The 288358-nt window shown below is 27.8% G+C and overlaps 6 protein-coding genes across 11 annotated transcripts; 3 read left to right on the top strand and 3 right to left on the bottom strand.

Moving 5' to 3' along the window:
- The first annotated feature begins 72384 nt into the window (after positions 1–72384).
- LOC107440651 (uncharacterized) lies at positions 72385–84096 on the top strand. Its single transcript, XM_016053627.4, has 7 exons — positions 72385–72585; positions 76607–76776; positions 77348–77436; positions 78646–78694; positions 80961–81085; positions 81218–81371; positions 83825–84096. Exons 1-7 carry the CDS (start codon positions 72530–72532, stop codon positions 83974–83976), a joined length of 795 nt encoding a protein of 264 aa, XP_015909113.1. The 5' UTR covers positions 72385–72529; the 3' UTR covers positions 83977–84096.
- Positions 84097–84424: 328 nt separating this feature from the next.
- LOC107440660 (SID1 transmembrane family member 1) lies at positions 84425–162709 on the bottom strand. 5 transcript variants are annotated; one of them, XM_016053639.4, is made up of 24 exons: positions 162189–162709; positions 134108–134232; positions 131797–131961; positions 124411–124555; positions 122871–122954; positions 122197–122281; positions 122017–122070; positions 119783–119876; positions 117861–117895; positions 111376–111417; positions 110754–110899; positions 103782–103855; positions 101990–102056; positions 98954–99102; positions 98413–98467; positions 95024–95141; positions 93254–93390; positions 92914–93016; positions 92740–92816; positions 90093–90139; positions 89189–89294; positions 88991–89101; positions 87881–87994; positions 84425–86150 (listed from the first exon to the last, which is right to left on the bottom strand). In XM_016053639.4, the coding sequence occupies exons 1-24, from the start codon at positions 162387–162389 to the stop codon at positions 86088–86090; spliced, it is 2397 nt and encodes a 798-aa protein (XP_015909125.1). In that variant the 5' UTR covers positions 162390–162709; the 3' UTR covers positions 84425–86087. The 5 variants fall into 5 exon arrangements, 4 of the variants coding, with proteins under 4 accessions (XP_015909125.1, XP_071044327.1, XP_071044326.1 ...); XM_071188226.2 differs by lacking the exon at positions 162189–162709 and adding an exon at positions 134898–135014; XR_011638373.2 differs by lacking the exon at positions 90093–90139.
- Positions 162710–162789: 80 nt separating this feature from the next.
- LOC107440685 (uncharacterized) lies at positions 162790–164123 on the top strand. The gene has a single exon (XM_016053670.4). The coding sequence runs from the start codon at positions 163026–163028 to the stop codon at positions 163896–163898; it is 873 nt and encodes a 290-aa protein (XP_015909156.1). The 5' UTR covers positions 162790–163025; the 3' UTR covers positions 163899–164123.
- A 4907-nt stretch (positions 164124–169030) lies between these two features.
- LOC107440694 (putative nuclear transport factor 2) lies at positions 169031–179789 on the bottom strand. Its single transcript, XM_016053680.5, has 4 exons — positions 179546–179789; positions 177108–177179; positions 173990–174088; positions 169031–170012 (listed from the first exon to the last, which is right to left on the bottom strand). The coding sequence occupies exons 1-4, from the start codon at positions 179651–179653 to the stop codon at positions 169899–169901; spliced, it is 393 nt and encodes a 130-aa protein (XP_015909166.1). The 5' UTR covers positions 179654–179789; the 3' UTR covers positions 169031–169898.
- A 6117-nt stretch (positions 179790–185906) lies between these two features.
- LOC107440704 (focal adhesion kinase 1) lies at positions 185907–287930 on the top strand. 2 transcript variants are annotated; one of them, XM_043047568.3, is made up of 29 exons: positions 185907–186061; positions 194767–194973; positions 242932–243109; positions 245650–245822; positions 248245–248332; positions 253380–253456; positions 255949–256066; positions 259093–259233; positions 261786–261863; positions 262865–262978; positions 264096–264207; positions 264496–264517; positions 265874–265938; positions 268311–268361; positions 270571–270668; positions 271844–271928; positions 272011–272111; positions 272684–272799; positions 273333–273523; positions 273691–273895; positions 274320–274399; positions 274970–275001; positions 276040–276225; positions 277498–277632; positions 280071–280140; positions 281002–281063; positions 281166–281297; positions 282279–282359; positions 285182–286897. In XM_043047568.3, exons 2-29 carry the CDS (start codon positions 194816–194818, stop codon positions 285638–285640), a joined length of 3408 nt encoding a protein of 1135 aa, XP_042903502.2. In that variant the 5' UTR covers positions 185907–186061; positions 194767–194815; the 3' UTR covers positions 285641–286897. The 2 variants fall into 2 exon arrangements, with proteins under 2 accessions (XP_042903502.2, XP_087012113.1); XM_087155987.1 differs by lacking the exon at positions 276040–276225 and having other exon boundaries at positions 285182–287930.
- On the bottom strand, positions 192953–193696 carry LOC107440631 (uncharacterized). Its single transcript, XM_016053604.3, has one exon. The coding sequence runs from the start codon at positions 193694–193696 to the stop codon at positions 192953–192955; it is 744 nt and encodes a 247-aa protein (XP_015909090.3).
- Positions 287931–288358: the final 428 nt, after the last annotated feature.

Genomic DNA, 288358 nt, shown 5'->3' with positions numbered 1-288358 from the left:
AATCATGCAGAATGATTTAAAAAATTGCTGATAATAAGGCTAGAAGGAAATTATTAAATTCCTTTCCTTATTTTTATTTTATAACCGTCGTTGAACAGCCGACCCAATTTTTCAAGTTTACGACTTCTAATGACAACTCCATAACCTCGTAATTTTGAACCTAATCCAGAAGACCATAGATTTCCTCACATATTGTGAGAAATTTGCCTTCATGGGGGACTTTTTGATGGAACTCACCCGCATTTGCGTTGCATGGCGAGGAAAACAACGAAAACTCCCCACTATCAGCCTGACTTCAAGGGGACTGTAACCCATAATCCGTCTAAAACAGAGGAAATTTTAAGTCCGCACTGTTGTCGATGCATGAGGGATGCGGAATTCGTATCGACAAGCCATCGCTGGGAGTCGAACCCGGTCCACCTCATTGGAAGGTGAACGCTCCATCCACTGAAACATCACAGCTCTCTCTTTATTTTCATCGATCTGAATGAAACATGCATAAAAAGGATACAATTTTTTAAAAGATTCGAATAAGACCTTTTAAATTGTGCAAAACCGTCAAACACGTATAAAATTTTCCAACACATCTGCTTCTAAATGAAATATTGTATGCATAGAGTTAGTATAGAAGTGTTTCCATATTTTGTCCAACCCCTGTAATTCCTGCTTGCAATTGTAAAATCAATCGTTATATCACTACCATTACGAAGAATCTTAACCAGGAAGTATACAAAATAGGCAGTTGTTGGGTACCTATCGCTTCACTACTCTTTTGCCATTTATTTTTTTCTGGAAAAGAATTAAAACATCCACTAATTTGCGAAATAGTAATGATATTCAGCTTTGTGCAATTTAATGAAACTTTATGACGAAATTCAATTATTTTTACATATTTGCTTTAACCCATTATCCACCGAGAGCAAAGAAATTCACCTCTTTGTAGTAATACGAAAGGGATTTCTGTGAGTTTCCAGATTTTTGAGATAGCTACGGAAATTTAAAGATCTGTTTTTAAAAACAAAAAATTTATTTAAGATTATAGCTACTACTTGAATATTTTGTTGGAGCTTTTGAAGCTTCACCTATCGAAAATCAGCATGAAATTTCCGTACGACCCCATATAAACAAGACTATTTTCATCAGTAGAAAGTGCTTTTTCAAAACTTTTGATAACTACGAGCATTTATTTCGAGCGAAAAGTATCCATAAATAAAATGGTTTTACTATCAGCGTCTCTTTTGCGGTGTATAAGCAGTCTTAAAAAACCAATTAAATCTAATAATTATTAAGTAATGTCTGTTAGATTATCAGAATTGTATTGGTACTAAAATCCAAAATCAAAAGCACTAGTTTGAAAAAAAATTCATTCATATTCAAAAATTTATCAATAATTAATTTTGTAAATTAAAGAACATTCGATGATGAATAACTGTTTCTGTTAGATATAAATAAGTGCCAATATGAAAAATTATTTTTTGGAAGTAAGCCGTGTTTGCAAGATTTTATCTTTGACGCAGAAAAAGACATGGGTTTCATGCTGTATTTACTAACCGTAAATTTTAAAAATGCCAAATGTAAGATTTTTTACTTGCTTTGACCTAAAATGAAATAAAATGCTGAAAAAAGTAGCAAAATGTGTTAATTAAAAACCTGCGTCAAAGGGTTAAATGGATCATTTTGAAAACTACCTCAGATTTAGTGGACTACTTAAGTCTACTTATTATAGCCAACCTATATTAACTCAAAATAGAGTAATTTAAGTTTCAAATAAACGGAACAAATTGCCAATAAACCAGCAACCGAATATCATAATTATTACTTTTATTACTATTTTATTTTTAATTCTAAAGTGGTAACTAAATGCCACTAAATAATATATTTTATATTTGTTTAGCAATACATGGCTGTCACGGGCGACTGAAATTGCAAAAAGTGCTAAATATCAAAATTCCATAATTTATTTAAAAAAATTAAAATCAGTCTCCTTTTCAAAGCATATTTTTTCAGCTTACTTTTGAAAGTGAAAGCTAAAAATTTTTGTATATGAATTAATATGAAATGTTGGTAAGAGTAGTAAATACAATTGAATATTTCAGAAAATAATAAATAAATTGAGTTTCTACCACTATTTACATAAATAGTCGCCTGTGGTATCCTTGTCAATATAATTATACTGATTTTGACCACTAATACATATAATAATTAAAATGGATCTTTTTGAAAACTACCTCAGATTTAGTGAACTACAATACATAAAACTATCTATTAAAGCCACCCTAAGTTAACTCAAAATAGAGTAATTTAAGGTTCAAGCAAACTGATACATAAGTGGTTAGGAAGCTAATACTTAAGACATAATTATTACTTTTATTACTATTTTATTGTTAACTGCAAAGTGATAATAAAATGTATATGATAATATATTTTATCTTTGTTTAACAATGCACGGCTGCCACGGGTGACTAAAATTGGCAAAAGTTATTAAAATTCCATATTTTATTAAAAGAAATTAAAATCAGCAATTTTTTAAATCATATTTTTTACAGTTTACTTTTGAAACTGGATGCAAAAAAATTTTTTCTTATGAATAATACGAAATGTTAGAAATAGTAGTAAATACCGTTAAATAATTAAAGAAATAATAGAATTTCTACGAGTATTTACATAAACAGTCGCCTGTGGCATCCTCGACAATATAATTATACTGATTTTGACCACTAATACACATAAATAATTTAATAACATTTGCCAATATCCTAACAATATTCTTTTAGAGTAATAAGTGTTTGAATAGTTAAAATACAGAAGTTTGAAAAATATATAGAAGCATTTTTATACTAACTCAACATAAACAATATTTCCTTTAGTAGCAAGTATTTTAGAAGATTTTACATGAAAATACAGTCTACTCAAAGAAGATCACGCTTGAAGGTAATAGAAATGGTATTCGATTCAGTCATAAAAAATATGAATTGCATACCTGCCAACTTTTAATCCCTTCCATTATCATTTTTCCCAGTGGTATTAAAATGGATTAAAAACTTCAATTTTAAGCCAACAAATACGCTGCATTTGAAAAAACTTAAGTTGACAACCATGATAGTAACGCATATTAATATATGTGCTTAATTTTTGTAAGAATAGTGGTGATCAAAATCATTTAAAAATTAAGTTTATAAAAGAAAGAATAGTATACATTTACTACCACTTTAAATATGAAAACAAAAACTTCCGGAAAATCCGGAAGAGTTGGCAGGTATGGAATTGGCATTGTAATTTAAAAGCTTCTTTCCTTTCTTAACCCCTTGGGGACGGGTGATTCAGAAAAGCATTCGTACAAAATCAGAATCAAGATGCAATTAAATAAAAAACGGTAACTTAAATGTAGTCGTTACTAATTTGACAGACTTACTTTGCTTTTTTTTAATTATTGTGAGTTTAATCATATATATAATCAATGTTAATTCAAAGTATAACTAAATAGTTTTATTTTGAACAAAGTAATGGTGAATTAAATAAATCAAAAAATTATAACTCCGCCCACAAATAAACTGCTAAAGAAATACTTTGATTACCAGTTTTATCTTCTTAATCTGATTGATACGGTTTTTTGCTGTCACGTATTTGTGACAGTCGGCGCGAAAGGGTTAATAACATTGCAATTAAAAAATCATTCTTCTAAATAGAGCAAATCTCCGATGAAACAACCACCGAAAATCATAATTATTACTTTTATTACTATTTTATTTCTAATTCTAAAGTTGTAACAAAATACATATGATAATATATTTTATATTTGTTTAACAATATATGGTTGCCACGGGGGACTAAAATTGCAAAAAGTGCTAAATATCAAAATTCCATATTTTATTACAAGAAATTAAAATCAACACCTTTTCAAAGCATATTTTTTTCAGCTTACTTTTGAAAGTGAATGCAAAACGTTTTTGTATATGAATAATATGAAATGTTAGTAATAGTAGTAAATACGATTGAATATTTAAAAAAATAGTAAAGAAATTGAGTTTCCACCACTATTTACATAAATAGTCGCCTGTGGTATCCTTGACAATATAATTATCATACCTGCCAACTTTTAATACTTTCAAGGATGATATTCCCCTGTGGTAGCAAAATGTTATTTAAATTTTATACGCCGTATTTTGCAGAAGCTTATCCGTAATGCTATGACAATATTATATATTAATATTCTTTAAAATAGTGGTGGTCTAAAAGATTATAAATTAAGTTTATAAATGCAAGGAATATATAGAAAGCATACACTTTACTACCACTTTAAATATAGAAATAAAATTTTACGCCAAATGCGTAGAAGTTGGCAGATATGAATTATAATGATTTTGACCACCAATAGACATAAATAATTTAATCACATTTGCCAATGTTCTAACAATATTCTTTTAACCCTTTCGCACCGGACGGGACATGTGCTGTCCCAGTCTGGCAAATTTTTGATATTACAGCTGGGACAACGTATGTCCCATTTACTGAAAAGTATCTGGGACAGAAAATAACGCCCACTTTGGTCTGCAAGCAATTTTAAGGCCGTCTCATGGTTTTGAGTCCATAAATTTCTCATGTTAATCATTCCCGATCTAATCAAGCAAGCGACAACTTGCTCCGGAGAGCGAATAAAGATTTTCGAGTGGTAGTTTATTAGTTCTAATTTTTGTTTTAATAAATTCAATTTATAAGGTTTTTAGTCACCACTATTTCTAAATAATTCGAAGGCTTATTTGAAGGCTCCTTCCTCTGTTGAAGGGTCGAAAGAAAATTTTGCCTTCTGACAATTTGAAACAGCTCGCTTATTTTAGTGAGTGTTCCGAAATTGAAAACATTGAAGAAGAGACCAACAATGTAGTCATTTCACCTAGAGCCCCTGAATTAGACAGGCCGACTTTTCATTTAGTGTTGGAGCAAAGAGCTAACATAAGCACAGCGAATAAATATTTTCAAGTGGTAGTTTATTAATTGTAATTCTTGGTTTAATAAGTTCGATTTAGTAGATTTTAATTCACCACTATTTCTTAACAATGCGTAGGCTTATATAATTTACCACTTTATAGTACTTATTACATGCTTTACATTTTTAAAAGCAAGCAAATTTTGTCAACTATTTGCAAAATTTACTTTGTAGTTATTTACCGTTTTTTAAATTATTTTGGCGTGTCCGGCGTAGTTGGCATCTCTGTAATACTATAACTAATACTAACATAACGTTAACTTGCGAACTTGCTTGCTCCAATATTGCTTGATAGGTCAGCTCTGATAGTATAGGAGCCTTAGTTTCACCCAATAACAATGATTTGGTTGATGATGAAGTTAAGCTCCAGAACGAGAATCCACCATCATTTTCATGGTTCCATACAACCAACTTTGCACCAGGAATGCCACTAGTTACTTACATCAAGGGTCAAACAAATCTCTCTATTGGCCATCGAAGTGGATTTTTTCGTCAAGATCTTTCCTAAAAGCTTATTCATTTACATTGCCCAATGTACGAACGAAAAAGCACTTGAAAATGCGAGCAAGGAAGTCAATAAGCAAAGGTCCTCTTCTTCCAAAACTATATCATCATCAACAGCGAGACTTTTAAATGTTGGAAACCATTTCCCCCAATAGAGGGAATAAACGCACAGAAGATGTGCATGGTGCGCAAAAATGAATGAAAAGGCAAGCTCGAAATTAGTGTGCACTTCTTGCAACGTAGCACTGAGCAATGAATGTTTCCAGGCCTCCTCAAGAAACCCAGACTTTAGATACTATTGTTCCCCCACTACTTTCAATTTTTTCAATTTTTTACCGTTCTTATTTTATAACTGCTAATTTCGAAAAGTGTTTATAAATAAATATATTAATCAAAATGTTAACGCAAATGTACATGAAAATGTTAATAAAATAAAACTTTGCCTGAAATAATCATCAAAATTTTAAGTTAAATGTCAATAAAAATGAGTTATTGACTATAGAATTCCGGCCGGGACATACCCTGTCCCGGGGTTTAGATGCTTTGGGCGTACGGCGGGACATATGTTGTCCCATCAAAGAAGCTTGTGAAATCACTGTTATTGATGGTGCGCTGTTATGGGGACGTATAAACGTCTCCAAGACCTTCAACCTTTTAGGCATAAAAGTTATTTTATCTAATAACTGCTTGGAGGAGAAATGAGTGATCCCGGCAATGGGGTGCACTCGGGCTGATTTTTCGCCGTATTGAAAGGGTTAAAGTAATAAGTGTTTGAATAGTTAAAATACAGAAGTTTGTAAAAATATGGAAGCATTTTTATGCTAACTTTAACTCAGCGTAAGCAATATTTCTTTTAGCAGCAAGTGTATTAGAAGATGTTACATGGCAATACAATCTACTCAATAAAGATCACGTTTGAAGCTAATAGAAATGGTATCCGATTTTGCCATAAAAAATATGCATTGCCTTTTTAATTTAAAACCTTCTTTCCTTTCTTAATTACACAGTAATTAAAAAACACATTCTTCTAGATATTCAAATCATTTCAAAATTGCTGATAAAGAAGCTAGAAGGAAATTATTAAACTCCTCTCCTCATTTTTATTTTATAACCGTCGTTGAACAGCGGACCTAATTTTTAAAGTTTACGACTTTTAATGTACAACTCCTTAGCCTGGTAATTTTGAACCTATTCCAGAAGACAATGGAATTCCTCAAATATTATTGAGGAAGGAATTGTGAAAAATTTGCCTTCGTGGAGAACTTTTTGGTGGAACTAAACCGCATTTGCGTGATATGGCGAGGAAAACAACGAAAACTTCCCACTGTCAGCCTGACTTCAAGGGGACTGTAACAAATAGTAATAGTAATGCAATAGTAATAGTAATAGTGTTGCAAAATAGTAATGCTTTGCAACTCTGTACAATTTAATAAAGCTTTATGACAAAATTCAATTAGGCTTACATATTTGCTTTAACCCTTTTTCCGCCGAGAGCGAAGAAATCCACCTCTTTGTAATGATGCGAAAAGTACTTCTATAAGTTTCCAAATTTTTGAAATGGTCAAGAAAATTTAAACATCTATTTTTTAAATTTAGAGAACTACATAAAACTATCTATTAAAGCCACCCTAAATTAACTCAAAATAGAGTAATTTAAGGTTGAAGGAAACTGACCAATTCTGATTTTACTCGTAAGGCCGAAATTCATAATTATTACTATTATTACTATTTTATTTTTAATTCTAAAGTGGTAGTAAAATGCATATGATAATATATTTTATCTTCGTTTAACAATACATAGCTGCCACGGGCTACTAAAGTTATAAAAAGTGCTAAGTATTAAAATTCCATATTTTATTAAAAGAAATTAAAAATCAGCAACTTTTTAAATCTTATTTTTTGCTGTTTACTTTTGAAAGTGAATGCAAAATTTTTGCATAGTAGCAAGTATTTTAGAAGATTTCACATGAAAATACAGTCTACTCAATAAAGATCACGTTTAAAGCTGATAGAAATGGTATTCGGTTTAGCCATAAAGAATATGCATTGGCATTTTAATTTAAAACATTCTTTCCTTTGTAATTAACACTGCAATTAAAAAAAACATTCTTCCAGATATTCAAATCATACAGAATGATTTAAAAAATTGCTGATAAGAAAGCTAGAAGGAAATTATTAAATTCCTCTCCTTATTTTAATTTTATAACAGTCGTAGAACAGCCGACCCAATTTTTTAAGTTTACGACTTCTAATGACAACTCCATAGCCTGGTAATTTTGAACCTAATCCAAAAGACGATGGAATTCCTCAAATATTGTGAGAAATTTGCCTTCGTGGAGGACTTTTTGATGGAACTAACCCGCATTTGCGTTACATGGCGAGGAAAATTGCGAATACTTCCCACTGTCAGCCTGACTTCAAGGGGACTGTAACCCATAATCCATCTAAAACAGAGGCAATTTTACGTCCGCACTGTGGTCGATGCCTGCCGGATGCGGAATTCGTATCGACAAGCCATCGCTGGGAATCGAACCCGGTCCACCGCATTGGAAGGTGAACGCTCTATCCACTGAATCATCACAGCTCTTTCTTTATTTTCATCGATCTGAATGAAACATGCATAAAAAGGATATAATTTTCTAAAAGATTCGAATAAGATCTTTTAAATTGTGCAAAACCGTCAAACACGTATAAAATTTTCCAACACATTTGCTTCTAAACAAAATATTGTATGCATAGAGTTAGTATAGAAGTGTTTCCGTATTTTGTCCAACCCCTGTAATTCCTGCTTGCAATTGTAAAATCAATCGCTATATCACTACCATTACAAAGAATCTTAACCTGGAAGTATAAAAAATAGGCAATTGTTTTGTACCTATTGCTTCACTACTCTTTTGCTACTCTTTATTTCTTTCTGGAAAAGAATTAAAACATCCACTAATTTTCAAAATAGTAATGACATACAATTCTGTGCAATTTAATAAAGCTTTATGACAAAATGTGTTTAGAAGTGTTTCCGTATTTTGTCCAACCCCTGTAATTCCTGCTTGCAATTGTAAAATCAATCGCTATATCACTACCATTACAAAGAATCTTAACCTGGAAGTATAAAAAATAGGCAATTGTTTTGTACCTATTGCTTCACTACTCTTTTGCTACTCTTTATTTCTTTCTGGAAAAGAATTAAAACATCCACTAATTTTCAAAATAGTAATGACATACAATTCTGTGCAATTTAATAAAGCTTTATGACAAAATTCAATATGGCTTACATATTTGCTCTTTTTCCGTCGAGAGCGAAGAAATCCACCTCTTTGTAGTAATGCGAAAAGGACTTCCATGAGTTTCCAAATTTTCGAGATGGTCAAGAAAATTTAAAGATCTATTTTTAAAAACAAGAAATATATTTTACAGTATAGCTATTACTTGAATATGTTTGTTGGAGCTTTGGAAGCTTCCCGTATCGAAAATCGGCACGAAATTTCCGAACGACCCAATATAAACAAGACTGTTTCCATCAATGGAAAATACTTGCTTATAAACTCTTGGTAACCATTTATTTTTTGTGGAAAGAACCTAGAAATAAAAATGTTTTACTATAAGTTTTTCACTTTTTTGGTGTAGAACGAGTTTTAAAAACTATTAAACTTAAATGTCTTACTGCCAGTTTTCCTATTTTCCGGGGCATAAAAAGTCTTGAAAAATCCACTGTTGCGGAACCAAATATAAATATTTATATTATTAATTTATTAAGGTAGACCGAGGAAGCTTATTTCTGCGAAATAAATCCTAATGGTGAAAGACTTGTACTACTAAATTTTTCCTTCCGTGAAAAAAAAATTTTTTTTTAATCGGACTCTAGGCACAAATAAACAAAATTAATTTCAAAGAGCTCTAACAATACCAGAAAGAGTTCATTACGTATTTGAAGTAATTAAACCCGTTTAAAACAGTCAATTTTCAAATCACACTAATAACATGCTAATATTTTTTTTAGATCTATTTATATCTAACGAGCTACTTTAATAATATATTCAAATAATTCATCCACGTCCTCATTAAACTTTCTATAACATTCAACAAGGCAACTTATTTGCTTTTATGTTTAAGAAGCAACAACTAAAACAATTTTTCATAAACCTGTTATTTCACTTGAAACATCTCATAAATGTTTTCTACACTCAATTTATACGCATAAGAGATAGTGTAGCATATCCAATTTTCTTTTGAATCTTCCAAGTAATTTCCAAGAAGGCCTCACCCGAAGAAAACAGTAGAGAGGCGTTTCCTAACCGTAAGATGAAAAAAAAAAGAATAATGACCACAAAACAACTATGGCCATCGCGTCCTGTTTTTGAGATTAGTTTCAAAACAGCCACTAGCTTCCCTTTTCAATCACTTTGGAAATTATATATATTCTTAAACTACCGTTGACTCCGTAATCTAGCATTAGCTTTCAACCAGGAAATAAATACATTAACTGTTGATCCACATATATTCACGTTTTTTTCCATCTGATCATTTGCATTTTACTTTTCATGTGAGCAATTTAGATTTTTTCATGATCTTCATTATGTTTTGTTAAAGTGCAGTATCTAGCGTAATTCTTTAGTTTTAATCTTCTTTATGAAATAATAAGTTTTCCTGAGATGCAATCATTTGATTGACTAAAAACATAAGGAAATTTGCATGCTAATTTGTGCCAATAACTATTTTTCGTTTGTGTTAGGGTGCAATTAGAATTGTTTGGTGGAGAAATATTATTGTATTAGAATCTTATTAAATAATAAAATTGAGTTCAGCTAGTCGAATACCAACATAAAGTTAATGTTATCGATAAAAGGCAAAGTCTCAAAGTTTTTTATACTATTTTTTTACAAAAAAATTGAAAGTAAAAAGCACGATTTTGATCTGACTAGTTAAGAAGTTAATAGGCGAGTAAATAGGCATGGTCTCTCTAGAATTTCAAAAAATCTACTTATTTCTTTCGTTTGAAGTTGCCTTAATACCTTAACTCCTTTGCAGAGATGCCAACTTGCTCCGGACAGCAAATATATATTTTAAAGTGGTAGTTGATCAATTGTGATTCTTGGTTTAATAAATTCAATTTAGTAGATTTTCATCCACCACTATTTCTAAACAATTCGTAGGCTTATATAATTCACCACGTTATAATACTTAACTCATGTTATGCCTTTTAAAAAGCAAGCAAAAATAGTTAAATATTTGCAAAACTTACTTTGAAGTTATTTACCGTTTTTTTAATTATTTAGGCGCGTCCAGAGCAGTTGGCATCTCTGCCTTTGTACCGAGTGTGCCAAAAATTGCCCCATTGCATATGGGCAATTTTTGCAATAATATTCCAAAAAAATTTAATTCAGCTGTTATAGATTCAAATTTAAAGAAGTAGTCATGATTTCAGGCATATTTTTATAAGACCTGCAGGTAATTCGTTAAAAAAGTTATTCTTTTATTCAAGAAAGAAACAAATGGTAGTATAAATATTCCGTTACAGGGATGCCAACTTGCTCCGGATAGCAAATTAATATTTTCGAGTGGTAGTTCATTAATGTGTAAATCTTGGTTTAATAAATTCAATTTATTAGGTTTTTATCCACCACTATTTCTAAATAATTCCAAGGCTATATAATTGGCTACTTTTTAACATAAAAGTCATGCGATACCGTTTAAAAAGTAAACGAAATTAGGGAAATATTTGCAAATTTTAGTATGAAGTTGTTTACCGTTTTTTAAATTATTACGGCGCGTCCGGAGCAGTTGGCATCTCTGCGTTACTAAAACTAATTTTTTAAACAGGATAGTTATATCTTATATAATGTATTAATAATATAAATAATTGCACAGGGGAACAAATTTATTTCTTGTTGCTTTTTTTTTACATGAGATTTTTGAATTGATGATATTTTCGGCTCATTTCAATTCTGCCATCAGGTTCTCTCCACAAGCTACAATTTTTATATAATAATGATACACTCCTAGTTGGAATTTGTTTTTAAATTCAGTCCAATGAATACGAAGTACTCCTACTTCGCTACTACGTAGGGAATAGTAGAAAGCTGGCGAAAATCCATTTCGGTTTATGATGCGATACGTAAAGGTCATATGCTTTTTTTTTGTTTTAAGTGTTATTTTCGAAGGAGCAGACAAGTATAACAAAATAAAATAAAATAAAAATATCCTTGTGAAAAAAATCTGGAACTTTAAAAACAAAACTAATTTCAGATATGAAATTCCCCTTGAATTACTTGAATAACTGTAACAAAAGATTTTTTCACCAGTGTTATGCTTGGAACTGAAGTCAAAGCACAGTGCTTTTTTTAAAACTAAAGTGGTAGGTAACAGACAGAAATACGTGCTACCACTTTTTTCTTATGTAATCCAGCCAATAATCACTGAAATGATGTACTAAAAGCTTACGAGTAAAAAGTATATAAGTATGCTGATTTTTAATTTTTATTCAGCCACTTACACTCTTGTACTTGTGCCTAGAAGCGAGAAGTAAACGTGTGTGATTGATTGGCATGGCAAAACATGTTTCAGCATCAAAATTGACACACTAAAGTAAATTATAGTCGGTTAAAATAAACGCTGAAAAAATACTTAATTTATCGAAAATATTGTTTCTTATTTTTTTTTAATCAGATGCCAAAGTTTTTTTTAAATTTATTCTGTGCCTTATTCAAACTATATCAATAGTGAATGCTACAAATTTTTAGTATATCTGATTTTAAAAAAAATGAATGGTCAATCACTTACTTAGTTAAAAAAAAAATTTTTTACTTTTTTCAAATATTATTCAAAACGTGTAGAAAAATGCAGAAAAAATATGTAGAAGATTCATTTGTTTAATTATACATTTGTATTTAAAATGCATTGAACATTTGTATTTAAACTGCATTGTTTATCAACTGCATTGAACAGCCGAATCATATCGAAGTATTAGTTTTAATCAGAGCTCAACTTCGTATTCTTGAAATTTCGAATCTAATAAAAAAGAAAAACAAGGGAACTCTTAGATGAAGCATTGAAACAAACTTCTTTTTGCTTAGAACTTTCTGAGATAAACTTACCTGAATTTACGTTTTATGAAGAGGAAAACAACAAAAGCCTCCCCTAGTTAGTCTGATGACAAGAATACTATAACCATAATTCAGGATTCGAACCTTAATGCTCCATCTCCAGAACCATCCGAGTTCTATATCTATTCCTTGTAAAATATTTGTTGAATAGAAAATATTTACACGAATTTTAAACTGTTTTGCATAAAGGCTATGTTGTTTCATGTAAGTAATAACAAAAATGTCTAACTTTGACAAGCGATTCTTTTAAATATTCATTATTTTTAAAAAGTAATTTCTATTCCATAATTTCGAAATTGCTTGAAAAATCGTGTGTTGCAAATTAGTATTATAAAAAAATCCTTGAAAATAGAATATTTTGGAATAAAGATCACGAACATTTTCATGACCGGTAGACACCCCTGTAATAACCGACCAGTTATTCAGGTCAGGTTCGATAATAAATGTAATTTTGCAGGTACCCTGAACTTGTTAGGAAAATATTCGATTTTGGCCCATACCGGATATTTGAATTTGGTAAAATGTCTGTATCCAATACATGTCTATCCTATACATGTATATCTATATTTAAATATTATCTGTATCTGTATATCCTATCTATATTTAAATACCATCTATATATCCTATCTATATTATCTGTATCTATATATCCTATCTATATTTAAACATCATCTATATATCCTATCTATATTATCTGTGACTATATATCCTATCTATATTTAAATATTATCTATATCTATATATCCTATCTATATTATCTACATCTTGTTGTTGTTCATTTACGTCGCACTAGAGCTGCACAATGGGCTATTGGCGACGGTCTGGGAAACATCCCTGAGGATGATCCGAAGATATTCCATCACAATTTTGATCATCTGCGGATCTATATACATCTATATATCTTATCTATATATCTCATCTATATTATCTGCATCTGTATACCCTATCTAGATATCTATTACATCTATGTATCATATCTGTATATCTTATCTATATTATCCATAGTTATCCAATAAATATTCTAATGAATAGTATATCAATATTGCCAAATAATTTTATACTAAGAGCAAAACTAAATCTTCACAATTTTTCAAAAAATGTCAAATAAACCGCAATTTAAGCACTATGCCAAATTTTATGAACTTAATTACACAATAATTTTACGAAACTATTGGATAGCTTAATGTAAATCAATTCAAACCAATGCAAAATACCACAGCATTTGCACAACTTTATTCCTATTGATTACAATCTTATACAAACTATTTTTAAGCACTTAAAAAATAAAATAAAAATATCCACTATATCAGGAACTAATACTTTTTGCATGACAGCAATTCAATTTTCTCGAAAGAAAAGCATTTATATTTTTATTTGTTTCATTAGAGAATCATAAAAAAGTAACAATCGATACTCATTAGAGTCCATTTAAATATTCTTTAACACACTGACCCGGAAAAAGGTATACTTATTCTCACACGCAATGCCCAACTTCCGATTCAACACGATCATCAGATCCCCTGGGAAAACATGCTCCAAGCAAGTCGAAGAAACTATAAATTATCCGAAAGCTACAAGACCATTTTTTTTCGCAGTGAATTATGGGAACAATTACACGATTCATTCCACCAAAAAAAGCCTAGGCAAATTCTATTTATCAAAATCTGTTGTCCAATTCAATCTGTCGTTGAAATAGGTATAGATGCTTTTACGTAGCGAGTTAACATACTCAACAGGTCGTTCATCGGCAAATGGCTACAGAAGTTAAGAAGATAGTTATAGCAATCATATTCCCCCGTCTTTGACAGCAGTAGTTTTTGGTGGAAGATCTTCCTTAAAAGAAAATAATCACTACTGTTATCATATTGCTTCATCATTATTTGTTTCTTGCATGGGACAACGAACTTGGTCCACTACTCCCACTTCGACTGCGTGTCGGCATGCGTCATCAGAGCGACCAATCTTTTTAGGCATGTGCGTTCAATCCTCCTTTGACTAATTTAATGTCCACGCAATATTTGAGAGGCCAAAGTCCCTTTTTTTCTCAGTATCTTCTTCCGTCTATAAAAAAAATTGTTTTCCTGGATTATCGTTTCTCTTCTTGATTATCGGAATGATACATAAAGTATCGGTTGCAATGAAGTATAACTTATTGTGAAATATTAGGTATCGTAAATTTTGCACTAATGACAATAATAGGTCTATTTTCGCATTGACAAAAATAACTTAGAAGCATATATACTATATTTATTTATTGATTCTTGATCTCAATACAAAAAACAGCTTAAGAAGATATTAAATACATAAATGCTTCAATTTTAGTACTTGTTAAAATATCATAAGCGTTCGAATAAACATAAAAATATCAATATTTGCAACATGTTTTAAAAACATTTTGAAGTAACCACCTAAACTTATCACAAAATTTAACTGACTTCTATCCCAAAATTAAACTATCTCCTATAACTAACTGACGGTTATTTTGCCTCATTCTTTGCACATTTATGAGGTTTTGCACTAACCCACTTGTCCTATTGATGCAAAAGGAAGTTACATCTGGGGTATAAGATGGTCATTTTTGTACAGTATCTTCTTCCACCTATAAAAAAAATTGTTTTCCTGGATTATCGTTTTTCTTCTTGATTATCGGAATGTTACATATATATCGGTTGCAATGAAATATAACTTACTGTGAAATATTAGGTATCGTAAATATTGCACTAATGACAAAAATAGGTCTACTTTCGCATTGACAAAAATAACTTAGAAACATATATAGTGGGATCAATTTTAACATTTTTTACTTAACTATTTTTAACTAACAAAAAATCCAATATATTATTAGTATTAATCGACAGACGAGTAAAGTAGACTATCCTCTACTAGAAAAAAAAATACCTTATTTTAAATGTTATTATATTAGTTATTAACAATTTTTGACAGTCGTGCACTTGTTACAATTGTCCCCACTTACGGGGGATCAATTGTAACAGTTCGTAAATTTAACTGAAGCATCGTTAATTATACATATTATCATAGTTGTGATCTATTTTTTATTGATCAAAATAGTAGTGATATTTTAGGAGTAAAAATAATAATGAGCAGAGACCTAAAGGGTTAAACTTTTAACTTTAAGGGGTTAAAAATTTTAATTTATGCTGTGAAAGGTGACAAATAAAATAATGCACATGCAACATAATATAAATGATATAGGAAACTATTGGTGGTTCTTAAAGAGTTAAGTAATGGTTTGTAAACATAAGATTATTTATTTTCAGCCGTTACAATCGTCCCTTTACTTATTGTTACAATAGTCCCCAAGACGCCATTTCAGCTTCACTTGTTAAAAACAATGCTAGTTAATTAACAAAACTAATCTTTTTTTTTTTTTTAAATGTCAATTAAGGTGTCCACTTGCATATTCGGTTAATAATTTTTATTTGTTTAAACAAAATTACTTTGTTACAATATAATATTCTAATACCAAAAAAAGTATTTACGTAGCGTGAAAATATCTTTTGTGATGTAACTCTTTTAAAAGTACATAAAAATGGTTGCCAGTACAATGTACATAAAAATGGTTTTTGTCCAAGTACATGTAGATTTATTAAATACACCTTATGCTCCACCTAGGAACCAAATCTAGAACCCGACACTCGAAATTTTTGCTCTGTTACAATTGACCCCACTCTCCCCTATTATATTTATTTATTGATTCTTGTTCTCAATGCAAAAAACAGCTTAAAAAGATATTAAATACATAAATGCTTTAATTTTAGTACTTGTTAAAATATCATAAGCGTTCGAATAAACATAAAAATATCAATATTTGCAACATGTTTTAAAAACATTTTGAAGTAACTACCTAAACTTATCACAAAAATTAACTAACTTCTATCACAAAAGTAAACTTGCTTCTAATACTAACTAACTAACGATTATTCCGTCACATTCCTTGCACATTTCTTTTGTTCCATTCCTTTCTCTTCGTGGCTTAAATTTTATGAGATCTCCATTTGTCTCCAAGATTGTCAAAACGAAGAGTTGTTTGTATTTAAGTCTGGAGAATATGGTGGTTATTTTTGTACTGTAAAAAAATTTAAAATTCTCCTCACATCATTCTTGCATGCCCTTAACTTCATTTTATGGGGCATAATAACAAATAGCACAGCCTTAACACGAATGTTAGGAGGGGTTCACGAAAAAAATTTAAATTTTACAGATAATTTTGATTGGTACGTTTGATTTGGTACACTTGATTTTTAATTTTGTCCAAGTAATTTCTAATCACCCTGTATTGACTCCGTAATGGGCCATTTATTTCCTTTGTCGTTGGCCATTAAAGCAAGGGAAACGATTATTCTTGTTTTCAGTGGTTCCATCAATTGCCAAAAATTCGACTTCTACCACACCCATACGTCACACCCGTTTATAGGGAAAGCCCATTAATACACCCATTCATTCATCCTCAGATCGTAATTTTCACCTGAGCCAGAGAACTATCAATCTCTAATTCCTCCATCAGTACAATTTATTATGGGAATATGGAGGACTTTGTGACCAGGCAGATTTAACATGCACACCAGTCACCACTTACTACAAGGGGAGGCTGACTTGATTTGAAATTCCGTTCTCACGAAAGTAAGTCCATCGCCCTGTCAACCTGGCTCTCCCACCTGCCATTAATTTCTAATGAAGGTAAACTAAATTGTTCTGCAACTAAAACTGATGAAAGAAAAAAATATTTAGCTTATACGATAAAATCAATTTAAATTGTAATGACACTATTTTGGTGATAAGGATGCTTACAACAGCTCATTGGTATTATATTAAATTAATAAACTTACTAATTTTTATTTATTTATTTCATTATTTTTTGTTCATAAATGAAATTTTATAAACGTTACAAACTGCAATAGAATTTATACATATTATAACTATTTAGAAGAGTTTTCTAAAACTAGAAAACGGCTACCAATTTTATTCAAACTTACTTCATCAGAGCTAAAGTCATTAAACTCAAATGAAAAGGGATAAGATAGTTTAGCATGAACTTTTAAAATTGGTGATAAGTATACTTACGACAGCCTTAGAAAAGGTGAATAGTTTGAAATTCTGAAATGCACCTGTAATATAGAAAATCGCATGACTGAGGATAAAATAAAAACAAAAGAACATTTATTAGACATGCTCTTTGGGGACTCAGCCATCTTCAAGTAAATGCATGTTCCATGTGGCCGAAAACCTTAATGGGCTTCTTATCTTGTATTTTATTTGTTTTCACCTTTTTTTAATTCTTGTGTCAAAGTTAGTACAGAAAAAATCGTTTGATTTTGCTGACTTGAGTATTTAAATTTATAATCTTAACAATTAAAACATTGAAATACAAGTTCTATCTCAAGTAAGGCTGTCGATGCAATTTTGATAAAAATTTTGTTATAATATTTTCTTCTTTTCCAAAACCACGTATGCCCTATATGAATCACCTGTCCCTCCTAAACTATGTTTCTATAGTGGTTATAAGCCGTTACTTCAAAGGGTCTGAATACATAATTTTTACCAAAGATTTTGTCTCAAGAGGTTAAGCAGTATATATTCTGAAGGGCTTCAGGTGATATAATAATAAACTACATCTTGAAATAATGTTCCGAAACTGTTTTCATTAACAGCTTTATGAATTCCATGTAACATGTTTTTGTGCAGTTATCTTGTGGAGTTTCAAAAAACTTAAAAAAATACCTATCTGGAAACGATACTTAGATCCAGTTTGGTATTAAAAAATGCTATCTTTAGGAATGTAATGGCTTACCAATACACTGCCTCAATTTCTTCAGATATATATAAACAGTTTGATTATAAAAATATTTTTTCGAACTTTGTGATAAAATAAATTATTATTAACTTTTATTTTCATTCCAGAAAGAATGGTTTGAACAAATAGTAGTATAATCAGTGCTCGGCAAAAGGAAAAAAACTAATATATATTTCATATTAAAAAATCAACTTAATTAATTATTTCTTTAAAATAATACCATATGTTCCAAGAATCCGTTATCATTAGATCTAATAAATAAATGAAAAGATCAAACCCAAATATATATATAGAAACTAGGTTTGTAGTCTTTGAAAACGGTGCCAAATTAGATTAAAAACTCTTTTCTCAGAAATTCCAAACGTTCGATGTCTCACTTAATCCATGCCATAAATTATACGGTCTTATGACCATGATCAAAAAACCATCATTTCATTAAAAAGAAGACTAACGAAGTTTCTAATAACGTTCATTTATCTCAAATCTTGTCATCAATCAGAACTTCTCAAAGTTCTTTGCCATTTGATATCTATTTTTAGTGTTTTTTCTAGCAGTAAATATTTGATGCGTTATAAATACACGCGCAAATAAAATTTATAGTTCTAATAAAAGAATGATTCCTTTCATTTTAAAGGAAATATTATGAAGAGCGTGAGTATTATGAATTACCTTTTTGACGGGCATTTCCTCGTAAATCTAATGAAATGAGTGAAATAAGATATATACTTTTAAGTAAGCGAACATAAATGTAAGGATAAAGATTAAATCTAACATTAAGATATAGATATAAATTAAAAATCCAGAAGATCAATGTCATAAGGAGTATAATTTACTAAACTAAAATAAGGGAGTGGAAATGTTTTAAATTTTGTATTTTTTTCGCTTACTTTACATTAAAATATTTTATCGGCTTATGCTTTCGTTACTCCCTTGTCACCTCTTTCGCAATAAACATGTTTATAATCAACCACTTATTTGAAATTGTTTGATATTCTAGTACGCAATTGGAGATAAAAGAATTTAATATGCATTAGTGGTCATGAATTTTGGGATGGTCCACTTTTTGGAGATTTGTTTGAAAATATATGATTGGTGGTAGATATATGTTAGAAATGCGATTGAGATTTCCTTGAAAGTACATGATTGGTGATAAAAGAGGGAAATATACACCGAAGAGCCATTACATTATGACCACCCTGCTAATAACATATAGGACCACCTTTAGCCCTCAAAACTGCTAACACCCGCCTTGGCATTGATTCCACAAGGTGCTGATAGGTAGTCTGAGGTATCTGGTACCAAGCGCTCACCAGCTGGTCCTGCAATTCTCTCACATTGCGAGGGGGTAGCGTGGCAGCACGAATTTGGTTTTTCAAGTAGGACCACAAATGCTCTATTGGATTAAGTTCAGGTGAGTTTGGGGGCCAAGACATGACTTGAAAGTCACTGGAATGTTCCTCGAACCAATCCATGACGATTCGACCCTTATGACATGGTGCATTATCCTGTTTGTAAACACCATCGCTAGCAGGAAAAATTGTTGCCATGAATGGGTGAACCTGGTCTGCAACTATGCTCAAGTAGCTTACAGACGTCAGGGATTGTTCTATGAGGATTATGGGTCCTAATGTGCCCCATGAAAACATTGTTCCTGGGCGAGAAACCATGAAAACTTGGGCGAGCCCATTGCTATAGATTGAGGGTGATCATAATGTAATGGCTCTTCGGTGTATGATAGAGATGTAACAAGTGGACTTGGAGGAGATCTCCACTTTTTGGAGATTTGTTTGAAAATATAAGATCGGTGATAGAAGTGTATAGCATATGTTAGAGATTAAAAAGGCGGGCTTGAATGGGATTATCCAGTTGTTTGAGATATTTTGATATTCAAAAAGTGTATATGTTAGAGATATTAACACTTTCCAGCAGCCAAAAACCAACTTTAAATTAATGAATTTGTACTAACTCCTTATTAGATGCTCAGATTCTACGCAAAACCGAAAAAAAAAGAAAATTACACTGGAAAAAAAAAAGTTTTTTTTCCCTTTTTTGTTTTCTGTTTCATTAGAATTTTTAACAGATCATAGATACTTTCGCATTGCTGATTTCAAAGCTGTATTTGATTTCTCTCTACGAGCTACAGTTTTTATGTTATTTTAATAACATAATAAAAATCATATTTTTTTTAAAAAAAATTCACTCGACTGACTGCTAAGTGTCCCCACTTCTCTGCTATGTAGGGCGTGATAAGAGGAAGTCGATAATACATTTTAGTTTGTAATGCGGTAGGTTAAGATCATACGTTGTTTTGTCTTATGTGTTATTTTTAAAGTAGAATGTATATTTGTGCATATAAAGTTACACGTGCTTTAAAAACATATAGATTCAGACAAAAAATAAGCTAAAAAATGACATTTTTAAAATTATCTGTATAACTTTCAGAACAAAACTAATTTCAGATTTGAAGTCTCCCACAACCCGAATTAGGTACGTATACTGGTATAAATTCCACCAAAAAATGTGCTGCCTAGTGTTATTTATATGTAATCGTGGAAAAAAACGACTTTAAATCAAAATCAACACCAAGAATCACAAACTTTGCCCTCAACGTGGAGCTAATAGCCATCCCTATTATACAACTAATTAGAGATTAGAGACTTTATGAAATGCGAAGAGTAACATCTAAACTCTATTTTTTGATAATAAAGCTTTTTACGGCGAAAATTTTACTGTTTCAGCAGAATTATACACATGAATAAAAATAAGGTGAAAAATCAAAACCTTTTAATAAAATGTGTTACTTAAAGAACCTTTTTGATTCTTACTTCCAAATTCTCTCATGAGAGCTATTAACCTAAAAGTGTAACACACTAAAACTTCTTATTTTTTACTGCACAATTTATTACAATGAAAATGAGTCTTTTACGGAAAAAATTCTCATGATGTGTTTTAGTCTTGATTCAACTTATGGAAAGCAATAAAATGAAAATAAATATTGCAAAAACGTGACAAGTGTTTCTCTCTATGTGTTTCATTTCTTACCAGATTCATTTAATTTTTTCGGAAAGCTTTTCTTTCTCTCTCTCTCTTTAGGGAAAAATTCTTATCCGCTGTTTTATGGGTTTATCATGAATATAATCTAAGGACAATAGGCATTATTTCTTTAAAGGTGAGCTAAATCTGTACATAATTGGCTTAAAAGTTAGGATAAATAATTCCATATTTTTGAAACCCCCCTCCAAATTACGAGCATCTACAAATTTGTGACTCAATTTACTTATTTAGATAAAAATGAAATGCGATATTTGAATTGTTATTATAATTTTAATAAAAATATAATTTGTAGCAAAACGCACTAAATTACCCTGGAGAAAAAAATTTCTGTTGCATTCATAAAAGTGCTTGATTTGACCTAATTTGGATGTGGGGTTTTAAAATCTGAAATTAGTTTTATTCGGAAAGATATATACATATTTTTTTTTCAAAATTATGCTTGTCAGTTCATTATATGTCTAAATGTACATGTTTATAAAGAACGTATTGATTTATATACATAACTATACACTTGTATGATCCTTTGAACATAACACTTAAGATAAAAAAAAAATATCATATGACTAATATATCACATCATAAACAAAAATCCATTATCACTTTCTTCCTTCCACTCCCTACGTAGCAGAGAAGTGGGGATACTTAGTATTGACCCGACTGAATTTTGAAAAAAACCTGTTTGGACTATACTATTAAATTGCTTAAAAGCAGTAGCTTATAAAGAGAAACCTATTGTAGATCTGAAATAACGATTCGAAAATGCATGAGATCCATTCAAAAATTTATGCAACAGAAAAAAAATGCTCTTTAGTGTTATTAAAAAGTTAAAAATTGTACGAAATAAAACTAGCTAAATCAAATGTAAATTATTGATACTCATAAAATATGACTAGTCAAAAACTATATCTAAATGTATATTATTAAGATTATAAAAACTTATATTGTGTCTTATTGCACTGAGAAATTTAAAAAAAATAATAATAATTTTTCAAAAATACTAATTTACATCGGGGAAGGAGAGCTAAAAAGGATGGTATTTATAAATTTGCGCAAAACACTCACTAATCATTATTTTGAAATTATCAAGTATTTTTTCATTAAAATTTTTACGTTTACCTTCATTTGTAATGCAAAATAAGCTAATTTGGTGGCATAATTATTTAATAAAACCATCCTTTTAAAATAAAATATTGTTTTTGTTCACGTTAGTACCATAACATGCGAGAATGTGGATAAGTCATAAAATTAATTATTCAATCTGGTTACTAATTGAAAAGCGAGTAAAATCAATAAAAAAAAACTCATTTTAGTCTAAAAATACCTTAAATAAATACTCTTACCCGCGTTTGTTTCAATTAACGTTACAGGCTAACAGAGATATCAATGTTAATTTCTGAAAGGAAATTGATTTTAAAGGGAAACTTTTCTAAGATATTTATAATGATAACAGATTTTATGCTTTGGCAAATGATTTTTGCTTAATTAAATTTGATTTAAACTGATTCTGTCGGGCGTGAACAGTTTGAAAATATTTAAAATCTGATAATTATTTGATGAATTTTTAAGTTCAAAGGATATCAAAATTAAACTGATACTCCTTACCTTAATTGTTATTAGACTAACATTTAAAAAAATATTGAAATAACTCAACTTTTCTGGAGAGTTAACTATGTAGTGTTAATTAATGACGGAACTAAATTCTAATTCAATTTAAAAAAAACTTTAAAAAAAACAAATGGCTTAATTAGATTTGTACTTAAAATATTTATTTAGAAGCTAGAATCTTAATTATCAGCTTGCAGTAAACCTTTTCATAAGAAGAATTTCGGAAGATTTAAATTTACAGTTGTTTTAAAAAATAATAAAATCATGAGGAAAATGTGAAATAAATGAGATACGTTAAAAAATAATTCTAGTTTAGTTAAGATATATCCTATTAGGTGCAGTATCAACGCATTCTCACGGTTTCTTATAAGTAGTCTGATCTGACCACTATGAAGGTAAACCAGTTTACGAAAGAGACATTTAATAGAAAATCTAGTAAAAATAAGAAAGTGGTAGCGAATATATGTCTAAAAAATTTTTCTATTTATGAATATGATTGGTTTGTCGTATTTACTAGTCTACCACTACAGATTCAATTCTCAAATATATATGATAAATTTCTCTCAGACATTTTCGTTCTTTTTAAACCGAAATGATTTGGTTTCATACACACCACTGGTTCACTTTTTAAATAGTCTGCTCAGACTATTTATAAAAAACCGTGTGGAGGCTTTCTGATATAGGAGGTGATGGCAGTGTTAGCAATAACATACCTGCCAACTCTCCCGGATTTTGCGGGAGATTTTATTTTTATATTTAAAGTGGTATTAAATATATACTATTTTTTTCTTTTATAAATTTAATTTTTAAATGATTTTGATCACCACTATTCTTACAAAAATTAAGCTTATATATTAATATGCGTTACTATCATGGTTGTTAACTTAAGTTTTCTATAATACAACGTATTTGTTTGCTTAAAATTGAAGTTTTAATTCCATTTTAATACCACTGGGAAAAATTATAATGGAAGGGATTAAAAGTTGGCAGGGCTGCAATAAATCTCATTATGATCACAGAAATAAGATTGTTGTCTTATAGACATTTATTGACAGTAACAGCCATGCCATAGTTGACTAAAAATGTAAAAAGTGGTAGAATTTATTTAAAGTGGTTTTTATTTATTCATAATCCCTTATTTATTCTATCGTGACTATTACTATGACTTACATTTTAAAGTATTCATATTTAAAGCAAAAACTTTCTTTATATTCACTCTAAATAGCAAACTTAAAAAAATTACTTAATTTAAATTCTTTTAACACCTTGACATATAGAAATGATTTTTGATTACACAGTAAGCAACAACTTGCAACGGAGTGTTGACAGAGATGCCAACTGCTCCGGACACGCCAAAATAATTTTTAAAAAAAGGTAAAAAACGACAAACTAAATTTTGCAGGTATTTGCTATTTTTGCTGGCTTTTTAAAGAGCACAGCATGACCTAACTACTATAAAGTGGTTAATTATATAAGCCTGCGAATTATTTAGAAATAGTGGTAGATAAAAATCTACTAAATTGAATTTATTAAACCAAGAATCACAATTGATAAACTACCACTTTAAAATATTTATTTGCTGCCCGGAGCAAGTTTGAATCTCTGTGTTGAAGACGTCTGAGACACGTCAATTATTGTTTTAACATAAGAAACAAATGACGTCTCCCAGACGTCTTCGTTTGTTTCGCAGCAACGATTTAAAAAAAAAAAAAAACTTGATTATTTATAAGAATTTGAGACCACCACAATATTATCTTGCATTTTTTTTTTAATTGTATATTAATTTCTAATATTTTGTAATCCCCTGGCAGCTACCACATTGACTGCTAACTTCAATGAACCCATGCAATGACAAATACTACATAATGAATGAGATAAGGGCAGCTTCGCGGACAGTTAACAGGGCTTAAGCTATTTTTAGTTTAGTATTTATCATTCTAAGTAATCTTTCCACCACTATATATCAAAAATTCGTGATACATGTGAAATGCAACTTTACAGCATTTATCTCGTTGTTACTTTTATAAATTTAAGCGTAATTATCCTTATTTTACAAGTTTTACTATTTAATTCGCTACCAATTTATTAAAACTTTTGCAGAACGCGGAGAAGTTGGTATCCCAGTTCTTTTTTCTTCTTTTAGTCTTTAACACGTTCACGCCGGGAAAAGTAAAGATACTGGTACGGGAAAAGAGAAAGTACTGGTAGAAGAACTATTTCAATATTAGATAATATTCGGGAGGAGTTAATCTCTTCTCAACAATAACAATTCACTGTAAGGAAATTTATCACGGCGAAGAAGCAATTCAATATAAAAATTGCATCCGTCAAAAACAATTGGTAGTTATGGATTTTTATTATTCCCGGAAAAAAACTGAAAAATGAAATTTATTGTTACCAGTGTTTACTCCGGTGCGCTGCCAAGATGAAACAATCTAGCATGACCCACCGGTAGGTCACCCGGCGTGAACGTGTTAAGCTGGGCACCTGGGCCACGCAGCGGCCCCTATCCCATCCATCATGTTTAGTTTGATAATTGTGGTAGGAATTTTAAGATCAGCAGTCTATGAGGTGGCTGTTAGTGGGATTCAAGCACCTTGCTTGAGTAAATAATAATAATGGAAATAATACGAAACAGCTTGCTTTAAACTATGTGTGGCTTTAAATATAGTTCTATGGTCAACGTGGAGAAATGTTTGATCAAGTTTTAAGTATTACTGTTGAATTTGATGTTATGGATGGATCTGTGATTAATTATTTATTTTGATAATTGTGATATGAAGCGTCGGATGGGAAGTGAGCAGTTATTGGTCTTAATTTTATATCTTTTTTGTAATTTTCAAAATTGAATATCTGGTTGAAGTTCACTGCATTGCATTTTATGGTCTTGTCATGGAAATCTGCATTTAATTTGTGAAAATATTCTGATAAGGTCGGGATCTTGAGATTTTTGTGGATAGTTGTATTTCTGATGAACCATCTGGCACGGGTGATTTTTCTGAATACATCTCTGGCAGGTGAGGCATATGTGAGAATTGGTGTGATCATTGATGTATATAGTATTTTTCTCAGGTTTAATGAGATATTCTGGTTATAGATGAGTGGTTGTATTATTGTTGTTGCTGCGTTTGCTTTGTCTATTATATTTTTGATATGGTCGCTCCACGTAAGCTTGCTGTTTGCTGGCATCTCTGTGTCTGTATCAAAACTGTGCCTTATCAGAACTTTGAGCCTTAATGTGGTATCTTGAAAAAGAAAACTCCTGATAGTATTAACGGGAATTTACTGCCATTATTAATTTTTCTATGGTACGCATGAACCCGAATAATATTATCGTGCCTACTGTAACTCCACTGTATGATTCCATATGGTCCCCATGATGTAAATTGTCTGCTTATTCGTTAATTAAAAAAGATAAATCAAAAGCGTCTATTAAAATATGCAAAAGCAGCAACCACGGTCATTTCACAGACCGATCAAGGTAATCACCTTCCCCCTTACTGACAGCAGACAGAGAAGCTGGACTTCGGTGTTCTACTGGGAGTTGTGTCTTACAATCTATCTACTAAAGAATGATATTAACTTTTTCCACTTTAGCCCCTTCTTCTCTTTACAGAAATTAAAACAAGAGATAAATTAAATGCTCGCATAAAATAATTTTTAAATTTTCGCAGATGTTGGTAGGATCAGTTAGAATAATTATATCCAAATCCAAAAAATATTTCTTATGAAAATATTCATTTTTAAGAAATACTTTTAAATATTTATTAATAACACCGAACTTTGTTGTACTTTCAAAAAATAATAACTATCGATTTGAACTTTCTATATCGGTTACATCAGTTACAAGGTTTCTTCTTTCAAACTTATATTAATCTTCCGGCTTAAAGAGTAAATCACTTGTCATACAGTAGTATTCATTGTAAAAATAATCCCTCAATCTGATCGTTAATAACTTAATTATCCATTACAGGTAACTCATGGCTTATGGATGGTTACTCAAGAATAAGACAAGAACACTAAAACTAAAGTTTTCAAACTCTAAATGACTGACAAATATAACCAGAACAAGAGAAAGTAATTTGCGAACGGAAATGCACTTTAAATTGAGCAACCACAAAGTAATAAAAATAACTTATTCTATGCTGTTGAGTTTTGTTATAAGCTTTATTTACTTATTTCAAAGCAGAATAAAAATTATGGAATTATGAGTTTAAAAAAAATAGAAATTTTGAGTAATCTTATGTTTATTTTCTATGGATTACAAACTGTAAAAGGAATTCCATAATATTATGTACTTTTGTAATATTGTAAATTATATAATATAAATATTGTAATATTGTAAATTATTTTAATTATGTAATATGATTTTATAATGTAATTATATATTGTAAATTACATATTGTAATATAAATATTGTAATATTGTAAATTATTTCAATTATATAATATAATTTTATAATGTAATTATATAATGTAAATTATGTAATATAAATATTGTAATATTGTAAATTATTTCAATTATATAATATAATTTTATAATGTAATTATATATTGTAAATTATATAATATTAATTGATTATATATTGATATTTTTAAATCCTTATATCACTGAAATATATTCTCCATGAAATTATATTACTGAAAGTTATTCTCCGTGAAATTTTGAGAAGCATGGAGGAACAAATTAAGAGTTATCTTAATTTGTGCAAACATGTCGTGTTCTTTTTTTAATTTGCCATAGTTGAACAGAAACGACCTCGTTTGTATATTTGCCTTAAAACTGGTAAAAAGTCGCCAACTTTGGTGAAACTTGATTTATTAATTTTGTATGGATTACAAATTGTAAAAGAAATAGTATAATACAATAATGTATAAAATAATATTGTATAATATAATATTGTATAATATAATATTGTATAATATAATATTGTATAATATAATATTGTATAATATAATATTGTATAATATAATATTGTATAATATAATATTGTATAATATAATATTGTATAATATAATATTGTATAATATAATATTGTATAATATAATATTGTAAATTGTACATCATGAATTTCTTGCATAATGATAATTTTGAATCCTTAGATCATGGAAATTGCAAAACTATTCTCCATGAAATTTTGAAAAACACGGAGGAACACATTAAGAGTTATCTTAATTTGTAGAAACACGTCGTGTTCCTTTTTGATTTGCCATAGTTGAACTGAAACGACCGTGTTTGTATTTTTTCCCAAAAACTAGTAAACAGTCGCCAACTTAATTGAAACTTACTTTATTAAGTTACTTTAATTTATTATTATGTTATTAATTTATTATTATTTAATTTATTATTATTTAATTTATTATTATTTAATTTATTATTATTTAATTTATTATTATTTAATTTATTATTATTTAATTTATTATTAATTTATATTACTTTTATTAAGCTATTAACTAAGTAAAAAAATGTTTGAACATGGTGAAATTGGAAGAAAATATTGTCTGAAAATTACGAGATGAGTCTGTATGTATTCCCGAAAACTAGTATACGGTTGCCAACTTTATTTAAATTTACTTTAGAATGGAAGTTATTAACAAAGTAAACAAAGAGTTAGACATGGACAGTTAAAAGCTGGTGAAATTGCACGAAATTGGGTAGTATTATTAGTTTTTCTTTTTTTGAGCTATGATGCAGTTTTGAGAAATGCTAAATGAAAAAAATGCAGATTTTTCATTTTTATTAAAGTTTTAATGGTTGTACCTACTAAATTCATCGATATTCAGAAAAGTGCTGGGTCACAGTGCTAGTCCTAATAGAGAGCTTTGATATTCATAAAAGAAATTATTGGACTGCTGTTGTTTAACCAAGATTTTCAGTTCAGAAAAACACCAAAAACTGAATTTTTAACTAACTTTGACAGAACATAACTCTCAAAAGCAACGAATGTATGCCCATAACTAGGCTACGATATGCTAATAATATAGTAAAGCAAAACTTAGGAGTGTTTGTTTCTTTCCTTAGATTCCTTAGATGAAACCCTTAAAACATACTTATATTTCACTTTTGAAAAAATGAACTTCAACTTTGAAATTTTCTACAGGGGTTGGAAAATGAGCTTAAAATAGCACAATATTCAATTTTTATTACCTACTAAAACTATAAAAAAAATCAAGCTAATCAAAAATACAGCTATCACACAATATCTGAAGTTCTAAATAATGGCTCTTAAGAACTACAAAGAGGTGAGAAATTTCATTTAAAGCTAATTTAATTTCTCAATGATTCGCCAAAATACTGCTACGATGTTTTTTTTTCCTTTGCTGAAAAAAGTAACAGCGTTTTTAAAGAGACTTTAGTCAAAAATAGTTCAAGTATTCAAATTTATGGATACTATAAAATTTGATACATTTACCGAGTATTAAAAAATCTCATTTTTGCATCAAATAGTTTTATACTTCTTTATTGTTCGAACGAAAAGCATTTTGAATAGCATAGCGAGGATGAAAGCAATTTTTTCTGATAATCTAACTTTCCTCATTTTTAAGGATTAGGAATGTTTATCGCTTCCTTAATATATCAAAAGTACCAATCAATTGAACTGGTTACAACTGAATTTCACATTGTTATCTCTGCAGCCATTTTGCTGGAATGAAAACAAGAAAACGTTTCAAATTTCCTTAGAAAAATTCTTCATGGCAATTGCTTTAAATTGTTCTTTAAAATAAAGTTTTACATCACGTTTCAAAGTGACTCTCCATTAACAAGACATTTTCGCTTTTTATTTTGTCAATTCCAAAAACAACTTTTTTGACAAATTGCTGCCACATCCTTCATATATGCCCAAATTACGATGACATTCTTTTGTTTATTTGAAAGGCTTATGAAAAGTCAATAACTGAGACACAAAAATGGAGCTTTTTATCATTCAGATGGCCACCTTACTAAATTAATGCTACTCCAAATCGAAAGCAATAAGCAAATTGTAGCATCCACAAACATTGCTATCATTAACTGGAAAATCAAATTGAGCAAATAAATTTGAAGTTAACCTTGAAGTGTGCCCAGAATTTGATTAAATCTTTTTCATTCATTTGGAACAAAATATTCGAATCGCCGATACGTCTTACCAAGAAAAAGTGTAATCGATAAGTAAATGGCCATTTGAAAAATCTCATGTCTATGACCTATCGGTATTATGTTTTTTAAATAAAAATTTTAAACTGAAAGCCATTTATGGCCATTTATAATTCCTTTTTCCCCACTGAAACATTTTAGAACGATTTGAAAGCATGCGCTTCTAAGTACTTAGTTCTGCTGCCTTATAATTTCAGAGACCGAGTTTCTAGCCATTGAAGCGTGCGATTCAAAACATAGACTAGTCATGGTTAAAGTCAAAAGAAGGAAAAGAAATTTTATTATTCTTCGTGAGTCGAGTACTCTCTTGGAGCATTCACAGAGGAAAAGTTATTCATTTGTTCTTCATGAAAGCTTTAAGGGCGGATCTGTGAAATTAAGAGGTCATATTCCTCCTTGGACATCTTATGATGTATTAGAATCGTCTTTATATAGTGTAGAGGAAAGTAGTTTCAAATTTGGACATGTTTGCTTTTGATTGTTTATGAAAATAGTGATCAAATGGATTTTACTTGATTATAGTTATCATCTTAAAGATCTTTACCTTTAAAACAAACAGCTAGTTATTTCATAAGGAAAGGTCACGCAATGAGTTGTCTTTTTCTTAAAAATAGCTAGAAAAGCAATTAAATTTGCATGTTTTATTCTTGACGTAAGTTAAGATAACAATGGGGAAAATTCGGTAGTCAGGGAAAACAACAACGTATTTTGAAAACATATTAATGTCAAGCTATAGCTACTACACAAAGCAAGAGAAGTTTTAGAAACACATATAGCATAGCCAGAGATGCCAACTGCTCCGAATTCGACAAAATATATTAGAAAACGGTTAAGAGCTACAAATTAAAATGTGCAGATTTTCAGTTTTAATTTTGCCTACTTTTTAAAAAACTAAATATGGCTCAATTGTAACAAAGTGGCGAATCACATTTACCTTTGAATTATTTAGAAATAGTGGTGAGTAAAAGCCCTATTAACACGTTGAATACCATGGGGTCACCGGTGACCGGTACTGAGTTTCTTCGTAACGCCACGGGGGTCACCGGTGACCGACGAAGCCAAAATTAATAGAAGCATGTAAATCGAGTAAATTTTAAATTTTTTTAAAGTTATTATCGTTAATAAAATGGTTTGAAGAAATTAATGCAATATAGAACACACAAAAATAGTTTTATTTATATACACAGAGATGAAAACTTGCTCCGGACAGCGAATAAATATTTTCAAGTGATAGTTTATTAATTGTGATTCTTGGTTTAATAAATTCAATTTAGTAGATTTTTATCCACCACTATTTCTAAACAATTCGTAGGCTTATATAATTCACCACTTTTTTCAGATTTGTCATGCTAAACCTTTTAAAAAACTAGCAAAATCTGTCATATTTGCAAATTTAGTTTTTTGTTATATACCTTTGTAGCCAGACAGTCAAGTCATGTAAAATTAGCGTGGCATTCAACGTGTTAATCTAATTTACTAAATCAAGAATCATACATTTAAAGACTACCACTAAAAAGAATTTATTCACTGCTTGGAGCATGTCGGTTTCTTTGCTACCACTTTAAAAAAAAAATTCCAGACCGTGGGAAGTCTATCAAAAAAGCTCGTTGCACGAAATCACAAGCTCGACACTGCATTAATGCTAAAGGTATCTTTTTGAAAAAGAAGTTGTAGGGATCTACTCTTATATGTATTATATTCTTGTAACATTCACGATGTTCAAGATGCTTGTTTTTAAGAAAAAAGGGGATTTTTCTAAGCCTAAAATTGATAAAGTATTGTTTTCTCTTTTGCTATCAGAGTAACGCCCCTTACCTCTAAGACAAAATCATTTTTATATTACGTTATTAAAGTAACTTAATATAAAAGTGTAATTTCATAGGAAATTGAGAATAACTAGTAGTAAATATACATTATGACTTTTGTCTTTTTTAAGTGCCGGACAATATTCTTCGTTACTAATTTCTTTAATAAATTCCACTTTCAACACTGCTATTGCTAGGGAGAACATTTTTTAATTAAAAATTAGAGCGACTTTCTGCAATATTATTATTTTGCTTTTAACCTTAAGCAATGTTATTTTTTAAAAAGCACTTACTATTTCGCATAATGCCTGAATTGTTTATTTATTTTTCTTTAGCGCTTCACTAGATATTATTTTTTAATAAATAAATGTAAAATAATTCAATTGATTAACAAACTAAAAATAATATCTTTTTTTTTCTTTTGAAAATTATTTCAATTAATGACTAAACAACACATAAAAGCCTACCTAAGGCATATAATTTCAAAAAAAGATTAACTTTAGTTTCAACCTTTTACACTTTAGATATTTTGACTCCTATAAAGATTATCAGAACTTAACATTAATATTTACTTTGCTGACTTTCTATCTAAATAGATATATATAATGGTGAATAAAATCGTTTTAATTCTAATTTATTAAAATATTATATATACATTTTAGTACAAATACATATTCATTTTTTTATAGAGGCACTGTCAGCATCACTGTAAATAGAAATATCTAATTTTAAGGACAGAACTAATATTTGATGTTTAGTATTGTAAATGAGACTTAACACGTTGCTGACCGGCAACTTTTCAGAAAATTACCCCCATGTGCCCGGATATTGCTTTGAAAGCGAATGTGGAAGTAAAACAATATAAATAAACTTTAAATTTTTATTGCCGTATGATGAAAAGTACAAGTATAACAATCACCTACTTGTAATGGTACACCATAAGTTTTTCAAATATATCATGTTTCGTAAAGTTATAATAAATTTGTGAAGAATTAAATAGTAAAACTTGAAAAGTAAAGAAAATTACGCCCACTTTTTAAAATAGTCACCACAAAATCACTGCTTACGAAAGCACGAATTAACTCGTGACTGGCCAGCAATGTGTTAAAGTAACTTTGCACACCACAACACACAGATAATTCAAACATATGAACATGATAGCTGATAATCATGTGGAAGTTGCAGCTAACATACCTTCCAACATTTGAGGTTTCCGGTACCGTTCAGCGCGCACCCTCAGTCCCTTCGCTGGCTGATCATACACCAACTCACTGTCCGAAGTCAGTGATGCTTGTCTTCAGTCATCTACAGGAAGTTGTGTCTCACGCACATAGAACAAATTAAAAACTGATATCAATTTTGCTATAAATAAGCTAATAATGTCTTACTGTTAGCTTCCACTTTCGGATTAAAATTTAATATCCTTACTTACTTACTTAAAATTTGGGTACCTGGGCCCATACCTGGTACCTGGGCCCTTTTCATAAAATTTGGGTACCTGGGCCGCGCAGAAAGCCTATATCCCATACAACATGTAATGTTACAGAAAAATTATAGTAAAAACAGTTTGAGTTCAGCAGTTTATGGGGTAACTAGTACTGGAGATCAAGTACCTTGCTTGAATAACTGAAGGAAAAATTAAAATAATAAGTAGCAACTTGCTGTAAACTGTGGATGGCTGCAGCTTGGTTGTCAACGTGAGGTAACGTAGATTAGAATTTCAGTATTGGTATTGTATTTGATGCTATAGACTATTGATGCTTTGGATTATTGATGTAGGCTATGGATGCTGGAGTTGAAGACTATTATTTATGCTGATAGTTGTGGTATGAGGCGTCGGAGGTGAAGTGAGCGGCTATTGGTCTTAGTGTTTCGTCTTTTTTATAGTTTTCGAAGTTAATGATTTGATTGAAGTATACTGTGCTGCATTTCACGGCATTATCGTAGAAGTCTGCATTTAATTTATAAATATATTCGGATAGAGACGGAATTTTGAGACCTTTATGGATATTTGAATTACGTATAAGCCATCTGGCACGGGTGATTTTTCTGAATATTTTATTTTGACATTGGCTCAGCTTCTTCACTAGGTTTACTGACGTTTCTTATATACCTGTCTCTACGAACACATGTCAATTTAACGTTTGAAAGAAAACATATAATTTTGATTCTTAATTTAATAATAACCTGATATCAAAATCTGACATCAATTGACATTCTGTGTTTGTTCTTTCTATTATTGCTTATCGGCAACAGTTGTTTATCGCTTATTTTATTTGAGATAACGATATCGAATAACGAATCGAACTATTGTCGGTACATTCCTATTTATTATTGATGTGATAATTGCTTTTTTACTCAAAATTTTGTCTAAATTACGATCGCGTCAAATTGACGTATATCCGTAGAGATAGGTATACCACATAGAGAATTTCAATATTTCAACGCTTTTGAAAAAAATAGCTTTCAATATATATTTACTTCGATCAATGGTTAAAAGTCATTACAAGAGATGAAATAAAAATTCAAACGGGTTTTATAATTTTCCTTACAAAACTCGAAATGCGTCAAAATGATGCGTCCCGTAAACCTAGTGTTAATATCCTTCATCATCATCATCGACATATATCTGGGCGCCTGGGGCCGTTAGCGGCCATTTTCCCATTCGTCTTGTATTGTGGTCTTTAAGGTGGTTCTTTCTGGTAATTGGAATGTAATTGAAATAAAAGGAAATTAAATATTTTGTATTTTAGTTAAAATTACGTCACTACAAAAATGAGCTGCCATCGGTCTGAGGTTTATGTAATCTCTTAAGTTTTCAAAAGTAAAAATTTCGTTGAATCCTGCGGTGTCACAATTTATGGTCTTTTCGAAAAATCTGAAATTAGAGAAAATAAAATATTCTGGTAACTCCAAACATAATATGAACAAATTTATTTTAATATTATCATATCAACCCTGACGCGTATCAACCCTGAGCCGTTTTTGTATAGAGTAGTAGACAATTAAAAACTAACTTTGGTAATGTCAATATTTTATAAGCCTTACAATAGAGAAGTGATGATTAAAGAGAACTTTTCAGAGCTTATGACCACCTAAAGTGGTGATTATAAGAACAGAAGAAAGGAAATAGAAAATGATCAAATCATCAGAAATCGTTGAAGTCATTATTTTTTTCTTTTTACTGTCCAGAACATTTTCAGCTCTTGGATTAAAAAAAAAATCTATTTTTAGTCCCCATTTGACTTTTTTTTTCTTGAGAAAAACAATAATCTTCACAAATCAATTAAATTGAACTCAAAAGTTCTGAAGTACTTATTTTAAACTCATTAATTCCATAAACGATTACATGGTCTTCCAAATTTTTGAAGTTCCAATTACTTCTATGTCGATTATTACATCAACAATTACGTTCCAAAATCCCCGAACGAATACTTAAAGTAAAACTCCATAATTTAATTACACAAAAGAATGGTTTCTGAAACTATTATTGGCTAAAAGAAAGTGACGTTTCATTGCATAACGAAGTTCAAGTTCTATCTTCTAGCTTCACTGAGTTCAGATTAATGTCAGTAGCACTCAGAGAATGAAGAACATTTTTATAGGTTCGAAGCTCCCCATATGTCTTAACTGAAGAACCATGTTTATAGATAGTCCGTTGTCATAAAAAGCACGTGCATAAGTGGAATTATGGTCTCTGGTTTGCGCAATCAACCATAACTTACTTCATGGACTGATGATTTAATCGTGGGAAAAAAATATGCAACAGTGGTATTATAATAAAATTTTTAAATGACTACAATCCGTATCCTTATCTTTTTTCTAGCTTGTCAAATTTTCTCTAATATTTTCCCTTTAGTTTGCTTTCTAATTTTGGAATTTTCACCTCTTTCGAAAAAGGAAAGTAAGTTAGCTAAATGAAAAGCGGAAGTTTTGTAAATATTCTATTATATTTCTCTTTTTTTTTTTCAGTTGGACATAGTTTGTAGTGAAATTTAACACAATGCTGACCGGCAACTTTTCTGAAAATTACCCCATGCGCCCGGATATAGTTTTGAAAGCGAATGTGGAAGTAAAACAACATAAATAAACTTAAAAATTTTTACTTTTTAATACCGTATGATAAAAAGTATAACAATCACCTACGTGTAATGGTGCACTATAACTTTTGCAAATATATCAGGTTTCGTAAAGTTATAAAAAATTGGTAGAGAATTAAATAGTAAACTTGAAAAGTAAGGAAAATTACGCCCACTTTTTAAAATAGTCACCATGAGATCACTGCTAAGAAAAACACGATTGGTAATCAAACGATTGGCAATCAAAACTCCGATCTCCCAAAATATTATAAATTCGATTATGAACTTTTTCATAGCAATAGGACAGTTTCAAAAGTTTTTACAAATCACTAATACTTCCAAGTAACTTACTGGTAGTAAAATTAGAATTAAAGTGAGAAACAACTTACAAAAATTAAAGCAACTTTACTGGCAATCAAAATTTTAACTGCTTAAGTAACAGATATCTTATACAGACAAACCCCGCTATAGTGAACACGGCTTATAGTGAACTCCCGGATATAGTGAACGAAATGTTCTGTCCCGTGCCTTGCTATACATGTATAATGTTATTTTTTTTGTGGATATGGTGAACCAAAAAAGTGATGAAGTTGGATAAAATGAACTTTTTTCTGTCTTCGACTGATATTTTTCTTCATTTTTTTGTAATAATTTTGAAATTTCTACTTCAAAATAAATAAATATACCGATTTTTAAAACCATCTATAGGTAGCGATAAGCATTTTTTTTCTTGTTTGCTTCTTTTATCTTACTTTCCCATCCCTAAACAAATCAAGTAGATGTTTCCAACCCAGGCAGATGATGCACCTGTAAGGTGTCAGTGGGACCAATATGCATTTTTTGTCAGAGGGAATGAGTAATTATTCATTATTGGTCAAATAGCTGGACACTAATGTGTGTTGATAAGGCCCTCATTTCAACTCCTTTTTGCTCCCAGTGCAATTAAAAAAAGCCTGCAAACAAGTGTCTCAAATTTAACTATGGCGAGCAGTAAACGTAAAATTTTCTCCATTGATGATAAAATGGCCATAATCAGAAAAATTGAAAATGGATGTAATCAAGCAGATATTTGCAGGGAATATAAACTATCCAAATCTACAGTTCGTAACATATGGAAAAATAGGCAATTAACAATTTCTGCTCATGAAAAAAAATTTAAATGGCAGAAAAAAGTTGAGAAAAGCAGATCACAAGGGTATTGAAGAAGCATTACTGAAGTGGTTCAGCATTCAAAGAAGCCGCAATCTTCCAGTATCTGGACAAATGTCGATGAATTTGCTAAACGATTTTACGAGATTACTTTTATGTGCTCGAATGGCAGGTTAGACAAGTTTAAAAAGTGGATTAACAGAAATTCAGGAAAAATTATCTCAGAGTCGGGAAATGTTTCCATATCTGATGTTGAGGACTGCTCAACAGCTAAAGATTACTAATTTATTCTTTTTTTTTGTACGCAGGACGAAGAGTAATAAAAAATAACAAATTTTTTGCTACTACATAATATTTTTCAGTCATTTATTTGAATAACGTGTAATAAAAGGGAGGAATTTGGGAGCCATTAGTTAAAGTGCCCGCATGACGGATATAGTGAACTCCCGGTTATAGTGAACCAAAATTTCGGTCCCTTGAAGGTTCACTATAGCAGGGTTTGACTGTATATGTATGTGTGATTTTTCTGACTCATCATGGTGGGTAAAGCAATTTCTTTCAAGCTTAAAATGAAAAAAATTACATGTTATTTATACATCAAAACATAAAATGTAGTAATGGTACTTTATTTACGTCGAACTGCAGCTGTACAATGGGCTATTGGCGATGGTCTGCTAAATACTCCTGGGGATTATCCGAAGACATGCCAACACAATTTTAAATCACTGCAGAAGGAATGCCTCGCTCGCTTCGGCAACCCAACCCCCTACGCGTGAAGCCAAACACTTTACGACAGAGCAGTTTACGACAGAGCAGTTACCACACACCCTCAGTCCCTTTGCAAGCTGATTAAAGTGGTTACCTCTCCCGCGCACTTACCGCTGCCAGCGATGCTTGACTTCGGTGATCTACTGGAAGCCGAGTCTTAACGACCAGTTCACTGCGAGGCAAAACATAAACGATCGTAAAAGTTGGCAGGCATCACTGACTGTAGTCAGTAAGCTGGTGGGTGAACACTTCGATCAGCCTGCGTAGGGACCGAGGGTGCACAGCATCGGTCCTTGTTAAACTGTTCTACCGTAAAGTGCTCGGCTTCGTGCGCAGGTTATCGGGCTACCAAAGTAGGGAAGCGGTTCTTCTGCATGATCAAAGTTGCCGTTGAATCATACTCAAGGATGCTTCTGAGACCATCGCCAATAGCCCATTGTGCAGCTCAGCTCTAGTGTAACGTAAATAAAGTACCTACCTACATATAAGTGTGCAACAATAAATAAATGAATAAAATAAATTTTAATAAAAAGGCCTTCCTGACCGAGCGTTCACACCGTAGGTAGTGGGTTCATATCCCACCGTCAACCTGGATAGATCTTAGTGATATCTAACTTGTGCTAAACGTTTTTTCTCTTGATAAGTGCTTGTGAACTGAACATTGTTATGAGCACTTAAGTTATCATACTCAAAATCATCATATCAAAAATTTGATGAATAATTGTCACCATTTTTGGTTTTGAGGTAAACTAAATACATTTTAGAAAAGAGAACTACAGTTATACAGAAAATTATACACAATTGACAAAATAACAAATATTTAAAAGAATTTTTGCGAATATATTACTAAATATGTGCGTGTTTTTTAAACGAAATGTTTTTAAATGAAGCCATTTAATTGATTTCAATGCGCATGAAAAAATGTGCTGTCAATGTGTTGTCAATGTGTAAGCAACCATACGAAAAATTAATAAATAAATAAATAAATAAATAAAACTATAAAAGGGATAAAGTAAATAAAAAATACGGCTACATGCTCCATAAAAAATTTTAGAATGCACCGAAAATGGTGACAACTATACACCATTTTTTTCTAGTGCATGTACGTGTAATAATAAAATGAATATAAAATGTTTAAACTTAACTACAGCAGAAAATAATTCTAATAATTCATATTTTTAAATGTAGAGTCCAACGTCCTCCATATTATATTGAGTAAATATCCATTTCTTTCGGTCAAAACAGGAAAACACAAAACTATTTTCGAACATAAGGAAGGACTACCTTTCCAGGAAAAGAAACATTCATTATTATTACATACTACTTTATCACTTCCATCTAAGTAAGCGAAAGACTACCTTTCTGTTGATAAAAAAACCATAAAATCATCAAGCGTACTTTTCATAATTCTACTCGAAAGGAAAAGCGGAATTGAGATCCTCAAGAAAGATAAAATAATTTCGACCAATTCAGCTCTGCATTTAAGTGGAGGAGAATTCGAACTTTCTCTCTTCCTGTTCAAGGTCATTGTCAAGTAATTTTGCAATGAGTGACTAGAATAAGAGCACGGACCATGTTTATTGGCCTTAAAAGTTGTTGGTCTCCTGAAAATGATAGGAATGGACTGAAATATACCAGAATATTTTAGCAAGAATACGAGAAAGTGAAGCGTATCTCCAACATCCTGCTTGAAATATGGTGGTGAATAGATTAATTTGGTGAATGTGTTTATATCAAATTCTGGTCTTGTTGATAGTTATTGATGATCATTCAACGCCATGATCGTTTTTTAGTCCGTAGAATTTGATAATGGTGCAAAATTTTACGCAGTTGAGTTTTACATTGGGTATGCAAATCCCTTATCAACTCCGGATGTTGCAGCCACATATTTAAACGTAAACGCTAATTTTAGTCTATCGAAAAACATGGAGCTAAATTATGATTTAATATTTAATGACGTATCTAAAAAACAAAAAATACGTCTTATACAATTGAACTTTAACGTTACAAAAAATTTTAATTATTAGCTGTTATATGGTGCAAAATTTTACGCCGTTGAGTTTTACATTGGGTATGCAAATCCTTTATCAACTCTTAAGCATAGAGTTGATAATTAAGCGGATATTGCAGCCACATATTTAAACATAAACGCTAGTTTTAGTAAACAGAAAAGCATGAAACTGAATTATGATTTAATATTTAATGTTGTTTCTAAAAAACAAAAAAATACGTCTTTATATTATTGAACTTCAACATTACAAAAAATTTTAATTATTTACTATTATAATGGTGCAAACTTTTGCACCGTTGAGTTTTACACTGTAAACCTTTATCAACTCCGGATGTTGCAGCCACATATTTAAACGTAAACGCTAATTTTAGTAAACCGAAAAACATGGAACTAAATTATGATTTTAGATTTAATGCAGTTTCTAAAATATAAAAAATAAATCTTTATATTACTGAAGTTTAATGTTACAAATATTTTAATGATTAGCTAATTTACAGTTAATTAGTAAGTTTGTTTTAAAAAAATGAAAACTGTATAATTTTTTTTCTTTTAGTTTTCAATTCTTATTTTAACCTATTGAAAGCTCTAAAAAATTAAAATACGGCTTTATATAATTGAACTTTAACATTACAAAAAATTTTAATGATTTACTATTATATGGTGCAAAATTTTACGCCGTTGAGTTTTACATTGGGTATGCAAATCCTTTATCAACCCGGTTGTTGCAGCCACATATTTAAATGTAAACGCTTTAGTAAACCGAGAAACATGAAATTAAATTATGATTAAATATTTAATGTTGTTTCTAAAAAACGAAAAAAATACGTCTTTATATTATTGAACTTTAGCATTACAAAAAATTTTAATTATTTATTATTATAATGGTGCAAAATTTTGCACCGTTGAGTTTTACATTGTAAACCTTTATCAACTCCGGATGTTGCAGCCACATATTTAAACGTAAACGCTAATTTTCGTAAACCGAAAAACATGTAGCTAAATTATGATTTAAGATTTAATGCAGTTTCTAAAATATAAAAAATACAAATATTACTAAAATTTAATATTACAAATATTTTAATGATTAGCTAATTTACGTTAACTAATAAGTTTGTTTAAAAAAATGAAAACTGTATAATTTTTTTTCTTTTAGTTTTCAATTCTTATTTTAACCTATTGAAAGCTCTAAAAAATTAAAATACGGCTTTATATAATTGAACTTTAACATTACAAAAAATTTTAATGATTTACTATTATATGGTGCAAAATTTTACGCCGTTGAGTTTTACATTGGGTATGCAAATCCTTTATCAACCCGGTTGTTGCAGCCACATATTTAAATGTAAACGCTTTAGTAAACCGAGAAACATGAAATTAAATTATGATTAAATATTTAATGTTGTTTCTAAAAAACGAAAAAAATACGTCTTTATATTATTGAACTTTAGCATTACAAAAAATTTTAATTATTTATTATTATAATGGTCCAAAATTTTGCACCTTCGAGTTTTACATTGTAAACCTTTATCAACTCCGGATGTTGCAGCCACATATTTAAACGTAAACGCTAATTTTAGTAAACCGAAAAACATGGAACTAAATTATGATTTAAAATTTAATGCAGTTTCTAAAATATAAAAAATACGTCTTTACATTACCGAAGTTTAATATTATAAATATTTTAATGATTGGCTAATTTACGGTTAATTAATAAGTTTTATTAAAAAAAATGAAAACTGTATAATTCTTTTTTCTTTTAGTTTTCAATTCTTATTTTAACTTACTGAAAGCTCTAAAAAATTAAAATACGGCTTTATATTATTGAACTTTAATATTACAAAAAATTTTAATTATTTATTATTATAATGGTGCAAAATTTTGCACCGTTGAGTTTTACATTGTAAACCTTTATCAACTCCGGATGTTGCAGCCACATATTTAAACGTAAACGCTAATTTTAGTAAACCGAAAAACATGGAACTAAATTATGATTTAAGATTTAATGCAGTTTCTAAAATATAAAAAATACGTCATTGCATTACTGAAGTTTAATATTACAAATATTTTAATGATTAGCTAATTTACGGTTAATTAGTAAGTTTGTTTTAAAAAAATGAAAACTGTATATTTTTTTTTTTTTTTCAGTTTTCAATTCTTAATTTAACCTACTGAAAGCTCTAAAAAATTAAAATACGGCTTTATATTATTGAACTTTAACATTACAAAAAATTTTAATTATTTATTATTATAATGGTGCAAAATTTTGCACCGTTGAGCTTTACATTGTAAACCTTTATCAACTCCAGATGTTGCAGCCACATATTTAAACGTAAATGCCAATTTTAGTAACCGAAAAACATGGAACTAAATTATGATTTAAGATTTAATGCAGTTTCTAAAATGTAAAAAATACGTCTGTACATTACTATATATTTTAATACAAATATTTTAATAATTAGCTAATTTGCAGCAAATTAATAAGTTTGTTTTAAAAAAATGAAAACTGTATATTTTTTTTTCTCTTAGTTTTCAATTCTTATTTTAACCTATTTAAAGCCTTCCTATAAACATTTTCAAAAAGTTCAATTTACCTCAACACCAAAATTGGGAGCAGTTATACACCAAATTTTTTTTTATTTTTTTTTACAAATCGCAGGTATGCAATAAATTTCCTTCGAACTACATGTTGTAAAATATTTGTACACAATTAATACGATTATTTTATTGTTTTCCATAAATATTATAGCACTCGTCTGGGTAATAAATCCAAATTTAAATCCAGGTATGCAGAAACTAGTTAACAAATAAAATCGTTGTCGGGTACCTGGATTCGGCCAGGTAAAGGATTGAAATTTTCACCAGGCATCGAGCAGCGATTTTCCGAAGCAGCGGCTTTTAACAAACCCACTCTCATGTTTAGCCTTTTTCTAAAATAAGAAAAACATGATTTTTTACTTGTTTTTTTAAGTTAGTTTTAAAAAAAATTAAAAAGTTAAAAGCTTGCATTGTAATTGCATTGTAACTCCGATCAAGAGGAAAATCTTTAAAACAGAGAGCGAGTCGTTAAAGGTTGTTGGATTGGAAATTAGCTACCGAGTACTCGGACCCAGTCAACGTCTCCTATGACTGAAAGTTTCCACGCGGTTTCTTACAGGTAGTCCGATCAGACCACTATGAAAGTAAACCAGTTTACGAAAGAGCCATTTAATAGATAATCTAGTAAAAATAAGAAAGTGGTAGCAAATATATGTCTAAAAATTTGTTCAATTTATGAATGTAATTGGTTTGTCTTATTTACTTGTCAAACATACCAGATTCAATTCTCAAATATATATGATAAATTTCTTTTAATTACTATTAAAACAGAAATTGGATTCATACGCACAACTGGTTAACTTTTTAAATAATCTGCGCAGTCTACTTCTAAAAAACAGTGAGGAGGCTTTCTGATGTTGGAGGTGATGACCAAGTACATCGCCAGTGTAGATTAAGGTTATTTATAAAATGCGTTTAGCTGGGAAATTTCAAACCAAAGGTTTTACAAATCCGATACTAATAAAAGATGAGCTGAATAATTTCAATCTGTAGTATTTCAAAATTACTATTATTATTAATCTGTTACAAAATTATTTTTGAATTATTATTAAAAAAATAATATACGTTTATTTTAAAATAATAAAAGAAAATTTTCGGTTTTTAATTAAACTTGACAAAAGTTTATTTTTGCGTCAAACTTACAAACACTGATAAAATATGTATTAAGTATTTTCAATCTCAATTTGAACTTTTTTTAAGTTTCTCCGTTGATTTAGTTCAAAAACTACTGTAAAGGTCAGTTCAAGATGAGTCGAATTCTTTCAGAATATAAATCCGGTTTTTACGTGACTTAGTGAATTATGATAGGCAAAAAAAGTTATTAAAAACTACTGCATAATTTTGCTGTAACGCTGGAAGCAATAACCCGAATCACAAACAAACAATTATGAAATCAAATAACAAAATTGTATTTGTTTAGCTTTAAAGTAAAACCTTTATCTATGCCGCTTTTTTTTATAAATTTATTTGGAATATGTTTCAAAATAATTATAATAAATATAATTGAAATTTTTGCTGTAATAGTAAATACTAATTTAAATTTCAAAAAAAACGCAAATGAATGAGACACAATATCGAAACATTTATCAATAAAAAGCTTAGTAATTAGTTTTCGATTTCTTTTTAATTAATAAAACTTTTTACTGTAAAAGTGTTTTTACTGTTAATTATCTTTTCATAAAAATAACTAATTTCTTCTCGGCATAAGCAACTTTCAAAATTTATTTGAAACAACCTCGATGTATTTTTTTCTTCGTTATATTTTCTCTAAAAATTGCAATTATTTTCAAAACTAATTACAGCCATTTGCCAGATTTATACTTTCTTTTTATGATTTTTGTAATCATTTAAATTTTTCAAGCGCAATGACGTGTACTTCTATTGAATTAAAATTATTTAATCTTTATAAATTCATTCAAATAATTTATTAAATGTTCTAAATCGAATTACAGGAAATATAAATTTAACAAAAAAAATTAAGTAATGATTAAAAATAAATAAATAGCATTAATTTATTCTTGTACTTTTGTAAAAGTTTGTACGTCTTTTTTTATAATTAGCATCAAAAATTATATTTTTTTCCTTTTCAGCAAAAAATGTGAATAAACCCTTTCAAACTCCTATAAATTGACCTGCAGATCCTTTTGGCGGTAAAATTGGCGGTCAATTTTTAAAACTAAAATATTTAACTACCAACAAACTAATAACGATATTTAATTATTTGATAAGCAACGGTGTGTTTTTCCCACATCAGATAAAGATCATAAGCAATTGAATAAAAGTAACAACTCAACAAAATGTATCAAAAATTCCGAGCGAAAACTTCAATATTCTATATATAGTTCCGCGTCTGTTTGAAACTATATCACTTACACTGTATTTCTGTAAACTGTCAACCAACTACTAACGATATTTGATACATAACCTTACTTTTTAGATCATCAGATAAAAATTATAAACAATTAAATAAAATTAGTAACTCAACAACAAATCGTTCCAAATTAAAACTGGATATTTTCGATAATTTAAATAAAATTTCCCTCCTAATCACTATATCACTAACACTGTATTTCTGTAAACTGTCAACCTACTACTAACGATATTTGATTCATAACTTTACTTTTTAGATCATCAGATAAAAGTCATAAACAATTAAATGAAATTAGTAACTCAACAAAAAATCGTTCCAAATAAAAACTGAATATTTTCGATAATTTAAATAAAATTTCCCTTCTACTTGCAACTATATCTGCTAACAAACTATATCCCTGTAGCTTTAACTATCGATATACTACATATACTATATACTACGATATACTATATTTCATACATAACTATGTTTTTTCGTACATCAAATAAAATAACAAACAACTAAATAAAACTAACAACTAAACAAAAATTATAAGTTCGAAAGAAAAACTCGTTTTTTTCGATATCTTAAATGAAAATTCACGTCTGCTTACATCTATATATCTAACAAACTGTATTCCTGCGGAACAAACTACTGACATACTAATAACAGTAGTTGAAGCTTCCTATAAAAAACTAAAAAATGGTTTTCATTTTACTTTAAATTGTCAAACAGAAGTTCCAATTTTTATTAAAGCTAACAAAGTATTTAACGTTTAGCTTTCCCTTTAACATAAAAATCACTCGTTAGTCATTTTTAAAACTAAAAATCAATAAATCTATTGTTAACGCAACCTGATAGTTTAAATATCTTGTTAATCTAAAAATAAACGAAAAATTTCTTGACTTTGTTATCACTATTTTAATTTTAATAGGGAACTTCGACCACTGTTATAACGATGTTTTATGCTTAACCATAATTTTTCTTTAATCAAATAATTAACTACAGCTAATTGTTCCTTAAAAAGCATAAATTCCTAAGGAAAACTCAATATTTCAAAGATAAATTGCCAACAACTTGCAACTTTATCTCTTAACAAACTTAACTCTGTAAACTACCGAGATACTGCTAACGATATTTGATACGTAATCTTACTTTTTCGTTTATCCAGTAAAAACCATAAGCAATTAAATCAATCTAATCGTTCACAAAAAGGTACAAATTCTTTACGAAAACTCAAAATTTCAAAGATAAATTACCAACAACTTACAGCTATATCTCTAACAAACTATAGTCATGTCAAGTAAACTACTGACATACTACTAACGATATGTACCATATTTTTTTGTTTATTAAATAAAAATCCTAAGCAATTAATTATAACTAATAGTTCAAAAAATATATGTATTCCAAACGAAAACTCAAAATTTCAAATTCAAATTGGATACATTTTGCAACTATGTCTCAAAAGAACTATATCCCTTTAGAGTAGCTACCAACATACTACAAGCGATATTTGATACGTTATCATATTTTTCCGAAAATAAAAAAGTAAGTAAAATAAAAAATTAAATCAGACAAGTAGCTCAAAAAAAAAAACTTCAATTCCAAACGAAAATTCAAAACTTCAAACGAAAACTCAAAATTTCAAAGACAAATTGCGTACATTTTGCAACTATGTCTCTAACAAACTGTATCCCTTTGGAGTAACTAACGACTTAATACAAGCGATATTTGATACCTAACCATATTTGTTAGTAAATCAAAAAAAAACAATTAAATAAAACTAGTAACTCAACAGAAAAAAAAACTAAAATTCAAAACGAAAATTCAAAACTTCGAACGAAAACTCAAAACTTCAGGGACAAATTGCCTACATTTTGCAAGTATGTCTCTAAGAAATTGTATCGCTTTGGAGTAACTAACGACATAATACAAGCGATATTTGATACGTAACCATATTTGATAATTAATCAAAAAAAATTAAACAATTAAATAAAACTAATAACTCAACAGAAAAAAAAAACGAAAATTCAAAACTTCAAACGAAAACTCAAAATTTCAAGGACAAATTTCCTAAATTTTGCAACTATGTGTCTAACAAACTGTATCCCTTTGGAGTAACTAACGACATAATACAAACGATATTTGATACGTAACCATATTTGTTAGTAAATCAGAAAAAAATTAAACAATCAAATAGAACTACTAACTCAACAGAAAAAACTAAAATTCCAAACGAAAATTCAAAACTTCAAATGAAAACTCAAAATTTTAAGGACAAATTTCTACATTTTGCAACTAAGTCTCTAACAAACTGTATCCCTTTAGAGTAACTACCGACATACTAGAAGCAATATTTGATACGTAACCATATTTGTTAGTAAATAAAAAATTAAACAATTAAATAAACTAGTAACTCAACAAAAGAAAACCTAAATTCCAATCAAAAATTCAAATATTAATTCCCAACGTCTTACAACTATATCTCCTCATATTAAATAATCTATATATGTTAACATTATGCTACACAACCACATTTCTTGGCACATCATAAAAAATCGTAAATAATAAAGCAAAACTACGGAACTAAAAACGTTATAAAATACAATCGAAAGCTCAAAATTTCCAATAACAGCTCTTAACAACATCTCTATACCTCCAACTAACAGATGCAATATTTTTGTGTATGTGTAACAATTCAAAAAACAAAAAAACTTCATCACATAATTATACCTGAAATAATCAGTCTCAAATATCATATAATAAAACAAAACTACGGAACTAAAAACGTTTTAAAATACAATCGAAAACTCAAAATTTCCAATAACAGCTCTTAACAACATCTCTATACCTCTAACTAACAGATGCAATTTTTTTTGTGTGTGCATAACAATTCAAAAAACAAAAAAACTTCATCAGATACATGAAATAGTAAGTCTCAAATATCATATAATAAAACAAAACTACGGAACTAAAAACGTTTTAAAATACAATCGAAAACTCAAAATTTCCAATAACAGCTCTTAACAACATCTCTATACCTCTAACTAACAGATGCAAATTTTTTTGTGTGTGTGCGTAACAATTCAAAAAGCAAAAAAGCTTCTTCAGATAATTATGCATAAAATAATCAGTATCAAATATCATATAATAAAACAAAACTACGGAACTAAAAATGTTTTAAAATACAATCGAAAACTCAAAATTTCCAATAGCAGCTCTTAACAACATCTCTATATCTCCAACAAACAGATGCAATTTTTTTTTTGTGTGTGTGCGTAACAATTCAAAAAACAAAAAAGCTTCATCAGATAATTATACATAAAATAATCAGTCTCAAATATCAACAAGTAGCCAGAGAGATACCGGTTTTAAGTAGACCATAGTCCATACTTCCTAATTAGAATCATAATAGGTTTAACGCTGAAGCATGGCTATCAGACGAGCATCTCATTTCAGATGATACAACTAATTCTTAACAGAGTGAAATATTACTCACATAGTAGAGGGAGATACCGTCTATTACCCACCCACGATAATTTTCGGTTGGTTCAATTTCTTGATGATAATAAAGAAAGATGTTCTTATTCTTTTCCTCTTGTCTAATTGGGGTTATTGGCGTATTCTGAGGTTAGGCAAAATATAGGTTGGCTAAGTAATGGTAACTTTTAAATTTTATCATTACGTTATTGTTTCTAAATATATACTAATTACCATGGCTCATTGGCGACAATAAGGAATCCGTTTTGAGCTATAATTACTCTACATATATGAATATTGTTCGCACATTTGGGTGTTGATGTAAATACTTATAGTCTTTGTTTTCGACTAATAATGAAGCTTTATTTTCAGCAATAAATCATTTGTTATTACTTTTAGGGACATATGTATTGCTATAGACTATGCAACTAAAAAAATTAAAAATATTTTTTTTAATTCATTTTATCGCGCAAAACCTGCCATCTGTAGAAAATGAATTAGTCTTTATTATTGTACCCAGTGCTTTGAATAAAATTTTAAAAGATTAAAATCTTTTTTATATTTCAAAACCAAGTGTTTGAAGTTTCCAGCCAATATTATGTTTAACATTTGCATACTCTAAATTGTTTTTTACTGTATTTTGAAGTTTGCGTGCAAAAAAAAATTACATTTTGAGTTAAATTTTTGCTACGTATTGTTTATTAAATAGTTTTGACGTTTGCGCACAGAAAAATTGCGATCGTTTATTTTTATGTAAGATAATTAAGGCTTATCAAATATTGTTTTAATTTGGTCAATGTATTATATTATTAACCTCAAATTATGTACCCCAGTTATATAATCGGCATGACATTTTACGTATTGAGCCCAATACAACATATATGATCGCTAAAATCATTTTATTTTTTTATCACACTTATTGTAATCCTATTAAAAATTTATTATAATAAACATTATAATTAAATATTACAATTAATAATTTTAATTAATTATTTTCGCTAATTATGATAATTAATCATCATACTTAATCATTATAATTATACCTAGTGAAAAGTATACGAGAAATACTTCCAAACCGCTAAGGGTTAAAATTAAATTTAAAAATCCTTTTTTTTTTTCGAAATCAAGGTTTTGAAATTTTTCGCAAGTGTTTAACATTAAGTTTCAATCAGCGTACATCAAATCATTAATTATTACATTTTGTAGTCTGTAGCATTTGTTAATGTGTTTTTAAGTTCGTGTACAATAAATTAAGACTACGTGTGTGCAAGATTAATAAAACCTATCAAATATTTTTTTTAAATTTGACAACAAATTATTAGTAAGCATATTATTTTCAAACAACCCAAAATTTGTATACGAAAAATCGTAATCTTTTTTTTTCATAATTTTTTCACTTTTAATAAAAAAAATATGTAAATGAAGTCACGTCTTAAATTAATGCAACAAATGGTGTCAAAATAGTTCACATTCCATTATATTGTTCACGAAATAAATTACCGAAAATCATTGATATTTCTGACATCTAATTACTCTAAACCAATTCTTGCTTTAACTTGAATTCTAATATGTCTAATCTTAGGCAGTTTAAAGTGTAACTATATAATATTTGTTTTGATCTAATGGGAGTGAATTAAATAAATCGAACTATTATTACCCCCGTCTATAGACAAACTGCTGAATAAATAACTCGACTACTAGTTGTATCTTTTTCACCCTGATTTTATTTTGATCAACTGGTAACCCAATTCTGAATTTACGACTATCGATGTTTGACTCCGAAACCTTGTAATTTTATACCAATTTAAAAGACAAGGGAACTCCTGGATCAAGCATTGGTTCAAGCCAGCCTTCTTGGAAGACTATTTGATGGAACTAACTAACATTTGCCTTACATAGAGAGGAAAACCACAAAACCTTCCCACGGTTAGCCCGATGGCATGAAGATTCTAACCCATGATCCGTCTACGACTGGAATATTTTACGTCACCACTGTGGCCGGTGCTATTCGGGAACGGAATTCGAGCGCAAACTGGGAGCAGAGTTTGTGTTCATCCATCACCGTTAGGATTCGAACCTGGGTTTACCTCATTGGAAGGCGAACGCTCTCTGGTTGTCTCCACTCTGTGAATGCATAGATGACTCGCCCGTCTCGAAGAAGTTAATGCCAGACTAGAAATGTGATCTAGAAAGAAAAAACACTAATGTGAGAAAGTTGTAGTCCATGTTTCTATTCAAGTGAATATTTTTTCTGTTAACACCATCATATTTTTAAAAGAGCACCGAGTTTTGATGTCAGATATAAATATTATTATATTGCTAATATATTATGGTAAATAGAATTTTTTTGTTTCTACAAAAATCAATATCAATAGTGAAAGACACGTGCCCTTGCTTTCTTTCTTTTTGAAAAAAATACGATCCATTTTAAAAGAGCATAAGACAAAAATAGGTTTAGTTCAAAAGAATGAAATACGATCCACTTTAAAAGAACACAAGACAAAAATAAGTTTGGTTCAAAAGTAAAAAGTACCATCCATCTTAAAAGAACATAAGACAAAACTAGGTTTAGTTTAAAAGAATGAAATACGATCCACTTTAAAAGAACGTAAGATAAAAATAAGTTTGGTTCAAAAGTATAAAATACGATCCATTTTAAAAGGAAGTTGGACAAAAAAAGGTTCAGTTAATTTTTATCACGAGAAGTTATATTTGAATTTTTCAATTCCAGCTATATATTTCTTTATTATTGAAATGTTTGTGTTTTTTCTTTTCCCCATTGAGAAATATTATGTATAATATCATATCACGAAGATAAAATCATTGATGCTTGCATAGAAGCCATTACATGACAGCTAATCATCAACTTCTTGCGCAATAAACAGTAAATGCATCAAAAGAATTAAAAAGTGTTTGCATAAGAGAACTTTCAAGGCTATTCAGCGGTAAAGCATAATTATGGATTATGGCTAACACCTGGAGAGAAAAAAAGAAAATACATTGAGAAAAAGACAAAAAAGTGATGCTCCTTTCATGTGATTTTCTTATTTTGCCCCAAAGACCGGAAACGAAAACAAAATAAAAATATCGTCCTGACAAAGCGAAATCGTCTCTGCGCAGTTTCTTTACATTAAGTAACTTAAACTTGCATATTTTTATTAAAACGGATCATTTCTGAGAATTTCTGTTTTGTTTTGAAAACAATTCATTTGTCATCATTACTGATAATCCGTTTATTCAAATAAGTACAGTTTTATTGCTTTTAATCTTTATATATATATATTGAAACATCAACTTTATCAGGGTTCATACAGTTCTTAAAAATCTAAAAGAAAATTAAATATTGTAATAATCAAACTAAAAACTCTTTTTTTTTCAGATTTCACTTTAAAATACGTCACAAATACGTGCAAGCATAAAACCGTATCAATCAGGGTAAAATGATAAAACTGGTAATCAAAGTAATTCTTTAGCAGTTTATTTGTGGGCGGAGTTACAATTGTTTGATTTATTTAATTCACCATTACCTTGTTCAAAATAAAACTATTTAGTTATACTTTGAATTAACATTGATTATGTATATGATTAAACTGATAATAATTAAAGTAAAAGCAAAGTAAGGATGTCAAATTAGCAACGACTTCATTTAAGTTACCGTTTTTAATTTAATAACAACTTGAATCTGATTTTGTACGAATGCTTTTCAGAATCACCCGTCCCCAAGGGGTTAATGATAAAAATGTATGAATGTAGAAAGACTCTGGAAAATAGAATTGTCATTAAAATTCCCAATGTCTCCAGTCAAAATTTTAATCCATCAGAATTTGTGATGGAAAGATTAATGTAGGAGGAGAGTTCTTTAACAATTCACATATTTCAAAGCTGTAAAGTATATGTTAAATGTATTTCTTCGTCCGAAATATCGAAATGTTTCTAAATGAAGCTCTTTGACACGTTGAATACCACGCTAATTTTATATGGCTTGCCCGTCTGGCCAAACGGTAACTAACTACAAACTAAATTTGCAAATAGTAGACAGTTTTGCTAGTTCTTTAAAAGATTTAGCATGACATATCTGTAGAAAGTGGTGAATTATACAAGCCTACGAATTGCTTAGAAATAATGGTGGATAAAAATCCACTAAATTGAATTTATTAAACTAAGAATCACAATTAATAAATTACCACTTGAAAATATTTATTCGCTGTTCGGAGCAAGCTGGCATCTCTGTGTATATAAATAAAACTATTTTTGTGTGTTCTATATTGCATTAATTTCTTCAAGCCATTTTAGTAACGATAATAATATTTAAAAAAATTAAAAATTTGCTCGAATTATGTGTTTCTAATAATCTTTGCTTCGCCGGCCACCGGTGACCTCCGTGGTGCTACGAACAAACTCAGTGTCGGTCACCGGTGACCCCCATGGCTGTCATTCAACGTGATAAACAGATGCATGTAAAATCATATAAACCAATGCTTAAGATAAGTCCTAATAATTCTTTTCGAAGAAAAAATCTGTTTATTTCAAAAAATTCTGCTTTACTTCACTACCACTGAAAAAAATACTTCAAAACTACGGTGAATCCGTAGTAATTGTTGGAGTCTCAGTAGCTCAATTGCTTAAGTTCTAATAATTTTTTTAAAAATTCTGTTTGTTAAAAAAAAAAAAAATGCGCTTTAGTTTACTATTACTGAAAAAAAAAATCGAAACATCCTCGGCGAAAAAATTTTTAAAACAAAATGTGCTTTAGTTCACTATTACTGAAAAAAAAAATTCGAAACATCCTCGGTGAAAAAAAAATTCGAAACTAGTCGGCGTCTCTACAATTTTATGCAGCAGTTAACCCATTCGAGTCATTTGGCGAGTGAGACTCATTATTCCTTAATTTCAAATAAACAAAAAATGGTGGCAAAAATATTTTGCTCTCGGTCTATTTCAGAAAGAGATAATGCATATTTAACTACCACATTTTATAATCGATAAAGCACTTAGTGAAGATATTAGGTTAGATTTGGTAACTATAAACAACTAAAAAAATTTATCATTCTTAATCATATACTTACGACCACTTTTTGATTTTATTGCTTCCATTTAGTTAGGAATTTAAATAAATTTAACTGCTTTGAGTAACAGTGTTAAAATTCTTAGCAAAAACATACAGCTCTAATTTCTTTCAGCTTCCTACGCATAAGTGTTGAAAAATGGTGCAGTAATTGCTCGATATATAATGCAGATGAAACTAGGAGTGACACTAAATAAATTAAAAAGACTTTTTAAAATTTATGTTCTGAGGAAGGTGAATGATTTATACTTATACATTATTACCTATCTCGTAAGCGTTTGAAAAATACAGTGCCAAAGATAATTGAATCAATGAATAAAAGATCGTTCTTGTTGAAATTCTTTTGTGCTTCTCATCGAGGCTGTTATTTAAGTTGCGCTGTTTTAAGTTAAACGAATGAGTAAGACAGAAAGAGTAATGTTTCTATGTGCTCATATTTTTTTTACCATTCAGTTAGAACTTATGGCATTTATTACCTGTCAATCGAAGCGATCTCGTTGTTTTCTCCTTTTTTTTTAAATAAGTTCAATAATTTTGTTCAAATATAATAGATATCACTTTTTTTGCAAATTTTGTGTGCATAAGATTTAATACTTTTTCTGTAATTCTAAGTTTTTTAGAAAATTTAAAAAAAATTCGGTTCTTTTACATTTAATTTTTTTTTTTTTTTTTTTTTTAACCTTTTGGGGAATTCAGCCTTTTACTTTATTTTACACTACAAAATAAAAGTATGTATTTCGAAAAAACAAACTTAAAAAAAATAATATTATCAATGAACATAAATAAAATAGATAGATAGATAGATAGATCTTCTTTATTTTAAGCTTGGAATTTGTTTTAAAATGGGACTTTCACTTGATATTTCAAAATCAATAAAACTACGAGTTAATTTTAAGCTTGGAATTTGTTTTAAAATGGGACTTTCACTTGACATTTCAAAATCAATAAAACTACGAGTTAATTTTAAGCTTGGAATTTGTTTTAAAATGGGACTTTCACTTGATATTTTAAAATCAATAAAACTACGAGCACATTAACAAGGGAAAAAGTAACAAGATATCGTTAATTATTTGAATTGCTCATTAGCAGACTCTTACAACAGTATCGGAAGAATAGAAAGTATAGAAATAGTCGTTACAATGGTGGTCAAAAACTAAAACTTTGACCAGAGATAACAGATGGTGCAAATCAAAATTGCTATGGGACTTGGAGGACTGGAAAAAGATATTATTTAGTGACGAAAGTATGTTTTGTTTTTCACAGGGCAATCAAGGTGTTCGAGTTGGGAGGATTTAACAAGAAACATTTGATAAAGAGTGCCGAAAACGTTCTGTAAAATGTACAGCTAGCATGATGGTATGGACAAATGCGTAATTAGACCTGGAAGAGTACGCATCTTCAAAGAAACAGTTAATTCAGATACTTTTAAGACATTTTGGAGCACTAAATGATTCCATCATTAGAAGACTTGTTAGAGAATGATTTTATTTTCCAACAAGATAAAGCTTCTCCTCAAACATAAAAATCAACTAATTTCTGTGCGCGGCCAGCTAGTTCACCAGATCTTAACCAAATTGAAAATTTATAGGAAATAGTATTGTAAAAACTACAAGAACTCCTACATACAAAACTGAGCTCGCACTGAGTATTAAGTCTTCTTGGGCTACTTAAACAAAAGAGATTATCAAAAACTTAATTATTCCATGCAAGATCACTTATATGCAGCTATCAAAGCTAAAGGCGATTACAAATTACTAAGCAACTCTTTTTCTCTGATTGTAATTGAACTTCATTGTTTATAATTAAATATTCAGTTATTTTTTATCACATAAAATTTTATTCTAATGTTTTCATTTTTTAAAAAAATAAATTGTGTAATTAACTTCTGTTTTATTTTAGTTTTTTTTAATAATTAAAAATACTGTGTAATATGTAGATTTGAGTAGGTAAATTTGTAATTTAATTTAAGTAAGTAAAAAACAAGTAATAAAGTAAAAGTCTTTGGGAGGAATTTAACAATTATACTTTTTTCTCTGATTGTAATTGAACTTCATTGTTTACAATAAAATATTCAATTATTTTTTATCACATAAAATTTTATTCTAATGTTTTCATTTTTTAAAAAAATAAATTGCGTAATTAACTTCTGTTTTATTTTAGTTTTTTTTAATAATTAAAAATACTGTGTAATATGTATAGATTTGAGTCGGTAAATTTGTAATTTAATTTAAATAAGTAAAAAATAAGTAAATAAAGTAAGAGTCTTTATGAGGAATTTTGCAATTATTTCAAAATTTTAATATCAGAGCTATTGGATTTAAATAACTCTTGTTACTGGGTTAAAACAATTTTAATGGTGTTTCCTGCAAAAAAATCTTTTCAATTTTGCTTAAAAAGTTTTGACACAATTATAAACCTTGCGTATTTATGTAACACTTTTAATGTTTTTTTAATAAAACTAGAATACGTTAATTTAGTACAATGCTTTTATTCTTTAGTCGCCTTTATCCTTGCAAGTTTACCATATCTCTGTATTAATATTCCATGAAATAAACATAAAATATTAACAAAGACATTCAAAACAAACATTTAAAAGAGATTTCATGGAATAACTGCCTTCTTTTTAGGAATACGGCTTTTCTAAGCTACAGTAAGTAATAAAAATTGTAACTTATTATGCTGATAGCAGTCTAAAAGTCCTCTTTTCTGTAAATCTGCAGATAACCATAAAAGTTAAGCTTTACGAATCCTCAAAAAGTGAACTTTTTGCTTCATAAAATATCTTATTGTTTGCAGCAGTGTATTATTACTTCTTTCACGAAGAATTTAACGTTCTATAACTTAAGAAAAAAAAGATATCCAAAAGATGTCCTTTGGCGAGAAATAATTGGATATGAAGGAAAATAAGTCATTCGTAGTCGCATCAGTTAACTTTCATGGTTACTGCCCAGTGACCAGCAAAGGTATCATACAGGAAGTTCGTTAGATATTTATACTTTCATTCGAATCACGAAATAATCCAATTTAAAGGGTACAATAGATTTACTGTCTTGGCCTTTACACGGGTATTAAATTAAATCATTTCCTTTTCAAAACCTATGAAGTTCATCAACTTAAACTTCACGCTGTAGCGAATGTTTCAGATATTTTTATTGAAATAGCATGAAATAGAAACGATTTAGGTCGTCATTATTTTATTATATTATAAATCAGTAGATTAATATATCCTAGCATCAATTATAAACACTTTTAACACGTTGACTGCCGCACGCGTTTACAGTGAAGTCACCTTTAAACCACGAATACCGCCTCCTATAACTGAAAGCCTTCAACACGGTTTCTTACGGGTAGTCCGATCAGACCACTAAGAAGGTAAACCAATTTATGAAAGAGCCCTTTAATAGAAAATCTAGTAAAAATAAGAAAGTGGTGGCAAATATATGTCGAAGAATGTGTTTAATTTATGAATATGATTGGTTTGTCTGATTTATTTGTCTACCACTACAGATTCAATTCTCAAATATATATGATAAATTTCTCTCAGCCACTTTTTAAAGAGAATTTGGGTTCATGGGCACAACCGGTTTACTTTTTAAATAGTCTTCGCGGACTACTTATAAAAAACCGTGTGGAGGCTTTCTGGTGTAGGAAGTGATGGCTAAGTAGTCTCATCGATATTTTAATAATGCGAATCACTGGTGGTCCTAGAATAAAATCTCGCTCCGTTTGTTTCCATGGTATCATGTCTGTTAATTTGTGTCCGTTGCTTCGCTACTGTTTCTCATCTCGCCACTTTACGCCATCAGTTGAATCTTTGCCGAGTAAAGTGAAGTATAGCTTAATAGTATAGTTTTTGTATTACATTTATAACAATTTAATCGTTCTGTACTTCCTGCGAAATATCTTTTCAAATACATGCAAATATCCTTCTCAAGTAGTCAAATAAGCGTCACCCCAATACTGGTGACGCAGCCCAGCCAGAAACTTTGCTTTCACCCGAATATGGGTGACGCTGCAGGCAGTGTGTTAAAATGCTGTAATGGGTCTAAAAGACTTAAAAAATGGTTGCAAAAATTATGATATTTTAATGCATTTGTGGGACTAACTACTTTTTATTTGTGGAAGAAAATATATCTATATGAGTAATCCACCATTTCTATTTTTCTAAATAATTAAGCAGGGTTTCAAGATTTAATTATCTTGGGCATAAATTCAATTTCAACATCGCCGAAATTATTTCCACCTCAGTCACATCAGCTCATCTTGACGACCTGAAATTTTGTTTTAATCATATGAATGTTATGAATGTCCCTTGTTATTGACATTAGCTCCTTACCATATGATGATGATAACTTGCTCCGCTTTGTAAAAAAAAGTATTTTCAAGTGGTAGCGAATTTTAAGTTATTTTAAGTTCAGTATTTTTCATTTTAATGTAACTTTTCTACCACTGTACATCAAAATTTCGAAGTTTCATATGAATTGCAACTATGTCGAAGTTATCTCGTGGCTACATTATCATACCTGCCAACTTTCACTCTTTCCGAGAATGGATTTTCAGAGTGGTTGTAAAACAATAAACGAAAATCAATCTGAATCAAAAATATATTTAGATTTTGATCCTGTTGAAATTCGCCTGAGCAAGGATTATTATGCTTTTATATATTTATTGTAATTATTTATATGTAGTGGTGGTCAAACTCATTTATAATTATCATTTTAATTCAAAAAGTTAATTGGAATAACATGAGTATTGCTAGCACTTTAAATATGGAAATAAAATCTTCCGGAAAATCCGGAAGAGTTGGCAGGTATGCATTATTAAGTAGGCGTAAATATCCTCCTTCTACAAATTTTCCTATTTTAATTGCTACCATTTTATAAATAATTTTGCAGAAAGTGGAGCAGTTGGCATGACTGCTTCTATTTATTTCATTCAAATTGCAGGGCTGCCTTCTTTCTTAGCTTTTTGGGAAAATTTCTTCTAGTGGTAGTTACGTAAAATATTTTCCGTACCACTGTATACAAATTATTCAAAAGTTCGAATGAAACGCAGCTTTGTTCCAACTCTCTCGTCGCGATGCTCTTAAAATGTTAGTAAAATTATCAAAGCTTCTGAAGGCTTTTTATTTTAATTATCAACCACTTTATAAAATATTTTGCAAGAAGCGGAATTTGTTAGCAGCTCAGTAAGTCCTGTCTAAATGCAGAGATGCCAACTTGCTCCACTTATAAATATTTTCCAGTGAGCAAATTTTAATTTAGTATTTTTCAGTTTAATTACTTTTTCCATTAGTACATATCAAAAATTCAAAGTTTCATATGAAACGCAGCTTTATTGCAGTTCAGTCGGGGTGACACTTATAAAAAGTAGGCGTAATTATCTTTATCTTACAAGTTTTACTATTTAATTTGGTACCAATTTATTAAAACGTTTGTAAAAAGTGGAACAGTTAGCATCCCTGTATATGTCAATTGAATGGTTCTTTCAATGTCACTTCAGTTATCAGTTCACTAAAACTAGGAAAAAAAATTTACTAAGAACATTAAAGTTGGCAGGTATGTTTATTATTGTTCTCTAATATGTATTTAAAATCAATAAGACCTACTCAAAACTGCTATTGTCAACTGATTTTGACTGGAATTCAGTGCATATTAATTTCACAGCAAAACTGTATATCAACAGCATATTTTAACTATAAAGCATTTTTCTGTACTTCGCATATAAAAATTTAAAATTGCCAACATAGCACTATATAGCCACTGTATATCAGTAACATATTCTAATTCTTAAATATTTTTCTGTACTTTGTATCTAAAAATTTAAAATAACCAGCATTGCCCACTATGGCCACTGTATATTAATAACATATTCTAACTCTAAAATATTTTTCTGTATTTCGCATCTAAAAATTTTAAATAACCAAGATAGCACTATATGGCCACTGTATATCAATAACCTATTCTAACTCTAAAATATTTTTCTGTACTTCGCATCTGAAAATTTAAAATAACCAACATAGCACTCTATGGCACTGTATATCAATAACATATTCTAACTCTAAAATATTTTTCTGTACTTCGCATCTAAAAATTTAAAATAACCAACATAGCACTCTATGGCCACTGTATATCAATAACATATTCTAACGCTAAAATATTTTTCTGCACATCGCATCTAAAAATTTAAAATAACCAACGTAGCACTCTATGGCCACTGTATATCAATAATATTCTAACTCTGAAATATTTTTCTTTACTTCGCATCTAAAAATTTAAAATAACTAACATAACACTCTATGGCCACTGTATATCAATAACATATTCTGACTCAAAAATATTTTTTTGTACTTCGCATCTAAAAATTTAACATAACCAACAAGCACTCTATGGCCACTGTATATCAATAACATATTCTAACTCTAAAATATTTTTCTATACTTCACATCTAAAACTTTAAAATATCCGAGATAGCACTCTATGGCCACACCTTATCCGCCACTTCTCAGTGCACTCCTCCCACCTTCTAAATTGCACGACTTGCCCTACATGTCATTTATGGCACATTATGAAAAGAAAATAGCCACTTTTTAGTAAACCAAGTCACAAAACATTGAGGGAGTATCCTAGAAAAAGGAAAATTGAACTGTTAAAAATAACGATGCAGATGTGTAATGACTTGAAATGAGATGAAAAAGCAGTTGAGAAAGAAGATGATGACAGGAACATTTTGTTTTCCACTTCTTTTTTTACATTCATGGTTTTAATTGAAAAATCGGCCAATCGACTTTGATTTAGAATAACCTAGAAACTATCAGAAATTAATCATCATGTTTTTTCAAAATAATTTTCAAGTTCATGGGGATCATAGAGTTTAATAAGTTCAAGGTTTTATTTGCAAGTTAAAGACAATCTTACACAGACAAAATTGCATTGACAGAGCCAAATTATTGTTTTAATCTATTTTAAAGTGTTAATTACAATTTTAAGTAAATTTCTGTAAGATTAATTTCATTTCTAAATATAATATGATAGTAGATATACATATCTAGCACTATTTTGTTGGTTCCTGATTAAAATGTAGTGGAAAATCTTAAAGATTATTTAGAAATGGAGCCTGATGGAAATGTAGTTGTGAATCCAAATTCTACTGGATATTCAGATTCAATAGCAGTTAGCTCCTTAAATATTAGTGAAAATTCAATTAGTGATTTTAATTGGAGCGTAATTGGATATAATCTATATTGAAGTGTTAATTACAATTTTAAGTAAATTTCCGTAAGATTAATTTCATTTCTAAATATAATATGACAGTAGATATACATATCTAGCACTATTTTGTCGGTTCCTGATTAAAATGCAGTGGAAAATCTTAAAGATTATTTAGAAATGAAGCCTGATGGAAATGTAGTTGTGAATCCAAATTCTAGTGGATATTCAGATTCATTAGCAGTTAGCTCATTAAATATTAGTGAAAATGTAATTAGTAATTTTAATTGGAACGTAATTAGATATATCAATGGAAATGTAATTACACTAGCTGAGGTACTCTAAACACCTCTGATTCCTGATTAAAACGTAGTGAAAATTCTTAAAGACGAATTAGAAATAGAGCTTGATAGAAATATAGCAGTGAATCCAAATTTCAATGAGTCTATAAACCTGCTTTAGATTCATCTATACACGTTTCGGAGAATTACTAAAAATTGCCTGATCTTGATGGAAAAATCATGGATATAATATTTAAAAAATGATCAACTTCCAAAATTGAATTTATTATTTGCTTAAAAATTTCTAATTCTCGCTTCTTTGCCGATCTATTTTATTGAATTTTATTTTATAATCAGAATTGAATAGTTGCTAGCGTGTTAATGTTCGATTCCGTAGCCTTGAAACCTTGAAAACCTCCTGAAAACTCCTGAATCTAACTAATGTATTACTAAAGTGTGGTATTTTACAGGCTGAAGAGTTTTGTCAATTTGTTTTAAGATCTATGAAATAATCGATGCCAGTGACTTCTCAAGCAGTGGATTTTTCAGATGCAATTATTTCACCGCATTTCTATACGATAGATGTACTGTATTTTAACCAACTTATGGTATCCATTATCCAACTTATGGGATACTATATAACTTATGGGGTATAGATATAGCATTCTATAAGTTAAAGAGTTATGTCATTATGCTTTAAGATGTTTGTGATTGTGTTTGCCCTGTGTTTATGTAATCACCGATGTTAGTAAGTTCTCAAGCAGCTGACTTTTCCGATAGAATTACTCACTAGGTCACAGTAAAAAGCAAGTTCGTTGTGAAAATGCGCATTCACTTTCCTAGTATGAACATTTTTTTTTTGTTTTATTTTTTTGTAAATTTAGAACTGAATGAATCACCCGTGAGATTTATATTAAGGTTATCCAACTTATAGGGCATAAATGGGACTTAAATTTGAAGCTTGAATGAAATAAACCGTAAACGCGTTAAAATACTTCTAACATACATTAATATTTAATATACACCAAAATATTCTTCCGCTTTTCTATATGATAAATATACTGTATCTTATTTAACTCATGGGGCATAAATGTGACATTCTAAAAGCTAAAGAGTTTTTTCTCTTTGTTTTAAGATGTTTGTGATTGTGTGTGTTGTGCTTATAAAATTATCAATGTCAGTAATTTTTCGAACAGCTAACTTTTCAGATAAAATTGCTTACTATAAAGGTTACAGTAAAAAAGCAAGTTCTTTGTAAAAATGCACATTCACTTTCCTAATATGTATATTTCTCTTAAAAATTTAAATCTGGGCAAATCACCTGTGAGACTTACATTAAGGTTATCCAACTTATGGGACATAAATGGGACTTAAATTTGAAGCTTGAATGAAATAAACCGTAAACGCGTTAAAATACTATTTACTTTAATATACACCAAAATATTCTTCCGCATTTCAATACGATAGATATACTGTATTTTCTAATATAATTTAACGGTCAAAAGCCTTTGGTCTCTATCATCTCTACGGATTTTCTACATCTTAAGTGGTCATTTACGCTTTGGGTAATGACCTTTGAAATGACAAAAGAGTAATGGACACGAAGGGCGCGGTTGAAAATGTGTTTTTCATAAGATAAGATTATCCTTCTTATACCGCATTGTGCGAGACAATTTAGGTCAGGAATATTGTTAAATCCAACTTTCTTTTTATCGCAATAAAAGCAAAAAGAAAGCATCTTTTATTTATGTTTTTTGAAAGTAAATAAGACTGATTTTTTGGAAAATCATTGTTTCCGATTTTGAAAACTACTTTCATTGTTTGATTCTTTTAACTATTCCAGCTTCGTCTCTTTTTTATTTGAGTTGACAAAAGTACGCTCTAGTTTTACATGATCTAATTAAAAAACAATCATGAAATAAATGTCACTTCTTCATTGTTCTCACAATTTAATATAATTTGGCATAAAAAATTGCTGAATTGGAAATGCTGATTAAATTAGCCATGCTATTCTACATTTTCTAAAGATTATTATCAAACTTTTAATTTAAAAAATACGGTGCTTGGGAAAGTTTGAAAATAAGTTGAATTATGCGCTCTAAATTTTAACTAAAAATTTTATGAAAGCAAACTTTTCATTGCTGATATATTTCTCTATGTTTTCAAGGAAAAATTATTTTTTATGTGTCAAAATGTCGAGATTAATGTCGAAAAATATAATTTTTTTCTAGTTCATTTTTATAAACGTTAATCTTTAAATTTAACATTAAAGCTTAAGTTTTGCATCTTATGATAAATATCATTGAGCTTGAACCTTTTATATCTTTAAGCTTAATAAATATCATTATTAAACCTTACATTAAATACACTCCATTTTATCATGATCTTATTAAAAAGATAAAACAATATCTGATCTTATTAAAAAAATAAAACAAAATAAACAAGAAATAAATGTCATTTCCTTATTAGTTTCGCTTTTTATTATAATATGGCTTAAGAAAAATTACTGAACTGAAAATTTTGATAAAAAAAGCCTATTCCTCAGTTAATAAAATATCGCGATCAATTTTTATTTTAAAAACGATTATAGTGTTTGTGAAAGTTTAATATAAATTAAATTATATATTCCAAATTTTATCTAAGAAAAATTACCATGGTAATACATTATTCGATATATTTTTTAAAAAGAAAAAAACAATTTTTTAATTATTAGAATAGTGTCGAAAATATCTTTCTTTAACTTTTTATCCGTTTACCTACTCCGTTTACCTTATTTGGCAGTAATGGGAAAAGTGCATTTTTGTAAAAGTGGTACAGTGTTTGCATTTACATTAAATGAAACTTTTCTACTGTTAGCTACTAATGAAGTTAAAAACATAACAACTACTTGATTTAAAAACCAAATATATAATTCCAAATTATTAATATATTTTTAATTTTCAGCTTTTCTAATATAAATACTAATAAAGAAGGAATTGAGTTACCAGTCTTTAACATTCTAAAAAAAAGGCATGTTCCACTTTTAAAGTTCATGTAGTTTTCAAACAATGTTAATTTTTGTGTAATAGCTTGTTAAAAAATATGTTCTTACATAACGGGGTCTTAAAAATTTAAGGGTAAACCACATTTTTTCCTAAGAGGACATTTTTTCATCAAACTGTTCCTCAGTATAATTTCCAGATAGACACTGAACTAGTTTATGACATTTTCACTAAATAACATCACAACATGCCATAACAATTCATCACCAACATGAAAATCGTTAAGATATTCACCAAATTCACTCTTGAACAACACTCTTTCAAACACATTCACAAAATCTTTTCAAAATTTAAAACGGTAAACTCTTACATTTTTAACATTAATATTTTTTTTTATTAAAAAAGTCGGTTTCTGTAGTGCAGTAATCTGCTTCCAAACTTATAACTTAGTTGGTGCACACTCATTTGGAAAAAAAGTTTATATTTCAAAATATAAAACTGAAATTTCATAAATTAGCCCAACTATCATTCTTTTCCCTTCGTCAAAATGTGTTATACATTTCGAAAAATATTGAGTTTTAAGCATTCATTTTTATATTTAAAAAAAACACGTATTTATTTTTTACACTGCTCATCAAGGGCGCCGGCAGAATAATATAAAAGGGGGTGCAACCCTCTGACAAACTCCCCCCCCCCCACAAAAAAAAATTAAAAACATTCTGTTATTACATTTTGTTTTGTTATTACATATACTTTCATTTGTTAATTTTTTCAAGATACATTTCTTCATTGTAAACAAGATATTTAAAAAGAAGTACGAATTTCTTGTACTTACAAATTTTGCCACGAGAAACTGTACTGATGGCGATGGCATAGTTACTGATTTTGAAACACAAATAAACAGTAGTTTCGTATACTAAAGTGTTTGTGCACGCTTAACATTAGTATTTATTGTGTTGATGAAGTTTTACAGTTTTGAGAAGTCAGTTTGTGTTATACACCTTTGTTAAACTAAATAACTGATAGAAAATATAATATTACTTATATTTTATTAAATGAAATTTAAAAATATAGCTTAGATGTCTGCCAAGTTTGTTCAATAAAAATATGTTTAATAAAAATATATTTAATAAAAAAAACTTTTATAACAAAATTGTTTTTCTGTATCTCTTCAATTATTTAAAAAAAACCAGGGGGGTGCAAGTGCACCCCCTTGCACCCCGCTACCGGCGCCCTTGCTGCTCATGCAAAATAAACGAATGTTCAAATTATTTTATAACCGGCAACTGACACATTTTTGGATTTACAATTATCATTGTTGAAATCCAGATCCTTGTAGTTTTGAACCCAACCCAAAAAATAGGGGAACTCCTGGATCAATAATTGAAACAAACTAGTCTTCGTCTGGGACGTTTTAATGGAACTGACGAGCATTTGCATTACGTGAAAAGTCAAACCATGAAAACCTCCCACAGTTAGCTCGGTAGATAGAGGGCTTAATAAAGTATTGAAATAATTTGTAAAAATTTCAGAAAATGTTTTGCGAAATATTTTTCAAAATTTCAAAAAATATTTACGCATGATCTTAGAATCATTACAATGGTTAATTTTTCGGTTACACCCTCCTGAAAAAATATCTTTTTGTACCTTTCACCCGCAAAATAGACCAAGAAATACATAGTCTTAATGCGAAAAAGGTTATACAAGTTGGCTTTGTAAAATCTAGTAAGAAATAATTTGTTCTTTTAGCGTACATAATTTTATACATAATAGAAATAAATTACATTTTCATAATTCATAACGTTCATGTACAAAATTCATTCTTATAATTGTCTTTAAAGCCAAAGCTAAAAGTGCTTAAAAAAATTTTGATCTAATATTTATAAACAATTTACTCACAAAGTTTTTAAGTCGATACTTATAATCTAAAGCACAACTATTATTCCAATTCATAAGCTTTTAAAAATTCAGAAAAATGTCTTCGCCTTTATATTTTGGTGTCGCCATCTATTATCCATTTGAAAAACTTAAACTTTTACATTTCCTCCAAAACAAATTTCATTATAATTTTGTTTTGCTGCCATCTATTGTTGTTTTACTGAAATATTTGAAATCAAATTTTCGTAATTAAGAAGCTTATTTTTGAAAAATATTTATAAAATTTAAATAACCCTAGAGTGAAAATAAATTAATGTAATTCAAAATTAAATAAAGTAGTGTAATTTATTTTTTTTAATAAATTAAAGTGAGTGAGCTTATAAATTTCCTATAAATCAATTTTAACAAAATTTTATTTACGAGTCAACTAAGAATTTTCAAAATTTAGTAAATATATTAACTTGTAAAGATTTTTTTCATCAAGAGGAGTAAATTTTGTTTTATCAAATTTTTCAGATGCAATAAATTCGAAATAAAAGGAGGGATTTTTTTTTTCTTTTTTTTTTTTTTTTTACTTATACGCAGTTGAGTTCTCAAGAATTTTTTTTTCCTCTGTTGGAGGTGAATAATGACTTTTAACTTGAATTTCTCCCCCAATAGCCCATAAACTGACTCTTAAAAGACAAAGGCTACTATTTTTTAAAGACAAATACAGCACTTTCTAGCTCTTGTAAAAATTCTAGCATTAACTATTATTAGTATTATCTATTATTACTTTCTAATAACAACTATTAAGTCATACAGTTATAAAAATTGCAAATTTTTGATGAAGCTGAAAGAAGAATGATTATGTTCCCATCTATCGCACCATTGTTTATAAAGACAATTCGCCTTTGCATATTTCGCCCCTGATAAATATGCAGTTGTTTAGTTTCACCTCACATAAGTTGATATTAGTGGGTTCATTTTTTGAAAAGAAAAATATATTAATTTTAAATATATTTTTTCTAATCATTAGTTCGTGCTTAAGTGATTCAATTTGTTAGTCGTGTGGTATTTTAAATAATTATTATGCAAAGTTCATACAGTCCTTGAAAAAATAAAGAATTAGGAAGTAAATTAAAAATTAAAACCGTGTATTAATATTAGCTACTGTTCCAGGGACAAAATGGCATAGTACAACAAGCAAAAATATAAGTTAGCATGCATTTTTCGTCACTAATATATTGTGTAATAACAAGTTTTAAGTTCTGCAATTTTATTTGTTCCGAAAGTTTATTGAAAGCAAAGCAATTTCACTACAATTTTTTGATTCATTGTATAACACTCATTTCATGTATGAATATTTAGAGAAAAAATAGAAAATAGTTAAGAACCGGTTATAAATTAAATTAGGAAAATAAAAAACCTAAAATAACACCCCAGCTAGGCTTACTCTCCCTTTATATTTAAAATATCGCTATATTGTTTGTAAATGGAATACGTAAGGTTACACGATTTCCCTACTCTCTACACTTCTCCCCTCCATCTCCATAGTATCGGCGAGCCTTACTTCTTTCTTACAACAGCATGCTTTAGTAAGAATTTTGAATAGAAATAGCGGAAAAAGTATAACTTCAAGATGGAAACAAAGAGGGGACACGTGTGATGAGTGGGAAATCGCATATCCTTGAAAGGCCTATTCTATTTAGTAAGACTATAGTTGCCTTCCAAATAGATAGAAGAAAATCTTTCCAAAAAATTGACCTCCGTCCTTCATTTTTATATACCTGAAATAATTTTTAAAATGTAGCTGCTGGCTGGTAAGAATCCTGTTGCCTTCTGCAGAATTACTCTGAAAAGTTTTTAATTAATGTGAAAAATCCAATTAACAGTAAGAATTGCTGGTGGAGCGCTGCTTCCTTACACAGTATTACTCTTAATACGTTACTTTTGTGGTATACTTTTAGTACCAAGTACTTTTTTGCATAATCTGCACTGAGTTCGTTAAAACGCCTGATAGTTCATTCAATTTATTGTTGTTGTTGTTGTTCATTTACGTCGCACTAGAGCTGCACAATGGGCTATTGGCGACGGTCTGGGAAGCATCCCTGAGGATGATCCGAAGACATGCCATCACAATTTAGATCCTCTGCAGAGGGGATGGCTCCCCCGCTTCGGTAGCCCGACAATAGTTCATTCAAATAATAGTACAGTAGGGAACCGATTATCTGGAACGATCGGGACCATCGCTATTCCGGATAACTGATTTTTCCGGTTTTCTGAATCGCTACAAAAAGCCGTTTTTTTTATTGTTAAACCCAACTAAAAAAAAAATATTAGGAAATAATCTTAAAAAGAAGAAAAAACGATGAAGTAATACAGTAATGATTATTTCTAAAATGATGGTATGGCAAACATCTTTCAAAAAAGAAAGAAAAATCCTAAAATCTTATGAGGAAAAAAAAAAATTTTTTTTTTAAATGGCGGGAAAATTTATCGAATTTCGTTCCTTTTTTTTTGGTTTTCCGGTTTTCTGATTTCCGGATAACGGGTTCTGTACTGTAGTTATAATCTGAATATAATGTAATTATTCGTTATTTTACTATTCATTAAAAAAAAAAAGGTGTTCCGATAGCTTGGCGGTGCAGTTAATTCAGAAATTGCATGAATGAGGAAATAGTTGCATTTAAAGGATATTCGATTAATACCCGTCATTTTTGTATACAGGGTGGTCCCGAATTCATGGTACAAACTTTAATGGTAGGTACAGGACATTGTAACAATGATTTATTGTATAGGAATGTATAGTCGCAAGTGACGCGGTGAGGCGTAAACAGGAGAGATAAAAGGAAAGAGAAATGGAGTGATCGGTTGGTATCATTGCCGGTAGAGGGCAGTAGATGTCTAGCCGCCTTTGAAAATGATGCATCGCAGTAGGGAAAAGCGCCATTTACAATTGTGCTGCCGTAGACGATGGGTGACTTTACGTATGCAGAAAAAGCAGACACGCATTACATGTACGGCCGTGCAAATGGTAACGGCAGAGCTGCGTTACGAATGTATCGCGCGGAGTATCCTGATCGACGAATGCTGGATCATAAAATTTTTCAACGGTTACATCGTCAACTTTGTGAAACAGGTGCGTTCGACGTCAACAGACATGATAAGATAAGCCGATTAAGAGCTGTACGCACTCCAAGGCTGGAAGAAAGCATCTTGAACATTGTGGCTGATAGACCCGAGTCAAGTACAAGAACTGTTGCGCGTGACGTAGGTGTGAGTCATCAAACTGTATGCAGAGTGTTAAACGAAAATCGTTTACACCCCTTCCATTTTCCGAAAGTACAAGCATTGAATCCGGCAGATTATCCTCTCCGCGTGAACTTCTGCCTGTGGGTGATGCAGTAATGTGCGTTGCAGCCGGATTTCGTAGGTGATGTGCTATTTACAGATGAAGCGACATTTTCACGCGAGGGTGTCTTTAATGCGCTCAATTCCCATGTGTGGGCAACCGATAATCCACATGCAACGCGTCCACATGCGTTTCAACAACGTTTCTGTATTAATGTGTGGGCTGGTATTGTGAACGACTTTTTGATTGGCCCATACTTACTACCCACGCTACTCAGTGGTGGAAGCTATCTTATTTTTCTGAAAGAAGTGTTACCACAACTGCTGCATGATGTTCCGATCGCCATTCGTAACCGCATGTGGTTTCAGCACGATGGGGCGCCAGCACACTTCGGCATTGATGTACGGAATTACCTGAATGCCACGTTTGGTGCTCGATGGATTGGGAGTGGTGGACCAATCCCTTGGCCACCCCGATCTCCCGATTTTTCGAACCTCGATTACTTTTTATGGGGACATCTAAAGCATCTTGTTTATGAGACTCCAGTTGACTCAGATGAGGATCTCGTCGCTCGCATATCTGTAGCTGCTGCAGGTGTGCGTGAAATACCAGGCATCTTTGAACGTGTACGCCAATCGCTCCACCGATGCTGTCAAGCATGTATCGCTTCTGGTGGACGCAATTTTGAACACTTACTGTAAACATGACACTTGTCAACAACGCTTTCAATAAAATCTTTGTTTTTCCTTTCGGTCGTTATTTCTCCTGTTTACGCCTCACCGCGTCACTTGCGACTATACATTCCTATACAATAAATCATTGTTACAATGTCCTGTACCTACCATTAAAGTTTGTACCATGAATTCGGGACCACCCTGTATATCTCTATCATTCCTATTTTGGCTGTAAGTGATTGATTGCTTTTCAAATTCGTTTAATTTTTAAATTCATACTTTATCTTTTAATTCTTTTCTAAAAATAATCATAAACTACTTTTTCCATGTAGATCAGCGTAAAATAAGTTCTATAACTGAATTCAGTCCCTTTCATGATGATTCATTAAAAAAACAACATGCTTCTGTTCGAAGTCAAGGTTTGTCATATTATTCGGAAAGTTTTATCAATTGCTAAATTTAAAATAACTTAAACCAGTTTCTTTCGTTTGGTTCAATTTTGACAAATAACCAAATAATGAATCTCTTCCTTGCAATGAGTGGTGACTCAAATTTTTAATTGACTTTTGATTCGATTTTTTGAGTAAGAAGACGGCAAAGGGGTTTTGCTTTTTCTTTCGGTTCTCCGTTAAGATCAGAAATTTTTTAAAATTTAAAATATTGTTATTTATTTGCATCATTTTATTATTATTATTATTATTATTATTGTAATGCTGAGGGCCACACATAAGACCTAGTAGAATATTATTTTAGATTTCTTCATTGGAAATTTAATTTTTCTTCATTCATTAATAAAAAGAGGAAAAAAAAATTTAATTGAATTTTGTGTAGAATAACTTAGATGAGGCAAATTACGCTTAAGTTTTCTGATTGACGCTGATGAAGGCTGTAAAATCATTACTAGTTCATAAATTTGAAAAGTAAAATGAGGTTTATAAATGCGAAGCACTCAAAAAATGCTTGCAACTAGCCACCACGTGCACTTCTACACAAGCTAATCACTGATTGCTACTGAATAAAAATGCTAAGAGGGAAGCTCACAATAGGCCTTCGATGCAAAATATAACGGAATGCAATTAAAAAGGTCAAATTCATTTTAGTGTCTAAGCTGAATGATTCGTGTTTTTTTTTTATTGTTATTATTATTATTTTCAGACTCTTAGCTCAAAGGAATCATTTTCAACCCTCGTGAAAGATTCATACAAAAAAATAGCTCGATCTTTCACGTTTATTTATTTATTTATTGTTATAACTAGGCTTTTTTTGGGATAAAAATACCTCCAAATTACATAATAAAGCGTGATACTTTGTTTCGTTACAGCAAAAATTAGTTGAAAAAATTTAGTCGATCCACTTCCAAACAATTCCAGGTTAATCGAAAACTTTATTATTATTATTTTTTACATAATAATGAAAACTAATTTATAATAATAATGGACGAGACACCAAAACTTTTATGCAAATTTAATTCTGTATAAGATAAGTTTTTCGTTTCTAATAAAATTTCTGAAAAGAGATCCGGCAAAATCAAAAAAGTAAAGTCACTTTATAATATTTTTGAAAAAAAAAAAAAAACACTTGATATTCAATGATTGGGTGAGTACATATAGAAATGCAGTATTTCTGTATGTTGTCAAAACTTTTCTTGTAAAATTAAATGCTGTAACAATGTCAGTTTCTGTATACTTTTTGAATATTTTAATGTTTGAAGTAATATGATTCAGAAAAGTGGGGAATTTAAAGTTTAAATAGGCCTTTCATATTAGATCATTAAATTTAGTTAAACAATTTCACAGGCATTAGGTTTTAACTCTGAAAAGAAGATACATATTTTTTTCCCGTTTATTTACAAATATTTTTCCGATGTGTTTGGGATGTTCCTTCTCTAAAAAAAGATAATCCGTTTTGTTTTCGCTTGCATAAGGAAAACTATCAAACATTTTTCTTTTTTAAATTTAATAAGCCTCAATAAAGAAGAAACGTTGCAATGCTACACAGAAGATATCTCCAGTACAACTGATGATCGTGTTGTACTGCTAGCAGTCATTCGTCTCGAATAAAAATTCCCCCTATTGATCATTACGTTCGCGAATAACTCCCAAGATTAAAAGTTTTAATTTATTTGAAAATCAGGACAGAAACTAACATACCTTCTTCTCATATGACTCTCCTCACGCTACTGGTGAATGGCACGCGAAGTGTTGCCATAGGTGGAGAGTTCTGCTCTACACCACCTGTTGATCATTACGATCGCCAATTAAAAATTCACAAAATGGAAAAAAAATTGCTTTTGGCAAAATGATAGCTACTGCGCGTGCACAGAACTTGACGAAAGCAAGAAGCATAGATTGAGGCATTCGAAAAACATTACAAAATAGAATTCGCAGATCGTATTTGGCGATTTTCTCTGGAATTTTGCGCTAACATCTCTGAATTCAAGTGCGCGCAATTTTTAGATGCAGTGTGAATGGCACTTAGCTGGAACAAACTTGAAATTTTTTCTTATATTTATATAATTTAATGACACCTCATCCGGACAGAAATAAGCAGGCCTAACTGTTAAATAAAAAACATATTACGCAATTTGGTCAGAAAATTGTAAATAAATAATAGATTTGGATTACATCATCTCTTTCAAATTAATAAAACCTTAGTGAAGGTCTACAAACACATTTATGGATTTCAACTGGTTTTTTAGAAATGGCCGTTATCGGTCAGATCAACCTAATTTGTAAGTTTTGCTACTGTTCTGAATTCATATTTTAATTGCTTGTGAATTGTTTGCCGTTATTTGGATAATGAAAGCTTAGTATGTTTCATAAGTTGAAATCAAATAATGTGAATTGCAATTTGACTCTCAATATAGTAAAAATGTACATTACTTGAACAATAGTTTTGATGCATAAAACAATGGCAGCTGTTATGTTTTCACTCTTCTATTCACTATACAATTATATTAACATTACTTAGTTCTTTTTTACATTGCAATTTTAAAAGGGCTCCAATTACCATCCTCAATGTGTAACTTAATATAAGTATACTGTAAAGTATACTATCTGATGATATTTCTTTTTAAGCATTCTACAAGTTAAATGCATGTTCTTATTAAAAAAATTTATTTATACTTTTTTACATCTATAAAAACTCATGTAAATAATCTCTTTGTGATACATTAAAATTGCATGCATTTGAAAACATGTAGTTTTGCCAAATAGTTTTTGGGAGTCTGTAATTTCTATATCTTTATTAATAATTGCTAAAATTTTGTAAAGAAATTTATTTCAATTATTTTCTTATTCATACAGTTATTCCATGGTAACATTGATTCAATTCCGCAACATGAAGCTTTTGAGCTTTGCTCCAAATTCTTTCCCCATTTGAAAAGTAAACAATCATTTCGCTTTTTGAACAATCCAATTTATAGTTTTCACTCGAAATCATTATTCTTTACTTAATAATAATTCTTTTATCAGCATTTTATATACTATAGAAAAACAAATTACAATATATCGAAAGTTAAAATCTTAAAGAATAATAAAATACAATTCATGATTTTTGGAAACTTAGCAAACATTCTTACTAAATTGGATTTCAGTGTTCTACTTAAAATACTCCAAACAAATTCATAATTTTTATTTTGATGAAAAAAATTAAGAACTATTCTCATTGCTTGTGATTTTTCTTTATTTTATTTATGTATTATTATTTTTATTTGTTTTCTATAAGGAGTAATTATTTCATATGTAATTAATAATTTCTATTCTAATGAAAAATGCAACAATTTTGATTAATAACTACATAATATTTTTATGGACCTCTAACAATCAATCTTTATGGACCTCTAACAATCAATAAACAATCTTTGAGTACAATATTTAGCATAAAATCAGTAGATTGGTTTAATATTACCATTATAAATTAGTAATATTATACCCATCACTTTTGACAGGCTGTGGTGACCTTTGCTTTTTGTTTGCTGAAAAACCTTTGCTTGCCAGAAAATTTTTACTTTTAACTCATAATATTTACCAATTCAGTAGATAGTTTTGCTAGGGCTGTAATGAATATTTTACCACTATTAGGTATTCAGTCATTTTGCGGAATATCCAGTTAGCCGAAATCTACGCTAAATATTTGCAAAGCATTCTTTTGGGAAAGTAATTTTAGTCAATGTTTTCTTTTGAATTTGAATATACAGTCAAACCCGGCTATAGTGAACTCCTGGATATAGTGAAGGAAATGTTCGGTCCCGTGCCTTGCTATACAAGTAATGTTATTTTTTGTGAATATGGTGAACCAAAAAAGTGAGGAAGTTGGATATAATAAGCTTTTTTCCGTCTACGACTGATTTTTTTTTTCTCATTTTTTTGTAATAATTTTGAAATTTCTACTTCAAAATAAATGCATACACTGATTTTTAAAACCATCTATTGAGGGGAATGTAGCGATAAGCATTTTTTCTTGTTTGCTTCTTTTATCTCACTTTCCCATCCCTAAACAAATCAAGCAGATGTTTCCTACCCAGGCAGATGATGGTGCACCTGTAAGGTGTCAGTGGGATCAATATGCATTTTCTGTCAGAGCGAATGAGGCATTATTGGTCAACACTAATATGTGATGGTAAGACCCTCATTTCAACAACTTTTTGCTCTCAGTTCAGTTTAAAAAAACCTGCAAACAAGTTTCTCAAATTTAACTATGGCGAGCAATAAACGTAAAACTTTCTTCATTGATGATAAAATGGGCGTAGTGAAAAATTGAAAATGGATGCAATCAAGCTGATATTTGCAGAGAATATAAACTATCCAAATCTGCAGTTTGTAGCATATGAAAAAATAGGCAGTTAATAATTTCTGCTCATGAAAAAAAATTTTGATGCCAAAAAAAAGTTGAGAAAAACAGATCATAAGGATGTTGAAGAAGCATTACTGAAGTGGTTCAACATTAGAAGAAGCCGCAATCTCCAGTATCTAAACAAATGTCGATGAATTTGCTATGTGATTTTATGAGACTACTTTTATGTGCTAAAATAGCGAGTTAGACAGGTTTAAAAAGCGGAATAACAGAAATTCAGGGAAAATTATCTGAGAGTCGAGAAGTGTTTCCATATCTGATGTTGAGGATTGCTCATCAGCTAGAGATTACTAATTTTTTTTGGACGCAAGAAGAAGAGTAATAAAAAAGTAACACATTTTTTGCTACTACATAATATTTTTCAGTCATTTATTTGAATAATGTGTAATAAAAGTGAGGAGCTTGGGAACCATTGGTTAAATTGCCTGCATAACAGATCTAGTGAACTCCTGGTTATAGTGAACCGAAACGAAAACCCTTGAAAGTATTGAAACCCTTGACTGTATTTAATAAAGAATCTGAAATTGTATTTTTTAGAATACATTGTTAGAAATAGTTTTTACACATATCTATTAAGTTCTAAAACTTGCACATGGCTTGTAAATTTATGTTGTGGAAAACTAATAGAAAAGCAAAATTTAAAGAATTGAAGCTAAATTATTTTATACTGAACCAAGAGTTTCTTCTGAATTTTTTATTCTAAGAATCAACAGCAATTTTGTTTTAGTTTTTATTTTCTTGTTTTTATAGCACAGCATTTAAAGGGAATGTTTCTGATAGACTTTACTCTTTTATTGCCACTTTTTCCTGTACAGTAAGATAGATATCTGGTAACATAGAAAACTGTGATTTTAATGTTAAAGTTATATTTTAAGCACGGTTTTTTTTCCTCTTGCTTTTTGTATTAACATTTTTATCAGTGTTTTTATTATGAGTCAGCATTTTTTAAAGAGAGTTTGTAATGAATGTTATTCTTTTATTGTCACTTTCATCTAAAATTACAGCAAGGTGAAAAAGTCAAATTAAGATTTTTAGCATTAAATTTTTGTTTAAAAATTAAGAATGAATTTTGTTTTGGTTTCAATTTAGCTTTTTCTTTGTTAAAAAAAACTTATAGTTTTATCTACATTTTTATTATGATGCGGCAATTAAGAGGATTTATATGTGCCTTAACTTTTTTTTAACTTTTTTTTTAAAAATACAGTAATTGGGTAAATTGAGAAGTTCAGCTTTAAAGTTTTCTTTTGAGAATTAACAAAGATTTTTATTTTTTCTGTTTTGCTTTTGTTTATAATCTTTTGTTTTTGTGGTCATTTTTTAAAGCATTTATGATAGATTTTATTTCTTTTCATGTTGTATCAATAGTTTTTTTCCAGAAAATATTATATTCAGCATTAATGTTTTGTTTTATGAATTAAAAGGATTTTTTTTAATTTTCCTTTTCTTTTTCAACTTCATGATTTCAGTTTTATTTATAGCTATAAGTCAGTTTGTTTATTTATTTTAAATATTTCTAATGAATAACTATTAGCGTTCATTTCCCTTCATCCCATGCAAATAATATAGTTTTAATTAATTTTCAGTAATGACTAAACTTATTTATAGGTAAAAAATATTTATTAATCAATTTTTTAAAAAGTTTCTATTCTGCCGCCAAATATGCGGTATATGAACGATTTATTTGTCCAAACCGCTATTCGTTACATCCATAATTTTTTTAACATTCGTTATATCCTATTCCCTTATTTTATCAAATTCTATTCTTTTTAGTAGGGATTTTTGTAGTAAATTAGTAATGAATTTTTTTTTTCAGAATTTTGTTTTTATCTCTTATAGACTAACTTTCAAAATAATTTTTAATTTTTGATTTATAAAATCGATTTATAATTTGTGTATAGTTTCTCTGAGGAAAATGACATAGGAGATAGTCCACATGAAGAGGGAATAAACTCCTCTGATGTCCCCTTTATGGAACCATTTGGAAATATGGATGACACAGCACGTGGGTTGTTTCAACATATGGAAGACATGCTAAATAATATGTTTTCTTCATCTTTTGTACCTTTCGGTAAGAGAAAAGTTTAAATTATTGTAACATATCATTATATCTCCTTTTTTTAGCATTATTTTAAATGAACAACTTTTTTTTCCAGCTATAAGATCTAGTTATAGTTTATTACATTTTAATCAAGGAGTTTAAAAGCTGGTCATCTTTATTGTTAGTGCTGTAAAATGAATGGTTTTTAAACTCACTAATGATAAGGCTGGTTTTAGTTTACAAATTCGATTCAAACATTTTTTTTTAGAAGTATACTTGGGTTTTTTTTTTGTTTGTTTTTTTTGTTCATATTATTTAAATAAATTTACAACTTGAGTCCTGAGATATATATGTATTTTTATATTTCAGATTTCGCCCTTAAAATAAAATGGCATTTAATTTATCTCAGGCATAAAATTATAAATATTTTGTTTTTATAACAAAATATTTAACATTCTTTAATCATGACCAGATCATGCAACAAACACCTGCAGAAAATTGTGTGGTCTTTTGTAGTCATTTAATACTTTGTGTTTCAGCTTTTTTTTTTATTATTTACTACCTTTTTTATATTTTGTTCTTTTCTGTATATATTTCATAGGATCTATAAAGCTTGAAGAAAGCACTCCAAATGATCCTCGTTCTATGATGCTTAAAGATCCTGATTGTAAAAGATCTGAGGAAAATCATGTATGTTGAAAAATATTAAATTTTTTTTTTATCATTTTCCTTTATTAAAATAAGTTTTTTTTTACCTACATTTGTTCTTTATTTCTGTGGAAATATTAATTAAGTTAAAATGCTTAGAAAAATTACCTTAGAATGCATGCTCGAACTTGTTTCATTTTCCCTTATTAAAAAGTACTGAAACATGTGTACTCCCTTGTTTCCTTTTTTTTCTTCCATTTTTTCAGTATATCTTTTATATGTTTCAAATTCATTACAGGAAATTTAGTAACTCAAATAGATATTATTTTTTAATTTGTTTCATTTAAAGTGATGGTCTTGCAATACAGAAAAGTGATTATCACTCTATCAAGGTTTCTACTATGGTAGCAGTTTTACAAGAATACTTTAAAACTATCTAAAAATGTGGGACATTCTTTCTAAAGCATTTTATTAGATTCTTTAATGAAAAAAATTTCAACAGGAATTGCCATCACATCTTTTGTAAAATTCTTATGATAATAGATTCTACTTATCTAAGCGTTAGGATGATAATTCTTCCACACTTTGCGTTGAAAACTTAAAAATTCTTAGAATGACTGCTGCTTAAAAAAAATTTTTATCTTCGTCATGTCATGATTTTAGGATTAAAATTTATATTTGAAATAAAAGTAATAGCACCGTAGAGAATTAGGTTTTTAATCTTGAAGATCAAAATTTTCTATAGTAGTAAATTAAAAAATGTCCAATGTACTTGGGCTGCTTTATATCAAAATTATATCTTTATATCATTATACAGGTATCTTTGGTAAGTTTTGGTATTGGCATTGCAACAGCATTCAATTGCACATTTTAGATGCTAATAGAATTAATTTTTTAATGTTTCTGATTAGTATTTCTCTTAATCATAAAGTTTCTTACCACCTTTTTATTTTAAATTTTTCTTTTTTTGACTTATTTTGCAAAAAAGACTTCATCAATGAAAGTCATGAGAAGTTTTCAAATTGTGCTTTCATAAAACTAAATTTAAATATGTACAATCATAACATTTGTCAATTTTACAAATTTATATTATGTTTGTAATTGTTAAAAATATTGTTTTACAACTGAATGTTTTTTCTCAAAAATTTTTCAATGTTCTAAGTATATAATATTTTTAAGGTATTAGTGCATTAAGAATGTGTGTTTCTCACTTTAATATTTCTTATATTTAACTCTATGCTTATTTTTAAGGATGTCAAGTTTTCTGATGTGATAATTCCTGATCATTTTACTGACAGTGGTAAGTTTTAAAATATCGTCTGTATCAAAGAATAAAAATTCTGCCTCATTAAAAGAATTTTAAAAAATACGGTTGGTTGTAAGAAATTTTTATTTGCAAACAAATGTTTTTTGTAAATTTGTTATGGTAATTTTTTATGTTATATGTTTTTTTATGTATTGGATTGTTAAAATATTGAATCAAAAAATAGTATTGAAAATAGTATTGAATCAAAAAAGAAATTGAAATTTTAAGATCTGTATGGAAATCTCAAGCATATGCAATCAACAAAACCACATGGACAAAATCAACACAAATTTAGTGCTTAAAAAAGGGTTTTTCAAATGTTTGATTCAAAATTTCCCATACAAAACAAAGTAACATTAAAAATTTTATGAAGATTGACTTTGCTAATTACTATGCATTACGTTAACTATTACCAGGTACATTTAAGTGAAATTTCACAAATTAAAAAAATTAAATTATAAATAAAATTAATTTCAAAACACTTACAATTTCATAACAAATCAATTGTTTCCTGCATTGTTGAATCTCAACTCACGTAAAAATCATATAACTATGTCAGTATAGCATAAAAATCATATATTTTTAAATCCATTATTTTTTCTTCTGAAATTATGTCTTCTCACGTTTGCCTCACACTTTGAGGGTAAAGCCAGGGCAACCCTAAGATTCAAAACCCTTTTTATTGTAGATTTGGTTCTTCCAGCAAAAAAAGCAATAGAATTCGACATACAGCATTTTGGTTTGCAGATGGAACAAAAAAAGTATTTTTAAAAAGAGTTATCTCAAGAAATACGTGTTAGAATTAAAAAAATATAGTTTAGCTTGTTTAATAATTTGAAAAACCTATCTAATTACACCTTATTTGACCCCCTTCTCTACTATCTGAGATTAAGACAGTTTCTGGAAAGTAGAGCCTTTTTGGGGGAAGGGTTTCAAACAAGCCTACCTTCCAACATTTGATGTTTTTGCTAAATGTCTTGTCCCAGTACTAATAAACTAAAGTCAGCTATCAAATTATTAAAATTTTTATAAAAGTAACTGACAGTGCAATTTTAATAAACCTTTTAACTTAACATTTTAACTAACTGAATATAAAAGCATGACCATTTATCTTTCTGAGCTTTTATAGATCTGTGTAAAATATTTCTGTGTAGTGGTGAACAAATATCTTTTAAATTTTATTTATAAAATTATTAATTTATTACCTTTACTCCCACTAAATAAATTATTTTCTGAAACTACAGAAATTCTATTGTAGTTGGAGGAGCAGAGGTGTGGGTTTTATCTGACATTTTTCAAAATGAGTAAATTTTAAGGAACTTTTAAGCCATATTCATTTTGCAACTTCAGCACCACCTCTTAACAAAAATACAACAATATGTATGTCAAATTAGGACACTTTTTTCCTGGAAAATCGAAATCTGGAAAAAAAGATAAAGGTTTAAAAGCTGCTCCTACCTCATCCCGAGGGGATGATGTTGGGGTCAAGCTTGGAATTGTTATTATATGCATCTTTTAGAAATTGTAGCTTTAGATTTTTGATTTGATGAATATTTCTTAAAATAGTTGATCACTTGCATAGTGTTTTATTCATCCTGTGTAGTAATACATTGTGAACCAGAATTTATTGATATCAAAAAACAATTCTGAATTCGGTTTTCATTTGCTTATAAGAAAGAAATTTCACAACTTTTTTTTAATACTGAAAAAAATGCATTTTTTTTTTCTTCAAATTTCTGATTTCTTAATGTATTCTTGGATCTCTTAAAGGCAATTTGGTCATAGAAAATTAAGTCTCCCTATGAGATTGGGATGAACTTACTATTGAATGTGTATTTGAATTTTTTTAGTCTGTAGTATTGAGATTTGACTGTGTAATATCTGCAACAAAACCACAAATAGATTGTATAAGCATAAACATACTAATTTAGAAAGTGCCATGAATATCTTTTAAAACAATTAAATAAGGGATTAATGCAACAATGTGCTCAACATCATTTTTAACTACTCAATTTCTCGACTCTTATTTTTTTTCTTACAGTGTTTTTATATTTAGCCCTCTTTGTTACCCTGTTTTGTTCCCCTTTGTTCCTTGTGTTTTCTTTTTTTTTCTTGAATTCCATAAACTCATTTAATACATAAAGTTCCATACTGATTCACCAATGTTCCACTTTTCCCTCTTCCAAACCCTTTTTCCCTCTTGGTCTTCCTTTTTCATGCATTTTAATATTTTATTTAAGCTTATTGTTTTTAATTCTAGACATTGATGAACATGTTGCAAGACATGGATTGATTTTAGATGATAATAAATCAGAGCGTCAAACCCCTAAGCTTTTTTCATATAAAAAGTTTTCTTCTATAAGAACTGTTCATTTACCTGATGGCGTAAGTTTTTTAATTGTTTACTTAAATTTTCTCTTTCTTATTCCTTTTATAAATATTGGGGAAAAAAACTCACTCCAATAATTATTATTAGTCTTTTTACAAAAGTTTTTACAATGTTTCAAACTGTTACAGACTGTTGAAGAGCACAGAAAATGTACTGATAGTCAAGGAAATGTTACTACAACAATCCGTAGGTCTATTGGAGATCAGAGCTATGAAGTTACTACTCATGCAGATAATCAGGGTATAAAAGAAAAAGAAGAAAACTTGACAAATTTGGATGAAAGTAAGTTAAAGTTTAACTGCTTAAAATTAAAAGATGTTTTTATACTACTTAATGAAAAGTTGAGTTTTCAAAGAAAAGCTACTTAACTGCTTAAAACATAAATTAGTATTGGTGTTACTTGTATCTGTTTAAAAGTAACATAGTGAAAGCTCAGCTATCCTGAATGAGCTGGAAACTGCAAATTCTATATTCTTGAGCAGTGGTTCTTGGTTTCATATATTGCTTTATCATCAGTAAAAAGTGCTATATTTTAATTGAAACAAAAGTTTGCCAAAATTCAATCATTTTAAAAATATAAATGTTCTCCATAAAAATTATAAAAGCTAAATAAGAAAATAATAAAGTTTGCTTAGTGAGAAAAAAAATTTAAGAGAGGAACTGAAAAAGAAATTGTTTTTATTTTTTTAACTTTAATTATTTAATTGAAAATCTTGATCTATTAATAATAGTATATTTACTGAGAAAATGGTATGTTTCAATGAAAACACTTATAAAGAAAAATTATAAGTGTCAAAAATGTATAAAAATCTGAATAAAAGACCAAAAAGCTTATTAAAAGGCAAAGAGCTTATGTGAAAATGCGCAAGAATAAAAGAATTACTTTTAATTCTTAACTCTTACTTTATTACCAATGGTTCAGAGTGCTGAATCAATATTTTGTAGTCAGAAAATTTTTATATTTTTAAGCTTTTATTTTTTGCCAATATAATTCCAGATAATTAACTTTTTACCTGTACAACCTTTAATAAAATTAGGGATTTTAAAGCCTGTTTCCTTTCTAATTCTTAACTTAATATGCATGTTAGAATAATATGACTTTAACTTGAAATAAAAATAAACTTATTTAAAAATGACCTAAGAACTTTTTTAAGTTAGTACAAATGTTCTATAAATACAAATATAGTTCAATTTTTCAAAGATTAAATGCAAAATATGTTTTCAATTTTCCAAATAAATGTTTCTAAAATTACTGTAGTGAGCGAAAAAAAAATTCCATAAATTTATCATACTACAGGGTGGTTAGCCAAATTTTTCAAAAATATATATTTGTTTTCAAAAATGTATATTTGTTTTTCAACAATATATATTTGTTTTTCAACAATTTTTAAGAACTTTTCAAGCAGTCAAACAAATATTTTAAACACTTGATATTTTTTTTGAATCGTAAAATATTCACATCGAAAAGAAAACATTTTCTTCCTATTGTTAAAAGTTCATCATATATATCTGCATAAAATTATTAAAATTCAAAAACATTTTTAAAGACTTTACAAAATCATATAAAAGTTTTTGACAAAGAGCTCTTGATTTTTAATAGCCACCATAAAAATATTTTATGCTCAATTTTAAATATAACATTAAAGTACCACCTGGAATTTGTATATTCATGAAATTTCGCTGGTTTTGATTTAATTAACGTTTTATGCATTATTGCACTTCAGATTATGGATAGCTAGTCTAAAAGTTGGCAACTCTTGTTTAGTTTAGATGATATCGAAATTTATTTCTTCACATATTGTGTATACTAATGTAAGTCCTTAGTTCTACAGAGAGGTAATTTGATTGTCGAGAAGGTAAAGATATCTTATTTTTATCCTAAAACATTAATATTTAAGCTTCATTTAGTTAATAATTTTATTTTTTCATATTTAAAATTATATGCACGGCATTAAACTTTAATAATGGCCTAGCCAGTATGACAAAAAGAGGAAAAATAAGGTTAGAAACACTGACTGAGATACACTAAGAAAAAAATCAGCTTTAATAATCTTTGACTGTCAACAAATAATTTTTAAAAAACTTATAAAGAAAGATTTAAAAATGTTAATATAAAAAATTTGCGTATTAATTTGTTCAAACATTTTCTTGTCGAGTAGTGTTATTTATTGAATTACCAGGATACCATTTTTAAAAATGCTTATTTTTGATTTGCATTTGTTAAAAGCTTTTAAAGGTGCTTTTTTTATTCAGTGTTTGTAAAAAGTGATTAATTTTCTATCTTTTGGAAAGAGAATATTTCTTTGCAGTTTTAATTGTCATCCTAAATTACAAAAAATGCATGATTTTCACAATTTTCTATGCAATATTTATTAGAAACTAGTTATTTTATCATGATTATGTGAACTTGGTGAAAATGTTTTTGAATTTTATTCATTTTATGTTCATAAAATAAGAACTTTAAATGATAGAACAAAATAATTTTTGTTACTGCTCAGATACTAATTATGAAATTTTTTTTTTGGAAAGAGATTAAAAATATTTTTTGAGTGTTTAAAAAGTACTTAAAAGGTGATTTTTTGTTGAAAAATCTGGATACGCACCCTGATTACAAAAAACCAGATAGTGCAGAAAAATACCGAATTTCAGTTATGGTGGGCAATTAGCAAAATGTTAATAACTGCAATTTTTTTTTAATTAGGCATCAATTTAATTAAACTCTTTAATTTATTAAGGTGAAATATCAGATTTTGAGCAGCGATGGTTAAATATGAAGAACAGAAAACTGCCAATTCAAGAACCAAGATCAGATTTAGTATTACCTAAATCTGCACCAGCTGGAGATCCTTCCTATTTATCCATTTTCAAGAAATTCTTTGGGCTCTAATCAAATAACTATTGCTTGTAATCTATGTAGATAGTTTATATATATATATGAATGTAAAATTAACATTTAATTTTACTTTTATAATTTTAAAACTGTTTTCAATAAAAATATTCCACTTTATCTCTCTCTCTCTCTCTCTCTTTTTTTTTTTTTTTTTTCTTTGGAAAATTATTGAAACATGTTGGAAATAAAAAATTTTGTTTTACAGTTTGCTGAAATATCTATTAAGAAACATGGAACTCATAAAACAATAGTTTTATTCTTGTACCATGTAATCTTCTTTCCAATAGCTATTTACATATATTTCAGGGCATTTTTTTAGAAATTTAATTAGTTATGTACATATTTAATATAATTTCTTTAAAATTTTATTTGCCTGTTTGTAAGTAACCTTGAAATTATATCGCATATCATATTTAACATAGAAAAAGAAGAACACAATAGACTCTTAAAGAAAAAAAATCACTTTATGATTCATTCAATAAGCTCGTTTTACAATCAATAACAAATATATTATTCACAAATGAATTGGTTTAAAAACATAGATGTCATTACATTAATTCATCACTTAATTTTTAAATCACTTGAATGCAGTACATAAAAAATAAATGTTCATTTGAGTAAAAATAAGTGTGTATTTCAGCAGCTAATATTAAAACAAGTTTTTCTCTTAAGATACTATGCATACATAAAAAATGATTTACTGTATTTTCCAGTGAAGACCCCACAATAAAAACCAACACATATCATTTATATAATACCATCTTAATGTACAGTTAACCAACATCTATAAAATGCATAAAATATTTTTTAAACAATATTTCAATTGGCATAATTTTTCGAAGATTTTTTTTTTTTAAAAAACTTAAATACGCTAATAAGTTCATGGAACTCTGTAAGAAATTTGACCATGGAAATACTATTTTTTTTATCTAAGAGGAATCATACAAAAAACAACTAAAGGGAGATTTTTATTTCTGTAGTAAAATCACCAAGAGCAAAAATAAACATTTCTGGCAATCTTGGGGCTGGAATAAGAACTTTGCATTGAGGAAGAATGAGTATTACTAGAAGTCAAATAATTTTAAAAATGAGAAAAAATATTTTAACATATTTTTCAGAAGGATGTTAAAGGCCTAGTGCTGGCACTGAAGTTATGCAACTATATAGTATGAAAAATATGCTTAAAAAATTTATTACAAATATAGAATACTTGATATTTTACATGATTGTGATTTACAATTGAAAAAAACTGAATACATTTTTAAAAAAAAATAATAAAAGCCTCAATCACTTTCTTCCCTAAAAAAACAAGTTTAACATGCTATCATCTATGAGAGCAGTATCAAAAGAATCTTTCACATTTCTGTTGTTGGAAACGCCACTATCTCTGTTAAGTGAATTGGTTATTTTGTAATTGATCCAAGAACATCTCTCAGGTTATGTCCCCTCCCTAAGATTATTCATCATTTTCAGCTTGCCTTATCTTCCTATGGGGTTATTCACTCCCAAATTTGAGGTAAATAAAGGTTTGTTTTTTAGGGCGTTCAATTTAAATTATTTCATTTAAAATTCCATTGCATCTTAACAGGTAGATTGTGGGGGGTATAAGCTACTTTTTTTACAAGAGTTTCTAAATGTAAGCTGGAAAATACAGGAATATTTTTTATAATAATTCATTGAGAGTTTTATTTACAGTTCATTTTAAAACTTGACAGGACATGTTTAACTTTTCAAAGTTATTATTCATCCCCAATAAAACAGTCCATTAAACTATACTTACAAATTCATGAAAACAAATTTCAGTATAATATTTATACCTCAATTGTAAGATGCATTCAAGATAATTCATTCGTGAACAATATTTTTATGAAAGACAAAAATTGGCAATATTTACATAAATACTGTAAAAGCAATAAAATCTCTGCACTCAAAAGATGAATCTGTGTCACTATTGTCAGGCGTGCAACATTCACCACTTTGAATTTTAAAAATTTAACACCTTTGTGTTTTATTACCTCTTTTTTTTATAATTGTAATCTATAAAGTGAAAAATAAGTTAAGATTAATTTCAAAGTAGTCCAGAGTGCAAATGATTAACATAACATTGACTAGAATACTGTAATCTTCGACCTTGGTGTATTTTCCAAATCATCGTCTAATGTAAAAAGGACCTGAAAAACATGTCTAAACTAAATAAAGTAGGTGAGCAAATAATACTTTTTCAAATGATAACTGAAGTGCTTAATAAGTAGGTATTTGATTGAAGAGCACAATTTTGTTATCCGTTTATTTGCAAGTAGAATAATGATGCTTTTAATAAGTTTATTTTATAAGTTACTAATTGTATAAAATTACTTAAAAGCAATATTGATTATATATGGAATAAAGGTAAAAGAAAAACATATCTATTAAATTAGTCATACACATATTTACGCTTAAACTTTTTTTTCTTGATCGTCCCCTTTCTGTTTAATTAAATATCATAAATATAAAAAATTAGCAACATTTTGATTTGCCATGAAATTTGTGGTATAGATCAAAATTCATAATGGATAGTTTCACAATTTAGCAATCACTTCAATTTCAATAAATAACAACAACAAAAAAGAAAAAAAACTGTATTTGTCACTACAATTATTTCTGATCTTTGCTCTGTTAAAAACTGATTAAGACCTAGCAAAAATTACCAATTCCTTTGAATTTGGCAAGCAACGTAAGAAAAAACAAAATGCTACTTATCACTATTTCACGGTGAATTCTTTAATTACAACATGTTTCATAATATATTAATTAATATGTTTTAAGATAAGAAAGTAGTTTTTAATTAAATAACAAGGCAAAATGCTTTCTGATAATATTGGAAATCATTTATATCAACTAACAAAACATTTCCATCTTTCTAAACATTATTTGCTTGATTTATATAAATTAAATACAGATCATCTGCACATCATAAGTTTAAATAAACATGAAAAAACATTGAGTTGTTAAAATTTTTATTTTATGCTATACTTTTTCAATCTATTTTTACTCTTTCTTACATAAACTGAAAATTGACAAATGTGTTTTTATGAGTAACTAAATGTTTGTAACTTAACAAAGATACAATAATTAAATGTTTACTTGTGCAATTTACTCTGTAATAACACAAGTTAATTTTTAATTATTCTTTATTTACTTTACTATTCTGAAATTTATGCAAGAAAGTTCAGTATAGCTTTAACTTTTACCCTGTAATGCATGTGGGTCACTCATAAAAACACCAAATGTGTTTTTATGAGTAACTAAATGTTTGTAACTTAACAAAGATACAATAATTAAATGTTTACTTGTGCAATTTACTCTGTAATAACACAAGTTAATTTTTAATTATTCTTTATTTACTTTACTATTCTGAAATTTATGCAAGAAAGTTCAGTATAGCTTTAACTTTTACCCTGTATCAACACTATATGAAAGATGTATATTTTAAAGTTTAAAATAAGTATGACTTTTTTTGTTATATGTATTTTAGTAAGAAATCAAGACAGACGATTATTTATTTTTTTAAGTTATTCCTACAACAAAAAATTATATTGCTTAAAGCTTTAATTATTATAAATCAAATTTATTCATTAAAAATAAAGTTACTTTATTCGAAAATTTATTGATATTTAATTGAAAATTCCAAAACTATTGATTGAAAAGGAAAGAGAAGCATGTGGGTCACTCCAAACAAGCCATTTAAAAAGCACTCATAGCAAAGGAGATTAAATTACAGTTAAGTGAAAAATCATCTTTAAATGATTGAGAATAGAATATTATGCCCCAGCTTGTTATTTCAAATGCTTGGATTTAGTTGCTTTTTACCTTAATTTGATTGTATGCTATAAATGAATATAAAAAATGATGATTTCCTTACCATGAATGAAAAGAATAATGCACAACTTGATAAGAAATGCCAAATATCATGATGATCAAAAAAGTTTAAAATGATGCAGTGTTTATTTCTATCTCGTGATTTAGCTGGTGACACCTATGATAAACACATGTTTTAATAATGTATTTCTTTTGAAAGATAATTAAAAATACTTATGGTATTTAAAAAAAGGTATCAAAATTCATCACGATTATAAAAAAAACATGAACCTCTTTTTCACACAACTCTAGAACTAGACAAGAATTATTTTAAAAATAAACTATACTTTTTATTTATTTTTATTGTTTTAAAAGCATTATTTATCAAAGAATTTCCGAGAGAGTTTTTTTTAATTCTTACAATTAATTGCCGTTAGTTCTACAAGTAATTGTTTCGTAATTTATCTAACTAGAAACTTGAATAAAAAAACTGCATGAAGTTGTACAGTTAACAATACTGTGATACATCTTTTACTTGAATGCATGGTGTTCAATTATTCAGCTTGATCAAAGAAAGAACCTAATGTGACAAATGCCTGAAACTATAATTTTTGGCTGGAATGGATTTATGATAGCCTACAAATGGCAAGTGAATACCTAATGAAATTTGAAAACGTCCTTTACACTTACAACCATCAATGTACCTTTGTTTACTGCTCATTGCAACTTTTAACCAGAATAATGGCTACTATAAAACTTTTAGCTAATTCCATTACTTAATTTTTACATGATTGATCCAGGATCCATTAGTTTTACTAGGAATAAACATTTTGGGATAATAAAAATTTAAATTAAAATATTTTATTCTAATAATGGATAGAAAAATATGCCTGGAAAATCAATAGGAATAATTACAATATAACAGTAAAAATGTATTTCAGGCATCCAGAACCTTGCGATTGGTGAAAGTTTAATAAAAGATAGTGCACTATACATGGATTCGTAACAGGTAATTTTAATTAGAATAAATGTTTTCTATTAATGTATTTAAACTATATATTTATAATAAAAGTTTTTTTAACTCTATTTAATACAAAACTCGAACATATTAAACAACATGATTTTACAAGATAATGAATAATAAGCTCAAAGAATAAAGTTAATTTTAGTTTACCTGCCAAGAAGTGTTTTTAGCTAAAAAGAAATGCAAAGCAAAGCCCCAGCAGATAAAAGATAAAATCATATACATTATTGGTATCCATCGAATTCCTTCTTTACATTTTATCTGGAAAAAAATATCCATATAACATTTAGATAAACATCATCAATTTATTATTTTTTATTTTTAAAAAATTGTTTTTGAGAAACTTACCTTCATGATTGAATAGTAAATGAGGTACATAAGAAGATTAACTATGAAAACTGATAACAGAAATGCCCCAAAATTAGGGGGTTGTTTTATAAGTCCAAATAAGTCTCTGGAAATAACAAAAAACAATTTGCGTGATTAATATTCAGCATAATTAAATGTTGGAATATTTGTAAAATAAATATCGTAATTAAATAATGCAAGAGAAAAATATTACTTTTCTTAGAAATCTATAACCTAGTTTGTAAAGACTGAAATATACTTTATAAAATAATATTATCATGATCCTGAATGTGTTAATCATAATTTACTACAAATAAAAATGTTATACCTTTACTGCAATTATAGAATAATAATTTAACTAATTGTTAAATATTAAGCTAAAATAGATTTTATCAATAAGAAATAACAGTACTAAATAAAGTAAACTTCAGAACCAATAAATTTATTTACAATAAATATTAAAACTAATGTTTTTTTTAACTCATTTTCACAAAATTGACACCAAATTTACGTATTGTGGAGCGGATGTTTAAAGTAGAATACAAAAAAATTCTAAGTGAATACTTTATTTGCTTAGAATGCATTCAAAAAAATTTTATTCACTTAATCTAAATTCAAGTTTATAACAGAAAAAAAAATATATTTAAAAAAATAAAATCTTTCGTTTTATTATTTCTGTTAAAACTTACAGAATATAAAATATGAAGCAATAAAAAATATTTTTTGAGCAACTTTGATTTATTGTAATATTAACAAAAAATACAGAAGCGATTTTTGTGTACAAAAATGATTTATGTTTTTTTCACGTAATGAAAATTCTAAATAAAAATGTTTAATGCTAAATTTTATTTTTTTGAATTAGAAATATGTGTTATAACGTATTGGAATTATTCGGTATACTCACAAAGATAAATTCAATAAAACAGTAATGCTCAGCATAACGAAACGGCCCTGGAAGAATGGAAATGTTAATATAATTATGAAATTTGAAGAACTAATCATAGGAAAGAAAATGGGGAGGAAATTTAACATGCAAATGGTGAAATCACGGGTTAGGGAAATTAGTCAAGTTGGTGAGATTAGTAAAGTAGCAAAAATTAGTATACAACTGCATATTATTCCTACTAGAGCAACATGTTATATTTCAAAATTGTTAAGACATTTCTAAAACTTCCTGGAAATAGTACTATTTTTTTTCCAAAATTTATTCTTACTTTTATTTGCAGATTGGCTTCTTTTTGAATAAAAAAAAAATTTAAAATTTCCTTTCTAATCAAACAATAGACATCTTTGTAAGCTATTAAACACAGATTAGTCATTTCATGAACTTTGCTTGCTGTTTTGTATTGACCTATTTATGTAACTTATTTTTATAAAAACAAATGTTTTAAAAACTGTTATAATTCAAATGATGATTCACACTCCCATATGTGGTAGGGACTCATCAATTGCACTGCACTCAACTCGTTAATTCAAGTAAGAAGTATACCAAATTAAAAAAAAATTTACAAATTAATTAAAAGAAAGACATTTGTAATTCATCAGATGTCCAATTAGACATCATAATCACACTAAAACCAGTGCCAATTTTGAGATCTTGAAAGAATTACAAAATTATATTTTAACTATACAGACAGATATAGTGGTAAGAAAATAGCCTTCTTATGAAATTGCATAGTTTTCTACTTTAAAGTTATAAGATGTTTCAAATATTTTATATCGGCATACAACTATCATTGCTCAGATTCCCACATTGGATTTTTAAACACATTTTATTGGTTGAGGTGGAGGGGAAATTTTCAGAAAAAATCACGCAAAAAACTGGTCTTCGTGAGTCATCATGAAGGTCACAACTTGAGTGACTGAAGTTTCCCCAATAGTGTTACGTATATATTATTCATGTGACTTTATACCAAGCGTCCGAAGCACAGAAATTGATGTCCACCTCATGGCCAAAGCAATTAATTTTATTCTATCATATTTTGTATATTCTTTTCCAATGGCCATTTTAAATAATTTTAAGTTTTTGATTCAAAAAAACTAATTGATTTCTTACACAATTTAGAATTTTATTTCTCTACTTGAAAAATATATTTTAATACAATATTTTGTTTACAGTTTATTAAACAACAGCTTTTATAATAAAATTTGCCAAAGTTTATAAATAAGCTCACCGGACAAAAAATTTGTGACACTAGTGCGCAAGCACAGATGAATCATAAGGTTTCCTTAGATGACGCAGTAGTCAAATGACGTGCTCAATTGCGCACCCACGAATCACACTTTTGCCTTTATTCAAATTACGCATGTCGTCGAGTGCACGAAGAACAAATGAAGCATTTCATCCTGACTGTGTGCAAGGTTAGGTTCAAGACGGAGGTGGGTCTGTCATGTTTTGGGGGTGTTTTACTTATTATGGATTGAGCCCCCTCACTTAAGTGGCCACTAAAATGAACCAACATGTTTATTGGAACACTCTGAATCATCAGGTGTTGCCTTTTACTGAACATCTTCATGAAGAGTATGCTGATGATACCCCAATTTTTCAAGATGACAACAGCAAATATCATCGGGCTGGAAGAATATGTGACTGGTTTTATGAACACTCAGACGCTAAATTACATCTCGACTGGCCTGCAAAATAACCTGATTTGAACCCCAAATTTGTGGGACATGTTGGAACAACGGGTAAGACATCGAAATCAGCATCCTTACAATTTGGTGGAATTGTGCGATCAAATCCTCAGAGAGTGGTTTAATCTGGATTCGACATGCCCGCAAAAACCTTGTGGTCTCACTTCCTAATTGAATCTAGGCGATTATCAAATCCAGAGGTAATGTTACACGTTATTAAATGATGTTTTTCATGATTTCTCCAAGGGTGACTAATTTTTTGTTCAGTGTGCTTATATAGTACTTCTTGGGTTGAGTCACTTATTCTATTTCAGACCTTGCTATATTAATGCACCTTTCTTTGTAAAATAAAGAAACATTTTTCAAAACCTTTGCCTTGTCTTTCTTATTGTATTGCAGGTTTAATATAGAGCTTTTTTAAATTGACTTTGCTGACTTCTGAATTATTGTGCCACAATGGTAGTGGAATTATGTCTTCTTTTATACTGTAATTATGGAAGTTGATGAAGAATCATTTCATAGAACACAAAAAAATTATACTCTTTCTAGGTTCCATCATTTTGAAAGATTACAGGTGTGGCCATACTTTTAAACTCCAAAAATAATTCCTATCCCTATTAGTTTAAAAAACAAACATTACATTTCAAAATTGAAAATATTTTCCAACTGTCAAATTGAGTGGCCATGGGATGCCCTAAGTCCTAATGCCACAAATTTTAAATCTCCTATGTATCTGTACTTAAGAGCATGGAAAGAGATAATTATTGGTGAATTGTTGAACAATAATACTGCCAAAATTAAAGCTAACATTAAATTTAAATAAACTGGCTTATAAATTAATCCCCAAATCAGTCATTTCATAAGTTAAATGCTTTGCATAAAATATAGTAAAGTTTCTAAAAAATTAAAAAAATTACCGGATATGTAGGTTTAATAGAACGTGCAGCAACATCCTGTTTAATATGATGATATATTCTCTTGCAGAGCCAACGATCTGAAATAAGAGTATTTATTTTCAAATAAGAGCACTAAAAATAATAAACATTTTTAGTAAACAAATATTACAATGCCAAACTGTAAAATGTGCATACCAAGCTTCATGCGTCCCATGTAATAAATTTTTGAGCTAACAACAAAAGTAACAGATAGATGACCTAGGGTAAAAACTAACCAAACCCAAATTCCTCCTTTAACCTGAAATTAAACAATATTGCTGCTTTAGTTAAATGATAAAAATACAAAACTTTGTCTTTTAAAAAAAACAGTAAAAAAAACAGTAAATATTGCACATAAAAATCTAAATTGAAATTTTCAACATAAATTCAAAAATATGATAATTTTAAAAAGAAAAAGCACTGTTTTTATAACAAATAATTATTATTAATGTGATCAAAAACATTTTAAGATTCAGAACATAAATACTAAACTTACAACACCACCAAAAGCAATAATAATGACAACAGCTAAAACCATCCAGATAGTATGAGATTTTGCAGTGATGTCTGGATGCCTAGACTGATATAGCTTTAACATGCAGACAGTAGCAATGACATACATAAAAGCAGTATCTAAAAGAGAAAGTATATGCTTAAATCTTGAACCAAACAGTTGAAAAGTTTTCCACAATGAAATAAAAAATGTCTTGTTTTAATTACAAAATTTACAAACTATATCATCACAATCATTTTAAAGGCATTAATAAGCTTAACTCTTTAAGAGACACTGTAGTGAAAAGATTTTAAACTCTAATTTTCCTTTGATCTTTAATAATTTTTTTTTCAATTACATTTTTTTCCTTCTCCTACACACAGGCAAGTCAGGGAAAGTTCCCTGTGTGTAAAAAAATTGCTCTTGAGCTTACCCGTCACCTGAGTCCATGGGTGAAAGAGAGACGGAAAAGAGGAAAAGCTGGTAGTAAACCAATTTCAGTTTTAACATGTTTTCGGGAGGAGTTAAACTATTCTCTTTTTCAATTATTCAGCTATATCTACTTTTCTATAAAGAAAGAAGCTGTTTTTCATATATGCTAAAATTGTAAAAAAATTACGGTAGTTACAGAAATTTAATGTTTCTTGAAAAAAATGCTACAATGAAATGCTTTTCGTACCAGTTTTTGCTCTTTTCCGTGTCGCTATATATAAGCTTTTAGCCCTGACTGAGTCATGTGATAGTTTTATATAGCATTGCCAATATTTTGCTTCATTCACTAGATATTGGATATGGAATCAGCCATGGGGAATTCAACTTAAGTCGGTCAACCTGTTCATTGACCAGAATGTTGCAGTGGCTGCAATCCTACTGTAGAATGATGGTCCAACAAATTTTTATAAGTTTATCAAAATGCATTAAAGTTACATTCTCCCTGGTAGTATCATCTTCCTGATTTTATTCATCAAGTTGAAAGAAAAATTGTATGAAACAGAATTTTAATATTAAAAAATTAAATCTGCGAAAATTTTGAAAATGATGCATTAGTTATGCAGTCAGTAGCTTATCAATAGAATTAGAAACAATTTATAAAAATACTCATATCAGCAGTTCAGATCAGTCTTTTACAATTAAAAAAAACAAAGAAAAGTTTAAAAAGAAAAAACAAAAAATTCTAAAATATTTTATTTATGAAAAATGTAGAAAATTTAAAAAAATGAGATAATTATTTAAAAAGCTTTAGTTTATGTCAATGCATACTGTGTTAAAAAAATTTTTGAACAATTATTTATTTAATATTTTTCCATTTTGATCACTTTAAAATAAATCTAGAACCCTTAGTATAAACAAGTGCAGGATTTGTTTAAAGTATAGTAATAACACAGTGATCCTACTTGTATGCTTACTTTAAAAAAGCACTCTATTCTTTGTTAAGGATTAAAACGAAATTGTTAATGCAATTCTTTGAGCAACTTTTACTTGAAATGGAATTTTGCTGCATAAAAAGAACAATGAAAGAACATGAAGAAAGGACATTCTCTTGATACAAAACTAAATTTTAATCATATAACTGTAGTACAAACTATTAACTAGCGAATAAAAAATAATTAAAAACAAATGAATCAAGAATAATATCTCAAACTGTAAAGTTATTGAAGTATATATTTTATTAATCAAACTATGATTATCCATTTAAGCTATTATAACATAATATTTAAGCTATAAGGAGCAATCAGAATATAATAAAAATCTAATGGAAAAGCTGCTACATACCAAATTGAAAGTTTGCTCGATTAGGGCAAACATGATAACTCGCGCTTAAGACTCCTTCCATAATTAGAGCCCAGCCCATTGCATACATTAAACCAAAATGACGAGGTATACCAGTCATCTAAAAAAAATTAATAGATATGGCCTAGCTGAATAATATAAAAAAGAGCATTTCAAATGTAGGCAGTTTCAATAATTAAAAATTTATAAACAGCAAATTACACTTCTTTTATGTACTACAATCAATGTTTTTTTAGTACAACAAGTCATAATGACTATGGATGCATGAAGCCACGTCTACTATTCAATAGATTCTATGATATTTTAATCCAAATTATACCATTTGTATAGCAACTGAAATTCTGTGTTTTTTTTTAAAATTTAAAGAAAATCTCAACAAAAACAGTTACTAAAAATTTTTACCTTGAAAAAAAATTACATTTAACAATGATTTAATGAAGAGCAAAAGATTCGAGTTAATGAGTCAAACCACTATTTCCTTTGCTACTACTGCTCAATAAAAGTAAAACATCTTGAATTCTCTATGAATAAAGAAAGAGTTGCAGAACCAACTATTCTTATACTAGTTGGAGCTGGGCATAATATGTGGTCAGAAAGATGGCAAAATATTGGTTACTTTTTGAGAATTAGATGTCTATATTGTCTTCTTGTGTGAAATTCAAGTCTTCCAGTATGCATTCATACCCTTGGTAATTTTCTTACAAAGAATAAATAAATTCCTCAATCATATTTTCCTTGCTGAAAAAATAAATTCACTTTATTTTGAAACTTTGTAGGAGGTTGTTTTGGAGTTAAAACATGTGAAATTCACATTCTTCTAGTTTTATTTTTGCTTAGACTTTGCACTTCTCTGGAGATATGCTATCTAGCAAAAATGGCTGCTTATAACCAGTGTACAAAAAAAAGATTAAGGTTTTTGAAGGGAGTACATATAAGAATTATGTTTCTGTTAAAATAATTCTAGTATTTATAAGTATTTCAATAAATATTTGTTATAGTTTTGTGTACTCATGATATAGTGACCTTGTGTTCCATTTTGTTTCAACCATCAATCAAACATTCGTTTTAGTTTTAACCGCAGAGGTCGTTATATTGAGCCTCAACTGTATAAACACATGAAACTTGCAGACTTAATACAATATATGATCAAACATTCACATACAGAGATAAATGTACTACAGTATATTCCTGCCATCTATATTTCCTGATAAATTATCAAATCTATTAGAAAAGGCAAAAACATTCATTTTTCACTTTTAAAATAAGTCTGGAGTGAAAATGGAATTATTAATAGTTTCCATCATACATTACAAAATACAAGGAAACTTTAACTTTTATTCTGAGTGCTTCAAACAATTTCAGGAACTACAAAAATCAAAGCTACTTATACCTAAAGAAATTGATAACATTTAAGAAATTTTCAAATACTATAAAAATAGTAAAAGGTTTTTTATGTGACGAAACTATACGTTTTGAAAAATACACAACTCAAAAAATAATAGAGGAAATTTAGTGTTCAGTGAATGTGAATATTTTTAAAGAATGTCTTTTAAACTAATTTGTATCAGTGAATTTTTTAATAATGAATTAAAGTTATCAAGTACGGAGAGAATCCTTGCCATTATTCAGTGGCCTGCCCAACATTTTTTAGCAAATTCTGCTCTGAGGTTTCACACTAAAACATACCCAAAGAAAGCATGTCATTAATTAGTAGACTGAAGAAATTATCAAGCAATCTTTTATTGTGCTGTAGTTTTTTGCAACTTCTCTTTTAACTTATCTTTTATTGACATAACATCAAAGTATCCTTTGATATTATCTTGCATCTGAAACTTGTCTGATAAATTTCTGATCATCATTTGATGAAAAGTTGTAAGAATGTTAAAATATTACATTCTGAAAAGAGGAAGATGAGATAATAAAATATTAATGTTTAGTCGACAAGAAATTTACCGAGTTGATGTTCTAATAATGTTATTCTTCTTAACATTTATCTGGATGCAAAATCGTAAGTACAGAAAATTAAAGGATACTAGCAGCAAAATAACTTGGGCCCTCATTGGACCAATAATCACAAATCTTGGTTTAAGGACCATTAATTTCCTATATTGGCCCTATATAGAATTCTCTAATTCACCCAATATTTTACAACCAATATCAGTCCTGCATAGAGTTGTCAAATTCACCCGATATTTTACAACCAATATCAGTCCTGCATAGAGTTGTCAAATTCACCCGAAATTTAATAGTAATTATTCAGCCAATATAGGCTCTATACTATCCTTATAAGGGCTGATATTGGCTTTATATAGGACCGATATTGGCTTTAATAATGAAAATTCTAGACATCCCAGTATTTGCCCCTTGGTGCATGTTTACATAGGACCCATATTGAGTCAATTTTGAACTCAACTAGGGTTAAGGTAAAATTGCTGGTAGGATAAGAAAGTAAAAAATTTACATAAATTAATGACCAGAAAATGTTTATGAATAATTAGCATTGAATCAATGTTAAAATATAATATGTATACTTGAAATAAACAGATTATGCAGTATCTGGTAAATATCTTTCTAAAACTTTATATTTTTATTATTAAGAATTTCTTGATTTCAACAGAAGTATGTTCCATACATAATTTGTAGCTAGTTTTTATATGTTCCTTTCAGTTAAAAATATTACTTCAATAAAAAAAAAAGAAGAAATTTGAATTTTTAAATAAGTAGATGAGAAGTTTTTTTAGAACTCATCAATAAAAATTTGAAAACAAGCAATTCAACTTGCTTTACTTTTACAAAAAAAAATTAGAATTAATTTATCGAACAGTTTAACATAAGAGATCAAGTGATTTCTGAAACCTTAATTATGTATCAGTATGAGAACTAGCAAGATCATAAAAACAAAACAACTTTAAATCTGCACTTTTAAGGCCAATCACAAGAGCAGCTAATAAATCATCAGGCAAACTATAAATAAGGTATAATTTAAATTAAAATAAAATAAACTACTTTCGGTATGACTTAAATCGTTGCTCTTTTTATCTACAGTAGACACAAAATTAGTTACATATTATCAAGAATACTGTAACAAGTATTATTATGAATTTATAAAGCTTTATACAAAGTTTCATAGACATTAAAATAAGTCATTTTAAATTTATATTAAGTGTTGGTTTTTTAATGAATTATAGAAATTAAATGTTTCAAATATAAAAAAAGAGGCAACAATTAATATTACTGAGTTCTAGACATTTTCATAGAAACTCCAACAAACCATTAAACAAAATTCTTTTTTAATAGCTGTCTTTTAAAATGACATAATTTTAAAAAGAATACAAACAAATAAAAAAAAACAGATAATTTAATGTTTTTACCTCATTTTGTGGAATATTCCTATTTTCTTTAGTTAACGGTTGATCAAACACTTCCCTAAAATCAAACAATAATGTAAATAGAAATGCTCATTTGATTCTATAATACTGCCGCATAAACAGTGTAGTTATAATATTGATAAAAACTTTATGCAACTGTCTACTAGTCCAATACAATGTAAATTGATCCATTTGTGACTTTAAAATAAACAAACAAATCAAAAGTGATATTTTCTAGATTATAGCATAGCATTTGTTTAACTAGCATTTGTTTAACTAGCATTTGTTTAACATAGCATTTGTTTAATGGTTGTTAACTACTTCACCTTAAGTTTCACACTGAAACTGGTTTAAGAAAGCACTTCGCAATTTAAATTAAATACATTTCAAAGATTTACATTTTTCTCTTCATTTTTCACAATTAAAACATTTATGTAATTTCTTAAAACTATTTATATAACAACCATTTATGAAGAAAAAACGCGTATGCTAAATCAGAACATTTTTAAAGAAATGTCACTTAAATTATAGTAAAAGTACATACCTTCTCCATACCAGCAAAAGAAAAAGTAATCCAAGCATTACATAACCAATATTACTGTAGACATGATTGAAATCACTAAAAACTCCAACTTGATGAGAACACAAAAAATTATAATAACAGACATCTTGATTTCCAGTAAGGTTGACAATCTACAAATATTTATTGCAAATAAAATTATTCTTGACTGTATACAAAACATATATTTGAATAATAACATCAATTATTATTGCTATTCATTCCTGATATAAATGGCATGATAGGAAATTCATAATTAGGAAAAACTCAAATGTGAGGTAAAATTTTATTCAAATTTTTTTTAGCTTCATTATCTTATTTGGTTGTGGCATGTTAGCTTTGTATTACTTTATCTTAAATTTTGAGGGGGAAGTTGCTGCCATAACTTATTCTGTTCACTAAGAGAACAAAAATAAATATGTTTGTGTTGTTAAATTAGTGTCATTATTTTCCTCCAATGAGGAATTATTCACGCGACTTGATATTGACTGTTCTGAAACGGCAATTTATTTATTTTTTACACTAAACAAAATGAGCGCAAATGATTATAAAAAAACGAGTATAAAAATCGAATATAGACATAAATTAGGGAAAATTAAAAACTCCTATTAGCGGTGAATTTCTCTCTAATTACAATTTTTTGTAATATCAATTTTCAAACTACGGCATATTAAGTTACATTAATTATATTGACATAGACCTTATGAGTTCGAAATATCTCGCTCATTTTATTTTTATGCTATGTTTCTTAATTGCATTGTAACGTATTTTAATTCAAAATTAATTATTTGTCAAAACATTTCCTGGAAAACTACCACAGAAAACAAGAGAGTAAATGGATATCTTATCCAAGAAAAATTATGAGGAAAAAACAACTAATAGAAAGGAATCTGTGTTAATCTGATTTGCCATTTACTAATTATTCACAAATTAATTATTACAGCGAATCACTAATTCTCATTGTTTAGCTCATTTGCACATTCACCAGAGTTTCTTTGCTGTCTTTATTTAAGTTCATTCATTATAACTGTTGTCACGGTAACGTGGCAGCTAGGGAAAAAAAATTTAAAAAAGAGAAAAAAGAATTTAAAAAATTAGCAATTGTAAATATATATGTAATTGATAAATATTGTAATTGTAAAAATATATCAATTGTATGTATATAATAATTGTAAATATATATAAATTGTGTATATACATTGAGAGAGAGAGAGCATCTAACCAGCACAATTTTAATTATAAAGTGGTAGTGAAATAAAATATATATGTATATATATAAATGTTTAATTTTCCCAACATTTAAAAACATTACTGTGGAATTTATGTATCTTATATTATCACATTGCATACAGGCAACTTTCCCAAAAAATGCATCACAACTGTTAGAGATTAAAGTTTTAAAAAAGTGGTAGGCAAAATTTCATAAAAGCTGGAACAAACAATAACTGCAACTTCAATTTTAAAAAAGGGGTGGAAAGTGTTGTAAGAGCACTAAGATGTCATTGAGTAAGACTAAGATTCTTCCCTCAGTGGTGGCTTGAAGTTTACCCAGCTTCAGATTAATGGTTACCATTATGCCAAAGAATTAAACAAAGCTGGTTTGCAATGATGATCTCATTACCACTGCCACGCAGTTAGTCTCAAATATGAGAAGTCTTAACCTTTTAGACAGACTATGGTAGGAATGCTTTGCTTCACTTTTACTATCCTAATATTTAATATATTACACTTCTTTTATACTTATTTAAGAATACATGCCAGTAATAATAAAAAAGTAGCTAAAAATAGGAAACGATGATATATAGAAACACACTGTTCACTGTTTATTCTTTATTTTGCATCATTGCTAAATTCTTTTTACTGACTTCACATCACAGCTTAATTTTTAAATATGTCATAAGTTCCTTGAACTCAGAGATCTGCCTAATTTATAAGCAAAGCATTGTTGCACAACATTGACACTATTATGGCAAAAAAGAATTTGTCATAGCATTTGTAAGTAAAATAAATCATTATGGGAATAGAATCCAATTCTCTTTGTCGGGGATGTCATCTAGAAGAAGAGACATCACGACACATACTCTGTGATTGTGAGGTCTATTCTGCTCAAAGATTTGAGCATTTAGGGCAGCATATCGTCAATGCCAGGGAACTGCAAGATGTTCCTGTAAGGTGCTTGCTGAATTTTATTTCAGCCATAGGGCTTTCATGCTAATCATGATTTTAGGGTTTGGGTACAATAGACCTTTCGTCGATGTGCCCTGCTCGTCAGAGCTGCCTAACCTCTAAGTCTAAGTAAAATAAAAACTTTACATTTACAAGAACATGCTAATAGCAAAAAAACATATAACAGTTTCAATACATTGCAATAATAAATAAGCATCATTAACTTGCAAAAATAAGTAAGCACCCCAACACACTGAATGAAAAAAAATTATAAAAAATCAGTTGAGTTACTCAAAAAGCTTATTAAGGGAAAAACTGACCACTGAAGTTAAAGAAAGGAGAAGAAAGACAAAAAAAATTTTAAAAAATGGAGAAAAGGATAAAGTAAAAAAAAAATAATAAATAACACTATAAGCTATTTCAATCAATTTTTTGGTAAGAGTCTTAAATATTTTTGCAGTGATTCCCAACTCTGATTCCTCACATCGAAAATTTTCTTAAATTAAACAACATTTAAACACAAACCTAAATTAAACAAAAACCTTAAAATATATAAAAGGACTTTCCATATAAATGAAAAGTAAAAAAATTCCTTAATAAACTTAACTTAATCATATTTCACTCCAACAGTTTTAATATAAAATTTTCATGCATACAAAGCAATAACTTCTTTAAAACAAAGCAAGATATTTTTAAAAAAAAGCCAAAAATGATTGAATAATTTATTGGAGTATATAATTTTTATTGAAATTATATAATCAAATAAAATGAAAAACAAAATTAAATTACTCCTGCACTAACACATAAACATATAAAATGAAGTGAGTCTTAGACATAAAATAAATTTTTACTCACTCTTTGATTTATATAAACAAGCTGAATTACAGGTAACCCATAAAATATAGCAACAGTTAGTAAATTCCTAAAAGAATAAAAGATATATATTGACAAATGAAATTAATAAGTGTATAATAAAAATATATATAAACAAAACTATCAGGTAAATTTAAATAAATACATATATATTTGAAAATAAACGTTCTAAACTGAAGAATAAATAAGCTGAATTTAATAATTAATTATTAGAAATGATAACTGCTTTTTTTTTATCTGATCTTTCATCTTGATGTATCTTTTAACCTTAAATAACTACAATTAGCCTAAAAAAAACTCCTAATTTTTGCAAGTTTCGCTAAGTCAGGATGTCAAGATAGCGCTTTAACATCTTCAAATATTGTAGCACAGAATTTCACCAATTATCTACATTTTATCAAGTTAAGATTATTTTTCTTAAGATACATCAATTTGTTTGACTTGTATAAAGGAAAAATTAAGCTGACTTTTAATTAGTAGTCTATGAGTGAAAAAAAATTAGATACTGGCTGATACTGACTTACGTTTAGTTATCAAATTTAAAAATAAAGAGTAGAAACTGATAGTGTTAGTTATTAGGCTCAGTATAATAATGAAACTTATACAAAAACAATCAACAAAAAATGTTATTAAGTTCTTCAAAATAAATGTTGCATTCTAGGTCAATAACTTTGAGTCCACTGTAAGCCAAAGTTTTGAGAAAAATTTCATTTCTAGTATATTTTTGGTATAAAGGTATAAATAAAACATTTAAAAAAGTACTAGATCAATGGTTTAGAAGATGTTCATAATAAGCAATGATTTTGCACGTTAAACAAATATAATATTAACAAATTTAATTACTTAACAATTCTTGACAGATTATATTGCTGACACTAAATCTCATTTTAACTTAATTCTCAGTATGAATTTAATTGCTTTGCATAGCCAAAACTTTTTCTAAGCTTCTACGTTTTACTCCTTTTCATTAGAAATATATTTTTTGTACTGGATCCAGTCTATATTGATCATAGACTGGATCAATAGGATATTGAGGAAATGTCAGGTGAGTATTTCCAAAAAGCCACATTATTTAATAGTATTTACATATAAAACACTATGCATTGCTTTAATTTTTTACAACACATTTTCAATATTACAAGTAACATTATTAACTTTTAAAACTTACACGATTTAAAACTATAAATGGAAAAATATTTATTCTTAAAGAAAAACACTAGCTCCATGTCAAACAGCAAGGTCGAAATAAAATTGCTCAAACAAATCTAAACTTCATATGAAGAAATATATGATTGAAAAAAAATCAAAATTCATTCATTTAATGTGGATAAGAGATAAGGAATTCATTCAAAACTAAACAATATAATTTTTATTTAATGTTTATCACTAAAAATAAAAAACGGAAAAATTCCCTGAAAAAGTCATAAACCATATTTTTTGCTCTCTTATGCAGTGTAAGTTAAAAGATTTGATAAGATGATAATTAAAGCAAAAGAAAGCTCTAACAAAAATGATCTTAACCAGTAGCAATAAACAAAATAATCATTTAAACACTGAGCTATATTATTAAAGTTAAAGAAATTTATAACAATCATAAAATAGTTAAGGAATGGAGAAAAAATGCATAATTATATATTTCACCAATGAATACACAAAACCATTATTTCAAAAATAATAAAAGTGAAATCATAGAAAGATACATTTTGCTAATAATAACTTTATTTCACATAATTTTAAACAGAAACAATAACATTAAGACCAGGAACATACTTACCAAGAATATACTTTTGATCTGTCACTTAAATATTTATCCTTCTTTTTAGCCAAATCAGAAACAAAAATAATAGTCTGCAAAAAAAGTTGTTATTCACTCATTCATTTCAAATATTCAGTACAAAATTTTGGTAATAAATTATAAAGAGTTGAATTTGTGATAAGTAAAATTGTCTGAAAATAATTGTGGCTCGATGTTTCGTCTTGATCCCTTTAGTTTTTACTAATTACTCTTGATTACCTAATGTTTATTTCATTTTCACTTATTTAAAGATAGTTCAATCTTTCATACATAAAGGAATAAGAAAAGAATAACTTACAACCAAAAAAAAAAAAAAATACAAAAAATTCTTGCACCTATTTTAACAATTCCTGCATAATGGAATCCACAAGTAAGTACAAGAAGTTGAGTCAGTGTGTGAGAAAGAGTTTACACAATATGAAAAATTTGTAGTTTTTACACAATATGAAAAATGTGTGATGTTGTCTTTTGTCTATTTTGTCCACAATGCTAGCATAATAACTGTTGTTCACATTGTCATATTTTAGCAATAAAAAATATCACGTAGAAGAGCATTCCAGTTTGATAAATTCTGTGGTATATCCACTAAATTTAGGAAAAGCCTTGTGTTTATAATTTGCTAATATAAAACATATGCAAGGAGAATTTATCATTAAAAATATCTAAGCAAAAATTAAAAACTCTTAAATTGGAAAGTAAAGTAAATCAAAATAAACCAACTATAAAGAAGAAGGTAACAGTGTGTAATTATGGAATAGTGCCTATTACTTCTTTAACGATATAAGAAGAAAAACGTTCATCCTAAAACAGCATAAACATATGAGCCTAATATTAGAAAATAAAGATATGTAGCTTCCTTGATTTGCAGTTGATATTATTTTATTTCTGAAATTTTTTTTCTTGATTATTATTTAGTTAAAGAATTACAAAATCTGTATTTTAATCAGTCATCTGTGTGTTATTTAAAATATCGAGAAAAAAAAAACATAATTTAAAAGTCAAAAACCAAAGCTACAATTAAGTCAAACTTATTATAGGTCAAAGTTTTTAGCTAGTTTTATTAAAATATAAATTATTAGCATTAATTTGAATATTTTATTAAAATTTAATTAAAAATAAATTATTTAAATGAAAATAGAAATTTGTATCAACAAAATTTTAAAGAAGTGAGTTATTTTTCAAGAAGAAAAGAAAATTTTAAGTTTTTCTCTTCTTTAACAGTGCTAATAAAAAAGTGCTTAAGACATACAATTTTAAAAGTTTTAGGTACTAAGGAATTTAGAATATGAATTCTGAAAGAGTGTGCAATTGCAATTTTATACTGTTAAATTTGATAAAGAAAATTAAGCTTCAAACACTTGATACTTAAATTATAAGTAAAATAATCTTTTCCCATTTTCAACATTTTAGGTGGAAAACACTTTTACACTATACTAGATAATAAGGATACATTATAAAGCTCAACAATAACAGTTTATATATTACTTTCCCATTTTAATAAGACTTAAAAAAGGTATAATAAAACGCATAAAATACAAGAAAAAATAAATTAACAGAAACTCTTATAGATTGATAATAATTGTTAAGGTTTCAATCTTAAAGATAGGCAGAGTAGAAATATTAAGATGTGTTCAAAAATTATTAAAAATTGCATCATAATTACTGATAAAATTTTTAAGTACATTTGCTATAAAAGATCATCTTAAAACAAGTTGTATTGAAAAAATATATATAATTCCAATATTATATGACCTTAACATTACATTAAATCTTTCAATACAAATAGTTGAAAATAAGACTTATGAGAAAAATTCATTTGAAGTTTTTTGACTTTCTTACCATTTTAAAATTTCAATTCAAATACATTATTGTTTATTACTTACTAGCTTAAACATTTTTGAATAATTAACTTTCGGTTCTAGTAACTAATGCAGTAGAGATGAGTTCAGACTTACTCTTAGAATCCTGAGTTTTAAAAAAATTTCTCTAAATTTTGGAGAATGTATACTGGGTTGTTCTGAAAAGAATTTTTTTCCTTGTGAAAATGGAAGATTATTTTCTTATAGTGAATAAATATTTTATTAATTATATATTGCACATTCTGGTTCAAAACCATCTTTCTGTGCGTAACATGATTTCTCGGTTAACATGATAACTCGGTCAGAAACTATAAACATGATTTGATTTGATTTTACCATTTTTCTGTCTGATGAACCTCTGATGAATACAGATAATACATGTAGACTTTACTGTTATGAACGAATATATGAATGAAGGATAATGATGAGAGGAGGAAAACCAATAAAAGGGTTTATTCCTAATTTACATTTGTAAGTTAAGATCTACAAATATTACAGTCCCGCAGTGGACTGATCGTTAAGACACGGTTTCCTGCAGATCACCAAAGTCAAGCATGACTGGCTGCGGTCAGTGTGCGGGTGGGTGACCCACTTGGATCAGTCTGCGTAGGGACCGAGGGTGTGCGGTATTGGTCCTCGTTAAACTGTGCTACCGTAAAGTGCTTGACTTCGCGTGCAGGTCGTTGGGCTACCGAAGCGGGGAAGCCCTCCCCTCTGCTTCGGATCACCCTCAGGGATGTTTCCCAGACCGTCGCCAATAGCCCATTGTGCAGCTCTAGTGCGACGTAAATGAACTACAACAACAACAAATATTACATATTTGTTTTTTATATATTGTTGCTTTTTTAATATATTGACTTTTCTTCCTATTATGGTTTTTGTTACTTAATTTTTCAAATTACTACTATTAAAGTGTTTATTTCATACATGGCAGCAATAAAATATACTTTGCATCATATCTTTTTTTTACCAAATATATAACAATTATTTCATACAGTATAAGCTATAAACACATTTAAATATTTTTTCTACTAAGCAAATTTGTGTTATCTGTAAGATTAATATGTCTATTTGCAAGTCATTTTAATTTTTACTTTGATATATTTTTATTTTAAGCTTGTTTTCTGCTTTTTTTCTTTAATCTCAAACTCATTTTCAATTGCATTTTTATTTTTTAGGGATATAGACACATTATAAAGAGTAATTTTTATCTTAAGATAATTATTCTTTATTTCGAAATATCACTACGTAAAGAAATGTGTCCTGAAGAGAATCTTTACGTTTCCTCATAAATTTTTTTGCTGAATTCTATTTTAATTCTATATAGGAATGTGTTTGTGGAAATAGTATGTTGATCCAATAGAGAGCACTGTTGCTTACTAATGTACGACTAAGCATGCGCTGCAGTGAAACTCAAATCAATTCTGTGATCTCTTTTTTGAGAAGCTATTGTAAACTATAATTGATTGTAATTTGATTGTAATCTGTTTGACTGTTATCTATTGTAAACTATACATAAATCATTGTTTACTTTCGTCTAACTAGTATTTTTACTTACTTATGATTAATGCTGCTTTAAGTGCTAATGCTTTTACTTAGCCTTTTTTTTCAAATACATTCTTATACAAAATCAAACAGTTTAAAATCAAATTACATTCAACTACAGTTCATAATAGCTACTCAAAAGAGCGATGACCAACAAGGATACAAGATTCAACAGTGATGCATGAATTGTTGCACATTAGAAAGCAACAGTGCTCTCTACCGGCTAAACATAGTGTTTCTATACGTAAATTCCTAAATGAAATAAGCTTATTTGGGGCCCGTCTATCTCCCTTTATATTTTGACATCTTTTTTAATCACCCTGTGGCAGTATGTTTGTGTATATATATATATATATATATATATATATATATATATATACAGTCAATTCGCTATAACTCGAAGTACGATGAAGTACCATAACTCGATTTTTTTATGAGGTCCCGACCCTTTTATTTTCAATTTCATGCTAACTATTCTCGATTACTCGAATTTTACTCCCTTTAACTCGATTTTTTAAAAAAGATTACTGTATCTTTTAAAGCACGAAAAAAAAACTAGGAGCTGATATCTTGCCCCTTGCTTTGCAACACACACAACAGACTACACACAATGGACTCAACTGGTCGGAACAAGTTTAGTCAGAGTGAGAGAAAGGGATTAGTAACACCTGTAGCACCTGTGGGGAATGATAAATTTGCTTTCTGGACAGAACAAGTTTTCAGGGTGAGATAAAGGGATAACACCTGTGGGGAATGAGTAAACTTTTTTCTGGTCAGAACAAGCTTTATGCTTATGATTTGCTGTTAGAGATTGTGTGGAAGAAGTGTTTACCTCTAAACATGTCGAAGCGAAAATTAATAACTCTCAACTTGGAAGAAAAAATTAATCTTATTAATGACGAAGAAACATGAAGAAGAAAGATATAACGTTGAAGTATGGAATTCCCCCGAATACCCTTTCTACGATATTAAAAGAAAGAGAGAATATCCTTAAATGATATGAATCTACGAACCCGCTGTCTAAAAGAATGAAGCTGTGTGCCTTTCCCCAGGTGGAATCAGCTCTTCTGAAATGGTTTCAGCAGTATAGAAATCGAGAAAATGCTATTCCCATAAATGGTGTTTTGCTACGTGAGAAAGCAATAGACTTTGCTAAACTGTTAAAAATAGACAATTTTCATGCTAGTGCTGGGTGGCTAGAAAAATTCAAGAGCAGACACAATATTGTCTTTCGCACTCTTCATGGAGAAGCTAAAGCTGTCCCTCTTGAAGTATGTGAACAGTGGTTAAATGAAACGTTACCAAATTTACTTCAAGGATACAGTGAAAATGATCTTGATTGATGAAATAGGTTTATTTTTTTAATGTCTTCCAAATAAGACTATGATGTTTAAGGATGAAAACTGTTCAGGGGGGTGAAATGAGCAAGGAACGCTTGACTGTCCTAGTTGGAGGAAATGCGTCTGGGACAGAGAAACTGCCCCTACTTGTTATCGGAAAATACAGAAATCCTCGATGTTTAAAGAATGTAAAAACGTATCCTTTGGATTACAAGTCTAACAAAAAGTCTTGGGTGACATCAGTTTTATTTGAAGACTATGTAAGAAAATTGGATTGGAAATTCTTCGCTAAAAAAAGAAAAGTGATATTCTTTATGGATAAATGCACAGCGCATAGTAATCTACCTAATTTGAAAGCAGTAAACTTGCAGTTTCTCTCACCAAACACAACAGCAAAGTTGCAGATGGACCAGGGTATCATAAAGTGCTTCAAACAGTCTTATCGTAAAAGGCTTGTCAGAAAATGATATACGATATTGAAAACAATATTTCTCTCAAAGTTGATGCACTTAAAACCATGAGGCTACTTTCCAGTGCTTGGAATAATGATGTGAGCTAAACGACAATAAGAAACTGTTTCCGGAAGTGCGGGTTTTTAAAGAAACACAGAGTGAACCTGTGATAGAAGACCTTCAAGATGAGGAAGTAATTGAGAACTCCGATTTCATAAACTTTGATGAAAACATTGCTGCTTGTGGTGATATTTCCGACGAAGAATTTATACAGATCACAGAAGAAAATGATGAAAGTGCTGAGGAAGAAGGTTCAGAAACAATAGTCCCAAACATACTTGAAGCGCTTGCATCTCTTGAAGTTCTCCAAAAGTTTCTAGAGAGTCGAGAAGGAATTGATAATTCTATGTTTGTGCACCTGCAGAAAATTGAAGATTTACTGTTTCTAGAGACTCAAAAGGGTTTACTTCAACGTAAAGGACGGATTACTTCAAAAAAACGTAAAATGTAGTACAAATAATAAAGTAAGTTATTATATTATACTTGATAGTTTTTTCTTAAATATTGTAAGCATTTAGAAGATTTGTAATTAATAAGCATTAATTAAATAATCCAACAATATTTTGAAAGTCCAAAACCGAAACTAACGGTAAGTCAAATTTCCGATACATTGAAGTTTTCGGTCACTCCTATCAGATTCCAGTTATCGTAAATTCACTGCATATATATATAAAGAGAGAAATATAATAGAATTAGAAACACAATAATATAGAATAAACACTTAATGGAATAAATGTTAAGGTCCTATTTAGGACACATTCCTTTACGACAGACATTTCAAAATAAAGAATAATTGTCTTAAGATAAAAATTACTCTTTGTAATGTATTGATTTCTTAAAAGAAAACATAATGCAATTATTATTAAGCTTAAAATAAAAGAAAAGGAAAAACAAACTTACTAAAATTAAGCAAAATTAAATGAAAAAACTAGTTAAAATTAGATTGACAAATCTAACATTCAACAAAAATTGCTAAAAAGAAAAGAATATAATATATGTGATTTAAGCTTTATTGTATAAAATAATTCTCAAAAATAAAAAATTAAAATTTAGTGCTGACATCTATGAAAAAAAAACACTCTAAGAATATCAATAATTTCAAAATTTAAGTAACAAAACCCATAATAGAAAAAAAGTTTATAAAACTCAGTTTATAAGAATAAATTTAAAAAATTATAAAATCACTTAAAAAAAAGTCAAATAAGCAAATAAGTAATACATGCAGGTTTTTATATACAAACAAACTAGGGGTAAACCATTTTTGACCTGTATGCATATATATATATATATATATACCTGCCCTGCTGAGCATATTAAAGAAAACATGGAAACATATGAATATACCTATTATTATTTTATCAACAAAACAATTACATTTAAAACATGTCTACACTAACACTTTAATTTTAAGTATAAAACAGAAATATTAAGTATTATTAACAAAGATGCAATAGTTATTATTTTCAAAAAAATAATACTTTAAAAATTATTTAGTCGAGCCAGTGCATGCCCTTCATGTTACTTTTAAATGATATTATAAAAAAAGAATAAGGTTACTTCACACAATAAAATATTTAAAATATTTTATTAATTTAATTATACTTAAAAATTTTAAATGAAATTAAAGCACTAAAAGCTTTTTTTTTAATTAAGCTTACTTTTAATTAAAAAATAAAATTTCATAATTTGGCTTACTTTTGTTCTCACAACATTCTTGTCTAATTCAGCATCAGGCAGTTTATCCATATCAGTTTCATCAAAACTAACTGGTGACTCACTTCTTCCCTGTGCAAGGCTATTTAATGAGCGAGAATTGCTCGGTACAGATGTGCTCTCTGATTCTGTCAACAAACATTAGGAAATTAATTTTTATGAATCTTTCAGTTTCTTTTTAAAATGTGTGCATTTACTTGAAGAGTTATAGAATTTAACTTTTAGCAGAGAAAATTCAATTTTAATTTAAAAAATAATTGAAAATTCATACAAAACAACAATTGTTCCAACAAAACTAATAATTGGGAGCAAAAATGTTTTAAGTTGGCAAATTATTTCCAGATGAACGTAAGAAAAAGTGCAAAAATAATGTTAAAGGCCCTGCATACTTAATACAGTAGGCTTCGCAATATCCAGCTCGTGATTATCCTGATTCTGTACTATCTGGCCTGGTAATAAATTAGGAAAATAGGAATGCATATGAATTCAAAATTTAAAAAATATTTATATTAGTTTAATATGCAAAAAAACAATTAATATGTAATATAACTGCTTTTATATCACACAAGAGAAACAATTTTAGAGAAATAAAATAAGTTATTACCTGACGAAGTACCATAATTCTGAATTGAAGGATTTTCCACATCTTAAAAAATACAGAAGTTAATCAATCACATATGTTTATAACAAAATAGTCACTTATCAAAACAATAAACACAAGACTTATCTTATAAAAATTTATTGAGTATATTTAATCATTGGAATAAAATTCCAAATAACATTTTAAAGCATTCAAATTAATTTACTATAGGCTTTTAGTAAATGTGGATACATAGAAATTAGTATTTTAAAAATAATGCCTGTGTAATACTATTTTAATAAATCAGATACAACAAAATTGTTAACTCTCAGCCTTCTTTACCTCCTATTTAACTGTAATTAAACCAACTATTAAGTGAAAATAATTTTAATTTATTAAGTTTAGAAAATTGTGTTATATATAATACAGTAGAACTCGAATTTAACGGCATCAGGGAATAACGAATTCTCGTCTTTAACATCTTTTAGCTTAGTCCCCCTTAATTTCTAAGATGAATAATATTCACAGAAAAACTTGGTATTTGTAGCATTATCTACAACTATTTCTCAGAAATACAAGTTGGAGGCTTGTTTAACTTCTAATAACGAACACAAAAGAAAAATAAATGTGTTACAAGCTATAAATTTAATATAGTTTGCCACGAAAAAAGTTTCTAAAGAATGCATTGTTCAGTAAAGATAGTTTTACATCAGAACAGCAGGCCAATACGGACTATATGAAGTATTGACAATGAGATAATGATCTGATGACTAGTGAATAAGAGGTAATTTCAATATCTGAAATTATAAGCGGAATCTAGTAATGAAGAAGAAGACTGTGAATCATCAGATTCTCAGCCATTATTAAATGAAGCGGAAATTATGCTGCAGAGACTGAAAATTTTCTTAAAGGTCATGAAGAACAAGAGAAAGATAGAGATAGATACCTTGGAATTATAGAAGAACAACAAACGTCACTTGTCATCCTGATTTCATTTCAGGAGGAAAAAGTCTGACTATTAAAGAAAAAAATTTAATTCCTCACGAGGTGGACAAAGACGTGAAAAAAAAAGGATGTTGCTTTAAAATTAAGTATTACGCCAAACAGCTTATCAACCATAATAAAAATTCATGATAATATATAAAATTATAAATTATCAAATTCTTCTTCAAAAGATTTAAAAACATTTGTCTATGAAGATGCAGATGAGACAGTTTTGAAGAGGATATGCGCAATGTCTGATAAAAAAATTTCTATCTCTGGACTTTTCATTCTTTTCATAATTTGTGAAAGCTTTGGGATTCGACGAATTTTGAGGAAGCAGTGGAGGGCTTTATAAATTTAAAAGATGACACAGAATTGTAGCAAAAATAATATCTGCTGAAACTAAAGATGTGGATGACAAAGATTGTGAAAAGTGGATAACAGAGACACGGATAAAATTTTTGAAAGACATCTTTAATGCAGATGAGACGGGTTTATTTTTAAATGTTTTCCTCAAAAAAAATTTTAACACTAGAACAGTTAGATTTTGAACATACCTAAAGCTGCCATTTGGGGTCAATTTGACCATTAAAGAAAATTGATGTCATTCCAAAGTAATTGTTTTTTTAATTGATGAATATTGCCAAAAAAAAAACAATATACAAAGGCTTTTAAAGATTAAAACTATTTTTTTGTGAACTTAATGACAATTTAGTGTTATATTGTACTATAGATTATTCTTTCACAAAAGGGCAAGTCATACGAAAACAAACAAAAGATATGAATATAAACAATACACATTAGTAAACAACAGGTTTTACATCATTAACGCTGGCATACAATAGTAAGTCCGTGTGATGTGAAAGTGACAGCAAACCATCGAAAAATTGATTTCTAGCATCTTTCATAGACATCAGAAATTTTATTCTGACTTTTACGGTGTATTTCTATTATTTAAAAATTTTATAAATTAGAAGCTATCTGATGAGCAAAACACTAATTAGAAGCTCTTCTACAGCACAAGACTAAATTCACAATGCGTAATTAGGGTAACAAAATATTTTTCAAAAACTATCCAAGCATTGAAGGTAGCAATATCAGAAACGTTGAAAAATAAATGTGAAAATAAATTGCAAGTTTCACATGGTGTAGAATCATTTTTTAGCATCTTGTTTGTCATTCCATTTTTACTGTAGTAAGTGTAGTACTTGGCTTCTACTCTATGCTGTCGCCTGCAAACACATTCACATAAATGATATTTAGAATTATGGCATTCTTTTTCTTTTGCACCTATACATTGAATGTTTTGTTTCTATTGGCAATACAAAAGACTGAATATTATGGCAAAGAAGTGACACTCAAAATATAATGATTTTTTTTGTTCAGATATATAATCCAATTAAGTTTGTATTTCTTTTTTAACAAAAAAAATTATCAACAAGATTTACTAAGATAAAAAGAAATTATGCTTAGTCACATGTGCTTGGTTTCAAACTTAGAGCAAAATATTTTTTTAAAGTTGTCATTCATTCAGAGCCGTTTCTGAACTCGCACAAATGAAGATAACCATTCAAAAAAATTTTTTAACTGCAGTTGAAAAGTTGAAAACAAAGTTGAAAGTCAGCTGAAAACAAAAACTTGAAGTTAAAGTCATGTGGCTTGTTCATTATATGATAAACTTGCATTTTTATTTACTAGCAATACCTATTTACCAACAGTTCTTTCTTGAACAGGATTATAATAAAAATAGCTGTTGGTAATCAGGATGTACATGGTTTCCTTCAGACACAGTAACACATTTGTAATTCAATAATAGTTTAACTAAGCTACTTTGAACATGCAATGTAAGATAAAATGTAATTCAACAAAAATTATTATTTGAAATTTTTTTTAACACTCTAGACCCTGATTTCTGTTCTACAAATCATCTTCATAAGGTTTAAAGTTTTGCAAAATCGAAAAGCAGCATAAAACTTTTTTTAAGAGGATCAAAATGATCCCTTTTGGCTGTTTTAGGTATTTCTATGATCATTTATTTCAATAATCTACAAAAGAGCATGAAATTTTTATACAGTATACTTGGAAACAACTCAGGAAAAATAAAAAAAAAACTTGGCTTTGAAGCTCACTAGTATCTTCTAAAACAACATAACAAAAAGCAAAAAAAGGATCAAAATGACCCTAATGGCACTTCTAGTGTTAAAAATGAAAAATACTTAGGAGGTAAATATAACAAAGCAAAATTTACTGTCATGTTAGGTGCTAGTAAAACTGGACATCAGAAATTGAAACCATTAGTTATCAGAAAAAGCAAAAATTCAAGATGTTTCAAACGTGCAAAATCTTTGGAGGTTGAATATGTTTTTATCAAAAAATCTTAAATGACAGCAGAAATTAGTGAAAAAGGGATTCAAAAGTTGGACAAATGTATGATTGCAGAGCATTGAAAAATATTACATTTTTTAACTTATCACTAAACACTACACCAAAACTGCAGCCAATGAATCAGGGGGTGATACAAAATTTCAAATTGCACTATTATAAGAGAATAGTGCAAAACGTTATCACTGCGCTTGAAAACAATCAATCCATATCAAAGATCAACATACAAGAAAGCATATTAGAAATGTCCAAAGCATGAAACTATGATGTCACAGATCATGCTACTACCTAATAACAGTTTTGCTGAAGATGGATTCTTTCTAAACAAGGAGAATGCGGAAATTACGAAGGACAATGATGATATTCCTTTAGAAAAACTTTAAAAAATGTGGATACAGATAAGAGAAAAAGAGGAAATTAATGATGATGAGCAGATTGGTGATTTTCTTTCACTTGATTCAGAAGTTGAAACCTCAGAAACGTTAGCTGTAAAAGATATTTTGGACAGTGTAAAGAATAAAAACAATACAGTAATGAATAGCGATGAAGATGGAAAAGACAGAATTGATCACGATGAAGAAATTAGCAAACCTTCAGATGATTAAATACTAAAATCATTTAAAACAATATGATGTGGACTACTATTTGAAGAAAACATGCCTGAAGAGGTTTCTGATGCATTGCAACAATGTGAAACGTATTATGAGAAAAAAACACTTTTTCAAGCAAATAACTCAAACAAAATTAACAGATTTTATCAGTAACGTAATTTAAAGACGAATTTCATGATGTATGCTAAAAAGTTTTTGTTATTATAAATGCGATAATGTCACTAAAAATTTATTATATTCATATAATATTATTTTTTTGAAATTGAAATTACAGTTTACTCCTGAAAAGTGTTTAGTTTAATTCTTATTTTCCTTGCAAATTTAACTTTGATGGTTAAGTAATAATAATAAATAGATATTAATTTACAAAATAAAAGAGTCTTAGTTATTTTGTTAGTTCTGTCTAGTCTACATGAATTTAAAATTTGTTTACTGTTGTTAAAAAGTGAATTTCTAATTAAAGAATTTTCCATATAACAAACCTTCTGCAGGATTTAGATGAAGATCCATTCATAGAGTTCGTTAAATAGGGATCAAACTGTATTTTTGCAGTATTTTATGTAAATAAAGCTTTAACAAGGTAAGGATATTTTATTAACTTAGCTCTCTGTAACTAACATAATTGTTTTAATGTTGATTTGAATTTTCAATGGTAAGATCAAATTATGCTTTTCAGTTTTTCAAACACTTCTTTTTCAATGGAACCCATAAAAGTAAATTAACTAGCAATTTCTTTTTTCCCCTCAATTACTTTTCCATTCTGTAACCATACTCATGATAGTTAATTGTAAATATAGATTATTTTAAGTTAAATAATAGCTTTATAGATTTTTATTTTGTAATTGTAAGACTGCTAATTTTTCTGATTAAAGTTAAACTATAAAAATAAGAAATAATTTTTCTTTTAAATTTATTTTAAATAATAATGTAAGGAAGATTTCATTGAACTCCAATTTATTGACTTTAAATTTAATATTTCATTACATATTAAGTTTATTAAAAGAAATATAGGTAGGTACCAATATTTGTATGACTGAAATTCAGCAATTTACGATACAAGAACATTTCAAATTTAGCTACGAACAGCATTCCACTCCGTTATTTACCATTTATTAATCTTTATTTCACTTAATAATTTATCAAAAATCAATTTTAGTGATTAATAGTGTAAATTTAACTAGAGTGTAAGATATGTAATGTTTTTTTTTTTCTTTTTTAATATTAGCTTGAAAAATAATGATGTAGAAAAATAATTGATACTACATGTTGATAACAAAAATTTAGATTCTAAATCTGTTATGTTTACTGTATCAGGTAATTAATTTTTTTATTTAGGTTTTTGAGCAATAGTAACAAAGAGGAACATAATGCAGATTCAAGTTTTTTGTATTTTTATTTTATATTGCAAATAAAAAATTGCACAACTGTTTTAAGTTTGATGTGCAAAAAAACATTCTAATGATAGCTAAAATTTCCTAACTAATAAATCGAATATTTAATTTTTCAAGAAAAATGTTCTAAATGACACTCTTATTTGAAAATAGCCCTACTATCGAAATTCTGGAATTTAAAATTAATGGCATGATATGTGTATTATACAGTTGACACTAAGGATTATATTACTCGGCAAAAAGTTTCAAACTTATTTGATAAAATTATGCTATGTGAAATTATAGCTTAAAATTAGAAAATGCAAATCATAAGATACACCTCAGTTATTTAATATACATTAATATTAAACAAGCAGTTTTTAATAAACATAAGTTTAAAAACATAATTTTAAATAGTAAAGTTTAAGAAAATTAAAAATAAAGTATATTTACCACTTAAGTGGGAAAAACAAGTTAAAAGTTCCTTTTTAAAATCAAAAGACATATTATAAAAGTTTTGATAAATAAATTGTAACTATGTTAAAAGATTATAATGAAAAGGCATACTAAAACTGCATGTATTTTCATTAGTCATAACAAACTTGTAATAATTTTAGAGAGTAAAAATTTATTTAATTTGCCGAATTACAATCAACCTACACAATTCTTTAACTCTTAATATAAATAATGATAAATAAATTGCATACTGTTTTATCAGGTAGTGCATTTGAATACAAATATTTGAAAGAAAATTATGTGTTGCAATTAATTTCGCCAAAATAAGTAGTTCTATTTGCTATTGTAAAAAGAACAAGGTCCAATATATACTTAGATATTTACTTAGATTAATAAGATAAAGCTGATGCTACCTAATTATTATTGTAACAGAATCCAAAACCTGGCTTCTAAAAAAAGACAATTAAACAGAAAACAAATCTGCATCATGAATTTTTCTTATGAAACTATAGTATTTTATTTATGATAGAAAAATAAAAATCAAATAAGTGTTTTTGAAGCTTTGTTATAGTCACTATTTTAATAATTTTCATAATTTTTAAAAAATTCTCATCAAAAGTTCCCTGATCATCAGATTCTATTGTATTGAGTTTTGAATAAGTATTTAAAGAATAAAAATACAGTGAAAATTTTATGCATTACTTACTGACATTCTTTAATTCAGCAGTATTTCGCCTTCTTCTAAAACACAAAATAAAAATAATAATATTAATTAAAATTATCAAAGCTTAAAGAAAAGCAGCTTCGGTGATACACCATGAAAAAATATACAAATATTTTTTAAAAAAAGAAACAGTATAAATTGTTATAGCTATAAGAATGTTTAATTCTTGCAGCAAACATTTGAAAAAAAGCTAAAATTTAATAATTTTATCTAAAAAAATTTTAATTTGCTTGAATTTAATTACCTATTCAAATAATTTGATAGGTTAAATTTTTTTCTGTTGAAGATTTTATTTTTTTTACTTGTCTATAATACATAATAAACAAATTATTTATTGTTTTCATATATTTGTATATCATAACCATAACTATAATATGATCATCAGTGATCTAATGAATTATTTAAGAATAAGTGAAAACTTTAAGAAATAATGATAAGAGCATTTCACAAAATGATATGCATATTTATTAAACATTCTGTTTGATTTCTTTTTTAGCCTAATAGGTTGGTCATTTTTTTTGGAGGAGGGGATAAGAGCTAAGCATTATTCATGATTTAACATCACTTACATAGAAAATAATTCTTTTATTGAAAAGAGAAGGTTGTTACAACAGTGAAAACATAAAAACTCACACATATTTTTTATGCATGGCAAGAAAATAAAAAATTATGAAACTATTTGCGCATGAAAAAAATATATCATGTGCTAACCACTTCAAGGCTGTGATCATACAATTCTCCCTTCATAGTTACAGTATCATGCATGAAACTGTGATGCACAAGGTCAATAACATCATGCGCATCAATGATTAATTTTGCTCATGAATGGAAACAGAGTGTTGCTAGGACAATGTAATTTTATTTACAATTACCATGTTCAATAGATTTTAATATTGAAGATACATTGAATTTATATTTTTTTCCTTGTTAATGATGTATTTTATAACTGAAATAAATTATGCTTATAACTGTATGTCAACTTGCAGATTGCTGTAAAGGCTAAATATAATCCTGTTCTCAATTTGCTTTGAAGTTATTCATTCTATACCACATACTGTAGGAAGTCTAAGTGATTTCCCTTTCAACTGCAGACCTAGACATAATTATTTAAACATTGCAAAGTATTTATCTGTATGAAAAAAGGTTTGAGCATTTAAATATAACTGATTATCTGATTTGACTTTATATTAAACATGGAAAAAAAAGCAAATGAAAATTTAAATTTATAACTGAAGATAATGTAAATTTATAAATAAACAAGGTGGCGGTAAAACCATCAACTTTCTGGCAATATAAACCTAAGCTATGATTTGTGCAATTTGAAGCACGATTTACTAATAGCAATATTATTTGTGATTTAACTAAGTATAACATTGTTGTTGATGGCTACCAGAAGAATTAGTTTTGATCACAAACTGAAAGCTAGTATCCAGCTAGTACCAGGAAAAATATGGCACATTTGTCCAGTGTATCAACATTTAACTCAAACATTGATCATCTAGAATTTCATCTGCTTAAATCAAGAAGTAATGCCACAATTTTAATTGATATATTAATGTTGAGTGTGAAGATCATAGCATATTTGGATTTGATTTGGCATAGGTTAGCCAAATCTAAATAATTAGAAACTTCATTTTGTATGTTCTAGCACAAAGTGAAAAAAAATTAGTTGCATTATAAAAAACAAGAGTGATAACCATAAATATATTTCCCCAGCGCAAAACCCTACACTTAGGAAACTATCCTACTTATTTCTTAACTTCCACAATTTTACAGTGATAGCCTCATAAATTAGAAAAGTGAAAGATGCAACAAGTTTTAGGTATAGAAATTTTCAAAAACTTAAACAATGAATAGCAACTATTATATTATGTGTAACATAACACTAAATAAAATAAACTTACTTAACAAATAGAAAGCAACAAATAACAAAAGAGAATATGTAGAGTATGATATAAAACCCAAAGGCTCCAAAGACAGCTAAATAATACTGTTCATCTATAAATATAAGAAACAATAGAAATTTAACAATCAAACACAAAATATAACATCTAACATTATGCCTCAAGTAAGTTTTGGATAATTGAGATTCATTGGTTTAATCATTCATTTTCAAAGTTCAAATGAATGAAAAATATATCATATCTATTCAACTTTAAATCTGATCATCAAAATTTAATATGTTTTAGTAGAAGTTTCAGTGTTCAAATACATTAAAAAAGATTCTGCTTCAAAACTGTAACACTTACTTTTACAAGAATTGGAATAAAACATTCATTTGCTGTATTAATTCCACATTACAGTCTAGAATTCCACACTTCCAATTTGGCGACATTTTAATGGGAAATACAGAAAAGAATAAAAACATGTGCTCTGAAAATTTATTTTACTCAACTAATATAAATATTTTTATTTAGGGTATTAAAATAACCAATGTTATAGAACATTTTGAGCTTATTAATTTATCATATACACTTGTGACATAAAAAGTTTATTAGTTTACATTTATATAATTACTATTTTCATTTAAATTTTCAAAAAGATTTGAATTTATTAGTCAAATATATTTACACTTAGATTAAAACACTTAGAAATAGTTCAATAAGTTTAAAAATTTCATTGAAACTTACATTAGTTACAATTTGTAAGAATTATTACAATATTTTTAAATAAATTTATAGTTATTATTGACCCTTTCTAAACATCAAGTGTATTGTTTATTATTTTTGTCTGATAACAAAAAAAATATTTCAGTTTTTTATAACTTAATAAACTTACTTTGTATGGGAATGACTCATAATGTACTATCTGTGAAGAATTTCTATTTTACAACTTTCGATTTAATGAGAAGTCATATTTCATTGCAATGAAAATGTGTTTCTTGTATTAGAATAAATATAGAAATTTCAAAAATTCTAATTCAATTCTTAATTGGTAACTCAACAATTTTTAAGGTATAATGATTTCAATTTTTAACTATCTAGATCTATCAATCTAGTTTCATAACCTTTTAACTACCAGCACTATAGCCAGTTGCTGGCCTCGGCTGTCTGAACCATCTTATTCCATAAACATCTAATCAACACCAGTATTCTTCATCTATTTACTCCACCACTGCTCAGCCACTTTCCCACATCTAATAAGTAGTCTACCTCTCTTCCTTTATCACTTAGGCAAGTGGGAAGTTAATTTTTTGATTAGGTTATTGTTATATCTATAGAAATGCCCAAGCAATTTTCTCTGTTTGACTTCAACTATCTTAACTATATTTGATTCTCTAAATTTATTAATTTCTACAATGTTTGTCAGAAATACATATAGAAGAATCATGGCATGATTTATGGAATATTTGACCTTTTAGACTTTTGATCAAAATGGCAGGTAGTTCATAATATTATAATTGTAAAAATATCTCTGAAATTAGTTTTCCATTCTATTGAATCTTTTGTTTTGAAATTTTAATAAGTAGGGTCCTTTTTCCCAGTTTTTGTATAACAAGAAAATTAATTGATTGTTTCAGAAAATCAAATTCCTTCAAAATTGATTAAATACGTGTTTAAAAGTTGTTGTTATATAAATTTTTATGCGTTTTTAAAACAGAAAGAGAGAGGTATGCCTTCAAAACCATGCGTAAAGCCATTGAGTATAAAAAAGCAAGCCCATAAAAATTAATAAAACAAATACTATTATCATAAGTCTTTTTTGTATCCATTTAATATTATTATTATTCTATAAAAAAATATTATTTTATAAAAAAAACTTTATAAAATAATTTAATATTATTTTACAAAAATTTTTTTACACATTTAACACCATGTAAAGGTTATTCTTTAAATAATACAATGAAATGTTTTGCTATTTTCTAAAAATGTAATACGGATATAATGACATTTGATTCCATAGTGTTTCATACCTTGTGCATCATATGAATATATTTTCACAGAATCATATAGAAGTATAAGCTAAATAACAAACACATTGAGATGCTTAAACAAATTATTTTTGATATTTTACAAAAAAAGTAAAGTTAATAGCGAGAAACTTTGTGTTACATCAACAATGGGCTATAATATACAAAATGTCAACAAGCTCTGTTTTTAAAGCTTTAATATTTATGAATTGATGCGATATGCTTTACCTGTAATAGATGGAACAATTTTCACAGTTACTTCTTTCTGTCTATTACGAACAACTGAAAAATAGTATGAAACATTATATTTAATCTAAATAATAATTTAACCATTTATCAAAAAAAACTATTCATCAGATAAATTGTTGTATGAGAAAAGGAATACTTAATATATTTTTATTTACTTACTTATTGTTTCTTGTTCTAGACAACTGTCATCAGTTGGCTTCAAAATTAAAACAACGTATTGTTTTCCACCAGGAAATGTCTTTTTCTAAAAATGTGAAAAGCATTTTATAATTCTTTTTTTTTTTGCATATTTAAACATCTTAAAATAAAAAATATATAGACATATATAGGAATAATTATTTTATAATAAATTTCTTAAATAATTTATAAAAAGGTTATTTAAAAAAATAATAATTTTAAAACATGAATTACAAATTTAAATTTTAGTTATAACAGTTAAAAAAACATTTGCAACAAAAAATCAATAAAAATTAAAGAAAAGAAAAAATTATATTTCTCAAAAAATATAAAATAAGTTTCATCAAGATAAAATAAGACCAATATTTTAAAAAAAATATTAAGCTTTGGATACAAAAAAAATGAATAAAATATAATAATAAGAATAATTTAAAAAAAAAACATTACAAAAAACCAGCTTTATTTACATAATGAAATGTGAACAACAACAAAAAAACAGAGCATAGATGTAATAAGTGTAAACTGATCAATGAAAAAATAAATTATTCATTATATTTTAATTAATTCAAGCTTTATTAAGATAGGTAATTTCCCCCTGACATTTTAAATATTCTTATTTAAGAAAGCAAGAAGCGGAAAGAAATTAAAATACTTACTGTAATAGATATACCAGATTGTTGAATTAGAGTTTGGTAATAACCTTGAGGTTCAACAGATTGAACTGAATCATATATAGGGCACTAAAATATATAAGAAACTAAACATATTACTTTGTTAGTACAACTTGCAAATTCATTTTACTACTGAAAAGCAAATTAGAAATAAACTTTAATCAAACATTCAAAATCAATGATTTAAATTATTAGATTTAAAAAAGACATTCTTTTAAATCACTAAAGTAAATATGTGATTACACTTTCCATGCAATTAAATGTATTTTCAGAAGTGAGAACAAAAATGTGATTTTTTATAATAGTAAAATGCAGTAAATACTCAAATTCAATGTCAACTTTCATCTATTAATGCCATTCCAGGTAAGTTCTTGTCTATTTCTTATATAATAATCTTAATGATGCACTGGTTTTTACAGCAACCTGGAATACAAATTTTGGGAAACACACATTTCGAGAATTCCTCAACCAATGGTAAATAAATTTCTAAAGGATTTGTTTAATGATACTCATCTTTCATAACACCTCCCTTTATAACTTCCTAATTACCTTTTTTTCCAATTTTTTTTAAAGTAAACCATGAAAAATTAACACTTATTAAATAGTTTGAAATTGCCTACCTTGGAGACTGTGTTAATAGCTGTTGTGTAAAAATTGCTGGGAAAAAAGAAATATAGAAAGTAGCCATTTTTCCCAGCAATGAACAAAAAAATTATGTGAAGTTATTCCCCATTATCTGATGAGTACTATGCATTAAATGTTGTTCTTGTCATTATTTACAATTTAAAAATGGCAGGAACTATAAATTTGGCCTCATTAAAAACACAGAGCACTCTTATACACATTATGACCTCTTCTATGTATTAGAATCATCACTATTGTACCACAGAATACCAGCTCTATATTATTTCTTCCCTTACCTCAAAAACTCAATAAATTTGAATAAAAATAAAATAACAGAGGTATCATCAGCATATTTTCAATAAAAATTATTATTTTGCATTGTTTCAAAAAATGAACAAAAATTCAAAGCAACCCTAGTCAAGTACCAAATAAATGCATAAGCTTTTAAATAAAAAAATACTCAGCCAAGCAGTTCAAGTCATTTCTGGTACAAAGTTTAAAAATATCCTTTTTAGTAATAAAATGCAGTTTAAAGTTTGAAAAAAGCTTATACAAAATAAAACGATTCATGTGAAATGAGAAATTCCTGCAGAAATGAATAATAAAATTTATATTAATAATAAAATTTTGTTTTAAAACTTAAATAAATTATATGTATTCAAGTTGAAATTACATATATCAATTATCTATAATTTTAATAAAAGTAAATGGTAATAAAAATAAATTTTAATAAGTGTACTATATTGTACAACAAGTTAAGGTAATTAATAAAGTCACAAAATTGCAAAAAATGGATCAGAGCGAAATTTTTAAAGTTAAAAATTAATGATTTGATTAAATAAGCTTATGAACAATGTTAAAGTAAAATAATAAAAACTACAAGAAGGTAAAAATTTTAAACCTGTATGCTTTGAATTGCTAATAGCATGCAGTTATTATCTTTAGAGGTAGCTTCAATTCTCACAGCACGTAAATCTTCTTCCATATTATACTGCAATACATGAGGTTTAGATGGAGTGATATTCACTGTTATGGACTGATCTGTGCTACAAAGTAGTTATCATGAATTAAGTACTATTCACTTTCTATACAATTTTTTCCAAAAATTAAACGCTATATATTAAAATGAATGTTAATTATTTAATGTTATAATTATTTAATGTAATACTTATTTCATGAACATGCGCTAGAATCAGTTTTTCAAAAAAACTCTTATTTTGACTACAAATAGATACATATAAAAGCAATCTCTATAAATAATATTAAAACAGCCAAGAACTCTAAAAGAAAAAATTATTGACTTATGCACTTTTGTTAATACTGATCAATTTAAGACCTATCTCAAGTTGGCAAAAACAATTTTGGTTTTGCCACTCCATAACATTTTATGTAAAGAACATTGTTATTCTATTCTTCAAAAAATCTGCAATATTTTTTTTAAAATTGTCTTATCATGGAAGGTACCCATTACTTTTTCAGAACAATATTTCAATCCCAACTTTCATTTTTTAATTAGAGAAAAAATACAAGCAGCTTAAAAAAATTAGAAGTATTTAAAGAGATCATAAACAATCTTGAATGAATGACAGCAACTTTCCCTTTTTTCAAAATACCAAAAGGCAAGAGACATGAAAAAGCAATATATACCTTATTTAAGAAAATAATTAAATGATACTAACAATTGCCTTTTGTTTAAAAAATTTATTTATTGCCAAGGCAAATATAAAAGTAAAGTAAAAAAAACAAGAAAAACACCAGTAGAGTGTAATTTCAGAGTCACCCAAAAGTGTTGTGCATCAAAGGAAGCAGTCTCAATTCATTATATCAGCCAAGTTAGAAAGAGGGAAAAAGGCTTTGGAAAAAAAAGAAATCAGCAAGAGAAAATGTTCTGATGACTTGCTAAAGAAATCAGTAAGGGAGAGAAAGAAGTTAAATTTACAACAATTAAAGGCTAAAAAATTTTCTTGTTTACAAAAATTGAGTTGCACTACATTTTTCTACTTTTGTTTCATTCAAGTGAAGTTTACCACTGAAAAACAGCTTGTTATTGATATAGTTCACTAATGGAGGTGAAAGGTACACGGGCATCAGAAATGAATGTGGACTTTCAGGGACCAAAAAAAAATTTTTAATGACATACAGAAGCAGAAATTTTAGAGCCTTTTCACAATCCAACAAGATTTCTTTTAACTGAAGCTTGTAATACTCCTAAACATTCATCAACTTTCTTAAATGCGAGAAATAATATAAACAAATAAAGGATTAGAGGATTAATAAATAATCTTTGTATTGATACCCTAATATATTAGAGTCAGCACTTTGAAATAACTATTCAGTTCCTACATTCTGAGACCATAATTTACAATCATTAATTTCTGAACAACAAAATAAGAAGGATAATACGAGAATAATTCTATTATTAATATGTAAAATGAATGGGAATTATACAGGGTTCTACTGAAAATCTATATCCATACTCTTAACTTTCAAACAGTTTCAAATAAAATTACTAAATTTTATCTAGTTGTAGTAAAGAGACTATGAGCTACAAGATGTGACCACTTAGAACCCAACCCAGTTGAAAACTGCACAGTTAGAGTACTTAAAAATAGTACAAGATAAAGTAATAAAGTGAAACGCCAAGTTGTAGAGCAGCAATGTTTTGATACAGACAATTTGTGGTCATTAATGCAAAGAAAAGAACACTTAAAACAAATTGGTCAACATCATAACACAATGTAATAATCTTACAAAGAAAAACAACAGGTAGTTATCATAAGAAACCTTTATTTTTGATGTACAATCACCTCTTGAGCTTTGTACATCAAAAATAAAACTATCTTGTGATAACCAATTGCTCTTCTTTCTTTTAAAGATGATTTTGTTATGTTAAACACAAACAAATGAAAGCTTTTTCTTGGTATTAATACTCGCAAGGTGGCTATTTGTACTAAGGGTTCGTGATTTTTTTTACTTTTTTTTAAAAAATTACAAAAATCAGATTTTTTTATTTAAATCAGATTTTTTTGATTTTTATTCAAATACACTGTAAGAACTTCGACTTATGACTAAGAAAACTTTATAAATGTTTAATAAAAATTAAATTAATAATAAAACTATATTATAAGAATATTTTAGAAGCTCTAACTACCTACAACAATTTTTCATTATAATACATAGCTTTGACTGCATAGCAATCATTTTGAAACAAATGCATGATTGAAATTTAAAGACTAGATGAAAGAGAGAATTTAAAGAATGCTTTAACTATTAAAACAAAGTTTCAATTACCAAACCATAATTTTAATTTAAAACTGTGATTTCTTTTTTTTTCTCTTGAGTTTTAAAATGACAAAATAAATGTAACAGATTGTGTTTATAAATGCAGTCATTCATCAAAAACATATATATATATTTAATCGATATATTTTTATATTAAAATATTCATTTTTAATCCTATATCAAAATAAATAAGTTAGCTAAAAAAAAATTAAAAAAAAAAATTTGCAACCATTTAAATTTTTTTTCTCACAAAATTACATTATAGAAAATCTGATAATGTCAAAGATATTGTAAATATATTATGAGAAAAAAAATACTTTAATGTTTACTTTAATCTGTACTTTTAATCTCAAGAACCAAAAGATTTTTAAAAATGTAATTTCAAATGTGTTGACCAGATGTGTGACAGACCACCTTGAATAGCTGAGACCAGAAGTACAAAACTAGAGCTGGAAAGAAGCTTTGTGTGAACAAATGTAGCAAATTGATTTCCTACACTGACATGTCAAAGTCAAAGCATCCTTTTCATCTCTGAAACATCTTGGGGGCCGCTAAACCCCCCCCCCCCTATACTTTTGCTTTTTTTCAGTGAAAAATACTATTTCTCTATATATGGAAGATAATGTAAGATTGAGACTTTTAAATTTTCCTTCTTTGTGGGAACTTTTGTTACAGAAAAGTGGGGGGGGGCGAATAAAAGAGAGGTTCCTTGACTCACCTATTCTTTAAAATCAATTACGTGATTAGGAGCTACATCAATTTTCTCATTTTCAGTGTATACTTGTTAATTGAACATTTAAAACCTAAACAGATTTTAGAGTGCAACTCGATCTTGACTAAGTGTGTGTTTTGTTTTATAACATGTTCGAGGAGCTTAATTTTAAAAGTATAAGTCTTTTTTAAGATTTAATAATTCAACAAGGGTATAAAAAAAACAAGAATCCTCTGAGATTCTTTGAAGATATAAAAAGTAACAATTTATTTTTATTAATTTAGTTTTAACTTGTGTTCCCCCTTTCCATTTATAAATTATTGCAAATGATGTAACAACATAATGGGATTTTTATTTATCATGAGATAAGTCACTTTAATTAATTGATTTTAAATAGAATATTTCAAATGAAAATTATGTATACTTGTCAATGGAAAAATTTAATTAGATTCACAATTGATGTGGAAAAAGTAGGCATATTTAATAACGTAATATGAGTTTAATTTATTTTAGACCAAATGAATAATTTGTTTATAAAGGTGTTCTAATCCAGTTCACGTTATAATGACCAAATTTGTCATTATAACGTCATTATACTGTGCTCAAAATAAAAAGTGAACGCTCAGAATAACTTTTAATCTAATCTAATGATTGGATTTTTGCTACCTCAACCTTAATAGTTTAAAGACTTAACCTTAAATATAAATCGTTCAAATTAGTGATGACAATATTTTAAGTTATGATATCAGACACAAAAAAGTAATTCTTCAGAAAAATATTTTTTTTTTTTTAAATATTTTTCAACAGTTTTGGTATTTTCACCCTTGAAATAGGGGAGGCGAGTGGCCGAAATCTGTAAAATATGGTCCCAATATTTTATACAGGAGAGCGTTAAAAGTTTGGATCCCTTCGAGTTAATTTTACTTTTTTTGTATTTCGCCATGTCTCTGGAAATAGCTAAGCAAATCAAAAAGTTTTTGCTCACAAATATAAAATTCCTTTATCTGAATATAATTATATGTAAAATAGTATATATTATAATGTATTTTATCTACTGAAGGGAAATTGAATTGTAAGGTATTACATTGTTAAGTATGTAATTTTAAACAAATACAAAAATTTAAATGAAATTGGTGAAATAATTCTAAAGAAATCAAAATTCAAATATCCGGCTTTTTGAAATTTGTTAACTCAGAAACTATTCGATCTATTTTGTTCAAATTTTGTAATTTAAATTACATGCTTTACATGCTTTAAAATGATGTAAAAACTTGTATGCGTTACAACAGAAAAATGTTTCGACTACTTTTAGAAAAAATAATTAATAATTATAAAAATTGTTTTTAAATGAAATTATCTTTAGATTGTCGAATTTTATAATTGTGTACAAAACTCTTTAGATTCGCTTAAAAAAGTTTCTCCGGATTTAGCAAAATGTGCAAAAGGTGAAATTAACATTAAAAGTTGTGAACTTTCGACTGCCTCCAGCCTAAACTATTGCGACCATATTTTTCCAGTTTGTGGTCAGCTGACATCCATATTTTGAGTATCAGAATTCCAAATCTATGGAAATTATTTTTTCAAATAAAGTACATTTTTGTGCCGGATTTTGCAATTTATTATATCATTAAAACATCGCCTATATTAATTAATTAGCACATTTAAGATTTGACTTTTGAACCTATTAAGAATGAGTCCTAGTGTGCGAAAATCCGATCATTTAAATGAAAAGTTACTCGGGGTGTTCATTTTTTCATTTTGTGCACACCCTTTTTCAGAAAATAATGTATAAATTTTCAAAATCTTTTTTTTTCCTTCATGTTATAGTGCATGATTTTATAAATTTTTATAATTAAATAAAATATTGAATTTATTTGTTGTATTTTTCCTATTACAAAACATTATGATTAAGTTTTTAATTAAAACTCCTTTTAAAAAAAAGTTCAAATTCAACATTATTTTTAAGTTAAAATATGCATCAAAACATTTTGAGTATAATTAAAACCAGTTCAGCATAAATTGAAAAAAGGTTGCTCAAAGACAGCTATTTTAACAAGCTGATAATTTATCCATATTTTAATAACTTTCATTTTAATGACTTTATATGTTAATAACTTTTTAAATTACTTTAATAGTAATGCTTTCTGAAGGCCTATGCTTCATTTAAATAGAAAGCATAGGAAACAGATTAAAAAATAGTTGTAATACTGAATAGCGGAGTTCACTGTTAAAATGAAAATTAATAACCATTCAGACGTTTAGAAAACATTAAACGTTATATATTAAAACATTGTATATTAAAACATTAGCTTATGTATTAAAACATTTCTAATCCTCTTTAAAATCATAATTGAAAAAAATAAAACTTCTCAAAATAATATTATATTATTTAAGCATATCAAAGATATCAAAAACTATAAAAAAATACTAGTTAATTGATTAACCTATTCTGTATCAGTGCAATTGGTTGGTTACAGTTGTTATTTAAATTTAACTGATTTAAAATCTTCTATTAGAGTGAGAAAAGGCAACTTTTCTAATTAAGTACAACTAAATATCCAGTCGTTTGCATATGGTCTGCTACTTATTACAATCATTTTAAAATATTTGCGTTTAAACATTTACTGCGCTGTGACCAGACCGACAATAAAAATAAATAAAACTGATAGATTTTTTTCGTTAAGCTGCTTCTTAGACTAATTGTGAATTAACAGTAAAATTAGTGTTCAATACAATTTAATATGAAAGCATATTGTGCGTTATAAAATAATTACACTATCACTTATATACAAACTCATTTTCAGTTGTTAATTTTCACAAACATGAAATCAAAGTGAAGTAACCTATAACGGTTTAATTATAAATTAAATTTATAATTAATTCAGAACTTTAAATTGTTTTACATTAAACATATTAAATGTATAGAATATTTTTGATTGATTGTTATAAATAAAATAATAATGTAAAATAAAGTTTTAAAAGCTACATTTTCAAAGGAGTGGAAATAAACTGATTTTGTCACAAAAAGCGAAATAATTCCATTAATAATAATAATAAAAGCCGTAAATAATAAGAAATCTTTTATAAATTCATGGAGAACTGTCACAGGTTTCTCAACATTCTAAGAGCTAAGAAAAGTTGTTTGTTATTTTTATTGATTATTAATTTCGTTTATATACTCAATTGAGCTTTTGTATGTTTTTGTATTCTCCATAAAAATTGTTTCAAGTTTGATAATTTTTTTTATGTGAATATTAACTTGACACCCACAGTGAAAATGTTTTTAGCAAAAATTTAAAAAGCATATTCGAAAACATTACATAACACCCGGAAAGTTTGAATAAAAAATTAGGTTATAATTATCATTAGGTTAGGTTATATTATTAGGTTAGGTTATAAAATTAGGTTAGGAATTAAAATGAAAAAAGAAGAAAAAGTTTGTGGATCAGGAAATCTTTTTAAAAATGAAATACTAGGAATGTGAAATTACTTTAATTTTGTTCTAAAATCGAAGAATAAGTGATTAGCCTTGAAAAACTTTCAAAGAGTTAATTGAAAAAGTTTGATATCCACTAGACTCTCTGCACAAAGTGTTAATTTTGGCAGCTACATAAATTTATTTATTTTTGTAAACTTACTTCAGTTTTATTTAAGAAAAATATTTTTTTAAATTTATATTGATCTTCTTAATCACGTTTAAGGAGCATCCAAAAACGTAAGTGCTTAGGGCATCTGAGGTTCTTAATCTGGCCTTGACGCCTAGACATTAGTGTATAACTATAGTTGCAATGGTAAGAAAGTAAAAGGGTGAATAAAGATTTTAGCATGCACCTAGCATAACCAACTTTGGTATGCAATATACCTTAAAGAAATAAAATATTTAACATATGTTTCTTACATACATTACAACAACATAAAAAAACCTTTTTCTATGAAAAATCAAGTAAGCTGGGAAAAAAAGGCAAAATGTTGCAAAATGATCGAAAATATGAAACAAAAATTAAAACATGAAAATACATTAAGAAAAATACAAAGATAGATGGAAATAATTGAAACAACACATAAAAAAGTAATAAATAAATAATATTATATTTATAGAAGTTACATAAACAAATGTTCTGACAATTCCCTATCCTGTGTACGTGTACAACATCTTTTAAAAATTTTAAAATATTGCAACTAATTAACAAAATTCATTGATTGTTTTGAAAAACAAACAAAAAAATACAACAGTAAAAATTAATCACACTATGTTGCAACAAATTTAAATTAATACAATCAGAGTGTAATTACCTTATTATAAAGTTGTCAATGACACCAAGCCTCATAACAAAATCAATCGGCAAGTCTTGACTGCTTGTTGATATTTCAATCGAAATATTTTGAGGCCCAGGTTGTAAAAGAGGATCTCTGAAGTTAGATAAGGGACACAGAGTCTTACATACTTCAGAGTAAGAGCTAAAAATTTAAGTTAAATAATTAATTTTTGATGAAAAACAGTAAAATTTATAATGATTAAGAATTATGGCTGAACATATAATACCTATGCACATCAAAATCTATGATTTTAGTAAATAGATATAGTATCACTATTTCTTGTAAATGTTTAACGTTGTCTCCAAAAAAAGTTAAACTTATTCAGGAGTAGTTTGATCAAATGTAGATGACAAAAATGAAAAACATATTATTGATAATACAGAAAAATACCATTTACCTTATAAAAAAATCGGTACATTAAGAATAAGTTTTGACATGAAAATTTAGTTTTTATAAGCTAAGTTGCAATCTTAATTTGAGGGGTATACCTAAGATTTTCTAAATTACTACAAAATTATTAAGAAATAAACTACAAACTAAATTTATTGTGAGCTAATGTAAGAAGACATAAGTAATTGTGAGAGAAGAGAAGGACATGACTTGGGAAATTCATATTAAGGTGTGACTTGGAGTATTGCTAGAGGTGTTCACTAGGGTGGTTCAAAATTTTGAAAGTGAAAATGCTTTGGGTTCTACCCTCCTATTTTGTTCCAAAGAGAAAAAAATCAATCACAAATGTTTTCAAATCACAAAATTTGAAAACATTTTAATATTAAGAAGTACCTCAATGCAGGTCAAGTTGGCATCATTGTAAAACAGTGTGTTGTAAAGAAAAAAAAACTAAACACAGATAAAGTTGCCATTTTAGAAATAGATGCTGCTTTTGGAATTATAATATGAACGTATTTGGGCATAACTCAAAGTTTTATAATTATTTAAACTCATGATAGAATATTTAATAGTTAGGAATAAATTTGTTTGTCATAAGTCATTTGTTAAAAATTAATTTTCTGTGAATCCCTTCAAGTTTTTTCCACGTGAACATCAGAGAGTCCAACTTTTTAATAATTTTACAGCATGAAATATTAAGTTTAAAGAAAAATTCATAAATTGCTACAGAATTTTTAAGTTTTATAAGAAACATGAAAATAACATAGAATGGTCCACATGCAACAACTTGTATTTTGAAAAAACTGAATCTCTGCTCTCAGAATGTAATTGAAATAATAATAAATAAAAAAAACGTGATACCAAATATTAGTTAGGAGAGTTAATAAGGAGTCATAAGTAAATAAGGATAAAATTAGTTAGGAGAGTTAGCCACTAAAAATTAGTTAGGTTTAGATTTGCTCATGTTACTTTTAATTTTTGCGTCCCCCTTAATACTTTCCACTCTCAAAATGATTGGGCGAATAAAATAGTGCAAGCAAATTAAAATCGTTTATCCAAAAATAATTTTCAACTTAACAAAAAATAATTTTAACATTCTTTTATTATTCAACTCAATAATGATAGTAAAAATTTTGAATAGTAAAATACAGAAAATTCTACATCACATTAAATTATGTAACTTATCTGCCAAAATATAAAGTTCTAAATAAACCAAATAAATAGTCCCACAGAAAGGACAAATAATAATAAAACGTTTAAAAATAAGTTTTTCATAATTTAGTATGCGTGAAACCATGTCTTGTGTACATAAAGAATGCAAAGAATTCATTCTGAGAACATTATCTTCAGTTTCCATGTTTTAGGTTATGCATCAAGAAAAAATCTAATTTCACTAATAAAAACAATTGCACAAACAAAGATATTCCAAATACATTTTGATTTCACTGTTTCAAATAAGATTGCCTATAAAGCAAAACATTCAAGTAAATGTAATAAATTATGTAACCTTATCTGCCAAAATACAAAGTTTGAATTAAACCAAATAAGCAGTCCCATAGAAAGAACAATCAATAATACAGCTTTTAAAAATAAGTTTTTTATAACTTAGTATGCATGAAGAAACGTCGTGTGTTTTTAAATAATACAAATAATTTATTCTGAGAATATAATCGTCAGTAGCCATGTTTTAGATTATGCATCAAGAAAAAAAACAAATTTCAGAAATAAAAACAATTACATATAAGATAATAAGATAAGATATAGGATAAGATATCCCAAATACAAATTTTGATTTCACTATTCCTAACAAGATTGCCTTTAAAGTAAAACATTCAAGTAAATGTGATAAAAAGTACAATGTAAGAAAATCATGCAAAGATATGTTAAAAAATGTTACCTAGCATTTGGAAATGCAAGTGGTACCTGGAATGACATAACACTTAAACTTTCTCTCACAACAATAAACAAAGGCGAAGAAACAATTGCAGTGTAGCTTGTAACACACAAATTAACAGTCCAATTCTATTAATAGAAAAGAAAATATTTAAATTATATAAAAAGAATTATATTTTCTGCAAAAAAATCTTAAAATTAGAGTAAATACTAAAACATTTTTATAATATATATTGCCTATGAAATTCAAATATTTGATTGATTGAAACATTTTCCTTTCACTAATTTTTGCCTCAAAAAAAATTGAGTTTATTCCAATTGCAGTGACATCATCAGTTATTTATTACTTTTAAATTCTTTAAATCACTAATTAAGTATCTTTTGAACAAAACTCATGTTGCATTATATATATCAGCAACACACAGGCAGAAATTATCTCCCTGGTATTAAAAAAAATCTATGCAAGAGATCAAATTTTAAAAAAGAATTTTGTTAGTTAAATCATTTCTTAATCACTTAATTTTTTTAATCACTTTTGATGACTGCATGTCAAATGCAGTCATCAAAATGACATGCAGTCATCACCCAGTGGCAGAATCGCGACAACGAGACATCGTTGCAGAACGTTTACACAATAATTTTTCATTTAAGATGTAAAAAAGTTTGGTTTTCTTTTCAGTCCGAGTGTTGTTATGACAAAAATTGTTCTGTAAAAAACTTTTCTGCAGAATTGCTTTAAAAAATAGCTTTTCTTATGTAATGGAAGAGAAAGAACGCTCATGACATTCAACAACCTTCAAACGGGAACCTTAAATTGAAATCAGCAACTTCTAGCAATGTTGGAACAGGTATGTGATTTCTCCGGCACTTCGCAGAAGATGACATATCTCAAGACCTTTGTTTTGTGAATTTCTGCGGTTCAAAAATTTATATTTCATTAAAATTTTAGCAATCTGCAAATTTTCGCAATCAACAAGACTGGAACTTAAGTTTCGAAACTTGAGATCCTGTTTACTAGACGTTTATTCCTTCATCTAAAACCCCTGTTTTTTTCTGACAGAGCTCTTGTCAAATTTATTTCGCAAGCGCTATGCCAAGTTTTTTCAACAGATATGTAAAAGCAAAACGTAACTTCAACTTAATTACAAGAACACAAGACTCAAAGAAAAGTTCTAAAATGACTGGCTCTGACTAGAATTACTCAATTATCGCGAACAAAAACAAACTTATAAAATTGATGACGTTTAAAAGTGTTTTCTTTGTTTTATTAAACTTACATTTTGATTAAAAACGAAATAAGACTAATTTTATATATATATATATATATATATATATATATATATATATATATATATATATATATATATATATATATATATATATATATATATATATATATATATATATATATATATATATATATATATATATATCAAGGTGCGTAGTAAAATTATTCAACAAAAAATAAGCACCTTTTAAGCACTCAAATAATATTTTTAAGCACTTTAAAAAAATATAATTAGACAGGGTTGGAAAGTTTTTGACAATTGACGGTTTTGTCTGGTTTTAATCGTCATGACAACAAAAAAAAAACTTTTGGCATTTTTTTTTTTTTTTTTTTGACAATTGTCAAAATTTTTGAATCATGTAAATCGAATGGCGTTGTCATACGTTGCGGACTGACTATGCGCCGAAATAGATTGGGATTGTGAAAACGTTGAAATAATTGTGAAAACGTTGAATAAAACAATGTAAACAGTGTCTTTCTGCATAATTCGTAGCGAAAATCAACATGGTAAATGAAAAATCTCACTTAGGAAAGGGGAAAATTAAGCAATTTTTAAAAACGCCCAATGAAACAAGCACCTTTAAGGGCTTTTAAAAAACGAAAATAAGCAACTTAAAGCACTTTTCAAAAACGATACGCACCCTGCTTACATGCAATTTATACTTTCTTTACTTTCCTAAATAAATAAGTACATCTACGAAGTGGTTATAATTAAATATATATATATATATATATATATATATATATATATATATATATATATATATATATATATATATATATATATATATATATATATATATATATATATATATATATATATATATAATATAAATATATAATATATATATATAGATATATACATAGCTGCCAACTCTTCCGGTTTTCCCGGAAGATTTTATTTTCATATTTAAAGTGCTAGCGAAATTCATGTTATTTCACTAAATTATAATAATAATTTTAAATCAGTTTGACCACCACTACATATAAATAATTACAACAAATATGTAAAAGCATATTAGTTCCTACAATAGCGAATTTTAACCTAATTAAAATATATATATATATATTTGAGGAAGATAGTTTTTCGGTAATTATTTTACTACCACTTGGAAAATCCATTCTCGAAAAGAGTGTGCGTGCGTGTGTGTGTGTCTTCGAACAGCATTATGTATTCTACCAGTGATGATTTTATTATTAATTTCGATTTCTAATAAAGGAATCATAAAATTCCTTTTAAAACAAAATCGAATCAAGTGAATAAAATATCGATATTTTTATGTGATATTACGACAGGTGAAATTCGAATCTAATAATCATTTCAAGATGCGTTCGATTTTCACAGTTTCCATAAAATAAAATAAAAACTATGCAGTTTTTCAATCAATTTTTCAGCAGTTATTGCTTGCTATTTACTTTCGCTTGGTTTTCAAAATCCCGATATTATTTTGACACATAAAACTTGAAATGCCCATTTGCATTCTCACTTTTTGAGGCATTCATTTCTTGCCAATTCTATAGCAAATCCATGAGGAATTTAGAGTGCTTTATGCAGTTAATACAACGAATTTTCTCATCTTTTTGTTTAAATCCAGATATTTTTCACGCTATATTATTGCGACTTGTGAAACTCGAGTCATGCATTTGATTATTCATTTATAAAAACGAATAATAACCTAATTTTTTGTTCGATTTAACATAAGTCTTTGCTATTGATTTCCATTTGATTTATAAATTTCGATATTTTTTAAAACAATATTATTTTTTTCGATTCACAAATCCCGAATTGGGCATTTGAGTAATCATCTTCAGACTTGACGTGTTCGATTTGCGTGAATTCGTCGTAAAATTACACGCCTTTGTCGTTGATCTCTTTTTCAACAGTTATATTTCCACGGATTAAACAGTTTTTAAAATCCCGTTTTTTTTTTGTTTTTTTTAAGGCGATTACGGCTCGTAAAAAAAAAACTGCGTTATATGTTCTTCCCCCCCCCCTCCCCAAATGCAAGAATATTCCCGATATTATTAGAATATGCATTCTCTTTTGAAGTCGATGAGAAAAAAAGTAATTAAATCCAAAATATTTTCCTTCTCTTAAATTTTATTTTTAAATAATTAGATAATTTCTTGTTACGGCATTCACATGTCTGTAGAATTTTTTTTCCCCCTGGAAAACAACAATAGAAGAAAAGATTGCGAGATAGTTGAAATCAAGGTTGCGTTAAACAAAACAAACGTTATATAAGTTTAATTCTCTTTTTTTTCTACTTTTAACTATTTCAAATGCTTTTTCTGCACACACGTAGTAAGTAACCTTTTCTTGTGTTAATATTAGCATTTCTGTCTGCACTTGAGTTAATTTATTCATTTTAAGTTTCTATAGAATTGATTTATAAAATCATTTTACCCATTCTTCAGTTAAAAAGATTACTTCCTATAAAACTTTAAACCTAAGTAAAACAATTAAAAAAAAGTTTATATGGGTCATTCTCACAAAAACAGTCATTTTCATGTCCCCAGTATATTTTATGTTTGTTTTACAACTTACGAAAAAAAAAATTTCAGGGAAAGTGTCCTTCAGAATGCAAGCTAACAAAAGAATAAAAATAAAATTATCAATTTTTATTTTTTATTAATTTTAGGTAATAAAAATATGCCAATATGTCATTCCCTCACTTGTCCCCACTGCTGCTTTAAAAAAAGAAAAAAATTGTTTCTGAAATAAATTTTTTTTTTTTTACAAATTTGTGTTTTTTATTTGAGAATATTAAAATATAGAATTCAGAAAATAAATTTTAAATTTAATTTCTGATTAAAATATTAACACAGCACTATTTTAAACTTTGTCCCCAGTGTTTCGCGTCATTCCCTCACAACAATGTTCTTATCACCTGCAATCATCTTAGAATAAAAATATTTTAATAAAAACTTCAGAAGTTAACAAGTGTCATCATAGAACAAAATTGCAGTATGTTTCCATCTTCAACTTAAAGAAGCTTTGCTGTGGAATAAATTTGAATGAATCAAACCAGGTAAAATTTTTTACATTTGTCATTCCCTCATGTCGTTTTTTAGAGTAAAATAAAATACAACTTCATCGAGAAAGTGGATAATTATATGTTGCTTTCTTGTATGAATATAATTGTATGTGATTGACTTCAGAAATTAATAAAGCCTAACTGTTATTTTTAAATTTTATTGAATTCGTCATTCCCTCACTAGTGTATAAAGTGAGGGAATGATTCAAGATGAGTATATTATTAAATTTTTTTTTTGTTCAATCGTGCCAGCCAATTTTATTTCCCAAACCTGTAAAAACTATTAAATATATAAGACTAAATTATAATAAATATTAGATATACTTAGTATGTTATCATTTTCAAACTTTAGGTAGATGTAACTTAGATAAAAACATGTATTAAAATAAAATATCATTCCCTCACTATTAGTGTCAGTCCCTCACTTTTTAAATAGTGAAAATAATTAATTTACTTATTAATTAATTTGAAAAATAAATTAAAAAATTAATAAATTAATTTATTAAACTAATTAATTTATTTATTAAATTAATTAATTAATTATGAATTATTATAAATTAATAATTATAAATTAATTTTTTAAAAAATTAATTAATTTAAATATTAAGTATAATTTATAGGATATATACTTTCTTTATAATGCCATTACATATTTCTATTAATATAGAAAGTTTCAGAGCTTTTTATTCACTTTACTTTTTTGGGATTTTATGAACTGAAAAATGACAGTTTTCGTGAGAATGACCCATATACAGTTTTATTGAAAACATGCAGATTTTTTATAAACACAGACCGCTTTTGTTATTGTAAATTCATTTCATACATATTTATTATTATTAAAAATATCTTGTAGAAATATATTAGTGCTAGAAAGGTTTTTTCGCAGAAAGCCAGAAAAAAATCTGGCACAGGGCTAAGCTGATGTTTTTAATCTTTTGCACTATAGTGATTTCAATCATATTAATTAAACAAATGAGAACATTAAAAATTTAAAATTCAGAATGTAATCTTGACATGGTTTTCCTACCTATATCTATTAAAATCTATGTAACCTATAATAATAGTTTATTTTTATATGCAATTTATACTTTCTTTACTTTACTAAATAAATAAGTACATCCACGAAGTGTTTATAATTAAAATTTCAATTTCAAAAGGTACCGCAGTGGACTGATCGTTAAGACACGGTTCCCAGCAGATCATCGAAGTCAAGCAACACTGGCTGCGGTCAGTGTGCGGGTGGGTGACCACTTGGTTCAGTCTGCGTAGGGACCGAGGATGTGCGGTATTGGTCCTCGTTAAACTGTTCTACCGTAAAGTGCTCGACTTCGCTTGCAGGTCGTCGGGCTACCGAAGCGGGAGTGCCATCCCCTCTGCAGAGGATCAAAATTGTGATGGCAGGTCTTCGGAGCATCCTCAGGGATGTTTCCCACACCGTCGCCAATAGCCCATTGTGCAGCCCTAGTGCGACGTAAATGAACTACAACAACAACATCAATTTCAAAAGGCCATTTAGAAAGAAAAAAAAGAACTACAGGTCAGAATGTTCTAATATTTTATCTGGGTGAGCGCAAAGCAATGGGAATTTGTTTTATAAAAGAAAAAATAATTCAAAAGTTGGCTGATAAGTGGTGCTGTATGACATTAAAAATCAATTGCTTCAAAAGATATGCTAATTTTAAGATGATAATTAAAAGATATGTCATAAACACAGCTACTACACTTGTGATAAAAAGCGAAGAATATACAGTTAATGCTACTTGGAATTGGAGGAGAAGGTAGTCGAGTTGGGTATAGTTTGCCTACGGTAAGAACTCCCCCCGCCACGAAACCTGAGGCCGACTGCTCTTATGAGAACAAGAATAGCGCATTTCAGGGTGGGTAGCTCCTCCTCACTCTAGGGCTAACACAATAAAACGAAGAAAAAGATTTCCTTTATCTCGCTGAGCCGAGCCAAAACCTGGCCTAAACAGTGACCCCACACCCCTACTTGAAATAGTTATACCTCGTAACCATAGTCACCGCCACAGGTCCAGTCGAATGGCTAGGGGAGAACTTACTTTAGACAAACTATATGCAGTATTGCAAATTACACACACAGCAGGAACAAAATTCAATATGTGGAAAACCCCTTATCGTTTTCAACTTTCTTTTAAAAAGTACAAAATTTAATTAGAAAATTGCTTGAAACTTTTTTTAAGATATTTAAATAAATTTTTTTCCATTAGTGGTCAAATACGATTCACTATGAAATTATTAAAAAATAATTTTAACTTTTTTCGCATATGCGCAGTGCAAATGAACTACTTTCAATACTTATATCTTGCACATTTGCTAACAATTTTGTCTTTTTAAATTTTAAAGCAATTATTTTTTAATTTATTTTAAATTGCTCAAAAAATTTTGTTCAATTTTACTGAATATTTTTTAAGTTATAGCAAAACACCAGACAAAAAAAAAGGATCTTTTAATAAAAATGTCCATACCTCCATAAATATTTAAGCTACATTTACGAAATTATATGCAGCCACAGCAAATAACAACCAAAGTAATCGATACAAGTTTAAAGTTTATTTAATACCTCTAAAAGCTTTAAACTTTATTGTAAAGTATGAAAAATCGCATGGACCAAACACTTAAAAAATTACAAAATAAGTATTTACGTTTTCAAGATTATATATTTCTCAAAATAGTACATCTCTTGGGGAATTCAAAAAATTTCAAAAACCGAAAGTGTCTCATACCTGCCAACTTTTAATTCTTTCCATTATCATTTTCCCCAGTGGTATTAAAATGGAATTAAAACTTCAATTTTAAGCTAACAAATACATTGTATTTGAGAAAACTTAAGATGACAACCATGATAGTAACGCATATTAATATATGTGCTTAATTTTTGTAAGAATAGTGGTGATCAAAATCATTTAAAAATTTAGTTTATAAAAGAAAAAATAGTATATATTTACTACCACTTTAAATATGAAAATAAAATCTTCCGGAAGAGTTGGCAGGTATGGTGTCTCTTCCATTATTGTAGAGTAGTGTATATCCATACAACTGAGCAGAGGTGGAGAGGGAAGGAGGGCGGTCATCTCCTCGGATAGCGTATTCGAGAGTTGCAATGGCGATTAGTAAGAAAAATAATATTTTATTACAAATCATTCATTTATAATTTTTTTTCTAAAAGGCAAAGATTCAAAACAAAATTAATATCATTTGTTATTTTTTTTTCAACAAAAAGTAACGAAGCCGGAGGTTACTAGTTAAGTGGGCGCAACCACTGATCTCTATACCCTAAACTACGAGGTATCATATATAGAGATCAGTGGGCGCAACGGGATACGTCCTGGGGGTTAATCCCTGATGTTTAATCGAACCCACTCTCTATTTGCGGTACTCGAACCCGCTACTATTTCATCAATTTTTCGAACTCACTTTTTATCGGTACTCGAACCGAACTTGCTATTATTTGATTAGTTTTCGAACCCACTATTATTTTTATCAAAACGCGAACCCACTATCATTTAATCAATACTCGAACCTACTTTCTTTTTACCTTTACCAGGAATGGACTTGGATACCCTTGAGGGCGGTGGACGCAACATCGAGATGTGTAGTGTATATTAAAATAAATAATTATTGAATCTTAGTTCAAATTTTCATTTCAAATTTTTTGAATGTTAGATTGTCAGTTATTTAGCTAATTTTTTTCTTAAAGACGAAAATTCAAAACAAAATTAAAATCGTTTTTTTTTTTCTTTCTTTCTTTCCAACAGATTTCACCAGTTTAGAGTGCAGGGTTTGAAAAAACCCGGGGATTTTTGAAAAAACCCAACCCGCCTGGGTTTTATTGAAAAAACCCGGGGGAAATTGGGTTTTTTCATTTAGTGCTCATAAATATTACTGTGAAAATATTTTTATTTATTAAATAGTGTTGTATAAGTAAACACTAAAATTTCATCTGACTTTTACCTGTAATAAAATTAAACTGGAATAAATATTTAATGGTCTTCCATGTTTTTATAATACGATTAATAGAAAGTGAAATTAAAATTATGTATAATTATAAAGAGTATCAGTTACTTGTCCCTTTTTTCAAATATTTAGATAAATATATGCATTTTAACTTTATAGTTTCAAAAAACAAATTAATCTTAAAATTATAAAAAAGCATATATAAAAAGTTATAGCTTATTTTTTTAAAATTAGATAATAAAACTTTAAATTTGTTTATTGTTGTTTAATGTATCACTTAATAAATTTTTTTTGTTTGCTTTCAATATTTTTAAACATGATTAAAAGAAACAAAGTAAATTGTATTCAAATGAAATCTTAAAAATAATATTTAAAAAATCTTAAAAGTAATATTTTAATTTTTAACTATTTTTTAATTGTGATAAACTTTCTCCAAATAGTTAAAAATTGTCAGCAGATGTTAAGAGTTAACTTTAAAAAAAAGGTCCATTTTTTCCTTTATTATTATTATCATACAACAGATTCAAAGTGTCTACATTTCTCTCTTAGATGGCAATACACTTTTACGAGTTTTGTAGCTTTATCTATTCCTAATCTATTTCGAAGTTTACTCTGCACCAAACCGAAAGTTGAAAAGTGTCTTTCGATAGAGACAGAGGATGCTGGTGCTGAGTGCAAAGAAAAAAGAATTGACAGAAATTTTGTGGAAGCTAGGAATTTTATTTATTTACTTACTTATTTATTTTTTTTGCCATAATTTTCCATATTTTTTTAGATGAAAACTGTTCAATAACAGTGTCAAGCATCATTGATTTTGGAAAGTATTCAGGATAGGAAATTTTGGATGCCATAACACGTGGCAGAAATTCTGGATGATGCTTAGAAAGACAGCTTTCTGCTAATTGGTCTTGTTCATCATTTAAAAATTGTACCCTTGTTTCGGGATCCAGGATGCATATGCTAATAAATGATGTGGCTGAACAGCCTGATCTTTTAACAAAATGTTTATGGGATTCTAATTCATCACACGATAGTAAGTTAATTCATATTTCAACAGGTTCTGAAATTGAAATGTTTTCTGGTTGAAGCTTTTTTAAAGCTTCAGGAACAATTGATATCTGTTTTTCCCAATTGATAGTTTATTGGTAAAGCCCAACATTATTTAATTTTTTTGACATATAAAATTTTTCAAGAACAATCTCTTCATATTTATGGTAATTATTGGCAAAAGTTTTTACGCGCTCACAATATGAATTCCACCTAGTATCATTTGGTCATCAAGCAGTTTTTTTTTCATTTGCCCATCCATGTGCTTGATGCACATTTCTAAAATATTTGTTAACTTCAACGATATGTCCAATGATAGTATTAGGAGATACTTCTTTTTGAACCAAATTTAAAAAAAAAAAAAACAATTTGTGAAAAAAACCACCAAGTGGGTTTTTTCAAAGTGGGCCCACTTGGGGAACCCTGGTTATATGTATTTTATATTAAGTTTAAATAACGCATTATCACTAATACATATTTGAATCTTCTTTATTTTTAAGTGCATTACGTTTCATAATTTTTTAACTTAAGAATTATAAAATATAAATGCAGTAATATAAAAGGAACAAGTTTATTAATCTTTTTGTTTTCACACACATTTATTTACTATATTTATTAAACATATGGATATTACCTATTATAAAATTATAATCTGTAAATTTTTATAATCAGTAAAAACTAAAATTTCATCTGACTTGAGTTAAATAAAAAACAGAAATAAATATTTAATGGTCTTACATGTTTCTATAATAAGATTAATAGAAAGTGAAATTAAAACTACGTATAATTATAAAGAGTATCAGTTACTTGTCCCATTTGTTTTCAAATAATTAACCCTAGGAAAAGGATTTCATTTTTAGATAAATAATTTTAAAAAGTTCTCTTATAAAAAGTTTTAGCTTTTTTTTTTTTTTTTAAAGCCAGAAAATAAAACTGTTTAAATTTGTTAATGTATCACTTGGCAAAAAAAGAAAAAAATTGTTTCTTTTAAATTTTTTTTTAATATATTATATTACCTGTATGTATTATGTTACCTGTTTATTAATATATAAAGCATGCAACTATATTTGAAAAATTGATCTTTTCAGACTATATTATTTAAATTTTTATTTGATTTAATATCATTAAAATATTACTTTTTTGAAAAAACCCTCTTGAAGTTTTCAATAGCACCTACTATAAAAATTATATGAATATTTGAGTTTCTTTTACTTTACTAATATTAAAAACTTAATCATATAAATCATGCAACTCTATTTGACAAATTTATGCTGCACAATAAATTATATAAAAATAAATGTGAAACAATAAGTTTTGGTAAAAAAAAAAAATTTTTTTTTTTGAAAAAACCCACTTATCGTTCCAAGTGGGTTTTTTCAAGGTGGGCCCACCCAATAAAACCCGGGCGGGTTTTTTCAAAGTGGGCCCACTTGGCGAACCCTGTTAGAGTGCGTACCGGAATACGTCCCAATAGGCCAATTTACCCCCTGGACAAGGATAATTGTTCCAAGAACAAAAAATATAGTATTTTTAATAAGTTTTTCAGAAAGAAAATTTTTGAGAATTTCTATATATCTATAGTTCGTTCACCAGGAGTTGGCACTTGGCTCCGCCTACATCACGTGGTATCGGATGATACTATTTCGCTATTTTGGGGAAGAAGGATGTGAACAAGGCTGCTATTTGGCGATCGTATGACAGAAATATTTATTTCTCAATCTTCATGTGCATATTTTGAACATGTGCATTTTATTTCATAAACTTGTTGATATTTCTCTCTTTTTATTAAATAGTTTGTTCTTTTTGAGATATTTTGCTGGGGAAAAGTTTTTAAATATAAATTAGCTAGAATAACGAAAGGTATAATAGCTGATGATAAAGCGAAGTAAGTGACTGAAAAAGAATTCACTGTTTGTGTTTGGCCCTCACCTTCTACATCAGAAAGCCTCCACGTGGTTTCTTATAAGTAGTCTGCGCAGACTATTTAAAAAGTGAACAGTTTGGGCGCATGAAACCAAATTCTAGTTTAAAAGTGACTGAGAGGAATTTCTCATATATGTTTGAGAATTGAATCTGTAGTGGTAGACAAGTAAATAAGACCAACTAATCATATTCAAAAATTAAGCAAATTTTTAGACATATATTTGCTACTACTTTTTTTATTGCTAGATTTTCTATTGAAGGGCTTCTTCGCAAGCTGGTTTCCCTTCATAGTGGTCTGATTGGACTACCTATAAAAAACCGTGTGGAGGCTTTGCGCTCATTAGAGGTTATCTCGATTTCAAACGGGGAAATGTTTTTCCTCTTACTCCCCCGCGCTGAAATGAACTCTGCGTCCGAGGAGGTGGAGCCAAGTGCCAACTCCTGGTGAACGAACTATACATAAAACTACAATTTTAACACGTTCACGCCAGGGTGACCCACCGGTGGGCAGGGCTGAAAGACTATATATATCAAGACGGAAAAGAGTAAAAACTGGTAACAAATAAATTTCATTTTTTGGGTTTTTTTGGAATAATAAAAATCCATAACTACCAATTGTTTTTAACGGATACAATTTTTATATTGAATTGCTTCTTCGCCGAGATAAAATTAATCTCAGTGAATTGTTTACTGCTGAGAATAGATTAACTTCTCCCGAATGTTATCTAATATTGAAATAGTTCTTCTACCAATATTTTCTCTTTTCCGTCCCGCTTTCAGGCGCAATACCCGGCGTGAACGTGTTAAATAAAGGGTCTTCAAGAATTTTAAAATGTTTTCTTTTTTCATATTTTTTTTTATTTAAAAAAAAGGACTTTTTGTGCATTGAGAAAAAGGCCTGCAATAAAATTCGTCCTAAGGTTCGTAAAACCTGCGTCCATCCTCGTTTACTGGTCACCATTAGTTCCAGAGATATATAACAAAATACGCAAAAAACAAATTAGCATTATGGGATCATTTATAGATTTTGGTTACCCTAGGAACTGATACTTGGTTTTGCTTGAAAGTAACACCCACTTGAACAAATGCTTTGTCTCGGGGAAATCGGGTCCAATTACGCCCAGTTGAACAAGTGGAAATAACCAGTACCCTTTTCTGGGACTCAAAATCCAGGTTTAGCAAGGAAAAGTCTGTTTGTTCAGAGAAGGTACATTTTTTTTTTTTTTTTGTGTCTGATTTCCTAAAGGAAGTAAAAGTTAGTTTCTTTTAACTAATATACCTGTGGGCATCCTGAATCATCAAGATCGTATCTTCAAATTCTGATCTTTAGGTCAAAAGTTATTCAAGGATAACATTTTCTTTAAATTTGCTAGTTGTACTTAAAAACAGATATTATAATGTGTCGATTACGCAACATATCAATAAAAATAGTTCTATGTTCCACTTAAGTTCTTTGCACTGTATTTATTTTACTACATCTACGTAGCAAATGAACTCTATAATCAACAGGTGACAAAGTAACAGGTGGTACACATCATATCACGAATTCAGAGAAATGTATACCACAATATGTGTCTCATCTAGATCCATATCCATAAAAATTAATTAATAAATTGAAAGTCGTTTGGAAATAAAAGACGAAAATTGCTATTTTGACAATTTAACAGATACTTTTCAAAACAAAAACGGATGATAAAAAAGAAATAAGCTTAGTATGATTTAAAAAAGAAAAAAAGACTAAAATTTTATTTTAAAAAAAAGCAAAAATAAGAACTTTTTTTTAACAAACAATAGCGAACAACAAACCATTTAAACGCTTTGAAAAACAATATGAAATAAAATCATTATGTGAAAGAAAATCATTTTACGAAATAAATTTATTTCACATTGAAATTTAAAAAAAGATATTTTACGATTTTTTTACGAAAAGTTCTAGAACTAGAACGTAATTATATTATAAACATATATGAGTTTTCTTTTTCAAATAATTTTATAAAAAAAATGCAAAATATAGAATTTTCTTTTAATGCGTCGTAAAATATAGCTGACAGACAATAACAGGCTAATCAAATTTGAAAAGCATTTAAAATTTCAGATATTTGATGGAATTCACTCACAAAGGAATAGCGTAGTAGACTACGCATTTTAAAAGAGGTTTAAAAAAAAAAGGCTTTGACGATTTTTTTACGAAAAGTTGTAGAACTAGAACGTTATAATTTTAAAAACATATATGCGCTTTTTTTTTCAAACATATTTTATAAAAAAAATGCAAAATATAGAAGAAAAAAAAATTTTAATACGTCGTAAAATATAGCTGACAGACAATAACAGGCAAATCAAATTTAAAAAGCATTTAAAATTTCAGATATTTGATGGAATTCACTCACAAAGGAATAGCGAAGTAGACTACGCATTTTAAAAGAGATTTTAAAAAAAAGGCTTTTACGATTTTTTTACGAAAAGTTGTAGAACTAGAACGTTATAATTTTATAAACATATATGCGTTTTTTTTTTCAAACAATTTAAAAAAAAAAACGCGAAATAAATATATACATTTTTTAAGTCACCATAAAATATAACTGACAAACAATAACAACAAAATCGAATTTGAAAAGCATATAAAATTTCAGAAATTTGTTGGAATTCACTCACAAAAGAGTAGCAAAGTACGCATTTTAAAAGAGGTAAAAAAAAATTTAAAAAAACTTTGAAATCCTAACTAAAATTTTAAATACATGGTCTATTTAGCTATTTAAATTTTTAATTTATAAAACAATTTATTTGGAAAGAAAATTTCATGAAATTTTAATTTTGAGCCCTTTGTGTTATTATATGCTACAAAAGCGCCCCCCCCCCCAAAAAAAAGGCTGAATGACAGCTAAACAATGCAGTGCTACACGAAAGAACAATAAGTTTTTACTACGGAGCAATATTTGAAATAATGCGTCATATCTATTGTAATAGTTCTATTATGATCAAAATTGGCAGCCTAGTCATGATGTTTAAGACTGTTAGACTTTTTTGAAATTTCACATAATGTCTAAGGCCAACAAGCAATGCCAACACCCACTTCTTGAAGGATGAAATTGGGAGCTGTGTTGGCAAAATTCAGCCCCATTTATGCAATACAATAATTTAAAACTGAAAATTTTGGAAGAAAAATAAACGTGATAGCAAAAATCCATCCCCTCCTATTATTTGATGTGCGTCCCAATACATCAGCGGTTCCCAATTTTTTTCAGCTATGGAACCCTAAATGAACTTTTTTCGGCGGATCCCCAACTTTATAAATTATAAAATACACAAAAAGAATTGTGAGTATATTAACCAATAAAAGACTACTTTATTTTAAAATTATTTAGAAAAAAAAAAAAAAACATGAAATTTTTTTATCGTTTTTTTTAATAATTAATCTTAAACTAGATATCCGACAGTTGAATTTCCCACTTCTAAAGCGGTACCTAATTTAGTTTTTGGGGTATATTACGTAAGCGAAAATGAAACAAACATGTCACATTATCGTTTTTTTGTAACGAAAGCTTTAAGAGCCGTTATTAAAGTTGAAGATGGTTACCGGGGAAACATATTTTTTTATTATCGCCTTTGGTTCTTTTCTATTTTGATTTGAAAAGGGCGGTGGAAATATCAATGAATTTTTTTCAGCAGATTCTTTTTATATTATTTTTATTAGAATCAATTCCAATCTTTCAAGTTCAAAAGCAAAACAAGTATATACGTATTTTATATGTTAAAAATATTGTCATTTCTATTTTATTGGCATTTCACTTTAAATAATTTCATAAAGACAACCGAAATAATAAATAACAAAATGATTATTAATTATGTCTAAAAATAAATAAGGTTTAAAAAATCATTACTGTGAGGTAAAATGAATGCCAGTATTAAAAAATTCAAAAAATGCTGTTCAAAAAAAAAATTCGCGGCTATTAGGAAGGTTGTTATTGGTAGAAATGGGTAGTCGTCATTCCTTAGATTTCGAAAAAAAAAATTTCATAAATATAATCCCTTTCTCTTAAATATAAATTTAAGACCCTAATTCGATGCAATTTTAAGAACTAATATTACTCGCTATTGTAGACAACTATTGCTATTCATTCGAAATTCTTATTTATTCCTTATGCTTCATGATTTCTAAAATTATTATAAAATGAGTATTCAATAATTTAAAATGTGTTTAATTAATTTTCCCTTTTACATATAATGCTATTTTTTTGCTCGGATTACCAACCAGACACAGCTTTATGAGATTTATTAGATACATCATTAAGGTTCAGCACGCAATCAAACTGGTTTTGGTGTTTTCAACCTGCCACTCACAGTAGCGATTCCTTAGATTTCGATTTTCTTTTCCTCGTTTAAATATAAATTTAAGGCTCTTATGAGCGCACTTTTTTACTTCATTCTTGGGAAGCATTCTAAAAATACATATTAAGGGCGGTCATTACGGATCACAAACAGCTTGTATAGCGTAATTGCTATCAGAGAAAGAGAAGTGTGAGTGGCAATTGACAACTGATATTGTTTCGTGTCTGGAGAAGAGAGTGGCCATAGAAGGTGGGTCGTTTTGTGCCTGCACCTTATGAGGCTGTTTTGTTTTGTTTTTTCTTCAGTTATTGTGCAAAACGTATTAATCTTTTAAAATGTCTCGAATATTTTCTTAATTTATAAGAGTAATGTAGATATTTAACTAAGATATTAATAATAGATATTCACTAAGATTAAGATATTAATAATCAATCACTCTTTTATTGATCATATACTTCATTTGTTCATTAACATACTGGTTTTTTTCTTTTTTTTCGATGATCTTTATTTTGATTCACCCGTTCGTTTTATTCTACACAATTTCATGTGAAATTCGTTTACTTATTGTCTTTTATGTATGTAACATGTAGTGAAAACACGTTCTCACTGAAAATTAAAACAGTTATTTTTAACAGTAACTAAAACTAAAGTCTCGCTTGGATATTTTAAAGTCCCGTTTACATGCGGTGAGTAGCCTAAAGAGAGTAAAGTTGTCCATGAGTCATAAAAACAAAGAAAAAAAAGAGAATATTTTGAGTCTTCAAGAAATATTTTAATAAGTCTATAATATTTATTGATTCTTTGTTCTTCTTTTACATTCATTTTAGGCTATTCGAAAAAAAAAATAGAATACATAAGACTATGTATGTATGAAAAGTAAACTCTGCTCTCAGCACGAAGAGGGATTTTAAAATGACTGTATCTATAAGACTGTTTAGTTTTGAGTCCATCAAACAAGTCTTGATAAGTTTTGAAAAAACTGCAACATATTAAAAGTTTAGACGACTTTACGAAAAATCAATTTCCATAAAGTTCGCACTCCGCGTATGAGAAGAAAACTCAGCTCACGGCACGAAATGGTACTTTAAAAATAGCTGTATCTAAAAAACTGTCTAGCTGCGTGTCAATGAAATCTTGTGATAAGCATTGTATTAACTACAACATATCAAAGCTTCAGACGAGAATAAGAAAATATCAATTTCCATAAAGTTCGTGCGTTTCATAAAGTTTTTATATGCTTGTTTGTGTTAGCTCTCCTTCCCATTTTAAATTTTTCTTTTTCTATTTAATTGTGTTCAAAATTTTAGAAGATTGTTGCGCAACACGCAAATAGAATTTTAAAATAACTTCATCCCAAAAACTTTCAATTTTTGAGTTTTTTTGTCCACGAAATATTTTGAGCGTTAAATAAACTGCAAGATATTAAAATTTCTGACAATTTGACCGAAATCCAATTTCCATAAAGTTTGTCCAGGGGCTCTTTATGCTTGTTTATTTTAAGCATCTTTTCCATTTTTACTTTCTTTTCTGTATTTAATTGTATTCGCAGCTACTAAAATGTCAAGAAGCAAGCCTTAAGCTAAATAAATATTTAGGAATGCTAAATAATCTCTAAATATCTATTTAGAAAAGCCATGACAAAATTAAAAATATTACTTTACGTAATGAAAAAAATATTACAAGTAGAAAGAAATTCGTTGTTATTTATTTGCAATAAAATAACATTATCATTTACGCTTCCATACTTAGAAACACAAAGTGAATCTTTATTACATGGCTAAAAAAAATTCTTTTTCGTTGTATTTATAACGGGTTAGAGTAAAAATCAATTTTTCAAAGCTGGAAAGCAACAGTCAAGTACTATTAAAGAAAGGATTTGGCGATAAAGAATCATGGTAAACTTTGATTCATTAATCTAGAAAAAAGATTTGCAAAGTATAAGTCTCGATATGAGAGTAAATAAAATAAATAAAAAAGGAATTGAAAAATTTCTTGAACAAAGATAATAAATATTTACTTCCTGTAAAAAGTGTAAAAGACAAGGTGAAATATTGGTGATTAGAATACAATTGAAAAAAATGATTGACATATTCTAAGAAATAAATTTCTACGAAAGAATTTTTTTATCATTGCAGTTGATAAGTGAAAAATTATTATTTCAGGCCAGTCCTTATAATAACTATCAATAAAATTATAATTAGGGTTGCAAGGTTGCGATGAATTATGTTTTTTCTCTCCTGAATCCACGATATTTTCAAAATGTTATGATCTGTGCGAAAATTGTTTAAAATGCGAGATTTGTTTAAATTTCAATAGCAATTTGTACTTTCCTGAAGCTTAATTGATTATGCATAACTGACAAAATATTTAGGAGAAAAGATTTATAGCAAAATGACAAGAGAATAGTTCAAAGATAATTCAAACCCTGAGAAGTCTTACTATTCTTTGGGCGATGAGTTAATAAGGATATCATGCCTACTTTAAGTGCAACAAAAATACATAAGGAAAGAAAGTTTAGTTAACCCCAAAAAATTTACTGCACAGGGCTATGAAATTTTAAATCCTAATTGTTGAAAAAATGTCCGAAATGCTGGCATAAGAATATTTGAAGAACAAAGAAATTTAACGAGAATATTTAAACAATAAACAATATTTCGTACCAAAGCTCTGTTCACTTGAAAAAAAATATCAATGCAGCATAAAATTAAAAGAAAAGATTCAGTTCTTTTATATGTTTTAAGTAAAATAGATCGCCGATTATCCGGATTTACCAATAATCCGGATCGTACAAGGACCATGTTTTTTTCCCCATCTTCTTCAATAATAATCGTATTAATAATGGCGAAAATATTTATTTATTTTCAGAAAAGGGTCGAAAAATTTCCTTTTTTGTTCGCCGGTGACCTTGAAAAGAACCTCATATTCTTTCCACCCTGTTATAAGGTGGGAAGCTTGTAGTTTCTAATAAAAGAACAGGTTTGCAATAAAATTTACAAAATTAAAACTTTTAAACACGCCATTTGTAACATGCTATAACAGGCACTACTACAATTGCCAATCCCAATTCGGAAGGAAAAAAAAAAAGAAGTTACTTAAAAACATTCTCATAGCTGTTCTTAAAGTTGTCCAATTATCCGAATTTTTCGTTATCCGGATCGGGCTTGGTCCCGATTGGTGCGGATAATCGGCGCTCAACTTACGTGTAACATATCGATGTCTTTCAATGCATATGCAGTAGATTTTTTGTATTTGTATTCCCGGGAAATTTTCACAATTTCTCGCAAATTTTGGTCCACGACAAACTCGCGACCCTAATTATTATTCGTGATTTTAGATATTACTTTATAATAGTAGAAATAAATGAATATGTATATTTCTTGTTTGGGGTTTTTAATCATGGTTGAATTTCTGAGCTCATAAAATGGTGTTTGATGTGGCTAACGTCAAATACCTAAGATGAAACTCAGAAAATCATAACACTCACATTATAGAACATTTAAAAAATAAAATTGTCATACACTACCCTACAATAATGGAAGAGACACTTTCAGTTTTTAACATTTATTTAAATTTTGCACGAAATACTTAGAGGATTATTTCGCAACTTCAGAGGAAATTAATTAATGCGATTTTTAACACTTAGCAATAAAGTTTAAAGCTTTCAGAGACTGATAATAAAGTATAAAATTAAAGGAGTATTTTTGTTCACCAAGTTAGAAAATCAAGCAATAAGCTTGTAACTCGTACTTTGATTGGTATTTGCAATAACTGCATAAAGTTTCCTAACCTACCTTAAATATTTATGAATATATGGACATTTTTAGAAGAAGAAAAAATTCTGTCTCACGTTTTTTTGCTATAACTTTAAAAATATTTAATAAAAGGTTTGGAGCAACTAAACATTAATTACAATGTTTCAAAATTTGAAAAAAAAATTCAAAAACTGGGCAAGATACTTAATTAGTTATTATTTAATTACTACTACTTAATTACTTTACTACTTTAATTACTAATTACTTAAATTAGTTCTTTTATACTGGGCATGCACGGAAAAATTTTAGAAAGAAATTTTATAATGAATCGTATTTCGCAACTAATGAAAAAATTTCTGATTCCAGTATCTTAAAAATTCAAAAAGTTTAAGCAATTTTCTAATTTCTTGCACTTTCTTTTTTTTGAAAAAAAAAGCTCAAAATGATAAGGGGCTTTCCACATATTTCATTTTGTATCATATTACAAAATTTAACAATAAATGATATTTCCTTACAGTAACCGTCCGCACACTTAACTGTGACAGTATAAGGAAAGAAAACAGGCGGAAGAAAACATTTTTTGGGGGGAATGATCCCCCACAATGTCGGTGTCATTGTTAATATATCTTGTTTAATAGCGCAAAAACAAATGTGTTGATTCTTATCATTTTGAGCCTTCTTTTAAAAAGTACAAAAATTATTTGGAAAATATCTTGAAACTCTTTACATTTTTAAGATATTCAAATCAAACATTTTTCATTGGTTGCCAAGTACGATTCTCTAAAAAATTATAAAGAATATTTTTTTAAATTTTTTCCGCACTAGCGCAGAATAAAAGAACTACTTTAAATAGTCATATCCTGCGAGGCTTTTAACAAGTACTTTTCAAATTTTAAACCAATAATTTTGTAATTATTTTTAAATTGCTCCAAAAAAATTTTTTTATCTTATTGAATATTTAAGTCTCAGCCAGAAAATGCAAAACAAAAAAAAAAAATAGTTTTTTAATGAAAATGTTCATATTTCCATAAATATTTGAGCTAGGTTTATGAAATTTTATTTAGTTACTGCAAATTACGACCAAATTAATCGGTATAAATTACAAACTTATTGCTTGAATTTCGAGCATAAGGTGTTCAAATATACTTTTTTTTCTCCGTAATTTATTATCAGTCCCTGAAACTTCTGAATTTTAAATTTTTTGGCTTAGTATGCAAAATTGCATGAACTAAATGTCCCTAAAGTTACAAAATAATCTTCTTAGTATTTCTTGAGAAATTTAAAAAAATTTCAAAAACTGAAAGTGTCTCTTCCATTATTGTAGGGTAGTGTATATTGTAAACAGTATACATCTTAGGTCTCCAAAAATCACAAAAATTTTTGTATGTTTCATCGGCATGTTAGTCAGACACACAGAATATTTGCCCTAAAAACCTTTATATGCCCAAACATCTTTTTCTAATGCATATTATTCAACATATACGAATGTACCGATTGGGTAATTCCATATCAAATCAACTTAAAAAAAACTTTTTTAGGTCAAAAATTTTAATTATAATGATTTTGGCATGTTTGTAAACCGGCTTCTGACTTTGAAAATAGAAAATTTTCAGATTTTTTGCACCATTTGCTTCAGAATTATAAATTTTTAAAATTTTGAAGATTCACCAATTTTTTTTTTTAATTATTACAATTTTTTAAACAGCTGTAACTGTAAAACTACTTCAACCAGAGAGCTAATTTTTGTTTAATTTTGTTCAGTTTTTTTCAGGGTTGGGTTTTTGACGTCAAAAAGTGGTTTTTGACATGACAAGGGTATAATACTGGTTTAAACCGTCAAAAACCCGTCAAAAATGTCAAAAACTAAAGTTTGCCAAGAAAATATATAAACTTCAAAACTACCAACAGTTGCCATGCATTATATTGAAATTTAATTATACTATAGGTAATCAGCAGGTTTTAAAATATTTTTTAATTAAAATTAAGGTAAAATAACAGATTTAAAATCTCAGAAATTTATATTCAAATGCATGTGCAGAAAAATTTTGCACAAAATTTGTTTAAATATTTATATTTTGAAAAAAAAAAAATTTTTTTTTGATACTTAAGAAAATTAAAAGTTTATTACTATGCATTTTTGACATATAAGGAACATATAACTAATATTTATAGGGAACTTACAAGTTATGTTGTATAAATACAAACTTGATACAAGTGTATGAAAAAATGTGAGTTATACCGAATATCTTTATTATGCAGTATGCTAATTTTAATTTAAAAGTAGTTATATTTGGGAATAATGATAAATATAATTCATATTGTTTATTATATTTATTTATAATTATTACACTTATCATTTTAAAACAATTTTTACCTCTTAATTTTTTTCCCCCACTTGTATTAAGAATACAAATAATGCATATCTTGAAAGCAAGAAGTAATTATTCAACAGCTGAATATTTAGATATTCAACAAAACTATACAGTATTCAGCAAAATGAAATTCACAAGTATTTGGATAAACTAAATTTTCAGCATAGTAAATGAATAGGCTGAATATACTGTAAATCGACACTAACTACTCTGTGTGTTTAACAGAAAGCACTTAAATTTGTATTGTCTTTTGTTAAAAAGATTATTAAGAAGATTTAAAAGAATATTAAACTGCTGTTTGTAGAAAATGCAACACCATGAAAGAATCATCAGAATCAAATGAAATTTAATGCAGAAACGACTTGTACTGATACAAATAAATGATGAAATTTTCAAAACAAAAGAAACAAATTAAGCGTCCGAAATCAGTATTTGGTGCAGCCACCACGCGCTGCAATAAGTGCTGCTATACGACGTGGCATGGAGTCAAACAGATGTTGAATATCTGCTTGAGGAAGAGAATTCCATATCGCTTGTATGCGCAACCAAAGTTCGTCTTTGGAAACTGCAGGACGCGGATCACGAGTGAGACGCCGACCAACCATATCCCACACGTGCTCAATAGGCGACATATCCGGCGAATAAGCAGGCCAAGGAAGAAGTTGCATGCGTTGTGCTGAACAGAAGTCTCTAACAGTCCGCGCAACATGTGGGCGTGCATTATCCTGCTGAAAGATAGCTCCAGGGATGCCTTGAAGGAAAGGAACGACTTCGGGCTGTAGCACTTCACGGACGTATCTGTTGCTATTGAGATTACCCTCAATTCGTATCAAATTGGATCGTCCATGATACGAAATCGCACCCCAGACCATAACTCCGGGTGTTCGACCACTATGTCGTTCAATAATACACTCAGGAAGGCAGCGTTGACCGGCATAACGTCTAACACGAACACGGCCATCATGGGTCCACAAATTGAAGCGTGATTCATCTGAAAAGACAACTTGGTGCCAATCAGCTCGCCAGTCTCTGTGCTCAAGAGCCCACTGCCGACGCAGCCGTCGATGATCCGCCGTGAGAGGAATCCTGTATAATGGCACCCTTGCACGCAATCCACGGCGCAGCAGACAACGACGAATTGACGAAGCCGACAATTGTACACCTGTAACAATAGACCAATGTGCTGCCAGCTGCCTGGAGGAAGCTGTGCGATCATTCACCGCCATGCGGAGCAGGTGTCGATCATCGCGCTCTGACGTCACCTTCTGTCGTCCAGTGCCTGTTTTTCGAGTTGTTCGGTGCTCGTCGGTCCACTGCTTCCAAACTCGCATCACTGTGGAACTGTTCCGCTGCATACGAGCTGCTATTGCGCGATAGGAAAATCCTCCTTCTCGAAGGCCGATTATCCTCCCTCGTTCAAACTCCGTAAGTTGCTTGAATTTCTTATTCTTCCGTCGTGGAGGCATACTCAGGTCTCACTAAACGTTTGCCACTAACAAATAATCATAGACTATTTTCAACGTCCCGCTACAGCACTTTATTTATACGCTTTCAGCATCAATTCAGAGGGCGCTGCGCGCGCCACGCACGCGCGATGGCTCTGAAACTTTATTAATTTGCATAATATCCTATAATTGACATTTGCTGCGAATTTCATTTGATTCTGATGATTCCTTCATGGTGTTGCATTTTCTACAAACAGCAGTTTAAAAAGATTTTTCTTTAAAAGATGTCTAATGTACAAAACTGCTAATGTTTATCTTTAAAAATGTCTAATTTTTAGTATAATCTATACTATACACTAAATTTGGTTATAAATAAATTTCTTAATAATATCACTGCAGATTTTCAATAACACATGAAAATGAATACATAATATTACAAAAGATGTGAGCTTTCAAAAGTACAAGATTTTGGTTACTATTCAAAATATAAGTGTTTCTTCAAAATTTTAAATTTATTTTTTCTAGAACATATTTAGAAACACTATTCTTTATAAAAAATATATAAATTTTATGCATTAATTAAATTTCACATATGAATATAGGTTTTTGACATTTTAGACATTTTTGACAGTGAGGTTTTTGACGTGACGGTTTAAACTGTCAAAAACTGTCACATGTCAAAAACCTGCCAACCCTGGTTTTTTTACATCATTTCATAAGATATATAACATGGCTAAGTCATTTTAAAAACAAATTATTAAATAAACATTGAAATAAGTGTATCACTGAGAATGGCAAGTTTCTTCCACACGTTTTACATATTTTCAAAACCACCCAGAACGAAATAGGTTTTTCTTAACGAGGGTTCATTTATTTAAATCAAATGTATGTTTTTTTAATTAATTCATCAATTTAAAATGCATTTTAGCATCAAATTGTCTCAAGCCTTTATTGTTGTAAATATATTGTTTTAATACGTTTCAATTAGCAAAATTACATTCATACTTGTTGTGTAAAGGATTATAGCTATTTTAAAATGACAATTTAATTTTGCTGTAACTAAAATATTATTTCAAAATAAATTTGTACACAATTTTTAAAAAACAAAATCATAATTAAAATGCTTTTTTTTTTTGTCTTAGAGAAAAAAAATAATAAATCATTATTCACCAAATTTAAGCTTTCTGATAAATTAGCCAGTGTGGGCACTCTGTAAATAAAAAGTGAATTGAATAAATGGTTTTATTTTCTGCCATGATTGATTTAAATAAATTGATTTTTTTTAATGGTAATTTGAATGAAACATTTTCTTTTCAAAGAAAACATCAATTTAAAATGCATTTTAATAAGCAAAATCATTTAAAAGTTTTATTAATTCTCATAGTTTTAAAATTTAAGCTATCTCTCAAACTTTCTAATAAATTAGCCACTGTGGTCTCTATGTAAATAAAAAGTGAATGGAATAAATGGTTTTATTTTCTGTTATGATTAATTTATTTAAATAAATTGATTTTTTTAATAGTAATTTAAATCAAATATTTTTTTTTTTCAAATAAAACATCAATTAAAAATGCATTTTAATAAAAAAAAATTATTTAAAAGTTTTATTAATTCTCATAGTTTTAAAATTTATTGTATTTTAAAATTTATTGCTGCTAAAAAAAATTAAATTATCAAACTTTTATAAATACTTGGTGTGCAAAAAATACAGCTATATTTAAATAACATCCAAAAATTGTAGGGGTTTTCAGAATAAAAAACTCAGAACAAAGTAAAAATCAATAAATAGTTTGTCTTTTTTTTTTTCCTTTCCACATTTATATATGTTAAAAATCTGTATTCAATAACACAGATTTGTTTTGGAAAAAACATAATAATGGTAAAGAATATAATGGCAATAAAAATCTTCAAACCCATACTTCATTTTAACATTGCAAAGCTACTTCTGAATTTTAAAGTATATACAATATTAAAAAAAAAATTAACCTAATATGGCATAAAAAAAAAAGGTGGTTTAAAGATAAATTTTGATTGCTTCTTCTTATAATGTTTTTCTTTTTTTTAAACAGATGGTTATATTTTTAATATAAAAGTACCTATCAGCTTGCAGTTAAAGTAAGGTATAAGGTAACACAATTTATTTTATAATTTCAAAAGTATAATCAAACATGACGTGAAATATCCTCAGTGGCAGACGTGAAAATCATGGGTTAGAGTCCCCTTGCCATTAGGCTAACCATGGGAGGTCTTCCTCTCCATGTAATGCAAATGCGGGTTAGTCCATCGAAAAGCACCCCACAAAGGCAAGTTTCTTTCAATACTTGATTAAGGAGTTCCCTTGTCTTCTGGATTGGGTTCAAAATTACAAGGCTACGGAGTTGAACATTAGTAGTCGTAAACCAAAAAAATTGGGTCGGCTGTTCAAGGACGGATATAAAATAAAATATAAATAATTGCAAATAGCATACTTATAATCAAATATATAATTTATAATGAAATGTTGCTATGTATGAAAGAAATGTGATAAATAGATTTTAAAATTCTGTATAAAAATAAAATGAAAAAAAAAGTAGACATGAAAATTTTATTTTCTTGTACTATTTTAAATTTAAATCATTTAAATTCAAACTATTCTCATAAATGTTTATTGCTAAAAAATTATATTGGTCTATTTTTAGTTTCCTCCATTTCACTCAGTTTTTTCCAGTAACCTAGAAGAAATAGGTCTCTTTTGACAAAATATCAATCCTAGATATTACTTACAAATTATCTCAAGCAACCATAAGAAACTAGATTAAATTACCAACGAGCTATGAGAAGTCAGTAATCTTGTCTTAAACCAAACTTTCACAAAATAAAAACCATGTTTAATGCTAATTCTTTAGGGGGAAATAATTGAAATCAAAGAAGTAGATATTGAAAGAGTGTAGGCTTCATATAATTAGGTGTATTTGCAGGCGCAAAAAGAAAAGAAATCTATATAACCCTGAATTTTTTTTTTTCTTCTAATGATCAAAATTTACTTTTAAAAAAAAAAAAAGAGTTCAAAGAAATAAGCTTTCTAATATGGTAAATAATTAACTTTACGAAACTAGACTACCTATTAATTAATTCACAAAACTAGACACAGAAGCGTACAACAGACAATGTGAATTAGCTTTTTGACCATCAAAATATAGGCAGTAGAAGCAATCTGGAAAATATAGCCACATTAGTTTACTCAAGAGAGTGGCAGAAAGACAAAACATCATAATATTAATTTCAATTTTTCTTTGTACATAATAACAATAAAACTAATTGCACAATTCCAAGAATTCTTGCTCACATGTATGAAGAAAAAAATTTTTTTTTAATGACAGTTGAAAAAATTTTGAAATGTAAATTATACAAATTTTGGAGTTTTAAACTATGCAGTTTTAAATAACAAAATGCAAAATTTAAACAAATTTGGTTGAATAGTACTTGAAAAACTATATTTCGATCAACATGTTTCTGTTGAAAGTGCAAGATTTTCTTGATTGCACTGTTAGCTTTGAAGATATTACCAAAAATGCAAAAAGTGAAATTAACACTAAAGGGCACAAAGTTTCAACTGCTGTCCTGACTTAACTAAAAGTATCATATTTTCCAGATTGGAGAAAAGCTTCATATTTTTATAATCAAAAACCCAATTCAAAAGGAAAAAAAAAGATTTTTTATTCAGAGATAGCACAGATTTGTGACTGATTCTCTAACTTATTTTATAAATAATACTATTTAATATAAAGGTTAACCCTTCAAACCATTAGGATTGGCACTTAGTTAACGAACATTTAATCATCAAAACAAACTTCATTCGAGATTTTTTTTTTGTCTCAGTACAACATTAACAAAAGGAACAGGAGCAGAACAAAATTAGATAGAATCCTTTCGGCAAAAAAATAATAATAAAAGAAATCATATTAAAAGGTAATGTTATGTCCCTTTGTCTATAAAGGAGCCTGCGGCAGCATACCGGCAATAGGGTGCAAGTTCATGCAGAAACCACACTGCAGATTACTAATGTTTAAAAAGGAAAAGTTTGAAACCAACATATGTTATCCACACTTATGAACCTGCGAATTAAAGACTTGAACTCTCAGTAGCAGATCAATACAAAAATGTTAAATAACACAAAGAAATACAGAAAGGAGTTTACTTTATTACTAAAAAGAACCAAAAGTGAGAAACATGGATAGGACACAAATCAGAAGAATTTTGTGTTCTGAGCATGGCAATGCCTCGGCTCTATCATAAGTACTGAGAATCGCTGGACTTGTAATATCTTGGACTAATATCCTTGTGAAACCAAAAATCAAATAAAATTTTTGGACAATAATTCATATGAGAAGATTTATCTATCAGTACCTACACAAAAATAATCTCTAAGTTTTGATGTGGGCCAACTGGACAGTATTAAGCGAGAAAAAACTATCACAGAAAGGGACCAACTCAAAAGGTACATTTTGTAGCTACTCTTGGGCAAACCAGTACTTAATTTTTTTCTAAATTTTTGCAAGCTAAAAAATCTTTTGGCGTATTGGTGAAGTTAGTTGGCTCAAACAGGTACATATTCTAAAATATCCCTCAATGTACGGGGATTTTACCATAATTAAACAAAGTTAATCAAAAAATTTACATAGTTAAAAGTTAATAGAATAATAACTAAGTACACATTCAAATTTCAAATAAATGACAAAATCTGAACATAAAAGAAACTAAAATAATTTTTTTTTTAATTTTGCTGTTAGAAACATTTAAATCTAAAAAAAAGTTTTTACACTTTTGATATTTAATATGCATCTTGTATGGAAACAGGTATTTGTTATTAGAAGTAAATAGTAAAAGAGATAATTACCTTAACATATAAACAGAACTAAAGAAAAGAAATAGAAACATACCTGATCTTTGGTATAATCATATGTAAAATAATAACATCGTCTACAGTCAGATATCACTTTATCATTAATAGTTTCATTGAAGTCCTTTTTTTGAGGTATACAAACACAAGAAAGATCAGCTCTACTTCGATTATTTGAAATGACATTTTGAGATACTACAATTATGAAATTTAGACTCAAAAATAAAATCCAGCAGATCATGGTAAATTTTAAAAAATGCGTGATTGAATGATCGACAGTATCTGATACACCTGTGATAAAACTAGAAAATATGAATCGTTTTGATAACAATATATAGCTGATAAGATGAATGATTTAAAAAAAAAAATAATAATAATTATCCCATCACAGAAATTATTAACCTGCTTATTTTCTCAAACATTTTAACTGTTTATACAGCTTCAATGCGACAGAAAGATACTAAATAGCAATATTTAATAATTTGAGTCGCGATCAAAGAGAAAAAATTATATATGCGGTGTGAAACTAAATTGTTGTCTGCTATTTTCCTTGATTGTTGTGATTTTTGAAATGCATGCGGAAAAATTTTTTTGTTTATACTAGTAGCGCCATCTCTTGAAATTTCTGAATAACAATAATAAAAATTATATCTTCAGATTTTAAAACTCTCGGCTATCACAGCCTCACTAATTGTTATTTTAAACATTTCGTATTTAAAATTTGGCAACAACCATTAATGTGATTGAGCGAATCAAAATCAAGGATCTGTCAAAACATGCTTTGTGCTTTGTTTTTGGTTTAATATGCATGCGAATTAAACGAGCGGCAGTTGTCAGCGCTTTAATTGTTGCTTAAGTTGGTAATTTTTCTTCGAATATGGATTACTTAAATAATATATTTAATACTGGCTCCGGATCTTCGGATTCTGAAGATGATGTGGATTATGTGCCTCCTACCACTGTCGAAAGTGATCATTCAGAAGATGAACTCAGCGATGAGGAAGCTGAACTGTATGAGGAACCTGCCACTAAAAAAGCTAAACTGAACGCCCAAGAGCTTAAAAATAACGATGCACCTACCATTAATAAACCAACTGTTGATGTTTGGCAAAGCTTTTTAAAAGGTGTAAGATCGACTCCTTATGGCAAAGCTAACGGTAAACAGAATGAAGCTTCCACTTCCGAAGAGACATCAAAACCGAAAACTGTGAACAAAATAGAAAGTGCCAATTCTGATAAAGCTGCTGAAGCTACGGATATTAAAGTGCCTGATGAGAGTGATGCAGACCTGAAAAAAGAAGAGACTTTGCCTAAGGAAAAGGAGCTGGAGAGTAATGTTGAGAAATTAGGGGTTTCTAATAATTCTGTTGAACTTAAGGATGATGCTCCAGAAGACAAAAATGATGTCGTAAAGGATAAGCCAATTAATATTTTGGAAAAGGATGCTGTGTGTGTGAAAGATAAGCCAGTTGATGTACTGATTGCTCGCCCACGTACAGGTCTTTCTTCAGTTTTGGGCAGCCTTGCGAACAAAGGTAAAAAGCAGTCAGTTCTTGAGAAGAGCTTAGAAGATTGGAAGACCTTTAAAGAAGAACATGGCATTGAAAAGGATCTCGAGACTTTTAACAAGGGTCGTTCGGGTTACATTGAGAGACAACGATTTCTTGAAAGAAGTGATATCCGTTCCTTCGAGAATGAAAAGAACCTTAGACTTACTGGAAGAAAACTACCTGGATCTACTGGAAAATAAATTGCTAGTCTGTAGGTATGTCGGCGTATTTCATTCCATTTCATAAGTCAGCATATTTGAAGAAAGTTTGTTAAGATTTCATATAAATTTTTATTATTGGGACATTTGAAATCCGGTAAATTCATTTGAATTAACGATTTGCATTGTGTTTATATCAGCATGATCATTGTTTTGCATTGTATCATTGAGATTTTCGAATAGTTTAATAAACATATTTACATCCTTTGCTTATGTCATGAATATTTAATATTTGTTTTGACATTTAATGAATTTTAACTAACTTCTACAGCAGCAATGGCATCTATAAGTAATATTCTATAACTATGAAATTGTTATAGAACAGTATTGTGTCGTGTCTTAATATTAGTATGTGAAAGCTTTTCATTGGAAAATTCTTACTTGTGCTTTGAAGCGAAAACAATAATTAGAATTTTTTTTTTTTTTTAAGAATCTAAAGAGTTGGGTCTTTCCAAATGCAGTTATTAATTTATCATAGATTTCATTTTTTTTTTATAAAGTTGTAACAAAAGATCGTTTTACAGGTGTTTCATTATTATGTTAAGCAGTAGGAATTTTATGAATTATGATAGTATTATTTTATTAAATATAATAATTAGCAGGATTGTATGTTTAGACTTGTTTGTTAACTTCATGTGTATGTAAGCTGGGGTGCAGAAAATTATTCCCAATGAATAGTTTTTTTTTAGATCAAAATTTACCCAAGAATTTGGACCAAAGATTTTCCCATAGCTGCTTGAATTTCCTCTAAAGCCGCACAGGCATATTCTGCTCACCTGAATATGCCTAATTAATAATAAGGAATATTGAGAATCCAATTTTTAAAAAAATTATACGTTGAAATCAGACAATAATTGGTGAACCCTTTAATCTGAAAAATCTACCTTAATTATACCATAAAAGCATTAAAATCAATATTTATATTGATACTAATTAACAATTCATAGTTATTACCTATAATATAAACCCAAATAGTTATAACATGGTACTCAGTGTTTTCATCATAGAAAAAAAAATGGGTGAGAATTTCTCTCCCTTTCTCAAACACAGGGTGAGATTTAAAAAAGTTAAGTGAGATTTCTAAAAAAACACAAAAACTCTTGAAAAAAAATCATTTCTTTAATTATAATATATTTTTAGCGTCTTCTATTTTTTAAAGCATTGAATATTTTTGATGCATCATCATAGAAGATTTTGCCTTTACAAGGTATTTGTCCATCTTGCATAAGTGCATAAAAAATTTGAACGTCTTACATGAAGAAACCTTACCTACGGTAAACGCGTGGTTGTAGACAAATGTGTTCTGAAAGGGGTTCCGTGGTTGTGTTCTGTTGTTCGAAAAGGTTCTGAACAATACTGGTAAATAGGGAAGCTAGATAAGGGGGCAGATGTTGAAAATAATGAAAGATCCAGTAAGAAAAGTGAAACGGATTTTATTCTAAATGGCGTAATTCGAAGCTTTTTCCAAAATGCGAGAAATTCGCGAATTTTGAAATTGATTTATAGAATGCGCGAATTTCTCGCGGTAATCATTTTTTAATGCGAGAAAAGAAAAAAAATATGCGAGATTCTCGCGCTGTAGTGAAAACACTGGTACTTAAGTTTACCATTAGAAAAACCAATTAATAGTTTCAATAATTTTTGCAGCTATTTTATAAATATGATGTATAATATCAATCATAATTATAGTAGTATATAATGCAAGTATAGTGCATGAGTTAGCATCTAATAAAATGTCCCTAATGTTAAAAAAGATACATGCCCCAGGTTTTTGATGCGTCATGTCAAATACTGATTAGTAACAGCCTAATGCACCATACTGATTAGTAACAGCCTTGTTGCAAGAGGACATTAATTTTTTGACAATGTTTCTTACTATGTTTTGTAAGGATGTTGCAAATATTCAGCAGAGTATTTTTTTTAAATGTATTTTCCGAGTAAGTTTTTTTTTAGAATTTGAAAAGATTTAATAAAGAATAATCTAAAATCATATAAGTATTTTTTTTTAGACGTAACCTGTTCTAAAACCTGTATATGGCTTATAAATTTGTGTTCTAAAAGTGGAAAAGCGAAATTTGAAGAATTGAAACAGGATTACTTAATACCAAACCAAGAGATTTGTACTGCTGATTTTATTTAATTATATTCAGTCGTGTCAATTTCGTTTTTTTTTAAGGTTCTTGTTTTAAGATTTTTGCTGTTTATATGTTATTTTCACAAAGCAAAGCAGGATTATTTTTTTCCGGAAAATATTTTTAGCATTTAAGTTTTGTTTTAAGAATTAAAAGAATTTTTTTCTTTTTTACAAATTTGAAGCTTTTTTTATAGCTGTTAATCAGTTTTTTATTTATTTTAAAAAAAATTTATGAATAACTTTTTTTCTCTTTACTCAATACCAATAATATAGCTAAATTTTGATAATTTTTCTAGGATGACTAACTTATTTACTTATAAAAAATATTTCATTATTATTTTTTTTTTTAATATGTCATTCGGCTGCTGAATATTCAGTATTTGGTTTTTTAATGAATATTCCTCCTTCTAGCCAAGTCACTATCCGTTAGTTACATCTGTAATGTTAAGATACATAGTTTTTCAAAATTGCTGGACAAATTTGAAAATCATGTTAGTTTATCTTATGTGATTATTTAATTGTGCTAAGTTTTTATTTTCACCTTTTTATCTGTCAAAATAATTGCATTTATTTATCTTATCTACCATATTGTGATATAAACAGTAAAAGCCCGAGTATCTGAAATTCAACTAACCATAAAACTTAACTAACTATAATTTTCACATGAAAAAAAAAAATATTTTTTGGTACTTAACAGCTATAGGGACTTTTTTTCAATTGTCAGCAACACAAGTATTTATCCTTGTAGCTGATAAGTACGAATTGCGATACTGTGATGTATTGTCATATTGTATTTTATACACTTATGTATATAATCAGTTTCCTGCGACCTGTGCCAACCCCCGAGATTGGTATTATTGCATCTTGTTGGCAAATTTGACATCATGATCTCTTTACCCGATAAATACTGATCAATGATTGACTAAAGTTCCTTCTTTGAATTCAGTCAAAAATAACCAAGCATTTAATTTAGACCTCTCCCTCCACCTTTCCTCTGAATCAAAACCACACAAGTTCAACCATTCAGTTGCGTCAAAATATGTTTGAAATATTTTTAAAGTTTTCCTAATGCCGCAATACATCAATAAGAACACTGTTATATTTTAAGCTGCATTATGTTGAAATAAATGATAAAAAAGTAATTTATACTTTATTTTTCTAACCATTAAAACTAAAACATACCTTTACTATTTTATGTGTTTGTATCAATGTAGCCTATTTATTAATTTTACTCTTTTTCATCATTCTATTAAATTTAAATATTTTTAAATTGAAATAATAAACTGTCTTGAATATCTCATGGTTGCTTTTATTAAAATTTGTATTGATAAATTAAAAGAAACAAGAAATTTTGATCATGGCAATTAATTGATGCTACAAATTGTATAATGACATTAGTGAAAATAATGCTGAAATATTAAATTTTCATGCATGCTATGAAGGGGAAAACTTATTTTTTAAAAGCACTTCTCAAATCACGTTTAGATGTTAAATGCTGAATGAATTTGTAAGAGATAAGATCATTTTAATAAATAAGATTATTTAAAATCTTTGGTTATTATACTGTTATATCATATTTGCATATTTCTGGAACAAAAAAGAATTTTATTCAAAATATTAATCAATCACCAATTAAAAAAGATGTCTGTGAAATGTGTTTTAATGGTTTGGTTACTTTTAATTTAATTTAATACATTAATGAAAGCCAACAAAAAAAAACATGTTTTAGGTTTTTTTGACTCGAAAAAAACTTTTTTTTTTCCCTACCCTGATATAAGATTGTACTCATAGTATCTAAGTAAGATTTTAAATTATTTGACCTAAAACTTTCAAATCACATGTAAGAAATGTAAATTTAAAAAAAAAAAAAAAAGATGCTTTTCCAGTTATTTATTTGGATGTCAAAATCATTTCAACTTTATTTATTTTATTTAAGAAAAAGTCTCCAGCTTGTAGCAGAAGTTAGTCTGAGGAATTGAAGAAAATTTATAATTGTTAACACTTCAATTCATCCAATTATATAGCATTTTTTCTTTTCAAAAATAATAAGTAATCTCCTCCTTATTTCTTGTAATCTCTATGTTTAAATCTAGGATTATTCACCAATAAATGTATTAGCTATTATCAATCATTAGCTATAAATAAATACCCACAATAAAGAACATAAAACACTTAAATTTCTTTCATAGATGTTGCTAATTTTACATGAGAAGAAAATATCAAATGCATCAATTTTGTCTCTTTTTTAATTTGTAAATGAATTATAAATAGCTGAACCCTAAGGTTATTATGACTCTGAGTAAGATCAAATTCTCTCCAAAATGCCCTCTTTTATTCATTAAATAGCTGGGAGGGGAGAAAAAAAAACTTGTTTTTTTTTTGCTAGAAAGCTACCAACTGAAAATTCAGGAAAAGTTTAAACCAACACTCAAAGTTGAATTTCTGCTAATTTATATTTATAATTTTGAAAACTTCCATTATTAGGTGCGACATTAGTATGTATAGTAATTGAATAATTATGTTTACTGGGCCATTTTAAGAATTTTAACTCTAATGTAAAAGACATACTTTGAAAAAACATTTTTTTCCAAACTATAATTTATGATTATATTTTATGTACTACAAAGCTAGAAACTAGAGCAAATGCTTGAAAATATTGTCTAAAATGTTGTACATTCAAGTAGTATTTGTTCCCACTAAATAAAATTGACACAATCAAGAACAAAATTAAAAGAAGCAAAGTTGGTTTCATTTTGAATGTTAGTGATTATGTTAATATTAGGTTCTTATAATTAACAAAACCTACAAGTATTAGAAAATTCTGAAAATATTTTTCAGAAATAATATTTTAGATATATTAACACCTTTCCTTCATGATGCAGATTTCTAGCTCAGTTAGGTCGAGATTGCTACTTATTTGTAACGACAGTATGTGAAAATATATTCAAATATTTATAGAAGAAATGTTTCTGCAAAAAAATGCAAGTAAAAAATTTATTTTATTTCACAATAAAAAACTTTATAACATAAATAATTAACAAGAATTTAAATAGAAGTGTAAACTTATAAATCAATTGCTTAAATAAGAGAGGAGTGTTATCTTTTTTTCTTTGTTCCTTACAGTAGTACAAGGTTCATAAAAGAGCAGTTCATTCCTAATAACACTCCCAAAATATATCAATTATTCATTATGTTTAATAATAAGTATGCAAATATAACATGAAACATGTATTGCCATAACATTCTACTTTGCAAATTGGCCAAATAATGCATAATTTGATAAATCTTATGAGCAATTGAAGTCAATTGCAACATTTCAAACATTAGCTGAAATATATAATTACACAAATAAAGATATATACACACAAACACGATACTTCAACAATTATTATGGCCAAACACAACACTCACAGATAAATTTAGACATTTAATGCATTGTCAAAACTAAAATAAGCTTACTTATTAAGTAAGCACACCAAATAAATTTTTAATTTAAAATAATCACCTTAAAAGATTTGGTCATTTTTAATAAAAAGTTAAATTAATTCATATATTTCAAAAATATATCATCATATAATGCAGTAAATAGTATCTCACAAGTGATGATTAAACTTTTGAGACTAGTGAAGGAAAATATTTTTTAGGATTACTCCAAGTTTAAATTAGTGCATTAGATACACAAACAAAAATGATAATATTGATAGCGTTTTTGACGATCATAGTACATTTCACAAAATCCCAACCATATGCTGAGAATCAAGTAAGCATAATTAAGGCTAGTTGATTGCACCAGAGCTGAAACTCCCCTTCACAACAGCACACATTTAAAACCACAGGTTTAGGTAGATTCATCCCAAATGATGCAAACCTAACCTAAATATGTCATGTTCCACATAGAAGCTCTCTGCTAGACTTTTGAGCACAAATATTTGATGAAAAGTATGAGGTGGATCATCATCAGTCTGCAATGAAAATTTAAATACATTAACTTTATCTAACATCAAGGTCAAACAATTGCAATCCTCTATATTAGGGATGCCCAACCTGTACTTCGCAAGTCACAACTTTTGATGTGGCTAATTTTATCAACTCTGACACATCTAAATGCCAAATACAGTACAGAACCAATTATCCGGAAAACCAAAAAACCGGAACGAAATTCAATAAATTTTCCCGCCATTTTTTTAAAAAAAACTTTTTTTTCCCTTATAAGATTTTAGGATTTTTCTTTCTTTTTTGAAAGATTGAACCTTACCATCATTTTGGAAATAATCATTAGTGTATTACTCCATCGTTTTTTCTTCTTTTTAAGATTATTTCGAAAAAAAATTTTTTTTACTTGGGTTTAACAATAAAGAAAACGGCTTTTTGTAGCGATTCAGAAAACCGGAAAAATCAGTTATCCGGAATAACGATGGTCCCGATCGTTCCGGATAATCGGTTCCCTACTGTAATGAAAATATTTACATCCAAATCAATATATTAATGAAATTATATTTTTCTAAACTTATCTGTGGCTTCTTTACTTTAAAAAATAGATTACAGGTTGGGCATCAACTATTTTTATTTTTTTTAACAAGAGAATTATTTCTCCAGCTCATCAGTCTATAATTTGTTAAACTAGGTAAATAATGTTAATATAATATCGAAAAAATTGTATTAGGTTGTGGCAACTAAATTCTAGCAGTTCTTTTAAAAAAGTTATAAAGGTTAAAGAGTAGGAGCAGCCCATTTTCTACGTCAGTTCCTTCATGGTTTAATGTGAATTTTTGAACAAAAGTTGGTTTAATTGTTCTTCATCAAAGTCAACTGGACAGCAAGAATGAGAAGTATTTTTGACTTGACTTACCGCATTTGGAACTCAACTCTACTATGGCATGACACCCTCTTCAAATGTCACAATCACCTTTTGTGCAATTAAGACTTTTATTGAAAGGTGTTATAAATAAACACAAAAAAAGAAAGAAAACAGATTCTGGTAGAACAAATCATACTCTTTATAATGATATAAAACATTTGATTATACGCAGAGTGTTTAAATTTAAAAAAAAACACTTGTTGCCAACCCAATCATTAAACAGTAGTGGAATTTATACCAACCATAACTTGCAGTCAGTAGTGCGTGATTCTATAGTTAAACTTAATCTTCATGTTTTTGGAAAAAGTATGTAGCAAGCTATTGAATCCATTTTAGAGAAAGGGTGTCGCAACACATCTTAAAATACGTAATGTTGTTACAGTTTTTATATTTTCCAACCAATCATTACTGCCTTTGAAATTTAAATAACCTCATTTTTTTGTAAAAGTATCAGCTTTCTTTTTTAATAAAAGTTCATCTATGTAATTAAATAGATGACCATTTTAAATAGAGGACTTGCAAATGATCTCACCTTCTTAAAATGACCTAAAGGGATTTCTTAACTTTTTCAGGGATGGTACACGACAGTTTAAACAGAAAACAGCACAGACATACATTCACATGCTGTACCTTTCACCTCTTGTTGCACAGTTAAAATGATAAGTAATTCTTCATTAAAGCCACTCAGGATGATTTCCTTTTAATAAACTTTCAGGCAGTAAATGCAGAACCACCCATCTCATTCCTGTCTATGTCTTCATCATCTGTTTAGTTAATGCCACACCAGCCCCTCAAGAATCTTGGAGAATAAAAATCAATAGAAAGTATTGGAGATGGGTAGTCAGTTCATATGCATTGCAACTGTCTTAAGACTGATTAGGACACAATAAACAAGAGTTAACTCCCCTTTTTTTGGAATCAATGGACATTTATTTTAGCTTTCATAGTGTTGTTTGCAATTATTATATCCTTTCATTTTAAAGTTTATGCAGAGTTTTCCTTACAAATTTTTGATTAGTTCTCTTTTTAAAAAAAAAATTCTGTTTCCAGAAAAATATATATTTGTGAATTAAAAAAAAATTCTTTTCTTTTCAATGAATTATCGAAAAATTCCCGAAATAGAGGTTTGAGTCAGTGAGGTTCAACTGTATATTATTTCTATTGTTTAATGCATTGAGAGAATCCTGAATGGAACTTGCTATTTTTATTACAATTGAATTATTTTTATGAGTAGCTCTTAATGATAATTGTTAAACAAAAGAAAATAAACTATTTTACAATTTGTTGTTGTTGTTGCACACCTCCATTGTTTGGCAACGCTAAATCAGGTCTATGAAATCTGTTACTCTAAGAAGGTCTAACACTAGAATTGGGTTTGTGAAAAAACCGTGCCTTAAAAGGCCCTGACAATCTAGCATATGGTCAGGGGTGGCCTGAAGGTCAGCACACAGCTAGGGAAAACCCTTTTTCCATCGGAATAAAACAGATTGCAAATGTTCACTGATAAGCCTGGTGATGACCGTCTGGTCTCATTTACAAAACCTGAGTGTTAAAGCAATCCCTTGGCACTTTCCCTGGTACCATTAGTGAACGGTTGGGATGGTCCAAAAAGCATTTTTAGCTCTTGAGAACAGCTCCAATTAAGTTAGTGAATCGGGTATTTCCAACAGCTTACCAGCAACCTCTTTAACCAAAATTCTGCCGTCTCATTACCAATGTATACGTGGGATGATATCCAATGGAATTGCACCTCACGAAAGGATGAAAGATACTCCAGTTTGTTAATGATTGCCCTTCCTGTACTATCACCCACTTTATGCCATTTAGTAAGGTGCTATATAGAACTTTGGCTGTTAGACAAGATCCATTAGGCAGACGAGTAGGGAGAAGACAGAATTGAATCAAGACAGCAATGGTAATCAGCTCACTTCTGAAGACTGAACAACAGTCTGGATTTCTTATATTTAATTTTGTTGTACATTCTTGGGATAAAATATAAATTCCACTACCGGAGCGGTCACGTTCATCTTTACTTCTATTTGTATATATTATGATGAAATCCACAGGGATGTTTATTATTTCAAGGGCCAGTTGTTTCAAATAAGCGGAGACGTCTGATTTCTTGCTCACTTGGGAAGGAAGATCAGTGTGGAAATAGACTCCATTTAAACCTACCAAAGGGTCAATGCTCTGTTTCAAACTATGCTGTATGACATACTTGTCAATCAAATTATTTGAATCAGCCAAGCTCAGAGGGCCACTTTTCTTTAATCTTTGGTTATTGCTCCACTCCATCGGAAGTTCGATTTTGAGTCCCATCACTAGTGAGCTTGGAAAAATACTTCATACTAATCTTTCACCTGAGGCTGAGAGGTTACAGATCTACCACACAAAGAACTATTCCATTTGGGCAACTGTTTCGAAGCCCTGTTATTATGCAGGCTACACTAAGCTGGACCCATTGAAGTTTTCGGATAGTCATGTTTGGAGCACAGCTCTAAACTGGAAAACCGTATTCCAGAATAGGATTTATAAGAATCATGTAAGTAGTGCTGATAGTCTTAGAGTCAGCACCCCAATCTCGCCCTGAAATATATTTTAGGATCTTTAGGCATTTATTATTTTACAATTTAGTTTTTAAATCTAAGAACAAACTGTATTACTTTATAACTAGGATTTCATACTATAAGATTATGGGTTTAAAACATACATTTTTTCAATAGTAACTTATTTTGCATAATTTTTATAATTTCAATTTTTTTATTGATTTAAAAAAGTTATGTTGCTAAAATGGAGATTTTGCAACATGTATTTATTTCAACATAAAAACAAAGTGCCTACTATTATAAAGCGGAAGACATAAACCCTCAAATATAAAAAAAATCTAACCAAAAAAAATTTTTTTTTAAAAAGGTCTTCGCAATCTAATAATTACTAAGCTTTTTGTGTTATAGGTTAGATGAATAACCATAAAATACTGAACACAACCATGCTTTAAAAAGATTTAAATAAAATTTTTAACTTTTTCAATAAATCATATATTAATCAAGAGTTAATAATTGTAATATTCATAAAACCTACTTTAAGTTGTCCTAAAACACATACTAAAATTCCTCCATCAAACATTGGTTGAGTATCAATAGAAGTTATACTATGGGCTATTTTTTGAAATGTAAGACTCTGAAAAAAAAAAAACTTTGTTAAAGAAAAACTTTTCACAAAAACCTAAAAAAAACATTTAAGAATGTAACATTATTTAGATTACTTTATTTTCAGGTCTGCCAACTATTATGCCTTTTGCAAAATATTTTACAGAGAGGTAGATAGTTAAAAACCAAAGCTTTCAGAACTTTTGGTAATTTTGCCAACATCTTAAAAGCCTCATCATGACAGTGCTGGAACAAAGTGGCGAATCTTATAAAGATTTGGATTATTTATATGAAGTGGTGTGGAAAAAAACTTTATATCAACTTTACAAAACAAAGAATCATCCATTAAAATACAAACGTAGCTAATACAAGAAATTTTCCTAAAAAGTGTAAAAGGTTGGATGCCCTGAATTTTATACAAGTTCTATAAATAGTTATTTCAATCATATATATCTTTAATACAATCAAAATCTACTTAACAAATGACGTGGCAGAAAAGAAAGTGTTGAATTATAAAGAAACAAATAAAGTATTAACACTTAAGTAAGCATTAAAAAATAACATATAAATATTTAAAAATAGCTATTCCTTGTTAGAGAAGTAGATTAATGAAAAAGTATTATAATTAAACTACAATTTTTTCTAAATATGTGTTTCTTTCAATTAGGAATATTTCACACGTGATAAAAATATTATATACCATATGCCTCTAAGATACTTACTTATACAGCCCACTGTGAGCCTTGGCCGGTTGAACAATATCATTCCAGACCTTAATATTTTGGCTTATTTGTTAATGTTTTAATTCTAAGATAATACTTTTCAAAAACTCAGAGCGCTACCACATAAAAAAAAAGCAACCTAACTAAGAAGTGGAGAATCCTATTATATTCAATGTTAAAGGGAGTTAAAGCGTGAGCGAATTCAATTAGTAATAAAATAATTAAGCCAAAACAAAGAACAAAAACTACAGATCAGATTAGAATAATAGTAATAAATAATAGAAACTTTAATCTTTGAATCTCGAGTGAAAAAAGATGTGAGTGAAGCGTGAGTGAAACTCCACAGCTAAATTATTGTAGGGAGATGGTTCAGTAGATCATTTAATAACAACTAGTAAAAAAAAAAATTTTATTAGTTTTTGATAGATATTAAAAAGAACTTAATTACACAGATTTTTCACATTGACAGCGAAAACTATTTTTAACAATAATGTTCAAGTAGGAAAATAGAAAAAAAATTTCACAAATTTGTCCAATTATGCCTATTTTCATCATGATATTTAAGAATTTTGAAAATATTTTTTCATTCTCATAAAAATGATTTTGTCACAAAATTTAAAATATTATAAAAATAATTTTATATTTTATACAAGAATGTATATGTATATATAAGATTTTTATGTAAAAAATATTTATATATAAGATTATCAGTCAGAAAATTTATAAAATTTAAATTAAGCAGCAAAGTAGAAAAAAATATATAGTACTACTCATAGCAAAAGCTTTGGTGCCTAATAGGGTAATGCTAAAAATCATAAAAACCACAAAACCGATAATATTGAAATTTAAATTGTATTTGATATCAGCACAAGGCAGTTAAAAAAGAGAATAAATTAATCAGTTATTTTACCAACTTCAGAAATCACTAAAGATTTATCATTGGAAAATCAAAAAAAAAATTTTTTTCATAGTATAGGATTTGAGAAAAAAGGTACTTATTAAATATTGGTTTAGATCAGTGGTCGTTAAATTTTCAAAACATCTGAGCTGCTGTACTACGTTGAAATCCTACCATGAGCTACCGAACAATACAGCAGACTTTAAAAAAGAAATTTTTTTTATTATTAGCCGAGTGAAGGAATTAAGTTCTGCACACCAAAATGTTAAGTACATTTTTCAAACTTCTTTCACTAAGGAAAATCGAAAAGCCATAAATAAAATGACAAGCGAGGCAAATCTATAATTATTTTAAACTATATGTGTCATATCAGTCAAATGCCAAAAAGAATTATCTGGGCTTTATAACGGACAAGTAGATCATAAATTTTTAAATATCAAAAATATTGTGAAGTTTTCCACCTCAATGCAAATCAGTGAGTAATTTTCAATTTTGCAAATCTTTATGCACCCAGATAATACAAAGTAGCAATACATTTTTAAATATTAAGAATTAATTTACAAATGCTTTTCATTTTCACAAAATTGTGGCTTCTTTTCATTTTGACATTTTAATAATAAACTCCAATGGCTTTTACTAATTGACAAAAATTGACCTCACAGTCATATATTAGTTTAGGTATTATTCCCTACTGCGTATTAGCAGAACATTCAGAAAAAAAGCCTTCATGAGAAAAATTCTGGAATACAGCTAACTTATAGTTTTATTTCGTTAATTTATTTGCATATAAATATGCAGTTATTTACTTCAATTATAAATATGTTTGTTTTTTTTTTAAGTCTGACAAATTTTTATGAGCACAAATAATGCAAATGCAATGTCGCATTAAATTTTAAAATATTAAGAAATTAGATCACAAACACTTTACATTTTCACAGAGCTGTGGCTTGTTTTCATATTCACGGTTTTCCTCATTTTCAGAATCAGCATAGAAGGCACTCATTTAAAGAGGCAAAACTTAATCTAACACACATGAATGATTGTCATTAAATTGCAGCAGTTATTAAAATGAATTATTTGCCAAAAAGAGTTAGTTCATATAAAAACAGAACTTTTGAAAATTTACTGCAATTCAATAAAAATGTCCCCGCAATCTACTGGTTAGCTCGTAATCAGTGGTTAGGTGATCACTAGTGTAGACAGTACAAAAAGGCATAAGAATAGTTATTTTCAAATCCAGGTGCAAAAAAAGAAAAAGCATGTCACTGAGATTAGACTCCAAGAAAAATATTCAAGTACAATCAAACCTTAATCTTAAAGGAAAAAAAGAAAAGTTCGAATTACCATGTGTTTGGCCTTATTTGCGGGTATGAAACAGTTAAGCATATAGAGGTAGTAAATTTATTTATTAGAGAATTTAATGCATTTACCGTTATCTTTTCCATTATTTTTGTTCTTCCACAAATCTGAACATCCTCAAATGTCATCAAAGATTTTTCTACCTAAAAAATAATTTTTTTTACTCTTTTATAGATATTCATACAAAAAAAAATTAAGTACATTTATGAATCAGCAAGAAATATATTAAATGTTCAATTTCAGTTCTTATTTAAATATAACATTTTAATGTTCAGTTTTAACCCTCCAAGTATTGAGCCCTTAGGTACAATTGTACAAAACTTTCCGTGCAATGCACTATTTTCCCATTCAATAACATGGAGAAACCAGTTTTTTGTTGCTGAAAAGTCTAGTTGCTTAATAGTCGAATACAGCAAGAATCAACTAAAATATGATAAATATTTTTGTTTATTTCTATTAAGCTTCTTCTATTTAAATATAAGTATTCTGTACTTATTGTGAATCTTCAGTAGTGATAAAAATAGACTGAAAGATATATTTTAACATGAAGTAGAAATTTCTTAAAACATCATTGAAATATATTTTTATAGAGTTTTTTCTTCTGTGACAAAAAAAAGTAAGAAGCAAACGATGATAAACAAAAAATGAATAATAAAGTTATGGTAGTTAGATATATATATATAGATATAGCTACGATAGCTTTAACTAAGGGATATGAAGTATGGTAAAGTTATAGTTTGTGGAGGTTTTTGTCTGCTGAATGAAATTGTTTTACTTGCTTCATTAAGTTCTCAATATTCAACAATAAGAATTCTTTTTAAAAAATTAGAAATGCTTAGTAATTATTTATTAATATATTTATGTCATACAGTGTGAAAAAGGGAAGTAAAGACAGCATGGTTACATGTGACAAAGGGGAGGAAGGGGTTAAATTATTGAAAACAAGTGGGGCATAATTAATGGCCAGAACCTATGATTAATTATGTAAACAAAAACAAAGTTTTAAAAGTATTTTGAAAATCTAATTAATAATTATTTTTGGTAAAACAATATAAAATAAATTAAAAAATTAGTATCAGGAATTTTCTATGAATATTTATAAACTTAATGCAATGATATTGCAGTCGTTATAAAAATTATCTATTATTTATTTTAATTTGTATGGTAGTTCTATTGTTTATTTTATTCTACCCCTCTTTATTTTATACAGGTTTGTTTGTGCCCTTGAAAAGAAATAAAGTTCATAGTAAAACCATTTCATTTCCAGTTTGTTTTCACGGGAAATAAATGTTTGTCATTATCAAGACTTATTAAAAAATATTTATCACCTAGTAAAACTCTTGTATAAGGATTAAATCTTTTAATAAATCATGGTATTGTGTGGCTTTGAGAAGAACTCTTCCTGACTAAAAGTCTGGGGCTGTCTGCAGTTATGGTAACAAGCGAGAGATTTCTAAAGGAGGTGCAATGGAGGAACGAAGGTGTCAATTGGTTTTCTATTGTTTAGTTTATTCTACCACTCTTTATTTTACACAGGACAGTTTGTGCCCTTGAAAAGAAAAAAAAGTTCATAGTAAAACCATTTCATTTCCAGTTTGTTTTCACAAGAAATAAATGTTTGTCATAATCAAGACTTATTAAAAAATATTTATTACTTAGTAAAACTCTTGAATAAGGATTAAATCTATTAATAAATCACGGTATTGTGCGGTTTTGAGAAGAACTCCTCCAGACTAAAAGTCTGGGGCTGTCTGCTGCTATGATAACAAGTGAGAGATTTCTAAAGGAGGTGCAATTGAGGAACGAAGGTGTCAATTGGTTTACTCACGCTGACCAATGCAAAGATCAAGACAAAACTATTCACTCTACACCCCTATTCAAATTGATTTTTTCTCATAACCATGGTATCCGCCACGACACGAGACTGACGTCTGGAGGAGTTCTCCTGAGAGCCCCACTATAAATAAGGTTCTTAATTTTTCTCGAAAACAAAGTAGGTATGAAATAGTATTAATGCCAGCTTTTTCTCGTTTCAGGGACACGGACAGCTATATTTATTTTACCTTTCTCCCTGAGTATTTACGGGACCTACATCTGTGTGTGTACATTATGAAAATTAAATAATTTTAGGAAAATTATAAAGGACTATCAAACTCCATCACAGCCCCTTTCAAAGCAAAACTTCAATTTTCATTTGGGAGAAGTTCCTTAGGTTCCTTTTAAAGATATGGCAATTGAATTCATATGAAATCTAATTTATTTTATTAAGAGAAAGCGATAAGACTAAAAATTGTCTATAAGACTAGAGCCATAAGACTGGAACAGTAAACTTCGTTTCGGTCACATCCCCTCATTTTATATGAAATCTTTATCATTTATATATAAAATAAACATAATTTTGTGAAACTGATTATGTAATTGCGCTTTTATCAGCAATATTTTTTTCTCTGAGCAACGACACACGAACTGTAGAAAATATTTCCTTGAGTATACCATTCGAATTTCTTACATCGTAGAAATCGGCCAATGTCGATCTTTGTAAAGGATCATCAAAACACGTATAATATTGCTGAACAAATGTTCGACCTATATGATCATATTGCGGATTCCAAGACATTTTGAAGCTGTGGAGTGATTCAACACTTTTGAAACACCTCCCTTCAAAACTTCTTGTATATCTTAATTACTTCAGATCGGAATTCCGAAACTTTGGAACAACAACAGAAATGCAAAGAAAACAAAGTCCTTGCGATGCCATAAAAATATTAATTTTTTTTAATATTTTCGGAACCGTTCTTACTGCTTGTAAAAATTTCGCGGTTGTGAGTACTGCATGCTAGAAAATCGCGTATGCGAATTAGGAGATGTAAGCGAGAACGCTCATTCACGAACACAACGACCTTTAGGGGGCGTTGTTATTTGAGACGAATGGCTGCTAGGAGAACAACACGTTCTTTGGAGATTTCTTCAGTGGGCATGGTTACGTTTCTTTTTTAATGTGGCTTATTAAATTTTTAAAAAAATGATATTCCTTCTTATGCAAATGACAATATAAAATACATATCTCGAAATAGAATCTCTTTGTTTTGAAGAAGGATTATTTAAAACACATAGGAAAAATATTTGTAACTGAATAAATGAAAATAATATGCATCTATATTCCTATTAGAGAGAAATCCTAATTTTTGAGAAATTGGTCAACTAAATTTAATGACCTAATATGAATAGTCTATTGAAACTTTATATCCCATAATTTTTTGGATCAAATTGCTTCAAGCATAACAATAGAGTATATAAAGTTTACAGAAACATATAATCTTATGTAATTTAATTTTGAAAAACAAGTTTTTTGACAAAATTTATTGAAAAGTTTAACTTTTCAATAAAAAAAATCACTACTTATAAACTAAAAAGGTAAGATAAAGAATGCTTAATTAAAAAAAACTAACCCTAAAAATGCTTAATAAAAAAAATTAACCCTAAAAATTCCTCATATTGAAATGAAAATTTTCATATTGAGATTGTTTTTTTTTTTTAATCTTAAAGCTCTTAATCAGACGTAGAAAACCATTCTGTATAGAACTATCATCAAATTAGAAAAAAAATGATTTACAAGGAAATTTTTTATTATAAAGTCATAACACTTACCTGCTTCATAAAGCCCGGAGAATCCCGAAATAAAATGTTCTTAGATTTAAAATTTTAATTCTCAATTAATATATACATAGATTATCACTTCATAACTTTGAGATGACATACCTTACTACAAAATTTTACAATTGTAATATGAATTTCAATATGTAACTTAAAAACGGAATAGCTGAATTCTAATTAAAATTGATCATTCAAAATTAAAAAATACTTACCAAGAAAATATTAGAATCAACACAAATGCATTATTTCAAGTAAATCTGATGATCCTTTGCTTTTGTTTTCCGAATATTATATATTCAGAAATATATTCTATTCAATAAAGAAGAAGACTGTTCAAGAACTGTTACGTTACAGTTCTGCACATTCTTAAGCCTTCATTCATTGAAATGAAGTACGCAAGTGGCTTAAATATCTTCATTTTAATTTACAATGAATTGAACATTAAAAAATTTATTTTACTGTTATAAATATCCGTTATAGTATGCGATCACGAAATCAAAAGTTCACCGAAATGGTGCTGTAAGTTCGTTGATAAAAAAAGCATTAATGAAAAAAAAAAAGAATTGAAAATTGTTTGGTTCCTGTTTTAAAAAGATTTACCGATGCTCTAGATTACTTTGTTCTTTAGAATTTTTTTTTCTCTTTTTTTGTGAAAATTCATTTATTATTTGTTGGCGTAAAAAATACTTCTTACCTATGCAGTTATTCCAATGGAACTGAATGGAAACTTATAAATAATAGCCTGAAAATTTCCATCTATTTAAAAGCTTAAATTAAATAGGAACTCAATTAAGAAACGTTATCATTTCTTGTTGCTAACAGCAAAATTTATTATAATTTTATCACTAAATATACTTTATAGCCAATCAAAATTTAGACCACTTTCCGACAAAAAATAACTGTCAAACACAGAATTAGGCCATTATATAAAATAATATTTTTTTTTCTAACACTAGAAGGTTCCAGCTTCTGCTCGCTGTCGCTCATCAATCCCCAGAACTTATCACATAATTCTTCCAGTTCCTTTCTGATCGCTTCGCTCCCTCATTTCTTCTTAGTCTGTTTCAAAATTATTCCAGTTTTTATACTTTAATTTAATTATATCAATGAGGCTTGCTACCCAACTTGCTATTGCGTTGATTTGCCTGCTCGATTCTTCTTAGATCCCCGTACCACCTTAGTTTGTTTCACTCGCTGATTTCAACTTAGCTTTTCCTAACTTATTTTTAATTAATTTTTTTTACTCAAGAACAAATCAATACAAGTCAGTTTTTAATTCTATTAAAACTTTTACACTATGATGTAAAAAAATTCCGAAACAAATGTCCGTATCAATAATATTTTTCTACACAAATGTTCCTTAAACATTTCCCTACAAATATACAAGTATTTATATTCCTTTTATATGATGTTTTCTTATTATGCGAGTGAGATTCGCATTCAACGATTAATTTCTGAAAAGGTGTTGACAACGGCATTTACTCTTATTTAGTATTAGAAAAACCGGATATAGTAATTTTTTTTTTAATGAAATTCAAACATAATTTTTTTTTAAAAGTTTCTATTCTTCATCATTGACGTAATCAACCTCATTATCAAGAACCTTTTTCCCTCTAGGGTACGATATTTTAATGCCTGCGTGATAATAATCAATCTGTTTTTATACCCAAATATCTGGAGATTGCATTTTGGACAAAACGATAATAATCAATCTGTTTTATACCCAAAAATGTCTGGAGATGGCATTTTAGACAAATTTTCTAATTTTTTTCCTCTCAGAAAACGTAGCAGGGATCAAAATAAATGAAAATCCGGTGGCACAATATTGGTTGAGTATGGTGGGTGAGACAATACCTCCCACTCTAATTCTTAATATTTCTTAGGGGTTGATCTTCAGGGTTGAAGTCGGAACAATCAAAACTACCGGATTTGAACTAAGACTAGCTTTTACTTTTACAAATGCCTAATACATTAAGATAAATATCGAAAATGTGTTTGGTAGGAACTGTTGCGTAACTACCCTTGTGAAACTGAAACGGTATATAATTTATAGATGTATACCTATTTTAGTATTTGGTATTCACTATAAATGCAAAAAAATTCAAATTTAATTATTTACGAAAAAACAATTCACTCTAATCTTAAAATGTCTTCGGTGCAAATTAAAAATACGAAAAGCGTTTTGTATTTCAATCAAATCAAATATCGTTGTTCAAGTCGACTTTAGGGATTGATTTTTGCTTCGAGTTTTTTCCTTCCTTAAAAATTGGTCCAGCAGTGGACTGATCGTTAAGACACGGTTCCCAGCAGATCACGGAAGTCAAGTAACACTGGCTGCGGTCAGTGTACTGGTGGGTGACCACTTGGATCAGTCTACGTAGGGACCAAGTGTGTGCGGTATTGATCCTCGTTAAACTGTTCTACCTTAAAGGACCCGACTTCGCGCACAGGTCTTCGAGCTACCGAAGTGGGGGTGCCATCCTCTCTGCAGAGGATCAAAATTGTGATGGTATGTCTTCGGATCATCCTCAGGGATGTTTCGCACACCGTCGCCAATAGCCCATTGTGCAGCTCTTGTGCGACGTAAATGAACTGCAACAACGGCAATCCTTAAATATTGATTTAGAGCCGCGATGGCTCAGTGCTTAAAACACTGGGCTGTCATTGTGAAGAGCTGGGGTTCGATCCCAAGTGCCGGCTTGAAGCCCACCCAGCTTCAGATCGATGGCTACACTGTCATTGTCGCTCGTTGATCACGAAAATATGGAGCCTTGTCCTCAATGATCCCCCTGGCCCACAATGGGCTGTTACGGGTATTTTTTTTAGAACCCTTATGAGTACACGTTTTTTAATTCATTTTTCTCAAAAATTCAGAAAATATAATGGCAGTCGTGCACCTTTCATGTACTAAAGAGTTATTTCTAGGAAACTGTAAGATAATTTTTTTTTTTAATTTTAAGTTCTAGAACGAAGAATATTTACGAAAAAATGAATGCCATATAAAAATGATAAAATATTATGAAAATAAATGGGGTAAAGAAAAATATTTGCAGTTATCCAATTTGTTTATTGACTTAAAAATCTGCCCAAAATTCAGGATTACGAGATCAGCATTTGGATAAATTCAAGAAGTAGAAGAAATTCTTACTTTATTTTCTACAACCTATTAAGTTTTTAATCACACTAAGTAATATTTTCTGGAAATTACCTTTTTGTAAACTGCTGCATTGAAAAATATACAGTCTTTAAAATAATAAGTTTTTTATTATTATTATTGTTTAAAACTATTCCATTTTTAATGTTGTTTTCAAAAAAGGCAAATTCTTCTGCTTTTCCCTTCCGTGACACATTGCAAATTAAATAATCATTTGGAAGTAAAAAGCATTTTGTAAAAATATATCCTTACTTGAAATATCTTTGTACCCATACCAAAGATACTTATGTTATTAAGTTTATACTGCGCATGCTCAGAAAAACATTTTTTTTCCTTCTTAATTTTGTAGTGAATCGTATTTGGTAACTATTAAAAAAAGTTTGATTTGAATATCTAAAAAATTCAAGAAGTTTCAAGCAATTTAAATAGTTTTTTGTACTTTTTAAAGGAAAGCTCAAAACGATAAGGAGTTTTCCACAATCTTCATTTTGTACTATTAAACAAGAATTATTAAAAATGAGACAAGCATTGTGGGGGATCATCTCCTATAAAAGTAAGTTTTCTTTCGCATGTTTTCTTTCTTTATACCATCACATTTTGGTTTCTGAACGATTATCGCAAGGTATTATTGTCAGTTATTAAATTTTTCCTCGTGATACAAAACAAAATTTGTGGAAAACCCCTGATCATTTTTAGCTTTCTTTTAAAAAATACAAAAATTACTTACAAAATTGCTTGAAACTTTTGAAATTTGTAAGATATTCAAATCAAACTTTTTTTTATTACTTGCCAACCACGATTCACAACAAAATTATGTAAAAACTTTTTTAAATTTTTTTTTCTGCTCTCTACTATTTTAAATATATTTTGCGCAGATTTTAACGAATTGTTTTAAAATTTTAAATTAATAATTTTATAATTAATTTTAAATTTCTTCAAAAATTTTGTTTATTTCCACTGAATATTTATAAAGTTACAGCAAAAAAAATTTTTTTTAAGTGTCCATATATCCACAATTATTTACTCTAGGTTTACGAAATCTTATGCAGTTTTTAAAAATATAGTAACAAAGTAATAAAAGTAATCGATACAAGTTACAAGCTTATTGTTTGATTTTCTGGCATAGGGTGTTCAAAAATATTTGTTTTCCTTCGTAATTTTTTGTCGGTCTTCCAAACTGCTTTAAATCTTATTGCTAAGTATAAAAAATCGCATGAACTAAACATCTCTAAAATTATGAAATAATACTTTAAATATTTCTTGACAAATTTAAAATAATGTCAAAAACTGAAAGTGCCTTCTTCATTATTGTTGAGTAGTGTATATATATATATATATATATATATATAAATTATAACTTCTGATTTTCGTAAAACTCCTAGTGACATTATTGGATTCAAGGATTTACCAGATTTAAAATTTATTAAAATCATCCTAGGAAGTATTCCATTTCTTATAACATATAATAATTTTCTATTTCATATATAGCATTTCCTTTTCTCTATAATACACCATATATTTGATACATTAATGTCACATTTAAAGTTGTTAAGGTAAGGAAATACAAATCTTCATTTTTATTTTTGTTTATTATTATATTATTTATATTAATTATTTTAATTAAATTAATTTTTAATGAAAAATTAGAGAGTTTTTACTGAACACAGCCGAAGCTTCTCATTATTCCCAGAAAACTTAAATATAGTGTTACACCTGAAAATAATATCTTTATCTTTACTGTTTTAAAAATAAAATACCGAAAAAAGTGGTAATAATTAAAATTTTCTTACATATATTTATTTAAAACACACATTATACATGTATAAGACATATATTTCTTTAAAGCTTTTTTTTTTTTAAAAATTGTGAAGGAATACCTTTAATTTATTCCATTAATACATCATAAATTATTAAATTTATAATCCAGTTATGAAACTTGTTTATAATATAGAGTTTGTTTGTTTACTTGAATGAATACCTTAACTATTAAGATAATAATAGTTATAAAAACATTAAAAAAATTCTCAATTGAAAAAAAATCTTGATATCTATTTTTGTTACTGAGCCGGGAGTTTGCCAAGAGTTTTTTAGGACAAGAGTGTAAAAAGACATCATATTCAAAGAAACCCTTGAGCGCAAAAGTGATTTCTACACTAAACGTTTATTTACAATATTTTATCAACTGGATGAACTTCTACGTATATAATTATACAAAAGGTGAGAATTTTATGTAATCCGAAAACTTTGTTTTACGAAGATGTCACTTAACTTACATTTTTATTTAAGTGAGTGATCTTCGTGTGGTTATTTATGGATCTTTTCGAAAGTTTAAAGGTGTTAAAAAGTTTTTTTTCTTCTACTGTTTGTATTTTATTTTAGCGAGTTAGAAATATATCGATATACCAAATCAATATAAAATAATTTTCTATAATGCTTTGCTTATATTTTACAAGAAGTATTTTTTAACGGATGCATTTATTATTATTTTGATTGTTAGATTTAAAGTGTAACAGATTAAGAAAACGAACTTAAATATCTTAAAACTTAAGAAAAAAATAATATTATTTAACAGTGATTTGCAGTTTATAATTTTTTATTATTATATGAATGTCTCCAAGCAACACAAAATAATTTAGAGCACTTCCTAATTTAAATCTTATAAGAAATATTTTATTTTTATTTTTTATGCGTTATTTTCATCATGAAGTTTGAAGTATAAAGATTAAAGATTTTTTTCCCCATTGTTCACTTTTGTTTAAACACTTTATTACTATATGAGCATAGCAAAATAACATAGAATATTTTTCGATACTGTCTTATTTAAACCTTGCAAGAATTGTTTTTACTTTACGCGTTTTTTCGTTATAATTCTAATCATGAGAGCCGAAATATAACGGATAATGAAAATGTACTTAAGAAATTTGCCATTAAGTTTTAAAAAAAAATGTGTCTAACTTAATTGCGATTTGTAGTTTTTTGTTTAAACCCTTTATAATTACCTGAATGTATATATGTATATATATATATATATATATATATATATATATATATATATATATATATATATATATATATATATATATATATATATATATATATATTATAGCAATTTTTATTTTTTTCATCACGAAATTCAAAGATTAAAGTTTCTATTACTTATTACTATTACTCTAATCTGACTTGTAGCTTTCGTTCTTTATTTTGGTTTAATTATTTGATTATTAAATGAATTTATCTCCAAAAAACGGAGAATATTTCTTGTTCTGCCTTGTTCCATATATGTATATACACTACCCTGCAATAATGGGAGAGACACTTTCGGTTTTTGACATTTTCTTAAATTCCTCAAGAAATACTTAGGGGATTTTTTTATAACTTTAGAGGTGTTAAGATCATGCAATTTTCATACTTATCAATCAATTTTAAAACTTTAAGGGACTGGTTATAAATTACGAACGAAAACAAGTATTTTTCAACGCCCTGTGCCATAAAATATAGCAATAAGTTTGTAATTGTATAGATTAGTTTGATTATTGCTTGCAATGATTGCATGACATTTAATAAATTTAACTTGAAAATTTATGGAAATATTAATATTTTTATTTATTTATTTTATTTTTGTTTTTGCTATAACTTTAAAATCATTTAACAAGATTAAACTAACTTTTTGAAAAAAATTTTAATTTACAACAAAATTATCATTTTAAAATTCGAAAAAGAAATTCGCTAAAAAATTGCGAAAGCTATGAGCATTTAAAGCAGCTCTTTTTTTACCGCACATGCGCATTAAAAATTAAAAAAAGAAGAAGAAAAAAAAACATTTTCATAATTTTACAGTAAATTGTATTTAGTAACTAATAATTTATTTATTTATTATTAATTTTGCCTGTTTTGAATATGCTGAAAATTTAACATTTTTCTAGGTGATTAGATTTTTCACAAATTTTATTTTGTAATATTAAACAAGATTTTTCAAAAATGAAACCGGCGAATTTTAAGTTTTAACTAAACTATATAACTTAACTGGGATTTTTAGTTGTTAAAAATACAAAAGTACCTCATGGAATCACATACATAAATCTTTTTTTGCAAAGAATTTCTTCAATTCTTAAAATTTTTGTTATTTGGATCTCCGTAAATAAATACAATACCTATGTGGTCTTTGCTACTTAAAAGATACTATAAATACCTCATCTTCGATTTTTTAAAAAGTCGATAATTTTATGAGATTTTCCACTTGGCAAAAAAAAAAAAAAAAAAAAAAAAATCATTGAAGTCAATGAATAATTTTTAGTTTTTTGCATATATTTAAGAGTCCAAATGTGATCCAGTAACATGTGAATCCAGTGTTGAAGAAATTTTTCAAATATTGGAAGAAATTAAATCACAAAAGCTTTCCATTAGCAATAAAACAGCCTTTCTTCGCATTGGCACATTCATATGTAGCATAAAAGGCGTTGGCTAGGAATGTGCAAAACTTAACAATTTGACGCAGAATGTTTATTAAGCATATTTTTCATATTTTTTTTCCTTATTATGCATTAATTCAGGTCAAAATAAGTGAAAAATATTATATTTATTATTTTAATTATTTATGGTTATGAAATACAGCATGAAACACCGGTGTTTTTTTTCTACGTTAAAGGTTAAAATTTTCCAAACATGGCCCACTTTAAAACAAATTTTCAAATTTGCACTTATTTGTAGTTACTAGATTCATCATTGAAATTTCTTTAATTTGCAAAATCAATTATTGATAAATTTTTGAATATGAATGAAAAAAAATTTCAAGCTACTTTTTCGGATTTTATATTTTGGTGCAAATATAATTCCGAACAGATTTTTTTAGTATTTATTAGACGGTTTTATACAACTCGAAATACCAAAATATAGACAAATATAGAGACACCAAAATAGAGACCATCTGAGCCAAAGAGTTAATCTAACAGTCATAGAAAAACTGATGTGAATTTACAACGATGGTAAAAAAAGCATATTATTATTTTTTAAAGAAAAACATAATATATATAGTATTAATAAAAAAGCATATTATTATTATTTCAAATAAAGCTTTTGAAGAAGATCTTTAAGCAACTGAAATTTTTTTTAATGAAACATTTATTAATTCATTGCTGAATTATTTCTTAACATTTTAATTATTAATATTTTAATAACTCTAACTGAACGAAAACTCTAAAAACATTTTCAATAATCAGCAATCTAATCATTCTGCAGCTGTGGCTTTAAAACTTACTTAACCCAGTCGGTGAAAATGTTCCCAATTTAGAAACATAATCTCATTTTCTCAGAAAGAAAAATCTCATTATCTCATTTTCTCAAAAAGGAAAAAAGTGATAACCGAATTATTTTATTTTTAAAATTTTTTTGATGGCATAAACGTCTTAGATTATGTCTAAAGTGGTCGGAGGTAGTGCTCTACAAAGGGAGACTACTGTAGTCGCTACCTTTTTTCGAAGTTCGTAGTGAAGTGTGCTACTTTTTTAAAAAATTAATGCAGTGAGTGGTCAGGGCCTGATTATCGCCCAGGCCCAATAGGCACGTGCCTAGGGCCCACACTTTCTGGGGACCCTCAAAAACTAGTAAAAAGTCCACAATATTACTATTTTTTTAAATACTGAAAGTTTTTAAATACTGACAGTTTTTCTCAAAAAAATTAACTTTTTTTTTCAAATTTTCTTTATATTGTGCTAAACCAAACTCGTGTAAACATTGCACTAATAAAATTTGATAGTACAACTGAATTTGAATTGGTGCAATTTTAACGGCTTAAGTGAATGCACTGAATATGAATTTTAATTTTTTAAAAGTGTTATATTTAAATAAATTATTATTTAAATGTGTTTTTAATTTTCTATGATTAGCTATAATTTTGGATCTTTTGGAATTTTTTTTGTGCGCATTTTTTAATAAAAATTATAATTAATAACCTTAATATCTTAGCATGCATGCTAAACTTATCGTTAAAACTAATGAAAAGTCGGGTAGATTTGTGTTGGTTTAAGTACTAAATTAAAAAAAAAAATTACAGCTTACAATAAAAAATAATTCAACAAATCAGTGATTTTTAGCAAAAATCACTGATTTTCAATTGTTTGTGGTCACCGAACTGTTTTTTATACTGACACAACATTATTTTGTTGTTTTATATTTTGCTTTAATATATAAATGCGAGAACTTAATCTTAGAAAAATGATCTTCAATTGTCTGCTTTCAAAATTTTTAAGAATGTTTCTCTTGAATCATGCAGTTCAATAGATTTTTTTTTATTGTTAGGACTGCTCTTCTAAAACTTAATTTTAAAATATTTCGTAAGGGGCCCGGAAAATTTGGTGGGCCTTGGGCCTGAATTTGTCTTGATCGGTCCCTGTGAGTGTTGCGATATAAAAAACAGTAGCTTGTAGCAATTCTTACCAACTATGTACTTTGAACGTTAGTTTAATAAAGAAACACTGCTCTAGAACTATTAATTTTTCAAGTTTGATGGGTGGGTACAAATCTTCGTGGGTCCGTCAATGAATGCAGTGAAAATGACCCTGTGCCTGTAGCTGAGAGCTAACAGGAATTAAGTATTTAGACTCATGCAAAACTAATACAGTCAGACCTCGATATAAGGTCATCCGCATATAAGGTCACTTTTCCAAAGTCCCGGCTCACTGAATAGGAATTCTTTGTTACAAAATATCGGATATATGGTCAAGTTTTAAAAATCGTTATCGCTTATAAGGTCATTTTTATCTGAGGCGAGGGAAGCTCTTTTCTAACAAAAGCCTATTTAACTTCCTTACAAGGCAATTACCCCTCTCGAGTTCTAGGAAAATGTTGCAGCCAACAAACAAGCTACAATTTCTGAAATTGTTTCACAAGTTGTGGACAGTGAGAACAATGATAGTGATCCTGAGACTGTAGCTATAACACATGTGGAAATTTCCAATGCAATAAATGTGTTACGAAATTTTTTTACAAATCATGAGGGAGCTGAGTAACATTTTGAGAAGTTACAAAATCTGGAAAACATTGTTCAAAAAGAGAAACCAAAAACAAAACAGACCTGCATAAATGATTATTTTAAATAAGGTAAGATGTAATGTCTGTAACATATGTGCACTTTGAGGAAATTTGTAAACAGCTTTATTGTAAACTAATTTTTTTTTAAATCTCACTTTCTTTAATTCTTTACTAATTCTGTTAAAATTTATTGACTTAAACATTTAATTTATGGCTGATCGTTTTCGTTTGTATTAACATTTTTAAAAAGTCTTAATGTGTACTATTACCGAACTGCTAATGAATTGGTTAAAAGGTCACCCCGCTTATAAGGTCACTTTTGCGATGTCCCTTAGGGAGACCTTATATCGAGGTCTGACTGTATTTAAACTAGTTATTACGAAAAATAGAATCAGTCATTTTGGTCACCTTTTCACATGCGAATGTACAGTGCCCAAAGTAAAAAACAGACCACCCTGAATTACTTTTGATCTAATGATCTGATCTACACGTTCTAGGACTCAATTTTAATGGCTCGAGGGAATAACTTCAAATATGCTAATTCATAAGTGTAGACGATATTTTAAGTTACGAAATCGACGCAAAAACGTACTTTCTCTGAATAAACATGGCTCTTTTTTCGACAGATTTGGATTTCGAACCCCAAAAATATATGGGTTAGCTGCAATCCGGGAAATATGGTCTCAATAGTATGGACAGGAGAGAGATCCAAAGTTTTGATCCCGTAATGTTAATTTTACTTTTTGCGTGTTTCTCTATATCTTGAGAACTTCCTATGCGAATTTTAAAAAAAATTTGCACACAATTATGAAATTCGTTTATCCAAAGATAATACCATGCAAAAAATAACTTTTAGTAAATATACATTTTTTTTTAAAATAATGATTGAAAAAATTTTGAATTGTAAGGTACACACTATTTTGCATCATTTTGAAGAACATAATTTTGCATGGCAAAATATAAAATATGAACGAAATCGGTCGAATAGTTCCTGAGAAATCAAATTTTAAATATCCGGCTTTTTTTAATCTTCTCAGTTGGGATTCGTTCGATTTCGATGGTGAATTAATTTTCGCCTTGTTAAAAAATTTATTCGTAACACCTATTGTGTAGGCATTTTGAGATGACTTTTGACAAGGATTTTCAAAATAAAAAATATTAAAAAAGTTATACGGGACAACACTGTGGCAAATGTTCATAGTTAGTGCCTACTTAGAAAAACAAATAGCATGAAAATCGGGAAATATTTACATGCATTTCGCGAGCAATTTAATGTGTATCCTATCATGTGCATGAGTGTTATACTTGCACATTTCTTAACCCAGCTCCTGACATGACCATCTCAAATGTAAGTCGGTGCACTAAACCATCTCACTTTAGCTATTATCAACCAGAACGTCTGTTAGTTTTGATTCTGATCGACTGACAAGATAACTCTCCGAATAAATTCTATCCTATCAATACAATATTTTCTTGACTTTTGAGAAAAAATGTGGTATGTGTAGAGACAGTGACGAAAGATGAACTTCATATTAATTACTTGATTAGATAAATACAATGACTTAATCATCACGGCTAAAGTATACATCCAATTTAAACTAGCAATAGTTTGTCTATAGAAAGAACACTCCTCGCATCCCCCACTGCCCTGGAACCAAGAAAAAGCGCATTTCAAAGAGGGGAGCTTCTTTCTCTCTTGATTCTCTTTCTCTCGCCGACAAGGCCATAATTTGTCTTAAAAATTGGCCATAATTTGTTGTAACCATAGTCACCGCAATTGCTTCAGGTGAATGGCGAGGCGTGTTCTTTCCATATACAGACTATGAGTAATTTCATAAGGCATAATCTACACATTCCCTCTTTATTGAACAGGGTAATTGAGGTATATCAGTCTGGGATAGAATTTGAAACTTTTGGATTCGTATTCACTAAGCTCTAACCTCTGTAGAAAAGAGTGCAGATTCTAGTTCAAAGGGAGCTGGAAACTTCGTATTATTCGCGACTGGTCCTAAACGTCACCCTAAACAACCGGCTTATAGAAATATTTATTTATTTATTACTTGCAAATGCCCAGAAGATTGGCTATGACGAAATTAGTTCTCTGGCCTTCCAATATCTCTGTACTCTACAATTTAAAAACGCAAGTGCAGAACACGAGTCAAGATGAGTAGCATCAAAAATTTGATGTTGTCCACACAAAGGACAAAAAGGAGAATCACAAAGTCCAAATCGATACAAATACGTTGGCAAACAGTCATGATGGCCTGTAGTAAGGCGGAAAAGTGCCACAGCTGCTCTTCTAGGAAAATATGGAATCAACCGTTTATCCTCAAGCAGTGGGGCCCATGACTTACCGATAGAGTCACATAATGCTTTCTGCTTTATCCTGGTGTTATATCTTCCTTTTATCAGGAGTTTGGCTGAATGAAAAGAGAGGGTTTTCAAAGTTCTCTGGAGGACCCCTGCCCACTTTTGGGCTAAAAAGTCGACAGCCTCGTTTCCAGAAATCCCACACTGGGCTGGGATCCACTGGAAGGAAACAGAGATCGACATTACCAGCTCTTTGCACTCCAGAATACATGTATTATCTGTATACTGTCCATTTGAGAGAGATTGAAGCGCAGACGCAGAGTCTGACAAAATAGCCGCTCTACAGAATGATGAACAGCTGATAGCCAGCTGCTCTAAAGCGATATAAATAGCCTCGATTTCATCATCGTAATGGGTAGAATGGGCACCAATTGGTGAGTAGCACGAAAAAAGATCACAATGCACTTCGGCTTCGGCTCCGTCTTCATCGTTACTAGCAATACTTGAAACTCGCATGAAAGGACTCGAGCGTAAGTTTGTTGGTAAGTTAAAGTGGGGAGACTATATATATATATATAAAAAAAGCATCTATAGTTTGTCTACGGTAAGAGCTCCTCCCGCCCCCAAGTCTTAGGCCATTGGCTACAATGGAAACAACAATAGCGCATTTCAAGGAGGGTTGCTTCTCTTCACTCTAGGGCTAACACAGTAGACCGAAGAAAGAGATTCCCTTTCTCTCGCCAATTCGAGCCAAAACTTGTCCTAAACAATGGCTCACACCCCTACTCGAAATAGTTATACCTCGTTACCATAGTGACCACCATGGGTTCAGACGAATGGCTAGAGGAGTTCTTACTTTAGACAAACTGTACCTCGAAGTAAAAAGACAGAGTGTATGAGAGGGGTCTATAAGAAGGGTTAGGAATTTTATTTATAGAATGAAGGATTCACCCAGGTAAATATGCTCTCCGTCTTTTTTTCTTCTTTCTTTTTGTGTTATCTATGCTGATTTTGAAATAAGGTGCTCCCTGAAAGGGGATTTAGAAGCTTAATACTTTTCAAAATTTATATTATTCGGAGACTCATTTTTGGGTCACAGACGTTTGAAAGAACGTGTAAACCTTTTCTATCTACCGAAGCTAAAAACTTGGTTCATTTTTTACTAGTAATTCTGATCAAACAAGAAGAATGGAACCAAATTTAATGCATAAAGATTTCATTCGATGCGGAATTTAATCCTTTTTAAATTTGTTTTGAATGAAATTTTATGTATGATGCACTCTATAGCTGTTATAAGACAGAAACTGAAAATATGCCACAAAATTCGCGGTTTTCTGGCTCTTAAAAGTTTAGCTCACTTCCGAAATCGTCGCAAACTCATTTTATTCTTATTTTGAATACTCCAAGTGAAATAAAATCATTTCCAGCTTTCTGTTAGTTCAGGAAGAAAATTAGTTTGTGAAACAGTGCTTTTTCAGTTGAATTTGACAGGACCAAAAATGTTTCTATGGTGAATTTAAGCACGTTACAAACTTTGATAAATTCTTATGATCCTTTTGTTTACATTCTCAAACTTTCTTCATCAGCTGATTTGGATTGGAGCAACTTTCTCAAAACAAACTGGCTGCGAGATTAATGGGCCCTCCTTACGACATCATTCCTCTCTTTGCCGTAACAAGTGAATTGTATTGGGAGTATCTAACCAATAATTTGAGTGCGGATTCTTTTATTGATAACAGTAACAGTTATTACTATAATTCTACAGAGAGAGAAAGTTCGAAGGAATGCTACAGGTGAGTCTTATTTATATATTTTTTTCCTTCAAGTTAATAAATACGAAACTTTTTCAAAATATGGTAAACATAAATAAAAACAGTTTCTAACCGGTGTTCCCATTCCAGAACTGTCCTCGATCTTCAGAAATTTTAAGTTTTCATAAAATCTTTGATATGATATTATTAATCACAATTTAAAAAAGTATTAACTTAAGTTTCTTTTATTAAATTTTTTTTTGTTTTCATTTATCCTGCAATATTGTAACTATATTTTGATAAAACTTGTTTTTGCCGAAGTTTTCTAGTATTACTTCCTGTGAAATCTTTGTCATTATGAAATGAATTTTTCACATATGTCATGATCGGCATCTTTTTCCCCTATTAAAAGAAGTAAAGTAATTAATCTTGTAATATTGTTAAAATTTTTCCTTGTTCTGTAAAAATACTAGTTATATATGCCTACTTTAATTTTGCTCGTGTATGTTTTGAAGTTGATTTTTTAGCATTTCCTTCTTGCATGCTTTTAGTTTCTTGTATGTTACTTGATTATCTCTATTGAACTTCCTGTGATCTTTATCTTTGATTGCAATACATTGTATTTGTTAGGCATGTTTGAAGCATTTGTCTTATATATTGATATTTACTTTTATATTCATACTAAGTCATTGCAAATTTTAAGAGAATAATATCACAAAGAAAATAATCAAATGATATTTGATAGATAAAAGTAGTCAAATAGAATTTTTTTTTTTAGTAAAAAGGATATCATTGCTTAAAATTTTTGCTGTCATGTGTAAAACTATTATGTTGATAAGCCTGTGAAATTTTTAGGATTATAAAATAATTTTCAGTTTTTATTGATTTGCTCTTGTTTTTACCCAACCATCAGTAAAAAAATTGCTCAAACGTCAAAGTTTGAGATTCAGTTTAGTTTCGGTGTTCAGCTAAATAACTTGTTAATTAAATAAAATTTGTTTTTATGAAAGATGTCATTCCTTGTAAAGTTATTATCAATATTAATTTTATTTTATTAATTGTCAGGATTGGCATTTTTATGCGTCGAAGTGAAATAATTAATTTTCTTCATACCTATTCTAAATTTGCCTTTCAAGTTTATTTTTGTTAAATATTATGTTCATTTATGATATTAATTTTTTGCATGTCATTCGATTATCTTTATTGAACTTTTCTTTATTTTAGATTGTAGTGCACTGTATTTGATAGGCATGTTATGAAAATTTACATTATTTAATTTGGATTTTTTTTGTGCATGTCATTTGATTATCTTTATTGAATTTTTGGCGATCTTTATTTTAGTTTGTAGTACACTATATTTGATAGCAATGTTTTGAAAATTTTCTTCATTTAATTTAGTGCTTTAGTTTTGCATTCATAATAAGTCACTGACAATATTAATAGAAGGTTACGAAGAAAATGACACATAAAATAATATAATGTAGTTTTTGTTTTTAATCAAAAGTATGTGTTTACATGCTTTCATGTGTATTTTGCCCAAATTATTAGTTTGACATTTAATTATGAGCCTATAAATAATTTAGGCCTCTTAAACAACGTAAAGTTTTTATCAATTTATTATTGATTTTCTCTGTTTATTTACTTCTTGAGAGATTGTTTGCTAAATTTAAGAATGGTATTTTAAAAAACAGCAATCTTATGATTTAAATGGCAAATGAGTTAGGAAACATTAATTTTATTTTTGAGATGTTTTAATGATTATTTTTAAACTTTCAGTAAAAGTAATGCTTGTAACGTCTAACTTAAATTTCAGTTCACTTTTGTTTTTAGTTAAATCGCTTATTTGTTGTTTAGATAAAACTTATTTTTACAAAAATTTCTGATGTCACTTGTAAAATTTTTATCAGTTTCAAATTTATGTGTAAATCAGATGTGTTGCTCTGCACAATTTTTATTTTATTTGACATCAACAGAAATAAATTTTGCAATAATCTTTCTTGATCTGCAAAACGTTACGTAATATTTATATTCTAAATTGTTTTACTGTTGGATTTTTATATTTTCCCCACATCATTTGATTATATAATTTAATTTCCTGTGATCCGTATCCAAGCTTATAATACATTGTATTTATATGCAAGCTTAAAATACTTGCTGTCTTTAGTTTAAGATATTTATTTTTGTATTACCTAATAATAATTTACTGAAAGTATTAAAAGAATCACAAAAAAATAATTGAATAGTTTAATTTAAAATGAGCAACTTTTCTATATTTTCTGTATTACTAAATGAAACAAAATGTAAAGTAATGTATCTTAAAATGAGTCAATTAAGATGAAGTTCTGTTTTTATCAATTTTTGCTGTATATCTGTTAAAACTTGAGAAGTGAACCTATGCAAAATTCTATGTTTTAAAAACAAACCAACGGAAGGGGCAAATGGTGATGAGTTCCGTTTTATGGAGCCATTTGCCCTTATTGGAAGATTTTCACAATTATATTTATCAAATGAAGTTAATATTTATGCTAGTTAATATAATATTTATACTGATCAATATGTTCACTTATACTAATATTTAATAAACAAATATAGAAGTTATGTAATGAATAAAAAATCTAGACCAAACGTTTATCAATTAAAAAGTATATAATGACTCTGGTCAAGCCCGTTCTTAGTGGATGCCTCATGTGTAGTGGATGCCTCATACTGGTTATGGGCCTGAGTCTGTGGAAAGGAAATGCTCTTGGTGTGTGTTGCAAAAGTTTTTAACATTGATATATTTGTTATTATTAAAAGAAAAGAACGATTAGTTGATAATACTTGATGTGCCGGCCAGGTGGCCGAGTGGTTAGCGTGCCTAACTGCGAAGTCTATGGCTGCGGATTCGAATCCCGCTATGGGCATGGATGTTTCTCTCTGTGTGTTGTTCTCTATTGTGTGATGTGTGAATGTAGCCCACGGCCCACCCTATAAAACGGGTATCTGTGGCAGTGTGGCGTGGGTAATGTTGCTTGCTTCTGTGACTTAGGTTCACCAGTGCCCACTGGGTAACGTTAAATGAGTAATACTTCCGGCAACTTGTCAAGAACGAAAGTTCAGTGCCTGCCATTAAAAAAAAAATATATATATAATGCTTGATGTTCGGGAAATGAATTTTTTTAGCCAGGAATTTGATATTGCCTTGAAATATTAAAAGATAAAATGGAGTTCTATAAGTTTTATTTATTTACTGAATAAGACTAATTAGCTTTCTTCTGCTTTAAAAATAATCTTTTTTTACTATTTAAGTGTGACTATTTAACTAATTTTTAGTGTGTGTGAGTAAGGTCATTGTGCAATCTGCTAAAATTTATGGCTGCTAAAATGGTTTTTAAATGTTAACATTTTAAAAAGGGAACAATTTTTAATGTTTTATAATTTTTGAATTTTTATACTCTTACTGTGTAATCATAGTAGAAATTATGTTTTTTAATGATACATCTTTATAAATTAGTAACATTTTACTTTTTTAATTTTAAATACAATTAAACATTTTGTTTCATAATTGCATTGCATTTCATAACAAATTGAAAAGTGTTGCTAATATGTTTTGTTTCTCCTAGAGCTGCCGAAACCACCCCATGGGTGTGGATCTGTATCAGTTACTTAATTTGAGCATTTTTTTTAAATAAATAAAAGTAATCATAGGTGTAACATAAAGGGAGGCATACTTTTTGTTTTTCGAAAACTGATCGTTTATTTTGAAACTTATACATACATGTATACATAAGTATACTTACATATAAAAAATAAATATGCATCTACAGGATTGGCTAGTTCAAACCAATGTGGTCATGGTTTAAACCAAACATTTTCTTTTTAAAAAACCAAGCTTGGTTTTTTTTATTTTTAATAAAAATATTTTATATAATTTAATTTTCTATAATTTATATAAATTCTTCCAGTTTAATTGTAACAATGTGAAAAAAGATGTAATTTCCCTACATTTTTTTACAATTTTGATTTTAACTGCTAATGGGAATCAGTATTTTAAATAAACATAAATCTGCAATTTTTAAATATTTAAATAGAAATATATTACGTAGATTTAAAAAAAATATCCACGTTAAGCAGTGCTGGCATTTCGATCAGAAGAAACCTACTATTTCTTCCAGGACAAAGGAAAAAACTGAGCAAAATGGAAGAAACTTAAAATGAGCAATACAATTGTTTAATAATAAGTACATATTATAAGAATAACTCAAATTTCTATGAATTAAATTTAATATTGCAACGGAAAGTTTAAAGTTTATCACATTTATATTTTTTAAAAGAAAAAAACTTTAATTATATATTAGTTTTATAGTGAATTAAAAATTTATCTATCATATTATTTAAGAATCAGTTTAAGTGTTCGTTATTTAATTATAAAAATAAGCATGCTATTTGTAATTGAGAATTCAATTTGTGTTTTTAGTAGTATCTAAGTTAAGTTTGATTTATTAATTCAGTGGTACTAATAAAATTTGATTGTTATTTTAATAGTTCTTTATATAATTATAAAATTTAGTTCTACTATACTTTTTAACATAAAATATTGAAAAACTAGTTATTATTTTTAATTAATTTTTTTATGAAATTTATAATTTTTTCCCCCATAATTTTTTCTGCTTTTTAGTTTCTACTTATGTAAAAATGATCCAAAAAATAGCTCAAAAATTATTACATATCGCAATTATAAACTGTTTAAATAGTTTATTTCTTTTTAAAAAAAGTTTGCTTGAAGAAAACCTATTTCTTACAGGTTGGTTTTTTCCACTGTAGAAAAAAATTGTCATCCTTGATGTGAAATAATGTGAGCAAATTTGAGATTAAATCAATGTCTCTTAAAAATGCTTAAAAATAGATATCTCTTAAAAATAGATATCCCATGTTCTGTAGTTTTTAAAAATTAGTTAAATAGTGTAAATTTAGTTTTTTTTTTAGTTTTATTTTAGAATTATTTTTTGTCAGTGTAAATAAACTAGTAGGGTAACCCGGGGTAATTCACGATCACTCTGTTTCTGGGGTAAATAATGATCACCTAAGTTTTATTTTTAAAAAAAATATTTTTTTTAAATTTAAGACATGGACAAGAATGCTTGTACACTTTACTAGAGTATAACTACATTTACTTAATAATAATTTTTTGTTTAATCTAACAAAATAAGTATCTTTTAAACTGCTTTCTGTATTTTCCATTTCAAAGATGGGTTTCAAAATGTGCACATTTCTGCAAAGATCCCCCTCCTTCTCTTAATAATAAATATTTTGAGTCACTTTCTTTTTCTTTGATATAAAAGTAGTGTAAGCTTTTGTTTAATTGTTTCACATCTACTGTAAACATTATAATTGATTATAGGAAACTATATCAAATGTTGCCCCCTACAGATGGGGTAATTATTGATCACTGGGGTAATTCCTGATCATTGTCATTTCTTCTTATAAATAGTATAGAAAATAGCTTATAAATACCTAATTGTCTTTTCTTAAATAACAGTTCATATTTATTAAGTGGAACAACTATAAAATATATTTTAACTGTCATCACAAAATTTGTTTTTAACTGTATACAAGACTGTATTCTGATTTGCACCATTTCTGATTTGTCTTACCTTGCTTCTATCTTAATTTTATGTGTGTACATCGTTAGAATAATTTTTAAGCTTATAAATTAGCCTAGTATAATTGTTAGAATAATTTTTAAGTTTATAAATTAGCCTAGTATAAATATGGTGAGAAATTATAAGCCTAAAAAGGATTATAATTTCTCATCTATCTGATCTATCAGATATTGCATCTGTTGACATACCTTACTTAACTTTACACTTTCCCTTAATGAAGTTAAAAAATCCAGCCAAAGTAACCTATGTGGGAACTCTCTTATATTTCAGAAGAACATGAGAATGAGTTGGCTGATTGCCTAAAGTGTATGGCATGATGCAAAGATTTTTGAAAATTTAATGTGTTAATTGTTCTTCTTGCTTTTAAATAAATCATTTTATTAACTGCTTAAACATATCTTTTTGGTTTATTTGTTTGATCTTGATGTCTTATTTGTTAATTACCATTATATAATTATTTTTAAACAGCCCCTTTACAATAAAAACTGGTGATCAGTTATTACCCCAGAAGTGATCAGGAATTACCCCAGAAATGATCAAGACCAGGGGTAATTCCTGATCACTAAAAACTTAAAATCTTTTAAATTCTAATTAGATTTTCAAACAAAAGAAGGTGGCATTGGACTCATCTCATATAGCCTCAAACTTCCAATAAATATTAAAATTCTATTTTGAATAGTTTTTTCACAAAATAGATGTTTGCGTTTTTTGATCAGGAATTATCCCAGGTCACCCTATTGCATATTTGCAGTATGTTTATAGTCATTATTGTGTAATTTTCAAGTTAACTTTTTCATATCATATCTAAATCAACTGTTGACGAAAAAATATTAAATTCAATAAAAATATTTTTAAAGTATTTTTTTAAAATTATTTTATGCTGCAATTTGTCAATAAAAATATTGTTAAATTTAAAGTTCCATCATGTTAAAATAAACAATGAAATCGTAATTTATTCTTTATTTTTCAATCTGTTAGTACTAGTTAGTAACATATATCTACTACAGTAGGGAACCGATTATCCGGAACGATCGGGACCATCGCTATTCCGGATAACTGATTTTTCCGGTTTTCTGAATCGCTACAAAAAGCTGTTTTTTTCATTGTTAAACCCAACTAAAAAAATTAATTTTTTTGGAAATAATCTTAAAAAGAAGAAAAAACAATGAAGTAATACACTAATGATTATTTCCAAAATGATAGTAAGGTAAACATCTTTCAAAAAAAGAAAGAAAAATCCTAAAATCTTATGAGGAAAAAAAAAATTATTTTAAAAATGGCGGTAAAATTTATCGAATTTCGTTCCGGTTTTTTGGTTTTCCGGTTTTCTGATTTCCGGATAACAGGTTCTGTACTGTATTTTGTGTTTTTATTCATGCAATCAATTTTTCATTTCTTTTCATCATTCTAAGAGTTTTAAATATTTTTAATCAATATATATATATATATATATATATATATATATATATATATATATATATATATATATATATATATATATTGCCTTGAATATCTCATGTTCATTTATATCAAAATTGATATTGATTTAATAAATAAAAAACAAAAGTAAATTTTAGAACAATTAATTGATATTATTACTGCAAAATATACAGTGTTAAATAAGAATATTAATGTAAATAATTCTGACATTTCTTTACGTATTAACAATCAAGGTGGTAAATTAACTTATACATACATGCACTAAAATAAAAACTACAAATAAAAAAAAGCCCAACAAGACATTAGATGTTTTGACATTAAATGTTTATTTGCTGGTTGAGTGGCGTTGCTATAAATATTCAAGATCTTTAGCTATTATGTTTATTTATTTATTTTTTTTAAATTTTTTTTTTTATCACGTTCACTTATTTATGAGCAAAAGTGAATTCTTTTGTATTTTGTATCAAAATATTGATCTATGTATGAAAAGATTGATTTGAAATAAATTTTGATGACTTAATTACTTTTAATTTGGGGCTTTTAGGTAAACCGAAAAAGAAATTAATAAAAAAATAAACAAACCTGATTTTTCAGTTTTTTTTGAAAAAAAAAAGAAGTTTTTTTCCCAACCCTGTGCATATACACATAAAATAAACGAACAGTTTTCTATTCCCATGGAATTAATGCTTAATGTAGAAAATCAAGTTATTTGCAAATTTGGATAATTTACTTTAATGTTTTAAAATGAGCATTTTTCTAAACACTTTTTACATTTTAATCTCTATTTACAGTTTTTATTACAGTTGTATTTATCATAATGGGTTTCAATCTGTTTCAATATTTTACCTACAGAACTGTTAGACTAAACTTCCTTATACTACACTCTATGTTAATCTCACAAAAGTCATTTAAAAAGCCAGTGTTAATTTTTTTTTTTTTTGCTCTTTCAAAATAAAATGTTTCTAATGATTAAGAATAATTTGGTAGAAAGAATAATTGTTTTAAGAATATTTTTCGAGGCTCTTTTACCAAGAAAAAAACTTCCATAGTTTAATAGCCTTAAACTCGAAATAAAGCTCTAGTTTGAACTATATATACAATCTTGATGTAAAGAATTACCTGGGCTTCAAAATGGACAAATAATATTAAATATTAAAAAAAAATCAACTTTTTTTCAAAATTGACCTATTTGGCAAGTTTTTTTTCATATAAATTAAAATAATTTAAATCATATAACAATTATCAATTTTTGCAAATTTTTATGAGCTCAGATAATGCATGATTTGAGTAATTTTTTGAATAGTAAAACATTAGTCCCAAAATGCTTTTATTTACACAAAGCTGTGTCTTTCCTTTATATTGACATTTTGGTCCATTTTTATGATTCACATGGTCAGTCATAAATAACTGTTATAAGTAAGAAATTGTATATTAATCGCTAAAAAGTGTTATTTAATATGACAACAGACCCTACCTTAAAAATAGCCTAATTAACAACATAGTTCTTTTGATAATAACATACATGAAACGTCTGGAACTGTAGAATAGATTAGCTTGTCTAGATTTCTAGATTTTTTATCCTAAATGGTCAATAAAATATGGGAAATATGAATTAATATTGATAACTAAAAGGAGATATTGTATTGCCATACAAAAATCAGCTTGTTGCTCTATATGCATTCATTAGTTTTTTTTTTTTTTTTTTTTGAAGTGCACTCTCAATCTTTAAATTTCTTTTCAAAGTTAACAAATAAATTTCTCAACCATACTTTTCTTGTTTAAATTTTTTTTCTTCTCTTTTTGTGAAATATGAATTTTTTTAAAAATATATTTTCAAGTTAAAACATGCTTATTTACATCCTACTTTATTTTGTTTTTGTTTAGACATTGCTTGCAGACATTGCTTGCGGTAGACTTAAAAATACATTACACTTATACATTATTCTTTCTGTTTCCTAATTCATCTTGGTTTTATAAAATTAGTCCAGTATTTACTAGTTTTGATATTTTTGTACACTTACGATAAAACAATCTCACACTGTGCACACCTATTACACTAGTTTAGATGACAGGTGTGAAAGTTCTTCAAATATTTTTAAAATCATATTAAAAATATTTAAAGAATATATTTAATTGTTTTTGGATGTGGAGTCAATTTTTTGTATGCAAATATGTTAGAAATATGTGTGAACATTGTATTATTTAGCAATAGTTTCTCTAAAAATATAAAGAACAAATCATAGAATTTTTTACAAACCATTTGATTCCTTGATATTGGTAATTACAGCTGTGAAAATAAATTACATAGAGTAGTGACATACAAAACAACATGTGACAGCAAAAATCTTTTTTGCTGGAACGAAAGTTCAGAATGGGCACTGGTTTTTTCTCAGATTTCCATTCCATGTTGTTCTATTCTTGGCTGATTGTTTTCCTATTTGTCACCTTAATAGTTTTCACATCTTTTTCCAGGCAGTCAATCCACCTAAGTTTTGGTCACCCCTTTTAGCATTCATCTTTCTTTATCATTACATTATGTCCTACAGGTGTTATTACAAAATCACAATTATCAACTAATATTTTTCAGAAAAAAATCTATCCTCTTCAATTTTCACAAAGAATTTTAGCTTGTATTGGACTATCATGAAACACATTAGTTGTCCCGTCAGGAAATATGACTAAAAAGCTACAAAGAATCCAAATATATGATTTTATCTGTAGCATCTATGATTATAAGACGGACCACCTGAAGAATGATCATTTGCTACCAAACATGCTGATAATGGGGTCAATCCTCCACTAACCATGTTTTTTAATACCCTCTGCCAATTCTAATATATTTTAGTGGACAACGTACAAAATAGGAGAGGCTATGTCTCAATGGTTTAGGCATTGAGTTGTTATCATGAAGGATTGGGGTTCAAACCAAAGTGCTCAAATCCAGCTTCAGTTCAGTGGAAACCAGCTTGACTGGGAAGTAAAGGCTGCTTGTGCTATTACGACAATCATGCTGTTGAAGTGGCTGTAGCTCAGAGGATAGAGCTTTTGCTTTCTAATGAGGTGAGCCAGGTTCAAATCTCAGCAGTGTGTGGTTGATATTAATTCTGCTCCTGGCTAACACCAACCACTATTGTTGATGTAAAATGTCCTCAGTGGTAGACGGATCATGGGTTAGAATCCCCTTGCTGTCTGGCTAACCGTGGGAGGTTTTCGTGGTTTTCCTTTCCGTGTAACACACTAGTTCCATCAGAAAGTCCTCCGTAAAAGCTAGTTTATATCAAATCAACCAAAAAAAAGTTTTTTTTTTATTAGGTCAATTACTCAGTTTTCAATTATTTTTAGCATATTTATTTAACCTCCTTCTGACTTAAAAAATACCAAATTTGAAATATTTTTGAGAACCATTTGTTTCCTAGTTGCAAAATCTTAAAAGTTAAAACTTTTCTTGCTATGTTTAAATTTTTAAGAGTTATAACTTGAGAAGTAATTGTCCTAGAGGGTAAAATTTTGTGTAATTTTGTTCAGCCTTTAATAACATTTTAAAAAATATGTGACATGGCTCAATTATTTTAAATAGTAATTAAAAAAATAGAATTTAAAGTTTTTGAAAAAATTAAAATTTTAAATTTTTTGTTAAAAAAATTCTGTTTTTAATTTTAAATTTTTTTTTTTACTTAACTCCTTTTTTTTGTAGCTGGTACCTGTGCTAAATTTAAGATGATATTCCTATGAGATTATAACAAATAATTCTTTTGTAATATTAATATGCCATTTTTTCCCTCAAAATTGTTTTTAAAATAGCACATATGTTTTTGCTCCATGATTTGTCACTGTTAAGCGAGAAAATATTTCTTTCTTTCTGATCTCATAAGATTAGCATATTGAAATTTCGCTCTCACATTGCTAAAACGATGGCAAAATATTTTTTTTCCTGAAAAATTTGAAATTTCTATTTAAAATTTTAAAAATAAATTTTTCCAATTTTAAATTTTTTTAAATTTAAATTTTAAAATTTAAAAATTAAAGAATTAACTTTTTTAAAAATTATTTTTTATACAGGGTTTCCGCGCGCCTGGAAAGTCATGAAAAATCATGGAAAGTCATGAATTTCAGCACTGAACAAAATTTGTCTTGATTTTAACTATTGAAGAAGAAATGTCCTGATTTTAACTATTTAAAAAAAACAAACATGAAAAGTCATGGATTTAGGTCGCCGAAAAATCTTATTTTCAAAATGGAATGTACCCCTCCCACCAATTTCATGGTGTTTCGAATATCTGAATTTGTGACAAAATCCCCACTCACAGTCATATTTGATTAAAATATAAAATGTTTTTATCGTGCTCTTTAAAAATTATGGCGTTCTTTCACGAAATGAAAGAAAAAAACATTTCTAGAGCGAATTATCTTTTAAACTTCAAAGCAATGTGATTTCAAAATTTTTGCTTATTTTTTTTTATTTTATCAATTTAAAATTTTAGTTAAAGCAAGCTAGTCATTGGCGATTTTTTTTAAATTCCGAAATGAGAACAGAAAAATCAGGAGTATTTCTTTCCTTTCCGATGAACAAGAAAAGTATCTTTAGAATGTAATTCTGCAGAAAAAAAGAAAAAAAAAATTTGCTTTTGTATTTTTTTCAGCTATTTTATTGCTTCAACTCTTTCTTTACTCTGTTTTTTAAATTTAAAATCTTTAAATAGGAAGATGTAAAGTAAACCAGTTTTTTGGTTACACCTATCATTTCAATGAATGTTAATGCTTTTTTAAATTTATTGTGTTTTTGTCGGAGAAAATAGTAACTTCGTTAAGTCATGAAAAATTCTTGGAATTAATCATGGAAAGTCATGAATTTGAAAATCTAAAATGTAGCAAACTGCAAACTTCTTAAGATACTGCCTTGCAATAGAAAAAACAATGTAAGTGACAAAAAAATCAAAATTGAGAATTTTATATATTTGGCATTTTTGTATGATCAAGGAAGTTAAAATTAAAAATGTCTTATGTCAAATAAGTTTTTTTCTTAAATAATTTTTGTTTTATAGCATTTAAGTTGTTTTTCCAATTGCAGGCCAGTATAGCTGTATAAAAATATAAAAATTGCAAAAAATCTGAATTTTCAAACTTTTAAAAATAACTCTCAGAACCAAATTGTTCAAAAAATCTAAAAGTTAGTATTTTTCACCCTTTCTGTTTGTTCTACCCATGAACCAAAAATAAATTAAATACTAAGATCTGATATTCTGATCATTGGATGATTTGATGCAGAATCACTTCATAAAGAAACAATTTTTTTTGTTCAAAATTGTTTTTGTTCAAAATTGTGGCATATCTTAATTTTAAATTTAACTGAATAGTTGAATTTTTATTAATTTTATTAAACTGTAATTAATTCACTTTTTTAGGGTTCGTTGATTTAAATCAGCTTGATTTAAATCACAATTTAAATCATGATTTAAATCAAATGATTTTTTTTAAAAAAATCATTGATTTAAATCAACAAATTTTTTTTTATCTATATATATTGATTTTAAAAGTTAAAAAACAGTGTTTTAAATTTTTGATACTTTTATTATTTTCTTTTCTTAGTATTAAAATTTAATTTAAATAAATTGCTGCATTAATTAATTTTAGTTAACGAAATTACTTTCTTGGTGTGTATTAAATTCCAACACATTTGAAATTACATTTTTAAAAATCTTTTGATTCTTGAGATTGAAAGTACAGATTAAAGTAAACATTTAATGCTGTCTTAATATAGACTTGCATAGCTGTAGAAAGTAATTAATAAACATGAATTTTTTTCAGAAAATAATACAAATAATGTTAATTAAAATTCTACCTTTTGAATGAAAAAGCGTGAATTAAAATCTACATCATATTTTATTGGTGGAAAATGTATATTTCTGAAGCTTGAGGTTATATTAAAAAGAAATTACCCAAATATGCCAAAAACAGAAAAAGAAAAAAAAAAAGGGCTGATGAATTCAGATGTTTTTTTCCTAATATAGTATCTTTGACATTATCTGATTTTCTATAAAGGAATTTTGTGAAAAAAATTCCAATGAGTACATAGATTTTCAATTTTTTTTTAAAGATTAAAGCTATTTTAAGCTATTTTAATATAGAATTAAAAATGAATATTTTAATATAAAAATATATAGATTAAATATTTATTTTTTGATGAATGACTACATTTATGAACACAGTCTGCTACATTTATCTTGTCATTTTAAAAATCAAGAGAAAAAAAATGGAATCACAATTTTAAATTAAAGTTATGGTTTGCTAACTGAAACTTTGTTTTAATAGTTAATGTACAGGGGTCTGTCCAAGCTAAATTTACTACCGTTTAACGGTACCTTTGCGAATTCAACTTTAGGAAAAATGATAGAATAATCACACAAAATACTTTTTCTTAAAATTTTATTTTTGTGTCTCGTAAGAAACGATAAATCTATATTTTTACTATATTTGTGTTGATTCTATAATATAATTTTCACAAAATAGGTACCTCTCAGAAAAACCCAGACAGACCCTTGAAGTATTCTTTAAATTCTCTATTTCATCTAGTCTTTAAATTTCATCTAGTCCCAATTTACGCAAATTTTGATGAAAAAAATGATAGAAAATATAAAATTATTGTACAATATAACATTATTAAATTAATTCGAGAGAAAAATAATTAACGAGACAATTTCATTTTATTTAGATTTGACAATTCTTATTGTAAAAAGATAACAGAGATGTAGTTTACTTCACTGCTTTGTGAAGAATGAATTGATAGAAGATTTTTTGTTTTTCATTTACTTCTCGAACAATTTTGCTACGTAACTTTCTCAACATTTTTTTTAGGAGAATTCACAACTTAGATAATCAGGTCCCAGTTAATTGAGAGTCTACTGTACTAACTCTAACTGTTATAACTCCTTATACTGAGATTCATGGAAACTATTTTATTTTGTTTTGTTTAAAATGACCTTTTTTTTCTGTTCAACATTTCCTACCATTCCAAACACAAATATGTTCTTGTGTATTTTTAACTTCAACTGTAATGATTTAAATAAAAAATAAATAAGCGAACCTCGTTTCACCGTTTGTGTGAAACACTTATCACCGTATTTTTATTTATACATGCAAACCAAAGGGGAGAAACTACTGAGAAAAAAAAATGCATTTTACTGTTTTTTTTCTGACATCTTTTTCGTGTTTTATATCCTTCTTGCTCTTATTTTACTAATTATCCAGAATTACTGAAGTAGAATCTAGAGTTCCAAGGAACCAGCAATTTATAGATATCACTAGCCCGTATACACTTTCATTTTTCCATTCTGCTGGCCTTGTTTGGGTGTTAAAACGGACCGTTTTAAGCAAAATAAATTTAAATGACTATTGCAGTGTTTAGATTTTAAATCAAGATAAAGTGATTAGATGAAAAATTACAGTAAACGTGTAATATTTTAAACTTGTTACAGTACCGATCACTGATTGGTAATTATTTTAGGTTAATTCAAGTCGGATTGCGTCCGTGGACCACCATTAATTTCGAGACTTGCTTATAATTATTGAAAAAAGTTTAGCTTTTATTGATTAAAGCCGCCTAAATATTTTATCATGATTTTGCTTTAATATTGTTTATTGAGTTTTTATTTATCTTTTATTATTTATCTTTTATTATTTATCTTTTATTATTTATATATATTTTGAAAGTGGAACTCGCGAGTTACTTCCCTGTTAATAAAGTAAATATTTTGAGCTGTTCTACAAACTGTATATATATATATATATATATATATATATATATATATATATATATATATATATATATATATATATATATATATATATATATATATATATATATATATATATATATATGTGTATATGTGTATATATGTATATATATGTATGTGTATATATATATATATATATATGTTTAACTATTTATTATTGTTCTTTTTTTACTGTTATTTCTCTGATATGTAACCACAAAGCAAAATTAAAAGGATCAATATTTATAATAATAATAATAAAGCCCTTAAATTTTGTTGTCTAAATAATTAAACATCTTAAATGAGGTGAAGTTGATATATTTTATGAAATTGGTCATGTGATACTCTCTTAATAGCTTATTTCAGTTAAAATATCTTCTTCTTATTTTTTTGATTTTTAAGCAGCAGATCACCGAAGTCAAGCATCACTGGCTGCGGTCAGTGTGCGGGTGGGTGGCCACTTGGATTAGTCTGCGTAGGGACCGAGGGTGTGCGGTATTGGTCCTCGTTAAAGTGTTCTACCGTAAAGTGCTCGACTTCGCTTGCAGGTCGTCGGGCTACCGAAGCGGGGGTGCCATCCCCACTGCTGAAGATCAAAATTGTGATGGCATGTCTTCGGATCATCCTCAGAGATGTTTCCCAGACCGTTGCCAATAGCCCACTGTTCAGCTCTAGTGTGACCTAAATGAACAACAACAACAGCATTCATTCCTCAAATATGATTTTTTGTTGTTGTCTTTTTTGATGATTGTCTGGCAAAACATGCTGCATAAAAGTATCTGAATTTCTTTAATTTAAGATTATACTAGAGAAATTTTTTTAGAAGTAAAGGGTTAAAAGCGTACAACATGCGACTAGTGGTTCGTAAGGAAGTTAGAGCTTTTATATGATATCCTTCGCTTTGGTAGATTTAGACTGTTATTGTTAAACTGTGAGCAAAAAAAAAAAAAAAAAAATAAATAAATGGACCACCCTGATTAACCTTTAATGTAATAATCGGATCTTTACGTTCTAGGGCTCAATCTTAATGGTTCGAGAGGGTGACCTCAAATATGCTGACCTCAAATTTTGTATTTTGCCATTCAAAATTACATTCTTCAAAATGATGTAAAAATTGCATACCTCACTATTAAAAATGTTTTCGATTATTAATAACTAAAATAATAAAAAATTATAAATATTTACTGAAAGTTGTATTTTGCATCGAATTATCTTTAGATAAACGAATTTTAAAACTGTATGGTGTGTGGAAAAATATTTTAATTGGCTTAAATTCTCTAGATGTAGCGAAATACGCAAAAAGTAAAATTAACAGTAAGGAGTCCAAACTTTGGTCCCCTCCTATATATTTGTGATCAGAAATCTGAATCTGTCGAAAAAAAGGTATGTTTATGTAGAGAAAGTACGTTTTTGTGGCTGATTCCTTAACTTAAAAATATCATCAGCACTAGTTAATTAGCATTTTTGAGATCACCCCATGTACCATTAAGTATGACTTCTCGAACGTGAGGATCCGATCTTTAGATCATAAGTTATTTGGGGTCGTCGGCTTATTTATTTTGCGCACTGTGCACTGATTTATTCAATTAGTACATAAGTAAAAGTACTTAAGGTCGATTATATTATACAAAACATATCTTTACTGACAGACAATTATTAAGCATACACTAAAAGTTTAATGATTTTTTTTTTCAAGACTTATTTGAAAAATATAACTAAAGTACCCAGTGTTATTAAAAAATATGAAACACTACAGTTCAATTATTTTTATAACTGTACCGATATTTATTTAAAGATATGTTTCATAAAATGATTTTTTTTAATGTACCATTTAATGTAATTTTTTGTTTAGAAAAAGAAAATTTATTATAAATAAATCAACTTGTTTATTTAGATGAAGGAAAGCTTTGTCTACTTAACGGATGCTAAACCTTAATTTTTCAACAGTTTTAAAAGTTCACATTTGTCACATATTCAATGAAGATGTAACAAAAGAAAACTAGTTTTTTTTACTCCTACTTATAGGGTGTGTAAAAGAATTAAATTGCCTTGGTTTTCTTTTTTGATTAAGGCGTCTCTAAATACATATGTAAGATGAATTGTTTTTATTGTCACATTAAAATATAATAATTTTGAATAATCTCCTTCTAAATTCTCTTTCTGAATCTAAATTCGGGAATTAATTGCCTTTTGATAACAAAATAATTATTAATCGTCAATTTCACCATTAGCAGACGATTAAATCATTCAGTTAAAAAAGTTCGAGCAGTTCTAATAATCTCTGTGAAAATAAGCCATGGTGTACTTGTACACTTGCTCAAATTTTAAATAATTTTCATAAGTTAAAAAAGTTGTGAAGACTAGATGTTACGGACGAAACACAAAGTACGTCCGTAATAGCTAGTTTTTAATTTAAAAAAAATTAAATAAAATTATATTTCTAAAAGTTTTTATAATTTTGAGTAAATGATAGTGACAACTAGACTTGATTTCACAATAAATATTAGAACTGCTAGAATTTTTTTTTAACTGAGTTATATGCTTTTAAAATTGGCAAATACGACATTTGTAAATTGTGAAATTACCCTAATACTCTCTATTAGTCCTCAAAAATTTTTTCGATTAAACATTGAAAAACTTTTTAATTTTTTCAGTCATTTAATTAAGTATTTTTAATTTATTTATTTTTTAAAATATGATAAATTGTTTCTTCGACTTGCATCACAGTGAAAAGACGTGTTTAAATTAACGCTTATGATTTATACATAGAGATGATCTTGACATAAATTAAATTTGAGCTTTGCTCTAATAGTTAATTATTAGAGAGCTAATTGTTTTGTAATAACAAAATAACTTTTATACTAATATTCCCTAAAACTCCTAAAAAATTATTTGACTACATTTTTAAAAATTAATTTTTTAATGCTTTTCGATTATTATATATATATATATATATATATATAATATATATATATAATATATATATATATATAATATATATAATATATATATAATATATATATATATAATATATATATATATATATATATATATATATATATATATATATATATATATATATATATATATATATATATATATATATATATATATATATATATATATATATATATATATATATATATATTTATAATTGTTTAAGGAGGTATGAGAAATTGTTAAATTGTTTCGTTAACTTGCAACACAATAAAAAAGCATTTTCAAATTAACGTTTATGATTTATATATAGATATGATCTAGACATAAATTAAATTCAGGAGGTACCGCCTACTATTTCATTTGTTGATAGACAGGTGCTTCTTCTTTATTAAGTTTTGTATGAATTGATTCTTCATCACCTGGCTGTTAGATAGGTTGAATTAGTTTTTTCAGAAAGGACTAAGTCTTATTTTATTTCTTCGAAATTTAGTGAGCACGCAGGGTTTATTATTAATTAGCATTCATTTTTAATATATTCTATGGTTAAAATAAATAGCTAATCATTAATAATTCTCAACATTTAAATCAATTATTTAATTTAATTTTACTTGCATTTTTATGATTCACTTGAATGACTGAATAAAGCACGATTTGAGGTGAAATTTTGTTCCCAATTATAGCTAGAAAATTATAATTCGTATTTAATTCTATAAAATTAATGAATTCTAGGTATTGAATTCTGAAAATGCCAGAATTCGGACTCGCGGTGCGCTTTCATAAATAACTTATCCATTTTGTGCTGTATTTTTGAAGCTATTATATGTTTAAAAACAAAAACCTAGCAAGCAGCCTGCCCTCGAATTCCATTCCCGGCCTGGGAACCACAATTTGAATTACGATAATCTCAGGGTTAATCGTAATTCACTCATTTCTTAGTGAATCCGTAATTCGTTTATCCATATAGGACGGGTGAATTGCATATGTTATAACAAAACGCTTTAACACGAAAAATATATTTAATACTGAAGAATGATGTTAGCGTTACAGTGTCCGTATGGAATCTGAATTTTAATTATTTTTTACATCACTGCTTAGAGTGAGACATATTATTAATACGGTTATTGTTATACTATGCTCAATGTATTTTGTATTACGCCCAACATAATCTATAAACCGATCAAAGAGTGCCCCAAACCAGCGGTTTCCAACTGGCGGCCCGCGAAGCTTTTTTCTGTGGCCCGCGAACTAAATATATTAGTTGTCATTTTTTTGCGGGCAGTTTTCGTAAAAAATCTGTATGGGTTTAAAATACTTTTCTCGTTAATAAATTTTTTCGTTTCTGTGAAATTTAGCATACCAACTGCAAAAAAATTTATTTCTCAGGTCTTACATCCAAGAAAATATTTATTCCAATACAAAAATAATCGTGTATGTTTTTTTTTTTTAATTTTATTTTTTTGTATTTTGTGAATATAATTTAGCATGTGTGTATCAGAAATTTTCTCGAAGAAATTCTCCGATTTAACTTTTTGAAACCACTAATTTTGGACGAAAATATTTACACACACATTAGTAAATTTTATATTTAAAATGTAAATATCTATTCTCTGGTGGTTGCAGCAGACAAACCTCAATTTTCTCATTGAACATTTTGTGTGTTACTATGTAAATTTTAATACCAACCTTTTTAAAGTTTTATATCTTTAATTGTTTAATACATAGGTGCACATTGAAGTTATTGTAGCCTGAATTTTTTAATATGCAATTTATATTTTTAAAAATCTACTTCTTATTTTAATTTGCAATTCAATACTTTTGTTTTGTACAACTTGGTAAAAATCTGATAGTAATATTTAATGTTCCTTCTAACATAAGAGTCTTACATAAAATTTTGATAAAGTTGCCGCCCGCCATTTGATTTGTGTTTTTAATTGTGGCCCCCGGCCTCATGTAAGTTGGAAACCCCTGCTCTAAACTATACTTGACGGTGCAAATAAAAACGACTGCCTTAGGCATCTCGTGGTAGATGTTTTATTGACTATTTTACAAATCTTCTTTCGTTTAAATGGTAAATTTTGCTGTAATAAAATGGGAAAAACAGCGATTAAAACTTCAAAAAAAAAAATAAGTATAAAAATTAAATCTACATAACAGCGTACCGTTGGTATACAAAGGAAAAAGAAGTCCACTATTTATCTTCAGTAAATAAATATTTAGATGATAAAGTTGGTTCATTTTTATACTTAACCAAAATTTTTGATTCAAGTTCTGTTCGTATTTGTCTTTACAGTCCCAAAATATTTTTATACTCTCGGATGTAATTTCGGTTTAAAAATATTAATTAATTTTAATAATTTTTTTAAAAATATTCTTGATCTTTTTTAATTTTTAAAATTATCAATAATTAATAAAATTTTTTGTTGCGAAAGGGGGGATAGTCAGGATCTCTTTGTTTGCCGTAAAGTAAAAAGAGTAGGCCATAGCAAAAAAGGATATCCTTATCAGGCGACCAAGGGATTAAAGCTAATAAAATTTTTTGTTTTAATAGAACACTTAATAGATAAAAATATGAAACACTATGCTTGAGTTTTATAACTTCTCTCTAAACTGTATTATTTTATTTTTTTTAAAAATTCATCACAATTTTGTTTGTTCATATATTTATTATATTTTTTAAAAGTAGCTTTTTATGTTCTAGACATAAATAATATTGCAGTTAAAGGTATATTAGTGTTCATGGTTGTTAAAATAAATATTTATTATTAATTTTTTAACTTTGGAAATGTCGAAATTAAAAAAATGAACTTATTCTTTTAGCGGAACGCTTTAACCTTTGTTTGCGTCATTATTTATAAATTTAATTTTCAAGTTTATTGTTATTCGTATTAAATTAAATCTCTCTTTCTCTCTCTCTCTTTTAAAAAAAATTCTTATCGAAATAGAATATTTATTCTTATTTTCTATTAAATTTGTGTAAGCGGTAGTTATTTTTTTTAATGAATATAAATTAGGCTACGTAAAATCTGGAATTACCACTTCCTTGACGTTCTTTAACAAAACCAATTCTTGTACGCTCATAAATATCTATGCGGTGTTCCCGAATAGCCGCCTTTAATATGTATTTTTTGAGCCCTTGTACGATGCATTTGACCCTTGTATTGTAACCCTTGTATTTGAATGTAGTAAACGATGAATCAAATTATAGGGCACAAATTAATATTCAAATGAGCTTAAAACAAAATCGCTTTCGAAGTTTTTTAAATCCCCTAGTAAGGAAGACTGCATGAAAAACATCAAAACCAGTATAATTTTCTAATGAAACTTGAAAGTGTTTCTGATAATCGTCTTACAACTCTAATTTCCTCCGACAATTAACCTGGTTTCAATGATTTTAGTTCAGATTTCCTTGACAGGGATCCGTTCGATTAAGATTTAGTTTTTTTTTGTCTTCTATCGCTGAAATACAGATTTGAGATCCCTAATTAATTGTCAAAGTTTGTAGAATCCCATTTTAAGGAAGACTGCGTGAAAAGCATCAAAACCAGTTTGATTGCCTAATGAAACTTGAAAGTGCTTCGAATAATCGTCTTTTATTTCTTGTTTCCTTCGACAATCAACCAGGTTTCGATTTCCTTAACAGGGATCCCTTAGATTGCGATTGCCTTTTTTCCCCGTTACTGAAATACTAGTTTGCATCTCCTAATGTCTGTAATTTTTAGATTTTATTTATTTTTTTAAAAAAAAGAAGAAAGAAAACCTAAAAATTTATATGAAGTGCGGTCATTGCGGAACTCCTTTCATTTGTAAAATTGAAGTCATTAATGAAGTATTGCATTTAACTCAAGTTTATTGGTTAATTTTTTGAAAAAAAAAAAAAAAAAAGAAGCCAAACAGGTTCAATAACCCCGAAGTGACCCTTACAAATATGTCAACTTACTCCGTTTCCGCTTTGTGGTGAAAAATATTTTATGTTTTAGTATTTTATTCTTGGTTTAGTAAATTTCATCACGAGTGATTTTGCCCACCATTACACGTAAACAATTAAAACATTTATAAAAAATTATGATTAGAGTTATACTTAATTTGCTGTGAGGCTTTTAATTATTTTTTAGAATTAACTAAAATTCTGCAAAGTTTCTTGTCTAAATTTCTGCTACTTCATAAAAGTTTTTGACCAATACGGAGCAATTGGATACCTTCCCTTATGACCTTTCGAATTTTTTTTCCTCCTCAGTCATAGTTTCTGGCATCATTTAAGCTTATGACAGTACTTAATACAGAGGTGCATACTTTCTCCGCTTTTTAAAAATAATAATTTTTAGTGGTAACGAAATTAAAGTTATTTTTATTTTAGTTTTAACTTTTGACAACTCACTTTTTTTATTAACAACTAACTTTTCTGAATTTATCAATAGACTACTGGTTTTTGTACATTTTAGAAAATTCTCTTAAAATTGAATGAGTTGTCTTAAAAAAATCTCTATTGAAATAGAAGTTCCTTACAATTTATTGCTTGTTTGAATTTTTAAATAAGTATTGCTAATACATAATGAAGCAGGATTCATTTAAGGTAATCAGTTTAAAGCTTTTCTTTTTTTTTTTTGCTCCCAAATTTTCAGTTTTATTTTCATTTCAAACTCTCCTTTTTAAATTAATTAAAAAATCTTTTAACTATCAATAATGAATTACCAGTCTATTACTATTTAAAATCATGAATCAACATAAATAATAATAATTAAAAAAACATTTCAAATTTAAGTTTATTTTATGTCAATCATAAATGAAAAATATTGCAGACCATTTATAGTTAGTGTAACACATTGTTTATATTTTAATTTTTAATGGCAAGGAAATCCCTGAAATTCCCTTTATGTAACATATTTAGTATATTATGCAATCGCAAAATCTACTGGATTTCTTCCTATTCATCTTGGCAGCTATTAGCGAAAAAATAAAATAAAAACTTTTGTAAGATTTTAAGCATTAACTAATTTGTCAAATTTAAAACTGCGTTATGAAATCATATTAAGGACACTTTTACTAGCATTTTTTATTTATTTATTACAATTGCATTATCTATTGACCATCTTTAAAATGTGCAAAGTGGAAAAAAAAAAGGAATCACATTTAATAACATTGAAGCCTACGCACCAGTGTTTTTGAGGTAAGAAAAAATAGTTCTTATTCTTTCTTTTTCGAAGGCATTATCGAAATTGCCGCATTGTCGTCTTTATAACCGCTTAACACCATCTTATTGTAATATTTGACCTTCTAAAAATTTTTAAATGTTAGTAAAACTTGATATACAAAGTCTTCTATCTTCACAATAATGTAAGACTCAAAAACAATAAAAGATTATAAGACAAAATAAATGTTTTGCTTCTATTAATGATAGCTGAGTGATAAATCGTGAAATATCGATATTTTTCAAAGATTGCAGTAATGATATTTTGAAATATATTAATTTCCGACAAAGATAGGCTTTGAACGTGATATTACAATAATTATCGACAACGATATTATAGTAAGGTCGATAAATAGTGTTTCTTTAAATGGTAAGTTTATTGGCTGTGTATTTGTATCCATTATATTATGTAATTATTCAGATTATTTTTCATGGCACTGACAAAAAGATCAGAGATTAGTATTCCTTGCCGTCGTGATAACTATGAGAATATTAATGAACACTAAATATGGGCAACATATCGTGAAATATCGATGTTTTTCAAATAGCGCGATGATATCTTAAAATATATGCTCGCGATATATTGTAAATTCCATGTCTTACAATAAATATCGCATATACGTTAATTATTGATTAGGAAAATTTCCGACAAATATAAACATTGGATATGGTAGTAATCGCGATAATCATGGACTACGACATTACAGTGCATGTTGATAAATCACGTGTCTTTAATTGATGATATAATAAGTGTATTGAAGTGTTTATTGTTTAAAATTATTTACTTTATTTTTCACGGCAGTGGTTGATAGATCATGGGATATATCTAGCCGTCAGGCTAACTGCTGGACGTTTTCTAGTTTTTCCATCTGTTCTGCATGTCACACAAATGTAGGTTAGTTCCTTCAACCCATTGCTTGATCCATGAGTTCCCTTGTCTTACGGGTAAGGTTCGAAATTGTCATAGTTGAGCATGGACAGCACCAAATCTAATATAAGGAGCCGCTGTGACTCAGGGATAGAGCTCTCGCCCCCCAATGAAGTGATCGTGGTTTAAATCTCAGCTTGGCTGGTGGATACGAATTCTGCTCCCTGCTTTCACCGACCTTGACACTGACGTAAAATATCATCACTGTTAGACGAATCATGGATTAGAATCCCCTTACCGTCGGGCTAACCGTGGGAGGTTTTCCTTTCCATGTAACGCAAACACGGGTTTCCATCAAAAAGTCCTCCACGATCGCTAGTTTGTCCCAAATCTTGACCCAGGAGTTCCCTTACCTTCTGGGTTGGATTCAGAATTACAAGGTCACGGAATTGATCCTTAATTGTCGTAAACTCAGAATTGGGTCTCTTGTTGAACGCTGGTTATATATATAAAAAAATGATATGAATCGACTGTTCGATGTCAGTGATATATAAACAAAAAAGAGTAAAGAGAAAAAAAATAAGCCTGTTTTCTCCGATGCTTAATTCAAAAGATTTAATATATTTTATTTTATTTCAAAATTATATGGTTATAGAATTGAAAGTAGTTGTTATGGTACGCGTGTCTATTATGTTGCAAATTTATTTGTTTTGCCATTTTGAAAGCACTGCAAAGTTCATATCCAGTTTTCTTGAAAATATGCTTTGAGATTAAAATTCTTAAGTTTCTTAACAATTATTTGAACTGCACGACTATTTTTATTCTTAGGATCCTGCAGTTGATTTATTGTTCCTTCCTAACATTTTTCCTTTAATAAGTAATTTATAAATTTATTTTTTAACCTCTTTAACTATTATATCCGAATAGATATGAATATATACGAATGATATCTCATATATTTCTCTTACGGACATTTTAAATAGAAAACTTTAAACTTTAACTTAAAGTAAACTTTAGTCTCTAATTCAAAATAATAGAAAAATAGAAAAATTAGAATAATAGAAAAATTTACAGCTGACTCTTGATTAGCCAGAATGGTCGGAAAATGCTTCATCCCGATTAAAAATATGTCGTAAAATTTAAAAAAAAAGAAAAAAAAATTCGAAAATTTTATTATGCAGTAGTATATTAACTGTTCATTAATATTGAAGGCAGCGTAGCAACATGAACTTTAATGTTATAATTAGATTTTTCAATTACTTGTAGTGCAATACAATATAAAAATTCTAAATGACTTAATAAAACGTAAATAACAAATAATAAAAAAATATTTTTTTTTGTTCTGTGAAGTTATAAATTAAGGGGGGGGGGTCGAATTCGGTCATTCGAGACTCAACTGTATATTTTTTCTCATTTCACCGTGTTTTGTTTTCACATTCACCTATTTCGACTTCAGAAAACAAAAATAAAAATCGCCGATTAAAAATAATGTTACGAAATCACTATAAAAAATAGTTGTTCGTAAATTTTAAATATTTTATCTAGAAATTTTTTTTTGCAGTAGTTTATTAACTGTTGAAAAGACAGCGAAGCAATATATGCTTTAATATTGTATTTAGATTTTTCAATTTCTTGTAGTGCAATACAATAAATAATTAAAAATAAAAATTTTACACGAATTAATAAAACGTAAATAACAAGTAATAAAAAAAAGATTTTTTTGTTCTGTGAAGAAATAAATTATGGGGGGGGGTCAAATTCGGTCATTCGAGACTCAACTGTATATTTTCTCTCATTTCACCGTGTTTTGTTTTCACTTTCACCTATTTCGAATTCACCTATTCTATTCAAAAATAAAATCGGCGATTAAAAATAATGTTACGAAATCACTATAAAAAATAGTTGTTCGTTGAATTTTAAATATTTATTCATATTTCAAATTAGTTGTTTTGCGGAGGTGTAGCCATACAGTTGTTTTAAAAGGCGTATAAATTAGAATACCGTGCGTAAGCCAAGAGTCCGCCAAATCTGGCAGCCTTTATGGTGTCTTTTCGCGCGCTTGAATGTTGTAGAAAGAGTTAATCGGCATTCAAGGCTGAAATGATTGCCGATGGATTGGTGTTGGATATGCCCTCGGCCATGTCGCACTCTGGCCCGGCTCTCTCTTATGGGTTCGCAAAATATCTACGGAACTCATGAGTTTATGACAAGTGCATCTAGTTTTCATTATTTACAATTTAGGAGTACAAGGTATATAGCTTAAATTATTTATTTGTTATGAAATAATTTGATTTTTTGTTGTTAAGTTTGACATTCTATGGGGAAAAAAAGCAAAGTTTCGAAAATATTATTTCTTTAATATTAACAATGATCTGCATAGCTGTCACCTTTTAGATTTTGCCAGTTTTACCTGGTTTCCTGATTTTTATATATTTTAGATAGAAAACTCTTTTACAAATTAGAAATGTTTCTAAAAAAGTCTCTTGATTTTTGTATATTTGAGAAAACTTCTTAAAGAATTGGAAATGTTTCTCTTGATTTTTGATAGATTACTTCTTTGGAAATGCTTCTAAAAAAAAAAAAATCAAAATAGTTTTTTTTTTACTCAACTTATTGCTTGTGTGATTCGTTAAATTAAACAATTAAATAAAGAAGTGAATTTCATTTAATGGCAATACATTTGAAATTTTTTCTTTGTGTTTCATTATTTTTAATTTTTGTGAATTTTATATTTATTAAATTTTTTATCTATGTAAGAAAAACTCCTTAAAAAATTGGAAATATTTCTAAAAAAATCTCTTGATTTTTATATATTTTAGAAAACTTCTTAAAAAATTGGAAGTGTATTTAAGAAAATTCTCTTAATCTTTGTATATTTGAGATGACTCCTTAAAAATTGGAAATGATTCTAAAAAAAAAGTCAAAAGCAAAGTAGTTTTTTTTTAATTATTGCTTATGTGATTATTTAAATTAAATAGTTATGTAAAGAAGTGAATTTCATTAATGGAAATAAATTTGAAACTTTTCTTTGTGTTTCATAAATTTTAATTTTTGAGAATTTTCTATTTTTATGTTTATTTAAAAATATGTATTTAGTAATAATTTTTTAACTTCTGCTCTTAAGTTTTTTCTTTGACTCTTAAGTTATTAAATAATTATTTAACACTATCAAAAAAGAATTTAATATTTTTAACTATTCAAAATTATGATAATAATAAACATAATAATTGAAACATTCAATGTAAACAGAAAAGTCATTTTAAAGTTGTTTGCATTATATTTCTCATCATTGTATTATGAAAATCGTTTCTAAAATTCTCTCTATGTGAAGTATTTTTTGTATAACACTATAAAAAAATACACTTGAAAATATAAAATTAATATTATTTTGTAAAATCTCCTGAATTTTTTTCTTCTCATGGTAATACAATGTATTATCGTGTTAATTGTCATGATATAAATATATCAGCTGTTAGATATTTTTGTGCTCATTTACTAATTCATCTTCAATTTTGTTGGAAAACTTTCTTTCAAAAATAATTATTTCTGATCAGGTTTCTTAATTATTGCCAAAGTTCCTGAAAAAAATTCCCCATCAAAAATTTTCATAAGGAAAAAAATGCCTATCTTATTGTTTAATTAGTTAACAATAAGCTAGGGTTATTGTTTAATTGAAAATCATCTACTTATTACGAACATGTAATATTATTATTGTTTCTAGTAATATTGATAATTGTTAATATTAAACGAGTAATATTGATAAATAATGAAGTGAGACTTCAAATATAAAAAGAATTTAACAAAAAAAAAAAAAAAAGAAACGAAGAAATTTTTTTTTTTATTTAAAGTTATTAATTTGTTTTTTTTTTTAAATTAAAAATTTTCGATTTTTATCAATTTTGAAAATAGTTAAAAAATTTTAATTTTTGTTTGGGAAATTATTTTTTTAAAAAAAAATTGCTTAAATATGTTATTCGAGAATATGTTATGTGCAGTTTATTTGGTTCTTTTTTATTGTTCGAAATTGTGAATTTGAGATTATAATGAACCCAATAAAAGTTTTTATATTCAAATTCATTTAATATCAATTGAAAACATTATTAGTGTTTACATGCGTTTTGTATTTTACTTTCCTATATTGGTTATTACAACAATTGAACAGGGTTCCAAAAATTTGAAAAATTTTGGTAGCCAGCAACAATTTCTGGGTAGTTGGTAAGAATATTAACTCCACTCCCCTTTTACTGTTTTTTCCCCTGCCAAATTTGAAGTTTGTTGAATACTACTATGCATAAAAATCAAATACTATGATTTGGAATGCTTATTACAAGTGAATGAAATACTTATTTTTACATAATTAAATACTATATATTTTTTGAAAGTGATTTCAAAATGATAAAATATGTGTAATTTCAAAGTAATATATTTTTATTTATAAATATATTACTGTATGTATATTATCTGAGAATTTGCGATTGCGCTTAATAAGGTCCATTATAGCGGGATTTTTTTTCCACTCAAATTTATAAACTTCTAAGTTCGCAAAACCCGAAGAATTTAAAAAAAAAAAAATTCAAAAATTACGAACCTTGCACGAAATTACGCAATTCCTGTGAAAAAAAAACGTGTTTCTTATTATGTTGCCAAAATGAAATTGAATCGAACGCGTTTTTCCATTTTTTTTTAATATGATAATAAAACGTCACGAAACGTCAAGTGAGTAATCACCTTTCGATTTTCGACCACATCGATTTTGCATTGATTTCATTGTAAATCCGTGTGGTTTCGATCTTAATTCCGCAGTTATTTTCATAGATTTCTACACGATTTTTTAAAATTTCTATTACTTTAATACGATATTTTTACAAAATCGCAGATTCAGAAATTTGAGGAATACGCGTTAGTATGAAGGTGAGGAAAAATGGAATTCCGACTATTGTTGAAAACACGGGCGAGAAGGAGAAAAAAATATCTTTTGAGTTTAATTCTCCTACCGATTTTTTTACATAAATGTTGAACTATAAAAAAAAAATGTCAGATCTTAATTTAAAAGCTAAAAGTTTAGACGCCACTCAAAATTCATTGGTCGTCAGTGGCGACCAGGTGTCCGTATTTCACGAGCCCTGGTTATAGAAATATCTAAAAGTATCTATACGTGAAATATTTTTTTTTTGTATTGCGCAATATTACGCGTAATATAATCATCTATTTTTGTAAAATCTATTTTTCATTTCTTTTTCTTGTTGGCAGTATGATTTATATTAACAAATATATATTATGATACGTAATATTTTCAGGCGAGTAGATGTAATTAACATTTCAATTTTAAAAATATTGTCAATAAATAACCAGTTTAAAGGATTAGTCCACATCTTTTCTTAAAGGATTATCTTAAAGTTATTATTATAGCTGAACTTGATGCCATCCGCTTAACCAACCTATAAAAATGCTGTGTTTGAAAATGAACTTATGAAAGTTTGGTGAGAAATAGAATACTTCGAATAGGGGTGCGTAATCTTTTTCAGAACGGAGCAAGAGATTTTTTCTTCTTCTTAAATCTTTTTCTTCTTCTTAAATCTTCTGCTAGCTGCAATGAATGCAATAAGTATATCAATAATTGTTAAGGAATTAATTATTTATAATTACAATATGAATATTATCACTATGTCTAAAAAATGATAAGATAAAGCTTATTATATTTATTTTCAAAAAAATATGTATAATATTAAACAGAAGTTTTGCACACTTTGCCCTCTTTAAAAAGTTATATTATAGCAGTTTTTAATTTTTCTGCATGGAAAAATTAGTTTTATAATTTTTTAACTGTATGTAGGTTTATGTTATTTTCAATTTTTAAAATGTTTGTATATACGTTTTTTGGGCCGAATTTCGTTTAAATTAGCTATGGTCTGCATTTTGACCGTTACAGGGGCGCATTTGGCTGCTGCCTGCAGTTCATCCTCCCCTCTGTCAGGATTTTGTCGAACTTTTTTTCCCTTGAAAAAACACTATGCAATTTAAAATTATATTCGTTATGTAACCTAATGTTAACACTATGGTTTATAATAAAAGATTCATAAACTTTCTCGATAAAAGTATAATTATTTTCAGGTGCGTTGTTGTTTGAAATTTCTCAATATATTTCGTAATTTAAAGTAAAACAATTTTGTTTTTTTGCACTTATTAAATATACTTTATTTAATATTATCATAAAAATTTATCAGTTTTATTTGTGCTCTTAAACAAATTTAGCAGCTCTTGGTAGTTTTGTTTCAGCGCTAGTTTCACAATTTGGTACTAGTTTTATGATTAAAATTGTTACAAATTAGCTAATTATTCTTTATAATTTAAAAAAAATATTAACTTTGCATTATGTAATTGTAATTATTGTTATCGAACATGTATATTTAAGCTACGTTGAATTGCTGCAATATATGAAAATGCCTTAAATAATACCCCCTTAATGAAGAAAAAAAAAAAGAAAAAAAAAACCTATAAAGAGACATAAAAAAACTGTTCAGAACCTAATACCCAACAGAATCACTTGTGAAATCTCAATAAACTTTCATAAAACATGGCTTTTTTTTTAATGTCTTGGTAAATGATTTTAAAATGTTTTAAATAAATCTTTAAAAAATATTTTTAATTTTTAAATATTTATTTTCAATGTTGTGATATTTAGTAAGATTTATTTAAAATTATTTATTTCCCCCGATTATTTGTTATACAGCGCATCCATAAATAATCTTACATTATAGTTTTAAAATTAACAGTTGTATGGTTTATTAATTTTGAAATGAATTATGAAAAAAAAAAAAAAATATTGTAGTCAGAACTTGAACCCCCCGGAAAAAAAAATGTTTCGGAATATAATTTTTGTTTAATTATATAGGAATTTTTCTTTATAATCAAACGCACTGCAGGTTGTGCAGTTTTTTTTTGCATTATTACAGTCAACAAAATAAACATAGAAATACCTTGAATATTTTATGAATATAGTTGATTTTACTTTTCTAATTTATGACGCGAAAGGTCTACTTAAGCTAATTAAATATGCTAACTATAAGTTATGAAATTAAACTCAAAAGTGTTTTCAGAATAACCATTTTTTGTTGATGTTTTTAAATTAAAATCACATTGAAATATTGAGTAATTGCTACAACTTGAAAGAAATAGCCCCAATAAAATTAGTTATTTTTCCCCTATGTATTTTTTAAGCTAAGTCGAATGACACCAAAATTAAGTTAAGTATTTTTTTTTTTTTAATCTTGTTATCTCTTAACAGTTTTTCAATCTGAGCATACCTTTTGGCTCTTTTTTTCAGATCTTTCAATTCACCAAAACTTCGATCTCATCGAGTTATTAATTCTAATTTAATAGAAATTCACTTCCATTCAAAGGATATTAGCGAAAAATTAACTTTTTAAGTCTCGAAACATGTTGATCTTTGGGCAGTTTGCTTTCTATTAGTGCATCCTACACAGTTTTAGTTTTAAAATTATTATTAATTATAACTTCAATGTAAATCTTCACAGAACTAATTCTTTTTAAAAAAAAAATATTTTCCTAAATGTTAACTACGGAACGGTTTATCATAAAAATTACTTTTCCATTTGAAATTTTCAAACTGCTTCCTTGTTACCAAAACACACCTGTTTAAGATTATTTAATTAAAATATTATATATTAGTGCATTTTATAAAACTTTTTAGATTTTTAACTCTTTCTTTCAATGAAAATCGTTACGGGACAAATTTAAAGGGGGAAAAAATGAATCATAATTTCCCATTTGAAATTTAAAACTGCTCTTACCAAAACGTCTTTTATTTATTTACTCTTTTGTTAGAATTATTACTCATATTTTCTGAAAAGAGGATGGTGCAATTTAGGAAAATTATTTTGGGATGAAACTCGGTATGCATGGGACTTAAAGGATGTTCATTCTTTTAAAATAATAAAGCGCACTTCCCAGCCGATTCCGAGAAAAACTAATTAATAAGCTTAAGCTACGTTAAATTTTAGCTTCGTTAACGGAGTAGTCATCTAGTTGTAAGGCCTTACTACCAATCCCTGCGGGTTCGATTTGCTCAATAAATCGTTTTATTTCTTTTTGTCCTACTTTTTTTTAAATGAAAGATTTTTCTGTTTACAAATAGTATTAATTTGAAGATAATATTTTATTTGTATTTTAAATTAATTAATATTACTTATTTAGATTGTAGTTGTAATTTAATCTTTCAAAAAGTGATAATGGTTAAAATTATAATGTTAATAAATAGCGATCATGAAGAGTAAAAAAATGGATTTTTAAAATGTTCCTGGTCTCTTAACTCCTTGCAGCGTTTCTTTTTTTTTTTTTTTTTGACATATAAGATATCTTTCTTGTAAAACGTTTACAGAATTCTACAAATTTAAAAGAACAAAATCGAGAAATAAATTCTCGTGAATACTGTGTATTGAAACCTAAACAACAGTTCATTGTCTATTTTCATCTCCAATTTTGAATAAAATTATAAGATATGTTTGTTAACTTTAGAAAGATAGAGATTTAGAGAAAGAGACGGTTCGAGACAAACTAAGTTTCCCTAAGTTTAAATTCCAAATGTAGTATTCTAAGAAAATATTTCTACTTTTACAAACATCGTGTGCGCATTCTTATTAATATTAAATCATATTTTTTTTGTAAATAAATAATTGATCGATTTGTATTTATTCATAAACTTAATTAATAAAATATTACGTAAATAAAAATTAGTTTCTGGCAATTTTTTTAATAAAATATTATGAATTTAAGAATTGTTTAAGTTAACATAATGCGTAACACGTTAAAAGTGATACATTAATAAGTTGTGTTATTTAAAATATGTCAATTAAAATTATTAAAAATGTGAGTGATTTTGTTTCCATTATTTGTCCGAAATGAATATTTTGTGTTGAGCAGTATAGGCTAAATACCAAATATTTATGTGTTGCATCTCTAATTTAGTAGCAGCAATTGTTGAGCAGAATCTTGTATCTATTTACAATTTAAAAACTTCTTGAAAAAGTTTTTAGCAATTGTTGCAATAACAGGACCCTATTTGCACAAATTCACAAAAGCAGGACCCTGGTCAAGAAGAATGTGACTTAACGCTTATTTTATATTCACAAATTATGAATAGTTTTTCACAATTTTACAAAAACAGGACCTTTCACAAAATGTCTGGACAGACCCCTACAAATGTTTCTTTAAAAGTAGTAAAGAAGTTTCTAAGAATTTTATCAAGTGTCTAAGTGGGCACTCGAGCCCCAAAATTTTCTTCAGTAGACTTTGAGTCCGCTTTTTCTGTAGTGAACCCTTACTAATAGACCAAGTTTTGTCCCCAAGTAAATGTGCCTAGTCGTGCCCTCCCCTTGTAAATTATTCCACCGGTCCAGTATACTCTGATAAATCCGTATTTATTCACCCTGTTCAAGTCAAAATGGAAAAGTTTAGAAAATATGAGCACTTAGCTTTGTTTTGAGTTATTTATTTTTTAAAAGAATATTACCTATATTCCTCACTGTTATAACAGCGTTTTTAAAAAGTGCTTAAAGGTGCTTATTTTTGATATACGTTTTTTAATAGCCCTTAAAGGTGCTTTTTTTAATTTGAGGTTTGTAAAAAGTGCTTAATTTTCTATCTTTTAAAAAGAGATTTTTTTCTTTGCCGTGTCGATTGTCGTTCTAAATTATAAAAAATGCATGATTTTCTCAATTTTCTCTGCAATATTTATCGGGATCTAATTATTTTATTATGATTAAGTAATGTTTTTGAAAATGTTTTGAAATTTTATAGATTTTGTGTCTATAAATTAAGAAATTTTAACGATAGAATTTTTTTTTTTATTACTGTACAGATCCTTATTATGATTTTTTTTTTGGAAAGTGATTAAAAATATTTTTTGAGTGTTTAAAAAGTACTTAAAAGGTGCTTGATTTTTGTTGAAAAATCTGGCTACGCACCCTTTGTAAAAAAAATAAATAAATTATTAACATAATACTTTTAAGGAGTAATGATGATGTTTACAAATTATTGCTGAAAACATTATATCCGCTGCAGTTGGTAGTTAAACTTTATTATACAAAGCAGTGTAGTATCAAAAAAACCCAAATTTAACTAGTTGTTATATTAATTTAGTAATATTTTCTTCCTGCCTATTTAGTATTACAAAAAATGCATGATTTTCTCAATTTTCTTTGCTATATTTATCAGGAACTAGTTATTTTACTATGATTAAGTAATGTTTTTGAAAATGTTTTGGAATTTTATTGATTTTATGTTTATAAATTAAGAAATTTTAACGATAGAAAAAAATAATTTTTATTACTCTACAGATCCTAATTATGAATTTTTTTTTTGAAAAGTGATTAAAAATATTTTTTGAGTGTTTAAAAAATACTTAGAAGGTGCTTAATTTTTGTTGAAAAATCTGGCTACTCACCCAGTGTAAAAAAAAAAAAAAAAAAAAAATTACATAATACTTTTAAGGAGTAATGATGATGCTTACAAATTATTGCTAAATACATTATAACCGCTGTAATTGGTAGTTAAACTTTATTATACAAAGCAGTATCAAAAAACCCCAAGTTTAACTAGTTGTTATATTAATTTAGTAATATTTTCTTCCTGCCTATTTAGTATAACTATTTCTACCAAGAGGTGACTTATGATGACCATTGTTGGGGTTCTGCGCGGAAGAAAAACGGGATAGAAATAGTGTTAATGCAATTTAAAGGGGTGGTTACTAAAGAATTATTATCACTTATTTTTTATTCTTATATATTTTTCTGATTTATAGCTTTGAACTCTTACTTATTTTTGATTCTAACACAAGACTTTCGTCTTTCATTTTCAGTAATGCTATTTCCTTAACCTATTTGCATTAATGCGGAACGATTCTGAAACGTGGAAGAAAAGTAGTAAATATAAGCATTTATTGAAATATGAAGTTAAAACAAAAACTGATTTTAGAAGAAATATCATTTTTACTAAACCCTTTGCGAGTGCAATGTTTAAAAAATGCGTTGTTAATCGTATTATAAAGAGAGAAATTATACATAAATAATGCTGTAATTTAACAGTTTTCTCATTAGAGCACTTCAATACCTTTTCTCAAAGAATCTTTTGGATTTACGGCGTTTATTCATTCATTGACTATTATTTATTTATTTTAATTTTATAATCGGTGGTGAACAGCCGATCCAATTTTGAATTTATGACTATTAACGTTCAATTCCGTAGCCTTATTGTAATTTTGAATTGCCCAGAAGATAGAGGAACGCCTGGATAAAGCATTGGAACTAATTAGCCTTCGCGGAAGATTTTTTTGATGGAACTAATCCGCATTTGCGTTACATGGACAGAAAAACCACGAAAGCCTTCCATGGTTACACCGACGGCAGTGGGATTCTAACCCATGATCCGTCTACCACTGAAGATATTTTACATCAGCACTATGGTTGGTGCGAGCCGAGAGCATAATTCGTGTCAACCTGTCACCCTTGAGATTCGAACTTATCTTATTGGGAGGCGAACGCTCTATAGCCTGAGTCACAGCGACTCATTTCTCGAATATTGAATACTTCTTAATTTTCTGAATTCTTTGATCATCTCTTATTGACTTACTAGCTTTAATTTTTTTTAAATATAAAGTACGCCTTATCTATAGTTAAATTGTATAATAATCCAGAGCGAAGCCAATTTCATATTAATAACTACAGTATTATATTTTAACAGTTTTCTCATTCAATACCTTCTCTCAAAGAATCTTTTGAATTTACGGCATTTATTCATTTCTTGACTATTGAATACGATCACTTCTTAATTTTCTGATTTCTTTAATTATCTCTTATCTACTCAATAGTTTTAATATTTTATATATATATGAAATATGCCTTAGCTGTAATGAAATTCTAAAACACAATCGTGTGTAATCCAAAGTGAAACTAATTTTGTGTTAATAACTACAGTATTATATTTTAACAGTTTATTAGAGTATAGTAATACTTTCTCACTAAGAACTTTTTCAGGGGTCTGTTTAGAAGAAATTTAGGTCCGTTAATGGACCCTTCAGAAAATATCTTTTCATAAAAATGGACCTTCACAAAATATTTTAATTTAAAAACGGACCCTTCGCTGAATGATTTTTCTTTTAATCGGACCCTTCACGAATTTGTTTATCTTCGTTATTGTTTTGTTAATCGAATAAACCCTTCCCAAGGGGGGAAACAAGAAAGAGGGATGTAAACGAATTAAGTTTTGTCTTCGGCAGACGCTTCTTCCATTATTCGTCCGAAATGAATATTCTGCGTTCAGTAGTATAGCAGAGATGCCAACTTGCTCCGGACAGCAAATATATATATTAAAGTGGTAGTTTATCAATTGTAATTCTTGGTTTAACAAATTCTGTTTAGTGGATTTTTATCCACCACTATTACCTAATAATTCGTAGGTTTATATCATTCACCACTTTATTGTACTAATGTCATGCTGCACCTTTTTAAGAGCAAGCAATAATAGTCATATATTTGCAAAATTTGCTTTGTAATTATCTACCGTTTTTTTAATTATTTTGGCGTGTCCGGAGCAGTTGGCATCTCTGGTATAGGCTAAATACCAAATATTTGTATATTGCATCTCTAATTTAAAAGCAGCAATTGCTATTTATTTTTTAAAATTTAATTTTTTTTAATTATAGTTTTACAGTGCTGAGCATAATTTTGTATCTATTTACAATTTAAAAACTCCTTGAAAAAGTTTTTTGCGATAACCGGACCCTATTTGCACAAATTCATAAAATCAGGACCAGATTGAAAGAATGTGACTTAACGTTTATTTTATATTCACAAATTACGAGTAATTTTTTCTCAATTTTACAAAAACTGGAACTTTCACAAAATGTCTGGACTGACCCCTCTTTTTGGATTTATGGCATTCATTATTTCATCGAATACTTTATTTTATAACCGGCATTGAACAGCCCTCTCAATTCTGAATTTATGAATATCAGTGCTCAACTCCGTAGACTTGTAATTTCGAATCCAACCCAGAAGACAAGGAAACTCCTTCATTGTGACAAACTATCTTGCGTGGAGGACTTTTTGATGGAACTAACCCGTATTTGCGTTACGAGGACAGGAAAATCAGCGACAGTTAGCCCGACGGCAAGGGATTATCACCCATGATACTATTGAGGGTATTTTTACGTCAGCATTGTGTTCCGTGTGAGACGGGATAAAATATGCAATAAGCTTGTAACTTACGTCGATTATTACATTGTTATTGATCGTTTTTTGCAATAACTTCATGGGATTTCGTTAACTTAGTTGAACTATTTATGTAGATGCGGACATTTTTATAAAAAAAACTAATTTTTTGTCTTACGTTTTTTTACTATAACTTTAAAAATATCCAACAAACAGAATTTTTAGAGCAATTTTATAAAAAATTTTTTATTTTAAAGGTTGAAAAAAAAATTCGCTAAAAATTACACCAGACATGAGCATAGTTCTTTCATAGTGCGGGTGCGCGGAAAATATTAAAAGATTTTTAGTAATTTTGTAGTGAATGGTATTAGGTAACTTATGAAAAAAGTCCGATTTGAATATCTTGTATTTATTTTATTATCACTTTGAATGTAAAAATGAAATCTAAAGAAAAATAGAAGAATTGGTAGCTACGCATTATAGAAGTTTTAATAGTTATTTTATGCAAAATAGTTGTATTCTCTTAAGTTTCAAAACTGAGTTCGGCCTTCAGTTTAAAGCTATATATAATTTGTTAATTTTTTTTATGGATTGCATGTAGATATTTTATATAGTGTTTAATATGATATGCATATTTTATTTAAAATAAATTTACAAGTTTTATATTAATTACTCAACGTTACAGCGATATAATTTAATGATTATTGAAGCTGTGTGCCGAAACTATTTGGTTACATATGTATCAAATTTTGTTTTGATTCAAATTATTATGAATAATAGTTATTATTTTTTAGATTCGTTTTAAGTTACAAGTTAACAAAATTATGAATACTATTAGTGAGAGGTGCTAAGCGTAGCTAACAAGCAAGAAAAAAAAATGTATAATGTATTAAAGCTGTTTTTAATACATTGCTGTCCAAATTGGACTAATTTTGGTGTTGAAGGGCCTAGTCGGCCAAAGGTTGCCATCGACTGAACAATAAGGCAAATCAGCTCAAAGGGCATCCCTCTATCTTCCAATCAAAAACCAACATAAAAAAAACTACATAACTAAACATTTAAATTTTGTGACATTTAACTTTTTTAAAGATTATCTTTAACCAAGACATGTTCAAAACAACTTTAGTTCAAAGGTTTATTTAAAAATTAAAGACGTAAAGAATAAAATAAATAAAATAAAAACCTGCTGTAAAAAAAGTGAAAAAAATAACTAGTGCCGTATTAATGTTTTATGAATTGAACAAGTCGAAAATGTTATACATGTATTTAAAATTTTTAAACTTATTACACTAAGGAATAATTAATTAACAGTTCGATCGAAAAAAATAAATTCGTTGTGACCTTTGCGGAAAAAACTTTTTTTGTTGCCATATTTGTTATTCCAAAAATTAACAGTTTACAAGAATTTAACTATTTCATCGTTTGTTTAGTTTTTTTTTTCTCTTTTAATTAAATTTCAAAACTATATAGGAGAAAATCTATACAGGAGAAAATTTTTTGCATTAATTTGGACATAACTTGATGTTTTAAATAAATTTCTCATAATCACGTCTTTTTTGTTTATTTATTTATTTATTTTTAGATTTTTTTTTATACTTCCTGGGTGATCAAGAACTAACGTGAAAAAACCTCATAACCAAATATTTAAATCTTTCGACATTTAGAAATTTTTTTTAAAGATTATTTTCTTTAATAAAAATATGTCCATAACAACTATGATTCAAAAATTTAATTTAAAATTAAAGTTGTAAATAATTCAGTAAAAAAAAATAATTAAAAACTGCTATTATTTAATTAGTGCCTTGTTTAATGTTGTATAATTCGAATAAATTATACATCTACTTTGCCCGCCCAATTCTTTGTTCCACAAGTTTACTACTTCATCATTTTATGCTTTAATTTTATGCTTCTCCTTTAATTAATTTTCAAAATTTTTCATTTTCAAAACTCTATAATATTTAGGAGAAAATGTATATGTAGAAAAAATCGGAGAAAAGTTTTTACATTAATTTGAACATACTTGCTGTCTTAACTGGATCTTATCTTCCATAATCTCGTTTGTTCGTTTTTTATTTATTTATAATTTTTATTTTATTATTTTTTCCTACTGATTTCCTTCCTAGGCAATTATTACCTTTGACTGAGAAAACTTAAATTTTCTGTCATCATCTACAAGGGTCTGTTCCCGCGAGAAGTGATAAATTTGCTGTTCATACGTAAATTAGCGTTATTTGGACGTCATGGTTTATATTTTCCTTTTCAAAACAATGCAATTCAAAAGCGAAGTTGGAAATAGAGCATTTAAAATAATAATGATCAGTGTTCTTTATTTAGATTTCTATTCAGAATAATCGATAAACAACATTTGAACCCTTTGCCATGGATAACTAATCAATTTTATTTGAAAGGTTTTCACAGAAATAAAGCCTTATGGTATTTTTCATGGGTTATGTATAGGACTGGGCGATATTAGAAATTATATATCGTGATATATCGTCAGTTTTGCATCGCGATATAGCGATGTATCGCGATATAGTATTTTTGAATTTCATTTACTTTAAGGCACAGAAAGTCAGATTTCTATCAAGAATTCATACGCATATTGATTTAAATCAATTTATAAATTTGAAAATATATATGTTTTGCTAAAGAAAGATATTAAATAAATTAACTAAGATGTACAAATCTTACTTAAAATATTTATTGAAAAAATGTGTGTAGATACAGAATGAAATATTTGCACTTTTTTATCGTTTATAAGGTATAAGCAGTCTTAATTTAAGTTAACCCCTAAAACACCCTTAATGAAAAAAAATATTGTTATTAAACAAAAGCTGATTTTAAAATTTCAAAATATATTTTAATTAAAATAAAAGCTAGATTGACTAAAAGCCGAAGTTTAAAATTAAAAATGTTCGAATTTTAAACTAAAAAGTAAACATAAGATTTGTAATAATTTCTTAAAATTTTCGTTCTCTGAAAGATTTCTCAGTTTAAAAATAAAAAGGGAATTTTATAAAGATATCTAGCTGAAATTATTGAAAGAAAATTTAAAAAATTAAAAAAAAAGCTTGTTAAGAAATTCATTATACACTTAAAACAAAGTGTTAAAAATAATTTTTTTTTTTTTTTAAAAAAGAAACTTTTTTTTAACAAATCAATATTTGCTTGTACTATTATGCGTAAATAATTACAGAATTATTAAGTTCGATCTTAAATGAAGAAGTAAACACAATTCAATTCAGTTCAAATTCTTAATGAAGAAGTAAACACAAGTTTTGTTATATTTTCTAAAAATGATCACGTAAATAACAAAAGATTTCTTAGTTTAAAAATAAAAAAATAAATAAAAGTGAAATTTATCAATATATTTACCTAACAGCATAGGAACAAAATTTAAAAAATAAGTTCGTTAAAAAATTATTTGTATGCTTAAAACAAAGAGCTAAATAAATTTTAGAAAAAAAAATGCTTCTTAAACACTATTTTTATTATTATTTCATATAAATAATTAAATTAAATTAAATAATGACCGAATTATGAACGAAAAACAAAGTAAGGCAAAGTTTCTTAATTAAATTCTTAAAAATAAAAACAAAAGAATTGTGACATTCGGTAATATATTTAGCTAATTAACTAATAATATAAGACGAAAATTAAAAAAAAATAATGATTTTACTCTCTAATAAAACGAAGTAGTAATTGATAAAAAAAAAAAAAAAAGAAATGAATAAAATTCGCAAACTTTTCAAATTCTTTTGAACAAATAAAGTTTATTGACTTATGTCCAAAAAATAAGTTTTGTTTTAACTTTATTTCTAAAAATAAAAACAACTCAAGATTTATAAATTTAAAATCAGTAATAGAAGCCCATTAAATTATTAGAAGTTTTATCCGAAAGGTTTTTAATAAATTAAAAGAAAGTAAAAAAATAACCTAACAAATTTATTTACTTTGTAATTTAATTCCTTATGGGTGCCTTAAATTAGATTTCCGATAATTTTCACATTTAAAAATATAAAAAAAGTTTTGTCAGAAAATAAATAAAAAACTTACCTAATTAATGAAGAAACTTTTCTTTATAAATTCTTTTCAATAATAGATTGCATTCAGAACAAGGTTACGACGGCGATCACGAAGTTAATCCCATTGAAAATAATCTACAAGAAACGATTTCAAATCGCGAAGTTGCGAAAACGAACATGTGATATAACGATATAAGGTCTCAAAAGTGATTCTGATTCTACCGCTCATCAGTCAAGGCCGTCTCAACATAACGAAACAATATCGTCTTCCACAGCGCGAGTTGGCATCGGAACGTAAGAAAAAGTCCTTGCGTGTATCGCTATATCGCTATATCGTTATATCGTCTTCTTCACTCGGCGGCTTAAATCAGATTTCTGATGCATCGCTTGGAATGAAAGTCGCTGTATCGGTTTGTCGATATAGGCGTTAAATCGATATGTCGCGATATATCGATTTATAGCCCAGTCCTAGTTATGTACGATGTTTTTGTTTGCACACTCAAGTATAACTTCCCATGGATATGCTTCGCTGCCGTAATATTTTTTCTTCTTGTATGCAGGAAAAAATCTCTATGCCAGTTGGATTCGCGTTTTATTGGGCTTCGTTGTGCGATTTGATTTAGTTTATTGTAATGTCAATGTTTTTTATTAAAAGCTTTGGTACGAAACTTAAGAAGCTTTTCAAATAATAATTGATATTTTTCCGAGTGATTGATTATCGTTTTAATTAGGGAAATAATCGAATTTTTTTGAAAATAATTTTTTTTTTTTTTTAAAAATCATTTAAGATTATTATTTTATTACAAGTTTATATTATAAATAATTAAAAAAAATGCTTGAAATTTTAGAAGCTCTTTAAATAATAACTAATATTTCTCGAGTTTTTATAAGTTAAACTAAATCATTTAACTTATAAAACTCGATAGTTTTTATAAGTTAAACGATGATTTGATGACGGTTTGTTGATTTTAATCATTTAAATCAAATGATATTTTCAAATAAATAAATAAAAATTTTTTTTATAAAAATAATTGATTTCCAGAGTTTTAATTTACTCTAGAAATATTGCTGTATTTAAGAGGCTAAATTTAAATTACATTGTGTAATAAATTGAAACGAATTGATTGCACTTTTGAAATGACATTTTAAGAGCTTATAATTGTTAATGATTTATTTTTTTAAATTTATTTTCATTTAACAAGAGCCGTGCATTTGCGTATGTCACTGAATACTAAAAATTTTTTGAATAAGTATTGAATCGAAATCAAGATCGATATTTAAAATGTCTCCTTTTCCTATAATATCAAACAATATCATTCGTACAGTTCCTGCCTCTTAATGATATTGTTCAAAATACCGGCTGTTTCTAGATGACCGCCCTTTATAGACTTAAATTATATGAGTTATTTAATTCAGGAAGAATTATTTTCTTGCTTTCGTTACCCATTTTTTTTTATCAATACAGGGTGTTTCAAATTGAATTTGTATGTAACTTACTTAAACCAGAGTGATTTTTTTATCATTCTTTACATATTTTTTCATCAATATATTTAGTTTTTTTTTTTTTTTTTTTTTTAATGAATAAGTGCATAACTTAATTTGGATGAATTTTTTTTGTTTTCTTTACATATTTTTTAATAAATGTACTGGGTGTTCCAAAATGGCCGCCCTCTATAGATTTAAATTAGTATATATTTTAATTAAACCGGAAAGATTTTTTTTGTTGCTTTCTTTAATTTGTTTTTATTCAATATACAGGGTGTTGTGAACTGAATTAGTATCTTAATTTATTTTATCCAGGCTGAATGTTTTGCTTTCTTCACATATTTTTTAAAAAATATATATGTTTCCAAATGCCGTTCTTTGTAAATTTTAATTTGTATTTAACTTATTTAATTCAGGAAAAAATTTCTTTGCTTTCTTTGGATATTTTTTTTATCAATAAACTTGGTGTTTTGAAATTACTGCCCTTTACAGATTTAAATTAATATATAATTTACTTAATGCAGAAATATATTTTATTCTTAATTTAAATTCTTTTTAATCAGTATACTGGATGTTTCGAAATGAATTAGTATGTGACTTATTTTAACCTAGATGAATTGTTTGCTTACTTTACATACTTTTTAATGAATATACAGGTTTCAAAATGACCACTCTTTTTATAAACTTAAATTAGTATATGACTTCTTTTATCTAGGGGGATTTTTTTTAGTTTTCTTTTCATTTTTATAATCAATATATAGGGTGTTCCGAAATAACCGCTTATTTCATACAGAAGTGAATTTTTTTAATCATTATTCATCTTTCTGAAATGACAACTGATTCTAAATTATATGTAAGTTTTTAGAATTTCTGTTAAAAACAAAGTCAAATAAATACTATTATGTAGGTTTGCAAATTAGCTAAATAAGTAAAAAGAAAAATGAAATGACCAATTACTGTCAACATCTATAAAAACAAAGTAAGGATTATAAACAACAAAAAACTAGCGTATTTTAGGATGAAGCTGAAAGTGGTGAACACATTCCAGTCTCGCTAAATAAACTAATTTATGATGAATTTAATCTATGAGCGTTGCAGCGGTTCAATTTTTGAGGAAGACGAAAAAATTACACAATCGTAATAGTTTTCGAAATCTCACACGTGAGAGAAAAATTTCATTATTGTGCTGAAATACCAGCAAAAAGATACTTCAATTTTTTTAATTTAATTTTTGTTTATAACTTAATAAAAATAAATTGATGATTATTTGAGAAAATTTTCTTCATATGTCTGAATTATTGAAAGGAGCTTTAAGAGATTAGTGAGAGGAACATATACTCACCATAATTTTATCCAATGCTTTAATCCAGAGCCTTTGTTTTGTACAATTTTGATGATGATTGTTCAGAGTTAGATGCTGATTTTGTTTCTTTTCAGTTAAATATAAAATTGAGACCCTAATGGGATTTTGAGTCATTTTTGCAAAAATTTTTAAAAAATAATTAAATTTAAGTCAGTATGGAACTCTTGATGGGGGTTATTATTGTTTCTTAGCATAATCTAATGATTACATTAACATTATTTTTATTTCTAATTATTACCGTAACATTATTACAGTACTTCTTCAACGTCAAAAACATTGAAATAATGTCTAGGTGAAAGAAAATAATTTCTTCAAATTGGAATGTTTTTAAATGATGTCACACTTTTTTTCAATAATTTTGACTTCCTTCTCTACCTTAGTCACTAAGTGTCATATTTCTCCATGCCCTCTACCATCCCCTTGTAATGTTACCCAAGTCATGTTATATTACATAAATACATATTTTCAGTTCGGCAACAAAGTACAAACTAGTTTTTTATTTTTAAACTTAAATTACGTATTTTAAGGAAAATAATGAACAGTAATGATGATTGTATGTGTATTTATTTTATCTGAAATAGAATTAATGGTTTCAGCAGAAAATTTTATTAATATATAATAATAATAATAATAATAATATAAATAGCAATTGTAAATTGTAGCATTTTGGAATCAGATTTTGCTTTAATCTCACCTTTATTTTATCAACGCATGCATTTTGAAGCAGATTGAAGTTAAAAAAAAAGAAAATCAAAACATTGTAACTATAATTTTACTTAATTAAATTGCTATCTTATTTCATTTGACACATTAATTTATGTACAAAACTATAAACCCCTCAGAAAATATGCTTTTAAATTTAAACTTTTAACTAAGACTTAATTTAAAACCTTTATTAGAATTGATCTTTTTCTATACAAAATTAAATCTATGACAGTACGAAGCAAAATCATTTGAAGTGAACAGAATTTATATTGTTTTAAAATAAATATAAAATGAAAAATATGTATGCATGTATAAAAATAATTGATGTACTGATTTTAAATGTTTTAATTTTAATCAAAATCTGCTATCTCACACTTTTTGTTATTCCCTTTCTTCCCTTTAAATGTGACATCATCTGTGTTATTGCCCAGTTCAATTTTTTTTCATTTTATATGTTTTTGTAAAACCTCCTCGGCTCTATAGTACATAAAGAACCTTGATCTCCTTATTTGTAAAACTAGTTAACTGAATTTGATTTAGTTATAGAACAAAACATTTTTAAATGTTTTAGTTATTAGAAAATATTATAGTTTATTTAGATTCACTACCATTTTTATTTTATTTGAACAGTCTTGTGATTGTACCTTGAAACAATGAACTATGATATACCTTGGAACATGTTCCAAGATACAGCATAGGAGAGAGTAGGGTAAAATAGTGTACCTTGATTTTGGCTAAATTGGTTCTGTTTTCTATTTCGCAAACTCTGAATTAAAATTTAATAGTCAAGAAGAAAGACCTACCATATTGGCGTGCTGTTGATTAATTCATGGCACAAAAACACGTCATTGCCGCAATAAAAGTATTAATTTATATTATATGGAAGGAATTTATGTGTGAAATTTCAAAATACTTATTTCTTATACCTGTGTGTTCAAAATAATTCTTAAAATATTTTTTGAATTGATTGCATTCAGCTGTTAATTTTTTTTCCGTATTAAATTGTGCATCGTTTTTTAAGGATTTTTTCTTTTCTTTCTTCAATTAAATATAAAATTCCTATCTAAAAAACAAGTGTGTCAGTTTAAGTGGGTTATTGAATCAACGCACCTTTAATTGAAACTTAACATTTATTTGGGATTTTATTTTATTTAAACCTATTATAGATGTAAAAATTTTTATGTTTTGCATAAACGGTACATTTGCACATAATTTTATTGAATTTTGCGTATATTTTTCTACAATTTTGCTTTTTTTAAATGTAACAGTAACAAATGTTGCAACATTGAGCAAACATATGTTAGTTAGAAACAGCAATGAGAAATAAAGATTTTTAAAAAATATAGATTTATTTTTTGGTTGAAAGAATTTGTTTGAATATTAATAAAAAAGTAAATGAAAAAGATAAGTATTGTTTTATTTTTAATTTTTTTACTTTTTTGTTGAAAAAGTAGCTTTTCTTCAAATTTTAAATGCACACTATTATGTTTGTCTTTCTTTTTCGTATTTCTTGTTATTTTTGTACATTTGAACATAATTTTATTGAATTTTGCGTATATTTTTCTACAATTTTGCTTTTTTTAAATGTAACAGTAACAAATGTTGCAACATTGAGCAAACATACACTCATGTCCATAAATTAAGGGTAATTCAGAATCACACGGAAATCAAACTCTAAAATTAAAAGTTCACCTGTAGAATTATCACACACATCCTGAAGAAGAATATGCAAATTACAGGAAACCACTAGATGACGCTGGTAGTACGTCACAATGACTAGAGTGTAAGAGAGGGGTATATAAGGAATGGTGGCAAAGAAGTAAAATTGTTCACAAGCACTTTAAAAGCCTTTCAGTGCAATAATCGCATAGTTATGGCACAAAGGAAGCATTTGGATGATTTTTTACGTGGCAGAATCATCGGACGACTGGAATGTGAACGTACCCAGCTGAAAGTATCCGAGGAACTTGGAATCCCCCAGAGTGTCATCTCCAGGCTTTGGCAACGATTCCAAGGTGATTGTAATGTGAGTAGACATTACAGAGCAGGTCTCCCCCGAGTTACAACGCCGAATAAAGACCGGTATTTGGCAGTTACTGCCAAAAGAAACAGACGGCACAGCATCAGACCTGTCTCGACAGCTCTCTTCAGCTACCAGTACAACAGTTACAAGGCAGACCGTGTACAGACGCTTAGGGCACATTGGTCTATATGCTCGTAGGCCTGTTAGATGTGTTCCTCATACCGCAACTCACTATTGCCTGCGATTAGCCTGGAGTAGAGAGCATGCATTGTGGACACCGCAACAGTGGTCTTGTGTGATGTTTTCCGACGAGTTCAGGTTTAGTTTGCAGTCTGATTCTCGCCGGACTTTCATATGGAGAGCGCCAAGTACCCGTTACCACCAAGACAACACCATTGAACTACACCGTTGCGGTGGTGCAGGATGACTCGTTTGGGGAGGAATTATTCTTGGTTCCAGAACTGACCCGCATGTTCAGAGTGTAACGATGACAGGCCACATCTATAGGAATCTCATTCTGGAACAACATGTACGTTTGTTTCGGGATGCCATGGGTGCTGAATTTCTGTTTATGGACGACAACGCCCGTCCCCACCGTGCAAACATTGTAGACGAATGCCTTCAATCGGAGGATATCACCCGTATGGATTGGCCAGCATACTCACCGAACTTGAATCCAATAGAGCATGTGTGGGATATGCTTGGCCGACGAATTGCAGCCCGTCAGCCCCCTCCCACCTGTCTACCGGACTTTCAGAGGGCATTGCTTGATGAGTGGTGTAATATTCCCCAAGATCAGATTGATAATTTGATACTCAGCATGCCTAGGCGTTGTACAGCCTGTATTACATCGTCTGGGAGATGTACTCCATATCAACCATCATACTAACCATGTTATACTGTTTTTTGTAAATAGGTTCTTTTTTGAAATTCCAGGGAGTAAAATCGCAATTTTTATTAATTATGTCAAACATATAGCATCTTTTTGCTCTTTACCTTTTGTTTAATACATAGACTTTACAAATAAGTCAAATTTGTTTGGCTTCTGTCTCTTTTTGTGCCTGAACTTCATTATCCTTAATTTATGGACATGAGTGTATGTTAGTTAGAAACAGCAATGAGAAATAAAGATTTTTTAAAAATATAGATTTATTTTTTAGTTGAAAGAATTTGTTTGAATATTAATAAAAAAGTAAATGAAAAAGATAAGTATTTTATTTTGAATTTTTTTACTTTTTTGTTGAAAAAGTAGCTTTTCTTCAAATTTTAACTGCACACTATTATGTTTGTCTTTCTTTTTCTTATTTCTTGTTATTTTTGTCTTTTAAGGATGATAGAGGATTCCATTACTCTAGAAGAAAGTCAATCAAAAGATAGGGACTCGAAAAATCAAAAATTCGATTCCTTTAGTAACAACAATGATAAACTAGAAAAAGCAACTCTTAAAGTCTACCTTAGTAATGGAAATTTCAATATAGTAAAATTTGGTGAAACCACTGACGTTAATGTAAGTACTACTTTTATTTTAATTCAATGAAATTATCATATGCACTGTTAATTGTTCACTAAATTTCTTGAAATCCTATAGTAAATTGGATTTTAGTTTTAGGCTTCATATCTTATCTCTTAAAGTGTTTTAGAAATTTCCGTTTGCTCTGCAGTGAGTTCTTTGAAAATTAAAAATAGTCAATTCCATATTGGGTATAAATAAAGTTGAAGCAGTATTCAAAAAATACTAATGAAAAATTTTCATTTTTTTTACTATAAGGAAGCTCTTTTTTCAGTCTCAAAGCTTAGAGTAAAAAGGGAATCGAAACACAGGGAGAATTTTAAGGTAAGTTGCAACTTAACTGACAAATAGAATCAGGCAGCAAGATCAAATAATATAGTCACCCCTAGGAGCAGAATTATTTTGCGATAAGTCTTTTGATAATTACAAACATTCTGCAGGTACTGACCAAAAAAATTCACTTATTAATATTTTAATCATGAAATAATTTTATTTATCAAACTAATTTTGCAAAAAAGGAAAAAAAAGGTTAACAAACTAGCCAGAAAAGAAGAACCTTAATTAAATATAAAATTACGTATAAATGCTTAAATTATGAAATAAAATGAAATAAACAGTTATGCAGTTTCTTTTTCTTTGTGACGGATTGTTAAATTGTTTTGCTGGAAAGCCGACATAAATCATTTTGCTCCAAACACAAATTATTTTGCAATATCTTCGATTGTTCTGTGATATATTTACGTTAAAAAATTTAATATGTGATTCACATTTACTTGATCAAATGTCGCACTTAACAAATGTTCAGAAATTAATGATTTTATATATATAACAATGTTTGCCTGCAAATTTTGTGTCATTCCTGCATAAAATATGGAGACCAACTTTTGAGTCATTATCTTAAAAAGTAGAGATTTCTAAAGGTTATGTCTATTAAGTTGTTTGAAATCGTGATGTACTAAATTTAAATTACTAACTCATAAATATTTAGTGAATTTCATTTAAAGAAAAATTCTTGTAACAAATTCAAAAGCAAACTAAAGATTTATATCTGCAATAAGTCATGAGTTACTTAAAAATCATTTGAATATAAATATAATCTTTCATTGTTTTGTTATGAGACCCGTGAAAAACTTTAAATTTCATTCAAGTGGCCATAGCTATTTTTGACCAGAGGAAGTTTCACTTGTAAAGATTCAACATTAATCTCACAGTTTTTCAAAATTCCAATGTTATAATGCTATAGAGGAAAAAAGCACCCTGAATAAATATACTTTTAGCTATAAAGAAAAATTAAAACTGAAATTTTAGGCAAAAAGCAGCAAGAATTGTAGTCATGCATATTGTATCGAATTGCTGTGTGCATGGCAAAGATCAATCTGCCTTACCTTTATATTTTTCAAAATTTAAAGTGGTTGATTAGGGATTGATGTAGTTCTCTGAAACTTTCCAGATCAAAGTTTAAAATGAAATAAGTTTTTAATTAAATACATAATCCCTAGAAACTGAAGCAGTAAGATATTACTTGATTATAAAACTTTATTCGCTTAAAAAATATAAAGATTGGATATAACAGTTCACATGTTTCAAGCACTCAAACATGGGTGCCCATTTTCTAGACTTGCCAGATGTGAATGAGAAGAAACAAATTGATTTGAAATATAAAATTTAAAGTTTCGAATGAAAATGGGAAAATAAAGATGAGAAACAAAACTGAAAAAACCTGAGTAGCCAAGAGAAAAAAAATAAAGATAAAAAGCAGAATAAGATAAATCACTGTGACTAAGAGGGGCAAATCAGGGTAAAATGCATTTTCACATGTTATGTAGAGGTAGTGAAGAACTAATATGTTTAACTAGGGAATGAGCATTCATATGAATATAACAAGATTTCAGGACATCAAGATGAGCTGATGTGATTAAAGTGGAAATAGTTTTGGCATTGTCAAAATTAAATTTATGCTCAAGATTCCAACAATGTACAGAAATGGATGATTTTTCATGTTCTTGATAATGGACATATCTACTATCATGTTCCTTAAGTCTAAATTTTAAGGCATGTCAGGTTTGTCCAATGTAGCTAAGGTTGCAATGACAAGGAATATTAATTTTGTTGACAGGCCTAAAAATGACTTAAAAATTAAAATGGGAGAGAGGATCTTAGCACTTTTGCAACAAACTGAGAAAAAAGCGTAATTTAGGTATTTTCTATATATATCTATACATATATGTATATATAATATGATCAGGATCGTATTAGATAATGCACTTTTTTTAAACAGCTGACTTATAAACTTCGAAGGGAATATAATTCTTAAAGCATAAACTCCTAGAATAAAGTAATTTTTCTTACCTTATATTTATATTGGCGATTTCTTTTACTTATTTAATATATTGAAGTAATGTTGCATTTTGAAACTATCTTTCATTTTCCTAACAAAATCTGCTTTAATAGCTGAAGTTTAAAAAAATGTATTATAACTGCTACATGATTGATTCTATTGAACTAAAAGATTGTATATTTGATTTTTAATTTTTTAGGATATAATAAATGTTGTAACAAATAAACTCTCTGATACTCCTCGCCAATACGTTTCTTTGTTTGGAATACGGATTTTAGATACCAATTCCAATGAAGTTCACTGGTTACACACTGAAGTGGGAATGTTTCAAATTCTAGAAAAGTATTCAAATTTGGCTTCTGATGACTGGCGGTAAGATTAATTAAGTCTTATTTCTCTTTCATTAACATAATAATATTTGAATTCTGTTAAAAACTTGACATTTTCAAGAAAAAGCCCAACCCATTTTTTTTAAGGAGGACTTACAGTGTTTTTTTCGATTTTTATGAAACTAGTGTTTTTTTAATGTGTAATTCTTATGAATAAACACTCTTAATAAAGTTACTAAACATTAATTTTAATTTAGTAAAATTGATGAATAATTTTTAACTAATGAAGTGTTAATTAAGGAAGAATGATTCTCTTAAAGTTTTAAAATTTTAAACTCAAGAAACTTTGTTAAAACTAAAATAGAACTTTAAATTAAAATAATCACTATAATAGCAAAACAAAGTGGATTAATAAATAACAAAGGCACATTGGTTAAAAATTAGCATGAAGAAATACTTTACATTGAAACAGTCTTTAACGCATAGAAGATTAAAATTTGATTTACACATTGCGTAACACATTCAAGAGAAAGAACGACATGCATTGCGCTCTCAGGCATAAAGCTGTAAGTCACAGATGACAATGAATTTAAGTTAATGAAAGCAAATTGTGAAGTTTGATAAATGTTAATTGTAAAATGTAAATTGAGTACTATTTTCAAAACTATATATTGACTTTTAATCAACAGTAACATCTTATATTTCCAAAGAAAAATTAAACAGCTTAATCAAATTAATTTTATTAATATTATATATGCAAATTTCATTTTGTTTAGGTTTGAGTAAAGTTAACATTTAATTCGGCAGGTGTAAACAATTTCAATCAAATTATTAAAGCATTTTAATTAAACAATTTTTATCTTTTTGATTTGTTTTAAAATACATATTATTTAAAAATGTTAGACAGAAAAAAAAGCAGATTAAAATAATTTCTCATGGACTTTTGATGAATATTAGTGTTATGAGGGCTAAAGTTGAATCTTTTTAATGTCATGTTGTTGTGCAAAGATTTTTAAAACTGTTCAGGATGTGTACGTATTGACTCTAGATAAACTAATTTTTATGTTAAACAATTTTCTCCATATTTAGCTACGAAAGTTCAAGATTTTCAAAAATTTGAATATATCCTTTTGAAAAAGAGAAACATAAAAAAGAGTTATTGAAAATTCTGATTAGACAAGTTCTAGAAAATCTATGATACCAATTTGACTTAGGCAATTGAACTTTTAAAAAGCACAGAATTAATTTATTTTGGTTGTTAATGCTTCACTAGAGCAACACTAATATGCTATTGGTAACAGTTTGGTTTTTATTATTAATGATGTTTTGAATTCAATATTGGCATAAATCCACTCTACACTACCACTTTTTAAGGTATGTCAATAGGTCGGGCAATTTTTGAAAATTTTTTTTATGTGTATTATAATTTAAAATATGTTTTAATTTATTGTTCATCAAAACATTGATTTCAAACTTCTGTTTAATCTCACTTCTTCTAATTTATTCTCACTTCATCTATATTTATACTATCAAAAGATGAGATGTCTGAAGCAAAAAATAAAGGCATAGGAATTACAATTTGTATGGAATGAAAAAAGCAACATGATTATAAAAATTAAGTATTAATGTTAGCAACTTTTTTTAGATTTTTAATATGTCTGGTTTAACATTTTTAAAATGGGTCATGTACTCTTTATGAAATAAACTGAGGGGGACGAACCTTTTCATATTAAGTTGAGGACAATTCATGACAAAATCAAACAAACATTTATTATCAACTGAAACATAACAATAAGATAAAAATAGAAAAGTAAAAGTTGTGTGTGAGTGTGCACAGAGCAATATTCAAAGCTTCTTAAATACTGAAGAAGATACAAGGTTGCCGATCCTGTGTACATCATCCAGCTGATTCCTTTGGCGACTACGCACCATGCCTGGCCCCACAAAACAATTCAAGCATATAGTTTATGGTATTTTTTTAACTCTAAAGTTTTTAGAGAGATTAAAGAAAAACATTCTGTTGTGACTCCTCCACAATTTGAGCTCTCTATGAAAATGTATAGAAAGTTATTTTAAGTTGAAAAATCTGTCTAAAGATTAATTGAGTTTGAAACGAGTTTTGCAGTTGTTTTTGAAACTATAAGTTTTATATTTCCTCTTTAAAAATGATATCCTGGTTACGCTCATCATATCCTGTATGGGCACTTCTGCATGATCAGTTTGTATCCCTCAACCATTAAAATATTTTAACATGAGAACACTAATCTTAATTGTTTCAATACATAATAAAAAGGAATAGCATTATAAAAAGGAATCAAAATGACTTAGATTAGTGTTCCTGGGTAAATTCTATTCTCAAAAACTGCATAATTCTTTAAAATTATATTTCCTAGGATTAAGTTCTTTGAAAGTTTTCATGCATGCAATGTATAATAAATTTATTAATTATTTTTTATTTTATTTAGGCTTGAACTACGTATTAGATTTGTTCCTAAAGATTTAAGAAATTTATTTGAAAAAGATAAAGTTACATTTCTTTATTTATATGACCAAGTAAGTGGTAAATAATCTATTCAAAATTTGAAATAAATTGATATCTATGTTATTTAACTTCATAATCATATTTAAAAAAATTAATTTTTATTTAATTTACTTTTTTTAAATTGCTTGAGTTTAAATAATATAGGAATATCCATGTCTGTTTTCTTTTAAATTTAATTACCTGATTTGAACTTAAATTCTGAACTAAATTAGGATTAAGCAAAATTTTAGTTTCTAGTTTATAAAGCACTATATCTCTTAATAATGTTTGTTTGTTATCTTCTATCATATTGCTGATTGAAAATGTTTTAATTATAATATTTAGATTAAAATTTAAATATTAATTATTTAATTGATTTTTTTAACAACTATGCTAATTAAATTAGCATATCACCTTAATTTTTTTAATGTTTCACTTTGTGTTAGGTTTGTAATTTATTTTTCCCTTTCATATTCTGCAAAACTGAAAACTTGTGCATACTTTTCTAAATTGTTTCCTTCCTTTTGCATACCTGCGAACTCTTCTGATTTTGGCCGAAAGCTTATAAATTTCAAATCCGTTTTACGATCTTCCAATCAGGAACGAAAATCTTCTGCTTTTTTAAAAATATCATTTGTTTCTTTTTATACAATTTGTATTGTTTAAGGTATAGGAAAAATATTGCATAAAAATTTCTACCGAAGGAAGATATAAAAAAAAGGCAAAATCTGACTTAATAATATGAAAAAGAAATTGTGGGTTGAAAGTGGGGAAATGCACAAGGGGGGCCTCTTGCGTTTCTTTACTTTCTCCACCTCTTGTGGAGAATAAAGAAAGGTCATATGAACAAAGAACGTCGCTTCTTTTTTACTCTAACTGGATTATTCCACTTTGTAACCATGGAAACAGAGGTAGCAGAAAGAAATTTGTAGTGTTCACGAAGCCAGAACGGAATTCATAAAAAAGTTGTGTAAGATGTTGAACGAATACAATTGGTAACTTCAAAGTTTTGTGCGGATCTACCGTTCTGCTTACGCTTTATTTTAAGAATTTGGTGGAATTATAGCCAGGTGAGGAAGCTTGAAACGAGTCGTAAAGTGATTTGCGTTTCAATCCTGTTTCATCTTGCATTGAAATATTATTGTTTTGAATTTAAAATGGGTGGTGGATTAAAGAAATTATAGTCTTAATCATTTTGGGATAATCATATTATGGATTTTCCGTACGTAAAAAGATCAACTTTTGGATCAAATCATTCATATTGCATTGTTTGTGGAGTGGATTTTCTAATATCTCACGGTGGAAAAAATGACAATAAAAAGCATATGAGCTCAGATTAATACCAAAGACAAGCGAAATTCTCAGATTCAAAGGACTCTGTTAAGTTATCAAATTATTTCTCGAGTTCGTTGGATGAGAAGCAACAATCAGTAATGAATGCTGAACTATTATTTACCAATTTTCTGATCGAACACAATATTCCGATTACTGCTGCTTATCATGCTGGAAAATTATTTCCGAAAATGTTTCCTAGTCCCGAAGTAGACAGAAAATATGGTTGTGGGAAAACTAAGACAACAGCTATAATTAGCCTTTTAACTTTAGAAAAAGTGAACGAAATAGGGAATTAACTGCAGCAAGTGCCTTTTTCAATGGGTGTAGATGGCAGTAATGATTCGGAAACAAAGCTTCACCCAATCATTATGGAATATTTTGATGAGAATATCAGAAAATTGCTTAATATCCATAAGCCCAATTGCAAATAAATCCATAGGAAAAAATATTGCACCAACAGTTATAGATGCTTTTGACGCATTAAAAATTCTATGAAGCAACTGTTTGGCATTTGTGCTGATGATGCACCAAACCTAAAAATGAGCTTCAAGAAATATAAAAAAAGCTAAATTAAGTAATTGTATGAGCTGTCCTGTTAAGGAAGTTAAAAAAAAGTCAAAGTAGTAAAACATTTGTTAAAGCAACTCTTAAAAAAATTGTTACTAAAGAAGATAGGATTTTTTATTTCTTATAATCTGAACTAAAAAAAAAGCTAGGCCCAATTCTTGTTGCATATTCCAGAATTTGAAAGACGTCTGTATTCTTTAACTGTTTTTTTTTTTATTTATTTAATATTTGCATTTTGAATTCCATGTTTTTTTTTTAAAAAATCTACCAAGTATTATTAACTTTTCTTTTCAGAACAGTGGTTAAAATATTTTTTATTTAATCTTTGTCATATAGCATTAATCCTACACACGTTAATTTTATTTTTATTAATTTTTTTCTATTGCTATTAATCCATTTTTGGCCAATGGTGCGTAAACGCACCATTTTAATAAATAATTTTTTATTAACATCATGGCGAATATTTTTCAATAATTTTATTTTTCTGTGTTATTTTAAATGGTTTTATAGACATCTATAAAATATTAGTAATTCAATAGGAGTAAATAATTTCCATTGAGAAATTTTCAAGGCACACAAATTTTTGAACTTCAAACGGTTACAGAAAAAGCCCATTTTTTTTAAAACTGTTTAATTATTCCACCTCAGATTTATTATATGTTTTTATAATTGGTTAAAGTAGTAAGTTCTGAAAAAAAATTAAAATAAAACAAATGTGACAAAAAAATTAAAAAAATTTCATTCAACTTTAATGGTGCATTAACGCACCATTGACCGAATCAATGAGAAATAGACGAAATTCGAAAACCCACATTTTATGCAAGGTTTCAGAGTTTTATTGAAGATTTATTGTATATTCAGAGTTTTATTGTTAAGTTTTTATTTTTATCAGAGTTTTATTGTGCTGAGGCTAACAGTGTTCGACAAAATATGCCATAAGGAACAAGCCTTGTTCTGAAGTTACTTAGCGTTGTTTCAATACCTGAGATGGTGAAATTTAAGTTTTGATAACTTTTTCTCTTCCAATAGTTTATTTGAAATTTTGAAAGGAAAGGGTTTCTTTGCATCTGGCACAGCTCTTGAAAATCTTATGGGTGGTTGTATATTGGATGACTACACAATTATGAAGAAAAAAAAGAAAACTTCGTGGTTCCTATGATATTGCATTCAGCAAGGATACAGAAACCCTTGCAATTTAATGGAACCACAATGCTGTGGTAACAATTGTTACTAATAACGGTATCATTTTGCCCCTTGTAAGTGCCAAACGGTACAGTTGCAAGGAAAAAAAGGAAGCTTTTTCTTATAACCATTGTTGAATAGCCGACCTAATTTTGCGGGTCTAGGACTCCTTGGGCAACTCCGTAGCCTTGTAATTTTGAACCCAACCCAGAAGACAAGGGATTTCCTGGATCAAATATTGGGAGAAATCTTCCTCCTTGGAGGACTTTTTGATGGAACTAACCTGCATTTGCGTTACATGGAGAAAACCACAAGAACCTCCCACGGCTAGCCTGACTGCAAAAAGACTCTAACCCATGATCCATCTACCACTGAGGATATTTCGTCAGCACTGTGGTCAGTGCCAGCTGGATGAGGATTCGTATCAACCAACCATCATCGGGATTCGAACACGGTTCGCCTCATTGGAAAGCTAATGCTCTTTCCCTTGAGCCATCGCTGCTCAAGAAAAGAAGTGATTTCACAGCTCAACGTTATTTCGGATTAGAGTAAGCATATGGGAAGTGTAGACCTACATGACAATGCCGTAGCTAAATGCCGCATCAAGATTCAAGATAAGAAATGGTGGTGGCCATTATTTACAAACTTCGTTGATAGTGTTATAGTAAGTTTCTGGAAGCTACATAGAATTTCAACTGGCTCAAAAATATCACTTATATACTTCAGATATTATATAGCTATTGCCTAATTAAAATCTGAATCCGAGAACAGTAAATCTGGTGAAAGTTCATTACAAGTTACCCATTCAAACAATGGTTGCCTGGCATCCGCAGTACAGACTGATAGAGTCGGACATACAACAAATGGGCAGGGAAAAAAAGCCAACAGGCGATGTAAAGTGTGCAAAAACCTCACGATTAATTTATGCATCAAATGCAAATTTCATTTACATTAAAAATGTTTAGAATGTTTCCATTAAAAATATAAGCGTTAAACTAAACGAATTGTTCATTGATCTGGCCAATGGTGCGTGTATGCACCATTTTATTTCTTAAATAAAATATTATTTTTCATGCAGGAAACCTATTTTTTGTTTTAATGAATGTAATTTAAGCATACTTTAATGAAAATAATACCACATTTTATAAAATTTCTATCCTTGACCTAAAATGGGTTAAAAACAAATTAAATATTAATTTAGATTTTTTATAATATGTGCAGCTTTTTGAATTTCTTTTGTTACAACTCCTCCTTTTGCATTTCATTTTTTATATTTTAGTTCTTGCTTTTGTTTTATTAACAGAAATGTGTTTAAATATTATTTTTTGAAGCTTATTACATTAATTAAACACTGCTGCTAAATGTAGTTAAAAGGAAGAACCTAATTTCACAGTTTAATTTTTCATTCAATAAAATTTAAACTTGATAAAAGGAATTTCTGTTCCATATTTTGTTGAAAATTGTAAATGAAAGGGTTAAAGGATTTAAGGTATTTAAAGTAAGAAATTTTTTGTTGCGCATAAAATCTTCCTTTTTTCTGATTTAAATCTTACAATTTTTGAACTTCAATCTTCTTAATTCCTACTTTCTGAGATTGGCAGGTATGCTTTTGATATTTTTATTTCATGTGCAATTAAGTTTTCAATATATTGCAAGAATTCAATTAAATCATTAGTGAAAAATATATTTTGATGCAATAAAGTGGCATACCTCTCATAAAGGAGAATTTCTGGTTTTTTGCTTGCTAGATAATTTAAAGGTTCAAGTTTCTGAAAACTTAATAAAAATTTATTTTATAAACTAATTTTTAGATATAACAGTTCAAGATGTTTATTGGAAGCAACTATAGGTACATTATAAATGTAATATAATTCCTCTTTTTGGATAAGTTTGTTTTATAGAATGGTATGCTCTTGATATATGAATGACATACTGTTAATGTTCACATTGATTAATTTATTATTAACTGCTGTTTTTCTATTTCTTAATTTTTAGATTAAAAATGACTATTTGCAACTGAGTGGGAGTATTGATCAAGAGTTGGCTATACATTTATGCTGTATTGAAATAAGGTTTGTTTTAAATGAATATTTTAATTTAAAAAATTATACATCAGCTTTGAAAGAAATAGGGCTGAAAATCTTTATTTACTGTTTCACTAATCTTTCTTTCTTTTTCAACTGATATAGACTACTTTTACTTTCCAGACAAGCTAGTACCTATAGATTTGAAGCTGAGTCGTTTTTTAAACTGCCTCTAGTGTCCAGTAATTTACAGTGATAGTTCAGTGTCTTAACCACAATACCATTATGGCACGCTCAGATTAGTATATAATGCTGTAGAAAACATTTTTGCAACAGCTCATTTTAGGTGAGGAGGTTATAGAGGTTAAGGCTCCATGATATTCTGTTGGGCAGGTTTCAAGCTGCTACAGAGGAATGGCATCGAATTGATCATTAAATTAATAGTCACATTATTATGTAGATTAGAATTTTGTAAACATATACTTAAAGTATCTTATATAAACTATGAAGAATTGAAGAGAAACATTGCAAAGCTAAGTGAATGAGCACTCCAGTGATGCAGTCTGTTAAAGCGTTACTCTCACTGCTAGTTGGAGAGCTAGGGTTAGTGAGTTCGATCCTGACAGCCAACAAAAAACCCTGGGGTGTATATAGACAGTGGATGTTAAATTTATTGTGGCTGAAATTCCTCTCATTGGCTGTGACGTGGAAATTTTGAGAAAGGGGCACCAGCTCTGGTGCTGTCCCTGTTGTCTAACCAGGTTCAAAATTACGTGGCATTCCTATCATTATTAAAAGTTGGAGTCCTAAAATGGGGCTAGGTGCTTGGCTATGGTTGAGTGATGTGTGAGCTAAGTAAATCAATGTTTTAAGACCATTTTTTCATAATAGGATGTACAGAAAAACAGATCTGATTAAGATTGTTTACTAGGAAAATGGGAATATAGAATTTACTAGGAATTATGCTGTATAAAAAACCACACACCCTGTTCTGTCAAATCTTACAATCTTTTTCGTTCTCTGCATTTTTTTTTCACTTTGATTTTCTTAGAAAAATATAAAACAATGTGATAAATTAAATATTTTGTTATTCTTTATTGTACTTGTACTTGAATTATTGTAAAATAAATTATACTGTTACACATATACTATTATTTTTTATGTGTAAAATTATGCTTTAAATTTCAAAGAAATCTGAATTATTATTATATAAACATATATATCCTTTAAAAGTTTTTAAATTTGTAAACACTAAATTTAAAAATGTTTGTTTTATTTATTTTTCTCTTTCTGTATAGAAATAATAAATAGATATTTTTATTTGCTGCTTTAACTCTAACAATGATTAACATTAGTAAACATAGATGGCGCCACAAGCCTAATTATGTTTTTAAAGAAATAGTATGGATTTAATAGTTCTTTTTGAAAAATTGTTAAGAAAATAATTTCACTTCAGTAATTTTCCACCACTTTCAATAAAAACTCATGTTTGTTCTGACAAAATTATTAAATGAAATTAAAGTCAAAATTAAATGAAATTAAACTCAAAATATAAGTGAAACTTATATTTTGAGACAAGTTGTCTAATATTGATAGAAGTACTTTTCTATTTTTTAGAGAATAAATGTGAAATTCTGGTAAGAATTTCTCTAAAAGTGGTAAATAAGTTTTGGTGCATTTGTTATATTTGATGAAGTCAAAAATATCTTGCTCTATGCATTTTTGTTTTGAATAAAAAACTTTTTTTAATTTTTAGCTAGAATTAAAATTTTTGTAAACTGGGCTATCAAATTAATTAAAATTAACTTTCTAAGGCCGTGGACAAGCAGGAAAAAAATCTTAGTGACAAAGCTAAGTAATCATATAAACCAATTATCCAAATGAAAAACCACATGAACATATTAAAATGTTTAGTTTAATAAATAGACCCTCTCGATAAACCATTCAGATTATTTCAATGATCTTCTACCATCTGGGCAGCTCTTTTCATCTACCAACATTACATCATTAACAATAAGGACATATGTTGCTAAGAAAGAGGTGCATGTTTATAGCAAAAGTTTTCACTCTATTTTTTTCAAATTCAAATAATCACATCAAATTAATTTATTAAATTCTGAAAACTATACATTACGATTAGTTCTTTTTTGAAAAAAGCGAAATATAGTAGATGTCTTCCTCTTAAGCTTAGTTAAACCTGTATTCTATATGCAATTTTTTTTCCGTTTTATAGCTCATTTAAATAGAATAGCTGAGAAAAATTCAAAATTTATGGTGATCAGCTACTGTTTCAGATTGAAATATTTTAGTAGAATATTAGTAGCATATAAAGCGTAGAGAAAAAAAATGACTTGAATGCAAAAACATTTGTTTGAAAAAATTTAATAGGAATATAATCCGGAAGAAAAATATGCATTGCTTGAGTATTTTTTCTTGATGGCACCTACTGTTTTGCCAATTTATATATTTAAATTTTATTCAGATTGTATTAATATAGTTTAATTTGAATTTAGAGAGGTATTTTTCTTTTTGCTCAACAGGAGGTTCTTCAAAGATATGACTCATGTAGCATTAGATAAAAAATCAAATTTCGAGTTCCTAGAAAAAGACCTTGGGCTACACAAGTTCCTACCCTCATCTGTGATTTCTAATAATAAGGTAGATTGTTATGAATTTTAAATGTAAAGCTGAAAAGTATTTTTGAAAATATAAAATTGTTAACTATTTTTTAAATTTTATGTAAATCACATATTTTATTTTCTTCGCTTGAAACTAATATTTTATTTTATGTTATGTGAAACTTTTGAAACATTATAAGTTATTAAGTACCATAAAGAAATATGTAGTTTGTGACAAATTTTCTTAATCTTTATTAGCTTTTGTTCTATACTTTTTTTTAATTTTATACTCTGTCTTGTTTAATTCCTTTTTAGTTTATTCAAAAGAGGACTGTTGATCAAAATCAGTAGAATAATTCTGTTTTACTATTACCTTGCAATACCTATTTGTGCTTGTAGTTTTGGAGATTTATTGATTACTTTCTTTATTTTAAACTTTTAAAATATTTATTTAGTTATTAAATTGTTTAAATGCTTTTACATTCTTCTTTAAAAATTTTGTTAAGCTTCTACAATTAGGATTAAAAGATTACATTTAAATTATTTGAAATTGGGAGATATTTTCATTTGCAGTATTTAAAATAATCTTTTTTAATGAGAACCAAAAAGTTACCTTTGCTAATAAAAATCTTAATGTAAAGGGTTATTGTTTTCTCTTAATAAAAACGAACCTTATGTTGTTAAAGCTAAATAAGTTTTTAAGTGCACGATCTTTCAAGTTCCGAATAATAGTCTATATATTTAATGAAACTAGTCTTGCCAAAAATATGTATGTAAAATAGTTTTGTAACTTGTATGTTTCAAAAGTACAAATGATAACATTTCTCTTGTGTATCAAACATAGCCTTAAAAAGTATTTAGACACTTTAAGTATCCTGCGAGTAATTTCTTATTAAATTAGGTCTGTCTGTTGGAGAGATTTTTCTTTAGCTAAACACATTCCAAGACTACTTGAGTCTCTAATGCTGTTTAGATTAGAAACTGAACAGCTGATACCAGCTCTTGCTCTAATTAACTCCACATTCAATTCTGGTTGAAAAATTGTCTCTTTTTGGCTTCATTAATGTTTTTTTCTTCTCTCCTTCTTGCCTCTTCCCTCGTGTTCTAATGTATCCCTTTTCCTCTTCTAAAATCACACTACAAGTAGCTTAAATTCTAAAAATTTTTAACTTTAGAGTATTTTTTTTACCGAACATTATACTCAATTTCTGTAATCTTAAGTTATTTGAGAAATTTACAAAATTTCTTGTCAATGTGGTCTGCTCTATATTGGGCAAATTAAATATGATTCTCAGATGTGAAATTCAGATAAAATGAAAATATTAATTAATTATAACAAAAACTTAGGAGTTCATGATTTATCTAATGTGCAACACTCTTGATCAGTAAATCATAAATTCCAATTTGATTTGGCTATTGTTATTCAAAAATGTCTTTGGTAGATTTAAATTTTTGGGAAAATTATTTTATTATTAAAAAGAACAATACATCTTTAGCAAATGAACCTTCTGTGATAAAATTTTCCTGAAGATATGAACATGGAAACTTTTCTTGTTTTAATTCCAGATATTAAACACCATTACTTTTAAAATTTTGATTCTTAACTCTTGTTTTACCCCTTCAATGTATCATTATTATTCTACTGAAGTAGTTTATGTCTTTTGACTTCCATTTTCTTATTGGTTGATTCAATTTTAAATTTTGCTTTAACTTTCTCCTTTATAATGTTTTTCATTGCCATTTTTCTGCATTCTGCTTTGAAGATGATGCTCCAATGTACCATCAAAATTTGTATGCAATTTTCAATTACAGTAAAGCGCCGATTATCCGAACTGTTCAGGACCAAACGTGGTTCGGATAATGAAATGTTCGAATAATTGGAAAGTTGTTTAAAACCTAGTTTAAATGATTATTATTTATGCACCAACTTCCCTTCACACTTTTTCTAGGCTTAGGACTGGCAGTACTATCTAAAATAGCTCTGGCGAGTTTAAGACTTTTTTTTTTCAATTTGAATCATTTTTATCATATTTCGGCTTTTTTATAATTTTTTTTGTCAAGTACTGATTTTACCACATTTTTCTTTATTTTCCATTGCAAAAGATATCCAGCAAAGACTTTTGTTTCAAAGAACATGCTCTTTTTTGTGCAGCCATATCCCTTATTCTTTTTAAATAAATCAACTGAATTGGATCAACATCATTTTGACGTTCTAGGCAATTCATTGCAATATCTAATGAATTGCATGCTTCTTATGAGAAGGTCCACGATCTTGAACTTGATCTCTTACTTCTTCCTCTTAATCTGAGGAATTCCGATTTTCATTCAAAATTTCAGAAACAATTTCATGATCATTTAAAATTTGAAATCCTGAGTCGTTTTCAGTGTCTCAACACCAGTCTTCTATTTCTTCTGCTGTATAACATGGCATATTTTCACCCGAAAGATCTACCGATTCGCAAACTGCAGTTTCGTTTGTTTTTCTGATAAGAATTTTATTCCAAGATTTAAGATTCCAAGCACTGTAATCACTAATCATTAACCATGAATGACAACTACCCATCCCCCAATTGTAGAATTTTGGTACTTATCTATTCATAAACACATTCTGCTTTCCAACAATTGTAGATTGTCAAAATGAAGCTCGCATTCTTTGATGATAATTTTCAGTTGAAGAGGGCCAAAGGGGTATGTAGGTTTAACTGTATAACAATACATGTATGTATGGCTACTATAAGAAAACTGCTGAAAAAGGTTGTAAATTAAATATGGTCTTCAGATGTAGTGGATATTATCTATTCCTCTAAATTTAGAAAAATTGTCGATAAGTTAAAAAAAATTCTAAACTTAAAAAAGAGAAGAAGAAAAAAAGCGAATTCGGACATAGTTTGGATAATTGGACGTTCGGATAATAAGGGTTCGGATAATCGGCGCTCTACTGTATTGAAATGTGTTTATTTGTAGATTTTAACATTGTCCTTTTTCTTTTTTAGCTCTATGTATTTTTTTTTTATAGAAGTTGTTTTATACGCTGATTTTGAAAACTTTTTTTGTTTCTATTTGCAGCCCAAAGCTCTTCGTAAACTGATACAAACTCAATTTAAAAGATTTGCATCTTTGTCAGAAGTAGACTGCATGTTTTTATTCCTGGAAATGGTTCATCAAGTTATTAAATATGATAGAGAAAGTTTCAAGTGTGCTTTAGGGGTATATTTATATTTCTAAATTTTTATTCTTATAATTGAATATATTCACGTTTATAATATGCTGCTAAAATTTTGATCTAAGGTATATAGTTCGAAGTTTTAAGTGTATGATCAGGAAATTAGAGACAGATATAGTTCATGTTTCTAATTAAAACAAAAGAGCTATATCATTAAGCTTTAGACATAATAAGATAAATGTTTATTCTTTTTTGAAAAAAAATAAAGAAACTATGGTAGCTTTTCTAATCAGTAGCAAGTTTTAAAATACAAATTTATAGAGACAGAAGTTAAAGTACAACTCAAAGGATATTAGCTCACTGTGCACATCTTGTTATCAAGTTATGTGTAGTGGTAAATAGAAACTATAAAACACTTAATCAAAAAGGAATAAAGAATACATGATTTAACTTATTATAGCTATTGATTATTGTCAGGATTATAATTTTCCTTTAATACAATCTTTAAATATGCGCATTGCGTTGGAGCTGTAAAATTAATAATCAATATTTTATTAAATAAAAACAAGGTACCGAATATTTTTAGCTGTGATTGTTTCAAATTAAATGTTTTAGCTCATAGTGCACTTACATATTAATAAACTCAAATATTATGTAGTGGCAAATAATAACTATGAAATACTTTGTAAAAATGGTTACTGTGAATTGAATAGTAGTAGCTGCTGATTATTGTCAAGGTTATAATTCTCCTTCAATTGATAATCAATATTTTATTAAATGAAAACAAAGTAGCAAATTTTTTTAGCTGCGATTGTTTCAAATTAAAGGCATTAGCTCATAGTGCACTTACATATTAATAAACTCAAATATTGTGTAGTGGTAAGTAAAAACTATGAAACACTTTGTAGAAATGGTTAAAGAATCTGTGAATTTGATAGTAATAGCTACTGATTATTGTCAAGGTTATAATTTTCCTTTAATGCAATCTTTAATAACTGATTAATGATTATTTTATTAAATAGAGCATAATCTTAAGCTGTCTTTGAATTGAAATCTTAAGCTGTTTTTGAATTTCAATATTACTATTTTTAGCAGTTAAATAAAGACAATTAGAATTTAATTTCTGCTAAAATGTGACTAAACTGAAAAAAAGATTTAACAGATATTTTTGAGAGTAGGATTATATATAAATTTAATTATTGAATGATATATGTTATTCCTGTTTTGGCATGACAATAAACATTTTGTCGTTGTGTAAGGAATATATATTTAAGGAGTAACTGTAAAAATTATAACTTACATATTGTATTCAGTTAACTGTTTTTATTGAAAAATATATTGTTTTATTTTTAGATGTATTTAAAGAGATGTTTGCATCATGCTTTCTATCTGATGTTGCTTTTGTGGCTAATTTTTTCTTGTTGAACATATTTATTAATATATAATTTTAGCTTTCGCTTTCAAGGAAAATAATTCTATGAATCAATATTGTTGTATAACTATTTTTATTAAGCATGTGAATGCTAGAAAAATGTTTTCTCAAATCCTGATCTTAAGCATTCATTACTTATATTTTTAAATAAGCTTTGCAGTTAAGAAGAGGTAAAATTATTAATTATGTTTTTTATTCTGTTACAGTAATTGGATTTTTGAACGAAATAATAATTTTTTTTGCTTTTGCGAGGTCTGTGAAGTTGTGTGGAGAAAAGCAGTTTGTACTTGTGTGTTATTTTTCCACATTATTTGTCATGTCTTTAAGGAAAAAAAGATTATCGTTAAAAGAAAAAGTTGATCTAATTTTTGTAGCAGAAATGGAAAAGCTTATTTTGCAAGATTTAAGACAAAGATTTGGAATAAGCAAAAGCTTAGTAATACTAATCCCTGTAAGCATTATAAAACTATAAAGTTAAAAAAAGGGGAAAAAAACTAAAGCATGTGAAATTTATACAGAAGTGTTCAATTTGTTTTGTTCAGTAAGAAAAATTCTTGTAAGAGAAAAATTAATTTCTGGTATTATTATAAGAAAAGCTAAGAGAAGTTTAAAAAAGTATGAAACTACTGGACATCAAAGCATCAAATGATTTGTTAGACAAATTTAAGTTGAGGAATCGCATTACTTTTAAGAATATCTGTGGGAAAAAATTAGAATAAACGCAACAAGGATCAAAAAAGTTGTATGTGTGAACCTGAATTTCCCATTTTTACGTATTTTTGGATGAAGGGCACCGATTTATAGAACAAACATCTGGTTCCTTATTAGATATCCTTATTAATAGGTTCCTTATTCCCTTATTTCAAGATAATGCTGTATCTCTTTTGAAAACACAAACAACATTTATCACCTTTTAACTATTTCTAAATTTCTATAAAAATTTCCCTGCCAAGCAATTCTTCCATTGAATCAAACATGAAGTTGAACTTCCTATCTGGGTAGGAAGGCAATCATGCCCTACTCCCAACTGATTCAAGATTGATAATTTACATGTCATCGATTTAAAATTTTTATGTATGAAACTCTCTTTTTTGTAATTTTTGAAAATTACTTAAAAAATCAAACATAATTATAAAATTTAATTTGATAATTCTTGTAATATAGACAGGTTGGAGTGTTCCTGTAGAATTAGTGATTGGTGCTGAAGTAGGAATAAGTTTTCTAACAGATCCAAATGCGTCAGTAAGTTTTTTTTATATTGTTAGTGTTAAAGTAACATCTCTTGTAAAAAATTGTTACATAAAAATTTATAATCCTAAGTGTGTTTATTAGCAATTAAAAACTTGAATTTAAAAATTAGGTTACATTTATGCATTCATTGTTTTTAAGTCAAAAATGTCTGAGTTGGAATTTTTTTTTACAGATAGTTTTAATCTGAAGTAAAAGCGAAACTGTAAAAGCTATTCCGTGCTTATGATTGTCTAAATTTTTTTTTCTGCTTAGTTTTTTGTGCACACTTAATTGCTTCTATTGACTGTTGAAACGGTTAGAGTTTAATTACTTTTAGTTAAGCATCAAAGTTTTTCTAAAGTTTACTTTCCTTAAGCAATGTATGCACACAATTTCTTACAAAAACATGTAACTAATGAAATCTTTATTATAAACTATATAAATTTAGAAAATGCATATAGATGTATATAAGTTGCATACATAAGATTTGAAATATTCTGAATATTATTAGGGAATATTTCAGTTATATATATATATAAATTATGAAAAGTTATATAAATATGTAAGTTATAAAAATGTCATAGAAAATGTCTTACTCATAAATTAGTATAAGGAAAAATATTGTAATTAAAAGAAATTTATAAGTAAGAAATTTTCAAATGCTCAGTAAATATTTTAAGAAGCGTTTGAATAACAAATCAAAGGGAAACAAAAATAAAAATAGAAATCACAGTTTTAAAATATAAGAAAATTTGTTAACTGAATGTTGTTAATTTAATAATTTATACAAGTGAGAGAAATATTTTTGAGAATTGATAAAACTTTTAAATCGTTTCTTACTTATGGCAATAAAGGGAAAAAAACTGTATAAAAAATATTTGAGCTCTAGATACTTCTATATTTTTAAATTTGATGTTATATAATTATACATATAAAATATTTATTGTGCTAGTTGTATTCACAGTTTTTTATTTGAGCAATATTTTTGTATTTATCATAATTATTAATTACAGCCCACACACATGGCTAGTTTCCAAAAGGTGCAAAAAATTTCTACTTTAATATCATCTGATGTGAATAGTGGAAATAAGCATGTCCTGCATTTGAAAATAGATGGAGCTTCTGAGGTACGCATTTCTTTCTTTCTATTTCTCTTTCTTAATTTATTCAGTTCAAATGTTTCTATAATTAAAAAAAAAAATTTGTTTATATTTTGAAACTAATTTATCAATGCTATTGAACCTTTAGGTCATCTGTATAAGTTCATTTGCAAAAATTAGTGATGATTTCTCAAAAAATGTTCATTATTAGGTTGCATGTAAAGATTTTTTTAGGCAATTCAGTTAATGCTTTAAATTTTTTATGTCTTACTTTTGTTAACCATTTTTTAAAATTCCTTGTATGGAATTATATTGTGTTTATTTTTTTATTTTATTTTGTTAGAAATTAATAAGTGTTGATGAATATTTGTCAGTTCTCTTCTGACAAGTAAAGTACCAAAACCATCACTTCCTTCTGGAGCTGAAATTTTGTAGTGAAGTAATCTGTGAAACATTTTTGTTTATATCAAAGTAATTATAAAGCTATAGACTGTTATAAATTGCCTGCAAATTTCTATTTTTAAAATTAAATTACTACTAAATTTTAAAAATCTCTTAATGAGTAATATATATATATATATATATATATATATATATATATATATATATATATATATATATATATATATATATATATATATATATATAAAGAAAATATTAGAAATTTTTTTAAAAAATATTAAAAAAAAAACAAAAAAAAATCCAGAAAACAAAATATAGAAAAGATATAATCTTGTCATCAACTCACACAATTAAATAAAAGAAAGTGCTTTCTAATATTGTATTAATATAGCTAAGGAAAAGTATATCAATATAATAGTGTGAGGAGCACCAAAAATGTTTTTGCTACATTCTAATTTGTTGATACATTGTAATTTCTTTGTTTTTTTTATCTTAAAATAAACACTAATAGTGCATTTGTGTTTAAAACTCAATTTTACCTATTGCACCTTTAATTCTCATACAATTGTTGATTTATAACTTATCTTCAATGATATGATTTTTTTAAAAAATGGTTTTGCAATAATGCTTTTTTAATAATATAATATGACTAAAAGTGACATGATTTATAAAAAAAATATTGTTTTACTTTAACCATGTAAATTAAATATAGTTTTTTGAAAATTGACTTTTCTTTTCACAGATGCTAAGCATATCATGCTCATCTGCATCAGTTCTTGAAAATATTGCTAGTTTAATCGATGGCCATTGTCAACTAGTACATGGAACCAAAGTTTCATTTTGGAGTCATAGAGGTATATAATAGTTTTTTTAAGAGTAGCCTGTGTCTTTATTGCTAAACATGCACTGAATTACTTCAATATTCTTTATACGTTTTTAAGTATGTTGAATACTACTTTGAATAGTGTTTTAGAATTAATTTAAAATGTATATTATAGCTTGAAAATTGACTCATTCTTTTTTGTAAATAATTAATAAATACCTAAAAATTATGAGCATGTAGTGAAAATTTATATCTATACTATGATATTCTTCATATCTTTATTAATTTGTTTATTAATATGTTTTATTATTTCTTTCAGGTCACAAGATTTCAAAAATGAGGTATGTAAAAAAGGAGGTAATTTGTATAAGTAAAGGCTAAGCAAAACTTAAGTTATTCCATACAATCAAGTATATAAATGTTATTCTAGATTTTAAACCTATTTAATATCGTTTAAACACTAAACATTTGCCTAAGAGGCCATTACTCTGGGCAGTTTTGCTAAGTTAAGATATTGTAACATTTTATACTCCTGTGATTCCTAAACTTTGTACAATTTTTTTATCCCTTTTCTATATTTTAACAAAAATGAAATACTTATCTTAAACAACACTCTATTTATATGTATATATAGATTTTTTCTTCATTTGTTTGAAATAAATGAAGGGAATATAAAATATATGTTTTTAACTTATTTTTAGCTTGTCTCTTTTTTTTTAATTTTTTTTTTTTAATTTTTTACATTTAAAGCAGGTGATATTATCAAAATTTGTTTTTATAACGTTCTTTAAATAATGAATTCCCTGACCTTAAATATTAAAAATGTGGCAGTTATTAAACTATTTATTTGCATGAAGAAGTTTATATTTTTAATTTGATCATAAAAATCAGTTCTCTTTCTGGCAGAGCTTTCTTTTTATTATTGTTTAAAAAAAGATGTAGAAATAATATTTTAATGTTCCTATTTCATAATTTTACTTGAAGGACATTTTAGAAAGATTCCTTTATGATTTAGTGTATTACATATTACACACTCTACAGAATGGAATCAACCGTACATTGTACCAATCATTTGATGTAGAATATGCATAAGTGCTCATTGTTTATTTATATTCTATTTATATTTGCAGATAAAGTTATTCCTTAAAAATTATAATGCCAGCAAAATCTAATGCATTTTTTAGTTTTTTTATATACCTTTTTAAAGTTTAATGCTTTAAAATCTTTTTCACTTAGTTTTTAAATAAATAAAACTTTTTTTAAAAAAGTTTTTTTTATTGCAATATGCTATGTGCAGGTCATACTTTTTCATATTCTTAAATATTATACAGAGTATAACAAATGATATGTTGAAAATTAATATATACAGGAGTTGAATTTGTGTAAGTATTTTTGAAAAAGGTGGTGTAGTTCTACATAATTCCTTATTGTATTTTTTATAACTGTTTATTCATTCATTTCCTTTGAAAGATGGTGTAAAACATATATCTATTATTGAAATTCAACTGTGCTGCTCTCTAATCTCTTTGGGAGTAATAAAACAAAAATTATTTAAAGAGCATTATAAGTAATATGTACATATTTAAGTAAATAAGGGTTAAGAAACAAAACTTGCATATATTTCTATAAAAAAGGGCTTTAAGATAGCATAATCAAGTATCTTATTTCTCGAACATAATCTTTATATTTTCTCTTAGAGGAAGTGCTAAAAGTAGTCCAACTCCTATTAGTCCTCGTAACAAAAAGTCCTTCAAGTTTGGAGGTAACTATATGTTTTCTAATTTTGAAATTAATACCATAATATTCGAATTATAAAATCCTCTTTTAACTGAACAATACTCATGAGGTATTTTAAAACAGTTTATGCTGTAGCTCTGAGTAATTTACTTTGTTTAAAATAGTTTTTTAAACCTTGCTAATTTTATTAGTCCTAGGGCAGTGGTGGCAAACCTATGGCACACAAGCTACTAGGTTGCATATGACTAATACTTTGGTTGTACCCAACACATATAAATGAAATTACTGCAAAAGCTGGTAGTAAATCATTATAAAATGTTTCATAGACATTACTAAAATTTTGAGTTTCATATAAGCATGAGCTATAAATAATCACTAGTTCTCTTTTTGTATAGAACCTCAGTGAAGCAAACTTCTAATGTGCAATAACATCCATAGAAAATTCATTGTGGACAGAGTCTTCACAGATGTGACGAATTTTTTAAGTGAAATTATACATTTATTGTAGAATAAGAAAAAGAAATTTCAGAACTTACAGATTCAAATTATTGATGCAATTTAATATTTTTAAGGACTTTACAGCTTTATAAAATAATAATTATTATAAGGAAATAATAATAAGGAATTGCTAAGTAAAGGGCAAATTAAAAATAGATTGTTTGAGATTTTAAAATCCTTAAAATGCAAGTTTCTTATAAGATATTGAAAAAAAAAGTGAAAATATTATTTTTTGTTTAAAAGGCATTTTGAATCGATAATACATTACCTTAAAAAACAGACAAAAAGTACTTGAAAGTTAGATATTAAAAAACTCAGATGAAATAGTACAAGCATGATTTTTCTCAATTTCAGAATTTGCACAAAACACTGCAGTTTGTTTTAAGACCTCAATTATGAAAAATTAATATTAGGTGATATTTTTTTAATTGTTGGCTATTGACATTTTGGAAATGGAATTAATAAAATTGTATAAAAATTCTATGCAGGTAATTAAATATGCTAACTTGGTGAAGCATTAGAAAAATTTGAGTGTGCATAATGCATGCATTTCTTTCAGAAACCAGGCACTTTAAACTTTCAAAGGAATGCTTGAGTAGTGAACATATGTCTTTTAATATGATATTGCATATTTCTTCAATATATTGAATGAACAAATTTTAGAATGGAAAAAGAACATTAAGAAATTCTTTTTGAAGAGGTAACCATTTTTTAAAAAGAGCATTAAGGATTATCTTTTAAAGAGAAAATCATTATTTAAGTGAACAAAAATAAAGGCAAATTATAATGATTTAAATTGTATTGATGCATCTAAGGTTTCATACTATAAAAAATTAACTTCTCACATACATTACTACAATCAAGGGCATTTGCTTTAAGACACTTAACATATCCTAATATTGAATTGAAATATTTTTGAAATACTGTTATTCAATTTACATATTACACAAATAAATAATTAATCAGGAAATATAATTACAAAATATAATTGAATAGCTGAAATCAAAGTATAGATTTATAGATGATTTTTAAAATGAAATGTAACAAGTGGCACATAGGACACCTAAATGAAGTGAACTGTATTTTAAAATAGCACATTGCTTATAATTGGTTTGAATCCCTGTCCTAGCGATAACGAAAGGTTTAAAAATATTTTGAATCTTTCATACAAAACAAGAATGCAATGTTAATATTTACTATTAAAACTTTAATGTTGTATTTAAATATTTTTTAAAGCTAAAATGATAAAGTGTGACTAAAATGAAAATCAAATCAATCATCAAATGTTCTCATTTGTTATGCATGATTTAAATTCAAATTAGTGTGTTACTTGAACAATTTTAAATGTTTCTTTGAAAATATTACTTTTTTAAGTTATTTATTTTTCAATCATTGTTCTTTAGATCCCTTGAGATCTGCATCAGCGTCTACTTACTTGCATTGTGAATGTTTTTCATTATTTTTTTTAAAATTTTGAAAATGAATATAGCTTATTTTAAGCTGAATTTTTCATTGCACATATTTTGTTGTGAAATAAATTGAAACTTAATTAAAATTTTTGATTTTTTTTTTTAATATTAAAAAATTTATTTTTTTGACCTACAAAAGTTTTTGAAACTAGTGCTGTAAAAGAAAATGTTTCTTTGATTAAGAAAATATTTATTTATAAATTATTGTGTTTAGAATGAAATTCTGTTGTTTCAGAATTTAAAAATATCTCTTTAGAGAATATATTTTTAAGTGCTGAATGTGTACAAAGTGATATAAAATGTTAATAACCCTTATATTTTCTGTTAATTTTTTTGGAATCATTTATGTGAATTTTATACTATTTTATTTTATTGCACTGCTTATCTATGATTCTAATTTTTATTTTTTTTAAATGTTATATTTCATTAGATGATTATGCTGAAATAGTTGAAGAAGAAGGGGACTATTCAACACCAATAGGTTGGTGAATCTTAGAAATTGTTTGTATTTTTTGTTTGTAGTTTACATTTGCCCTTGTTTATTGTTTTTTTAAAAAATTATTTTCAGTTGATTTTGTTTTGTAAGTTTTAGTTTAAGTTCAAATGAAATCCGAAGTTAATATTTGATTGCACTATGTGTCTGTGTAATACAGTAAATATTTTGTTTTACCCTTATTGAAAAGTTTTAATGCTTGACATCTAAAATTCATAAAGTCTATTTTTAATATTCCAGTTTTTATGTTTTTTTTCTCAATTTTTCCATTCACTCTATATGATAAAAATAATGCTAGTAAGTAATTATACTAATGAAAAATATTATACTATTTATGGAAAAACAGGAAATGATAAATTTTCAATGAACTGTAGCAAAAATTAATCATTACTGATTCTTTGAAAACAATTTAAGTAATAAAAAGTTAATTATTATCATAGTTTAATAATTTTGTATTTTATAATTGTCCCTATATACCCGTAATTTATCTGTGATTCTGTTTATTTATAACACATCAACAAATGTCTTTTCCATAAAATAGCAATTATTGTCAAAGGGGCTGTTTTAAGTTTTCTTTGAAATCGCTATAGAGAGGGCTTTTTATGGTTTTTCTCTTTATTATCTAACTGTGTGCTTTTGAAAATATATATTAAATACATAAATATTTATTGCTGTACAACATTAGTTAATGATAAATCTAATATTTCTATGTGAGAATAATTAAGAAATAAGGTCTTTTAGTTAATTTATACATTTCACTTATTATTTAACTTAATTGAAAGAATATTTAAGTAGAGTGTATATTTATTATAGACTATTTCGGAGTATAGTATACTTATTATAAAATTTTCCTTTCATATGATAGGTATCACTTTCAACATATGCAAATTGAGCCTAATTCAGAATTTATCAAAGAATATTTCAAATTTAAAATAGTATGTAGTAAATGTTGAAAATTGTGATTCTTTTGTAGCTTTGAGAAATATTTGTCTCATCAAAGTTCATGCTTATCTCTTATGTTCTAAAGAATTTTCATTATTTGCTTTTTCTGTTATAAATAGTCCTCAGATGCATGTTATTTAGTTTGCAAGAAAAAAAGTTTTAAATTATTTTTATTCGTCTTGAAATCAAAAGATGTAATGAATTTCAATTGCATTGAACATTTTAATACTTTTGTTTCACTTAATTCTTTACAAGATGTGAGTCATTTAAACAACCTCTGTCTAACTGTTACAATGAGGGGATTCTTATAAAATTGTACTAAGTCCTAAGACAAGCACCGGAAATATTAAGCTTGCAGAAATATTATATAAGAAATCAAGCTAAAATTTTATTGATCTTAAATCTGTTATTGCAAGAAGATATTTTTTAAAAATAATTTAATTTGTTTTATGCAAATGGAAAGATATTATTTACAGTTTAACTGTAAAGATTTGACTGGATAAAAACTAATGAAAAATATTTGTATGTAATAAATACAGTATTAGTTTCTTTCCTATCACGCATGCCAGGAGAATGGCATTTTTTATTTGTTTGAAGTGGGAAACAATAGTATACTTATTTCATTTTTAAAATGTATATTATAATGAAAATAGTCAGGAGAAAATAAACACTAAACAGTTTCACTTACACTTCTGTTGTTTGAATTCAGAAATAGATTCATATATTATTTGCAAATTCTTCAAAGTATGGGGGTTGCAATGACTACTGATTAACACTCCTTTTCTTTTATGCATTTAATTCAGAAAAAAATCATTTAGGACTATTTATAATATCTAAATATCAACTAAAGCAGTTTTTGATTTTTACTGTAATTTAATTCTATGGAATATTGAAAATCATAATGAATACAAAATAAAAGATAATGCTGATTATATAAATATGTGTCCCTAAAAATAAAAAATAAATGTATTTCTCAAAATCTAATTTATAATGAAATAGCTTCATTAAATTATTTGGTAGCATTGATAAACATATTGCTTTGAAAAGACCCTCAAATTAAAGATGATATATGCTGTAAGTATCAATAGAAATATAAATAATACTAAGAATTTAAACATTTTGATTGTAACTTGAAATAATTTAGTAAGGATGTACTATTTTGATCCCATTTTTGAGAAAGACTCTGGAATGTAGCAAACATTTCCTTTTGTTTTGATATCTTAATGAACATTTCTAATTATAATCCATATTGCAGTAAAAAACTATGAATTGCTAAGGACTGATGTATTACTTGGAGAAATAATTGGAGAAGGGCAGTTTGGTGATGTGCACAAAGGTACTTTTGTATCTAAAGTAAGTAATAGATTTATAATACTTAAGTTTATAAGTGAGGTTAATATTTTATAGTCTAATTAATAATTAGGTTACTTATTTTTACAAAGCCTCACCATCTCATTTTATTTAAAAGATCATCTACATTTAGTTTTATTTTTGAATTGAATTTAATATTTTAAATTTAATGAGAGATAACCTAAAATGTTTAATCACAATTAACTACATTATCATTATTTGTGCAAATTTGTAAAGTAACATTTGGCTGATTAGTCTTAAATTTTACCTATGTAAAATATTTCTTATAAAGCAAAATAAGGATTTTTTATTTAACCAATGAAAATTCTAGAAAAAGAATATTACTCAAATAGTATAGTAATTTTGTATTATATTTCTGCATTTAAGGAGATATGTAATAAAGAAAAGATTACATTTTCCTCAAAAGTTTTTTTTTGTTACTATTTATCATTTATGTACTTATTATGTTTTTCTTACTAGATTAAAATTATCTTTGATTTTGTAACTAAATATTTACTCATAGCTTATGTATTTTACTTATTACCCCGTCTTTTCTGTAAACATGTTCCTTTTTATAAACTTATGTCCTTTCTCATTTCAATAACTAGCTTAGTTTATCACATATTTCCAATGAAATAAATTTAAACTGGGAAGTAATATATAGCTTATTGGGAATATAATTAAATTTATTTAGGAAGTCTATATTTATTTTTAATATTTCAAAATGATACATTTAATTTGGATTTGTACTTTATTATTCAATTCCCTTATTAAAAGTACCGTAATTGTTTTCAAATGAAACAATTTCGGTACTTTTAATAAGGGCAAAATACAGGAATCTAATCAATATTATTAGCTATCTGTATGCAATATTTTAATTTCTTTTTGTTAAATACATTAATTAAAGATGTAGTTGATTTCTCAACATTCACTTGTTGTTTTTAGATTTTTAAATATTCTATTAATTTAAATATATTGGTTTTAGCAAATTAGTAGATTTAAAGTTAATAGATTACCTTAAGTAACCTAGTCCATTAGCTTGTTTCTATTAAGAGCTAGATAGTAACAGTTTTGAAAGCAATTTTTGCATGCACATGTATATTTTCTATTACATGTTATAGAATTATGTTTTATTATTATATGTTTCTATTACATGTATATTTTCTATTGTTTTTAAGGATAGTCTAACCTTATTAGTGGCAGTGAAGACTTGTAAAATTGAAAGTGAGGAATCTATGGGAGAAAAGTTCTTAGAAGAAGCATGTATGATATGATTTCATTAGCTATTCTTGGAAATATTTAATGTTTTAGTCCTGTTAATTCACAATACACTCCAATATTTTAGATATAATGCAACAATTTGATCATCCGCATATTATTAAGCTTGTTGGGATTTGTTCTGATTCTCCTATTTGGATTGTCATGGAATTAGCTAAGCATGGGGAGGTAATTATTTAAATTTTATGTAATGTTTCATGAGCAAAATCACTCTATTTTTCTGTTATATATATATATATATATATATATATATATATATATATATATATATATATATATATATATATATATATATATATATATATATATATAAATTTGCAAACATATGAATATTAAACAATTTTAAATTATTGTATGAAATTAAGATTGTTGCTGTCGACAAAAATACCATTGTTGGGCAACTTCTAGCATATTGTATGTAAAAAATGAATTATATTTATTTACATTTTATAATTCATTTATAATGAGTCATATACATATTATCTATATGACTCACGTATAAAACAATTTCTTGTTTGTATAAGTTGTGTGTCTGCTCTAATTTAAAAAAAAAAAAGGAAAGACATCCAGATCCAATAATTTGCTAATAAGTTTAAAGGCTGAGCTTTAAGCTCTGTTAGTTGTTAAGAATGTAATTTATTACTTATGATTGGCTCTTAAAAGTATATGATTTAGAATAAGTTTTATTTTTAATAATTACTACTTTAGGAGACTTATAATTCTATATGTTTTCATTGCAGATGCGAGCTTACCTACAGAACAGCAAAAATCAACTCGATTTAGCTACTCTTATATTGTATGCTTTTCAACTGAGCACTGCTTTGTCATATCTGGAAAGTCGAAAATTTGTGCATAGGTAATGAATAATAGAAATAGCAAAGGAGAATATTACTAGCAATTTTATGATTGGAATCCAAAATAAATGATATTAAGTTCCTGTTTTAAAAGCATTTTCTAGTTTAAAGATAAAAATAAATGAATTAATATTTTTTGATCTGGTCACAGTTTGACTTATACTTTTTTTATTTGCAGACAGAGTACAACTTTAGTCTAAACTTATTTTTGTTTGTCTAGGATATACCTTAAAATATCTTAAAGTATCAAAATAAGCTAAAATTGAATTTCAGCAGTATTTAACCTGAGCATAAATGAGTAAGAATTTCTTATGTCTTATAGCTTGTAACATGAAAGCATATTCATAAAAGAGATTTTGTTATACTTTTAAATTAGTCCAATACAAGAATGATAGAGTACACAAAATTTTTCATATATATAGAATTATTCGTATTTCACCTCTAAATACTGAGCACTATATTTTGGTTGTATTTGTTTTTTTCATGATTCATTAACATTATGAATATAATTGAAGTAATTTATATATTTTTTTAGGGACATTGCTGCTAGAAATGTTTTAGTTTCTTCACATGATTGTGTTAAGCTAGGAGATTTTGGCTTGTCTCGTTGGGTTGAAGAACAGCACTATTATAAAGCATCTAAGGGAAAATTACCTATAAAGTGGATGGCTCCTGAATCTATAAATTTTCGCCGTTTTACCACTGCAAGTGATGTATGGATGTTTGGTAAGCTAACTGAAAATAATTGGCTCTTTATTGGTCTTTGTTTCTCAATGTATTTTTCTATTTAATGTAAATTATTTATAAACTTATTTAAGTATAACCTTTTCTATGTGTGATTCATTTTTATTTCACATATTTTTAAATAATAAATAATTTCAATTTTTGTTCAGGTGTTTGCATCTGGGAGATTCTTATGTATGGTATAAAACCATTTCAAGGTGTCAAAAATAATGACGTCATTGGAAAAATTGAAAATGGTGAACGATTACCATTGCCACCTAAATGCCCACCTCATTTATATAATCTGATGTCTCTTTGCTGGTCATATGAGCCATCTAAAAGACCTAGTTTTAAAGAAATAAAGCGAGTCTTAGGGTAAATATTTGTTCTTGGAATTTTGAAAATATTGATAGTTTTGTTTAGAACTCAGATCTATTTTATTATTTTAGGGACTTAATATTTCTCTTCCAGCATTAGGGACTTAATATTTCTCTTCTCAGCTCTTTTTATCCCAGAATTACTATTTCATCTTGCTGTAGAAATCTATTAAACTTTTGTCTTGTACCTGTACATTTTAAAATATGATCTAAGCTTTCAGAAATATGATTTTCAAAATTCTGTTATTAGGAACAATAGCAGAACGAAATATATAACATGAATCCCTTATGCATATATGACTGATTCAAAACTTTTTTCTTTTGTATAATTTTTTTTTCTTTAAGTTTGTAGAAAATTGAAATTTTATATTATGTATACAAGAGAGTATTTTGAGTTATTTAATTTTATAATTATGTTGCAGTGATATACTAGAAGAAGAAAGAACTCAACTGGAAGAAGTTATGCGGAGAGAAAACCGAAGAATTCAAGCCATGTCATGGGGTAAAATATTTCAACTTGAACATAGTTATTGTAGTTAAAAAGATAGCATGTCTTTCCAAATAAACTTAATAACTCGTTTTATAGACTTCAAATAGATGTTGAGGGAAATATGGCTAGAAATCTAACCAAGTTATTAAAATTTTTTTGTAGAATGAGGTGTTACTTACTCTTCCAACTTGAGATTGAGCAATAATTACTTATTGCAAAATACCTTTAAAAATTCTCTTAAATAGGCAAGTACTAAATTAAATTAATTTGAGAGGGAAAAATTACTTTGTAATCAACAGGCAGAATTCCTGTGTTTCAAATCGCCAACTTGCAACTGATTCAAATCAGGATTTGGATTAACTGCACTGGATTCCACACCTGTAATTGAAAGATTTAGGGTTTTACTAGCCACAAACTCTTAAATTTTTTCTTACTTGTTAAAATATTTAATACTTTTTGAAAATCATAGTTACATATTCAAACAAATAACTGCCAAAGTGTTAAAGAATTCACTATATGTTTTATATGAACAGAGTATTTATCAATTTATAATCAGTTCTATATTGTTTTTCTTTTATATAGGATCTTCTTGTTCAGACGAACCTCCTCCAAAGGTATTTATAATATTATGTTTTGTTTTCTCTAATTAAAACAGTTAACAATGTTCGAATGTATTATAGTACTTCTAAAAAAATAACTCTTTATGCAGACTTATTTTCTTTATATATATGCATGCTTTTTTTTTTAATAATCCTTAATTAGTTTTTGATTTATAGTTTTGGAATAATAGAGCACTGATATAAAGTTTATTTTCATCATGTAAAAGTACAGTGCTAACAACCTTGTAAGATGATTGTATTAATTTTGTCTTTCTCATATTTATTCATTGAATGTCGTACATTTTGTCCTACCAAAGTTACACGATAAAAATTGTGTACTTTTTTCAAATAGCAGTTTTTATTTCACCAACTTAGCTATATGTCAAATAACACTCAAATGATTGATAAAATTCTTTTATTATTTTATAAGAGTAATTTAGTAATCCATGTAGTAGTCAATGAGATGTTTGATAATGTTTGTTAGTCTATTTTAAAATTTCAAACGCAAAACCTTTTGTATTTCTACTGGGTAAATATATCTGATATTGGATACTATATTTATTTTGTAGAAGTGATTGCATTCAAATTACTTTTATTGAAGCATAATGTCAAAAGTATCTTTTATCTGGAAATTATTAGTTTATGAAAAGCCTTAAATCTTGAAAAAGGCATGCCAGTAAACCTGATATAATGATAAGTTTTTATGTACTTCTTTTAATTATGTGGCTTGGTTTCTTGTTCCAACAATCATTTTACCAAACAATCATTCGTTAATTACTTATCTGAATATTGTATTAACCCTTTGACAATAATATTGCATGTTGACCTGCATTCATATCTGCTTGGTAAACCAGTTTTTTGTGGTTATTAGATAAGGAAACTGTATTGTAAAGTAACCTTAATTTTCACATTTTCTGAACTGACTGTGGGTTAATAAGAGTTCTTATTTTGTATTTATGCTCTTTTCTGTTTAAAAATTCAATCTATTCTTTCTTTTATATCTTGATTAGTAGTAACGTTTACTTTTTTTAATTTGCTATTGCCTCTTTCTAGCCAGCTCGGTTTCCTGTTGAGAGAATTAGTACTTCTAGTTCTCCACCTTTTATGGGAAGCCATTTAGGACATTTCTCGTTTTATATGCCTCAAGCTTCAGACACTCTGTACATGGAGTCCACTGAAACATTAAATCCAAATTATAAATCATGGAAGCCCGCAGCCCTTCCAGCTGGGCATAAACCAGTAAATAAATTTTATGAATTTCTATTTTAAAAATGCTATTTTTGGTAATCAAAGTTTAAGACAGACTTGCATTTTTAATTAATTAAATTACAAAGAAAGTTTATTTTAACAGTTTTCTTTTACCATGCTTATATATGCTACCGTAAAGATTTTTAAATATTTTTGTACAGATTGCATCTATTTAAATATCTATGTGAATTTAGCATTAAAATAAAACATGATTAATATTCTGTTTAAGGAAGAAAAAATGTATCATATGATAAGCCTAGTTCATTTTCTAAAGAATGTTGTCTGAATATAGCACTTTAGTTACTTAGCAATAGTTTTACAAGATAACATACTTATTTCGTAAGCATCTGCTTAATCAAAATTTTACTCTATGCAATATGTTTAGCAATAGTTTTACAAGATAACACACTTATTTCGTAAGCATCTGCTTAATCAAAATTTTACTCTATGCAATATGTTTTTATTTAGATTTTATATTCTTCAAACGCATTGTTTGTATAAAAGAATATCTAACAGAAGAAAAAAGATCAAAATTAAGTTAAAAATATTATCAATGTACATGTATGTGTACTATTTTATTCAAAGCTGCATTATTTATAAGCATATTATTGTACTTAAGCTTCACTGTGATAAAATAAATGGCAAAAAGTATTTTAATTGTTATTTATTATTAAATCATTACTATTGAGACATTCTTTTACTTCATTATTTTCTCCTATACGTTTGACATTCTTAGCCCTTTTTATCACTACATTATTTTTATTTTTTTTTAATTGAAACAAATTTATTTCGGTGAATATTTCTGCTCTTTTGCGTATAAATTTGTATTGATTCAACTGAAAGGAAGGGGAAAAAACAAACAAACAAGCAAAAGTTCAATCTATTAAGTAAATTGATACTAATGATATAAATTGTATACTGCTAAATAATATTAAATAGTGCTGTAGAATGATGTTTTATCTATACAGACAAGCGAAGGAACACTCATTCTTTTACATGTATGACTAATACAACATTAGGTATTATTTGCAAGTTATGAGGAGTTGTAAAGAAACACAAACACATGCAATTCTTCAGCTATTCTTTTTTTTTTTTATCATGTTATTGTATTTATAGTATGGAAATGGATATTTTTAATTGTTTATTGAAAATATTAATTTTTGAAAAAGTCTTAATGAATTACTTTTTAATGGTTTAATTAAATATACTTAATAACATTAAGTAAATTATATTTTATTCAAGTTTTTAGTAATGTATTGACAGGATCACCGTATAAATGAAACTGGTGAAAAATTAGAGAAAAAATTCATGGAAGTCAAACTTCAGGAACAGCAAAGAGAATCTGAAGAGGACTCCCGATGGCTTGCAGCTAATGAATCGCAATTCACTCCTTTACCTGTAAGTTATTTTTAAGGTCACACATTGTTTTGCAAATGAAAACTGTTTTGTCCTTATAAATGTGTCTGTATTTGAAATTGTTTTCATTAGGCTGCCTTCTTCAGCTTAATGAAAAAAACTAAAAGCCTTTAATGAAATACAGGTTCCACAATCCTATTTTTTCCCTGCCTTTTATGTCTGACTCAGTTATTGACAATGTTTCAGCTTACAAATATTTAGTATTTTTTTTGTTTGGCTCAGTATCACAGATTTTGACTTTTGAGGTAATAAACTCTATCCCTAACTTCTTTATAGAGCTGCTTAAAAATATAACATTTGAAGAAGCTAAGCAATATGAAATTAAACTTCTATATGAATCTGATGCCAATTTGATAAATTATTGAGCCGGAAATTATTTTCAATGATTTTAGTAACTTGATGTCTAAATGTATGCAACTAATATTTTTTTCTAAATGAAAATTTGGTACTTGCAATTGTTGCTTTTTAAGAATAAATTTGCATTTAATCAATAAATGTTTCTGAGTTAAGTTTTTAAGTAATTGTGACTGAGGTAAATGTTCTAAAAAAGATTATGCATTTTAATACTATATATATAGATATTTCAAGCAAACATATATTTCCCTAGAAATGTTTACAGACTACATTGTTAAAATTTCATATTTAATTTATATTTTGCTATTTTAGTTAGTTCCAAATCCATTGTTTAAGAAATTTCCTTGTTTTATCTTGAAGTTTTTAGAATAAAACGATACAAAATAACTAAAAAGGTAGTTAAAGGATTTTAATTATTTTCACTCTTAATAGTACGAGATATTGAAGGTTTGACATATTAGCTTCCTTATGAAAAGATCTTTCCTTATGAGTCATTTCAAAGTGGATGAAATTTTTCTTTTTACCCACATTTTTATAATACAATACAGCTTATATTTATATTCAGAATAGTAATTAGTAAGTGCCTTTAAGGTAAATTATTTAATCCTAGGTAGTAATTCATAGTGTCAGAGGAAGAAAAAAAAACTGAAATATTTTCTAACGTATATTGTAAAAATTTGTAAGGAAACTATAAGTAATGTTTCAAGTTAATTTCCAAACACTGTCAATGACTGTTCTGACACATTAAGCATATTTAAATTACAAATTTATTTTTTTTAACAATGCCTACTTTTTTAAAAATAATTCTAATAGTTTTACATCCCACTTAGAGCATAAACCTTCAAATTGAGTGTAACTTTTTGTTACTTACCTTGTTTAACTATTGAAATTGCTCATAAACTTTATTTTACTTTAATCTTGAATACAAATCTTGATTAAGGAGAATAAAATTTGTTTTTTCATGTTTACTTGCATTTACAATTTTTCCTATAGAACTAAACCCTTTTAAAATTCACTAAATGTAAAATAAAATAAAGTGAAACAAATTTCTAGTTATAACTTGTTAATCAGCATTTGATAATCAGATGTTTTTCCTTCTGATTTTTTTTTATTTATTTAATATTTTATTTTTAAGCATTTTTACTGAATGTTTTCTGAACTGCCTAACTGTGTTATATGTTTTTGTTAATGTTTTATGTTATATGTTTTGTTATTTGTTTAACCATACGCTGTAAGCTTATTTTATTGCCAGTTGCTTTATTTCCACTTTTGAAGAAAATCTTGGAAAAACAGTAATATGTATTTCATACATATTCTTAAAAACATTTAATCAAAAAATTTTATTCAGGAGTAATTTATTGTAGTTTCTTTCCCCCTATCAATATCAATTTTTTATCAGTTAAAATATGTAAATAAAGTTACTATCAAATTTTACATTTATGAATTTAGAGTGTTATCTTGTCACTGGACTTTTTATTCTGGACACAGCTCAAAATGTGTGCTTAAGAAAATGGACACAGCCTTGCATATTTAAGAAAATAGATTCAATAGATGAGCCCTTTCAATGTTCCACTCAAATTTAACTCTTAACCAAAGAATTTAGTCCTTTCGTTTTAAATCATAATCATTACAAGGCAAATGGGGTAAGATTAGCAGGGTATTATATTACAGATGTAACTTTTCAAGTGATCTCTTTGTATTCTGATTACTAAATAATAGTGGTCTTTATAAATCAAAATTTAATACCACTATTATAAATTTTTAAGACTCAGGTCAACCTTATAAAACAGCAGTTTTCTTTTATAGTCTTTTTGAAAAAGATCACTTTAAAAAAATTTACTGATTAATTTAAGCAAATGGTAAGAATTAAACTGAATCTATTAGTACTCTTTAAAAAAAATAAATGCCCTATCCATGTTTAAATAGCTATGCCAATTTTTTTAAATGCAGTTTTTAGCAGTGTCCATTTCCTTAAACACTCATTTTAACTATGTTCAGAACAAAAAGCTCACAGACAATAACTGATATGCAAGATTTCCTCGATATTCACTTTGATTTTGTTTTAGCAAACAAAAAGTCAACCTTCTTCTGGCCAGCATTGTAACTCCCAACAATTTGTGTTCCCAACTGAATTGGGTATTGTATAAATTCTTTATTGACATTATTAAATGATTTATTTACATTATATTATTTTGCAAATATACTAGGAGCTATTGTTAATTTAACTGGAATGTGAATAATTTGATGAAACAATGTATGAAAAAAATCAAATTTAAGTCATTTATAAATTGGATTGCATTTTTCATTTTTAGATTTTCATAGAAAAAAAATTTTTTTTTTCATAAAATATTTAAAATTTTATTATATTTTTATGCTCTATATTATAAATATGAAGCTTTTTAAAGTGTATTAATATGTGCAGCATTACACATATTAGTATTTTAATGTATCATTAAATTTATTTTAAAAACATAAGTCTTCTCTTTTAGCTTAATCATCTTGTTTATTTGTTTTAATTTTAACAAGTATAATCCTCCCTGAAGAACTAAATAATAAAATTTATGTAAGTAAGTATTGTAAAACTGTTAGCATACAAAGTTAGTTGTGCAAACCTTTCATTTGTTTAAGTTAAAATCATGTGTAATAGTATTTCATTGCATGCAAGTGAAAGCATGGAAATAATTTTCAATTCATCTCAGTCTTTTTGAATATCTATGATGCTAATTCAGTTAAGTTGAATGGATTCATAAAGGCTTCTATGGCTAAAAATTATCTGCCTCAATAGTTTTGATACATTTCTTTCTAGCATACTGCTTAAAAATATTAATGACAAAGTTTTTAGTCTGTGTAAATTTTTTTGTCTATTTAACCTCACTTTTTGGTTTTCTTATTACAAGAGGGATTTTAAAACAAGGAATATATTTATCTTTCTTTATTTCAATACCTATTTCTATCATATTAATATACTAAAAGTAGTTGATGGCGCTTATATTTCAGACTCAACTAGTCTTTCAAATGATCAAAATGGTTTTATGTCAGCAAGTAAAGCTTCTTCAAATGTAAGAAAATTATGTCACAATATATATATTTCATTATACATATGTTCCACTATTACGATTCTTCAATTTGAAAAGAGGTTCATTCCATTAAAACATTTTCAGGCTCCTACTGCTGAGTTAGATCGTACTAATGATTCTGTTTACGAGAATACAACCCATGTAGTTCGAGCTGTTATGGGATTATCACAAGGTGTACAGCAGGGAAGAATGGAAGAATATCTTAAATTAGTTAAAGTAAGAATTCAAGATTTTTTAAACAAACGTTTGACGTTTCAGGATGAAAAAAGCTTAACAATTTAGAAAGGAAATTGAATATGTTATAACCTGAATAGTTTATTTGTTATACAACTACATGATTTTTTTTTCAGAATTAAGTTTTTGTCTTATAAAAAGAAGATATAGATTTCCATTTTTAGACTCTGAAAAAGTCAGTGTCATTGTTGATTACTATTGAAGGGCAAGATGCATACTGAGAGAGTGAACAGGAAGCAAAAAACTTATAGATAGTGAATTCCCATAAATTTACATTAAGGTGCACACATTACCTCTCTGCATCCTGAAGCAAATGTGTGGGAATTTGCCTCTATATGCCTCTCATTTCTTGTTAGCTCCCTCAGTGTGTGACTAGTTTAAAAATACTGTGTATGAAAACGTTGACCTTAATGCCAATCATTTGAAAATTTATTTTTCCTTACATACATCCTTTATCTATTTTACCACTTCAGTTATTGGAAATGTTTTCCTCTTAGCTATAAATTACAATTTTTACTAAACCTTGTTGCTATATGATCATTCTTTAAAATTATTAAGAGGTTACAAATTTTGCTAAAAAGGTTTTGGAACCGATTTCAGTAGTGACAATTGTAGTCCTTAGTTGAAAAAGATGTTTTGTTATAATTTTCTTTATAACAGTCAGTGACAAAACAGTCAAAAGCCAAATTGCTACTAATTATGATACATAAATGATTCATATTTCGATGCCTTAAAAATACTCTTTATTCTAATTGGTCTCTTTCTTCTCATAGTTTTTAGCTATACGACTATTGTTTTCTTTTTTCAAAATTCAGGCTGAATTTAATTTTTTAAAATTTTTTTTAATGATTTCCTTCAATTTACACTTTCCTTTTTGTATTTTAAGTTTACTAAAAAACTTTTTTTGTCTATTAAGTTTTTGTGGTTTGAATTTAAATATTAATGATTATTTTTACCTTTCAGCAAGTGGGAGTTCATTTACGTAGCTTGTTAGCCAGTGTCGATGACATAATTGCAAGCTTTCCTTCTTGGTCTCATAAAGAAGTAATTTGATAATTTTTAAAAATTCTTTTAAAAGCGAAGTGTAATTATTATACTACTTTGTTTGCTCAGACCAGTTATCTGATTTATTTAAATACTCATTATTTAATTCGACGCTTGAAGAAGGTTTAGCATTTAGCTATAAAGTTTTAAAGTGTGCCCTATGTCTCAAATTAAATATTTTCTCCTTCAAACTTTTCATATTACACCACCTCTTAAAATTCTATCAACAGCTAAAATCTATTTCTTATAGTAGGAATAGGAAACACAAGTGTTTCCCTTAACATAAATGGTTTATATCATTTGCATTTTCTGAAAGTTGGAGGTTTTTTAGTGACCTAATTTTTTGATTGGAAGTTTTAACTCTTTTAAGAAATTGTAACTGAATGTGTAGTTTCTAATACTAAACTTGTCAGAGCAGTTTTAAACAAAAAGTTAAATCTGCATAAAGACGCAAAATTTTAGAAATGTTTTAAATTATTATAAATTAAGCTACAATAATGAAAAATCAACAATTAAATAAACTATGAATTAAATAAAAAAAAATTAATGCATATCTTTACTAATTTTACTCTTAAGTTTTATAGTTCTTTGGTTCATTGTTGTTAGTATACCTTATTAAACACTTAACTGGGTTCCACACTTGCTAATAGTCATAGTAATAGCTAATAGTAATACTCTTGCTATTAGTATTAATCCATTCTTGCTGAAGTTTTAATATTCCGTAAAAAATTATAATTAGGTGTAGTACTTCTTAATCAGAATTTAATGCTTTTAATTTCAGGTGTGTTTTGCTAGTTTGAATTGCTGCTAAAACTATCTAAAAAACTAATTTGCGAATCACCTCAATTCCCCATTTTAAAATTCTGATTATTTACTTGTAAAATAAACTGTAAAAAGATAAGTGTACTTAAGAAATAAGATTTGATTACCACTTCTACAAATAGCAAGTAAGCGAGGGTGTGATAAATAGTGGTGTAACACAATAATTAATCAAGTTTTTTCAACCCAATAATAATAAAGAGTCCTAAAAATTTGTGATAGGAAATTAGAATAGATGAAACACCCTAATTACTTGTTTATAATTTTGGGATGGTCCTCCTGTGTGATTTATCATTTTAGAATTGAGTCTCCCCAATGCAACATATTTGTTAAATTGCAATTATATTTGTTCATTCAATCAACACTATGGCAACATAAACATAGGAGTTTTTGGGGGTTGTTAAAACCCTGGAATTGTCAGGGAATTTGATTTTGTAGATAAAAAAAGACAGGGAATAATGCAATATTTAGCCAAAACCTAAAAGCAACCTTTTTTTTTAAAAAAAAATTGATGGTTTCAATAAGTAGCCAATGAGGTTCAAAGTAAATAAATCTAACATCTATTTTAATTATTTTTTGTAAAAAATAATATGAATTCCTAATTTTTTTTTAAAATTAAAATTTTCTGTGAAAAATACTCTGCTTTACACTTGAATTAAAATCAGATATATTTTTAAAAAAATTATGCCTTCTGTTTAAGTTAATTTTCGTTCTTAATCAAAAGTAAGATATATGATGGCTGACTATGTGGCTGATGGGCCTATTATAAACTATATTATTTTAAATTTTAGTGTAAAATATTGTTTTTATCAATACTTAGATTTTATTATGTCTATATGTTAAACCTTCATGTTGTGTTAATTATTTATTTTATTTTATTTTACAAAATTTAATATGTAGCAAATTTTTTATCAAAAGGTAAGATTCATTGCTTTTTGAATAAGAAAATGTTATATTTTTGATGAAATATTGCCATGTACAGGGGTCGCATTCCCCCTAAAATTCATAAAATTCCTAAAAGTATGTGCAAACCCTAAAATTCCTAAAAATCTGATAAAATTTTGTTGGTGTTCCTAAAAAATTAGAGTTATAGGCTAAATATAAATAAAAAAGCAATAATCTAAAATATAAGAATTTAACTACGTTAATTAAAACTGTTTTAATTTTGCTACATGGGAATTCTGATCCTGAGTGAGGTTTTTCGATAAATAAAGCAATGCTTAATGTGAGTCACCATGAGTATACTATTATGTCGCTTAGACTAATCAAAGATACCATTCGAAATTATGGAGGAGTGTTGAAGATCACCACAACGCTATTGAGGGCAGTAAAAAAATCTCACAAATCATATCAAGAATATTTTAGAAAAATGATCATGATTAATTTGTTTTTCTCTAACTTCTAATATAAATTGCTGATTTGAAATCTAATAATATTACTCAATAGTTTTTCTTAATAAAGTAAGGTAATAATAAAGTTTTGATTAAGAAGGTGAAAATTAAATAAAAATCCAAGTTGGTGTTAATTTATTTTTTCTCTTGATTTATTCTCACTTTTGCCTGTTCCTGAATTATGCACTTAATTTCTGATAGGTAATATGTAAAGTTGAAATTTCATTTTTACTCCTTAGAGATTTCATTCTTGACTTAATAAATTTGAGAGCTTTATTTTATGGCTTGCAATTATTTATGATATGTGTGGATGAATTGTAATAATCTTCTGTTATGTAATAAACTACCGTGTGATCTGTTTTTATCCTAGCAAAATCATATATTACCCCTAAAATTTTTTGAAAAAAGTTCCTAAAATTACCCTAAAATTTAAAAAAACTTTGCTGCTACCCCTGCATGTATTTTAAAATTGAATCTGGTTAAGAATTTCCAAAAAAAACTCAAAACAATTTCTAAAATGGTGTGGAAACACTGTTGTCATTTGCTTATTCATTTTTTTAATATTCTAAATGATATAAAATATGTATTTAAATTAAATTTTCACCTTTACAGATACAAATGGCTCACAAAGTATTAAGTAAGGATATGGCATCTTTAATTGAAGCTATGCAACAAGCTCAAAAATATTCAATGACCACTCTAGATAATGATTACCGTAAGGGCATGCTTTCTGCTGCACATATTCTTGCTATGGATGCAAAACACTTGCTGGATGCTGTTGATTCAGTAAGAATACGTCTAAAGTATTCCAAATCTGATTTGTTTGGGGATCATCACTTCACACCAGCTCAGAATGATAAAAACTCTCAGTCATCTCGTAACTCAAGACCTTTGAGTTGTCTAGCATTTCCAAGTTCAAGTGGGTCAACTGCCTCTCATTCTTCTGGTGAAGGAAGCAGATTAAGGCAATCTCGTATTGTTTCTCTTCAATCCACAGATGATTCTGGTTTATCGCTCTCATCTAGAGTATACAATGATGAAAGAAATGACAGTGGTTATGATGTAACATGAAACAAATGCAATTTATAGATTTAAATTGGACTGATTTTTAGTTTAGTATTAACCCATTGTACAGTTTCATTAACCAAATAGCTGTTGATATTCATTTTTTTAAAAACTATTTTAAGTTCTTGTTCTCTATATAAATTCATTTAGTCATTTCATTTTTTTTGTTGTTGCGATTAAACTTTTTCTCTTTAACCTAATTAACACATTTTTTTTTCTTCGTGCAGAATGAATGACATTATCTTAAACTTAAAAGTTTTGTTGATGCATTATTATGATTCACTATTTTATTCCTTAAGTTTTTTTTAATCTAATAAATACATATTGTTGTTCATGCATTAGATTTATTTAATTTCTGATTTAAAACTTGAATTTTTCACTAACTGAGTAGGATATTACAAATGTAATGATTCCTGATCTTAATTCAGACTGTATAGATGGATTTTATAGTTTGATAATTAAAGTTTAGTTTTAGATCACTATTAATATTATTCATTGATGACTCAAGTGATATTTTTATTGAACTTTTGACAGGCTCAATTCAACATTTAAAAGCGTTCTTGTTTTTTAAAAAAAATTCCAGGTTATAATGAAATTAAACTTTCATTGAATATTAACTACCTAATTTTAATGTATACCTTTCCATTACATTTTTAACTTGGTCATATGTACAAAATACATCATATGCATTGGAATTATATAACTTAGAAAACTTATTTTGTCATATGTACATAACATAACAGTTAAATGAGAAATGTTTAATGTTTTTTTTTTACCTAGACTTTGTTTTAACAAATTGAAAGTATCTTTCTAAATAGATTTTTTTTTGTCAAAATAAATCATTATTTCTGTTACACTTTTTAGTTTTATTCCTTGAAGATTAATTTTTTGAAAAGTTTACATAAATTTTTATGAACCCTTTTTTTGTAAGTTATGGTTCTGTATTTAGATCTCTTGAATTTTATTAAATATATACATCTGTTTTTAATGAATGTCTTCCCTAAATATCTTATTGACTTATAATAAACAGATTAAAAAAGTAATTATTGCTTATAAAGATTGTATTCAATAACCTTTGCTCAAACAATGACAATTATATTAAGTCATTAAGAATTCAGCAGAAAAAGATGATTGCAAATTTTTTTTCTCAATTAGTTTGTGAGTGTGGCTGTATATTTGTCAAAGTATGTTAATAATAGTAATAACTATTAATGCACAATAAGTTTAATGTAACAATGATTCATTTTTTACTTTGTGAAAATTAATCGAATATGTTGCAATTTTTTTAGAAAGTATTAGCTTTTACTTTAGTACTTTTAATTTATGTTGAATTGTTTTACATAGCTTAATATCCTAGTGGGTTGCTTACACTACTGGCCACACAGACATAGAATATATGTAAAATAAACATTAAGTAATATGAATAATTTATTTTGGAACATTTATCTCTCTAATTAAGAATAAAAAGAAACTGAGAAAAAATATTTTCCTTAAGAATCTTTCTTAATAAGGTACTTTCTTCCAAATAAATAAACTAACAGTATTTATAAAAATAATTATATTCTTTTAACTGAAGGTGAAATACTTTGCTTCAAATATAAAAAATACTTCTTAGACAAGGATTCCAAAAACCTATACAATTCCTTAAAATGACAAATCACTATGGGGAATGATTTTTAGGTATGTAACTCTTCATTGTCAAAAATTGGAAATTTTCTCGATGAAAATAAAATTAAAAAAAAATCATGATTATCTTGTTTATCAGGGAAATTGTAAACATCTTAAAGCAAAAAAACCCATTAGGAACATTGTAAAGAATAGGAGAGTATCGTCGAATCAACTTTTGTAAAAATCTTTGATACTTTACAAACTTTTGATGCATAATTTTGTATTCTGATTTTAAACATTTTGGACGCTTAGGTACTTATAATTTGTGATATAAATAAATTGGTCTTTACATATTGTAAAGATCAATTTTTATATTTCTTAAAACTTTTGTGCAATGTACTGAACAAATATCTCCTCATATTTACTGTTGAATATATTTAGAAGAAACAAAATTTTAGTAACTATTAAAAAATTCCCCTACTCTTACTGGGTAAGTTCTTTGGTATGTCTATTAAAATTAACTTAAATTTTCCATTCATGGTGCAGCAGTTTTTTAGTGCCTGATTGTAATATATTTTTGTTATTAATAACTCAATAGAAATATAAAAATGTACGTATTATATTTAAAATATAATCTGTGGTGTTTATATTATTAAGGTTTAGTTTGCATAGAAAGTCTAACCAAAAATAAGCCTAACATAAAATTTTATAATTAATTTGCTTAAATATTAGTTTGCACTAATCAATTATAATATAGCCAAGACTGGTTCTAGCACTTTTGATTTCTATTTAACTAAAAATTTTTGAGCATAATTCGGCTTATTTACTTTATTTTCATGTAGGAAGAAATATCCGACTTAGTCCCTGTTTAACAATTTCATTACAGAAAAGGTAATTGATGTACTATTAAAGTTGTTTTTAAATACAAAATGAGAGCATCTTTTGTTGAATCATTTTTTCATGCCTAGAAGGCTCTATTTTGTTGAAAACTATATATAAATATTTTTTAATGTAGCATTTGTATGCTATTCATCTTGAATCAAAACTTTAAATAAAGTAATTAACAATAGTTTTAAGTGCAGTTTTTCATTTTTTGGAAATAAAAAGCACAAACTT

Source organism: Parasteatoda tepidariorum, chromosome 12 (assembly GCF_982258835.1).
Source record: "Parasteatoda tepidariorum strain Cologne lab strain chromosome 12, Ptep-v5.0, whole genome shotgun sequence".
Lineage (NCBI taxonomy): Eukaryota > Metazoa > Arthropoda > Arachnida > Araneae > Theridiidae > Parasteatoda > Parasteatoda tepidariorum.
The sequence above is the reverse complement of the archived record's forward strand: the minus strand, read 5'-3'. Positions and strand labels throughout refer to the sequence as shown.

Excerpts from the sequence above, each read along its gene's own strand:
- LOC107440651 (XM_016053627.4), top strand. The coding sequence starts at position 72,530 with ATGGATTTCAACTGGTTTTTTAGAAATGGCCGTTATCGGTCAGATCAA. Across the intron at positions 76,777-77,347 it reads TTCATCTTTTGTACCTTTCG|GATCTATAAAGCTTGAAGAA; the intron begins GTAAGAGAAAAG and ends TATATTTCATAG. Across the intron at positions 78,695-80,960 it reads TGATCATTTTACTGACAGTG|ACATTGATGAACATGTTGCA; the intron begins GTAAGTTTTAAA and ends TTTTAATTCTAG.
- LOC107440660 (XM_016053639.4), bottom strand. The coding sequence starts at position 162,389 with ATGATCTGCTGGATTTTATTTTTGAGTCTAAATTTCATAATTGTAGTA. Across the intron at positions 134,233-162,188 it reads ATGATTATACCAAAGATCAG|AATTGGACTGTTAATTTGTG; the intron begins GTATGTTTCTAT and ends TTCTATTAATAG. Across the intron at positions 103,856-110,753 it reads AGAATGTTGTGAGAACAAAA|ACTATTATTTTTGTTTCTGA; the intron begins GTAAGCCAAATT and ends CTTTTTTTGCAG.
- LOC107440685 (XM_016053670.4), top strand. The coding sequence starts at position 163,026 with ATGGATTACTTAAATAATATATTTAATACTGGCTCCGGATCTTCGGAT.
- LOC107440694 (XM_016053680.5), bottom strand. The coding sequence starts at position 179,653 with ATGTCTTGGAATCCGCAATATGATCATATAGGTCGAACATTTGTTCAG. Across the intron at positions 174,089-177,107 it reads AAATAATGGAAAAGATAACG|AGTCTTACATTTCAAAAAAT; the intron begins GTAAATGCATTA and ends TTTTTTTTTCAG. Across the intron at positions 170,013-173,989 it reads GTGTTTTAGGACAACTTAAA|ACTGATGATGATCCACCTCA; the intron begins GTAGGTTTTATG and ends TTTTCATTGCAG.
- LOC107440631 (XM_016053604.3), bottom strand. The coding sequence starts at position 193,696 with ATGCGAGTTTCAAGTATTGCTAGTAACGATGAAGACGGAGCCGAAGCC.
- LOC107440704 (XM_043047568.3), top strand. The coding sequence starts at position 194,816 with ATGGGCCCTCCTTACGACATCATTCCTCTCTTTGCCGTAACAAGTGAA. Across the intron at positions 265,939-268,310 it reads AAAGTCCTTCAAGTTTGGAG|ATGATTATGCTGAAATAGTT; the intron begins GTAACTATATGT and ends ATATTTCATTAG. Across the intron at positions 276,226-277,497 it reads TTCCAGCTGGGCATAAACCA|GATCACCGTATAAATGAAAC; the intron begins GTAAATAAATTT and ends ATGTATTGACAG.